The following is a 288,358-nucleotide window of genomic DNA, read 5'->3' as shown; positions in this document are numbered from 1 at the left end:
GTACCTGTTGGCCATTTGTATGTTTTATTTGGGAAAATGTCTATTCAGGTCCTTTGTCCATTTTTAATCGAGTTTTTTGGTTTGTTTGCTGTTGATTTGTATGAGTTCCTTACATACTTTGGATATTAACCCTTTATCAGATATATGGTTTATAAATATTTTCTCCCATTCAATAGGTTGCCATTTCACTGTGTTGATTGTTTCCTTTGCTGTGGGGAAGGCATTTAGTTTGATGTCCCGTGTGTTTATTTTTTGCTTTTATTGCCTGTGCTTTTGGTGTCATATTCAAAAAAATTATTGCCAAGTCCAATGTCAAGTAGCTTTTCCCCAATGTTTTCTTTATAATATCTTAATGAACAAAACAAAAGAGGTTTTGAAGATTAAAAAGTCAAATGTAAAAAAAGATATATATTTTAAAATCCTAATAGCTTTAGAATTATTTTGTTCATGGCTTTCTCATTTGAGAGGGAGAATAGAATATTAGAGATTCCTCCACCACCTTTTAAAACAATATAGAAACAGGTCTTGTAAGCTGTCTTGTATCTCTTTGGAATTAAGCAGTAATGAATAAGAATATGAATATAACAGTTGGCATGGTTATCAGAATAATTGGATAAATATCCATCTCTAAGAGAACAATCAAAAGATTGAATGCCATTTATTCTGAAAAAAATATTTATTATTAAAAACTAAACATAGCCTTAATAAAACATTGTCAGAGGTGGCGACCTTCAAGATGGTGGAGGAGTAAGACATGGAGATCACCTTCTTCACCACAAATACATCAAAAATACATCTACATGCAGAACAACTCCTACAGAACACATACTGAACGCTGGCAAAACACCTCAGACTTCCAAAAAGGCAAGAAAATCCCCATGTACCTGGGTAGGGCAAAAGGAAAAAGAAAAAAAAGAGAGACAAAGAAATTGGGATGGGACCTGTGCCTCTGGGAGGGAGCTGTGAAAGACGAAAATTTCCACACACTAGGAAGCACCCTCTCTGGCGGGGATGGAGATGGAGCTTCAGAGCCTTGGAGGATAGTGCAGCAACAGGGGTGCCGAGGGTAAAGCAGAGAGATTCCCGCACAGGAGATCGGTGCTGACCAGCATTCACCAGCTTGAGAGGCTTGTCTGCTCATCCGCTGGGGCAGTTGGGGTTTGGGAGCTGAGGCTTGGGCTTCAGAGGTCAGATCCCAGGGAGAGGACCAGGGTTGGCTGCATGAAGACAGCCTGAAGGGGGCCAGTGTGCCATTGCTAACAAGGAGGGAGTCCGGGAAAAAGTCTGGCCCTGCCAGAGAGGCAAGAGACCATTGTTTTGGGGTGCACGAGGAGAGAGGCTTCCTGCTCCATGTGCCCACAGATGGCAGAGCACTGCTTAAGTGAACTCCAAAGACTGGTGCAAGCCGCGGCTATCACCTCAGACTCCAGAGGCAGGCACGGACCACTACTGCTGCTGCCGCTGCCACCAACAGTCCTGCGTGCAAGCACAGGTCACTACCCACACCCTCCGGGGAGCCTGTGCAGCATGCCACTGCCAAAGCCCTGTGGTCCAGGGCCAACTTCCCAGGAACACATGGTGCACCTCAGGCTGTTGCAACTTCATGCTGGTCTCTGCCACTGCAGGCACTCCCAGCATCCCAATTGTGACTACCGTACTCCTCCCTGTCCTGAGTGAGTAAGAGAGCCCTAATCAGCTGCTGCTTTAACCCCCTCTTGTCTGGGTAGGGAATAGGTGCCTGAGGGTTTCCTACACACAGAGGTGGGGTCAAAACCAAAGCTGAACCCCAGGAGCTGCATGAACAAAGAAGAGAAAGAGAAATCTCTCCATGCAGACTCAGGAGAAACAGATAAAATCCCTGCAAATGGCTTGGTAAACCCTGCATCTGTGGAATACCTGAATAGACGAGTGTTCCCAAAATTGAGGTGGTGGACTTTGGGAGCAATTGTGGACTTGGGTTTCCTTTCTGTGTTTGATTTGCTTTTGGTTTTATGTTTATCTTAGTTTAGTTTTTAGTGTTTGTTTTCATTTGTGGGTCTGTTTACTGGTTCGGTTGCTCTCTTCCTTGTTTTTTTCCTCTTTTTGTGAATGTGTGTGTATATTTCTTTGTGTGGTTCTGTCTGTTTAGTTTTGCTTATACCATTTGTCTTGGGGCTCTGTCTGTTCTTTCTTTTTTTTTTTTCTCTCTTCTGTGCTGTGTCGCTGGCAGGGTCTTGGTGTTCTGGCCGGGTATCAAGCCTGAGCCTCCAATGTGGGAGAGCTGAGTCTAGGATTTTGGACCACCAGAGCTCTCCCGGCCCCATGTAATATCAATCGATAAGGCCTCTGCCAGAGATCTTTGTGTCAACACTAAGAGAGCTCCACCCAATGACCAGCAAGCTCCATGCCAAACAACTAGCAAGGCAGAAACCGAACCCCACCCATTAGCAGACAAGTGGCATAGAGTCATACTAATTTCACAGACAACCCAAAACATACCACCATATGCAGCTCTACCCACCAGAGAGACAAGATCCAAACCCCCCCACCAGAACACAGGCACCAGTCCCCACCACCAGGAAGCATACACAAGCCACTAAACCAACCTCACCCACTGGAGGCAGACAACAGAAGTAAGAGGAACTAAGAACCTGAAGCCTGTGAAAAGGAGACCCCAAATACAGTAACTTAAACAAAATGAGAAGACAGAGAAATATGCAGCAGATGAAGGAGCAAGGTAAAAACCCACCAGACCAAACAAATGACAAGGAAATGGGTAGTCTACCTGAAAAAGAATTCAGAGTAATGATAGTAAAGATGATCCAAAATCTTGGAAATAGAATGGAGAAAATACAAGAAATGTTTAACAAGGACCTAGAAGAACTAAAAAGCAAGCAAACAATGAAGAACAACACAATAAATGAAATTAAAAATACTCTAAAAGGAATCAATAGCAGAATAACTGAGGTAGAAGAGGATAATGACATGGAAGATAAAGTAGTGGAAATAAATGCTGCAGAGCAGAATAAAGAAAAAAGAATGAAAAGAATTGAGGACAGTCTCAGAGACCTCTGAGACAACATTAAATGCACCAACATTCAAATTATAGGGGTGGCAGAAGATGAAGAGAAAAAGAAAGGGTCTGAGAAAATATTTGAAGAGATCATAGTAGAAAACTTCCCTAACATGAGAAAGGAAATACTCAGTCAAGTCCAGGAAGCGCAGAGTCCCATAAAGGATAAACTCAAGGAGAAACATGCCAAGACATATATTAATCAAACTATCAAAAATTAAATACAAAGAAAAATATTAAAAGTAGCAAGGGAAAAGCAACAAATAACATACAAGGGAATCCCCATAAGGTTAACAGCTGAACTTTCAGCAGAAACTCTGCAAGACAGAAGGGAGTGGCAGGACATATTTAAAGTGATGAAAGGGAAAAACCTACAACCAAGATTACTCTGCCAAGAAAGGATCTCATTCAGATTAGATGGAGAAATTAAAATTAAATTAAATTTAAAATTAAAAAAAAATTATTTTAAAAAATTAAAAATTACCTTTAAGATAAGCTAAAGCTAAGAGAATTCAGCACCACGAAACCAGTTTTACAACAAATGCTAAAAGAACTTCTCTAGGCAGGAAACACAAGAGAATGAAAAGCTCTACGAAAACAAACCCAAAGCAATTAAGAAAATGGTAATAGGAACATACCTATAGATAATTACCTTAAATGTACATGGATTAAATGTTCCAACTAAAAGACATACACTGGCTGAATGGATACAAAAACAAGACCAGTATATCTGCTGTCTACAAGAGACCCACTTCAGACCTAGGGACACATACAGACTGAAAGTGAGGAGATGGAAAAAGATATTCCATGCTAATGGAAATCAAAAGAAAGCTGGAGTAGCAATTCTCATATCAGACAAAATAAACTTTAAAATGAACACTATTACAAGAGACAAAGAAGGACACTACATAATGATCAAGGTATCAATCCAAGAAGAAGATATAACAATTGTAAATATTTATGAACCCAACATGGGAGCACCTCAATACATAAGGCAAATGCTAAAAGCCATAAAAGGGGAAATCGACAGTAAACAATAATATTAGGGGACTTTAACATCCTACTTACACCAATGGACAGTTCATCCAAAATGCAAATAAATAAGGAAGCACAAGCTTTAAATGACACATCAGACCATATGGACTTAATTTATATTTATAGGACATTCCATCCAAAACAACAGAATACACTTTCATCTCAAGTGCACATGGAACATTCTCCAGGACAGATCATATCTTGGGTGGTAAACCAAGCCTTGGTAAAGTTCATAAAATTTAAATTATATTAAGTATCATTTCTGACCACAATGCTATGAGACTAGATATCAATTACAGAAAAAAAACTGTAAAAAATACAAACACATGGAGGCCAAACAATATGTAACTAAATAACCAAGAGATCACTGAAGAAATCAAAACATACCTAGAAACAAATGACAATGAAAAAATGATGACCCAAAACCTATGGGATGCAGAAAAAGCAATTCTAAAAGGTAAATTTATAACAATAAAATTCTTCCTCAAGAAACAGAAAAAATCTCAAATAAAGAACCAAAACTTCCACCTAAAGCAATTAGAGAATGAACAAAAAAAACCCCAAAGTTAGCAGAAAGAAATAAATCATAAAGATCAGATCAGAAATAAATGAAAACGAAATGAAAGGAATGATAGCAAAGATCAATAAAACTAAAAGCTGATTCTTTGAGAAGATAAACAAAATTGATAAGCCATTAGCCAGACTCATCAGGAAGAAAAGGGAGAAAACTCAAATCAATAGCATTAGAAATGAAAAAGGAGAATTAACAACTGACACTGCAGAAATACAAAGGATCATGAGAGATTACTACAAGCAACTATATGCCAATAAAATGGACAAACTGGAAGAAACAGACATATTCTTAGAAAACTAGAATTTTCCAAGACTGAACCAGGAAGAAATAGAAAATATGAACAGACCAATCACAAGCACTGAAATTGAAACTGTGATTAAAAATCTTCTAACAAACAAAAGCCCAGGGCCAGATGGCTTCACAGGCAAATTCTATCAAACATTTAGAGAAGAGCTAACACCTTTCCTTCTCAAACTCTTCCAAAATATAGCAGAGGGAGGAACACTCCCAAACTCATTCTACAAGACCACCATCACCATGATACCAAAACAAGACAAAAATGTCACAAAAAAAAAACTACTAGCCAATATCACTGATGAACATGGATGCAGAAATCCTCAACAAAATACTAGCAAACAGAATCCAATGGCACATGAAAAGGATCATACACCATGATCAAGTGGGCTTTATCCCAGGAACGCAAGGATTCTTCAATATATGCAAACCAATCAATGTGATACACCATATTAACAAACTGAAGGATAAAAACCATATGATAATCTCAATAGATGCAGAAAAAGTTTCTGACAAAATTCAAAACCCATTTATAATAAAAAAAAAAACCTCCAGAAAGTAGGCATCAAGGGAAGTTACCGCAACATAATAAAGGCTATATATGACAAACTCACAGCCGACATCATTCTCAATGGTGAAAAACTGAAAACATTTCCTCTAAGATCAGAAAAATGTCAAGGGTGCCCACTTCATCACTATATTCAACATAATTTTGGAAGTTTTAGCAACAACAATCAGAGAAGAAAAAGAAATAAAAGGAATCCAAATCAGAAAAGCAGTAAAACTGTCAATATTTGCAGATGACATGATACTATACATAGAGAATCCTAATGATGCCACCAGAAAACTGTTAGATCTAATCAATGAATTTGGTAAAGTATCAGGATACAAAATTAATGCACAGAAATCTCTTCCATTTCTATACATAACAACGAAAAATCAGAAAGAGAAATTAAGGAAACACTCCCATTTACCATTGCTTTAACAAAAAGAATAAAATACCTGGGAATAAACCCACCTAAGGACACAGAATACCTGTATGCAGAAAACTATAAGACTGATGAAAGAAATCAAAGATGATACAAACAGGTGGAGAGATATACCATGTTGTTGGGTTGGAAGAATCAACATTGTGAAAATGACTGTACTACCCAAAGCAATCTACAGATTCAGTGCAATCCCTATCAAACTAGCAATGGCATTTTTCACAGAACTAGAACAAAAAATTTCACAATTTCTATAGAAACACAAAAGACCCCAAACAGCCAAAGCAATCTACAGGTTCAGTGCAATCCCTATCAAACTAGCAATGGCATTTTTCACAGAACTAGAACAAAAAATTTCACAATTTCTATAGAAACACAAAAGACCCCAAACAGCCAAAGCAATCTTGAGAAAGAAAAACAGAGCTGGAGGAATCAGGCTCCCTGACTTCAGACTATACTACAAAGCTACAGTAATCAAGACAGTATGGTACTGGGACAAAAATGGAAATACAGATCAATGGAACAGGATAGAAAGCCCAGAGATAAACCCACGCACATGTGGTCACCTTATCTTTGATAAACGAGGCAAGAACATACAATGGAGAAAAGACAGCCTGTTCAATAAGTGGTGCTGGGAAAACTGGACAGCTACATGTAACACCATACACAAAAATAAACTCAAAATAGATTAAAGACCTAAATGTAAGACCAGACACTATAAAACTCTTAGAGGAAAACATAGGAAGAACACTCTTTGACATAAATCACAGCAAGATCGTTTTTGACCCACCTCCTAGAAAAATGGAAATAAATACAGAAGTAGACAAATGAGACCTAATGAAACTTAAAGCTTTGCATAGCAAAGGAAACCAAAAATAAGATGAAAAGACAACCCTTAGAATGGGAGAAAATATTTGCAAATGAAGTGGCTGACAAAGGATTAATCTCCACAATATACAAGCTGCTCATGCACCTCAATATTAAGAAAACAAACAACCCAATCCAAAAGTGGGCAGAAGATGCTAATGCACATATATAGAATCTAAAAAAACAGTACTGATGAACTTAGTGGCAGGGCAGGAATAAAGATGCAGACATAGAGAATGGACTTGAGGACACAGTGGGTGAAGGGGAAGCTGGGACCAAGTGAGAGAGTAGCACTGATATATATACACTACCAAATGTAAAATAGATAGCTAATGGGAAACAGCTGCATAGCACAGGGAGATCAGCTAGGTGCTTTGTGACCACCAGAGGGGTGGGATAGAGAGGGTGGGAGGAAAGCTTAAGAGGGAGGGGATATATGTATACATGTAGCTGACACACTTTGTTATACAGCAGAAACTAACATAACATTGTAAAGCAATTATACTCTAATAAAGATGTGAAAAAAGAAAAAAATAACACTATCAGAAAAAAAAAGCTTGCTACAACTATGCTAAACCTATATTAACTTTGTAAATATTTGCAATTGTCTAAGTCAATAATATAAATAAAATCATCAAAAATATTCTGGTGGGCCCATCAATATTTAGTTCTGTGAAATGTTAATAGCCTATAGGCCCAACATTACAATTCAAATGGTTTAAGGCAGCTTAGTAAGTCCTGAATTTTAATTCTAACATCTGTACTAATTGTCCAAGTGTTTGAGCTAAACTATTCACCTTTGAGAAAAGTTTGATCTTGTTTTGGCGCACATCAATTGCCGGCACCTGTACATATTTAGATGTTCTCTTCACCATGATACAAACCAATAAATATTGTCATCAAGTTCTTAAAATAAATGATCCCTCTAACCAATTTCTTAGAATAAATGATCCTTCTAACCAACTTCTCTTTAGGCCAGTGCCAAAGAATTCAACAGTGCAATGACTGACATTCACCACATGCTCTCTCTGATATTTGAGGAAGTTCATCTAAAAGTTATGTTAAACTTCCATTTCTCCAGGCTGGAGATATAGTCCTATATTATTACATCTGGTCCATATTACTTACTCCCCCCTGCCCCAACACATAGTCATGAATTCACAGTTAAGAGTAAAGCTATGTCTTCAGTCTTTCTTTCATTCTATTTCACCAGAAACATCAATTTAAAGAGTTCATATCTTTTGCAATCCCGCTGTCAAAGATATTTGGAAATTAAATTATGTTATATTTATTATAGAAGCAGCCATATGATTGATTGCCCTTGAAACTTAGAAAAAATTTTATCCCTGCAAATGAAATTGTACCTCTTTATTATACAAGAACTATATATAGCTTTTATGTTTCTGTGTGCATTTTACTTTGTCTACAAGAATTTTGAAAGCAAATTCAATACTCAATGAATATAATGATTCTGGGTTATTGGTACAATGATTTTTCTTCTCTGTCCAGAGTAGTGGTCCCTAATATTTCTGGGCCCACTAATACTTTGAGAACATGATCAAAGTTATGATGCCACTGCCCCGATTAATGAGCAGATACACATAAAATTCAACATAAACACTTAGGGATTTCAAAGATCATAATTATGAACACTAGGTTAAGAACTTGTTTTTTAAAGGGTTTCTGATTTTTTTTTAACTTCACAGTACTAGTTTTTAATCTTGTAAAGCTATTTAGAACTTCTTTAGTAAAAAAAAAGTATCAATTACAAATTAAAATATTTCAACATTGATAAAACCAAGAATATTAATATAAAAAGAATATCTATTATAATTAATAAAATCATGACTATCATATCAAATATATAAATAAATAATATCAATAACTTATTAAGGTCTCATTAAACTCAAATCACATTAATAAATTAAATTTTCATTTATACTATTTTTCCCTTCCTCCTTTTTCAGTTAAGAGTGGTCAATTATAGGGCAAAGAAATAAACAGAGACCCAGCATTTCATATACATCCTAAATATCAACATTATATCGCTTCTCACCCATCATTCAACCCAAATCTTATTTCAAGCTGTGGAACTCTGGTTGTGCCACACAATAGACCCGGGATTTCTTGATTATTCACTGTTCACCTTGATTTGGATGGACCCTCAGAATCATCTCCCAGAGCCCAGACTTGGAAAACCAATGCTTGTGGAAAACAGTCTCTTTGAAATAATCATCATGGCTCATAATATGTTTTGCTGTTCTATTCAATACATTGAAATACTCTAAAGTAATAGTTATTTATTACCACCCTCTGACTCTCAGTTGGAAATGTGTGGCAAACAGTGACTTTTCTTTTAAAGCAGCTCCCTGATTTAAATATTTCATATAGAGTCCAATTCACATTTTTAGGAAACACTTGAAAAAATATTACTTGCCATTTTCAATTTAAGGAAAGAAAAAAAATTCAATGAGCAAAAACCCAAAAACCAAAAAATTCACCCACTCCACCCATAGCATTTGTTACACAGTATGCGAAGGCATAGTAAGGGAGTGGAAAACAACTTCTTGAAACATCATTCACATATTACATTTCTCCCTTATTTATTTCTGCATATCCAACACAAAGAACATAAAGCAAACCTTTTGATGACTCTCTCTTTTAGTCCTAATTTTTTGATCACCATGTTTTGTAGAGTTCATATTCTTGAATATTACCTTAAAGGTTGTGAAGTAAATCCAAGGTAGAAACCGCTCATCCAATGGATGTGCTCCTGGTTCTTACTCACCATATTTGTTTCTAAGGTTGCTGCAAAAAATCTTCATAAATGTAAAGGCTTAGAACAACAGAAATTGATTATCTCACAGTTCTGGAGGCCAGAGGCCAAAATCAAGGTGTCAATGGGGTTGGTTCCCTCTGGAGGCTCTGAGGGTGAGTCTGTTCCCTGCCTATATCCTAGTTTCTGGTGGTTGAGGGCAACCCTTGGTGTTTCTTGGCTTGCGGCTGGTTATCTCCAATGTCTGCCTCCATCTTCATGTGACTTCTGTCTGTGTCTCTATGAGCTTTAAATCTGCCTCTCTTTTATTTTATAAGGATCCCAATAACTGAATTTAGGGCCCACTTGAATCCAGCATGATCTCATCTCAAGATCTTTACCTTAATTACATATACAAAGACCTTTATTCCAAGTGTCACATTCTGAGGTTCTGGGTGGACATAAATTTGGGGGCAACATGCCTTTAAACTCTGATTTAGCATCACCTGTTCTTTCTCTTCTGGTGCTGTTGCTGCCTCCATCAGACACTGCAGTAATATTCACTTTCAAAATAACCTTTGTTTTTCACCTCAAAATCCTCTAAAATGCTATTTTTCAAAAGACATTTACTTTTGTTCTTTTTACTAAAACAATAAATGTTCATCACAGAAAAATTGAAAAATGTGGAAAACCACAAGGAAGAAAATAAAAATCACTTGTAATCTCAAAGCTAAATATTCTTAATATATTTAAGGAAATGCTTTTACTAGTTTGTGCAAACATCCATATGGATTTATAACAAGTTTGAAGTCATACTGGGCATCTTTTTCACATAATAAGTCATGTTATACTAAATAACATTCTATTTTATAACAAAAATATGTAGTTTTCAGTGTCATAATTAGATACTACAAACTTAAACAGGCTATAAGCAATCTGGCAATAGCCCTACTAAAGGAGGCTGACTGCTGAGTCAAGAGGACCCCAGAAGATAGTTTGTTCAGGGCATACAGTCTGAGTGTAGGAGCTGAGGAACATAACAGAAATTTAATCAAGAAGTCTATCACCCATGTAAAGGATGCACTATGGGGGTCCCTAATAAGGGGACTCTCAGAAGAGTCAACAAAAATACTTCACAAGACACACATTGTACAGGCACCAGCCACACAAAGGGTGCCAAGCACAAAATTCCAATACCACCAATATTGCCTTTTTCTGCTAATAGTCCTATTCCTTCCCAGTCCTGGAGGAGTCAGAAGCAGTCTAGCAAAAGTGGACAAAAGTAGGAGAGATAATACCCCTTTCATCACTCTGAATGGGAGAGAGTAGGGTAAGGCTGGGTGAAATTGGTGAAAGGAGTAAAAGTTTTTACATATATAAGACTAGATTTTTTACTACATATAAATGAGATAGTTTTGTCTCTACAATTGATGATGAAGTACAGAGACCTACAAGACGTTTTGCTGCAGGATGGAAATGGAAAACACAAGAGAAGCTATTGAAAACATTGGGAAAGGAGATATTCCTAGTTGTATCCTTCTGACTTTAGCTTGTTCAATGAACAGGTAAAATAACAGTTATGTTTTTATTTCTGCCTCTTCATACTTTTAGATGAGCCATAGGATCAATATGCCAAATTCCAAAGAGTTCTACTGGCACTTTGAAAATATGTTTTCACTTTCAGAGATTTTGTTTCTAAAATTTATAGGTAAAGAATTAAATCATCTGCAATATGATAATAACAATTACCATAAAATAGTTATGCCTCTTACTTCTTCTCCAGCATTATAATCATATTTAGTTTGGATTCTAACTTGTAAAACACTCTCCACTCTTCAGAACAATTTTCATTGCTATAAACATTCCATCACCAAAGTTGTGTTATGTTCTTTCTGTTTGTTTATATAAGGTTACAGTTAAAAATAAAAAGTTAATGCAGAATATGGAAATGTTGTTCAGACTAGATTTAACCCATTTTCAACTAATACTATTTTGTGCTTACTCTCAGCATTGTACAATCAGATTTTCATGGAGGTGAATAAACTTATTCAATAAACTTCTCTCAAAAGTTTATAATCTAATAAGGGAAGAGAATATATAAACAAATATATGTAATAGAAAGAGAAGAAGCTGAGTGCAACAGACATGAAAACAAAGTTCAATGAAAGAGAAAAAAAGAGAAGCAATGAATTTTGATGAGGAAAATCTAGGAACTTCAAGCAGATGAGGTAGCCAGGTTCAGAGACTCCTAGAGTTGATTTTTGAGATTATCTAGATAGATGACCTACAACTTGACAAACAATATTTTTTATATTCTACCACTGTGCTCAAGAGAAATCTGGAAATTATAATTTTTAAGATTTTAAATTTATACATAATCCATAATATATAGCACATTTCCTGCAGGGGTGTCGCTTTTGCATTACCTTTCTTTGGTTAAATTTTATGTCTCATAATGCATCATCAGTTTTGATATTTTAGCATGAGCACAGATGAGTAGATAGAATAAATATTTCCTCCAACATAACTTGGCAAAATAAATAATTTTAACATAGTTTTATTTGGAGAAATGAAGCAGAGTGTACATTATTCCCAAAGCAGTGAAAATAAAACCTCTGTGTACTTCTATGTTCTCAGAAGGTATTAAGGATATCAAGGCTATCTTTAAGGACATGTATAACTAACTGCTGATGAATACAGTTCAGAAGCTCTAAAGATTTTAGTATACTCAGCAATAATATTCTCAGTCACAAAAACTGGAGAATTTTTATTGGTGAGGAATGTTAAAATGTTAAAAATGTGACCTCAATATGGTGCCATTTTTCACCTTTAAAATTACATTCCGAAGAGTGACAGTTTTCAGAAGTTACCTCTACCCCACTGTCAAAGGTCAAATTTTCTTAGGATAAGTAACATATTCCAGTAGATAAATCTGAGTTTACAAAACACATAAATTAGGAGGTGATCTTTTACACTGTAAATGATTCACTGCAGGGTTCCTTTAAAACCTTACTAGTGATTTTAAGTAATTGTTTAAAATTCATTAACTACTTCATAGAAAGACTAAAGGAAATGGAGAGGCTTAATGCTAAAAAATTCTGAAGATCAACCAGAAATAAAAAACCAAAATATTCTTGGAATTGGAAGGGACCTAGCAAATAAGGAAAAAACATTTTACTTTTGGAGATAAGATGCTAAGAGAAGGTAGAATTGCCCTATGTTATCTAGCTAGTTATCTGAATGGGCAAAGCAAAAACTCAGCCTTTCCAGCCCACAGTCTAAAAGTCCACCTATTACACCAAAACCAGACAGATATTGTTCATTTTGCAAATATGTTATCACCAAGACTTTTTTGTAAGATATCTATTTCAGAGTATAAAATTTATTTCACTTACTTTCAATCATAAATTAAAAATTGTCAATTTTGTCACTTGTTTTATCAGATCAAAATCTATAGAAAGGAAGTTGTCAGAAAGTATTTATAAATGTGAATTGACAGTTTAGCATTAAAACATCTCTTCCAAAATAAAAAAAATAAAATAAAATAAAATTAGCTGGGATACTAAGAGTTAGCCCAAAGGATCCAATAAACCATTCTCTAACTGACTCTCTATGTTGCAGGTTGGATTCTCCAGGAAACAAACCTGAGATTGACTTAGTATTTAGGATATTTTAGGGAGTACTCTTGGAATCAACACTAGTGGAAGAAGGAGGAGGAATCAAGATCAGGCTGAGAAGAAATTCAGTTTATAATATGAGCAGGCTAAGAACCTCAACCAAGCACACAAGAAGCTTTGGGATTAAAATAGCCCATCAGAGTTGTCTCGAGTTGGGTCAAAATAGTGGAATTATCTTTGCCCCATCAGTCACTGAATGTGGGCCACCCTGGAAACTTCTATGCCTTGAGCAGAGTTCACCATCACTGAAGGATCCTTTAAGGAGCAATTGGTACAACATACTGTTCATCAGAAGAACTAAGGCAGTGCATCTCCATATCCATCACAGTCTCCAATTCAGAATTTTATGTATAATCTTTGAACATAGTTAAAACTAGATTGAAATATTTTTCTCATTATCAGCAATGTGACGTTTTACAATTCATCTAAGCACTCTGAACCTGTTTCATCTTTTTTTTTAATTAATTAATTTTATTTTTATTTATTTTTGGCTGTGTTGGGTCTTCATTGCTGTGAGCGGCCTTTCTCTAGTTGCAGCGAGCGGGGGCTACTCTTCGTTGCGGTGCGCAGGCTTCTCATTGAGATGGCTTCTCTTGTTGCAGAGCACAGGCTCTAGGCGTGCGGGCTTCAGTAGTTGTGGCTCACAGGATCTAGAGCGCAAGCTCAATAGTTATGACACGGGCTTATTTGCTCCGCAGCATGTGAGATCTTCCTGGACCAGGGCTCAAACCCGTGTCCCCTGCATTAGCAGGAGGATTCTTAACCACTGTGCCACCAGGGAAACCCAGTTTCTTCATCTTTAAGCCAAGGTCAATAGTACTTACTTCATAGAATTACTTAAGTATGAATGTTTAGTTCATAAAAATGGTTAATTAATAATACCTATTAGTGATGTGATCTAATAATTATTCTTTTAGTGGATGAGATTCTGTTTTTCTTGCTTTGTATTTGACAAATAACAATTTCTTCCTAGTACTCATCTCTTGGAAAAAATGGTACAGACTCAAGTGACATAGAGTGGCTTTGATCAGCATTATAAAAATGATCCTAAGATCTTCAAATTACAAGACAGACATGTAAGATCTTAATAATATTAATAGGTATTTTATGTATAGATTAGAACTCATAGTATTTAATATGTAAAACTGACAAATGACATTTTCTCATTTAATATCCCCCAATGACTTTATATGGTAGGTATCCTTATTATACCCATTTTACAAATGAGAAAAATCAATTTTTGTTACATTAAATGATTTGCCAATATCAGTTTGAGTCTCAAATCTGATAAAATCTACTTCCTGGGTAAGGCTGCTGGACTCAGAGAATCTCTGAATGAATGTATGTTTTTTTAAATGATCAAATTAAACATTCAAAAGCCAATGGCTTTATTTAAAGAAAATACTCTACTGTTTGTTTTATATCGATTTTGTTTCCTCTTATCTAAATTTAAGGTCTATTTAAGTTGAAAATCACACATAGTCAAAATATTTATAGTAGATAATTAAAATCTCAGATTTTAAAGTGCACCTGTCCTAGGACTGAATTTTATTTCTGCTGAACATACATGTAAATCCATATATTGCATTTATTAATTACACATTTGTGTTGATATTCACATAATTCATTTCCGAATAACCAGTTAAACTCTTCCTAAGGATATTATTATCTTCCATTCAGTATAATTCTATGGACTTTGTCTATTTTATTTACCATTATATCTTATATACTTGGAAAAGTGGCTGGAACATAGTAGATATTCAATAACTTAAGAATCATTTTTCACTTGTTTAAGTGTGTCTCCATACCTCTGCAACTAGACTTTCCATTCTCTAAAGGCTATTGTCATGTTTTATTGCTCTGGCACCTAGGCCAATGTCTTAAATACTCTAATAAATGTTCAGTAATACTTAGTTTTTGATAGAGAACTCTGAAGAGCTATGTTATAGTACATTCTAATACCAAGAATGTCTATTTAAATACAACCTTTCATAAAAGATCATTATTCACTAGAATAGCTGATGGCCCATAAACACACATCTCTGTAGATGCATGATGAGAGCTAGTCAGGAATATTGATCAGTAGGTTTAGACAAGACTCCTCATTGAATGATAGAAAATAGAGTATGGAAACACCATTTTGAAACCCTAATTCACATAAGATAGAAGTACAAAAGTAACATAAATGTAAGTCAAGTAAACATTCAACTTTATGTATTTTCAAGTTTGTACTGTTTCAGATTTTCAAATATGCATTGGCTTTGATTTGAGTATACACCAATTGACTCTTTACATTTCTTTCTGGTAGCCTTTAGACAGACAGCTCTCTTGTTCTTGCTCTAATTGCTGCTTTATTTATTTGGAGAGACTGGGTTAGACTAATAAAAATATATATTTTTTATTTTATGAACATGTAAATAATATATTACCCTATAGAATCTGAGTGAAGACAAAAAACATGGGAAACTACAGCAAACAATAGACGTTCAATATTATTTTTCAATGAAAATGCAGTTTCTCTTCAAACTACACTTCTTTAAATAAAGAACCAAAAAACAGTTAAATAAATAAAGGGGCTAAGCTCCATCACAACCTTTTTTTTTTCAATGTTACTCATCTTCTGATATAGAGGTAGACATAGAGGGAAATCATAATGGAATTTTTAAACTAGTATGTTTTTCTTAAATAAAATAAAATTACCAAAGGCTGTAACCCTATTTTAAAATAGCACTATGTATAGATACTCATATTTAGTAATTTGTTGTTTAAAATAAACCAAATAGCATTATTTCATTCTTTTTTATGGCTGAGCAGCAACATGAATGGACCTAGAGACTGTCATACTGAGTGAAGTAATTCAGACAGGGAAGGACATATATTGCATGATACGGCTTATATGTGGAATCTAAAAAAATGGTACAAATGAACTTATTTACAAAACAGAAATAGAGTCACAGATGTAAAAAACAAACTTATGGTTATCAGGGGAGAAGGAGGGAGGGATAAATTGGGAGATTGGGATTGACATATACACACTACTGTATATAAAATAGATAACTAATTAGGACCCACTGTATAGCACAGAAAACTCTACTCAGTACTACATAATGACCTATATGGAAAAGAATCTAAAAAAGAGTAGATATATGTATACGTATAACTGATTCACTTTGCTGTACAGCAGTAGATAACACAACATTGTAAATCAACTATGCTTCAATAAAAATTTTAAAATAAATAAATAAAATAAACCAAATAATTAAGTAAAATACTAAAATATGGAGACCAAATGGTAAGCAAATAAAAATCAGTAAAGTCCATGTTATTAAAAGTGATGCATGATGAGATACCTTTATTACTTACTAGGTCTCAACACAGCAGAGGTTGGCAAACTTAAACTTGAGTGGTAAGTGAAGAACTTTGTAAAATATACAATTTTAGGTAGTAGCTGAATAAAAGAAGAGATACATTTTGGTGAGTTGTGAGGAAACAATGTCTGCTAGAGAAGTGAAATTCAAAGAGCCTTTGAAATAAGCATGCGATGAATAAATGAAGGCAATGCAGAGCAAATATTCTTGAGTGTGGTAGAATTTCTATGTAAGAAATAAAAAAGAAATAAGTGAGGAATATCAAGATCATGGTCTTGTTTTGCACTGTAGTCTTGACACTGCAGCAATAACTCAAATCTGTTGTAAGGAATTTGCATCTATATTTTTATATATTATAGAGTGACATTTTGGGAAAATTTATAATTTTTTCCTAAATAAGAGTGGCATAGGAGTAGAAAATAATAGTAGATACCATTTATTGAGCTTTATTTTATGTAACCTTCACCATAATCTTATGATCTCCATTTAACAGATAAGGAACATGAGGGGCATAATAATTAACAAAATCCTCACAGTCTGAGAATGGAAGAGCTAGAATTCTACACCAGGTACAACACCACAATCAGCATCCTGATGACTTTGTATTTCAGGTCAAGTTATGTTCATTGAAAATTCCAGTGGCACCCATGATATTAACTAAGTTCCCCCTTCATGTCCAATATCAATAGTGCAAAGTAATGTCACAATTTTATAAAGTCAACATATCATTATGAAAATGTATAAATAAAATATTTAATAATAAATATATCAGTTATAAGTATCACCTAGCTATTCTCTTCAGCAAACAAAAGGAGGGCAGAATGCCAGATGAATATTTGGGAAGAAATATTTATTAAATCAACTTTGAATCTAGAGATTCTAAGTTAAGTGGGGAATACAGTCTCACAATTACAACTGAAGCCATACTCAACAGTTCTTAAAGCCTCCCATTTCCTGAGTTACACAACACAAACCAATTCTACTTATGTAAAAATGTCATTTTTTGTGAGTCTATTGCAGAGCATAGATAGGAAAAAAGGGCATCGATATATAACCTAGTCTCATCAAAGTTCCTTGATTTGGAGCTGTCTACTTGACTAAAACTAGATTATGACTTCTACTTCAGTCAAGAGAAAATAAAAGAGAACAGGTTCACGCTCCCACTTGAAACATCTAAAATACACAGACAAGATATATGAAAAAATAAAGGACAATTGAGACACTAGGCAACAGGCAGCAAGGACAACAATTCCTTAGAGACAAAACAATGAGGTGAGTCCTATCATTGCATCAGCTTACTGCCTGTTGAGGGATCCCATGAAGGTATAGGAAACTCAGATAGAACCAGGAAGTCTCTCTGAATTGAAGAGAGAGTTGAGAGTCTGGGGAAGCCAAGAAATCATCTGCCTACAGTACCCCCCACACACACTAGGGCTAGGTATTTCACTTTGCTGCCTCATAATCTCCACTATGATTACAAATACCGATCTTTAACCCATTATGTGTTTTTGTGTAAATCCCAGGAGACAATGTTATAACTTCTGGAGGTGGGAAAAACAATTATTTCCACTTTGTTTCCACTCTACTCCAAACTTTCTGGCCTCCACATAAGAAGAATATATGATTTCTGGGCAGCCAAAATAACAAGTGTCCCCTAAAAGCACAAAATAAATATAACAAGCACTATTGAGTGCTTCCTATGTGGAAGCACTAAGTGTTTTACATAGATGACCTCATTAAAAACCTTCAACAATATCATGAGATAGGTATTATTATTATATTCAGTTTTACAGAGGATAAACAAAAGATTTAAACAAGTCAGACAAGTGGGGAATTCAGGATCTGAATAGGTATAGATCCTTAAATCTACCTTTGTATAGATCCCAAGTACATTTGCATCCCTAGGAAAACAATTAATAAATGGAAAAACAGTTTTCCTACCAATAATTTTAATTCTTGCAGCACTTGACCCAAAGGCTTAGACACTATATCAACATAAATTGTTGCACAAATATGTATTAAATTCATAATGTATGACAATCTAAGAAAGAATTCAGAAAGAATAATTTATTATTATTTTAAAAAATCTTCCCCTTCAATTAATGTTTAATGAAACCTGCTGGCCTTCCAAACTCAGAACTGATAAAACCTAAGGAACAGGTTTAAAAGCATGAAATCACCTATATTCTCCTTCTCAGGTCAAATGGAATTTCAGCCTGAGGAAAAGACGTAATTCTGAGTAGCTTTGGAATGTGACTGTGAGCACTTAAACCAACTCCTGAGTATCACTAGCATTACAGAGAAAGAAAAACATGCAGCTGGTAGAGATACAATACAAGGGCTACGTGACAAAGTGGCTGTGTGACAGATGAATAGCAAGAGCCACCTAGTCCTAGTGTGACGATCAGAAGGGATATTGTGGTACAGACCAAACTCTTGCAGGTTAATGAAAGGGACAGAAAAACCTGGAGGGGAAAAGGTAACAAAACTGACAAAAAGGTTGATTGATAAAAAGTAGAGAAATACTGAGGGGGCACCATATCCCTCTAGGAGGCCACACAAAAAATGACTAGTAGACACTTGATCACAGTCTATAACTTCAAGTTAAAAATATAAATGAAGTAAGGGAGTTATCCACAATCTCTGATTATAGTAGGGAAAAGATCAGTGCCCAAGAGCTAAAGAAAAGATACTTTGAACTTACATTTGGGGGAAAAAAGATTTTTTTAATACTTTGAACAATTGGACAATAGGTTTAACTCCTAAAGGAAGTCCATGAATTGATCTTCCTACAGACACCTTATGAAAGGTCAGAGACGACATCAGCCAAATTCAAGAACTAAGTTGCTATCAGAGTGGTAGGAGTGGTTAAGATCATCTTTTTTCAAATAAAGATTCTATGATTTTTAAAAAAGAATTCCAAATATTTACTTTGCTTGATCAAACACAGTAACTCCTTTGGTGCCTTTTTTTTTTTTTTAAAGTATAGTTGTTTTACAATGTTGTGTTCATTTCTGCGGTACAGCAAAGTGAATCAGCTATACGTATACATATATCCCCCTTTTTTTTGGATTTCCTTCCCATTTAGGTCACCACAGAGCATTGAGTAGAGTTCCCTGTGCTAGACAGTAGGTTCTCATTAGCTATCTATTTTATACAGAGTAGTGTATATATGTCAATACCAATCTCCCAATTCATCCCACACCCCTTCCCCCCTTGGTGTCCATATGTTTGTTCTCTACGTCTGTGTCTCTATTTCTGCATGGCAAATAAGTTCATCTGTATCATTTTCCTAGATTCCACATATAAGCTATTTTATACAATATTTGTTTTTTTCTTTCTGACTTACTTCACTCTATATGACAGTCTCTAGGTCCATCAACGTCTCTGCAAATGGCACAATTCCATTCCTTTCTGTGGCTGAGTAATATTCCACTGCTTATATGTACCACATCTTCTCTATCCATTCTTCTGTTGATGGACATTTAGTTTGCCTTTTGAAGAGCACTAGGTCACAATGCATGTTCGGCTTTAAATTAGTGTGAATATGTGATCATGCATTGGGTATTAAATACATATCTAAAGGATTCTACAAAATGGATTGTCTTTAGTGAAGACAGTCTATAGAATCAGTAAGCATGTATTTGGTTGATCATAGCTATTTTGAATACATGCTAATCAGCCACATCAATGTCATGATATGACTGGACTAATATACTCCCACCTACTCACTATCTATTCTTTTTGAAATGTTTAGTTCATTCTGTACTTTCCTGGGCACAAAAAACTCTTCTGAATACTACTTGTCAACACAGTTGCTGGCAATTTTATTTAAATTCTATATGCATGGACGATTACAAATATTTTACCTAGAAATGGGTGAACTGGAAGTGTCTTTTGTTTGTTCTGTCATCCTCAAACTAAATGTATGCATATGAAGCTTGGTTATATGAAAAAGCCTTCAAATTCATTCTTACTTCTTTGACAGGGGACTTGGCTTTCAGGGAACTTATATAATTCCAATGTGTGCTATTTATCAGAAAGCTGCTAATTTTAATTTGTTTTTTTAAAACTAAATAAAACCAAAACCACCTCCTTCCTTTCTCATAAGCTGTAGCTTTTGAACGTTCTTTCTTGTTTTGTCTACCTAGTAAGTGACTACTTAAGTTTGTTTACCTAGTATAGCCTGTACACAATAATAACTAATAATAATACGTGCTTTTTATGTGAAAAGACATACATTCAAATTAATCTTAAAAATAGTCATGAGTTATATGAAAATGTATATTATTTTCCTGATTTTACAATTGAAGAATTTGAGGCTAAGTGTTTCTAATTTGCCCAAGATCCTATAGTTTTTTGAATAACAGGGTCAGAACTTGAATCCAGGTTTGTCTGATGTCAATGTTCATGTTTTTAAATACCCTCTTATATTGTTTCATTTGCTGTCATAGGTACTTATAATCCTTATAACAAGAAATATATTTGACTAAACATCCATCTCCTTCCATTAAGGCAGTTAACTCCTTGTGAAATCAGGGACTATTTCTTATTAATTGCCATATCACAGGATAATATTTGACACATAGTAAACAATAAACAATCAATAAAAAAATGGCCATTAAAGACCTGAAATACAACATTCCTTTTCCTTCCATTAGATTATGAGTAAAACTTTACTTCCTTGTGACTATGATGTGCCCTGTCCTTTTAGAAAGTCTCTTGGTTCTGTTTTTAACTGTTTTACTCTCTCTTTTTATTTATTTATTTATTTTTATTAGTTTCTGCTTTATAACAAAGTGAATCAGTCATGCATATACATCTGTTCCCATATCCCTTCCCTCTTGCATCTCCCTCCCTCCGACCCTCCCTATCCCACCCCTCCAGGCGGTCACAAAGCACCGAGCTGATCTCCCTGTGCTATGCGGCTGCTTCCCACTATCTATCTACCTTAAGTTTGGTAGTGTATATATGTTCATGCCTCTCTCTTGCTTTGTCACAGCTTACCCTTCCCCCTCCCCATATCCTCAAGTCCATTCTCAAGTAGGTCTGTGTCTTTATTCCTGTTTTACCCCTAGGTTCATGACATTTTTTTTCTTAAATTCCATATATATGTGTTACCATACGGTATTTGTCTTTCTCTTTCTGACTTACTTCACTCTGTATGACAGACTCTAGGTTTATCCACCTCATTACAAATAGCTCTATTTCATTTCTTTTTATGGCTGAGTAATATTCCATTGTATATATGTGCCATATCTCCTTTATCCATTCATCCGATGATGGACACTTAGGTTGTTTCCATCTCCGGGCTATTGTGAATAGAGCTGCAATGAACATTTTGGTACATGTCTCTTTTTGAATTATGGTTTTCTCAGGGTATATGCCTAGTAGTGGGATTGCTGGGTCATATGGTAGTTCTATTTGTAGTTTTTTAAGGAACCTCCATACTGTTCTCCATAGAGGCTGTACCAATTCACATTCCCACCAGCAGTGCAAGAGTGTTCCCTTTTCTCCATACCCTCTCCAGCATTTATTGTTTCTAGATTTTTTGATGATGGCCATTCTGACTGGTGTGAGATGATATCTCATTGTAGTTTTGATTTGCATTTCTCTAATGATTAATGATGTTGAGCATTCTTTCATGTGTTTGCTGGCAGTCTGTATATCTTCTTTGGAGAAATGTCTATTTAGATCTTCTGCCCATTTGTGGATTGGGTTGTTTGTTTTTTTGCTATTGAACTGCATGAGCTGCTTATAAATTTTGGAGATTAATCCTTTGTCAGTTGTTTCATTTGCAAATATTTTCTCCCATTCTGAGGGTTGTCTTTTGGTCTTGTTTATGGTTTCCTTTGCTGTGCAAAAGCTTTGAAGTTTCGTTAGGTCCCATTTGTTTATCTTTGTTTTTATTTCCATTTCTCTAGGAGGTGGGTCCAAAAGTTTTACTCCCTCTTGAACCTTGATCTGATGATCCTTTATGTCTGGCCAGAAGACTGGATAATAGCATAATGGTTCTGGAGGGCTAAAGTTATGCTTTCAAGCCCTAATTCCTTAGGACCTGATGAAACTGGGATTATTTCTAAACTGTACTGAGTAAAAACTTCCTAATATTAAAAATTAAGTTGCAGATGCTACCATTTTGCAGGTGTTAGTGTGACAACTAAATAAGATAGTCTACAAACAGTGCAAACAGTAGGCATTTAATAAATACTAATTCTCAACTTGCTATCTATCCTGACATATCCTATTACCATGAAAACCTTAACCAGATTCATGAGAAAGTCTAATATAGCAAACCTCTGGGAATATGTATTAGTACATGGTACTACCATATACCAAGTCTAGTCTGGATCTTCACCAAATTAGATTTTGGTCTATTAACAATAAAGGATGTTAGATCTCTGCTCTCAACTGGTTCCAAGTCTAGTGGGGAAGAGACATATTGTAAATAGATAATTATAAGACTGTGTTCTGTGCTACAATAATGGTGTGAATAGAGTGTTACAGTAACACAGAGAAAGGAACTATTAACTGTCCAAGGACAAAGTGACCTCAGATAGGCTAATTTAGAGGAACAATTAATAAAACACCCATAATTTTCCAAAGTACAGGTAATAACTCTTGTGAGCTCATTAGACAAAGAAAATATTAAAAGCCCAAAATTCCCCATAAGCTAGAATATAACTAACTTTCACTGTAGCACAAAGGCTCAGAAGCACAAGAGCAATTGTCTTCAGTATTAATGTAGTATTAATTTTATAATGTAATTTATAGGCAAACAGTCCTCAGGTACACAAGCCAAAACTCATGAAAAAGATTATTGAACTTGCAGGATGAAAGGCCAACATTGCTGATGTAAAACACCCAATCCCTCATCAGAGAACAATGACTTTGACTAAACACATTGAGAATGCATTCTATGAGTCTTACTTTCATGAAATGTCTCACATTTTGGCTTGGTGACACCATTGATTTTCATAGGAAATCTTGTGTAAAACAAGTAAAAGTAAGTATCTTCAAAGAGGGAAAGGGAAGAGTTTTCTTATGAACAAGAGGCCAAATTTCAAACATCTTAATAGCACAAGTAAGTGGTATGAGAACGTCGCTAGAATTCATAGTGTGTTTACATAGATTTACCTCAACTCTTCCTGGGTTTACCTTTTGTGTATTTAAAGAGCATTGCATGAAATCAAATAAGGGTCTAAAGGATATTGAAAAAAATTATATTTTTCTTCCAAATTTTAAATTATAGAAAGATAATTGGGAAAAAAACAATATAAGTCTTAGTATACTTCATTTCTTATCTCATCTGGAAAATAAGGTCTGTTTTCTCATCTGGAAAATAAGGTCTTTTGTCACCATTTCCATTCTAAAATTTATTTCTATTTATAGAAAATTGAGGCTTTTAATGTCACCAGTCACATTGTATGCTTTTAAAGAACTACAGTGGCAACTTCTACATTATATATTAAGTGAACCATGATGGTAGATTTTCTTTTATAATTCTTGCAGTGGTTTGAGCTTTATCCACAAATTGGGTAATACATTTCTATTGAGTTGATGTAGATAATTTGTTTAAAAATGCAAGGATGAATCTGTATGTTACACTTGCTAGCTAAGTTACTAAGGTGATTCATCAACTGTTATATTATTAATAGCTACTAATTATTGAATGCTTACTATGTGCTAGGTATTGCTCATCCATACACACACACACACACACATATATATATATAAATAATTTCATTTCTTCTCACAACAACCTTATTAGGTAGCTATTATAACTGTCTACATTATAAGATGATGAAACTAAGACTTAGAGAATGAATATGACTTACCCAAGGACACAGAACTAATACGTGTTCAAGGCAGGATTTGTACCCAAGCCTTTTTGATTCTACACCTCAAATCCCTGCTCTTAGTCATGGCCTCCCAGTGTAGCCCTAATAGAAAACTTTCTTTCTTTATAGCTCTGTATTGTTTGGATGTTGCCCTAATAGTTTATTACATCTACGGACAGAAAAAATAATGGATAGTTCCAGCTTTAAGCCCTTTAAATTTGTGATAATACATGTCTAATAACTCCATGCAGGCAGACATTCAGTCTGGTTTTACCACCATAGAATCCACCAGTAGTAACAAGCACCTGGCACATAGCAAACTCCATAATGGGCACATAATATGCACATTTGCCAAACCATGGGATTTTAATGTATTAACAAAAACAAAAAAGAAAAGTATGAGAAAATTTACACATTCTCTAGTCATGGTATTCATGTAAATGGACAAACAAGCATGAGTTTCTAAGCATAAACCAAATTCAATAACCCAGCAATAAAATCCAACCAAACTTGTCTCTTGAGGATGAGTGCTTCACTGACTAGTGACCAATACTGGCCTTCTGATCAAGCATATTAATTGCACACTCCATATCTACTGATGACTTAGATGTCTATGTTTCCCTAAATGAGTAGTTTTATTTTTTAAATAAAAACAATGGAATTTTTAAAAAATAATAATAATTCTCATGTAGAATACATGAATAAAAATGGCAGCAATACACCCAAAGTTCTTGGTTCTTAATGCTAATCTCTACCCTCCCTTAAACTCCATACTCTACCATGGTGATGTAGAACCTACTAGAAGCCTGAATTTGACTTTAAAAACCACTCTTCCTTAAATATTGAAATAGAGATAAGACCTCTTTCCACACAATGCTCATACAACTCTTGATTGGTTTTTATAAAGAATACAAAATTGTTATCAAAGAAACTTGCTTTGTTCTCAGATGTCCACAAGTTAGTTTATTCCCTCCAACAAAGTCCATACACCCAAATTGTCTGTTTTACACATTAGAGCTAGAAAATGTTCCCCATGAACTTTTATCTGATAGGAATTCTGGCCCTCTGGTACTGTGAGACACCCCTTTCTCCCCAGGATGCTAAGGGAGGAGGTGGTGTTTATATGATGTTCCCAGACCTGCCTGCCCAGGATTGAAGTGGCTTATTAAAAATTCCTTACTGACTTTTATTAATATAAATTAGTAGGTAGAGAACATAATCCAGCACAAAGTACAAAATTTTATTCAAATAATTCTATTAGCATAATTATCCTTTTTGAGGAAATTAAATGTACATTATTATACTTAATATGCCACAAATTATGGAAGCAAAAATTTCACTTACAAGGTTTTGCAGTTCTCAAATAATTAGCCATATTGCGCCCTGGAAACTAAAATTAAATACATAAATTAAACCAGTAGTAGAGACAAAAGCATTGTAAAAGGGGTCTGAATATAGTACAGTATGTCATACCTGAGGCCCAGCCTTAAAGAGTCACTCTAGGCTTGGTCAGACAAGAACTAAATCAGGTTTCCTAAAGATCTGAGCATGTGACTGAAGTGATCACTTGGAAAGTCTACCTCTGATGAAATATTATTTATGAAATATGTCTCTTTTGCCTACTTTCTGAACATTATTCAGTCCTTAATCTCTAGAATAATCAGAGTGTGAATTCAGGAGCCAGGTGTTACATAAATTGAAAGTTATAGTTAATAGCCCCTCCAATTTATACAAATGAAATTTTCTGCTCTTAGTTCTCTGAAGACACATACATGGAGACATAACAAGGACATCCCCTATTCCTCTTACTGGAAGTAGTCTTGTGTTGAATTTATAATATTTATATTGACTACATTTAATGATAATTGCTCCCCAGTTCACAATCTGAGGGACTACTTTTTCTACTAGCTAATGTTACTTAGTTGCATGGAAAGATCAGTCTGACACTTAGCTTAAAAGCAAAAAGCATAAAACAAAACTTGAAATCCTTGTAACTTTTTATTCCCCTCCATGTATAGTTATTATTTCCTATAAAATGGGAAAACAAAATACCACTATAAACTAGGTTCTTCCTGTTTGTGTCCCAGGCAGAAAATGAGACTCATCTTAAACATAAATTGTTCTCTCTCCAAAAGATAAAGTTGATGATGGGGTGGTGGTTATCTCACTAGTAATGCTGGTACCACAGCCACATCCAGTATTCCTCATTTATACCTGAAAACCCAACCCATATGTGCTCTTTTCAACCGTATGCTCTTTTAATATAAAATCTACATTCTTGGGCTTCACTGGTGGCACAGTGGTTGAGAGTCCGCCTGCCGATGCAGGGGACACAGGTTCATGCCCCAGTCTGGGAAGATCCCACGTGCCGTGGAGTGGCTGGGCCCGTGAGCCATGGCCACTGAGCCTGTGCGTCCGGAGCCTGTGCTCCACAACGGGAGAGGCCACAACAGTGAGAGGCCCGCGTACCACAAGAAAAAAAAAATCTACATTCTTAGAGCATAAGAGATTTTAGGCTACTTACCATCAAATAGATCATCTTTTACCATAGATTAATGTAAAACCCACAGGAGTAGGCAGAAAGCGTGAAGATCTTTGTATGCCATTTTAATTACCACCAAAGAACATCCTTCACTGAGGAGTCAAACACAACAAAATGGTTTTCCATGGTCAGTTAACATCAATTAGCCTTTGTCATTGGCTAGTGTTAGCACAATGAGCACTAGGTTGCAGGTATGGAAGCTATATATGGGCCCAACATTGTGAACTCACACTCACCAAGTCTGAGCTACATACCATTACTGCTTAATGTTCAATCTGCCAGCAACAGAGACCATTGATGAGTCGTTGGTACACCACTATCCCTCAAAATAACCCAACTAAAGCCAATTCATAGTAAGTTGGCTTTCTCGGACACCTCCAATCCTGGAAGGGTCAGAGATTTCTTTTTACTAGAATCAATATATATTCTGCATATGGATTTGCCTAACCAGCCCACAGAACCACTGTATGAGACCTTTCAGAGTATTTGATCCAACAACATGGGATCCCACACAATATAACATTGCATCAATAATAGAGACACTTTACAGCAAAGGAGGTTTGGAAGTTGGTATATGACCACGGTGTCCACTCCTTCTATCATGTATTGTAACACCCAAAGCTACTGGCTTATTAAGCTAGGGAACAGAATTTAAAGGCACAGCTGGGGTATAAGCTTGAAGATGATACATTGTAAGGATGGGTACTATACTCCAGGATGTAGTATGTACTCTTAAATCCATGATCCTTTTTATGGTGTGGTATCCCCTATAGATAAGGGACAGAGAACAAAGTGTGGAATCAGAAATGGTCCCACCTACCATCACTCTCAGTGACTCTTTGCACTTCCATCCTACAGTTCTAGGTTTTGTGAGTTTAGAGGTCTTGATATCCAGAAGAATGGTTTCACCATGAAAACACAATAATAGTTTCAGCAAATTTCAAGCTATGACTATCAACTGAACACTTTAGGCTCTGTGCTGAGATACCAGCATGCAAGAAAAGAAGTTGGTACATGGCAAGTGTAATTGACCCTGTCCATCAGGAGAAGGAAGGGCTGTGGATACACAATGGGTGATGGGAAGGGTATATTTTATAGCTAAATGATCCATCTAAGTGTCTTTTTTATTTCTTTGCCCCACTTAAATGATATGTGGACAAACACAATAGCCATAATCTGAGAAGAAAACAGTGACCAGGGGCTAAAATCTCTCAAGGACTATGGTCTGAATAATCAAACCATGAATGAGGGAAATCTAGGATGGAGAGTAAATAAATCATGAAATATGAATATCAACTTTAGTCTCATACTACCTGCAGCTGCAGGGGCTTTAATTTATGCCACTAACAATCCTCTTTCCAGGAAAAGAGGCCCACCAGAATTCTGAAGGAGCTGCTCCCAGAAATAATACAAAAGAGATGGTTCCAAATAGTGCAAGGAGTAGACTATAGTATATGTCGTGGTACTGCTCAGATTCCCTAACCTCCTCTGGATTGAAGCATTCATTCCCCTGAAGTGCTGGAAGTGAGTGATTGATGCAGGATTATAAAATCCCAGGCTCCTTTCCTTAATTTGGGACAATTCTAAAGGTCATTCTACTCCAGAAGTACATGTGGGTTCAGGTGACGCTTTTGTTGTGATTGCATCAAAGTCCAACTTCTTCCTCTGATCAATCCTGCCTCCTTTAGTGTCCCTCAAGAGTTGATCCAGAAAAAAAAAATTCCTGTGCACAAATATCCATCTCATAGTCTGCTTTCCAGGGAATGGGAAATGACATTGTGGGAAACTAATACCAAAATCTGTATTAGTTTCCTATGGTTGTTGTAACAATGTGCTGCAAACTGAGTGACTTAAAACAACAGAAATTTAATCTCTTACAGTTCTTCTAGAGGTTATAAGTCCCAAATCAAGATGTCTGTAGGGTCGGTCACTATTGAAAATTCTAAGGGAGAATCTGTCCCATACTTCTCTCCTAACCTCTGGTGGTTGTTGGCAATTCTTGACATCCCTCGGCTTGAACATACATTACTCTAACCTCTGCCTTCATGTTCACATGGAACTCTCTTTTCTGTGTTTTTGTGTTTAAATTTCCCCCTTCTTATAAGGATGCCAGTCTTTGGATTAAGGCATACCTAATCCAGTATAATCTCATTTTAATCCCATTGTATCTATGAAGACCCCATCTCCAAATAAGGTCACATCCTGAAGTTCCAAATAGGCGTGAATTGGAGGTGGGAGAGAGCACACTATTCAACCTAGTATACTGCAACAGAATAAAGGAGAAAAATTGTATGATAATCCCAGTCAATGCAGAAAAATTATTTAATAAATTCAACATTCATTAATGAAAAGAAAAAAGGTTATTAGCTAACTAGAAATAGAAGTGAACTACTTTGACCTGATAAATGACATCTATATAAAACTTATGGCAAACATCATATTTAATAATGACATATTGCATACTTTTTCTCTAAAATAGGGAATGAGGCAAAAATAGTAACTTATTATTAGCATTGTTTAATAAGAAGAAGTTTAAATTCCCTTTACTAACCTCACAGTTCTACAGAAAATTATAAGCAATCTACAAAATACTAGTAGAATTAATGAGTGAATATAGTAAATAAAAATTAAAACAAAGGGAGATTCATCCACTAGAATGGAAAAATAAATAAGACTGACAATAGCAAATTATGAAGATAAACAGTGAAAAATTATACAATCACTTTGAAATATTGTTTGGCATTTTCTTATAAAGTTAAACATAAACCTACCTTATGACACAGGAATTCCACTATTTACCAAACAGAAACTAAAAATATATCCATAAAAAGACTTATACAAGAATATTTATAGCAGCTCTATTTATAATCTACAGCAGCAGTCCCCAACCTTTTTGGTACCAGGGACCGGTTTCGTGGAGGACATTTTTTCCACAGATCAGGTCTGGGGGGGATGGTTTTGGGATGATTCAAGCACATTACATTTACTGTGCACTTTATGTCTATTATTATTACATTGTAATATGTAATGAAATAATTATACAGCTCACTATAATGCAGAATCAGTGGGAGCCCTGAGCTTGTTTTCCTGCAACTAGATGGTCCCATGTGAGGGTGATGGGAGACAGTGACACCCGAGGTGTGTTGCTTATGTCCAGTTTGCTCCATAATCTCGTTTTGGTTGCTGTCACTGAAGAAAACCCTGCTTCACAAAGATAGGATGTTGGAAACAGAAGCAGGCTTTTCAGTGCTTTTGTGACAATCTCAGGAAACTCTGCCTTGACTTTAATCCAGAACGTATGGAGATTTGAAGTTGTCTCAAACATACTTTTAAGGCCACCGTCATTTGTGATCTCAAGCAGTTGATCCTCTTTTAGCATGGATAAAGTCAATTCAACTGGCTTATTCACAAATGGGTTGTGGATCCATTCCTTCCTAGTTCAAGGGTCTTTTGCGGTTGGGAAGTAATGCTCAAACTCTTTTGAAAGCTGAGATAGGTGATCATGCACCAGCCGGGAGAAAGAAGGCCCTGGCTCAGTCTCTTTCAAAATTTCTGTTAATGTTTGAAACATGTCAAAAATCCCAATGTTCACTTGTCGCCCCATAATTCCAGTATGGCTTTGAATGCAGCCGCTTTATCCGCTGACTTGAACACAGTTGTCATTCTCCCCTGAAATGACAGATTGAGTTTGTTGAGCAGGTTGAATATGTCACACAAGTAGGCAAGTTTTACTACCCATTCTGTGACACAGAAATGTGCTGCCAGTGGTGACTGTTTTTCTAAAAGAAATCTCTGGAGCACTCTCATTAACTCAAGAACCCTAGCCAGAAATCTACCTTTAGAAAGTCATCTCACTTCTGTGTATAAGAGAAGATGTGGGTGCTCTGTGTCCATCCCCTCACAGAGCTGTGTGAACGGACGTGAGTTAAGGGCATGTACTTTAATGTGGTTGATAATTTTAATCACATCCTGCAAAACGTTGTTAAAGTTCAGGTGACATTTTTCGGCTAGCCAGCATTTCTCTATGGATGACACAATGCATAAACTCACATTCAGAAGTGACCTTTTTTACCCAAGTAGTGAAACCATAAAGTCATCCAGTCATGGCAGCCACTCCATCCATGCATATACCAACACTAAATGACCAATTCAGTTTTCCTGATAAGTAGTCATTCAAAGACTTGAATAGTTCTGCAGCTATGGTATTGGTTGGCAACAAAAGTACACATAACATATCCTCAAGCACATCCTCCTGAAAAATATATCACACGAAAACAAGCATTGTTGCCTTGTTGTCAACATCAGTAGACTTGTCAACTTGGATTGTGTACCACGGTGACTCATTAATCCTCTCTAACAATTGTGCCTCAATATCCTCTGCTATTTCATCAATTCATTTAGTTATGGTGCTAGCTGAAAGAGGAACATGCGCCACCTTTTGAACTGCAGCCTCTCCTAAAAGTTCACAACAAATGTCCTCAGAAGCAGGCAGGATCAACTCTTCACCAGTAGACAAGGACTTCTTAGATTTAGCAATGTGATTAGCCACTAAGAATTATGCTCTCAGCACAGACATATTTGAAAAAGTGGTGGCCTTCGATAATTGCTTCTGTTTTTCATGTTCACATTTTTTTCTTTTGAAAAACTCCAAAGGCATGTCTTTTAATGCAGGGTGCTTGGTCTCCATGTGGTGAAGAAGTTTTGAAGGTTTCATGGCTTTGTTGGATAGCCGGTTGCCACATATTATACAAAGTGGGCTTGGAGAATGTGAATCACCTGTTGCAATGAACCAGTAATTTAAGTAGCACTCTTGGTATTTTCTTTTAAATGCAGCTTTCTTTTTGTTGGCAGTCTTAGAGTCTTCTGCTGTCTCATCATTGGGTCTTTCCCCCTTTTCAAAGAAGCTCTCCAGTGACATTTGTTTTTTACTCATTTTGGCTAGAGTTAGCTTGTGGGCTTACCAAAACTGTGACTGAGACAAGTGCGCAGTGCAGGAAAGAGGCGCAGGTGGAAGTGACAAATAAAATAATGGGCTGGCCACGCACGGACTAAAATAAGTGTCAGATACTGACTTAAAGCCTGTCACCAGATGCAGCTGTACAACGGAAGTACATCAACTCACTTGCCGCTATAAAGCCTGCCACCAGATGCAGTTTAATTGTCACTTGCCACTCACTGATAGGGTTTTGATATGAGTCTGCAGGCAGTTAATTTATTACGGTCTCTGTGCAGTCAAACCTCTCTGCTGATGATAATCTGTGTTTGCAGCCGCTCCCCAGCACTAGCATCACCGCTTCAGCTCCACCTCAGATCATCAGGCATTAGATTCTCATAAGGAGCGTGCAACCTAGATCCCTCGCATGCGCAGTTCACAGTAGGGTTTGCGCTCCTATGAGAATCTAATGCCGCCACTGATCTGACAGGAGGGGGAGCTCAGGTGGTAAAGTGAGCAACGGGGAGGGCTGTAAATACAGATGAAGTTTTACTGACTCGTCCGCTGTTCACCCCCTGCTGTGTGGCCTGGTTCCAAACAGACCTCTGACTGGTACCAGTTGATCAGGGTTTGGGGACCCAGATCTACAGTAATCAAGACTGTGTGAAATTAGTGTAAGCATAGACAAATAATTCAATAAATAGTCAATTGATTATCTAAAAGATAAATTCATTCAATGGGGAAAGACTTATCAACAAATAGTGTTGAAACAACTTAATAAATATATTCATAATAGCTTGTACCTGAAAACAACTCAAATTCCTACCAAAAGAAGACAGATAAATAGTCATATACATTGGAATCCTACTTATCAATTAAAAAAAAAAAGAATGGGGCTTCCCTGGTGGCGCAGCGGTTGAGAGTCCGCCTGCTGATGCAGGGGACATGGGTTCGTGCCACAGTCCGGGAAGATCCCACATGCCGCAGAGCGGCTGTGCCTGTGAGCCATGGCTGCTGAGCCTGTGCGTCCAAAGCCTATGCTCCGAAATGGGAGAGGCCACAACAGTGAGAGGCCTGTGTACCGCACACACACACACAAAAAGAATGAATTGTTGTTACATCTAAGAGCATGAATGATTCTTTTTTTTTTTTTTTTTTTTGCTATATGTGGGCCTCTCACTGTTGTGGCCTCTCCCGTTGAGGAGCACAGGCTCCGGACGCGCAGGCTCAGCGGCCATGGCTCACAGGCCCAACCACTCCACGGCATGTGGGATCTTCCCAGACTGGGGCACGAACCAGTGTCCCCTGCATTGGCAGGCGGACTCTCAATCACTGCGCCACCAGGGAAGCCCCATGGATGATTCTTCAAAAATTATTTTGAGTAAAAGAATCCATGAACAAAAGAGAAAATATTTTATGACATTATTTATATGAAATACAAAAATAGACAAAACTAACCTATCATGTTAGAAATGAGAATAGTTGCCTACAAGGGTGTAAGGATGAGGATTGACAGAAAAGGCACAAAAGTAAAATCCCTGGACTCATGGAAATGATCTATGTCTCAGTTAAGATGTTGGTTACATGGATATATGTCTGTCAAAACTCTGATTGTCCATTTAAGATCTTTGCATTTTACTGTATGTAGATATTCTTTCTTAGTGAAATGAAAAAAATAAATAAATAAAATTATTTGAACTCTGGGAATTGAATTATAATAATAGAAAATCTTCAGATTATACCAAAGCTGTCATTAAGTGAAAGAGAGGCATCTCAAATAGAAATAATAAGTAGATGTGACGATTTTAACAAATAATCTGAGAATAAATCATTGGAAAATGATTTGAATTTCTTGCTGACTTGACATGAAAACTTATTTCAATGAAGGTAACATAATATGCCCTAACAAGGGCATCAGTAACACTGATAGCAGAGTGGTTTATGAATGTCGTGAATTCAGGAAGTATTTAAGATTAGCCATTGCACAAAAGAAACTTTAAGTTCCCTGTTCACACTTGATAAACTCAGAGAGGCTTTCTCAAACTTGACACCAATCCTGAAATACAGCATGACATTATCAGTAATGAATTATGAAGCAGAAAGAAACTTTTCTAAACTATCAATAATAAAGAACGATTTCATATCAGCCTTGCTAGAGTAAAGATTTTATTATATTTCTATTCTCCACAGAAGATGATATTACAAAATATTTATCATATGAAAAAGCAATCAAAGAGTATGCTGCCAGCAATGTAGTAAAAATGATTATAAATGTCTGTCAGAAATTTCATTAATGAATATATTAAGGTATTATTCTGGGTTTTGTGATCACTGTGGTATATTTTAGCATTTTATAATTTGTAACTTGTTATGATTTCTCATTCTAAATACTCTCTTTACCTTCCCACCCAAATTTATAGTCATAATTTTGTAATCTTTTTTCTCAAGGAGGACAAGCAAAATGGTATGAGATTCAATCTTCATGAAACCTGGATCTGGCCCTCCTTCAATTCCTTTCAAGGGTCATATCTTACAGGTGGTAACAATGTCCCATCTTTACATTCCTAGGATACTGCACCACCGTTGTGTTTTTCCCACCCTCAGCCTCATCCTTATAGGCTACTCTTCTCTACTACTTCCCTATTGCATTAATAGGTTAATTCCATTTGAAACACTTGAACTTAAAGTTCAAATAAGGACTTATGGTTTCATGATCAGCTCTTTTTCTTCCAAACACATAATCCATATTTTATCTTCTTAACAATTTGTCAATCGACTCTAATGTTGTTTATATTATTGTCTCTAAATCTCCGTAAAAAGGACTTTTTTTTGATAGAGAAAGAAATAAGATTATAACACAGAATAGATATCACCAGCTAATCCCTAATTGATTTAATACACTTATGGCTGAATAAATATTGTAATACAAATAACAACAATAAGATTTTATAACATTCAACTCCAAAGAGAGAAAGGGGAAATATCCAAAGATCTATTCCAATTTCTTTTCTCCTTTTTCTTCTGGACCTTACAAAATTCACAATGGCCAGCAAATAGTTAAGATTTACAAGATGATATCTTTGCCAGTGGGTGAATAGAAGATTTAATCACTGTTGCCCTGACTTAGCTGGCAAAACAGTTTAAACATGAAGAATTAGATTATTATGCAGTTATTTTAAATTATGTTTACATTAAAAATTATGACAGAAAAATATTCAAAATAAATTTAAAAGATGGTTACAAAATGGGGTGTACCATATAATACTAGTGTTTATTTTTAAAACATTCTGTATATGTATGTAAAAGTCTAGAAGGAAATAGAAGAAAATGTTAACAGTGAAAGACATCTCTGGGTGGTATGACTGCTGAGTTTCTTTCTTTAAGTTCGACCATAGTTACCATGCTTCTATGATTATATGTTTCATTTTATAGTAAAGAAGTTTTAAAAATAAAGTTTCTATAGAAGGCTTAATGACATGGGAATTATTCACAATACAATAGAGAAGAACTAAGCTAAAAATATTTTATATACACTATGATCCCAGGATACAAGATATGTGTATGTATACATAAGTACATGTATATACAAATGCATTTTATTTAAAATTTTTAAAATATATACAAAATAGATCTATGTCATATTTACTGGGAAAAGATTAGAAGGCAGTATAGCATATAGTTAATAGGGGTTCTTTCAAGGATTTGAGTATATGAGCGATTTTCACTTTCTCTTTTATACTTTTTATGTTCAAATTTTTCTGCAATTAATATATACTGCTTTTTAAATGAAGGAGCAAGAACAAGACAGAGGGCAAGAAAACGTTCAGAAAACAGTTTCTCTTTTGCTTTATAACAATAACTGCTCCTAGTAATACTGCATAAAGCCAAACATTTCTTACCTCAAATTTGGGATGAATATCCTCACCTCATTCAGAGAGTGGAAAAGAACAAACCTCAAGCATAAAGATTTTTCAGCCCAAATATGGGTATGAACACTGGAGAAAAATTAGGGGAGTACGAGGAAGAGAAAAATGCAGCAGAACAAAGCAAATGACCAAACAGATAAGCAAAGATATTTGTAAAGATCTGTAATTAGGTCAGCAAGCTCAGGAGTGATTATAGTTTGACTTTGAGACATTGTTGAGGGTGCCTGCAGGACTCCAATACATACACAATCTGAACAAAGACATTGCAAGAAGCCATTATCAACACAGCCAATAAGATCAAGAAAAATCGAAGCACACACACACACACACACACACACACACACAGGGCCAAGTCATGAATCCAGCCCCTGAAGCATGGATGGGCTGGAACACAGATCTGACAAATGATTACCAACTATTTAAAGGGGCAAAGGGGTGGGAAGGTGAGGGTGGTGTCAGGTATTCCTGGTAAATTAAACTCACACAGAGAACATTTAGTAATAACAATACCCATTCTTAAATAAAGAAGTTAACTCTTTCAGTTATGTTTGACTTCTAATTTCCCCTGCATTGTGCTTTTAGTGAACAAATATCTTCATTTAAATTTGATAAATGTCAATACAATGTGGTACGGTTTGCCAAAGAAATACTTACCCTGACAGATTTTAAGAACCTTCATTAACAAACCAGTGTCCAAGTAAAAGTCAATTCTGCCCGATTAAGTTTGACAGCAGCTCAACCTACCCTGTGTGTAGAGAAATTGGGGTAGAGGTGGTTTTGTGTATATATATATAAACCACTATCAGTTGAAAATTACAGCATCCTAAAAACAAAACCAAAAAACTGAGGTGAGTCTGATTGTCAATGTCCTCTGAATAGTACTTTTCTTTTTTTTTTTTTTTTTTTTTTGCGGTACGCGGGCCTCACTGTTGTGGCCTCTCCCATTGCGGAGCACAGGCTCCGGACGTGCAGGCTCAGCGGCCATGGCTCAGGGGCCTAGCCTCTCCGTGGCATGTGGGATCTTCCCGGACCGGGGCACGAACCTGTGTCCCCTGCATCAGCAGGTGGACTCTCAACCACTGTGCCACCAGGGAAGCCCTGAATAGTACCTCTTAACATTTACTAATCTCTTTGTAGTTTGCATGTTATTGGTATAGAAGTATTCATTTCATCTAACTGGTTTGAATTGAGTAGGTTAGGTATTATGGAATGACCAAAAGTTACAAGAAAAGTTTTCAGCTGCATTTCATCCCTAAGTTAGGATGGCTCTCTAGTACCAGACCCCAGGGACAAATCACACATCCCCTCTCAGGGGAAGCTCCCATCAGCAGTGCTGAAGTACATGTAAGAGTTGAGGCTAGGCACAAGTCCATGGGAAAACTATAAACTGAACCAAAATCACCAGTGAACTTTCAGAGGGTAATAACTTCTGTTCACTTCTACCTTACCTATGTTTAAACCAGTGATTCACCTCTGAAAAGCCATTTTTAAAAATCACGATACCTTTTAACCATCCACAAAACAAGAGCCTAATCTCTTTTAAAATCTACTGTTTATACTAATAGATATGATTATTTCAAGTAAGTATGGAAGACCTAATTCCAGGGGGAAAATGATATGTATATGGTTTGAGTGCAAGGGCTTTTTGTTTTCTTTCAAAACAGATTACCTCATGTAGCATAATCTCTGTCTTCAAATTGAGGAGATGGAAGAAATGAGATGAGATTAGAAATAGATATGTAATCAGTATGGTAGATAATGAGCCATTGTCAGGCTTCCCTGGTGGCGCAGTGGTTGAGAGTCCACCTGCCGATGCAGGGCACACGGGTTCGTGCCCCGGTCTGGGAGGATCCCACATGTCGCGGAGCTGCTGGGCCCGTGAGCCATGGCCGCTGAGCCTGCGCGTCCGGAGCCTGTGCTCCGCAATGGGAGAGGCCACAACAGTGAGAGGCCCGCGTACCACAAAAAAAGAAAAAGATCCATTGTCTAGAACAGTAAGTTACTTAAACACCTTTGTGATTTTTAGAAGGAGAAACACCAACTTTATTCTGTTTTCAAAGGTGAGATATCAACTACTTCGGAAACTAAAAATTCTAACTTCAGGTCCTTGGAACTTAAACTTAGAAGTCTGATATAAAAAAAAGAAATAACTCTCTTACAAAATATGCATTTGTGTATTTGAATATGCAAATGCTTGGTAATTAATAATTTATTTGAAGTGGTCTAAAAATCATTGCTTTATTCTATATATTGATCTAAAAATCATTGTTTTATCTTATGCATGAATTAAGTCCTGGAAAAAGGATGAAAAAAAGTCTCAATATTTAATATTGTTGTAAAATTTTACAAATTGCCATCCAAGGAGTAGAAGCAAATAATGATAATTCTACCATTAATATAGTGGCTAATATTTTTCTAATTTTACTAACACCATACCTAGGTATTTTTCAAGACAGGTATTATTTTCAAGACAGGTATTATTTTCTTAATTTTATAAACCATAACCAATAAACCTAAAGTAAGAAAGAGTCAGAATTGCATCATGAGGTTTCTTTTTTCCTTTTTCTCTCTGTTTTTTTATTATTGTCAAACCCATCAAACAGCCTCATACAGGGTGTAAATAATCCACAAATACCATTCCAGGGTTTTTTTAAATTCCCTTTACCTGATTCAAATAAAAGAGATCAAACATGAAAGAAGATCTCTCATAGGCTCCTGTATACCTTCACACTGTTCTTTCAGGTGATCATGAACTGTTGCCTTAACACTCCATTCATTTATTATTCGATTCCATCTGTCCATTCACTCATTCATTCAATTCAGTAGGGAAATCGCCATAGTCAGAGCATTTATAGTTCTTGTCCTCACAGAGTTTATAACTTAATGGAGGATATCGAGGAATGAAAAGCTGGTGCAGCACAATAAGCCCTGTGATAAGAGAATTTGAGACTTGAGCAGTATGAAAGGCTTCCCAGAGGAAACAGACTTGAAGAAGAGTGCATTTAGTCTTGGCAGAAAAAAAGAAAAAGAGTCCTGTCCCTTGTGCCCCACTCTCGAGCATAACTTAGCTCAGTCAGTAGTATCCCAAAACTCTACTGCCCTCTACCCGTTCATTTGGTGGTCCTAATCAATAGACAATCAATAGACCATTTGATAATCTTATTACTGTAACTGAATGGTCCTCTAGAGAGCATACAGATTTACACAGAGAAAATGTTTTAACATCAGAATCTCCAAAATGTAAAAGATCAGATGAAAATGTGAGTGCTCTGGGGCTTCCAGCCTATTCATATTTGCTTATTCATCCTCATTTTACCAGAAGTAGGATAGAGTTACATAATACTCTGCTTTGTAAAGTTATTCATCCTGATATAGATATTATACTAATACCATTCTCTAGATAAGGATGTGCACAGGGTGAAGAATAATAAAGGCATGAAGTCTGGATGGATTTTAATTCCTGGTCCTTGAGAATTCCATTAAGCTATATGATTTCCCACAACCATGATTCTACCAATCAATTACACTAATAGTGTAAAGGAAACAACCGAACCACAACATTAAAGTGACAAATAAGTGTTTCTGTTTAAGGGAATGAAATGAACTTTAAAAACAGAAACTATTATATATGAAAGTATGTGTTTCATAGAGATTTTTGTGGTATTTTCTAAACATGAAAGTATTAAATTTATCCTCAAATAATAACATAGGGGGTACTTAATAAATCCATATTAGAAAAAGATGGATAAATGGAAAGATAAATAATGTATTTATTTATTTAACATCTATTGGATACTATATTCCTAGTACTATTTCAGATATGAGTCAGTCCTCTAAGGTGTCTGCTCTCGAGAAAATGAGCTCTGTGGACCTGGGAGAGTAATGAGGGGGCCAGTATGTCTGGAATATGCTGGGAAAAATAATACAGGATGAGCTTGGAAACATAGGCAGGTACCAAGTAGTGCGTGATCTTATAAAGCCAAGGTACTCATTTTAAGAGCTAAATACTAAAATAATATAATTTATGATTTTAAAAAATCACTCAGCTTATTGTCAGGTTTACAGTGAGAAAGTGTAGAAATGAGACTAGTAAAGCGTCTTGCTGGTAGGAGGTATCAGTAGCTCAGGTTACAGTGGTATCTGAGCAGACAAAAAGAGTATAGATTCCAACTAGGCTTATATATTTGAAAATGGTACTAGCTGATGGACAACGTGTGAAAGTTAAAGGGAAGATAAATCAAGGGGTTGAGTAACTGATTAGATGATATCATTTACTGAGTTCAAAAAGACAGAGCACAGCATACTTGGGGAAAATCAAGTGTTCCATTTTGGCCATATTAACTTTGAAATGCCTGTTAGACATTTGAGATGAGGCCATTGGATATATAATCTGGAGATGCAAACTGGAGAATATATATATATATATATATATATATATATATATATATATGTGTGTGTGTGTGTGTGTGTGTGTGTGTGTGTGTGTGTGTGTGTATAGTGAGAGAGAGAGAGAGAGAGAGAATAGACAAGATTAGAGAGACATGTAGCATGTAGTTTTGGATGCCTTCCAACATTTAAAGTTTTGGTATAGAAGGAGTCAGCAGAAAGCTGTTAAATAGCCAACAAGGTGGATGAATAGTGAGGTGGGAGAGAAGTCACAGAAACCAAGAATTCCAAGAAGGAAGGAGTCATCAGCTATGCTGAATGCTGCTGAAAAGTCAAGTATGATGGGGACTAGATAAGTGAGCACTGAATTTGACATTAAGGGATCATTTGGTAATTTAATAAGCAAATTCAGTGCTGTACAGACAGTAGCAGGAGTGGTGTGGGAGGATGAGTGAATTTGAAGTGAAGACAGGGAGGTAGTGAGTGTGCACAACTATTGAGAATTTTTGCTGCCAAAGAGAGCAGAGAAATGAAAAGGTAGCTAAAAGCAGGGTGGTGGGATTAAGAGATTTTCCTGTTTTGTATGTGATGTTATATGTACATGTTAAAGTTACCAGTGCATGTTTATATGAATCATACAGGAGAGGTGGAAAACGTGAAGATTTAATGATTCAGATGAGAAGATAAATCCAAGTGGGAAGTCCCTGATAAGAACAAGAGTAAAGGGTGCAGACCCCAGGGGATAAGTTGCAGGACTACCTCCTTGATAGAATAGAAGCAGGGACTCCTTGTCCCTTGTAAAAAGTAGAAAAAAGAGAGTATGGTACGCTTACAGAGTATGGACGCCTCCTCTAACTGTTTTCAAATCCAATGAGTTCTCAGGTGAAGGGTGAGGTGAAGCAGAGATATCTTGAGTGAGCAGGGCTTGATGCATATATTGCAGTGGCCAAGTGCAAAATAAAAATGCAAGGACCTTTGTTGCAAAAGCAGGAAAAAAAGCACTAAAAGTACTCGATATAATCTTTTCCTTTCTTCTGCTGTCTTTCTCTCAGCTTGCCATTATGTATTTTCTTTGTCATATAATGCCACTCTAAGTAAAGAAAAACTAAAATATTAAATAACTAGCACTTAATTTAAGCATTTCTTTTTATATTGTACAATGCCAGTTTTAACTGGAAATATAAAGGCACTAACTCATTTAAAGAATTACTGAAATTATACAATTTGTATTCCAGAGTTAATCCCTGGAGGGTGCCTCAAAATGACTAGAAAAGACAATGAAAACTAGATTCAGGAAGGTTGGAAGGCAGAAAAGATGCCCTGCCAGGCATGGAGTCAGCAGGGGGGAGTGCTCCCTTGGGAACTGGTATACTCATGGGGCCGGTGCAAACACTTATTTGTGCCTAGGGGTCCCTGCTTGTGGCTAAGGCCATACGTGCTGGGCAACTTTTCCTGCCTGCTGCTAGACTGATGTATTGGAACCTGAAGGGGGTGGGGTGGTGGTGAAAGGGGTGGTGGTGATCTGGAAAAGTCGAGCCAGGCACCTCCTCTTCCCATAGGCCTGCCGCCCCAACCATGGTGAACAGGCAGTATCCAGGGTCTTTAAACCCCTGTGCATGCATGGATGCATCCTCAGTACTCAGGATGCACTGGATCAAGGGTGGGCTAGGGGCTTTCTCCCACCCATACCTAGTCTGAGCCTGCCCACCCCCTGGATGCATGTGTAACTGTCAGCCTAGGGTGAGATGGCTGCCACCGCAACCCATCCAAGGCCTTTGTGTGGGGAGAAGGACAACAGCAAACAAAGGCCTCTCCCAACTAACACAACCTAGTCGCTGCCCCAGGGAGAGAGTAACATCCTTCCTGGATGAGGAGGCTGGGCAAGGGTATGGGGTGTCAGGGAGAGTAGATGACATAGAACCCATTCCCAGGAGGCAGGGAGGTGGCAAGAGACAGGACTATGCATAAACCAAGACTCCAAGGGCCTGCCAACTGCTCCATTGTCTCATAGGACTTCATTTACCAAACATAAGATCTAAGATAACATTATTAAGAGTTTCAAGACAATAATGAGAAGCAATCACAGGCCATTAAGCCAGAGTTCTGTGTGTGGTTTCTGAGCATGGGGCTTTGTGTGTTTGCACTGGTTGTGTATCCATGAAGATGATCCTGTGTGGAAGGATTTGAAAGAGATCATTGGCTAGGTGCAGGTATGTTGGCTTTGTAAAGCCAAATCCATTAGCACAGCGTAATTGGGAGACATCTCTCCATGAATTTTGCACGTTTCTGCATATCTTGCAAGCAGAGGCACTGATTGCCTTTAATTCAAGACCATTTTTTTCAACGATGTCTGGATAGTGAACAGCCTTGAAAGACAGAGATATTGTATTTATCCAAAGCAAAGTGGAAGCATGTTTTTGCCCATTATGAAAGATCCAGACTACTGAATCTCGGGATTCCCCTCCTGAAAGCAGCTCGTGATGTGTGCAGCTGTTATCTAGCCTTCCTCGTGTCTGCCTGTGGGACCTGGATCTTAGAGAACTGCCCCTACCCCTACTCCAAAATGCTGACACTCTGGCTACCAGTCAGGCCATCATTCACCTCTGACCCAGGAATTGCATATCTTTTAACAGCATCCATTAATATGTGGTAGACTAACTTGTTAGCTTGCAAGTAAGGTAAAAAATTCTACTTCTTTTCTTTTTTTTAATTTATTTATTTTAGGCTGCATTGGGTCTCCGTTGCTGTGTGCAGTCTCTCTCTAGTTGTGGCGAGTGGGGGCTACTGTTCGTTGTGGTGTGTGAGCTTCTCACTGTGGTGGCTTCTCCTGTTGTGGAGCACAGGCTCTAGGCACATGGGCTTCAGTAGTTGTGGCACACAGGCTCAGTAGTTGTGGCTCTTGGGCTCTAGAGCGCAGGCTCAGTAGTTGTGGCACATGGGCTTAGTTGCTCCATGGCATGTGGGATCTTCCTGGACCAGGGATCGAATCTGTGTCCCCTGCATTGGCAGGTGGATTCTTAAGCACTGTGCCACCAGGGAAGCCCCAAAATTCTATTTCTTGATATTTTTCCTTTAGTTATGTCCTCTCTGATAAAGACTTTCCAAGAATAATTGAATTTGCAAAACACACTCTAAAATCCAGGGCATTGTCATTCCCCTGTTAGCAGATATAGTAAATGGAAGCATCCTGTCTGGAAAAAATAAAGCTTCTGGCTACTAAAACCATGATTCACAAAGTGTGTTTCATTGGATCATAATCAGTGATACATACATACACATAAAGTCGCCTATATGATATAAATTCAAAGTAATGTTTTACTACAGAAGTTCTAAGATTAATGAAGTGTGCAAATTTTTTCTTCATACGTCAGTAACAATTGAGCATTATTCTCAATAGAAGTGTATGTATTTACATGTAAATTGAATAATTCACTGTTGTGATAATGTTATGTACATTATAAAACACACAAAAATAAAATGAAATAGAAATATTATAAAAATAAATATTAAAAAAATGTTCTCAAGTTTCCTTCCTACCTCCTATTGAATTATCTTGTGCACCCTATGATATTGATGTACCCCATTTGGAGACTGGTGTTTTAATGTGTTTGATATACATTACAAATCTGCAAAAGAAGATGTATTATGTGCAGAGTTTCTCCAACATTTGTAACCATGGAAGTTTCCCCCTACACTCCAGGAATCTTTTAAGATGAGTGTTTCTTAAAAGGTGCCTTAAAAATATTGATCTGTTCTCCAAAGGTTGCAAACTGGTGACCTAGAACACTCTCTTTATTTCAATTGAGTTTGTATGACTTTATTAGCAATGTAGCTAGTCTCCAGCTTACCTACTCATAGTACTTCTGTTTGCATTAGAAATTTCCTATACTAATTCATCTATCTAACATGTAAAGTTCTTTTAGTTTTTTACCACCACTTGTACTGGTTTTAAACATCACATGAAGTTCAGTGGGAAGCTTCACGGTCTTTGAGGAGCATAATTTCTTCAGAGTGAACAGATAATTTTTGCCAGGGAGAGTAGGTGATAGCTTGCTTGAGTTGGACCTACACCAAATTGTTGTGCAGGGTAAAAGAACAGTTAATGCCCCTCCCCACTACTGTTTTAGGATTTTTTGTGCCCCAAACAGGATATTTATGATTTTAACATTACAGCTTTAGCCTATGGCCGAGCTTGAGGAAGACAGATGCTGGCTGATACAATATTTAAAGAATAAGAGACAATAGTTTGTCATTTCTCTTTTGTCACCAACCCCATCAGCAAGAGACAAATTTTTCACACAAATTAAAAATGTTAAGTTTACTTCAGAGTTATCTTATTGGATTTCAAATCAGCTTAGAAAAGAAAAGAAAATTTAAATATTTCTCAAATTCTTACAATGAGGGTAAATTAAACATTTCAGAGTATAATCATTGAATCATATTAATCCAGTGAAATTTGCATTGCTTCTGTGATCCAGTGAACGAAAGGCAAGAAGAGAGAAAGAAATTACACAAACATCAGGGTTAGTGCCTTCTTTTACTTGAAACGTTTTCAAATGTTAGCAAGAAAAGGGAAACATTTTGCAAGGTTCTGTGCCAACTGGAATTGTACTGACATTCATTGAATTCCCACAGGGAAAGAGTGGATGAGACAGTAATTGATTGCTTCCAAGAGGATCCATCACCCATGACTCTCACTGTTCTTCTACATCATTAGTCAGACAAAAGAAAGTTTCCTAATGGGGTTTTAGATTCTCTTGAATCAAAAAAAAAAAAAAAAAAAAAAAAAAAAGCATTTCCAGATGTTTTAAGTATTAACTTTCAAAATTGTATGATACATCATGTTTTTGTTATCCTCAACTAACCGATAAAGAGAGTCATTTAGCATGAAATTTAATTAAAAAGTGGAACTAATATTGGACAGAATCAAAAGAGAAGGTCTAATGAATAAGGTATCTAGAATGAAGTTTTTGCCATAGGTACAGCACAGTTATGGAGTGGTCAAAATAGTGTGATTTAATTACCTTACATAGGGGAATGTATTGGAGACAGACAAAAGATAAGACATTTAAATGACTGAGCACCCGGAAGCTGCCCATCCCGCCGGCTTGCCGGCACCTGGAGTCCGCGCTACTGGACTGAGGACACCTGCGTGTCTTCCGCGCTCTCCCCGCCGGCCCATCACCCCTGCCTCGCGCACGATGATGAGCAGTGTGTTGTGCCGCTGCGTGACTTCCCCGCCGACAGACGCCGCAGCCACCGCCTAGCCATCCGCCTCATCGCCAGCGTCCGTGGACCCTTGCGGCGGCGCTGTCTGTGGGGGCCCGGACCACCGGCTGCGCCTTTGGAGCCTTTTCCGGACTCTCAAGTCAACCGCGAAGGCCGCCTGTGTGTCAACGACCTGGCTGTGGGACTTCGGCTCCTGGGACTGCACCGCACAGCGGGCGAGCTCCGGAAAATTGTACAAGCTGGCGACAAAGACCTCGATGGGCAGCTAGACTTTGAAGAGTTTGCCCATTATCTCCAAGATCATGAGAAGAAACTGAGGCTGGTATTCAAGAGTTTGGACAAGAAGAATGATGGACGGATCGACGCGCAGGAGATCATGCAGTCCCTGCGTGACCTGGGAGTCAAGATATCTGAACAGCAGGCAGAAAAAATCCTCAAGAGCGTGGACAAGAATGGTACGACGACCATCGACTGGAACGAGTGGCGAGACTATCTCCTCCTGCATCCCGTGGAAAACATCCCTGAGATCATCCTTTACTGGAAGAATTCCACGATCTTTGATATGGGTGAGAATCTGACGGTCCCCAATGAGTTCACGGTGGAGGAGAGGCAGACAGGGATGTGGTGGAGACACCTGGTGGCTGGCGGTGGGGCGGGGGCCGTATCAAGAACCTGAATGCCCCCCCCGGATAGACTCAAGGTGCTCATGCAGGTCCACGCCTCCTGCAGGAACAACATGTGCATCGTGGGTGGCTTCACCCAGATGATTCGAGCAGGAGGGGCCAAATCACTCTGGCGCGGCAACAGCATCAACGTCCTCAAAATTGCCCCCGAGTCGGCCATCAAGTTCATGGCCTGTGATGCAGATCAAGCGTCTCATTGGGAGTGACCAAGAGACTCTGAAGATTCGCAAGAGGCTTGTGGCAGGGTACTTGGCAGGGACCATCGCCCAGAGCAGCAGCTACCCAATGGAGGTCTTAAAGACCCACATGGCCCTGCACAAGACAGGCCAGTACTCGGGCATGCTGGACTGTGCCAGGAAGATCCTAGCCAGAGAGGGCATGGCCACCTTCTACAAAGGCTACATTCCCAACATGCTGGAGATCATTCCCTATGCTGGGATAGACCTGGCCGTCTACGACATGCTCAAGAATGCCTGGCTGCAGCGCTATGCAGTGAACAGCGCACACCCCAGCGTGTTTGTGCTCCTGGCCTGTGGCACCATGTTCAGCGCCTGTGGACAGCTGGCCAGCTACCCACTGGTTCTGGTCAGGACCAGGATGCAGGCCCAAGCCTCTATTGAGGGCTCTCCGGAGGTGACCATGATCAGCCTCTTCAAACAGATTCTGCGGACCAAGGGGGCCTTTGACCTGTACTGGGGGCTGGCCCCCAACTTCAGGAAGGTGATTCCGGCTGTGAGCATCAGCTATATGGTGTACGAGAACCTGAAGATCACCCTAGGCGTGCAGTCGCGGTGACGGGAGGGAGGCCACCCCGCCCGCCCGCGGACTCGCTGATCCTGGGCCTGCAGCCCCAGGGTGTGTAACCATCTCATTCTGTGAACGTGCCAACACTGAGCTGACTTAAGCCAAGCTGTGAAAACCCTATAGGATGCACCTGCAAGGGTGAGGGCAGAGCCGGCAGGCCCACGGTGTTTGTCCTGCTGACCCTGGCTGACCCTCGTGTCCGTCCCACGGAAGACCTGTGGGTGTTCCTCAGGGTCCAGGGCTCAGCAGAACACAGGCTCGCACGTGTGGGGACAGGACGTTTCCTGCAGTGCCTTCCGAATAGCTGGGCTGGGAAGCTGGCTTAGTTCTTCCATCGCGACCTCGCAGCCAGACCATTGGCACAGGGCACCTTCGGGTCCACCTTGCTTCCTTCCTTGCTGCTGTTTTAAATGGTAGGAGGAGGGCCCGCAGCCCACTCTCCACGCTGCTCCTCTCCGCTCAGTCCATGGGGAAAGGTAATTCTACCCTACCTAAGCCTGACTTCCCAACTGGCAGCGCAGCCACTGGAAGGGAAGAGGGAGGAGTCTGGCTTCTGAGCTGCCCTGCAGACGGGCACCTGGATCCCCGTGTGCATGACGAGGGCAAGGCTGCCTGGCGTCCTGGCGCGTGGCTTCATGGGTCCTGGGACCCAGAGGGCCTCTGCTGCCTGCTGCTGGGGGGCTCTTGGGGCTCTGAGCTGGCCCCGGCCTCTGTCAGGACTGGCACCAGCTCAGAACTAACTCCCTCTCCATCCCCGCTGGCATGAGGGCAGTGGGCACTGTGTTGAAGCAAGAAGGGCCGTTTCTGCCCTGAGTCTGCAAGCCCTGGTGAGAGAAGGAAAAGGTGTTCAAGACCTTAATTATGTATTGTTGGAAAAGACAAGATAGACAAATGTACAAGTTCTGTTCTTCCAGAGGGAAGACAAAGAGAGCCAATGACTTGGCTGACTGCATTAAAGTCTGTTTCTGACACCCTGGGGATTCGTGTTCAATCCCAACTGGGGCAAAGTGGGACCAGCCTCACATTCCACTGATGCAACGTATCACACTGCTTGGAGCCTATTTATTTCGTATTTATTTGAACAGAGTTATGTCCTAACAATTTTTATAGATTTGTTTAATTAATAGCCTGTCATTTTCAAGTTCATTTTTTATTCATATTAATGTTCCTGGTTGACTGCACCTTCCCAACACCTGTGAGGTGGGGTGGGAAGAGGAAGGAGGGGGCCGTGGGAGTGACCCTTCTTGATGCTGCATCGTGTCTGTCCAAAGAAATTCCTCTCGGAACTGGTGACAGAAGAAAGGCAAGAAGGCAGAAGGGCCCTGATCATGGAGAGACAGTCCTTTGGCGGGTCAGGGCAGGACCAGCACCTAGGAAGCCTTAGGATCTGAGGGTTTGATCAGGGGCCAGGAAGAGTGGGGGAAATCTCAACCCTGCTGAAGATGGAAGTGCAAATCATTTCTTGGACTGGGAGGGATTTCTTTATCCACCCTTTTTGAAGGGCAAGGAAGTGAGGTGCCTATCACTGTGAGTTTGGGGTGGGGGCCAGAGGAGAGGGAGACTGGCTCCCCACCCACACCTGTGAAGTGGGCTCCCTCTGTCCTGGGCCCCCCTCCACCCCTGCTCAATAACGCTGGTCAACGTGGAACAGCACAGTCACACTTCCATTCACTGGAACGGCCTGATGAGAACAATTTAAATAGGATGCAAAGATCAATGCAAGATTTATTGTTATATGTAAATAGAGTTATAACAGGAATTGGTGACAAAGCAAATTAAGAAAGAATTGGCAGTTGTCATTTAAAACAGCCTTCTAATAAAGTTGTTTCAGAGATGAAGAAAAATAAAGGATTGAGCAGTAAACAGGGTAAGGTAGACATAGAAATTGTCCAACATAAGTGTTTTTAGTTCATATCCAGATTTCTCTCTTAAACCTTCAAGACTTTAAGAGGGCCTGTTTGGTACTCCCTAAATTACTGTAGCACTTAAACTGGAAAACTATAGTAAACCACTGAAAGGAATTAGAGCCAGAGATGATGATAAGCATGCAGTCTCATATTCAACAAAAAAAAAAATCAATGAACTTGCATTAGGTTTTAAATGGTTCCTGTTTATACCCAGTAGAACATCCGAAAGGAGAGTGCAAAATCTTATCATCTTACCAGCGTGTATTATCTCTCTGCTGTTTTCTCTCCCTCTCTCTCTCTCTCTCTCTCTATATATATATATATATATATTTGTTTCTTTTATATTATGTCTCAGTGGGAGCAAGATACAATCCTCTCTGAAGTTGCCATCACAATGTATTTTTGTGGGCTTCTACTTATGGCAGGCTTACATGGCCTAGGATGAAGAATCATATACGGTAAAGCCACTTGTCTATAACAAAGTACAAAGGCAGAGGGTAGAAGCAAGATATCAGTTGAACAGTAGGACTTTCATTTCAAGATCTATTTCTTGAAATGTAGAACACTGGCTCTCTCTTTTTTTTGCTCATGCTGCTAAGGTGGTAACTAAATTAATAATTTGATTGCAAGGTATGAAGTTTATTAATAAGGAGCATGGGAGAGGCAAATAAGAACGAGATTACAGAACAGTGCTGATAGTAGTTAGTATCAAGCATTAAAGCCACCCCCTCTGCACAATTAAATTCAGTGCTGAACATCTGAAAACAATAGAAGCTAATAAAAAATTGGCTCGGCCTTCCCAAAGTGAGGGAAATGCAAAGCTATGTAGATACTTTCAAAGCTATATAAATACTTGGAAGTGATGATAGCAGAAGTCAGGGCAATGGGTTCATGATTAAACTGACATGAAGAACCTCCAGCTGGAATAATGCAATTCCAAAAAGCAATGTTAGTAGCACTGACTGGGCATCCAAGGACTGATCTATTCTGGTTCAAATACTGAACACTCTGATTTGAGTTTCTAACTTTGTTCCTCAAAGAGGTGTCAAAATTATTGTAACAATGTTGATTTTCTTCTTTTCCCTACCCTGTAGCCACAAGCATAAGTTCCATCCACAGTATAAGAATGTATGTTTACAATTATAATTCCTGAGTTTGGGAACATTGTTCCTATGTTTCCTTACTTAAGAGAGTATCTGAGTAACCCAAACTCTGATCACTATCCATACCGACTGTCCATGTTAACTCAGGCAATCCTAACTTTATTTCATCTCAGCATAGCTATTTCTTGCTGATGAATTAAATAGCAAAATGTTGTTTCAGGTTGTGTTTTAAGGTTGTGCCCTAGAGAGAAATTCAAGAATCAGTTTAGTCAACAGAGCTGCATTTCCTAGCCTACATTTGATTGAATGTGTTCTGTCCACAAAGTGCTTTGGAGCAAAGATGGTAGACGATATATAATAACTAAATAGACAGAACTATATTAGGGCATTTAGGGTGGGAAACAGAAGAAACATGCCCATTTATAGATGTTGCCATCAGGCTGTTTGAAGGGAAACTGGTACAAAACGTGTTGTCAATAAGAGCAGATTCAATAACTCATTGTTATTAATATAAGCCAAAATCAATCACTTGGGGAAATATCATTTTTAAATGTTTATTTGATCATCAGGTTTTGTACCCAAAGTAGCCATATTTATTAATTTCCTTTCTCCACATCAGTTTTTATCCCATTTTATTCTTCTACATTAATAATATGTAGAAACACACATTACTACACACTAATAATATGTAGAAGTACACACTACCTCCTTCCAGCAAATTTAAATTGCTGATAATCTCTAAAAATGCCAGGAATAGAACTATCCTGTTGATACCCATCAGCCCAGAATTAGTGGAAATAATATTATTATTTTAAGTCACTAAGTTTTGGGGGTGATTTTTATGTTGCAACATATATCTAAAAACAACATAGAAATAAATAAAACATTTTGAAATTTGTTCAGATTTTTTCAAATGTTTCACATTGATAAAATATGACCTCCAAAATTAATATTACAGCTCAGTCTCTCACGATATATGGATGGAAAAAATCATGCACACACACACACAATGCCCACACATACACTCATTCTCACGCACACACTATATTATTAAACAGAACTAACTCAAACATTAAAAGAATAATAAATACTACAAATAAGAGTGGTTCATCCCAGCAAAGCAAGTGCAATGCTAGGAGTATGATGGAGATCTGAATAATGAGGCATTCTCACATATAATCACAGGGGGAATAAACTGAAACAGCCTTTGGGAAGGGAATATATCAATATCGAAATTTAACATACATATGTTTTTTATCTAGTAATTCCATTATTAGGTACTTATCTGATGGGAAGGCTGAAATAAAACTATGGCCTAGGACTTCCCTGGTGGCACAGTGGTTAAGAATCCGCCTACCAATCCAAGGGACACGGGTTCAATCCCTGGTCTGGGAAGATCCCACATGCCGTGAAGCAACAAAGCCTGTGTGTCACAACTACGGAGCCTGCGCTCTAGAGCCCATGAGCCACACTACTGAGCCCACGTGCCACAACTACTGAAGCCTGTGTGCCCAGAGCCCATGCTCCACAACAAGAGAAACCACCGCAATGAAAAGCCCATGCACCGCAACGAAGAGTAGCCTCCGCTCACCGCAACTAGAGAAAGCCTGCGCACAGCAACGAAGACCCAACACAGCCAAAAATAAATAAATATGGCCTAATATATACAAGATAGATTATTGATTGTGGCATTGTGTGTAAGAGTTAAAAACTGAAAAATAAAATCTAAATATCCATAAATAAGAAAATGATTGATTTATTTTTAAAATCCTTATTAAGCAGAAGTTTATAATAAATTAAATAAGTGCTTAATATATCTAAGATGGATGAACTGAGGGAAAAAAGTATGTTATAAAATGATATAGAATACAGTGAGTTGTTGATACTATCTGTATAAAAGGTGTATATGCCTTTTATTGAAATTGCATACAAAATTTTAAGAAAGAAACACAAGAAAACATTAAAGATATTACAGTAATTAATTTGGTTAGTGCGATGGGGAAAGAGGAGAGAGAAGAGAGAAGTTTACTATTTATATTAAACATTTCTATTTGTCTTTAATTGTTATATTCATGAATAGATGATAGATAGATAGATAGATAGATAGATAGATAGATGACAGACATTCCATGTTTATGCATTGATCTCAGCACTTTCTGATGCATTTACTTATTTTCTTCAAGTACCTCCTGTCACCATTTTTGTTAGGTAGGCAAGGTTTTTTCACAGTATCTCTCTTTTAATAAAATTTAACAGATTTTATTAAATTTCTTTATCTATTAAAAGAGAGACAGTACAAATGTGTACTTTTTTAATGGTTTTTTGCAGTACGTGGGCCTCTCACTGCTGTGGCCTCTCCCATTGTGGAGCACAGGCTCCGGATGCACAGGCCCAGTGGCCATGGCTCACGGGCCCAGCCACTCCGTGGCATGTGGGATCTTCCCGGACCGGGGCACGAACCCGTGTCCCCTGCATCAGCAGGTGGACTCTCAACCACTGCGCCACCAGGGAAGCCCCAAATGTGTACTTTTGAAACAATTATTTCACTTCTAGAAATATACTTTAAGACAATGTTTTGTAAACTATAATTTTATTAATTGGTGGGGAAAGGAAATTTATCAAGTAAAAATCAACATTTCATGTAGAATAGAATAAAATGAATAGAATAGAATAGAATAGAATAGAATAGAATAGAATAGAATAGAATAGAACCAAACAAGAAAATACAAAGTTCATGAGATGTAGAAAGGTTGAGAACTGTGTTGGGAAACGTTTGATGTATACGAGCATATGTTTGCACATGCATGGATTGTGATGATTACTCACAACTTAAGGTTTTACCTTTAAATAATGAACCAGCAGCCAGCCACAAGCATGCTGCTACTTTGCCATAGATTGTGATTATTGGCTAAGTAGACTGTACTACCCTGTGCCCTGTTTGCTTTATGTATTTCAGTGCTATGTTACTCGGTGCTAAGTGAGAACTTAAAACTCTAACAACAAGAAAAAGCTTAATAACTTACCAAAGCATAATTTTTGGAGCCCTTTACAGAGTTGAAGCCACAAGGAAACTTGATAACCTATATTTCAAAAGTAAAAAAGCTCCTTTGAGAAGTAAAGCACATGGCTTCATTTTGTGTAGTACAAGATAGGAAGAGAGGAAGAAGGTAGTCTCCATAAAAGCAAGTAAGAAGGAAACAACTGAAATTTAACAAATTAATAATGACTCACTCTGAGCTAGTTTAAGTTTAGAATACTTGTCAGCCTCACATGTAAGGGGAATTTTCATCCATTCTCCAGGTCTTTTTCACAGGCCTCCATGGGGTCCTCACAGAAAATTAGTGACAAAGCAGAAGACCTGTGAATGCCATCTGGGTGGTGTGGACATCAAGGGGTGGAGTAGGTTTGAGAGTTGAGTAGCAACACGTAGAGGCACCGTTCGTGCTTCAGGACTCTCATAAGTATGAGATGGTGATCAGCGGCCACTTTAGGACAGACACAGAATCTGCCCTTGTCTTGGAACCTTCTCTCATATGAGATAAGTCTGCTGTTAGGGAAGCTGCAGAAGACCTCCTATTCACCAAGACTTGCCATGACACTTGGCAAGATCAACTACCACTGGGTTAGGCCTGTACTAACAGGCCAAAGCCATCTGCCAGTGGGAGAGAGGCAGGATACCTAAACATGCTCAGGAGCCTGCACTGATACAAGCAGAATTCATTGCAATGGGGGAGGAGAGAAGGGTTCAGGAAACATTTTTAAGGAGGGAGAATTGGTTGTTTGCCTCTAGGGGAGGAGCAGAAATACTGAGAAAGTCTCACCATTACACTTTACTTGAAATGTTATAATAATATTTGAAAGTAGACTCTTATGAATCCAAGATCTATATTATAAAAGTGTAGAGGTTCCTTTAAAAACTAAAAATAGAGTTACCATATGATCCAGCAATCCCACTCCTGGGCATATACCTGGAAAAGATGAAAACTCTAATTCAAAAAGATACATGCACCCCAATGTTCATGGCAGCACTATTTACAATAGCCAAGACATGGAAGCAACCAAAATGTCCATCAACAGATGAATGGATGTAGAAGATGTGGTATATATACACAATGGAATATTATTCATCCATAAAAAAGAATGAAATAATGCCATTTGTAGCAACATGGATGGACCTAGAGATTATCATACTAAATAAGTCAGACAGAGAAAGACAAATCATATGATACCACTTATATACGGAATCTAAAAGAAAATGATACAAATGAACTTCTTTACAAAACAGAAATAGACTCAGGGACATAGAAAACAAACTTATGGTTACCAAAGGGGAAAGCTGGGGGGGGATAAATTAAAAGGTTGGGATTAACATATATACATCACTATGTATAAAATAGATGAACAACATGGACATACTGTATAGCTCAGGGAACTATATTCAATATCTTTTAATAACCTATAAGGGAAAAGAATCTGAAAAAGAATATATATAATTGAATCACTTAGCTCTATATCTAAAACGTTGTAAATCAACTCTACTTCAATTTAAAAATAAATAATTTTTTAAAAACTATTTTTAAAAAAAGGTCTATATTGTAAACACTAGAGCATACTTTCTCAACCTTGGCACTATTGACATTTTGAACCAGATAATTTTTTGAGCCAGATACTACCCTTGCATTACAGTATGTTTAGTAGGACTCCTGACCTCTGCTGTCTAGATGCCAGTAGCATGTACCAGTTGTGACAGCCAAAAAGGTCTCCAGTATTGTCAAATAGTCACAGATGTAGAGACCCACTGGCCTAGATCAATTAGATAGATAGAAGGATAGACACATAGATAGATAGATGACAGATAGATAGATAGATAGAGTTTAACCATAAGCTAATAAAGAAGATAAAATTGAATCATAAAAATAGTCAATTTTTAAAGAGGCAGAAAAGAGAAAAAAGGAACATAGATGGGTCAAAGAGAAAATAAATAACAATATAGTATTATTTAATGATTTAAGCACTCCCAAATAAAAGTTAAGAATTGTATTCCCATTTAATCTCAAAGCAACTCTCCAAAGTTGGCATTCTGGGTATCTCACATGTCAGTGAAGGTATGGTGATACCTCACCCTCATCCCTGAACTCCTTGTTTTCCCCTCTGTATAGGTCCCCACCTAGAGTAATGACCTCACATTTTTAAATAGATCACTTAACTCTTCACCAAAAATTCAGGGCTTAGTACCATCCATCAAAAAAAAAAAATAAAAAAGGTAATTTTTTGTTTTGCTAAAAGGTGTTTTATTTATTCCAGGTTCACTTCTTAAGATGAATTTTGACATTACATCATCTGCTTTTCCCATAGGATCCATACAGAGCTTAGTGAGGACAGGGAACTTAGTCTGTTTTGTTCAATAATCATGTTCAAGTATTTAGAATAGTGCCTGGGACAGTGCCTGGAACATAGAACTCAAGGAAAAATATTTGTTGAATGAATGATTGAAATTATACAGTAATAGGTATTTAATTTCCCCTTGAATTTTATATGCCACTTCCTTATAAAGAAAACACTTCACCTCTCATTTTATGGTTTTTGTTATAATTTTTATCCCCATTACAGATAAAATAAAGATTAACTTATTGACATATATTTTTGAGTAGAAATTATTACCCCAAACATAGTTATCATTGCCTAGAAAGAATGTACTTTTTAAAAAATTCAGAATACAATATTCCAGCCCTCTAAGAAACTAAAACTTATTTATGGGATACAAAAAACTGAATATATCTAGAGAATATCTACAATTTATCAGTCAGTAGAGAACAATCTGCTATAAAAATGAAAGATGTGATGTGAGTGTTATAGAGAGCGAATCCAGGGAGATTTCCTAGAAAGTTATTTTTTGAATAAAATGTTGAGTAAGGTGTTGGAACATGGGTTATCAGCTCAGAAAACAAAGGGTATTCTCTAAAGATTAAAAAGCTGACACTAAACATAAGACAACTTAAGCAAATTTTGTTAGAGTGGAGGAAAATATTAGGAATTAAAAACAAAAAGAAAATATGGAGGCATAAGAAAAATTATAGAAATTCAACGCTAAGGTGAGAATATGAGGGAGTTTGCCAATAAATTCAAATACATGGAATAAGAATTTAGAATTGAATTAACAATATCTTCTAAATTGTTTAGTAAATGTCATTAAGATTCTTCTTAAATATATAGCTTTGGGGCACAGTAAGTCAATTCATTTTTTTTTTTTTTTTTTTTTTTTTTTTTTTTTTTTTTTTTGTGGTACGCGGGCCTCTCACCGTTGTGGCCTCTCCCGTTGCGGAGCACAGGCTCCGGACGCGCAGGCTCAGCAGCCATGGCTCACGGGCCCAGCCGCTCCGCGGCATATGGGATCCTCCCAGACCGGGGCACGAACCCGTATCCCCTGCATCGGCAGGCGGACTCTCAACCACTGCGCCACCAGGGAGGCCCAGTCAATTCATTTATACATCCTTCTACACCAAACAATGATGAATATATATAAAAAGTGAAATCCTAAAAGAAAAACACGCCTTAAAACTATCGTAACTCTCTCTGTAAGCAAGAAATGTAACAAAAGTATGTATTACTGAGTCGAAGTGAACCATGCATAGGCATGCTAGGCTCCAGTTCAGAAAAATGCAGTGGCGGATGGGAATTCAGCTCCTGCAGGGTCACAGGGGTTAAAGTCCTGAATACAGGACAGGAAATCAGATGTCAGTGTTTAACAGCTCAAGATTTGAAGGAAATCTGCTTGGGTTCAACTCCACCACTAACTAACTAGCTATGACCCTGGGTAAAATGAGGAAGTTAATAAATATCCCATAGGAGTTGCATAAGGATAAATTGAGCTGACACATGTAGGGCACTCAGAAGAGTACCTGGACATCCAGGTACTAGAACCCACCTCTTCTCATTCATTTAAAGATACAGCTCCAGCATTACTCCACTCCCTTCACATTGAGTTTGTGCTTTCTGCTTTCTGCTGGATCATTCCTAACAGCATAAAAGCATGTTGACCTCACTATCCCTCCAATCTGCTCTCCCATTTCTTTCTCCCCTTTGCAGCAAAACTCTTTGAAAGTGTTGCCATATTAAGGTCTCCAGTTCATCTCCTCTTATTATCTTTTAAGCCCACTTCGAGACTTTTCCATCTCCATCGCCGCAGTGAAATTGCATGTTAAGGTCACTAATGACTTCCTCATGGCCACAACCTAAAGTAAGTTCTCAGTCCCAATCTTATCTGACCAATGCAACATTTCATACAGCTGATGTTTCCTAATCCTGATAATTTTCCACCCCTTGGCTTCCAAGGCTTTAACCTCTTTTGCTTTTTGCTTCATGGGTTACTCCTTTTCTTTATCTGTTTTAGGTTCTCCCTTGTCTCCCAGATTACTTAATGTTGTAGTAATGATGCAGGACTCACTTCTAGGCTGTCTTCTCTTCTGTATCATGCTCACTCCTTTGATGATATCATCTAGTCTGTGGCTTTAAATTCCATCTGTATGCTGAAAACTCCCTAATTTATATATTTTATCCAGATCTCATTCCCAATTCTAATTCTTAAATCCATTTGCTTACTAGACATCTCCACTTTAAAATCTAAAAGACCTTAAACTCAGCAGAACAAAAATTGAACTCCTAATCTCCCCAGCTCCACGTCAGAGACTTACTCTATTGTAGACTTTACCATTACAGTTGATGTCAATACCAACTTTTCAGCTACTCAAGGAAAAAAAAAAAGCGTGGGGGAGGGAGAGAAAGAGAGAGAAGAAAACTTTGGTTCATTCTTTTCTAACAAAGCAATAAAATCCATCAGCAAATTCTGTTAGCTATTCCTTCAAAATACATCTGAAATCTGACTACTTCCAACCATATTCACTGCTACCAACCTAATATGAATCACTTTTTCGGGCTACTCTAAAGCTTCCCTACTACTCCTGCCTTTACACTCTTATAATCTCTTCTCAACACAGCAGCAAGAATGCTTCTTTTAATGCTTATAGCAAATCATCTTATTTCTCATCACGCTTTTGTCCATCTCACTTAGAGCAAAATTAAGTTCTTACAATGGCCTTCAATGCCCTCAAAATCTACCCCACTTCTTCCCTGTAGAGCCTAAAATCCTACTGTATTTCTCCTGCAAGTAAAATGGTCCATTTTACTAATCCTCACGTGTTCTAGACACACTCCTGCCTAAGAGTGGTTCCCCGAATATGCTTCTCCCGACTCTCCACTGCACTACCTACCTCATCTGCTTCAAGTGTTTGCTCAGATCTCAAATTCTTAATGAGGTCTATCCTACCACTTTATTTAATACTGCCACTTGCAGTGGAATTAAAACTTTATAATTTATTATCTATCCCTCTACCCCTGTCACATAGAAATTCATCATAAATTGAGCAAAAAGTGAGCCACTGGTAAAATTAGAATGATAAATTAGAAAAACTAAACCTTCAGTACATAGCATGCATTAAAGCAGGGTGATGAGACATAAGTGAACTAGGTGAGAGGTTCTTGGAATATCACAGTAAAGTACTGAATTAGTGTGGAGATGGTGAAGCAACTGTCGGAGCAGAAATGCAATAGATATTGGGGAAGTAGATATGGAAACTGATTGGATGTTTTCAAAATACAGATATTAAAATTTTGGATAAATATGGAAAGGAAGTAGTCATTAGCTATTCATTTAACCTTGACATCTAATAATTCATCCTAACTAGTATGATTTTACTAGAAATGTATGCATATATACATGGAATTATTTTGTCAGTGCTCTATAATATTGACTACTTGAAATTCTCAAAATGCTTTCTTCCCTCAATAGAGATATTCTTCTGGTATTCTTCCTAGCTTTGGTTTCCCAGTGTCCTGTGCTAGATTTTCTTTCCCAGGTGACCCAAAAATTAGGGTACCTAAGATTCACTCCTAGACATTCTTATCTGATCATGCTATCCATTTTTCCTTAACAAACTAATTTAATAAGTTAATAACCTATAAATCTGTATCTGAAGCTCATTTCCCTCTACTCTATTCCAGAGCTATATGTACAAACTCTAAACTATTACCCCCACATACATAACTAAAAGGCCCTTCAAACACAACATGATCAGAACTAAACTTATCTTCTCAAAAATAATTTTTAAGAAATCTCACAATTACAAAATCTGATCCCATGTCAGTGTTTTCTACATTAGTAATTAACACCACTATCTGCCACCTTATACAAACAATAAATCTAGGAGTCCTCACAGAATCTCCCTTTTCCCACACTTGCCATCTAATCAATCACCAAGTCCTTTCAATTCCACCTGCCAATTATTTCTCAAAATATTCCACTCCTCTCCTTTCCCATTCCCCCGTATTAGTCTGAGTCACCATCATGTCTCCTAATGTCTTCACTTCTCCTAGCCCAATCTTCTTTTTACATTGTATCCAGAAAGATATTTTGAAATTAAAATTGGATCAGTTACTCACATTTTAAAAATCTTTCAATGTCTCCCTATGAATAAAGACCAAAACCATTCTATCCTCATATACATGATTCTGCATTTATAAATCCTGTGTTTCTCCATTATCTTTATATATATATGTTATATATAAATCCACATTTTTATTAAAATGCAATATATATGTTGTATTTATAGTAACAGTAGCATATATCATATGTTACTCTTTCTATAAATACAAGTCTGTTTTTATTTCAGTTTCTTGAAATTACTCCTCTCCCCACCCCTCTCATCTTAAGGGTTTTATCCATGATGTTTTCTCTGCCTGCAAATACTCTACATTTTTGCCTGAGGAGCTGTAAATGGGCTCTCATACTAGGTTCACCCTATTGTTTTAAGTTTCTATTTTATCCTTTACTTCAACTTTTTAAGCACATACACTTCCAATTTCTAGTTCAATGTTTGTCTTTTCCATTAAACTGTAAGATCAGTCACCATTTGTTCACCTTTATATCCCCAAGGCTCAACCCAGCACTTGGAGAATAGTAGCCTCAATGTTACTTACTTACTTAATTACTTACTGACTAGTTAATTAATAAATTAATACTGTGTTTGGTTTTTAAACATTTAACTTATATACATTTCTGCACATCTGCTAATGTTAATAAGTAATAAAAATACTAGTTTAACATTGCTTTTGATTTTATGTTTGTTTTCATATAGTTTGATTCATTGATGTAAAAGAGAAATAAGCTATGGGTAACTTTATACTCAAGAATTTCCCTGCTGTTTAAGCAAGTCCATGGCATAGAAAGAGCACCTACTTCATTATTTCTTAAGACCATGATAAAGCAGTATTTACACCATTTTGAATCAGGAAAACTGAGTTACAAAGAGGTTGCTTAACCAACAAGATCTCTAGGTTAGACATTGGCAAATAGTAGGCTGTAAGTCAGGATGAATACAAAAGGGTTTGAATAATACATATCAAAACATTGTAGCCTCAAGTATCACTAAACAGGAAGGCTGAGAAGAACATTTTTCAAGGACCACTAATAATCCTATCATATACTTGTGTGGTTTAGAGGATTAGAGCAATTCAGTGATTCACCACACCCACCACTAATCTTTCATTTCCAATGCTATTTATTCTGATGTAGAATATTAATTAAATCAGTTCTATACAGATATAGTCTCTTGAAGTGCTAAAGCAAACATCTGAAGTAGTCTCACTGAGACTGATATTAATATCAGGTTCATCTACAAAATCCCCTGAGTACCTGAAGAATACATACTTTAGGTTATGAAAAATACTGGGTTCTGACACTTCAATTTATTCAAGTATTTTGTTTCATTTCCATAATGTTTTTATGTGCTGTTTTTTCATTTTTAAAAATGGGAGTGAGTTGAAATTAATTGCTTGGTTGCATGAACCTTAATAATTACAAAAATCTCATATGGTTTATTTAATACATTCTATTTAAAGAGATGCTTGTAAGAAAAACTGACTGTAATATGATTTTATGTATGAATCCCCCTTTAGTGGAAAAGGAGTTTCCTGAACTTTTGGCCAACTGTAATAAAGCTTTATATTTTTCTATTAACCATACCCTAGATGTTATTGACTTTCAATTTTCTTTCAATGCTCAGTCATAGAGACCACATCGCATTTCAGGACATCCATTTTCTACTAAGTTCTCCACTCCACTTCTGAGACCCTTAAAATTTCTGAGACTAATAAAGCATGCACATATGCTCCTCAGATCCCTCCTTCTCATCACTTTCATTTTGGACCACAGATGCCCCCAAACCTGCTACTCAAAAGTGGCTTCCTAAGTAAAGCTCCTGTCACTCACACAATGCAAGCATTGTTAACAAGCTGCTTTTTTCATTCCTCAAAGCATATCCTGGATCAAGCCATAATATTTTTTAAATATTCACTAAAGGGATAAGAAAAGTAAGCTGAGAGAATAGCTTATGTCCCAGCCTAGTTCTCAGCAAACTGACACAAGGAAAGCCAACTCAGACTCCACCAAAGTTTAGTGTCACAGTACAGCTCTGCTTCCATCCTGGAACAAAAAGAAGTTCTGCTCCAATCCAAGACTTCAACATTTCTTACTCCAGAATTTAACTCTTCTCAGGAGAGGGAGTTTTTCATTATTTTATAGGGAAATTCCCATTTCCACCTATAAAATAGGATGTGGGAATCAAGATAATCATATGTATCTGGCTTTTAAAATATTACATAACATTCCATGTGGGATACTAATAATGCAGCACAAGTTGGACTGTGACAGCCTCAATCTGGCTCACAGCTTTTCTTCTATTATGGGATGAAGACACTATCAGATTTACATATCTTTCCTGGAGTGATCTGTTCTTCCAATAAATGCAAGTAAATGTTTGGATGTAAAAGAACACTACCTCCCAAGGACAAATAATAGTTTTCAGTCATGGGATAGCATATATCCAAGTTCAAGGAAAAAAAGTTCATTTCTCTATCTCAGCAGGGATACAGATTTGCATAAGATAAACCTAACTTCTATCATTAAACAGAACACATTTGGTTGGAAGCAGCTGCATTTTGATTACTTATCTCCTCAAGGTTACACTATAAGAGGAGTGTAGCTATTTGCTTTATATATGCATGAGTAAAAGAGCAAACCAGAGTAACAATTTCCCTATTCAATGTAAAGAAATATAAAGTCCAGTTTCTAGCCCCAATCACTGGAACTTCCAGCAAAACCAAAAGTGGCAGTTTTAAACTTTCAGCATTCTAAAATTCAGTCTTCATTATAAAATCTCTCACACACACACACACACACACACACACACACACACACAAAATCCAAAAAAACCAATAGTCAGTGACTCTATTTGCTTTTCCCCTGAGGAAAGCTGACATACTGTGTATTTCTTCTAACTTCTATTACTTATCTTCCTGGCCACTGCTAATTAAGCTTTCTCCTTTTAAATCTTGTAAATCATTAAGCAATTCATATTCATCGCGTTGGAAAATCATCTCTATTGTTTCCCGGTATTGCTTTTAATCACACATTACTGTCAACCCCCAACTCAATTGTATACTTGAAGGGTACAACTGTGGAGTGGGGACAGATTTGTGTCTTTCAAACTACTTTGAACTGTTTCTGTGCACTCAATAGGTGGTCAATAAATATTGATCCTAATCTATTAATATATTCAGAATAATACAGTCTCCACTGTCTTTTATTAACCCCATTGTGCCATCTACAAGCTATCTTCATTTTAGTACCACTGAATATTAAATACACTATCGCAGTTAATGCTGTGACACATCTCCTAAGTCATAAATGACCCTAAGTTTTAATAACTCCCTCTTTTATTGTCTCAGTGAATTATCCAACAATTTGTCTAAAATTTTTCATGAGAAAAGCCTGTGTAACTTTATTCCTCTGTATTTCCCTTAGCTTGGGACTCACCTGGAATATTCTAAGGACTGCTAGTAATTCCCTATACCTCCAGTCAATGAACATGACTGTTCATCATTTCTACTAATCCCATCAACAAACTGCTAAACATGAAATTGATTTTGTCACACTTTGGCTTGAAATATTTCAATATTTTCCTATTATAACCTTTGTTTGGCATCAAAGCTCTTCACGATATGGTCCCATTCTTTATCTCCAGTCTTATATTCACCAAATTATATTACACACACTGCATCCTGCCACACTGAAATTTCCACTTCTTCTTGGATACAGCATTTACTTTGCACATGTATATGTTTTGGCATAAACAAAAGCATGTCAGCACAGTTTATCTCTGTAAAATCTTATTAGTCCTTCAAAACAGGTTAAATATATTACCTTCACTGTAAATTCATCCATGTCTCTTCCAAGTAGAATTATTAACAGCAAGTTAAATTGTATCTCCATAGCACTTTATTCATATCACTAATATAGTACTCGTGATGTTTATTGTTTACTATTTGCTTATATGTTTTTTCTCCTTGTTCTTTAATGAAAATGACATATTTATATCCCACAGACTTAGTTCCATTTCTGGAAACTTATTGGTCTATGGCAAGAAAAAAGCATATAATTCCAAGTTATAAAGATATAAGTTGAAATTTCAACTCTGCTGATGGATTCAAATTTAAGATACAACATTGACCAGCAATAAAGAATAATTTAACCTCCTTGTAAATGCAATTTTCTATAATGTAGAGTTGTAACTCTCTGACAAGGATTCTAAAATAACTATGGTTAATTTTTTTTAATCTAGTGGGATAAACAAAAGACAACATGCATTCACAGATGGAGAATTTCAACAGAGAGTAGAAACTATATGAAAGAGTCAAGTGCAAATGCTGATTTTTTTTAAAAAAGATACCCAGAAGAAGAATTCATTTGGCAAGTTCATAAGTAAATTCAAAACAGTTAATGAAGGAAATAGTGAACTGAGAGACAGATCAATAGAAATTATCCAAACTGAAACACAAAGAGGAAAAAGAAGGGGAAATAAGGACAAAGAGTTTATCTAGGGACTGTGGAAATTTTCATATGGTCTACCATATGTGTAATTTGAGTTTCAGAAGGAGAAGAATGGAGCAGAGGAAATATTTGAAGTGATAATTGTAAAGAATTTTCCAAAATAATGAAAGGCATAAATGACATATTGGAGAACCTTACTCAGGGTAATCTCTCTCTCTCTCTCTCTCTCTCTCTCTCTCACACACACACACACACACACACACCATACCACACACAGCATGCAAAAATCTTAAAGGCAAGTAGAGAGGGGAGGAAATGCACATTACATACAGAGGACCAAAGACTTGTAAAACAGCAAACTTCTTGCCAGGACCTATGCAAGTTAGAAGACATTTGAGTGACATCTCCAAAGTACTGCCTACAATAAATTCACTTTAAATATGAAAATATAAATAGATGAAAAATAAGGTGATAAAAAATTAAAATATTGAAAAATATACTGTGCAATCAATAAAAGAAAGCAAAGGGGCTATATTAATGTCAAACAAAATTGACTTAGAACAAGGAAGAGGAAGAACATTATGTAACGATAATTCACTAAGAAGATGTAACAATCTTATATATAAGTGAATGAATCAATCAAATAAAAGAGCTTCAAAATGCATAAAATAAAACAGATAGAACTGAAATAAGAAAAAGAGAAATCAACAGTCATAATTAGACAGCAATAGCTCTTTTCCACTAATTGATAGAATAAATAAACTGAAAATCAGTAAGGACCTAGAAGACTTAACATCATAAGTAGGAAAATTTACAAAAGAGGTACAATAAATAAATCAACAGTGGGGATAAAATGGAATAACCAAAAACACTCACTAGAAAAGAACAGAGAAAAAAAATACAAAGAATAGGTAGATAAATGGGGAATGAATAAAAAATGTTATACTTAAATACAACTAAATCAATAATTTCACTAATTGTATAAATGCTCAAGGTAAAAAACAAAACAAACAAACAAAAACAGAGTTTATCAGATTAGATTACCCTAATACTGAAACCAAACAAAGATATTATAAAGAAAGAAAACTACAGACCAATATCTTTTATAAGCAGAGACACAAAATCCCTAACAAAACAGCAAATTAAATCTAACAACATATAAAATATCAAGGCCAGATTGGATTTATCACAGAAGTGCAAGTTTGAATCAACATTAAAATATTAAACTAAACATTCACCATGTCAATAGACTGAGAGAAAAAATTATAGGATGACCTTAAAAAATACAGAAAAAGTATTTGACAAAAGTTAACATCTATGTATGTTTAAAACTCTCAGCAAACTGAAAATAGAAGACTAAATGTTTTTCCCTTAGTTAACTTGGTACAAAGTGAAGCTATTCATTGTCATTATTCCTATTTTTCATTGTATTGGAAATCCTAGCCAGTCCAACAGACAAGAAAAGGAAACAAGTGGTATAGAGATTGAAAAGGAAGAAAGAAATAAACAGTGTATGTAAAGATACATGTTTTTCTGTATAGAACATTTCAAAGTCTCTAGAGAAAAAAAAAGCTACTAGAATCAAGAAATGAAGTCAACTGTATCCTTAAACTAGCAATGAAAAAACTGAAATTAATATCATTATTACTGTCTGAAATAACACTATATGAAATGCTTAGAAATGTCTATCAAATTATTTGAAATATATGTATGCTGAAAAACATTGATGAGATAAATCAAAGAACTGAAATAAATGAAGAGATATACCATGTTCATGGATATGAAAAGTCAATATTGTTAACAGGACTTTTGTCCCCAGATAGATCTAGAGAGTAAATATAATCCCAGTAGAAATTTCAGAGGTCTGTTTTGTTTGTGTTCTATTTTTTTTTCTTTAATAAACAAGATGATTCTAAAATTTATATAGAAAAATAAATGACCTAACATGGAAAAACACTTTGGAAAACTCAGAACTAAATTGAAGGACTCACATCTCCTAATTTAAAGCATACTATATTTTGGGGGGGAGGGAAACATTACTTTTATTTTTTAATTAAGTTTTATTGCAGTATAGTTGATTTATAATGTTGTATTACTTTCTGCTGTACAGCAAAGTGAATCAGTTATACATATACATATACCCATTCTTTTTTAGATTCTTTTCCCATATAGGTCATTATAGAGTATTGAGTAGGGTTCCCTGTGCATTACAGTAGGCTCTTATCTATTTATATATAGGAGTGTGCATATGTCAATCTCAATCTCCCAATTTTTCCCTCCCCCAATTTCCCCCTTGGTAACCATAAGTTTGTTTTCTACATCTGTGACTCTATTTCTGTTTTGTAAATAAGTTTCATGTGTACCATTTTTTTAGATTCCATGTATAAGTGATATCATGTGATATTTGTCCTTTTCTACCTGACTTACTTCACTCAGTATAGCAGTCTCTAGGTCCATCCATGTCACTGCAAATGGCATTATTTCATTCCTTTTTATGGCTGAGTAATATTCCATTGTCATTGTATATATGTACCACATCTTCTTTATCCATTAATCCATCAATGGACATCTAGGTTGCTTCCATGTTCTGGCTATTGTAAATAGTACTGCAACGAACACTGGGGTGCATGTATCTTTTTGAATTATGGTTTCCTCTGGATGTATGTCCAGGAGTGGGATTGCTAGATCATATGGTAGCTCTATTTTTAGTTGTTTAAGGAACCTCCATATTGTTCTCCATAGTGGCTGTAACATTCACATTCCCACCAACAGGAATGGGTTCCCTTTTCCCCACACCCTCTCCAGCATTTATTTTTTGTAGATTTTTTGGTGATGGCCATTCTGATCAGTGTGCGGTGATACTGCAATGTAGTTTTGATTTGTATTTCTCTAATAGTGATGTTGAGCATCTTTCCATGTGCCTCTTGGCCATCTGTATGTCTTCTTTGGAGAAATGTCAATTTAGATATTTCACCCATTTTTTGAGTGGCTTGTTTATTTTTTTGATATTGAGCTGCACAAGATCTTTGTATATTTTGGAGATTAATCCTCTGTCCATTGCTTTGTTTGCAAATGTTTCCTCCCATTCTGTGTGTTGTCTTTTCATTTTGTTTATGGTTTCCTTTGTTGTGCAAAAGCTTTTAAGTTTAATTAGGTCCCATTTGTTTATCTTTGTTTTTATTTTCATTACTCTAGGATGTGGGTCAAAAAAGATCTTGTTGTGATTTATGTCAGAGCTTTCTGCCTATGTTTCCCTCTAAGGGTTTTATGGTATCTGGTCTTACATTTAGGCCTTTAATCTATTTTGAATTTACTTTTTGTGTATGGTGTTAGTGAATATTCTAATTTCATTCTTTTATATGTGCTGTCTAGTTTTTGCAGCACCACTTGTTGAAGAGACTGTCTTTTCTTCATTGTATATTATTTTCTCCTTTTTCATAGTTTAGATGACCATAGGTGTATGGGTTTATCGCTGGACTTTCTAGTTTGTTCCATTGATCTATATTTCTGGTTTTGTTCCAGTATCATACTGTTTTGATTATTGTAGCTTTGTAGTATAGTCTGAAGTCAGGGAGCCTGATTACTCCAGCTTCGTTTTTCTTTCTCAAGATTGTTTTGTCTATTTCTGGTCTTTTGTGTCTCCATACAAACTGTAAAATATTTTGTTCTAATTCTGTGAAAAATGCTGTTGGTAATTTGATAGGGATTGCATCGAATCTTTAGATTACTTGTGTAGTATAGTCATTTTGACAGTTTGATTCTTTCAATCCAAGAACATGAAAAAATAAATAAATAAAGCACACTATAGAGCTAAAGAAATCAATAAGTGTAGTATTGACAAATGAACATCTATAAAAGTCAATAAAATAGGATAAGGAGTCAAGAAATAGAGGCACATATAAGAGAAAAATTGATTTCCAACAAAGATACAAAGATAATTCAGTGCAGGAAGTTAGTAATTTCAACAATAATGCATGAAATACTGAACATCCATATGCTAACTAAACTAACCTTTACTTTCTAGCTTGTGAAATATACAAAAATTAACTTGAAATGGATCATTGATCTAAATGTAAAATTTAAAATTAACAAGCATCTCCAAAAAAAAAAAAAAAACCACACACAGAAAAAAACATTTATGATCTTATGTTAGGCAAAATTTTCTTATATATGATACCAAAATAAGATCTTTTATGGACTGAATGTTTATGTCCTCCCAAAGTTTATATGTTGAAATCCTATTCCCCAGTGCAATAATATCAGGAAATTGGGCTTTTGGAAGGCAGAGCCCCCAAGAATGGAATAAGTACCATTATAAAAGAGGTAGACTTCACTTGTTCTGCCATGGGAGGACACAGTGAGAAGATGGCCATCTATGAACCAGGAAGTAGGCTCTCACCAGACACGGAATCTGCCAGCACTTTGATTTTAGACTTCTCATCCTCTAGAACTGTGAGAAATGAACACTGTTTAGGTTTTCAAGTCTATGGAGGCTAGAAGTCTAAGATCAAGGTTCCAGCAAATTCAGTTTCTGGTGAGAGTCTATTTCCTGGCTTGCAGATGGCTGCCTGCTATCTATGTCCTTATATGCCCTTTCCTCAGCGCATATTTATTGTTAGGGTTGGGGATTGGAGAGCAGTGGAGAAAAAGAGAAAGAGATTAATCTCTTCTTATAAGAACACTAATCCTATTGGACCAGGGCCCCACCCTTATGACCTCCTTTAACATTAGTCCTTACTTAAAGGCTTTATCTCCAAATACAACCACACTGAGGGCTAAGGCTTCAACACACAAATTTTAGGGGAAAACAAACATTCAGTTCATAACATCCCACCCTAGGTGCCCCACAAATTCATGTTCTTCTTGAAAATATATTAATTCCATCATAACATCCCTAATGTCTTAACTCATTTCACCATCAACTCTAAAGATTAAAGTCCATAGTCTCATCTAAATCAGATATGGATGAAAAGAGAGGTACAATTCATCCTTAGTCAAAATTACACTCTAGTTGTAAACCTGTAAATTCAGACAAGCTATGTGCTTCCAAACTACAGTGTGGTTAGACAGGCATGAGATAGACATTTAAATTCCAGAAGAAAGAAATCAGAAGAAGAAGGGGTAGTGGTTTCCAAGCAAGTTCAAACCTAGCAAGTCAAATTCCATTGGATCTTACGGCTTGAGAATAATCCTTTTTGGTTTGATGCTCTGCCCTCCAGGGGCACTGGAGTAACAGTGTCCATCCCCACCACTCCTTTGGTTCACTAGAACATCCCCACCCCCATGGCTCTCTATGGTAAACCCACTCATGCAGCCCTCTGTGATAGCTTCCCAGTCAGCTGAAACAGAGGTGGGGCTCCACCTTCTGGAACCAAAGAGGAATCAACCTTACTTCCTGTATCTGTGGTGAGAGTGGCAGCCCTAATGATCTATGAATTAACATTGGGGTCATTATTCGTTTGTCTTGAAGGATAAAGTGTATTTGCAGCTAAATAAATACTTCCACTGACCTGTCCTGAAGAATCCAAAAAGTCTGACAGCTGACAGACTTCCTTTATTTTATTTCCTTTTCTCTTTTCCCTTTAGTTCAAACTGACAGTGTCTCTGTTGATATAATCCCATCTCCATTCCTGACTTTGGTTGAGATAACTGATTAAATCTATGAGTCACACTCATGATTTCCTAATCAATGGCTATTCAGTCAGATTCTTAGTCTTCTATTCAGAACATCCTATCTCATTTTTTTTGTAATGTGGATAGGCTGAGAATATCCCAGAATTTCAAGTTCTGGTTTGTTTGTTTTTTTAAACAATTCTTTCAAGTTATTTCTCTCTTCTCACATTTCATCACATTTTACAAAAGTATTAAGGAGAAACAAAGCCACTTCTTCAACACATTGCTTAGAAATCTCAGCTAAATATTCAATTTCACTGTATGCAATTTCTATCTTTCCAAAACACTAGAACACAATTCAGCCAAGTTCCTTGCCACTTTATAACAAAGAATGCCTTTCCTCCAGTTTTCAATAATATGTTTCCATTTCTCACTGAGACCTCACCAGAATAGCCTTTTAATATTTCTACCCATATTTCTACCAAAATTCTGCTGCTGATGATATAAGTATTCTCTAAGACAATAAAGGTTTTCTCTGTAGCTCACCTGTTTCTTTTTTAATCTCTCAAAGAATCAACTTTAACATCCATATTTCTACCAGCATTCCTTTCAAGGCAATCTTGGCTATTTCTACCACCTTCAAACTTTTCCAGTCTCTACCCATCACCCAGTTCCAAAGCAACTTCCATATTTTTAGATATTTGTCAAAGCAATACTCTTTCAGCAACTTTTTTCACAATCACCAATATCTGGAAAATATCCAAATGTTCTTGTTCTTCAACAGGTGGATGAATGAAAAAATTGTATCCAAGGATAGAATCAAGATAGTAGAGTAGGAAGATCCTGAGCTCACTATTCTCATGGACAAACCCAAAATACAACTACATATAGAAAAAGTCTCTCTGAGAAAAACCCGAAGACTAGCAGAACAGCTTTTCCACAATTAAGAATATAAATTAAAAAACAGGGCGTCCCTGGTGGGGCAGTGGTTGAGAGTCCGCCTGCTGATGCAGGGGACATGGGTTTGTGCCCCAGTCCAGGAGGATCCCGCGTGCCATGGAGCAGCTGGGCCCGTGAGCCATGGCCGCTGGACCTGTGCGTCCAGAGCCTGTGCTCCACGGTGGGAGAGGCCACAGCAGTGAGAGGCCCGCGTACTGCAAAAAAAAAAAAAAAAAAAAAAAAAAAGACATAGGGTGACTGCATGGATAAAAATACAAGACCCACCTATAGGTAACCTACAAGAGATTCACTTCAGCTCTAAAGACAGACAGACTGAAAGTGAAAGGATAGAAAAAGATATTCCATGAAAATGAAAGGAAAGCTGAGGTACTAATACTCATATCAGACAAAGTATATTTAAAAGTATATTTATATTTAAAGTATATAAATATATTTATTTATATTTATAATTTATTTATATTTAAAGTATATAAAAAACTCTATAAAAAAAGACAAAGAAGGGCATTATAAAATGGCAAAGGGATCATCCAAGAAAAGGATATAACTCATAATTATTTATACACCCAACATAGGAGCGCCTAGATATATAAAGCAAATATTAGCAGACATAAAGGGAGAAACTGACATTAATACAATAATATCAGGGGACTTTAATATGCCACTTACATCAATGGATAGATCACCCAAACAAAAAATCAATAAGGAAACTTTGCCCTCAAATAACACATTGCAGCAGATTAAATTAATAGATATGTACAGAACATTCCTTCCAAAAACTACAAACACACATTCTTTTCAAGTGCACAAGGAACATTCTCTAAGATAGAGCACATGCTAGGCCACCAAACAAATATAAATAAACTTAAGACTGAAATCATATTAAGCATTTTTGTGGGACCACAGTGATGTGAAACCAGAAATCTTTTACAGGAAGAAAACTGGAAAAAACACAAATACATGGAAATTAAACAACATGGGTCAATGAAGAAATCAAAGAGGAAATCAAAAAATACCTTGAAACAAATGAAATGGAAACATTACTTTCCAAAATCTATGGGACACAGCAAAAGTAGTTCTACACAGGAAGTTCATAGTGATACAGGCCAACTTCAAGAAAAAAACAAACAAGAAAAAAACCCTCAAAGAATCTAACTTTACAACTAAAGGAACTAGAAAAATAGAAACAAAGCACAAAGTTAGGAGAAAGAAGGAAATCATAAAGATCAGAGTGGAAATAAATGAAATAGACACTAAAAAAGAAAAATAGAAGAGATCAATGAAACTAAGAGCTGGTTCTTTGAAAAGATAAACAAAATTCATAAACCTTTATCCAGACTCATCAAGAAAAAAATAAAGAGCTCAAAAAAATAGAATCAGATATGAGAGTGAAGTTACAACCTAAACCACAGAAATACAAATAATCATAAGAGACTATTACAAATAATTTTATACCAACAAATTGGACAACCCAAATGAAGTGGATAAATTCATAAAAATATACAGTCTTCCAAGAGTGAATTAGGAAGAAACAGAAAACCTGAACAGACCAATTACTAGTAATGAATATGAATCAGTAATCAAAAAAATTCCCTCCCAAAAAAGTCCAGGACTATACAGATTCACAGGGGAATTCTGCCAAACATTTAAAGAAGAGGTAATACCTATCCTTCTCAAAATATTCCAAAAAATTAAAGAGGAAGAAATGCTTCCAAACTCATTCTATGAGGCCAGCATTACCCTAATATGAATATCAGACAGACCGTGAAACAAGAAAGTTACAAGCCAATAATTTCTAATGAAGAGAGATGCAAAAATTCTCCATAAATTATTAACAAACTGAATTCAACAATACTTTAAAGGGATCATACACCATGACCAAGTGAGATTTATTCCAGGGATGCAAGAATTGTTCAGTATCTGCAAATCAAGTGATGTGATACACCACATTAACAAAATGAAGGATAAAAATCACCATAAAGTTCCTAGAAGAAAATATAGGCAGTATACTCTTTGACATCAGTCTTTTTTTTTTTTTTTTTTTTTTGCAGTACGCGGGCTTCTCACTGCTGTGGCCTCTCCCGTTGCGGAGCACAGGCTCCGGATGCGCAGGCTCAGCGGCCATGGCTCACGGGCCCAGCCGCTCCACGGCATGTGGGATCTTCCCAGACCGGGGCACGAACCCGCATCCCCTGCATCGGCAGGCGGACTCGCAACCACTGCGCCACCAGGGAAGCCCCTGACATCAGTCTTAATAATATTTTTTTGGATTTGTCTCCTCAAGCCAGGGCAACAAAGGCAAAAATAAACAAATGGGACTACATCAAACTAAAAAACCTGTGCACATCAAAGGAAATGATCGACAAAATAAACAGGTAACCTATTAAATGGGAGAATATATTTGCAAATGACACATCCAATAAGAAGTTAATATCTAAAATATATAAAGAACTCATATAATTCAATGTCAAAAAAAATCCAGTTAAAAAATATGAAGACCTGATAGACATTTTTCCAAAGAAGACATACCAATGCCCAACAGGCACATGAACAGATGCTTAACATCATTCATCATTAGAGAAATGTAAATCAAAATCACAGTGAGATATCTCCTTGCACCTGTCAGAATGGTTATTATGAAAAAGACAAAAGATAATGTATGTTGGTGAATCCTTGTGCACTGTTGAAAGATTTACTGGGAATGTAAATTGATAGAGCCACTATGGAAAACAATATGGAGGTTCCTCAAAAAATTAAAAATAGAACTATCATACAATCCAGCAATTCCACTCCTGGGTTATTTACCTAATGAAAAAGAAAAGACAAATTTGGAAAGATATATGCACTCCAATGTTCACTGCAGCATTATTTACAATAGCCAAGATATGGAAGCAACCTGTCTAATAGATGAATGGATAAAGAACATGTGCTGTATATATGTATTTGTGATATACATGCATACATATATATATGTATATATAGTTGTGATATACACACAGGAATATTACTCAGCCATAAAAAATCAAATCTTGCCATTTGGGACAAGATGAATAGACCTAGAATATATTGTTCTAAGTAAAATAAGTCAGACTGAAAAATATAAATATGGTATGATTTTAATTATACATGGAACTAAAACAAACAAAACAAATGAACAAACATAACAAAACAGAAGCAAACTCATAGATACAGAGAAAAAATTACTGGTTGTCAGAGGGATTGGGGGTGGGGGGATTGGTGAAATAGGTGAAGAGGATTAAGAGGTATAAACTTCCAGTTTTAAAATCAGTAAGTCACAGAGATGTAAAGTACAGCATAGAAATATAGTCAATAATATTGTAATACTTCCTATGGTGACAGAGGGCAACTAGACTTATAGTGATGATCATTTTGTAATATATATAAATGTGGAATCACTACATTGTACCCCTGAAACTGATATAATATTGTAAGTCAACTATACTTCAATAAAAAATTATATCCATATGATTGAATACTACTCAACAATAGATAAGAACAAACTACTGAAACCTGCAACAACAGAGATGAATCTCAAATTATGCTAAATGACATAAGCTAGTCTCAAATAGCTAGATACAGTATGATTCCTTTTCTATGACATTCTGGGGACAGAAAACAGATTCCTCAATTGTCAGGTGCTTGAAGTAGGGAGATGAGTTTGACTACAAAGAGACAGATAGCAATGTTTTGGGTGAGGAAACTATTCAATATCTTGATTGCAGTGGTGATTATATCACTATAAACATTTTTCAAAATTCTACTGTGTATAAATAATACTAAAGGGGAAAGAAAAGAGGATGAAGATAGGAGGAGAAAAGGGAAGAGGAGGAAGGGGAGGAGAAAAGGGAAGAGGAGGAAGGAGAGGAAGGCTACAGAAATGTGTGAGCCTGGTTCCAAGATTATTTCCAAGTGATCTATGCCCCTGGTATTTTACTCTGTGCAGACCACTCCAATGAATTGGGGCTTACCATGTATGAAGCAATAAAATATAGTAGAGGATATTAGTTGCAAGATTTTTGAGGCCAAGTCGTCAAAGACCTTGTTTTCTAGGAACAGTCATTCAGAGAGCCCTGAACTGCAATGTAAGAAGTTTAACTACCTTGAAACTACCATTGTGGACAAAATACACAGGGAAATATACTTTAGAACTTCAAACTAGAAAAGGAGAGAGGGCTGCCTGCTCAGCCACATCGTAGGTATTGTAGTCATCCTGGAAATTGTAGACCAGAGACCATTTGTCCTGCTGAAGCCTGAACAAATTGAAGATTTATGAGAAAAAGAAATGGTTGTTGTTTTAAGACACTAAGTTTTGGCATGATTTTTTATGAAATAATAGATAAATGGAAGAGAAAATTTTAAACTAAAATAATAATCATTAAAGGGGTGTAAGCAATCAGGATAAATGCTAATACCTCAGAAGCAAAGAAAATTTTATAGAACAGAATTATCAAGAAGGTAATTCCTCCCATTTGGGGAAATTTTCCCCCACCTTTCTTTTTCTAAAACTCCTTGAAACATCTGTTAATGGGGATCATGAGATTTTTTTTTTTTAAATTGCTTAAATTTAACCTTAATGGAATCAAGCCTACTTACATTCAAAGGGAGATCAACCAACAGTTTAGATATGGTATTCCTGAATTCTGATATATACATTATGATTCACAATACAAACACTCAAACATCATGCCAAGTCCAGTCTTGAAGTCTATGAAATATAGTTAAGCATTTGTATTATAAACTGCGGGATAATCTGCAAATTGCCGATATATTTGTAATCATCCTATTTTGCCCAATGAAGTTAAACCCATTTCTTTGCTGGGCCCAACTGTCAGGATTTGGTTATGAAAATACGATAGTCATTGACCAATTTTTAAAAATGGCTTTTAAGGAAAGTGTAAAAACCTCTTAGAGAGGGTCTGTATAACTTTAGTCTTACTTTTTTTTACATGGTGCACATACAAAATTAATTCTATCTGCCAAATAATAGGAATTTTTCTGGATGATAAATAGCAACATACAGAGGAGCACAGATAAAATTTGAGGGACAATAGATGCCAGCATTGAGATTTCTGATAAAAGAGGCCAAGCTGACTTACTGTGGGCACTGCTAGGCCTAACTATTGGGGCCACACCAGAGTGTGAACGTATACAGCCAAATGACATTCCATAGTAGAATGTCAAGTCAAGATGGCCCCAGGTAGAACACTGAATCAGATATTAATATATTGAAAGTAACATCTTGACAATTTAGAAAACAAAATGACTTTAGTTCAAATGAAGACTGATTCTCCTCCACCTTAAATAAAACATCACATTCTTCCCTAATTTTCCAATCCATTTTGTCTTACCATCTTTCCCCTTTAGCCATCATTTTGTGTTAGAATGCACTTTCTCAAATTTCTACATCTTCTTCAGCATAAAACCTTTAACAGTGAGTTAGAATAGAGATTCATAATAAATTGACTGCACTGACATTTACTAACCTCCTGGTAATTGCTGTCCCCTTAAGAAGACAGAAGTCTAACTCAGAATGTAAAAGAATAATTACAATAAGTTGCGGTAAATGCAACAGAAGGCTGTACAAGGCACAGATGTAGCGTCAGTGCATAACTAATTCTTCCAGGCTCCGCAGGCTTGCTGGACATATCAGATGGACATTTATTAGACATTTATATGAGTTTGCCAAGAGGACAAGTGGTGAGCAGAGTGTTCCAAGCAGAGGGGAATAACAGGTGCGAAGCCAGGAGGCTAAAAACTGCATGATGCTTGGTATTTGATAAATCATAAGTATGATTAGGGGAGTAGCAGGAGATAAAAAAGGGACCAGATCAAAAAGGGCCTTCTATTTTGTAGCAAGGCAAGAGGGAGAGACTGAAGTTCTTTAACTGGAAGAAAAATGTGATTAAATAAATATTTTTTAAAGATCACATTAGCAATAAAGTGAAGGATGGCTACAATGGAGGATATTTAAAAATGAAGAGACTATTTAGGTCACAATTTGTCTCATCATAAGATGAAAAAAAGCCTGAAAAGTGGCAATAAAAGTGGCAAAGGCATAGAGGGGAGAGGTTAGTTTTGAGAATATTTAGAAAGAGTACAGTTTGATAACTAATTAGATGTAGACATTGAGCTCAGCTAGGATTCTGGAATAACTCTTAGATTTTACGTAAGGTAGTGAATAACTAGTGAGTCATCATCCAATACGGGTATAGAGAAGGAACACATTTGGGTGGAAATGTGAGTTGAACTTCTGAAGTTCTGAGGTTAAAATGACCATAGAAAATACAGGTAGAAATGAAGATAGGCAAAGATTAGTTGGGATTCCCTTTAGCATTTGGGACTCCTACCTAATCAATGACATTTTCAGATTTCATTATCTATTAAGGCATATTTTCTATGAGCAGCTGCATGAAAATATCATAGGTTAAGAGCACAGACTCTGAAGCCAAAGTGCCAGGATTCCTATACTTGCTCTGTTACTGTGGGGCTGCATGAACTCCAGCAATTGCTTAAGCTTTCTAGGCCTCAGTTTCTTAATCTGTAAAATGGAGATAATAATGATATTGTTTTCATAGGGATATTATGAGAATTCAATGAGATATTAGCACTGCACTAGTGCACTATGTGCCTGGCACACAGTGAGGACACTGTGGTTGCTAAATAAGATAAATAAGGCAAAGAGAAACCATTCATTTCAATATGATATTATTTTGATCTGGTATAGAGACATACCATGACTAAATTTTATATTGATTGTATACTGTAAAGGCAAAAAAGGGTATTTTGTTTCTGCTTTTTAAAGTATTTTCTTAAGAGTTGATAAAGCATTGAATTATGTGCTTCTGAAAAACAAGGAACAGGGCTTAACATTTATTCATTTGTTTTTCTGTTGATTGCAGTGTGGTTTACAGGAGACACAAATCTCATTAAGGCTGTTCTGATTTGAAATTTAGCATTTAAACAGCTTACTATTTTTCACAGAGGTCTTCAAATATGAAAAATAGTTTTTTCATAATTTAAACTTAGTCTAATTTAACACTGAGGCAGAGGAAAAGAATACCCTTGTTTTAGGCCAATAATATTCTGATGGGAAGAATATAATTTTTAATTCAGTGGAAAGGTACCAGGGTTTTTTCCAGAAAAAAAAAATGAATGTTTCACAGTCTTACTCTATTGTATAACCCGGAAGAATGGTTCATGAACTTTTTTTTTCTGTCAAGATGCCTTTTCATCATCTTATTAAAGTTCAGTGATTCCTTTCAGCATCCCTCTGAACTCCCACACTGCTCAGTCTTGCCACCTCATTAACTAACTTCTGCACCTTGCCCACTAGTCTGTGGTTTTTGCCTTTTGCTGTTCTGTCTCCCAACGCCTTCAGGAGTTAAACATCTTACTCCTCTACAGACACTGCATAAGCAGGAAAATTATGAGAAAAATTCCCTTTTGGAACAACATCACTGTAAATACTACAGTTATAAAGATGACTCTGAACATAGGTCAGAATTACAAAATTGGAACTGATTTTGTCTGAATTAATGGCACTTTGTGGGAAAAGAATTATGGAACTGGTGAACTTTTCACTGCAACTCATTTCTAGAATATTATCTGAGTTTAACTAGGAGTGATTAGGTTAGAGGAATCATTCTCTTGGTACTGGAGGTAAGGAGAAGCAGAGATCAGCAAATAAGGAGGAAAATTAGTCTTTTGGATACAGTCTCAACTGTTTAGTAATTTCACCTTTACATAAAATTCATTTTCTTAAATAACTTCATGTTTTCTTATGGAATAAGAAACTTGTCACTACAATCTTGACTAATTCTCAATGCAAGATAAAACAATGGATACAATGAACAAAATGTCAGTTCCAAAACCTTCCTATTTTAAAATAATACAGCAGTGACATCCTTGCTAGATACTGGCTACAAAGAAAGCCCCAATGTTAAAGCATAGACAGGGTGATTAAAACCTCCATTCTCATCTCATAACTTTAAAATAGAATTGTTGCTTATATTAAGAAAGACATTTGTTTCTATTATAAAAATTTAGCAGGCTTTTGGAGAATAATTTTCTTGGCCCAGGTCTCTTTTAAAAAGCTATCCAAAGGAATATGAAATTATGCCATCGTTTTATACATTTCCCCGTAGCAAGCACAGCATTCAAAATAATTTCATTTGTTCAGACTGTGAGTACTCTAAAGGGACTTAGACCTTTACTGCAGTCACAGCACCTGCAGAATTTATTCTGGGGCTCAGCACACACCTGTGAGCCTTCATCCATCCACATCAGAAAGACTGCTTAAAACCAGGGCAGAGGGATTATCAACCTCATCATGGGATTTGCTGTCATATTTCCACTGCACACGATTGAGATCCGCCCACACATTTAGGTTCTTATCTTCTAGTCCCAATACATTCATCACCTTTTCCTTCATAATTGCTTAAGTCCCGAACTCTGTCCTTACACACTGTTGCAGCTTCAGCTCTCCCTCTGTCCTAGACTGCCTGACAAGGACCTCAGCCTTTACACATAACATCATGGATTCTACCTGTGGATGTTTAGTTTGAAAATTTGGCAAGTACATTTATTTTTTTAAATTATTTGCCCTCAGAAATACGCTTGATGATAGTAATTTGAAAAGTTCTTTTATATACACTGTTTAATTTGAAAATCATAACCATCCAGTGTGATAGAATGTCAGCCTTTGTCACAGCCCTTGCATTTATCTTTCTCTTCCTGGCTTCCAGGGCTGAATACATTTCTGGTCCCCACTTACAGATCAAGACTTAGTTTACTTCCTGAGCCAACCAGCAGTGGTGGGAAGTAAAAGCCCATTTTAATGGAGGTTGTAATTAAGTTATGTATATTAGACTCAGTGATTCAGTCAAGATATCTGGCTTTCCTGGTGTTGCAAGACTCGTTCGTACATTGACGGAGCTTTTAGTCAGAGAAGAACCCAACATACCCTTGTCCTTACAAAGCTGCAGCCAAGAGTTGGCCCTGTTCACAAGTGTGTGCACATCACGGGGTTCCCCTCCATAATTTCTTTCTGTTTACTTGGTGCTCTACTTTATGACCCCGGAATCAGGGTCCTGCCTTACACCCCAGATGTTGATAGATCACTCACCTCCTGTCAGATCACCTCCCAAGAAGCCAGCTTCTTTTCACTGTGTGTCCCCTCATGTGGTCCCCGACTAGATCCCTGAAGAACATAGATTGACTTTTTGAAGCTAACGGATCCCTCCTGAATTCCCAGCTGTAGCTATGACTGAAATTCCTTGCCAACGTTACACCAGCCACCCCCAACAAGTGCACCTAGACTATTGCAATAACGATGATGTAATAATAATAAATAATTCTTGGAGTTTTTATGTTTGCCAGGCACTATTTTAAGCTATTTATATGTAGTAATTATTCAATCTTCAAAATAACTCTATGAGATAGAAAATGTTATTCTCTTCATTTTATAGATGAGGAAATTGAGGAACAGATGAGCTTAATCAAATAGTCAGGAAATTGTGAGCTAGATTTTAACCCCAAAGTTGTTTTGCTTCTAGAATCCATGCTCCTAACCATGATTCAGTAAATTTTGCATGGGCATGGACTTTGGATGTTGCAACTTGAATCGCTGGGTTTCCTTTGCAGGGGAGGTTACTATCACCTCAGCACCATCCTATGTCCAAGTCCCAGCTTTAGCACTCTCCTGCTTTGGTAGACTATTTTCAAATATGATCATAATAATATCTTCCATATTATATACCTTCTGCAACAAGACTTCACCACTCCTCTTATCCAGTGGTGGTGCTGACTTTTTCTCCCCTTGAATGTGGGCTGGCCTTGTGACTTGCTTTGCCTATAAAACATGGTGGAAGGGACCCTGTAGGACTTCCAACATTATCCTTTAGAAGCTTCATAGCATCTATTCTTGTATTCTTAATATCCTCCCTATTGGAACACTGCTTGAGATCAGGAGGCAGTGAGAATGCCCAATGTAGCTCCATGGAAAGGCCCTATGGAGGAAAACAGTCTCCCTGGCTAACAGCCCAGCTGAGCCCTGCCCCTAGTCAATCCCAGAGCTAGAGGCAACATGAATGATCTATGTCAGATCAGCAATAAACTCACTCAGTCAACCCACGCAATCATGAAAAATAAATTGTATTGTTAGAGGACAGTAAGTTTTGGGCTGATCTGTTATGCAGAAATAAATAACTGAAACATATTCCCAGTCCTGGGGTGCCTGAATTCCAACATATCTCATACCTGAATTGCCTGAAATAGCACAGGCATGAATTTTAGAAAAGATGAAACTGAAGCTCAGAGGGTTCTAGGTTATATTTGTGAGATACAAAGCCTAGACTTCAACCCTAGCCTTCTAGATTTTAAGTGCCATAGATTCTTAAACCCACTGACTTCCCTATAACAATATACCATCTTTACCACTCCATCCTTAAAAACAACAGGAAACCACATTCTAGTAGCCATGAAACATCTTTAACCAGCTTATGTTTAGGCCTTTGAATTTTACCTGATATGTTTCCCAGACATAGTCCCTCCTGGAATGCCCAGTGAGATGACTGATACCCCTAATCTTATAATTCTTCTCTAAGAGCTAAAGTGAATGCTTTTTGATGAAAAACAGGAAAAGGCTTCTCCCATGGACAACCACTGGTAAAGTAAGAGATTAATACACATTTTTCACTTTTACATTCTCCTAAGTCCTCACTTTATTCAGAAGAACAAGTGAAACTATTTAGCACCAATTCATGAAAAGTTAAGACTTACTAATTGATTATTATTGCCTTTGTAGAAATCCTATTTTATCACTTGTTCACAGATATCAGAGTCCTTCAAATGTCTTTGAGAGGTCACAGAAAAATAAAAGTGTAGTCTTTCGCATAGAATTTTAAGTCAACTTCTGAGAAGAATTTTGTGTTCTGGCCATTCAAGAGTTGTTGGTTTGGAATAGTCAAAATCCTATGAGGAATGGGTTCTAATTAATTAAGCATCATAAGATAAATAACACTGGTGAAACTAGAAGACTCACTATGTAACCATGCAAACCTGAAAGGAATAATTATATTTTATTGACCGCTTTTGGTGGGAGTTTGGATTCTGTGCTACAAGATTACATTCTAAAATATTTTGATTTTCTAAGAAAACAATTTGGAAGCAAGTAATATTAGATTGTCCTCATTATTTTTCTAAATTAACTTTCTTCTTTCTGTCGCAATTAAAAAACTTTATTACAATTGACAGCAGTCACTTGTCCTATATATTCTTTTTTCATGTGATTCTTTTGTAAATGAGATTCATTAATATAAAGCTAAATGTGATATAGGTTTTCTAACTTTGCAGTAAGTTTCATATTTTTTTAAATAATAAAAATTTAGTGTAGGCCAGGTCACACAAGGACATTTTTTATTGAGAAAATGTTGGAGTCATGCATATATCATTCTCTCCTCATGTTCCAACAAAAACAAATTTAGGAAAAATAGATGTACCCTATACTCCTAAGTCTTAAGTAAGATTAAGATTATTCTTCTGTCCAGGATATATTCTTGGAAGCAACAGTATAAGGGAAGCATGAAGAATTCTCTGCTATAAAGAAACACCATATGTGTTATTTCCCTATTTGAACAATAATATATTGCCATGGTTCCTTCTCCCTTATTGACTTATAATAGAAAAGCCATCTCAGCAAATGACTTTAAATATTATCAGAAAATTTTTAAATTGCATGCTCAACTACAAACATAGTGATGGAATTGCCATAAATGACTCATACATTTTAAGCCATGTAAATTAAAGCTAATAAAGATAAAAATGTACCTTTCACACAGACATCTCTGATGTAACTATGGATAAATTACTTTATCTATTTGTAGCTCAGTTCTCAAACTTAAGTTTTCTTCTCCAGGGTGCTTGCTTATAAAGTACTGTACACTCATGCATACTTGCTATGTGCAATAATAATGATTCCTCTGTAGATGATAATGAAAGTAACAGGTGTTCTCCATGTATACAGGCTGAAAATAAAAATAAAAATTGTAATTGTGAAAGGGCTGTGTACACTGTAGAGAGCTCTGAGAACACTTTAATTATTTAATTTACTTAGGACAAAGTAATAGCAGCATCAGTCAGACAGTCAAGCATTTATCAGTAATTTAAATGCAAAGACAGCTGTTGGTCAGTTCTGTACATCTCATCACCCTTTCTGACTGAAGTACCACAGTTAAAAGTAGAGTCTAATTTTAACAAATCGGGAAGCAGATGATTTTTCTTTCTGCACCTTCAGCTTTTCAGGACTACTTTGCCCTCCAACCTCCGCTTTCTGATACCCATGCCATGTCCTGTTCCTACAGGATTGAATGTCTACTGGCTTTCCACCATGGGATTAACTGATATTGCCTAAGGTTTTCTAAGATAACTTGCAATTTAATAGCTGCATTTTTGAAAACTAAAAACTTTTCATACCAAAGGAGTGAATCTGGAACTGCAAGGACAAGGTGTTGGGACTTATATTAGTACAATGATTTCTACCTGCAACTCCGTCAACTCCTAAAACATAGTTCAGACCCCGCTCTGCTTTCTCTTGAGGTCAGCTCTGACAAGTCTTCCGTAATGCCTCTTCCCACTGATCACATTTCTCACAGGAGAAGCAGTTCTCCTTTTTTATTACTAAGAGGAGAAGCAATTAAAAATTTTAGCAAGCTCACATACAACTTTTAAAAATAAGTATGCATAAATTATACCAACATGCTAAGTAATGAAAAGCTGAGCAACTCTGTCAAAGTTCTATCACCCTGAAAAGTATGCACTTAACTTGAAGTTTCTTTCCATCAGTATGGCGTTTCTTACCTGTCATGTGGCAATTAATTTCCTATTAAACAAAACCTGTGTGGGCAGAAGGCAAAATGTGATGACTCTGGGTGAAAGTTAATGATTAAGGAGTCAAATAAGGCTTAACTTCAAAAAGGTCTTTGAGGTTCATATCAGATCACATCCAATATGAACAAGAGCAGATGGCACGTCAGCAGCAGACAGGGCACCAGCACTGTGGGATTAGCTTGGCAAGTCTGTAAGTGTTCAGAAATGGGAATTAAAAACTTCCAGGTTGGCAGATAACACTTTAAATGTCATACAACTTCATCCTGGCTAAACATTACAGATGATGTTTCAATTCCCCTTGGATTTTGCCTTGCATTATCATTGCAAGAAATGTGGAAACAATCAAGGTATCCTACCTTTCAATATCAGCTTGATCTAGAGCTGGAAGAAATATAAAAATGACTTGGAGCCAAAATATCCATAAAGAGAAATTTGACAGCCCTCTTTGGGCTTACCCTTTGGAAGTTACTCTTTGCATACTCTCTACATGCATCTCTCAGCCGTGAACATAAACCCTGGAATGTGTGCGTAGGAATGAGAAGGAACCTGTGCGGGTCAAATGAAAACCAGACAAAGATCAAAATGAAAACCAGACTATGAGCCTAAGTGACAGAGGAACTCTGTCTTTCTAGTCTCTTTTCATTTTACTTTCATGGTCTCTTTGGAAAGTATCAGTGCATCTGCTGCTGCCAGAAATTTGTTGTGTGATAAAAGATGGAAGTAGCCAAGGAGGAGGAAAGTATCTGGGAATAACTGCCAGACAGTCAAATGCAAACGTTGAGAATCAGGTGGAAACTAGTGACTCAGATTACTTTTTTAAATGTTTTGCAAACTAGGCCCAAAGCTTAATGTGAGAGGAGGAAAAGGAAAGGAAGCAATAAATAAATAAAGATAAATAGAATTAATTAACCAAAAAAGGAAAAATAAAACAGGGATCAATGTGACAACCCCGCGGTCATATTAAAAAGCCCACATAGCTCTGTTACTTTTCAAAACCTGAGCTGCTATTCTACTCCATTGCCCAAGTATAAAACCGCTAGTGTTGTGAGCAGCAACACATTAGATGTAGCCACTTAAAAGAGAGAACTTCACAGCACAGAGGGTCTCTCAGAAGACAGAGATATTCAAAAGGAAAGTTATTGTAGCGATTTTCCTTGAAATAAAACGTGGCATTATTATTTGATGTTCTCATTCATTTCTAGGCTGTGCTCAGCATTTCTGTGGCAAAGAAAAAAAAGAAAAAAGACCCATGTTCAGGAAAGAGGGTTGCTTTCGGCAATGGAAGCTCGATATTTAGAGGGCAATCCCACCACTGTTTTGTGCATAGGAAACTAAGTATAAGGCTTGATACACTCCTTTAAAACTGCATTCAAAGGTTTCAACTTTGAGCTTCAGGTGGTGAAAGAATCCCCTGAAACAGAATGCTGAATGCACATGTAACTTTTGGGGAGAAAGAGGGTCCACTGCCTTATATCAGAATACAAAGGGATCTATGATCCCCAAAAATTTAAGAGCTACTAAACCAGAAAATCTATGAAGTTCTCCCTAATTCTATGATTGTGAATTTTAAACTCTTTATGTCAAAATAAAATAAGTTGACATTTTCTGCAAAGTATGATTAGAAATTATAATAGTACAAAAATGAATGTTACTTTTTTAGTATTTACAATAAGCTGGGCAGTTGGCTTTCTAAACACTATCTCATTTAATATGCAAAACAGGCAAATGAAGTAGACATTTTTATTGTCATTTACAATAGGAAATAGAGACTCAGGAAAGATAGATGATTTGCCAAAGATCAAACAACTGGGAAGTATAAGAACCTGTCATAAAACCTACCCAAGTCTGACTCCAAAGATGGTGCTTTCATGATTACACTTTACAACATTTCATAAAGACGTGATCATGTAGCCTCTTTCAAGAAACAAACAAAAATGAAAATTTTCCTTGAAGGTCCAGAGCCATACATGGGATGTAGAATAGGGAAAGGGAAAAAACTCATTTTTGCCTGCCAGTGTTTTAATTCATGTATAGTAGGATGAAAATAAGTATTAAATGGTAAAAGAAAGAAAGAAGAAAACACAGAACAGTGTATGTGGATTTGGTGTATGGGCTAGACAGCCAGAGCCAAAACAAGATCATCATGTGTTTGGGGAACCAGCTCACAGACAACATCAACAGTGCATTCTCCAAGCTTCCCAGGATCCCATCTTTCCTCTAAAATGCAATGGAGGTACATGCTTATTCTACCTTAGGGACAACACTGCTACTGATCTTTGGGAGACTGCAGAGTCAAAGGGGGTGACCTTTGCAGGACCAGCTTTATTAGTGTGAGACCTGAGACCATGCTCAGAAGTATTCTGCAATTTTAACACTCTGTTGTGCCATCTTGAAAAATTTAATAATTTTTGGAAAAGGGGCTCTACATTTTTACTTTACAATGTGCACTGAAAATTCTGTAGCCAGTCTTGGGTCTTGGTTTGAAGTTCATGTATTAACTTTTTTTTTTTGCTTCATTTAAATTGAATTATTGTTTTATTTACATTACATATTCCAGCTTAGTGATGGGGGTAGCGATAGAGAGTAAGAAGAGGGACCCGTAGCTGTCCATACAGTACCATTCACTGTCCAGCCATCCATACTGCTCACTACAACCCATTTCATCCCTTTAATCCAATGCATGCTAAAGGTGAGAAAATGCCTTAATCTTCTTCAAACTGATACTTCCATTTTTACAGAAAATTGATTCACTTCAGTGAGGCTGATTGAAGCCATGAAAAAAAAGATTCAACTAAGCTGTTTCCCTTCTGGTCCTGAAGACTGCCTGTCACACACAGAAACACAATCTGATGAGAGAGGTTTCATGCTTGATAGGTTATCTTCTGCAGGTGGCCAAGGCCTACTAATTGTATCTGAACATGTCAAAGCTGCTTAATCCACCTACTTGTGTTTCACAGTCCCTGAAGTGCTGAAATAAAACACTATATGCCCAATTAAACATCTATTTCCTGGATATTTTTAATTTAGGGGGCATTGGAAACTTTATTCTAATTCAGTTTTTCTTAAACTTTCCAATACAACAACCACTTCAGTAAACGAAACAAAGTCTACATTTTCTTGCATACACCACCTAAATAGTCATGGAGCATTTATTCTCACAACACTTGTAATTTAATTTAACTACAGATTAAAATATATTTAACCCATTTTTGCTGGAAAATACACATTAAGGAAATCTATTTTTATTTGTATTTTTGTACATGCCATCTGACAATCTTAAGAATCTTAAGAGAAATTCACAGAACCCTCATAGACAACGACTAATTAAACATCTTTCATATATGATATCTGGATGGAAAGAATACATTTTGAATGCCTTGAAAGTTGTGGAGAGTAATAAAACATTAATTACTCTTCTAAGAGTAATGATTTTTATTTCCTTTCCCAGAAAAATGCATTTGTAAGAAAGGTCACCTTAGACACTGAACAGCTTATTTAAAGTCATGTAATTATTTTGTATGTTGTAACATAAGCTCTGCGTTGAACAATAAAAAGGATGAAGTTGGAGACCTTCAAGATGGCAGAGGAGTAAGACGTGGAGATCAACTTCCTCCCCACAAATACATCAGAAATACATCTACATGTGGAACAACAACAGAACACCTACTGAACGCTGGCAGAAGACCTCAGACTTCCCAAAAGAGCTCTGTGGCTGACAGGGTCTTGGTGTTCTGGCCAGGTGTCAAGCCTGTGCCTCTGAGGTGGGAGAGCCGAGTTCAGTACATTGGTCCACCAGAAACCTCCCAGCTCCACATAATATCAAATGGCGAAAGCTCTCCCAGAGATCTGTATCTCAATACTAAGACCCAACTCCACTCAACAACCAGCAAGCTACAGTGCTGGACACCCTATGCCAAACAATTAGTGAGACAGGAGCACAACACCACCCATTAGCAGAGAGGCTGGCTAAAATAATAATAAGGCCACAGAAATCCCAAAACACACCACCAGATGCGGTCCTTCACACAAGAAAGATAAGACCCAGCCCCACCCACCAGAACACAGGCACCAGTCCCTTATACAAGGAAGCCTACACAAGCCACTGAATCTTAGCCACTGGGGGCAGACACCAAAAACAACAGTAACTAGAAACATGCATACTGTGAAAAGGACACCCCAAACACAGTAAGTTAAGCAAAATGAGAAGACACAGAAACACACAGAAGATGAAGGAGCAAGGTAAAAACTCACTAGACCAAAAAAATGAAGAGGAAACAGGCAGTCTACCTGAAAAAGAATTCAGTAAAGATATCCAAAATCTTGGGAATAGAATGGAGAAAATACAAGAAAGATTTACCAAGGACCTAGAAGAACTAAAGAGCAAAAAAACAATGATGAACAATAAAATAAATGAAATTAAAAATCCTCTAGAAGGAATCAATAGCAGAATAACTGAGGCAGAAGAATGCATAAGTGACCTGGAAGATAAAATTGTGGAAATAACTACTGTAGAGCAGAATAAAGAAAAAATAATTAAAAGAATTGAGGACAGTCTCAGTGACCTCTGGGAAACATTAAATGCACCAACATTCAAATTATAGGGGTCCAAGAAGAAGAAGAGAAAAAGAAAGGGACTGAGAAAATATTTGAAGAAATTATAATTGAAAACTTCCTTAATATGGTAAACGAAATAGTCAATCAACTACAGGAAGGGCAGAGAGTCCCATACAGGATAAATCTAGGGAGAAACAAGCCAAGACACATATTAATCAAACAATCAAAAATTAAATACAGGGCTTCCCTGGTGATGCAGTGGTTAAGAGGTTGCCTGCCGATGCAGGGGACACAGGTTCATGCCCCGGTCCAAGAAGATCCCACATGCCGTGGAGCGGCTAGGCCCGTGAGCCATGGCCGCTGAGCCTGTGCATCCAGAGCCTGTGCTCCACAACGGAAGAGGTCACAACAGTGAGAGGCCTGCATACCGCAAGAAAAAAAAATATTAAATACAAAAAAAATATTAAAAGCAGCAAGGGAAAAACAACAAATAACATACAAGGGAATCACCATAAGTTTAACAGCTGATCATTCAACAGAAACTCTGCAAGCCAAAAGGGAGTAGTAAGACATATTTAAAGTGATGAAAGGGAAAAACCTACAACCAAGATTACTCTAACCAGCAAGGATCTCATTCAGATTCGATGGAGAAATTAAAACCTTCACAGACAAGGAGAAGCTAAGAGAATTCAGCGACACCATACCAGCTTGAAAACAAATGCTAAAGGAACTTCTCTAGGCATGAAACACAAGAGAAGTTAAAGACCTACAAAAACAAACCCAAAATATTTAAGAAAATGGTAATATGAACATATATATAAATAATTACCTTAAATGTAAATGGATTAAATGCTCCAACCAAAAGACATAGACTGGCTGAATGGATACAAAAACAAGACCCATATATATGCTGTCTACAAGAGACCCACTTCAGACCTAGGGACACATACAGACTGAAAGTGAGGGGATGGAAAAAGATATTTCATGCAAATGCAAATTAAAAGAAAGATGGAGTAGCAATTATCTTATCAGACAGAATAAACTTTAAAATAAAGACTATTACAACAGATAAAGAAGGACATCACATAATGATCAAGGGTTCAATCCAAGAAGAAGACATAACAATTGTAAATATTTATGCACCCAACATAGGAGCACCTCAGTATATAAGGCAAATGCTAACAGCCATAAAAGGGGAAATTGACAGTAACACAACAATAGTAGGGGACTTTAACACCCCACTTTCACGAATGGACAGATCATCAAAATGAAAATAAATAAGGAAACATAAGCTTTAAATAATACATTAAACAACATGGACTTAATTGATATTTATAGGACATTCCATCAAAAAACAACAGAATACTCTTTCTTCTCAAGTATTCATGGAACATTCTCCAGGATAGATCATATCTTGGGTCACAAATCAAGCCCTGGAAAATTTAAGAAAGCTGAAATCGTACGAAGTATCTTTTCTGACAACAATGCTATGAGACTTGATATAAATTAAAGGAAAAATATCTGTAAAACACAAACACATGGAGGTTAAACAATATACTATTTAATAACCAAGAGATCAGTGAAGAAATCAAAGAGGAATTCAAAAAATACCTAGAAACAAATGACAATGAAAACACGATGACCCAAAACCTATGGGATGCAGCAAAAGCAGTTCTAAAAGGGAAATTTATAGCAATACAGTCCTATCTCAAGAAACAAGAAACATCTCAAATAAACAACCTAAACTTACACTGAAAGCCATTAGAGAAAGAAGAACAAAAAACCTTCAAAATTAGTAGAATGAAAGAAATCATAAATATCAGATCAGAAATAAATGAAAAAGAAATGAAGGAAACGATAGCAAAGATCAGTAAAACTAAAAGCTTGTTCTTTGTGAAGATAAACAAAATTGATAAACCATTAGCCAGACTCATCAAGAAAAAAAGGGAGAAAACTCAAGTCAACAGAATTAGAAATGACAAAGAAGAAGTGACAACTGACACTGCAGAAATACAAAGGATCATAAGAGATTACTACAAGCAAATACATGCCAATAAAATTGACAAACTGGAAGAAATGGACAAATTCTTAGAAAGGCACAACCTTCAAAGACTGAACCAGGAAGAAATAGAAAATATAAACAGACCAATCACAAGCACTGAAATTGAGACTGTAATTAAAAATCTTCCAACAAACAAAAGCCCAGGACCAGATGGCTTCACAGGTGAATTCTATCAAACAATTAGAGAAGAGCTAACACCTATCCTTCTCAAACTCTTCCAAAATATAGCAGAGGGAGGAACACTCCCAAACTCATTCTATGAGGCCACCATCACCCTAATACCAAAACCAAAGATGTCACAAAGAAAGAAAACTACAGGTCAATATCACTGATGAACATAGATGCAAAAATCCTCAACAAAATACTAGCAAAGAGAATCCAACAGCACATTAAAAGGATCATACACCATGATCAACTGGGGTTTATTCCAGGAATGCAAGGATTCTTCAATATACATATGTATAATATGTATATTGATATAATATATCAATCAATGTGATAAACCATATTAACAAATTGAAGGAGAAAAACCATATGATCATTTCAATAGATGCAGAAAAAGCTTTCAACAAAATTCAACACCAATTTATGATAAAAACCCTCCACATAGTAGGCATAGAGGGAAGTTTCCTCAACATAATAAAGGCCATATATGACAAACCCACAACCAACATCGTTCTCAATGGTGAAAAACTGAAACCATTTCATCTGAGATCAGGAACAAGACAAGGTTGTCCATTCTCACCACTACTATTCAACATAGTTTTGGAAGTTTTAGCCACAGCAATCAGAGAAGAAAAAGAAATAAAAAGATTCCAATTCAGAAAAGAAAAAGTAAAGCTGTCACTCTTTGCAGATGACATGATACTATCCATAGAGAATCCTAAAGAGGTTACCAGAAAACTACTAGAGCTAATCAATGAATCTGGTAAAGTAGCAGGATACAAAATTAATGCACAGAAATCTCTTGCATTCCTATACACTAATGACGAAAATCTGAAAGAGAAATTAAGGAAACACTCCCATTTACCATTGCAACAAAAAGCATAAAATACCTATGAATAAACCTACCTAAGGAGACAAAAGACCTGTATGCAGAAAACTATAAGACACTGTGAAAGAAAGTAAAGATGATACAAACAGATGGAGAGATATACCATGTTCTTGGATTGGAAGAATCAACATTGTGAAAATGACTATACTACCCAAAGCAGTCTACATATTAAATGCAATCCCTATCAAACTACCACTGGAATTTTTCACAGAACTAGAACAAAAATTTCACAATTTGTATGGAAACACAAAAGACCCCGAATAACCAAAGCAATCTTGAGAAAGAAAAACAGAGCTGGAAGAATCAGGCTCCAGGACTTCAGACTGCACTACAAAGTTATAGTAATCAAGACAGTATGGTACTGGCACAGAAACAGAAATATACATCAGTGGGATAGGATAGATCCTATAGATAGATAGATAGATCAATGGAACTGGATAGAAAGCCCAGAGATAAACCCATGCACATATGGTCACCTTATTTTTGATAAAGGAGGCAAGGAAATACATTGGAGAAAAGACAGTGTCTTCAATAAGTGGTGCTGGGAAAACTGGACAACTACATGTAAAAGAATGAAATTAGATCACTCCCTAACACCATACACAAAAATAAACTCAAAATGGTTTAAAGACCTAAATGTAAGGCCATACACTATAAAACTATTAGAGGAAAACATAGGCAGAACACTCTATGACATAAATCACAGCAAGATCCTTTTGGACCCACCTCCTAGAGAAATGGAAATAAAAACAAAAACTAACAAATGGGACCTAATGAAATTTGAAAGCTTTTGCACAGAAAAGAAACCATCAACAAGACAAAAAGACAACCCTCAGAATAGGAGAAAATATTTGCAAATGAAGCAACTGACAAAGGATTAATATCCAAAATTCACAAGCAGCTCATGGAGCTCAATATCAAAAAAACAAACAACCCAAACCAAAAATGAGCAGAAGACCTAAATAGACATTTCTCCAAAGAAGATATACAGATAGCCAACAAACACATGAAACAATGTTCAACATCACTAATCATTAGAGAAATGCAAATCAAAATTACAGTGAGGTATCACCTCACACTGATCAGAATGGGCATCATCAGAAAACCTACAAATGCTGGAGAAGGTGTGGAGAAAAGGGAACCCTCTTGCACTGTTGGTAGGAATGTAAATTGATACAGCGACTATGGATAACAGTATGGAGGTTCCTTAAAAAACTAAAAATAGAACTACCATATGACCCACCAATCCCACTACTGGGCATATACCCTGAGAAAACCATAATTCAAAAAAGTCATGTATTACAATGTTCACTGCAGCTCTATTTACAATAGCCCGGACATGCAATCTAAATGTCCATCGACAGATGAATGGATAAAGAAGATGTGGCACATATATAAATGGAATATTACTCAGCCATAAAAAGAAACAAAATTGAGTTATTTGTAGTCAGGTGGATGGACATAGAGACTGTCATACAGAGTGAAGTAAGTCAGAAAGAGAAAATTAAATACCGTAAGCTAACACATATATATGGAATCTACAAAAAAAAAATGCTCCTGATGAACCTAGGGGCAGGTTGCGAATAAAGACATGGACGTAGAGAATGGACTTGAGGACATGGGGAGGGGGCAGGGTAAGCTGGGACGAAGTGAGTGAGTGGCATGGGCTTATATATACTATCCAAAGTAAAATAGATAGCTAGTGGGAAGCAGCCACATAGAACAGGGAGATCATCTCGGTGCTTTGTGTCCACTCAGAGGGGTGTGATAGGGAGGTTGGTAGGGAGACAAAAAAGGGAGGAGATATGGGGGTATATGTATATGTGTAGCTGATTCACTTTGTTATAAAGCAGAAACTAACACACCATTGTAAAGCAATTATACTCCAATAAAGATGTTTTTTAAAAAAGCAAAAAAGGATGAAGTTTCCTATTGTTTGAGAGTTGTGGTAAGGTCTCCTTGTGATGAAGATTCTGTCCCACAGGTTATGTACCATACCCATAACACTGTCACAAGGAACACAACTTCTATAGCTCAGAAGTCCAGGAATGACTTACCTGAATCCTCAACACAGATTCTCACAAGGCTGCAATCCAGTGAGACTGAGCTGCATTCTCATCTGAGGGCTCAACTAGGAAAAGATATGTTTCAAAGCTTGCTCAGTCTCTCCTTGCTTGCTTTTATCTGTGTACAAACACTGAATCTATTAGTGTCTACTAGGAGAGGTAACACATTAAGGAATATGTTGAATTAGTTTAAGCTTTTCAATAGATAGGTAAGTGCAAAGCCCAGGAGTAGGGAGTGGCATAGGGATGAAACAAAGTTTATTGTTAGTTTGATATACTAGACTATTTTTCTAAGGGGAATGGACACAAGGAAAATGTTTAAGAGGGTCCCAGAGTATAAAGAGAATGGCATAATGCCCCTAAATACTGACGAGAGATATATAGATATATTATCAAGGTATGTGCTAAGGGAGGAGGTCAGGAGCAGAAAGGGGAAGTACTTTGCCATTATTCCCTCTTCATAGTTTTTTAAAAATTTTTTAGTGAGTCACTCCAGACTGAGATATTAACATAAATTCATCATAAGGAACACATGTGACATCTGTCAAGATAGGTGCGGTATATTTGCTGGTTGCTCTGGGTTGAGTCTAGGAGACGAGACAGGGTCAGAAGATCTGTTATTGCCTCAGAAGAACCTTTCTTTACTAGACATGTCATGGTAATGGTTCCTATATAAGCAGAACATGTATGGACCAAGATCTTCATGTCTATAATCTCTTTTAGTTCTCAAAGAGCTGTGTGGATATTACCATCTGTGGCAGACACACTCAAAAGTGACCCCCAATGAGTCATGCACTTGCATAATCCCCTTCCACTAAGTACAGCTGAAATCTATGACTGGCTTCTCACCAATAAAATGCAGCAAAAGTGATGGCTGTCACTCTCTTGATTAGGTTACATTAGATGTCACTTCTATAATTACGTTATATACGATTCTGTTTCAGTAGAATAGACCTAGAGTATTCCTTGCTTACTTGATGAAGGAAACAGCCATGTTGAGGAGGTCCCTGTGGTAAGAACTCATGGGCAGCCCCTAGGAACTACAGGACCTGAGGACAGTTAACAGCCAACAGTCAACAGAAATCCATAGTCTTCATTCAAACAACCTAAAGAAAATCAATTATGCTACCAACCCCAGTGAGCTTAGAATCATATCTGTCCCCAGTCAGCCTCCAGATGAGAATGCAGCCCAGCCAGCACCTTAATTTCAGACTTGTATGACCCTGAGCAAGGGACCCTGCTAAGTTGGGCCCAGACTCCTGATTTACAGAAATTGTGAGATGATAAACAGGTGCTTTTGTAAGTCACTAAGTTGTGATATTTTTTATGCATTAATAAAAAGATAATACAACATACTATTTTGTAATGGGACTTAAAGATCAGATAAGTTATGAATCCTCATCCATCTAGAAACAGGGATCAAATCTACATCTGTCCAGTATCCAAGTCTGTGTTTCAATTCTTATCTACACAAACATCGGCAGTAAACACTTGCACTTTTCCCTGAAACCCCAATTTCAGTTTCCTACATCTATCTTACTTTTTCTCCAGCTTCTCAAATTTCAGTTGTACTTTACAAGACATTACCCTCCATCTCTACTCTCCATAACTGTCTGTTGAGCCCAGGCCTGGGATTAAGCTTTGGGTGCTTTTGGTTTGGCTAAAATCTGAAACTGTTACAGATGGTTTTTTATGGCTTACCCTTTGTTCTTAGAACAATCACAGAATATAAATTTGAAAGATTATTAACACAAATTTTGTTCTAAGATGCAAAATGTACCATAACTATTTATAAAGTTTTTGTCCTGTTCAAAGCTAGAGTTTCTTTCAAGTTTTAGACAGAATTAATGCCTTTTACTGTTATATTTATCCACGTTTAAGGAAAGAACTGACTTTTTTTTACTTTTTATTTTATATTAGAGTATAGTTAATTAACAATGTTGTGTTAGTTTCAGGTGTACAGTAAAGTGATTTAGTTATACATATACATGTGTCTATTCTTTTTCAAATTCTTTTCCCATTTAGGTTGTTACATAATATTGAGCAGAGTTCCTTGTGCTATACAGTAGGTCCTTGTTGGATATCCATTTTAAATATAGCAGTGTGTACATGTCAATCACTAACTCCCAATCTATCCCTTCCCCCCACCCTTCTCCCCCTGGTAACCATAAGTTCAAGGAACTGAATATTTGACAAAATATATTGTACATTGTTATTGACTTAATGTTTGGTTCTCCCCATAAGTCATATGTTGAAGCCCCAACATCCAGTGTAGGTGTATTTGTAGATGGTGCTTCTAAGTAATTAAGGTCGAATGAGATCATGAATAGGGCTCTGATTTAATAGGATTAGTGTCCATATAAGAAGAGACACAAGGGAACTCACTCAATCTCTCCTTGCATGTGCAAGAAGGAAAGGCCGTGTGAGGACATAATGAGAAGGTGGCTGTCTGCAAGCCATAAAGAGAGTCTTCACAAGAAACCAAACCCTACTGCTATCTTGCTCTTGGACTTTCTAGCCTCTAGAACTGTGAGAAAATAAATTTTCATGTTTAAGACACCCAGTTTGTGGTATTTTGTTATGGCAGCCTGAGAAGACTAATACATATACCTTTCATGAAAAAAAAAAAAAAAAAACTTCAGAATTAGGGTACAAGAAATTATTTCTGCTTCAACATTAAGGCAGATACAGTTAAAGTTTATCATGTCAAACTAACTGAAAGTCTTCTGTAAAATAAAGTTCCCATAGCACTACCCCATTTATTCTAATTTAATAAATCTTGGGTGAGATTCAGGTATCTATATGTTAAGAAATATGAAGACCAAAGTATACTGGGTGATTCATTGCTGAGATGCTTGAATCATACATTAAGAAGTATTACTCTAAGTATTCTGAGAACACTAAGAATATCTAAGTATATATCTCTAATGGACTGTGATAATGAAATAGGGAAATGCTCCATGTAATTCAAATGCATACTTATTTTTCAGGATGAAAAAAGATATTTATTTAGAGCTAATAACTTTCTGAATACATGTATATATAGGCATCTATGTTCAAATTTAATAACTGAAATTCATTCTCATACAATAAAACAAAATTGTTGTTTAAATTATTTTTTCTATTCCATTTGCCATATTTATTTTTATTCCCACATAAAATACACATGAGAATATTATTTTTCATGATTATTTTACAAAGTTAATATACACTTAGCATTACAGAAAAGAATCCCAGATCTAGGAAACTGAATAAGAAACAGATGTTGGGAAATTAGTGAGATATAAAATGCAGCTTACCTTCATTTCTATTATAAAGAGACCCACATCAGTACCCCTGTTGTGGCTATATGCTCTTAACAGAAGTTTCATTTGGATTTTTTTCCAGTAATGAAACCCAAGTCAAGAAGTTTGCAAGCTGCTGATACTCTTACAAAGACTATAGATTCTTTTATGCAAGTGTTATTTTGAAAATACCTGCCCCATTCGAAAGATTGCTTCAGGGCACCAAATCAATAGAAAATTTTCAAGCCCTGCTGCCCCTATCACACCCCTTCTGGTGCCCAGCATGATACTCTGTAAGCAAATACATGAGCTATTTGCTAAAGAAGTGCTCCTTTTAAAAATTTATTATTTACTAAATCTGGGGGTTTCTCAGAACATTACCTACACATGCCTTTCAAATCTTCAGCCTGTAGATTCTTATCTGAGATGACAACTATGGGTATATTAAGAAAGGCTTACTTTACTAAGACTCCACTGAGTTGATCCTTGTTCTGAAAGAGGTAGCTACCTGATCAAAATGAAACCACAGGTCATAATTTTTATGCATTAATTTCCAACTGGGGTTAAGAAGCATACTATCCTGGGGTCTTGATTTTCTAAAAGAAATTTCTAGTTTAAGGCATTTAATGATATAATCAGTCAGGAACCCAAGCAAGGTGAAAGAATACAGCAGACATACCAAACATTAAAGACTTATTTCCCCACATTCCGAAAAAAATTTGTTTTTAAAAATGCAGGCCTAGACAAAATAAAGTTGAGGATTAAAACAGTTAACATTCTCTTACTATTCTGTATATTTCTTTACAACGTCAGGAACTAGTTTTTTCCTTTACCTTTTGTTTTTGATGTATTTTTCCTCCTATCTTTTAATTGTGATTGGTACATTTCTTAGATTGCAGACTTTTATGATTTAAATGTAGTTCTGGCTTTATTTCTTTCTTTTCTTTTTTTAATCAGTTTGAACTCCCCTTTTTTCCACTGGTCAAATCTCCTATACACAACCACCCCTACACACTTTACTACTGTTCTACTATGCTACATCAATACTCCAATGCCAATTCCATAGATCAGTTAACAAAAGTCACCTACTCACCTTCTGTAAAAATAATGTCCTCTCAAATTTGCATGCTGCTTATTTTAAATATAATTTTTATTAACTTACTTGTGAATTTAGGAAATTTCTCCCCACAATAAGAATGACAATAAAACGATAAAGAAGAACAAACAAACTGGGCCCTAACTGTGAGAAACTGATTTAGATGTTCTCTCTATAGTCCATAATGTGTGGTTAATGCTTCTAAATAACTATATATCATCTCTCCAGAGCTATAGCTCCACATCATTTTTCTCAAAAACTTGTTTGATGAAACAATATTTTCACAATATGCTAATTGGTATTAAGGAAAGAAATAAATGTGAGAAATACTGTTACAGTGAAACAAAATTTATCAGATTTATATATTTTAAAATTTATCTTGGAATAGGTAAGACATATAGAAATATGCAGTGCTTCAATGTCAGTGCTTCAAAATTATGTGTCATGCCTATACAAGGACTATGCTATTATTCTGTTCCTTTGCACATTTTAGGTATATGTGCTAACTGAGTAAGCACAACTGATATACTTTTTGTAAGGCATTGTAGATCACTGAATACACTAATATATTTTCTAATTTCCAGTGGGAGGAAGAGAATGCAGCCAAATATATTTGAACACAAATTCCTCCCCATTCTCCCATGTGTTGCCCTTACCCCCTTCCCCCTAGAAAGCTTTCTTAGAAAAAAACTCTTTTGTACACAGCTAAGAAAATCTACTCTAGACTGAACATTCAGAGTGTGATATGCCAAAGAAAACACCATAAGCACAAGGCAGCACAGTGGAACTTCGGAGTCAAACAGAATTGGTTTTGAATTCATTTCTCAATTATACAACTTACTTGCTGAATTACCTGAGGATGATTTTAAATCTCTCAAAGAGATTTAACTTCCGAATCTGTGAAATGGAGGAGACAATGATATGCATCTCGTTGAGTTGACACAACTTTCATAAGGTAACTTGTGTAAAAAAAGTCCTTGCACATAATCATGGCATTCATAGAACACCTACTAAATGCTGTAGTCAGCTTAGAGCATATTAGTAAGTATAACAGTAAGTCAGAAAATTAGATTACAGGTTATTGGTTGTGAAATTTTGCTGGATTTCAGCAAATGCTCACTTCTTTATAGTAAATTTGTGATCATTTTTAATCAAGGTTTTTTTTTTCTGAGTTTCATGCTCCTTTAAAACAGAGGTCACATTTCATTTATCTTTTCATGTACTTGAAAACTAGTAGCTAATCAATTCTGGTAAAATTAATTGAAAAATGTTATGTCACCATGTCAAAATGTCATCAAATTTTCAGAAAAGAACAATTGTCACAAACGATCACTAACTCTAAGTCCCTGAAAGTGTCACCATTTACAAATCAACAAGCATGGTTTTCACATGATCGATGATGTTTGTGCATTCAGTGTCTACAAACCATATCTAAGTGAACTACCGACAGGAGGGTAAAATGATGCCCAGGAAGACAGTGAAAAATAGAATTTAAGTGCTTATGGAGAGAAATTTGAATATTACAGTCTATTTTTCAACTCTGAGGTCTAGGCATTCTCAGAGGCTTCAGATTAAGGTTCAAAGATTTCAGTACACTGGGACCTAAGATTACAGGGTGATAACATGAATTCCATACAAAGAGATAGAGCTGGCAACAGAACTTGTAATTTGTGCAGTTGTTCAAGGGTCCGGCATTTGGTTCAATGTTCTGTTCTTACTGTCTTGAAATTCATAATTTTAACCTTAAGCTTGTGCTGTAAGTCAAGTCCAATGGGACCATGGAGCATGCACGTGAGCAGAGGAGATACACTAACTGTAAACTCAGGCTCAGGTCAGAGAGTCTGGTGGGCAGCATGCACACCAAGCAGGTGACCTGGCCACATGGTGTTCCTGTCTGGGCCTGTCCATGGCACCACAGAGCTCCAAGGGAGCCGCTTGGACTGGGTCCTGGATCCAGACTGCTGGCAACAATAGCAGCAATGGCGGCTGAAGCAGCAACAGTGGCAGCAGTGATGGAACACCAGCTTTTCCATGCATTCCCACAGCCCGTCCCTGCCACATCTGCACAAATCACAAATATTAACTCTCTAGCCTAGGTCCTGAGATAAGAACTGCCAGTGCTCATGCTGTAAACTTTGTCAGTAAATTGTAACAATTTACAACTGTACACATGAACATTGCAATAAAGCATATCAGAAAACTATTAGAATTCTTCAAACGGTTTAGACTCAGGCTGTGAAAACTGCTATAACATTGCAAAGCAAATATCCATAGGCATAGAAATTGTATTTAAAGATTGTCACATTTGATGAAAAAGAACACTATTTTCATGTGAAGCTTCAAATGAGCCAATTATTTACAAGGAAGACAATTTTAAATTAATTTTTCTTATCATTGAAGACAGTAATAGAAAACATAAACAGGCATTTTGAATTATAAACAAAGCATGAAGTTGCTTTTGTTTTTTTGGGTAACTTCCACAGGTTACAGGAAATGTCAAAGATACATTAAACAGCCATTTTACAAATTGCAACTAAAATTAAAATTAGACTTACATGAAATTGATTGTCATGAAGAGTTAAATATTTTTAGGAAAATTATTTTTCAGGAATCATCAGCTCTAGATATAGTAAAGTTTTTATTTTAAAATAATTATTGGAAAGTTATTCCAGTTCTAGTAACAGTTATATCAGCAAAAAATTCTTCTCAAAAATAAAAATTATCAAAAATTACTTGATGATTACTTACAACTGATATTACTTTCATTTATATAGATTAAAAATGATGTTGCTAAAAGTACAAATTTAATGACCTAATAAAGTTTAGAAAAGCAAGTCAGAAAAATTAAGCTATAACATTATTAAAATATTATCAATATTTATCACATATAATAAAGTCTCATTATATATATCTCATTATCATAAGCTGTAAGACAACTTATTTTTTCTGTAATTTTTAAGTTTGTTATTACTTATGTATCTCTACTACATTTTACCTATTACATTTTATAAGCAATAAAAAAATTTTTAAAACAAAAAAGGTTTATATTTTAGCATTTTATTGAACTTTTCCTTTCCTGCTTTTTGAATAAGGGCCTCTGAATTTCCTTTTGTATGGGGCCTACAAATTGTGTATTCAACCCTGTATACAGATAGTTTAATTCATTTCCACCTATTCTTGCTATCTCATTTATTTCACTAACTTCTAAATTCTCCTCACCAAAAATTGTGGAGTTTTTAACCTGGCATGGTTACCCCTAAGATAAAATAATGATAGATATTATAAACTAACTTCAAGCAAGGCACATGATATTTTCAAAACCTTAATTTCTTCACCTATAAAGTTGGTTGGTGAATTATACATTGTAACCTTTGTGTTCCACAAAATACAGGTACCTTGAATGGTAAAATATATTTTGTATCTTTTTAAATACCCTCAGTATTTTGTTTTGGAAAGTTGTTATGCACATCAGCACATGTAAACCTCTGTGGAGTCCTGCAGAAACTTTAACCCAGGATCTGCACAAGTATCTGTCCATGAGCTCTTTTTCATATAACACTGTCAACTCTCTATGGACTGGTGTTTCCCGAACATTCTCTGAGAAACATGTATAAACACTAGGGTTCCTTCAGTTTTAAATTTAGCTTTAAAAAAAAGTCAAAGTGCTTCAGAATGTAGGCTAATTTTTATATTGTTCAGGTAGGATGGGGGTTTGTTTTTGGTAATTTCTAATAAATCAAACTTGAAAGACATTTATGCATATATGAATTTCCAACCACTAAACTATACCGAAAATAATTTTTTTTCCTGTCATGAACACTTAAACTTTTAGGGAAGAAACACAAGAAAGAAAACCTTACCAGTCACTCAGTTGTTTTTCTTTATAGGATATATACTAAAAACATAACCTTTTAACCAAAGGTTACAATACATAAATTGTCCATCTACTATAAATAATGAGCATGTAAATATGTATAAGAATAACTGTATCTTTTTAAACATTTATAAACATCTTGAGAACTTACATAATTTTTAAAATATGATCAATGAATCATATTTACAGTTCTCTCTGAGTATGCACAAGGGTTATTATTCTTTCATAAATAGTTTTTCTAAAATAATCAATCCTCCAGTACTGATGTGGAAAAGGTAGGGTTAATGTAGCTTAGGAGTGCTAAGGGTGAAGTCATGTTTTAGCTTGGCTAGATCACTTTGCTGCCAAGTTATGTGGGGAAATTTATTTTAAGGTATTTTATTTATATATAATGTGAAGCTTAAAATAGTCCCTATCTCTTAAAATTGCTTTGAAAATTAAGCTGAAACATAAAAACACAAATGAGATCAAAATAAAAAGAATAAAAGCAGGAAGAAATTGAGATAAAACAAGAAATAGATAAAAACCTAATGTAGTATAAAAACCTATCAGATTAAAAATCTTTTAACTATGGACAAAGAGGTAAAAGAAAATGTAATATCCATGAAACATTTATGGAATGCTATGTTTTTTAAATATATGTAATGTACATATTTTATTCTTCTATTGTATATACAAATACAATACATACATGTACAATGAAAATAAAATATCTTGTAAGAATTTCAATAATGAAAGCAGAAATAAAAAGAAAATGAATAAAAAAGTTTTAAGATAAACCTGACACCACCACTGAAAAAGTAAAGAAGAAAAAGAAAAGAGGAAAAAAGAAAATAGAAAGGATAATTAAAATCAAGAACAATCTGGGAGGTGCAACATATAAATAATTTGATTTTCAGAAGAAGCAAGTAACGACAATGGAGTAAAGAAGTAAAGAAAGACATAATTCAAGAAAATTCCCCAGAATTCTCAAGAAGGAGATAATCTTTTAGATTTAAAGTGCATGTTAGAACAATAAATGAAAAGAGACTCACACCAAGTCACATTATCAAAATGTTTCAGAAATGGTGGTTGAGTGAAGAACCAAAAACTTTGAAGTAGAAAAGCATATAATCTATACAGGATATGGAATAAATTGCAGCAATATAGCATGAGGGAAGAAAGAAGCATTTTTGTCTATCCAAGTTTTCAAAAAATGTACTTCTACTGCCTGCAGCTACTAGATTCACCCATCTGGAAGTTATAAGATGATTCAAGGAACAAAAAAGTGAAACAAACAAACAAAGTCATCTTGAAAACAGAGGACCCAAAGAAAGAAGGAGGGGAATAGAATTCCCAGGATGGTGGTGAAATGAAGTCCTCAGAAAATATCTGTGCATCTATCCAAGAGAATAGAAAGTCCAGATCTAGGCAGACAGAAGCTTCAGGAGGAATCTCTTTAATAGAATATATATGGAACTGATAGAATCCTCATGATGTTGGACTATTAAGTTGTGTTTCAGGTTTTTTTCTGGGGAATTTGGGATAAATTAGTAATAGGCATAAAAGAACAACAAGAAACGATGAAAAAAGAGGGGATTACTATCCCCCTAAAAATGATGCACAATAACATAATGTAATTATTGAAAATTCCATGGATAAGAAAGGAACAATATTCTTATAGTTATAAATGTAAACCCTGAATGTTAATTTAACAAAAATTGTGATATGTTTTGGGAGTATGGGGTAAGGGGACAGCAGGAAGTGGTCAGGAGGGTGATACAAGCAAAGTAAAATCTCAGTGTCAATTTAAAGTCAAAAGATAATATCAAAGTTTGAAAAAGCAAGATATATATGTGTGTGTGTGTGTGTGTGTGTATATATATATATATATATATATATATATATATATATATATACACATACATACATACTACAGAACAAAAATGATTTAAAATGGCACCCTCTGAAAAGTAGAATTTGAGAGTAGGGAGAGATAGGGTAAAGGAGTCCTGTTTATCTTTATAGGACTAGTAGGACTATCTGACTTTGTTTAAACTGTGGACATATATTATCTGGATAAAATTAAATTAGAAAAAAAGCCCAGCAATGTCATGCAAAACCTTTAGTACAGCTGTGCCCAACTGAGGTTACTTTTTTTTAAATCTATTTTGAAGATCCCTCTGTAAGAAAATCTTAAACCTAGGGGATTTTTTTCATGCCATTCATAATATGAGACACATTTCTTTTAATCCATCAGTATTTAATCAAGGAATACAGATCATTTAACTAACACAAAAGAGCATTTTATACACTGCAGAGTCAATAAAATGAATATTATAATATCTTCTCTTTTACATTACCTATATGAATGTTTTTTAAATTCATTGTGTATATAAATTACCAGGGGATCTTGTTAAAATGCAGATTCTGATTCTGAAGTTCTGAGGTAGAGCCTAAGTTCCTGTACTATAAACAAATGCTCAGATGATATTGATTCTAATGGTCCCAGGACTATACTTAAACTCCCAATACCACTCTACACCATTTTGCCTCTCCACACTGAAAATAAAAGTTGAATGTGTTTATTCCATTTCCAAAGGACTTAATAATCAAATTTTAGAAATTTTAGGTTAAATATTAACTTCAGGATTTCTCAGGATTTTCAAAGATGCTAATGGAGATTATGAGTCTCCAAGTTAGGGATAGAGGAGAAGACAGCTTCTATACTTTTTTGGCCACTGTTAAAGAAAAAAATTATTCATGACACTTGTTAAGGAATACTAAGGCAGACTTATTCACTGGTACTACTACAGCAGGATTTTACAGTTGGGGAGAGAGATTGAGCTCAATTCCAAATAATAAGAAGTAGGGATTTAGAGCCAAGGAGCAGGGTAAAGGGTCAGTGGATGGAAAACTTACTAAGAGGTAGGGTAATTTTCTGCTAAGCAACTTAATAGGATTCTTGCTGAAGTCAGGCCAGGGCTACTATACACCGGAGGTGGAGGATTTTCCCTAAACTGGCTCATCATGATTCTCCAAAAATCTAGAAAAACTGGGTCAGCGACAGAGCCCAAGGTTGAGGCCTAGTCAGAAAGAGGACTCAGAGGAATCTGACTAGAAGTAGGTCAAGGAAAGAGTCTTTGTCATAACATATTCCAGTTTTTGTAAAAAATTTCTTAGTTTTTTGGCCGCACCATGCAGCTTGCGGGATCTTAGTTCCTCGACCAGGGATTGAACATGGGCACTCAGCAGTAAAAGCATGGAGTACTAACCACTGGACCACCAGGGAATTCCCATAACCCATTTTTTTTAAACAATGATGTATTAGCTTTTGATATTACTTATATTCCCAAGCAACTTAAAGAGTGTTAAATATCTTTACTTTATTTTACTTGAAGAATATACAGAATAAAAGTAAAAATTTTTTAGATACAATATATTAGATAAAGAAACAAAAGCATAAAAAATTAACTCTTTCTATAATTTAAGCCTTCAATTAACAAATCCTAATGAATACTTCCTGTTTTTCAAGTGAGTTATACCTAAATATTACAGAAAAGAAATTAAACCCAGTCTTAGTAACAAGAATCATAAACTGTTTTGGAAAAACCTTGGAAACTTGGCAGACCATGATTTTCAGTTTCAGTTTTCACTGTAGCAGGAAATATGAAAAGATTTCCTCCCTTCCACAAGCTCTGCCTTTCAGGAAACTATTGTCTCAGGTGGACTGCTTACAAGCTCTTTGACCCTAAATTGAGCCACTTGTTCCTGTACATACTTATGCATCTGAATCACTTGGAAGAGATTTAATAAAGTATAAATTGCTGGGCTCCAATTTACTTCAGAATCACAAGCTACTACTCATTTTTAGCATACATACTGGTTACCACTGAAGCAGCCAGAATGGGAGTACTCCTTGGGCCAGCATTTGATTAGCAGTAATTAAACTTACTGAATAGCTAGAGGTATAGTGTCACAGTGCCTGAAACTCACCCTGAAATGGTTTAAAAGTGTGGGTATGTGGAGAGAGAGTGTGTGAGAGAGACATAGAACACTAGATAGAGAGAAAAATTTAACAATTGGTGACTCTATGTGAAGGATATATATACTTTCCATACAACTATTTTTGAAGTTTTAAAATCCTTTAAAACAAAATGTTGAGAAAAATTCATAACTTCCCTCTCCACCACCACCAGCATCACCAGCAGTCCCCGCTACTCTCCATCCCCTTTATCCTACTCTATTTCTTTCTTCCACAGCATTTATCATCTTCTAATAAACTATTTTACTAAGTAATTTACTTATTCATGATTTTTGGGCCTGTTGTCTGTCTTATCCCACTAAGAGATAGACTCCATGAGGGCAAAGATTTTCTTCTCTTTTGTTTACTGATATTTTCCCAAAGTCTTGATCAGAGCCTGGCACATGGTAGCCACTGAGCACAAATTTTCTCATCTCCAATATTAAAAAATATATCTTATTGCAAAGATATAATATGCCTATCAGTATTTACTTTCAAGATTTTTATGTATTGTCATAACTCCTTTACAAGTTATTTAATATTTTAATCAATTTTAGATTAACTCATTTTTGTTTGCTTGGCCTCATTATAAGCAAAAATATACGTGAAATGATTTTTATGTTCTAGCTATACTTCTAATAAATATTAAAATTTAAAATATTAAAATAGTAACTACCAGAATAGTTTCTAAAATTACCTCACATTTTACCAGTGGTGTTGGAAATGCAGAGCTTTGTGAGAGCACTGAACACAGTGACTAGTTCATGATAAACTCTCAATAAACATTTAAATCTAATTGAAATCCTTCTTAATAAATACATTTTCATCACAAATAAATATATAACAGGACAGTCACCAGAAAAATTAAAAATGTGCAAAACTCAATGTGAAAAATGGAGCAAAGAAAACTTGCTCAATCAAAGAGAGAGAAGGAAAAAAGGAGAAATAATAGAAAATAGAAAATCATTAAAATACAGTAAGCATAAAACAAACGTATTCATCATAATAAAAATGAGTGAAATATATTTTATATTAAAAGACTCTCAAATTAAGTGTTTTGTTTTACTTCCTTTTAAAAAAATCATCAGTATACTGTTTATAGGGGAAAAACATGACACAGAATGGTTTAAAATAAAGAGGTGGTACAAAATATTTAACAGACCAATGCCAGCCAGTAGAAATTAAGTGCAACACAGCTAATATCAGATGAAGTGGAACAAAAACAGAAAATCTTAAATAGAATAAGAGGTCAAGCAAAATTAAAAATAAAAACTGTCATGGCCCAATATTCATCAAACAATATAACTTACAGTAATATATGCAAGACTGGTAAAACAAATTAAAAATTGACACACACCGTGAGATTTTAATACACATCTCTGAAAATCCAGAGCTCAATGAAACAAACAGGATAAAAATAACTAATACTATAGACAATTTGGGTAACACCATTAAATGTATTTGCACACAGGTAACTATTACAGTCCTATGGAACAACCAAAATCTCAATAAATTCCACATGGCAGAAAATAATTATGTCACTTTTATTTAACACAATGCAATAACATTAGAATTCTATTTACAACTAACATTTAGTCAAAAAATCAACTTTCAAATCAGAAATTTATAACATTTCTAGATAACTCTGGAAAAAAGTAATTAGTGGAAATGACAGATTATATATAAGTGAAGATTAGTGAGTTTTACATAAAAATCCTACAGGATATAGACAAAGAGCTATTTGGAAAAATAATAAAGCTATATATAAACTATACACACATCCATATACCAAGAGGGGGCAATTTGAATGTAAATTAATAATGCCTTTAAAATTCATTAATCCAGAAAGAAAAAGGTATTTTTAAAAAATGGTTTTGCACCCTTGGCTCTTCTGAAAGGTTTAGCCGTAGATATCTTCTCCAAACCTCCTTCTAACCCACCTTTCAGTCTTCCTCCTTTCAAATCCCAAGCCTTCTAGAATATTATTATCCACCACTCATGAATAAGGTGGTTCCTGTGTCCCAGATGAGTGATCACTGAGAGGCCACCAGTAATGAGTGAAGCTTTTAATAACCAAATCAACAAGGTGAATAAGCCAACTCTTTCCCCTTGCCACATCAGTACGTGCTCAGTTAACTAATGGTGAAAGTAGCCCTGTGGCAGAAAAGAAGCCTATGCAAAAACTTAAAACAGAGAATCTCCCTCCATAAAGATGACTTGGCTATCACCTCTCCAGAGAACCAAATAGTTCAGCATTCACAACCAACCTCAAGGTTCTATCTCAGTACCAATTATTAGGCTTTTGGGAGCAGATAGAGTTGATCCAACAGGGTGGCATATTGAATACCTTGAATCTAGGAGAAAGAACAAACTAAACTCATTGAAGTACACAATATTCCAAAATGTCATGGCTGAGGATTTATTCCAGGAATTCAAGAGTGTTTTATTATTAATCGATTAAAAATTCATTACATACATAGGTCAAAGGACCCACATACTTCATTTTCCCAATATATGCCCCAAATTTATCAAACAAATTCATCAGATATTTCCACTAAATGTAATAGGTGAAAATGTAATCAGAGAAGACTATCTAAAATAAAATATAATTTCCCAAAAATTTCTGTTAAGATTTAAAAAATGGCACAAGAGTCCACAATATCTCCAGTCATTTAAAGTATTTCTGTAAATGCTAACCTATGTAATTAAAAATAGTAAAATAAAATAGGATGAGTAAATACTATGTGGGTTATTTAAACAAAAAGAAAATATGTATGGAAAACAGGAAAATTAACTGAAAAAATTAGAACAATTCAAGAGGTTAAAATGGAAGCAAGTGAAAAAATTAACATAGAAAAATGTCACAGTTGAACAGATAAATTCAAGAGTAAAGAATAATCTTCAAGTTATAAGAATAAATATTTCTATAATGGCATCAATCTGTTTGAAATGTACAAAGACATGACAAGGGAATCCTTCATAAACATATACAAACACATAAACATAGAGATTCCTGGACAGGAATCAAAGGAGCTTCAGCATAAGCTCCAAGAAAGAGCACTGATTATACTTAACTGTAGAACTTCAACAAAAAGATGAATAAGGGTGATCGAATAGGACATACACTGACTATATTTTTTTAAACATATAAAAATGTCATTACTAACAAGAACTGGAAGAAGAAAGGGAAGAAAAAGTGACAAATAAACTAAACTTTCTGACTTCCTGCTAAGTCATAGCCGAGAAAGTAAGGAAAGTTTTTGAAGTTGATAAATTAACTGGCGAGAGTTTAAAAGGAATCACTTTTACTAGAACTGTTTCAAAATTCACTGCAAAATGCACCTCCCATATCCATAAATGAGTTTTGTAAACAGGGTAGTACATTCCTGATATTGACCATTCTGGGTACTAGAGTTGTCAATGTGATTCACAGACTCTTATTGCTGTTACTGGCAACACCAGAGAGAAAATGTATCTGCAGACTTTATGGAGACAACTGAAAATTCATTATGGATGCACTATTAATAATTATAATCAAACTCTAAGTCATAAATTTTTGTTATTATTATCATTAATTTCTAATTCCTCCTCCTTAGAATTAGTGAAAATCCACTAGAAGATTTGGAGAACTCCCCATGTCTAAGACAGCCTGACTTTCTTAGTCATCTGTGATCTGCTGTTTCTCTTGAAAATGCCCCATGAAATTCTTCCTGGAATTATTTAAAGCTTGTATCAAGACTCTCATTACCAATCACAGAAAATTCTTGATCCTTATTCTTGTCAGTAGCATAAAGTTTGTTGCCTTGGAAGGCTCCTTAATAAATGCCGGCCACCTCTTACCAATGACCTTGAGGATGACCTCTCTGTGGGTCAAGCTGAAGCCCTGCTAAATCCTTGCAACTGAGTGCATGCTGTTTTCTGGCCCCTGCCTCTTTTCAAAGATCTGTCCTCACCAGCCTGAAGCAATGTGAGGGTGTGTGTGTCTACACTGATCAGTTTTTTGATGGGAAGAATAACAAGTTCTCCCACTGGGCAGGAATATAGGCATTGGGAGACAGAGTGATGAACATTTATCCCTCTCCTTAACTTACCCTGCAGTGTAAGAGATTAAGAACTTGCTTTTTAACTATTTTATGTCCTCTTCTGTGTGAGCTTGAGGATAACTTGTGATATTCACCCAATGTTATATAATTTTAATATAGCTAGGTAACATTAATTCCTTGAGAAAAGAAAGGGTGTTCTCTTTAATGCTTCCTATTATAGCATCACAAACCATTTATTGCTTTTAATAGAAGAAGTATATATCAGAGGAAGGAAAGGAAATTAATTCACACCATCACAGACATTATTAAATCAGTGATTTTCCAATTATAAAGTGTGTAAGAATCACCTAGGGATCTTGTTAAAATTCAAATTATAATTCAGTGTGTCTGGAGTAGGGTCTAAGATTCTGCATTTCTAACAATTTCCCCAGTGATGCTAAAGCTTTCTATCTTTGGCCCATACATTGATTTACAAGGATTAAGTAGACTTTCAAAAAACTTTCTGCTGACCCACCACCAGTCCCTCCCATCAGGAAACTTGCACAAGCCTCTTAGATATCCTCATCCACCAGAGGGAAAGCAGCAGAAGCAAGAAGAACTACAATCCTGAAGGCTGCAGAACAAAAATCACATTGACAGAAAGATAGACAAGATGAAAAGGCAGAGGGCTATGTACCAGATGTAAGAACAAGATAAAACCCCAGAAAAACAACTAAATGAAGTGGAGATAGGTAACCTTTCAGAAAAAGAATTCAGAATAATCATAGTGAAGATGATCCAGGACCTCGGAAAAAGAATGGAGGCAAAGATCGAGACGATGCAAGAAATGTTTAACAAAGAACTAGAAGAATTAAAGAACAAACAAACAGAGATGAACAAAACAATAACTGAAATGAAAAATACGCTAGAAGGAATCAATAGCAGAATAACTGAGGCAGCAAAACGGATAAGTGACCTGGAAGACAGAATGCTGGAATTCATTGCTATGGAAGAGAATAAAGAAAAAAATGAAAAGAAATGAAGACAGCCTAAGAGACCTCTGGGACAAGAGCAAATGCAATAAAATTCATGTTATAGGGGTCCCAGAAGGAGAAAAGAGAGAGAAAGGACCCAAGAAAATATTTGAAGAGATTATAGTCGAAAACGTCCCTAACATGGGAAAGGAAATAGCCACCCAAGTCCAGGAAGTGCAGAGAGTCCCATACAGGATAAACCCAAGGAGAAACATGGTGAAACACATACTAATCAAATTAGCAAAAATTAAAGACAAAGAAAAATTATTGAAAGCAACAAGGGTAAAATGACAAATAACATACAAGGGAACTCCCATAAGGGTAACAGCTGATTTCTCAGCAGAAACTCTACAAGCCAGAAGGGAGTGGCATGATATACTTATGTGATGTAAGGGAAGAAGCTACAACCAAGATTACTCTACAAGGGAAGGATCTCATTCAGATTCGATGGAGAATTCAAAAGCTTTACAGACAAGCAAAAGCTAAGAGAATTCAGCAGCACCAAACCAGCTTTAAAACAAATGCTAAAGGAACTTCTCTAAGTAGGAAACACAAGAGAAGTAAAGGACCTACAAAAACAAACCCAAAACAATTAAGAAAATGGTCATAGGAACATACATATCGATAATTACCTTAAACGTGAATGGATTAAATGAATGCTCCAGTGAAAAGACACAGGCTTGCTGAATGGATACAAAAACAAGACTCATATATATGCTATCTACAAGAGACCCACTTCAGACCTAGGGACACATACAGACTGAGAGGGAGGGAATGGAAGAAGATATTCCATGCAAATGGAAATCAAAAGAAAGCTGGAGTAGCAATACTCATAGAAGATAAAATAGACTTTAAAATAAAGAATGTTACAAGAGACAAGGAAGGACACTACATAATGATCAAGGGATCAATCCAAGAACAAGATATAACAATTATAAATACACATGCACCCAACATAGGAGCACCTCAATACATAAGGCAATGGCTAACAGCTATAAACGAGGAAATCAACAGTAACAAAATAACACTGGGGGACTTTAACACCTCATTTAAACCAATGGACAGATCATCCATACAGCAAATTAATAAGGAAACAGAAGCTTTAAATGACACAATAGACCAGATAGATTTAACTGATATTTATGGGACATTCCATCCAAAAACAGCAGATTACACTTCCTTCTCAACTGCACACAGAACATTCTCCAGGAGAGATCACATCTTGGGTCACAAATCAAGCCTCAGTAAATTTAAGAAAACTGAAATCATATCAAGCACCTTTTCTGACCACAATGCTATGAGATTAGAAATGAATTACAGGGAAAAAAATGTAAAAAACACAAACACATGGAGGCTAAACAATACGTTATTAAATAACCAAGAGATCACTGAAGAAATCAAAGAGGAAATCAAAAATTACCTAGAAACAAATGACAATGAAAACATGATGATCCAAAACCTGTGGGATGCAGCAAAAGCAGTTCTAGGAGGGAGTTTATAGCTATACAAGCCTACCTCAAGAAGCAAGAAAAATCTCAAATAAATAATCTAACTTTATACCTAAAGGAACTAGAGAAATAAGAACAAACAAAACCCAAAGTTAGCAGAAGGAAAGAAATCATAAAGATCAAGAGCAGAAATAAATGAAATAGAAACAAAGAAAACAATAGCAAAGATCAATAAAACTAAAAGCTGGTTCTTTGAGAAGATAAACAAAATTGATAAACCATTAGCCAAATTCATCAAGAAAAAGAGGGAGAGGATGCAAATCAATAAAATTAGAAATGAAACAAGAGAAGTTGCAACAGATACCACAGAAATACAAATCATCCTAAAAGACTATTACAAGCAACTCTATGCCAATAAACTGGACAACCTGGAAGAAATCGAAAAACTCTTAGAAAGGCACAACCTTCTAAGACTGAATCAGGAAGAAATAGAAAATATGAACAGACCAATCAAAAGTAATGAAATTAAAACTGTAATTAAAAATCTTCCAACAAACAAAAATCCAGAACCAGATGGGTTCACAGGTGAATTCTATCAAACATTTAGAGAGCTAACACCCATCTTTCTCAAACTCTTCCAGAAAATGGCAGAGGAAGGAACACTCCCAAACTCATTCTATGAGGCCACCATCACCCTGATACCAAAACCAGACAAAGATACTACAAAAAAAGAAAATTACAGACCAATATCACTCATGACTATAGATGCAAAAATCCTCAACAAAACACTAGCAAACAGAATCCAACAACACATTAAAAGGATCATACACCATGATCAAGTGGGATTTATCCCAGGGATGCAAGGATTCTTCAGTATATGCAAATAAATCAATGTGATACACCATATTAACAAATTGAAGAAGAAAAACCATATGATCACCTCAAAAGATGCAGAAAAATCTTTTGACAAAATTCAACACCCATTTATGATAAAAACTCTCCAGAAAGTAGGCATAGAGGGAACGTACCTCAACATAATAAAGGCCATGTATGACAAACCCACAGCAAACATCATTCTCAATGGTGAAAAACTGAAAGCATTTCCTCTAAGATCAGGAACAAGACAAGGATGTCCACTCTTACCACTATTATTCAACACAGTTTTGGAAGTCCTAGCCAGGGCACTCAGAGAAGAAAAAGAAATAAAAGGAATACAAATTGGAAAGGAAGAAGTAAAACAGTCACTCTTTGCAGATGACATGATATTATACATAGAAAATCCTAAAGATGACAACAGAAAACTACTGGAGCCAATCAATGAATTTGGTAAAGTTTCAGGATATAAAATTAATGCACAGAAATCTCTTGCATTCTTATATACTAATGTGAAAAATCTGAAAGAGAAATTAAGGAAACAGTCTCATTTACTATTGTAACAAAAATAATAAAATACCTAGGAATAAACCTACCTAGGGAGACAAAAGACCTGTATGCAGAAAACTATAAGACACTGATGAAAGAAATTAAAGATGATACCAACAGATGGAGAGATATACCATGTTCTTGGATTGGAAAAATCAACATTGTGAAAATGACTATGCTACCCAAAGCAATCTACAGGTTCAATGCAATCCCTATCAAATTACCAATGGCATTTTTTACAGAACTAGAACAAAACATCTTAAAATTTGTATGGAAACACAAAAGACTCCGAATAGCCAAAGCAGTCTTGAGGTAAAAAAGCGGAGCTGGAGGAATCAGACTCCCTGATTTCAGACTATACTACAAAGCTACAGTAATCAAGACAATATGGTACTGGCATAAAAACAGAAATATAAACCAATGGAACAAGATAGTAAGTCCAGAGATAAACCCACGCACCTATGGTCAGCTTATTTATGACAAAGGAGGCAAGGATATACAATGAAAAAAAGACAGTGTCTTCACTAAGTGGTGCTGGGAAAACTGGACAGCTACATGTAAAAGAGTAAAATTAGAACACTCCCTAAAACCATACAGAAAAATAAAGTCAAAATGGATTAGAGGCCTAAATGTAAGACCAGACACTATAAAACTCTTAGAGGAAAACATAGGAAGAACACTCTTTTACATAAATCACAGCAAGATCTTTTTTGATCCACCTCCTAGAGTAATGGAAATAAAAACAAAAATAAACAAATGAGACCTAATGAAACTTCAATGCTTTTGCACAACAAAGGAATCCATAAACAAGACGAAAAGACAACCCTCAGAATGGGAGAAAATATTTGCAAACGAATCAATGGACAAAGGGTTAATCTCCAAAATATATAAACAGCTCATGCAGCTCAATATAAAAAAAAAACCAACAACCCCATCCAAAAATGGGCAGAAGATCTAAATAGACATTTCTCCAAAGAAGACATACAGATGGCCAAGAAGCACATGAAAAGCTGTTCAACATCACTACTTATTAGAGAAATGCAAATCAAAACTACAATGAAGTATCACCTCACACCAGTTAGAATGGGCCTCATCAGAAAATCTACAAACAACAAATGCTGGAGAGGGTGTGGAGAAAAGGGAACACTCCTGCACTGTTGGTAGGAATGTAAATTGATACAGCCACTATGGAGAACAGTATGGTGGTTCCTTAAAAAACTAAAAATTGAATTACCATATGATCCAGCAATCCCACTACTGGGCATATACCCAGAGAAAACCATAATTCAAGAAGTCACATGCACCCCAATGTTCATTGCAGCACTATTTACAATAGCCAGGTCATGGAAGCAACCTAAATGCCCATTGACAGATGAATGGATAAAGAAGATGTGGCACATGTATACAATAGAATATTACTCAGCCATAAAGAGAAACAAAATTGAGTTATTTGTAGTGAGGTGGATGGACTCAGAATCTGTCATACAAAGTGAAGTAAGTTAGAAAGAAAAAAACAAATACCATATGCTAACACATATATATATGGAATCTAAAAAACAAACAAACAAAATATGGTCATGAAAGACCTAAGACGGGAATAAAGACACAGACCTACTAGAGAATGCACTTGAGGATACGGGGAGGGGGAAGGGTAAGCTGGGACAAAGTGAGAGAGTGGCATGGACATATATACACTACCAAATGTAAAATCGATTGCTAGTGGGAAGCAGCCGCATTGCACAGGGAGATCATCTTGGTGCTTTGTGACCACCTAGAGGGGTGGGAGGGAGGGAGGCACAAGAGGGAAGAGATATGGGGATATATGTATATGTATAACTGATTCACTTTGTTATAAAGCAGTAAATAACACACCGTTGTAAAAGAATTATACTCCAATAAAGATGTTTAAAAAATTAAAATAAAACGATATTACCATAAAAAAATGATGTGGTACATATATACAATGGAATATTACTCAGCCATAAAAAGTAACGAAATTGGGTCATTTGTTGAGACGTGGATGAATCTAGAGACTGTCATACAGAGTGAAGTAAGTCAGAAAGAGAAAAACTAATATTGTATATTAACGCATACATGTGGAACCTAGAAAAATGGTACAGATGATCCAGTTTGCATGGCAGAAATTGAGACACAGATGTAGAGGACAAACCAAGGGGGGAAAGCAGCGGGGTGTGTGTGTGTGTGTGATGAATTGGGCGACTGGGATTTACATGTATACACTGATGTGTATATAAAAAAAAAAGCTTTGTGCTTTATTACTAACTGTGACTGGAGAATTATGCATGTGTACACATGCACACATTCATACATACAAATACTGAAAAAGGCATTTTGAAAATGAGCCTCTCTATAAACAGGAACATGGTATTTCTTATGGATTACCTTTTTCTGATACCTAAAAAGAGAGTATATCCTTTCATTTAGTAAAGGAAAAAAAATCCTCATAAAACATTATCAAATTGGAAGTTGACCGTTTTCTCATAACTCCTTACAGATTTTCTCAGGGTTTATGGCAATATCTAAAAAATCAAAACAATCTGCTACAATAGATATCATGAGGTAATGTCCAGTTTCAAGTGAAAAAAACTGCAACAAGAAGGATATGCACATGATACCATTCACAGGAATATATGCAGGCCTCAAAAATAAAAAGAAGACTGATATACAGAAAAGAGACATTTTAATGAAGCCTGGAAAAATTTGTCCAAGTAAATGACATGCTTCAGGGATCACATGCTGATTTAATGAAAATACTTTTAACTAGTTCCATGATATTTAAAATAGATTTGTATCTTTTTTATAACATAGATATAAGATATTACCATCCTAACTATATTTTTAAAAAACTGGAAGAGGATTTAAAATTTAAAGAGTTCTTTTGTAAATCTTTATTGTGAAAAAAAGATAGTTTAGACTATAGTAATATAATGATAATTTACCATTTGTTGAGTACCTACTAAGTGCCATACACTATGCAAAGCACTTTATTTATTTTTTATTGAAGTAGAGTTAATTTACAATGTTGCATTAGTTTCTGGTGTACAGCAAAGTGACTCAGTTTTATATATGTATATATTTTTTCTTTTTCATATTTCTTTCCATTATAGTTATTTCAAGTTATTGAATATAGTTCCTAGTGTTATATAGTAGGACTTTTTATCTATTTTATTATTTCCTTTTTCCTTTTTATTTTTTGGCCACACCATGTGGCTTGTGGGATCTTAGTTCCCCAGCCAGGAATTGAACCTGGGCCCTCTTCAGTGAAAGTACAGGGTCCTAACCACTGGACCACCAGGGAATTCCTTATCTATTTTATGTAGAGTAATTTGTATCTGCTAATCCCAAACTCCTAATTTATCTGTCCCCCTACCATCTTTCCTCTTTGATAACCATAAATTTGTTTTCTATGTCTGTGAGTTCATTTGTATCATATTTTAGATTCCACACACAAGTGATATCAGATGATGTTTGTCTGACTTACTTCACTTAGTATGGTAATCTCTAGGTTCATCCATATTGCTGCAAATGGTATTATTTCATTCTTTTTTATGGCTGAGCAATATTCCATTGTGTATCTATATCACATCTTCTTTATCCATTCATCTGTTGATGGATATTTAGATTGCTTCCATGTCTTGGCTATTGTTAAATAATGCTGCTATGAATATTAGGATGCATGTATCTTTTTGAATTATAGTTTTCTCCAGATATATGCCCAGGAGTGGGATTGCAGGATCATATAGCTCTATTTTTAGTTTTTTAAGAACCTCCATATTGTTCTCCATAGTGGCTGTACCAATTTACATTACCACAAGAGCATAGGAGAGTTCCCTTTTCTCCACACCCTCTCCAGCATTATTTGTAGACTTTTTGATGATGGCCATTCTGACCAGTGTAAGGTAATATCTCATTGTAGTTTGGATTTGCATTTCTCTAATAATTAGTGATGTTGAGCATCTTTTCATGTGCTTCTTGGCCATCTGTATGTGTTCTTTGGAGAAATGTCTATTTAGGTCTTGTGCCCATTTTTTGATTGGGTTGTTTGTTTTTTTGTTATTGAGTAGTATGAGCAGGTTGTGTATTTTGGAAATTAATTCCTCGGTCTCATCATTTGCAAATATTTTCTCCCAGTCTGTAGGTTCTCTTTTCATTCTGTTTATAGTTTCCTTTGCTGTGCAAAAGCTTATAAGTATGATTAGGTCCCATTTGTTTATTTTTTATTTTATTTCTATTGTCTTGGGAGACTGACCTAAGAAAACATTGGTAAGATTTATGTCAGAGAATGTTTTTTCTATGTTCTCTTCTAGGAGTTACGGTGTCATGTCTTATATTTAAGTCTTTAAGCCATTTTGAGTTTATTTTTGTGTATGGTGTGAGGAAGTCTTCTAACTTCATTGATTTATATGTGGCTGTCCAACTTTCCCAACACCACTTGCTGAAGAGACTATCTTTTCTCCATTGTATATTCCTGCTTCCTCTGTTGAAGATTAGTTGGTATAGGTGTGTCGGTTTATTTCTGGGCTCTCTATTCTGTTCCACTGATCCATATGTCTGTTGTTTTGCCAATACCATGCTATTTTTATTTATTTATTTATTTTTTGCGGTATGCGGGCCTCTCACTGTTGTGGCCTCTCCCGTTGTGGAGCACAAGCTCCGGATGTGCATGCCTAGTGGCCATGGCTCATGGGCCCAGCCGCTCCGTGGCATGTGGAATCTTCCCAGACTGGGGCACGAACCTGTGTCCCCTGCATCGGCAGGTGGACTCTCAACCACTGCGCCACCAGGGAAGTCCTACCATGCTATTTTGATGGCTGTAGCTTTTTAGTCTGAAATCTGGGAGGGCTATGCCTCTAGTATGCAAAGCACTTTAAATAAATTATTTAATACTTAAAACCTCCCTTTGAGACAAGTATTAGTAGTAGTAGTCCCATCAGTAGTCCTCATCCCTCAGATGAGAATACTGAGTCTCAGAGAAATTATACGTTTTCCAAGGTTATACAGCTAGTAAGTGGTGAAGCCAGGATTCTAACCTGGGTCAGTATGATTCTAAATGATGAACTCTTTAAATATGTTGTACCATTTCCAAAAGTCATTCTATATTAATGATTCTCAAAGTTTGTTCCCCATAATAAAAAACATCAGCATTACCTGGGAACTTGTTAAAATGCAAACTCTTGGGCCTGTCTCTGACTTTTTGGAACAGAAAATCTAGGAAGTCTCCAACAATCTGTGTTTTAACATCCTCCAGGTCATTTTAATGCATATTATAAAATGACAACCAGTGGTATTAAGGGGTTTTGCACCCAATTTCACTATGAGGGCAGTGGGAGAGAGAGAGTTTCCCCATGCCACCAAACAATTCTCCTACAATCCAACTTAATTCTGACACTATTTAACTGGAGATAGCATCAGATTCCACAGGCTAAGGGCTCAGTCCCACAAGACTGCCCCCTCCCCTTCAGATGTCAATCTCAAGTCCAGCTTTGTTACCTGTGCTTCTGACTGACTGGCTATAAATCTGAAGTTCTCAGGACTCTTTTCTTGGGTTCAATTAGTTTGTTAAACCAGTTCATAGAACTCAGGAAACCCGTTTACCAACTAGATTACTAATTTATTACAAAGGATACTAAAGGATATAAATCAACAGATAGATGAAGAGATACAGAGAGCAAGGTATGGGGAAAGGATGTGGAGATTCCACGCCCTCTAGGAGCCACTCTCCCCCAATCTCCATGTGTTCACTTACTTACTTGGAAGCTCTCCGCACCCATCTTTTGGGTTTTTATGGAGGCTTCATTATATAGGCATGGTTGGTTAAATCATTGGCAATTGGATATTGAACTCAGTCTCCAGCCCCTTTTCCCTTTGGCGGGGGAGAAGGGGTTGGGGGAGGTGGTGGTGAAAGTTCCAACCCTCCAATCACAGGATTGGTTCCCCTGGCAACTAGCTCCCTTTCATATTTTTTAGGTGAGCATTCCAAAAGTCACCTCATTAATGTAACAAAAGACACATTTGTTGCTCTCCTCACTTAGGAAATGCCAAGTGTTTTAGGAGCTCTCTGCCAGAAATTGGGATGAAAACCAAATATATATTTATTATAAATCACAATACAATAGCACATATTAACATTAAGATCAGATTTAGTAATTTGATTTTCCTTAAGTGTGGCACGATTAGAGATATATATTTGGACAAAGCAGAAAAATGCCTAAATGGAATGATATTAAAGATTCTGGGGAGCTGTGCCTACACAAAAGAATTTCTTCTGGATCAAGGTTAAACTTCTTTTAAAAAGCAAAATTTATTTCATACAATTAAAATTAACGCACAAATTTTACATTCTTACATTGCCTAGAACCCGCATTCCATGCTGCTACTTATAATTGATATTTTTTGTACTTTTTGTTTCTTACTTTTTAAGAATTGAAGTCTCCTAAAGTTTCATTTAGTTAGATACACTTATTGTAACATTAACTGTCAATGAAAGTGTGTCTTCTGTCAAGAACCATGAAGGGTCTGAGAATATACCCTACTTTTAGACTAACAAATTAGTCTGCAACTCTGTGAGAGGAGTCACAAGACAAAGGACCTTACTACTTACAGCAATAACAATAGCCAGAGAATTAGCTTTTTCTTTTGCAGGTTCCTCAAACCCCAGTTCCCACAGGGTGATGCAGAGAGCCAGGTGATACCTGCACACACAGTGAATTGCATTACCTGAGGGGAGCACTGAGCTTAGAGAAAATGTGAACCTTTCATTATGGGCAGTAAACATGCTTGCTCTTCACTCCAGAAGGAGCCACTATTTCTACCTTTCAAAGGTGTAAGCCAATCTGCTTTATTTTTTTCTCTCTGGAGGGAGACATTTCTCTACCTTCCAAAATTATTTGTTATACAAGCATCCTTGAAAAGAGAGCCTGGGTAAAATGCTTTCAGTGCTTCTGCTTACAAGACATGCAGAAACACCAGAGACCCATAGAGAATTATCTCCACACACCTTCATTTCATAAATGTTTGGCAGGAGTGTCCCTCTCCATGAAAATGCCAACAGGACATAGCTAATAGTTGCACAACAATAAAATATTAGATTTGTTTGTAATGCAATTGCTTATTAAACTTTTAGAAGATGACAGATGCTACGTACTTTAAAGTCTTTTGTAACTTGAAAGAAAACATATCTTGATTAGGAAATTTTCTAGATTGTATGAAATAAGTTCTGCTTCGTATAATTTAAAGATATCATGTATACATACATGTCATTTAATATTAAATTAAGGTTGAGATTTTTTAAATCCACCACTAAAATCCCAGAATCCAGCTCTTCTCACAGTGTGATGTTGCTTAGCAGCAAGGCCTACAAGCACATTGCTTCTAGAGAGGACCCAAAGTATCAAATTGGAGTGTCCCAACAAGAGGCATTAAGAAAAATAGCAATTATTTGCAGTGCAAGATATTAATGTCTGATACAGTTAAGAGCAACACTTATTTCCCACCTTGGAATCAATTCTCTGACTTAAATGTTCACAACTTCTGCCTGAATCAGGGAAAAAGAAAGGGTAAAAGCTGGCTTCAGAAGTAAACCGGGTGGATTAGTATGGCACCATTTATATTTCTTCCTTTGTAAACACTGTCTCTTTAATTCAGGCCTATAACCTATGAATAACTACCCTGGATGTGTTTTAGATTTTGATATCAGGTGATAACTACTGCTTCTGCCTCTCATCTCCTGTTCTAATTTAATTAACATGCTATCTCAGTTGCTTTCTAAAGAGACATTTATTTACTCATAAGATTAATTGTAATATCCTATCACTCTTCAAATACCTCTCAGAATAAAGAGCAAATAAATTGAAATTGTAGAAGGACAGTGAGAAAGGGAGGTGGGAGAGAAGGAATCAGAAAATCAAGAGAAAAGAATTTAAAACAATTTAAAATACATAACTATTTCTTCAATGATTATGATGAACATTGAGAGACATATTAAAAGAAAAGAATTTTTTTTTTCAAGTTAAAAACATTTGTTTCAGATTTTGACAACACTTTATTGTAGAAACAATAGTTTAAACAACAAAATTTATCTACTGCACAATAGTGCTTAAAGCTTACTAACAGAAACTTCAAATAACCTTGTGACTTCTTAGTCTTCCTGAGCACAAGTTCTTATTTTCCTTAATATTACATTAGTACACCAAGCTTTCCTTTCTCCAGGTCCATGTCAAAACTCATCCTTCAGAATTACCTCTCTGATAAATTCTTTTGCTTTTCTTCATCACTTTCTAATGTTGTCTTTGGTATATAGGTCCATGTATGTGTGCAGAGTAAAACATAAATTATTCTATAGATTCTTAAGTACCCTTAATCTATAGAACAGGATTACTGTATCAGTGTATAAGGACAAAAGCTCTTCTGGTTATTTCCTATTGTAAAGCCCAAGAAAGTGAGAGGTGTGTATTCACACACCACATGCAGATAGTACTCAATACATATTGCTACTTATTTCACCAGCGTGACAGTAATTTTAAGTAAAAATCAAGGTAAGATTGTTGCTCAAGGAACCACATGAAGGAGATTCAGTAAATACTAGGAATGTATTTGAATCATGTATTGTGTAACAGACCACCACAGAATGTGGCTTAAAACAATAACCATTTTATTGGGTCATAATTCTGTTGGGCTAGGTGCTCACCTGGGCAGTTCTTCTGCTGGTCTATTCTACAGTCACTCAAATGGATGAAGTCATCTGGTGGCACAACAAGGGCTGGAAGACATAAGATAGCCTCAGTCACATTTCTGATGGTTGCTGCTAGCTGGTTGGTCTTGAACACGTCTACTGTGATGGCTTATCTCTACTCCACGTGGCCTTTCATCTTATAGTAGGCTAGACATCACATGATGGTAGAAACGTTCCAAGAGAGAAAGGGTGGAAACTGCAAGGTCTATTTGGAACCAGACTCAGACATTGCACAATGTCACTTTTGCCATATTCAAAGCAAGTCATAGATGAGCCCAGATTCCAGAGGTGGGGAAAGAGATTCACCTTTCAATAGGAAAAGTGCTTAAGTCACATTGCAAGGGGGCATGCACAGAAAGGTAAGGAGAATTGTTGCAGAAATCATTACAGGTAATCTACCACAGGACTGACTAAAAGTTTATCCTAATATTTATAACATGCTTAAAAATAAGAAACAGACTAATCACACACACACGCAGAGACACACAATGTGCTTCCAAATTTAGGGAACTATTAGAGTCTCCATTTCTTTTTTTATTTCATGCTCTGAGAGAAAGCACAGGCCAATATTATGCAGACATTTTGAGTCCATCTTTAACCTCTGACATACATACTTGGTGACATGACACAGATATGCATAGGATGGATCACCAAATATTTTCAAAGATCAAGTTTTAAATGGAGAATCCAGAATTTTGACTAAATATACATAAGTACACATCTTTGGATTGATGCATGGTCCTCTCTGATGTGAAAAGATTTTTACTTTTTGAAAATCTATATCTAAGGCAGTTCAATAAATTTGTTCTCTCACCACCAACACAACCCTGCCCTCGGAGTTTCCTGTCCCTATTTCTTTTTTTTTTTTTTTTTGCGGTACACAGGCCTCACACTGTCGTGGCCTCTCCCGTTGCGGAGCACAGGCTCCTGACGCACAGGCTCAGCGGCCATGGCTCACGGGCCTAGCCACTCCGTGGCATGTGGGATCCTCCCAGGCCAGGGCACGAACCTGTGTCCCCTGCATTGGCAGGCGGACTTTCAACCACTGTGCCACCAAGGAAGCCCCCTGCCCCTATTTCTTAAAGTAAATCCCTAATGACAATGCTTTGATCATAAAATATGATTATACACATTTGTGGAATGAAGTCTTGATCACTGTCCTAACCTACCTATACCACTCAGAGGAACTTACCCCATTTACCTAGTCAACCGTTGATGAGTAAAGCCATCAGACAAGACAATTCACCTATTTTTAGTGGATGTACAACACAGACTTCTTCATAAAAACAACAGAAATTAGAAACTCAAGATTTCAGTTCAGGAAGCATCCTGTCAAGGTATCTATTACTATACTTTTACTATTTTTTTGTTTGTTTGTGATGACCTCTTAAGAGTCTGAAGTTAAAATGCATATTCTTAAGAACGTTCACTCTGGACAATGCTAGAAATAGTTAAAGCAGAAAATCTAAAACATTTTATTATGAGAGCTCTTCCTTTATTTCTCTATTACTGTAGTAATTTTAAATTGAACGCTGCTTTTTTACTTTCACAATCTGGCATTTCTTTTTTCCTAAATCCAGGAATAATCATCTTTTTATAAAATGTCTACTAAAATGAGAAGAATCCAAGTTCCAAATTCTGTATTCATTTCCTAAATATTCCTTCTCAAGATAGGAAATTCAGAACTTAGAGCTCACCTGGTCTCAGAACAAGATTAAATTTGAAAGTCAAATTTTTACTGATGACCTTAAAAGGAGGCACATATGAAGGCAAATAGGCCTTGATACCTCCAACCAAATGTAATAACTCCAGTCAAGTGGTAATATTATTTATTAAATATTAGCCTGTTCTTTAATGCCATGCAGGACACAAGAGAAATCAGTCCTTGACTCAGGGCATATGCTTCAAATTATGCAAGTGAATCCATTTGAGTACAAATTTGAGTACAAATTTCTCCCCTATTATGTTGTATTGTGATATTTTCCTCTGTTCATATGTTTGGTAAAAAATAAACATTTTTTTTCCAGGATCTACAGGTTGAAAACATAATATGAAGAAACTAAGAGGTTTTTGTTATTTAAATTTTTTTTTTTTTTTTTTTTTTGCATTATGCGGGCCTCTCCCATTGAGAAGCACAGGCTTCGGATGCGCAGGCTCAGCGGCCATGGCTCACGGGCCCAGCCGCTCCGCGGCATGTGGGATCCTCCCAGACCGGGGCACGAACCCGCGTCCCCTGCATCAGCAGGTGGACTCTCAACCACTGCGCCACCAGGGAAGCCCGTTATTAAAAAAATTTTACAGGGGTTTTCCACAACTAAAAATATTGACTTGGAAAAATAAAGTCAGAGGTTTTACATCCATTAATAAAATAAAAGATTGACAAAATTTGAAGGCTTTACTGAAATTCTAGAGTCAATGTAAAAGAATAAGAAAATAAGATGTGGAATTATCATGGATTCTAAATGGAAGAATTCACTTTGTTTCGTGGAATTCTCCTACTTTCTCTTTTTTGTCAAGACTTCAACGCAACTTCCTTTTAGAAGAGGAATCTAGGCAGGTTTCCACATTTTTTGTTCTGCCAGTGAAGTGTTACCCCTGCTACATACTCAAGAATGAGATGGGGCTTCCCTGGTGGTGCAGTGGTTGAGAGTTCGCCTGCTGATGCAGGGGACACGGGTTCGTGCCCCAGTCTGGGAAGACCCCACAGGCCGCAGAGAGGCTAGGCCCGTGAGCCATGGCCGCTGAGCCTACGTGTCCGGAGCCTGTGCTCAGCAAAAGGAGAGGCCACAACAGTGAGAGGCCCGCGTACCGCAAAAAAAAAAAAAAAAAAAAAAAAAAAGTATGAGATGGAGCCAGCAGGTGCCTTAGAGAACAAGAACTTTTTAAAGTCCTTTGTGGTAAATGTTCTGGTAACAGAGGAAGAGCAGTCATATGACAAGAAGTATGAAGACTAGAAAGTAAACTCTTCTGTCCTTTCATGATCTAAACTAATTCACTAAATTAGCCCTAGATATTTTCTAATACCAAGAGGGAAATACCATCCAAAGGTTGAGGTAGAGGTTGAAGTGACAGAGTTATCTGAAGTAGTATGTGCTACTTGTTAATGTCTCATTATATAGAAAAGTCTCTCACATTTTGCACATAATTTGATTTTAAACCACTGGAATACTAATGTTTTTTTATTTCAATTTTGAATGGTTTCTCCCCTAGACCCCTGTGAAGAGTAATCTATATGCTAACACTAATGTTTGTTTTGGATCTATATTATCTGGTAAGGTAACCAAGGAGAAGATCCATTCAGGCAATAATTTATAAAAAATGCTGGGCCACACAAGGGGGACTAGAAAAGTCTAGAGAGTCCATCAGTTTCTGTGTCTCTCCCTAACAATGATAAACCCTTTTTCTCTTGCAGTAAAATAAATATGGCAAAATAATCAGTTTCTTATAATTGACTCATTATGGTATTATTGACAGGCAATTTACCAAGCAGCAGTTATATCAATAGGTATGTTAAAGCTATATACTATTTTGAGGGTCTTTTAATCATCAAATGCCTACTACTCATTTTTATCTTTGATTTTTTTTTCAGTTTGAATATGATATGCTTAGGTGTAGTTTTTTTGTTTTTGTTTTCTTATTTTTTGAGGTGGGGGTTGCATTTCTGCTTCTTGGTGTTCTCTGTGCTTCTTGGATCTGTGGTTTGGTATCTGATGTTTATCTGGGAAAATCCTCAGTCATTATTGTATCAAATATTTTTTCTTTTCCTTCATTTCTTACTTCTTCTGATATTCCCATTACACATATATTACACTTTTTGTAGTTGTCCCACAGTTCTTGGATATTCTCTTCTATTTTCCTCAGTCTGTTTTCTGTTTCCTTTTTAGTTTTGGAGGTTTCTAATGCGATATCTTCAAGCACAGAGATTCTTCCCTCAGCTGTGTCCAGTTTACTAATAATAAGCCCATCAAAGGCATTCTTCATTTCTGTTACAGTGTTCTTGACCTCTACCATTTCATTTTGGTTCTTTTTTCAGAATTTTCATCTCTCTGCTTACATTGCTCACCTACATGCTGTGTACTTCATCTATTAGATCCCTTAGCATATTAATCATAGTTGTTTTAAATTGCTGGTCTGATAATGTTCACATCTGTCATATAAGCATCTGGTTCCAATACTTGCTTTGTCTCTTAAAACTGTCTTTTTTGCCTTTTGGTATGCCTTGTAATATGTTCTTTATAGCTGAATGTGATGCACTAGATAAAAGGAACTGTGGTGGTGCGGCGTGGGGGAGGGGAAGCACTCTACCCACCTATGATTAGGTCTCAGTTCTGTAGTGAGTATATGCCTCTGGTCTGTGGACTTCACAGTGCTTTTTAGTTTTTTTTTTTTTTAATTCCCCCCCCTTGGTGGGACAGGATTACTCAACTGGACTGGAGTTGAGTTGTTCCTTTTCCCAGGTCAGTTGGGGCCTGATAAAATCCCAGTGAGTTAGGCTTTGGTTAAATAGTTTCTCCTTAGGGCAGACCTTGTTAAGAGGAACAAAACGCTCAGGCATGGTTCCTTTTCTCCTCCCCTTGCCAGAAGCATGAGGGTATATATATATATATATATATATATATATATACTCGCTTTGAGAACCCAGGTCCTGATAGAACTCCTGGAGATAAGAGTCATGAAAGTGGCAGGGGCCATGGGATTTGACTGGGTCTCCTGAACTTTTTTTTTTTTTTTTTTGTATTTTGGTGGCATGCCGGATGGTTCCCCAACCAGGGGTTGAACCCAGGCCTTTGCAGTGAAATTGCTAAATCTTAACCACTAGGCCACCAGAAACTCCCCCACTGAACTTTTTTTTTTTTCGCGGTACGCGGGCCTCTCACTGTCGTGGCCTCTCCCGTTGCGGAGCACAGGCTCCGGACGCACAGGCTCAGCGGCCATGGCTCACGGGCCCAGCCGCTCCGCGGCATGTGGGATCTTCCCGGACCGGAGCACGAACCCGTGTCCCCTGCATCGGCAGGCGGACTCTCAGACACTGCGCCACCAGGGAAGCCCCCCACTGAACTTTTTAATTCTCAGAGTTGTCCACACCGAGCCTCCAGCAATTCATCAATTACAGTTCAGGTTTTCCTCTCCCTGTACTGGTTCCCACTGTTTCTACTTGTGGGTTTCTGCTCCAGTAAGTACTGACTTACTATATTTTCCTGCCAGTCTCTCCAATTTTGAAGGCAGTGATTTGTCCTGTGACCTCATTTCCCTTACAGAGCTAAGAAGAGTTGTTGATTTTCCAATTTGTTCAGCTTTTAACTTGTTAGGACAGAGTGGCAACTTCCAGGCTTCTTACATAGCAGACTAGCCTACTACTCTCTATTAAGCAATTCATATACTTTATCTCATAAAACCCTCACAACAATCTGTTAAGAAGTATCATTAGTCCCATATCAAAGATAAGGAGTCAAAGCTTTCAACAGTTAATTATCTTGACCAAATATCCCAGGTAGTTCCTGACAGAGCTATCATCAAACCCAGGAATGTCTAATACCCAAGCTGCTACACTATATCTCTGCACCCTGTTCTATCCTGCATTATCTTCTGATTTCTTTCTGAAAGTAGTCCATGACTCAAGCCTTATAGTCAGAAAACCTTAATATAATGTAGAGTAATAAACAACTTTAGGACTCATTTAAGTTACTTAAGCCCTAGTTTTCTTATATATAAAATGAGAAAAATAATCATCATGGAGAGGCATTATAAAGATTAGAGGGAACATGCAGAGATAGAGGTAGCAGTATATCCATTAGATGGATTCATATATTTATTTATCTATATATCTATATTCATACGTATGTGTATTAGGCACTTAACACATATGTTAGCCAGTATACCTTAAACACTGCCTACTTACCCTAAATCCATATTGTTTCAAACCAGATCAGTCACCTCTGTCCTTCAAGCTTTTCATCAACGCAAAGTAGTTCTGCTATCATCCACCTCAGTAAGTCCCTATCTTGCTGAGTTCCATAGCTTTAAGTGAAAAAAGTATCTTCTAGACTGAATGCTAACTAGAAGACCATTCTTTATTTAATAAAAATAAAGTTGCTGATTGTCTTTAAAAACCCAAAAAAAGTATCTCACTGCCCAACCCATAGCTGCAGAGAATCATTTTATTATTAATAATAATACTATGCTTAGGTAACTGCTGCCACTTACTGTTGACAAATAGAATACTTCACACTGAGCAAATATTATCTTGCATAATTTATCCAGGTTGCTTCTTGACTGATGGAGATGTTGCTCTATAATCATTTCATGCTCACTTATGCTTGAGTTGTAGTAGAAAATTAAAGATGAGGAATAAAAGTAAAGAGTGAACATTTTAACTCTCATTAAAGAATCTTGGATCTGGAGTTTTAAGCAAGGGACTTCTGCATCTACCCACTGGTAAATGAGATTCTCCATAGGGCCCTCCTTTTCCAAAATACCAGATCCCAACTACATTAGAATAAGTACATGTGGATTTTGGTTCCTGATAAGACACGTAATTGGGAAACATGAAGCTGTTCTCGGACAACCACACATGAGAGCTGTTTACAACTGGCCTTCACGATTGCATCCTGCAATTGGCATTGGGCTTATTTGTTTTCTTTTTGGCTCACTGATATTCGAAAAAGGGACTTGGGTTTTATTTTCCTTACCACCTTGCCACCAGGTCTGGGATTACACTTCACAAGTCTGAAGTGACAAACTTGATTATGTGTCATCATGATGTGTCTCTTGCCCTTTTGGAGGCTGCCTAGTTCAAAAATTGTCAGAGCTTTTATTAAAGGCATTTGCCAAATTGTAATCTTCTTTTCCACAGCACTGTGTGATTGTTGGACTTAGCATCCCTAATATAGCTTTGTTAATTCAAGCTGAACTGTGCTGTTCATACTTGATTACCAAAAAATAACCTGTAAATCCTTAAACAGGAAGAGAATTAAAGTCACATTTTTGAGTGAAAGGATAGCCCCTGGCTTAAACAGAAATAAATCTCCTGAAAGGGTGATACATTAAATAATTAGCTCTTCCTAACTAGTTTGAATTTGTGAATCAGATTCAACAGAGCCATTGATGGGGGAAAGGAGGGAAAAGGAAGAAAAAGTTACAGAACATGCCAAGGAAAGATAAAAATAAGGAGTTAAAATGTTGGACCTCTGAATACAGTGGACTGGCAATGTCAAAACAAAGGGACGCGCTAATACAACATCCACAAGAATAATTCTAAATATTTCAAAATTTTGCCTAAGGTTAACCCTGAAAAACCAGAACGTATCTCAAAAAGGCTGTCAACAGTATAGGAGAATTTCTACCTAATGGAAGAAAGTAAAAGGAGGCGTGCTGAGCTGCATTTGAGGTATATTTTCTTCCTCTAGTGTTTGTGAAAGTATCAAACACATGCTAAATTTTTTCTAACTTCTTTCTAAATATGTCTCTACCTCCTGTTTAGGAGTCTTAAAGATTTCAGTCTTTAATTCATTCACGAGCTATCTTGCTCTTATTAAGTTAGTACCTTCAGAAAACTAGAAAAAAAATGGAAAAAGAAAGTGTTCATCCACACCTTAAAGGTGAAGAGGCTGAAATAATTGAAACAATTAAGTTCAACTTTTGACAATGTTATAGTATTTGTGGCTGTACATCTTGTTGCTTTCAAATCCAAATACTGGAAGAGTATAGAAGGGAGGTATATTTTAAGATCAGTGGATTGTTAGGGGATCCTTTGGCTCCTCTGTGTTTATACTAACCTCAAATTAAGTATCTGTACATTCTGCCACATTAATTTAAATCTAAACTCAACTTACTTTGTTAAAAGGAATAGACAACTTGTTCTCAAGGTAAACCAGTGATGAAGAAAACAGAAAAAATCATAGACCTACTGATTCTCTAGACTATTCCTTACTGATTTGGAGACAAACTTCAAATTATAAAAAGTTATTTTGAGCCATGTTAGAAATCATAATCACTCTCACATTTGGTAATCTGAAGCAGTTTTAATTTTTTAAACCAATGGCATTGCTGGAAATTACCTGACCCATAAATTTTTAAATGTGTTCATTTATTCAAAAATTATCTATTTGTGACTACAATGTACCTGGAACTCTTTTAAGTTCTGGGTGTACCGCAATAAAGAAGAAAGTCTACATGTAAGGAATTTTCTAGTGGGGTGAGGCGTGTGTGTGTGCATGTGTATAGGAGTTATAGAACATGTACTATAAATAAACAAGTAGGAAAAACACTAATTTGTGAAAAGTACTGAGGGAATGATTGAATCAGCAGTTAAGATTTGACAGACAGGAAACTTGGGTGATATTTAAACCAAGATCTAAATGACAAATGGAGCCAATGAAGCAAAGAATAAGAGGAAGAGTTGGCACATGGGTTTTTGGGTGGGAATGAGGAAGGAATATCCAGTTTAGCTTGATGGTAGTGGATGAGAGAAAGAGTTGTACAAGGAATATCATGAGTTGGCCAGAGGGTAAGTCATATAGGATTTTCTAGCCAAGATAAGAAATTTGGATTCATCCTCATTGTGATGGAAGTCATGAAGGGTTTTAAGGGTTAATATGACTTTAAATTATATATATTTTTTAATATTTATTTATTTATTTCGTTGCACTGGGTCTTAGTTGCAGCAGGTGGGCTCCTTAGTTGTGGCATGCAAACTGTTAGTTGCAGCATGCATGTGGGATCTAGTTCCCTGACCAAGGATCGAACCCGGGCCCCCTGCATTGGGAGCATGGAATCCTAACCACTGTGCCACCCATTTAAAACATCCCATTGGTTTCTGTATGAATTGTTAGTTTAAGGATAAGGAAAATTGCATTGTTGCTTCTTCAAAGTGGTCATTCTCTTTTGTTCATTTTCAAAATATGAGTGCCAATTTGGGGACAAACAATGTACTCCTTGCTAGAGATACAATGTGAGCTAATATGGGTCCTTTGTCTCATGGGTCTTACTGACTGAGAAGGGACATAGTTATTAATTAAATAATCACACTAAGTATATATAAATACCATCTGCAAAAGTGCTCTGAAGAAAGGGAATAGGGTTATATCTGAGCATGTAACAAAGGATACAAATCTGACTGGGAAGTCATAGAAACCTTTCCATGAGCTGTGATCAAAAGAGTGAGTAGAAGTAAATTGATTTTTACCTTAAGTAAGATGAAGATTTTAAGCAGGATGATGTGGTTCAGTGTGAGTTTTAAAGTGATCATTCACTCTGACTTCTGTTGAAGGATAGATTGGAGGGAGAACAAAATGAATGTAGAGGGACGTGTTAAGGAGGATCTCCTAAGAGATAATCATAGCTAAGAACAGAGTGAAGGTAACAATGAAGAGAAAAACAGATTCCACAGACACTGAGATGACAAAGACAACTGGTTTTGGTGACAGATTAGATAGGAGGAGTGAGGGATACAGAAGGGAATGGCCTGAGCTAGTGAATAAATGATGATGCCATTTACTGTGAGAAGGAATAGTGAAAGAGGACAAGGTTTGAAGAGAAAGACCATGAATCTGGTCATGTACATCGTAAATTTGTGATATCTTCAAACTACACAAGTGATATGTCAAGTCAGTAGTTGGATATACTGATATACCAGAGAAGAGTTCTGGGCTACAGAAATATATCTGGGCATCCCCACGATAACTAGAACTGTGTATTTGTTGAAATTTCCTGGTGAGAGACTATTAAAAAGGACTATTTCTGACCTTTAAGAAACTCCAGAATTTGATGACCCAGTAGAAAAGGAACTGCTTGCAAAGGAAATCTGAAAGGCATGGCCACAGATGTAACACTTGAAGAAACTCCAATAATGTCAAATGATTATGAAGAGCTATGAAGAGTCTGGGAGTTTTCTCTATGTGCAAGCTAATAAGCTAGTCTGTTTCTGCTTTATGAATGCTGGCAGAATACATTTATTATTCACAGCAAAAATAGTAGCATGATGCCTCTGCTGGTTCCCCATGTGTCCTAAGTCCCATGGAGTGATGTGAAGTACCCACAATGGATACCTGCACATGTAGTGGGTTGCATTATAGAAGAGGAACACTGAGCAGGGAAGATTAACCATTTTTATATAAGGTGGAAGCAAGCATGCTCTTTATCTGGAAAAAAGTGTTACCTTATTCCTCAGGGTTGCTTGCTGGAAACACAATCCTGAGAAATGGCCCAAGTAAAGAATAGTCAGAAACTTAGTTGCTTAGCACAACCAGGAAGAACATACAGGCATGTCTAGGGTCTGTTGGAGATTGCATCTTCCAACAATGGTCCTGAAAAGACAAACAACTAGAGGGCAGAAAAAAAATTCTCAAATGGATTTAGCAAAATGGAGATCATCTTCAACCTTATTAGGAGCTATTTCATCAGTATGGTATATTGTAAAAACATATTGTGGGGTGAATGTGGGGTATGGAAATGAAGATCACAAACAGAATAGTTTTTTTTTTTAAAGAGGTTCAAATATAAGAAGAGAATAAGAAAAATTGTAGCTAGAGGTGGTATATTAAAATGTGGAAAGACGTTTTTTGGGTTTTTTTAATAGGTCTGGTCTTGCGTATGTTTAAATACTGACAGAAATAAACAAATGAAATGTTCTACAAATATGAGAATATAAGATACCATTAAGTTTACATTAATCCTGTTTAGGACATTGTTATGGGTTTAATTGTGTCCTCCCCTAAAATATATTGAAATCCTAGCCATCAGTATTTCTGAATGTGACCTTATTTGGACATAAGGTTTTTGTAGATGATCAAGTTAAGATGAGATCATTAGGGTGGGCCTGATCTAATATGACTGCATCTTTTTGAAAAGGGGAACTTTGGGCAACATTCATAAAGGGAAGCTGGTGTGAACACATAGGGAGAATATCATCTTCAAGCCAAACAACCTCTGAGGCTACCAGAAGTTAGGAGAGAGGCATGGAACAAATTCTCCTCACAGCCCACAGAAGGAACTAATTCCACCTATAGCTTGATTTCAGAATTCTAGCCTCCAGAACTATGAAAATAAATATCTGTTGGTTAAGCTACCCAGTTTTTGGTACTTTGTTACAGCAGCCCTAGGAAACTAATACAAGCATCATTTTCAGAAAGACTGAATTATGATGATAAGAAATGAAAAGCAAAAATTAAAACCTTATGAACATTTTATTTCACTGAATTTAAGCATAAAAATGGTCAGAGCATATGTCTTTATTCAGGAGCATATCATGTTAAGAGCACTACTAAAATGTTCATTCTTGGAGAAATCTCAAAAACAGGAAGTAAAAGAAGAGGGAACAAAAACTCTTGTGAAAATTTTCCCTTAGCAAAATTGAGAATTAAATGAAAATTCAATGTAAGTTAGCTTATTTAATGGATATTCAATTATCAAATTCTTTGTATTTAATATAATTTTTAAAAGACAATAGGGAATACAATTTCTTTTAAGTATACATTAAAAATAACTGTGATCATTGAGGAAGTGGTTTTCTGAAATGGTCTAAGCCCATCTATAGGAACAGGAAGCTTAAGCAATGACTCCTCCAGACTTAAAAATAAAGTCACTTAACCACTATGGTTTTATGTTTCTTTGTCTGTACATAAAGAATTATATTAGATCACCCCCCAGAATGTTTATGGGAATTACTTCAAAAACATATGTTTTTAGTATAAGTGCCTTTTCTTGCACAGATTAAACACAGAACTAAGGCTGAAACCATTCCTGATTATCTACTAGTAATCTTTGTTCTTGTACGCAATTCACTTGTTTGTTATCTATGTTTTTTTCTTATTCTAGTTTCCCTTAGAATGCCTTTCTGGGGTTTGCTTTGGACTCCATCTGGGGCTTTCTTTAATTCTTTCAGAGAGAATGCTCATCCATTCTTATGGGTCCAGCTACTCCTAGTTAAAGGAAGCACACATCTGCACCTACAGCTGGACAAGGGCTCTCCAGTGGGCCAACTATGGTCGATCTTCTACAAGTTTAATATAGATCAGTTTCTACAGTCCCCAGCTCTAAAAAGTTTTTTTTCCTATTTTATAATTATTATTATTTCTTTGAAGAAGGTAAAATATCTCATACTTCCTCTAGCTCAACAGTCTTTGAGATATTTCCATTGCCTCCAGATGTCACATGGGTTTCTCTTTACAGCAGAACTGAAATGTAAGTTAATGACTCTGACCACATGATCAAGAAATACTCCAACAAAATCAAATGTAAAGATAATGTTCATGGACAACCCAGAGGGACACATATCCATTTGAGCAAGTGGAGAAGAAAAATTGGTCCAAGTTGTTGAAGTCATTTCAGATTATTGCCAGCTCCTCAGCATGTACACTTCTGTGATGAAAACAAAACCAAATACACATAGGAAATTTACAATTAGCTATCTTGTTTCCCTAGCTCTTTAAAAAAACATTCCAGGGTGGGCAAGGAAAGCTACACCCTCATTATGCAGGTCAGTGTTTATCAAATCAAAAATGGTTCAATCATCTGAAAAAAATCGTCACACAAAAAGCAAATAGCAGGCATACCAGCCTATCCTTGCACACAGGCTATGTGCACAGCATAACTTCAAAACAGCCTCTGGTCATAATAGTGCTGGAAATATGTTGTGGTGTTTTCAAAACAAATAAAACATGAAAAGTCCGTTTATTTATAAAAATAAACCCATCTTAACTTTTCATTTATACAAGTATGCTTTTGTACAATGGCTTGCTCTTCAAATAAATACAGCTTACTTTTAAGAACTCTGTAATATCAAGGTCTAAGTTCCTAAGAGTTAGTTTTATCTTTGTTATTATTATCATTATTATTATTATTATTTAAAAGCTATTTGGTTTATTAGGCACTAGAGATGTAATTACACACATACACACACTTCAGTATAATTTTATTTTTTTTTATTTTTTGCGGTATGTGGGCCTCTCACCGCCGCGGCCCCTCCCGTCGCGAAGCACAGGCTCCGGACGCGCAGGCCCAGCAGCCATGGCTCACGGGCCCAGCCGCTCCGCGGCACGCGGGATCCTCCCAGACCGGGGCACGAACCCGCGTCCCCCGCATCGGCATGCGGACCCCCAACCACTGCGCCACCAGGGAAGCCCTTCAGTATAATTTTAAAGGCCATATTAAATTGTTTTAATTACATGCATTTGGGTGTAACTAAGATCCTAGAAATTAATCTAATATTTTTCTCCATATAGAAGTAGGTAGGCTTTGCGGGCAGAGAGAGAGGAGAGTGATATACTATATAAAAATAATTTAAATATTTTGGGAACAAGTCCTCTCAATTCAGTACCCTAGAGTTCACATTCAATGTTCTTTCTTAAATTTAATTCTCTGTATATTAAATTCAGACAATAAAGTACTATGTCCATTATCAGTTATTTTCCAGTAGCTCAGCACATTCTCAAGAGAAAAACATACTATTAAAATTATACAGGATATTTGTTATATTTATTAAAAGAAATAGTTAATTTTTTAAATGCATGGGTTTTATTATTTAATTGTAGTTACTTGTACTTGAACATACAATTCTAAGTATATTGAAAGAATATAATACAATTCTGTCTTAAATATTTTGAAATATAACTGAGGAATATCCCAGGGCTTCTTTGGTATAATTAAGAATAATATATCATCCTGGCTATTACTTTTTTTTCTGAATTGTGATCTCACATTGCTCTTATTGACAAATAGATTGAAAATAAGGAATGGGGGCCATTAAAATCAATATGTATTTTCTTAAGCTTCCCATATGAAAAGGAATCAGAGATGACTGCCCTCATATAGCATCATGAATACATTTCCTTTGGAGTGATTCAACAATTAGTTGAAAATGTAAAACCATTTAAGAGGATAAAGGGGCTGTGACAGATTTGAATGTTATCCAAATAACAGGGAAATTAAAACTGTGGAAAAGGAAGAAAAACTCTAAGGAAGACATCATAGAAGAAAATCATTGGGTCAATGTGCAAAGCTTGGGAAATGTCACCTGAGTCATGCATATGTCAGAATATGTATGAAATTTTTGATATTTCACATAAATTTCCAGGGACCAGGCTTCCATGAGAAGTCACAGTATAATGAGCCTATGAGGAAGATTAAGGAAAATTGTCACTTTTACCTTTTTAAAAAAGTGCAGATGTATCATTGATTCTATTATAGATTTTTACATATAAATGCTACTTTGGGTTTTTTGGACAATGTCTAGTAACCATACAAGAACTGAAATTACTAAGATTATAGTATTGCTCTTTTTAACATGCCAGAAGTGTGGATTCCAGCTCTACAGTTCTCCTTCAATATAATTATATTCATAGACATCACATACATTTCAGCCACACTGCTAGGACTCAAAATACCCTTAAAATATCTTCCAAGCCTATAACATAATCGTCCGAATACTTTGAGTAGTGATAAACTTCCTTTTGAAGGTATGCTTTATCTTTTGAGACAATGATGTAAACACAGTTTGTAGTTTAAAACTATATATACAAAATAATTTTAAAATATTAATTAGTAGTTCCTCACCATTTCTTCTTCACTTCCTCTCTCATCTTTGCCTTTCCCCATTCAAATATCTAACCAGATGTTCAAAGCTGACTACACTAGAGTGTTTTTAAACAATAGTTTTGCCTGCAATACACCTCTGGGGGTGGGGTTCACACACTGGTATTTTTCAAAAGTTCCCAGAGATGATGCTTTTGTGCAGTCTATGTTGAAAAAAACTGATTTGGGTGATTTTATACTTATTATCTCAAGAAGGTGATATGGCAGAACTGAAAAAAAAATCTTGAGTCTCTTTCTAATCTTTGCATTTCCGTAGTCTACATCCTTAAGGAAAAGTTTGAAGGTTTAAAAAAGGCAACTCCTGCCCTTGCACTAGGAAATGATAAGAGAGATGAAAGGGTTCCTGGAAGAGAAGGTTAAGAAAAAAGAGGACAAGGCACAGCCAAAGGACAATGTAAGGAGTATTGACCCAGCATTAGGGGACTGTACAGTCACTTAAGGCAGACTAGATAAAGGGTTGCAGCTCCACATAAGTGAACCCCTTAATCACTCACACCAGGGCTTACATTAGCTGTTTTGTCCTATCACATCCATTGGCAACTTCCCTTCTGTAGCACCTCACACTTTTCCTGGATAAAGCATGTCTAGACCTTGAGAGTTTGGGTCTGCCCTTTCTCTTTCAAACTAAACCTGCAACTTCTACTTGTAAACCCTAGAGAATGAATGTGATAGTCTTTTCCTACAGAATGACTTATGTCAAATTTTCAGAAGGAGGAGACTGGAAAAAAAAGAAAATTTCAATTTGAGAACATATTGGCTTTTTCTGTTGATTTCCTCTGTCGTTAAAATGTATGGGCAATGAAATGTTTTCCAATTATTTAGTGCTTATATTACAATAAGTTTACCTCATTTTATAGATGAGAAATATAGAGAGAATAATCAGGAATCATCCTTAGTCACAAAATAAAACAAGCCCTGAACCTATTCTTTAGCCTATGAAATCTCTCTCATTTGGGAACTGAATTTTATGCCATCTGGCTCCAAAACCAGAGTTTGCAATGTTAGGCAGTACTTGGAGGAAACAGCTGCATACAGATCACTCTGAAACCCTCATAAAAATATATGGTACTATCATTTTTTTCTTTTAAAACATGTTTTATGGAATCCCCCATAGTATCTTTTGCTAGTCTTGCTGTAAAAATAATGTTTATGGTGATTGAATATACTTTCAGTAAATAGCTTCCGTGGCTATCAAATGACTGTTTTTCTTCTGCATTTAATCACCTAGGAGGAATAAAATGACGGCAAACAGATTTCACTGCCTTAAACAATATTTGTTAAAGAAAGACTTTTGCCCTGGAGCATCTTACTCAGAAAGTAATTTCCTGGTCACTGCTTTGAAGCCATTGCCTTATTATTTAGGATTTTCTTTCTTCAGCATGAATCAGCTCTTTTCTTTCTTTTTTTTTTTTTTTTTTTTTTTTTTTTTGTCCTTTTCTGGCCACTATCTACATAGCCCTAAAATGACATCACGGGCTTTAAACATCACAGTGAGTGAATAACATTCCCAATTTGTCTGAGGCTCATCAGACTCAGATATTCCTGTGCTAATGATGCTGTATCTTATTTTGTATTCTTAAGAGTCCAGTGACCTTTGAGTAAACTGTAGATTCACATGGATCTATGTGGATCAACTTAATTATGCGGCTTTCAAAATAAGATCCATCCTGAGCAGTCTTAGAAATGTGTCACCCAGAATTAAAATGTGACCTTCCTCTGAAATTAATTTATTAAGTGAATTAACACTAAAAGTTAAATAATCCATTTTTCAGTAGTTTTAATATATAAGATTTCATGTAGATTTCAGATCTTCTCACAAGGTCTGGTAATAATATTAATGATGACAGTAATAAAACTACAACAAGTATTTTGTGATTTTATACAAAGTAGATTAAATATCATCATTGAATGGCAAAAACTGAGTTATACCAAAAAATTTCCAAGGGGAAACCAAACATTAGCTAAATAAAATGTAAAATAAATTATAGTTTTCTGAGAACTAACCCAGCCTCGTAAAGAATGCTGCTAATGTGCAATGGTATTTAAATGAAAAAAAGAATATCACTAGTAAATCCAATACTTACAATGCTAATATTTTGATTATTTTGGATATTACCATTATTCTTCTGTACCAACTGCTCTGCAAATACATTCTCAGGATGAGTTAAAATTCTGCCTTTAAAAAAAGCAAGAAAATTATTTTTATAGTAATTTTTGTGTAACACCTGGTTGACGAGAAACTTCATCATGATTTTAGAGACTGGATGATTCTGATCTTGGCTTCTCCTATCTGCTACCCAGCTACAAAATTACGTCCTTATCTTTGACTGATTTCTTTCTCACCAAAAAATATGGGTTCACTTTTACTCTTTATAAGTTTGCTCAAATTAATAGTAAAATTCTACCAATTGCTTCAACTTGAGAACATTTATTACTTTTTTAAACATTTTTATTGGAGTATAATTGTTTACAATGGTGTGTTAGTTTCTGCTGTATAACGAAGTGAATCAGCTATATGTATACATATATCTCCATATCCCCTCCCTCTTTCGTCTCCCCCCCACCCTCCCTATCCCACCCCTCTAGGTGGTTACAAAGCACCAAGTTGATCTCCCTGTGTTATGCAGCTGCTTCCCACTAGCTTTGAGAACATTTATTACTTTTAAGAACACTTGTAACAATGCAGTAATATGTAAGGCAGAGTTGGATCCATGGCTATTATGACCTCTGAAGAATGCAAAGATTTTACCCAACATCTCACATTTTTGCCATTGCTGCACCATTTCAGTCTGAACATTTTGCCTTCAGGATATAGCAAAGAGCTGGTTCTCTGTAGTGGTGACCCTAGCAGCTCTTGCCAGTCATATGGCTTCTGCACAACAAATAGGCTGTACTAAATAGAGTCTCCTGTCACATATTCACTGGTGTGGTATATTTGCTCCTCTAATCTGCAGCAAGCAAAGAAAGGTATCAAGGTCACCTCTGCAAGGGAGTAAGGAAAGTCAAGGATTTGCTAATTAAAATATTGATTGGGTCACAAACAGACCTGGAAAGTGAGGAGTTAGAATTAACAGGAAACAGAGTTTAAGGGAAAATAGATCCTTGTTCTTTATATTTTCTGATAAAAATAAAGAAGGTGGTCTGAGAACCAGGTCGATTTCCAAGTTCCAAAAGCATAATCTTTAATGACACAAAGGACACAGTATTTGTGTCTTTATCGTTTTCTTTCTTTTTTTTAAACATTTATATCATAGCATTTTACAATAAGTGGCCAGCATATATGGGCACGTGTGTATGTGTATGTATGTCTGCATTTAAAATAGATAGGCTTGATAAACCCACACACCTATGGCCACCTAATTTATGACAAAGGTGGCAAAAATATACAATGGAGAAAAGAAAGTCTCTTCAATAAGCAGTGCTGGGAAAACTAGACAGCTAAATACAATGGAATATTACTCAGCCATAAAAAGGAATGAAATTAGGTGATTTGTAAAGATGTGGAGGGACATAGAGAGTGTCATACAGAGTGAAGTAAGTCAGAAAGAGAAAAGCAAATATCGTATAATAACACATATAAGTGGAATCTAGAAAAATGGTATCGATGATCTTATTTGCAAGGCAGAAATAGAGACATAGATGTAGAGAACAAATGTATGGATACCAAGGGGGAAAGGGGTGGGGTGGGAGGAATTGGAAGACTGGGATTGACACATATATATTATTCATACTATGTATAAAATAGACAACTGATGGGAACATATTGTATAGCACAGGAAACTCTACTAAAGCATGGTGGTAACCTATATGGGAGGGAACTCCAAAAGGGAGGGGATATCTGTATGTGTATGGCTGATTCATTTTGTTGTGCAGTGGAGGCTAACACAACATTGTAAAGCACCCATACTCCAATAAAAATTAATTAAAATAAATAAATAAATAAAATAGATATGCTCGACAGATTATTATACTGACCAAGTATTACCACTTTAAAAAATTTATTTATTAGTCAAGTTACTGACAAATATTTTGATACAAAATAAAACTAAGACTTTAGGATCCTGCTGTGTTTATACAATACAGTCAACATTATCTTATTTAGTTCCAAAATAATCATTTGTGAGGGCAAAACAATGCCAATTATCAATCTGTTCCCAAGTCAATGTTTCAGTGTCCAAAGTATACTTTGGGGGAGAGTGAGTACTTTCATAAGAATGTGTTTTCAAGCTGTACTTAATGATGACTGTGTTATGGTTTTTTACACTTCAAGATTAAACAATATCTACTAAAAATAGAGGTGTGAATAAAGCTAGCCGTTGAAAGAACACACAGCTCATGTCGAAAGCAGTCAGCGTTGATACACTGACACTTAACATCACCAATATGGATAATGACAAGTATGCTATGAAACACACAAATGAGCTATGTTTTCCATTTCCACCCCAACATCTAACTTTGCATATAGAATTCTCTCCTCTAAAGTTATCAAATAATGATATATAACCAGTAAAGAATTCATACTAAGATTAATGCTTGTAAATCTCAGAATATTTTTCTGTAGTTTAAAAACAGAAAATGTAAACTACTAAAAATAAACTCCAGTTTTGTAATACTTCTGCATATGTTAAAAGTTAAGGACAACTGGCCCCTAATAAGCATGCATTTTTCTTTAATATTTTATGTTTGCCAAGATCACAGACAATGGTGTATCCAAATTATCATCAGCCAGTGTTGCTAGAGGGCCCACTGGCTCTGTGTTTAGATGGTTTTGAGGTGAATACAGAATGGAGTTTAATAAATTTTCTACAGGAAAGGGCATTTTAAATTAAGGATTAGGTAATGAAGTATCTTAGAGCTCACTTTAATTGTCTCAGAGATGTTATTAAAAGTTATGTATATTTGTAAAGCACTTTCTAGCTTTCTATTGTTGTATTTTATCCTCATAAAATTCTGTAAGGTAGGCAAGGCAGAAAGTGTTATCCCTAATGCACAGGTGAGCAGATTGAGGTTAGAGAGGTCTGATGATTTGCTTCAGGTCTCCAGATTTTTCAGTGTTGTACTCAGCATTTGAATCCAGGTCATAATAACATAACAGCATCAACTTGCAAAAAATCATAACAGGATAACAGTTATTATCCTTGCCCTGCCTATCATCCCAAGACTACTGGGGATTGCAAATATACATTCTATTAGGTACAATCATTAATAGACTGACCCAGATTTCCTGCCCCAAGAAAATATCTCAGTGTATAAAAAAGAGCCTAACATAAGTCAGAAATTCTACCAGGTGCCCTCAAAACACTGATGGTTTAATAAACAATTATAATACAAAAAAGTACATGGGAACCATAAAAAGACAAGGAGAATTATTGAAATAATTTTGCTGTGAGCTTGCATGACTTATTCGCCCCCTTCCCAAACTTATATTTCTACTTTCAAAAACCCACTGGACACTTGAACACCTCACAAAGAGAAACTGCTATGCAGAAAAAAATGTGTCTGGAACATCCAGAACAAGCTTCATCAGCCAAAGGAAAAAGGTCATGATGGAAACAGCCTCTTCTTCTGGCAAAGCTAGAAGTGTCCAATTGCTGGTGTTCTCCAAGATGTAAAAGAAAGAATGAGAACAAAGAATAAGAAAGGGTGTGAAGGAGAAGAAAATTATAAAAACTTATAACTAAGTGTACTCTAGCATCCCCCAGTACTGGCCTCATAATCAAGGCAAAATAATTACTATTTTATCTGGGTCAAATCACCTATTTCTGCCTCCATGCCTTTCTCTATCACCATTATCTCTGATTAAATGCCTTCATGGTCATCTTTAGGGATGAAAATGTGCAGCAGATATGCCACCGATCCTTCACCCCACACCTACAGCAGACACAATAGAGCTCATTCCTCTTTCTGCATTCTTACCTAGGCTGATAAAATAGCACAAGAAGTGCTGGAAATTTTCCGTCTTTATATACACCATCTTGAGAATAATAGGAAAAATTTGGTCGTTTTTTCCAATCCCCTTGTTTACTCCTTCCCATAACAGAGGAATAACTTAGTGAGATTGAGGTACAGGGCACTACTCATGCATGGTCAAGCATACTGACTCTTGCTCTCCCTCCGGAATTCACCTGCCTATAAAGAGAGTATGCTCCTTTCCTATTCTTGCCCTCTCTGCCCACATGAAAGTAGAACATGTTCTTTGTCCACATTTGCTCTCTTTTTATTTCTTTTTTTAATTAATTTATTTTTTTAATTGAAGTATATTTGATTTACAATGTCATGTTAGTTTCAGGTGTATAGCACAGTGATTCAGTTATATGTATATAAAGATATATAGATATAGATATATAGATATCTTTTTCAGATTCTTTTTACTTATAGGTTATTATTAAATATTGAATATATTTCCCCATGCTATACAGTAGTTCCCTGTTGGTTATCTATTTTATATATAGTAGTGTGTATATGTTGTTTATTTATCCCACATCAACTGGCTGTGAAGTATCCTGAGGTTTTCCAAGCAACTGGTTAGAAAAGGATCTGTTCTGTTCACTCACATATCTCCATAGGCAAATCCCAAGGCTTAATTTTTAAGAGGTAAGTCATAGGAAGTCAAATTTTGGCCTTGAATAAGAGATATACTCTGCAAACCAATTTTCTGATCAATAAAGGTGATATTTTGATACATTGAATTGGTCTCATAGTCTTTAACATTGATCTGGGAAGCCATTACCTATTAATTGGAATTCTCACTTAAATAGAAATCTATTTGTCAATTTTGCTCTGGATCATACTTTTCCTTTGAAAACCAGCTTATTTCTAAATTTTTAATGAAACTTCCCCCCGATTACTTCAACTTATTTTAACCTCCCACTACTAAATTCCAGTGTCCTTCACTGACTTTACCACTTATTTAGTACTTAGCACATCCTACCTCATTATGTGAGCTATATTTTCAAATATATCTTCTCATTCGCTAAATGAATCATAAGCCCAACCAAGGGAAGCCCTGCTTCTCATGTTCTTTATAACTCTGGAGTCTGACATTCAATGTTCAATTAATACTCCCTGACATTAATGATGAGATTCTAAGGAAATTACCATGACAGACAATGGTAATAAATGATTTGTATATTAAATTGCCCTTGATTCATTTTATACATATCAGCCTGAACTTCCAACCTTCTAGACAGATTAAGTAAAGCAACATAAGGAAAACTTTAGAGAAGTCTCCATTGTAAGGATGGTTAGAAGTTGATTCTGTCTAAAATAGAAGAGGCAAATATAACTTGCTTAAATATTCAGAGGCCACATATTGGTTCCTTTGAAATTAATGAATTAGAATTTGACTTTCATTCTGGAATCTCTGGAAAATGCTAAGGAATATGTTTTCCTGGGTGTATGGAGATTAAAATGGATAAAATATTGTTAAACATAGCTATATAGTTCTAAAATCTCTAGATAATATTTTTCCATGTTTGGGAAAATTATAAAGGAATAAAAGTAAAATTTGGTACGAGCTACACTAAGTATAGCTGAATGAACCCTTTTCTCTCAGTGATCTTCTCAAACAAAATGTCTTTTCAACTCTGGTGGTCACTGACTTTGCCAACCCAATTCACCAATTCTCCCACCAATTCACTATATATGTATAACCTTGAGCAAGTCACTCTACTTCAAGTTCATTCCTGTTCTCTAGCTGTAACATGAAAATATTAATGCTTCCCATTTTCTGGATTTCATGGAAATGATATGATGCTCAGGTGACTTTCAGAAATACTTTGTGTTCTTCAAAAGAAAAATGTTTAAATAGTCACAAATCTTTGCTTTCAACTAAAAGATTTAGAGAATAACACTACCAACGAGATACTAATATGTGAGCTAATTGATCAGTGGATTTATCATGTTTTAGAAATTTTAAAATTTAATAAATGTAAGTTTATCATTGTTATAACTTATTCCTCAGTGGTTGTCTTTGTAAATAGACCTGTTGAATTCATTTGAACACCTTTATAAGTTTTCTGTGGAAGAGAGAATTTATTCTGTAATTTGCATTAGAACAGGATAGAAATTTGTGTAATAAAAGCAAAGTGGAGAGCATTTTTACATGTTGACAGAACATGCTTCTGCATCTAGAATCTAGATAATATTTAATATGTCAAGTTAGTAGCAAACATAAGTAAAGATAGTTATCTACCATGTGTCACCCTTGGTATATTTAACTTGTGTATTTACCATCCTCCTAGTAACATAAATTCTTCTTGTGCAAACATTCAATAAATACTGCCCAAGGTTAACTCTAAAGCTCACAAGCCAGCAGAATAAACTCACAGTATCTTAATCCTAAAATAAGCTAAATTTTAATGTGATATCAGAAGGAAACAATAACAACAGCAACACCAATAAAAAACACTCTAAAGCACTGCTGAAAATTTTCAGAAACTTTTCCCTAGGTCCATATAACCTAATTGCTTTGGGGACATGAGCATATGTACCCATAGAAACATATAAGCAGAATGGAGAAAAACTCTACCACTTAAAATTACATTAGAAAGGTCAGAGTAGAGAACCTAGAATCAAATCAAGGAAATTTTATAGAGAGATATAAATAATTTTTTCACTTATTGATTTATGAACTGCTTACAATTGAGACTAGCATTCACTTTCCTCTGAGGTGTTACCTTGTGCCCCTTTGTCTTCTTTTCACTAGCTATTAAATTAATCCCTCACCATTAATCTTCCTAACTAGACTTCATCCTTCTGAACACGAACAAAAGGATGCTAATTTCATTCAAAATGTCGATAGTTAAAATGTTTTCAACCTGTCCCCGTCCTTCTTTCTTTTCTTCCCCCACTTTCAATGCAATTATCATTTATAGCTTTAATTTACTTCCATGGAGGACCAGCTATGTGTCAAATACTCAGAGAACTTCACACATACTTGCATACTCCAATCACACATGCAATTATATATGAACACAATCACATACATGTGCAACCACATATATACACATACATGTACACATAACTATATGCACACCATCACATACACAATTACATACAGTCCACAATCACATATGCAAGCACTTATACATGATCACACACACAATTATGCACATCACAATTACACCATCATACAATAACATTCATATACAACTACACACATGTATACAATTTAATCCTCTTAAAATATGAGTTTGGGTTCTATTATTATTATCCTCATTTTTCAGATGAGGAAGTGAGATACAGAGAGTTGTGCAACATTACACAGCTTGCAAGTGATGCCTGTGTTTGAAACATAAGTAATTTGACTCAGAGTCCACATTATTAATCAAAATTCTTTATGGTTTTGTACCAACAAAATGTCTGTAGCTGTTAATTCTAATAACTGATTTCCCTGTCACTACTTTGTGTTTAGTCTGTAATTATTCATTTTCTAACCACATTGCTAGTCCCAAATCATGACCTCTCAGATGGCTGTACCAGTTTTTATAAAACACATTTCCCTGCATTGGTAAATATTTAATAAAGTATATTTTGACCATTATTATAAATTTAGGTAAGTGAATCATCATCTCTGAATGTTAAATATTTTCAAAATAATATTTTACTAAATTTGAAATATTTAATGATACCTATGTGTACCCATGTATTGTTTCTTCCATAATATTCCAACTTTATCTATTTTCTTTACTCATGTGTAGTATTCTCTGCCCTTTTTTGGTTCTCTCTTTTCTATATTCTCTCCCATTCATTTTATTTAAGCACAGGAACATGGGAAACAAATAACACTGTCTCACCAGGACCATGTCCACCCTGAACCTTTGGACTCTGTGTCTGGACAGTATTAGAAAAGCACTATTAGAAAAACCAACCAAAGCAGTCACTGGAATATATGATCCATTTATTAGATTAAAGTTTTAATTTACTAAATTGATTCTAGTAATTTTGGCTTCTTTATTTATTTTTAAAACACTTGAAGATTTTTAATTGCTTCATCTATTGACACAGATTTTCTTTTGAACAATAAATACCCCCTCCAAAAAACCTAGGGATATAATACATTTATCAAGTCGTTTTGCAAAAAGAAAACAAAGACAAAAAGAAAATACAAAACTTTTTTAGAACATTTTACCTCTTTAACAATATGGTAAAAGTGGTTGTTAAAACGATCATGTTTATCAATTAATTTCCTTGTCTAAATTTTACTTATTTATAAATTTACCAATTATTAGAACATTACATAGGCAAAGCTTTAAAATTTTGTTTTCTAGCAATAACAATCTTAATTATATCAATAAAAAAGCTCTCTGCCTTTCCATTTGGGAAGTAAAATGTGTATTTCATGAGAGCAAGAAGCTGTCAGACAACCAATTTGTAAACCTAGAGAACTATGAAAAAAGGATAAATTCATGCTCAGTTTAAACTATCCCTCAGAAATTTATAATCCTGTAAAAATAGACAATAAGCTCAAGTAATATTATTCAGTTCCCTCTCCAGCCCTCCTCCTTGTCAAGCCTCATTTTTTAGACAAAGAAATCAATGTGCAGAATACTGTATACCATTTATTAATTTAAAAAAATAGTGCATCTATCCCAAATTTCCATGTCTTTATAGACTAAATTTCTTCCATGTTTCTTACAAAGCAAATTTTGCCTTAAAATGATTCTCAAGACTCCCTTTCTCAAAAAAAGGGTCCCTATATATCTTATTGCAAAAAAAAATACATATATACACATATGTATAATCAATATTATATTCAAACGACAAAATCTGTATGGAAGTCCATATACTCATAGAAATATCAGCAATGACCTCAATACAAATTTTAATATAAATTACTAATTCATGACATTAAATTACCAACAATAGGGGCTTCCCTGGTGGCGCAGTGGTTGAGAGTCCGCCTGCCGATGCAGGGGACACGGATTCGTGCCCCGGTCTGGGAAGATCCCACATGCCGCGGAGAGGCTGGGCCCGTGAGCCATGGCCGCTGAGCCTGTGCGTCCGGAGCCTGTGCTCCGCAACGGGAGAGGCCACAGCAGTGGGAGGCCCGCGTACCGCAAAAAAAAAAAAAAAAAAAAAAAAATTACCAACAATAAATGCACCTTACCAAGGACACACTACAATTTTAACTGCTGCATTTATTGATAGACATTTCCTGTTAAAGAATAAATGCACAAAACTCCAGGATTTTAATATATTTTTCAAATTATTTTACAAAAAAGTAAATAGAAAAAAAATCAAAAATCTTCAGAGAAATTTACCTCTTTAGCTAAGTAGCAGTGTGTTTCATGTAAAAATGTCAGCAATGGGTTGTTTAATGAAAATAAAGAAGATCTTGTTTAGGATCTTCTTGTGTCATGGAAAACACTCAGGTTTCTAAGCTTGATGGAAATTCTGATCTATTCATGTGCAAATGATATTCTCTACCATCTACTCTTATCTGGTATTCTGGGTGTTTTCTCCCAGTCATTCCATCTGACAACTGGTTAGGAAATATTTTCTTCACAAGCATATGTCTAGTTTAGGAAATGTCATTTCCTCTGTAGTTGAGGTCATGAACTTTCATGAAGGAAAAACCATTCTCAGGTCACTTAAGTGTGAGTGCATAAATATTAACACTACTGAGCATCAAAACAGTGGTTAATTCAGTGATATAATAACTAAACTGGTATTTTGATACTGTTTTTAAAATATTGAATATTGCCTGAAGTTTATGTTTATTGCCCAGATGGGTTTAGCAGAGAATTAAAGAGGTATACATTAATTATTTCTTTCCAAGACTTATTTTAAAAATTTAAACATATAATTTTTGTTAATCAAATTAATACTATTCTAATTGGTTAAAAACATTGAAATTACTGAAAAGGAAATGTAATAGAATAAAGTCATCCATGTTCCCCCACTAAGAAGGTTTGTACTACCCTGTAAGCAGATTTCCTTTGTAATATGCACATGACATGATAAACCTTCTAAAGTAGAAACAACAATGCAAAAGCTAGGAGACTGAGTAAAAGAGCAAAACAACAACAACAAAAATCTATGCAACGACAGCAAGTTTCCATATATATATTATATATATATATAAAATTTGGGTACTTGGAACACAACATCAACAAAATACCTCATTTAATCATTAATTTCAACTGTCAACTGTCTTCTTCATCAAATTTTTGAAGAACTTTCTGAGGAAAAAGTGGTAAGAAATAGAGAAACTTTTGTAAGTCAAGCAAAGGGAAATTAAAGAAAATGACTTTGATGAAGCCAGAATAGTCCACAAACTAAGTAATCAACCTCTAAATGTTAAAAAAGAGACACTATTTATCTTCTAGTAATGAATATGACTTAAGTTTAAAGAACTCCTTGATATTTAAATCTTACATCCAGTTTTCTCTTAATGGCAATAATTTCTAAAATGTTCATTGCACAGTAGCTAATGGTAAAATCTAGAATAAAATTTCATTATACTGAAATTTCTAAGTGCTACAATATTCAAGTTACATGAATATATTTCAAATATAGTTCATTGTTGACCTTTCAACAAGAGGCTCTTACTTTACATTCATTTCTCAATCCCTTCAACTCTTTTAAACTAGAAAGACATTCAATTATTGGTTGCACTACAGCTGCATGGCCCTGCGGTAAGCAATGGGACAGGAGAGCCATGAGTAGGTAAAATATACATCACGGGCCTGGTCCAAAGTGACTGGCACTTTGTACGCGCTCAGTAAATTTAGTTCTCTTCCTTTCATTCATAAAATAGATTTGCTCTCTGTTGACAAGGTCTGTCTTTCTTGTCTGCTGCTTTTTTCTCTCCACCTAGCCCAATGCTTGGCACAAAGTAAGAAATCAAACTACATAAGTAAACAAATCAATGAAATAAGAGGGTCATCTATGGATTTAGCTTTACAAAGCTTCATTATGTAGTCTTTTTCATGGATCTTCAAGATCATGATAATTAGCATTTTGTCACTTAACAAATTGGTAGTTATTTTGAAAAGAAAAGTATTTTTAATTTATTGCCATGATACAAATTGACTGTCTAGGTATTCCCAGAATACCACCACACATATCTCAGGGTGCAGATGTTACCCTGAGTTGGAAGATATCTGGCAGGCTATTAATAGAGTTAATGAAAGATTATTACTTGCTAACCTTTAAATAATGCCAAAATAATCCCAATTTTAAAAATCTATCTTTGTTACTTAATAAGAAATGACTATCTAAGGGACATATATTTACCAACCCAAAATGAATATAGGACCTTCAATGATAAAATACAACTTTTATGATATTTTGAAGGCCACGCTTCACTCTGACTGTTGTCTACATGGAGACATTGACAGGGTATCTCCAAAATTCATGATGGGAACCTAAAGTCTACTGTTCTAAATCTGAAGAATTACAGCAATTTATTCACAGTCATCTTTAACAGCACTGCATTCACCTAATAATTTCACAACAGATAAAAAACAGCCTGTTAACACCATATTTCAATGAGTTTTTACTGAAAAACTCCCCTTCCTGCCACAAGCATCAGTAGATTCTATACGATGATTTGACTCTAAGCCAAACCAGTGTTATCAAGGAATGGAGGTAATGCATACTTTGGGAAAATCCAACTGCCATAACAGAGTGATTGTCTAAATCTCAGTAACAGTCATGTCCTATCCTTCAAAAATTTCAGTGAGTTCCTTCATCTAACAAATAAGGTGAAGCTTATAGTATATGTTAGGATAGAGTTCAGGAGCATATATTCAGAGACCAAACTACCATGGATTAACCAAACAGACATTTTATTTTTCTAATATACCATGAAGTCTAGAAGTAAGTAAAGGAAATGTAGAATGTCTCCAAAATGACAGAACAGATTAAAGGTTCTTTCTATTTACTCACGTGAAACTTTTGTCCTCACAATTCTTGTGCCATAATTGCAAGATTGCTACTGTGCCTTCATCACTGCATCCTTAATCCATGTAGGAAAGAGTGGAAGGGAGCCTTCCTGCTTCCCAGCAATCTTTCCTAGTTCATTCATTTCCCCACTGTCCAACAAGACCTAGTTCATACTTTCTCCTCTACTTAAGCCTCTATATCTCCATAGCACATCTTCACGTTCAGCTCATGACCTTCCTGCATATTTCCCTGAGAAACTTGAAACAAGCAATAGAAAATTTCCATAAGCTTCCATCACCACATCTTCTTATCTACCAGCTTCAAGACTAGATATTTTTCCAAAACTTTCTCTTGTGTACAGGATTTCCGTTTATTTCATCCACCAGAGAATATTGCTCTCTGTCACTTATTATTTCCAGTAAGCAAATAAACATGCTTATTTCTCATTTCTCCATCTTAGTTTCAAAAAAATTTCAGGTTTACAGCCCCCTTGACTTTTATAGCACAGTTCCTTGAAGAAATGACTTATGCATCACAACTGTTTCCAATACTTCTCTTCCAATTTTCTCTTGCCCTCAATTAAACCAGATCTTAACTTCCACCACTCTACTCAAATGTCTTGCTAAGCTCACCAACAATCTCCACATTGCCAAATTCAATGGCCATTTTCCATTCTCTTCTAGCTTATACTGTAGCATGCATTTGAAATAGTTAATCTCTCTATCCACTCTGAGACTTTCTTGACATACAGAACACCCCACTCTCTTGGTTTTCTTCCTACTTCACTGGCTGCTCCTTCTACATCTCCTTTGCTAATGCCCCTCCCCACTCAAACTCTTTGCAAGGGAAAGCCCCAGGACTCAGCTCTTCCCTTCACCTCTCTCTATACATTCAGTCCTTTGATGACCTTTTGTAGACTCAATGCTTTAACACTGCCTTTATGCTGACAGGATCCAAATAAGAATCTCGCAACAAGATTTCTCCCCTGCCTAAATCCAAGTGTCACTTTGACAGCTCTATGCTAATGTTAATAGGCCTTTCAAATTTTTATAAGTCTCAAACCAAATCCCTGATGTCTACACCTTAGAAAAATAAATAACAAAAACAAACAACAATAACAACAGCAACAAAAAATCTGTTTCTCCCATATCTTTCCCATCTGGGTTTCTCAATTAATAGTCATAACATCCTACCATTAGTTTAGGATAAACTCTCGTAATTTTCTTCAACTCCTAGGTTATTCTCACACTCATATGCTCTCAGCAAACTCCCTATCTTCAAAATACAAAGTACGCAGACTCTGACCACTTCTCTTCATCTTCCCTACTACCATCCTGGTCTGAGCCAATAATATGTCTCATTGATGATTCTAATAACCTCGTAACTTTCCTCTCTGCCTTTAACCTTGATCTCTTACAGTCTACTATCAACACAAGAGCCAGACAGATCCTGTTAAAAGCCAAGTCAGAGACTGGCATTTCTCTGCTCAAAATTTCCAATGGCTTCCAATCTCATATAGAGTGAAATGCCTACAGAATTCTAGAGTATCTACCCTCTGAATTCCTCTCTGACCATCTTTCCTACTGTTCTTTATTTTCCTTGAACCCACTAGGCACATTGCTGACTCAGGGAATCAGTACTTCCTGTTCCTTCTGCCTTGAATTTTCTCTCCCCAGAAATCAACAAGGAGTGCTTCCTTACCTCTAATTTTTTTCTTCAATAATGGGGCTCTCTATGACCATCTTATTTGAAAATAAAACATTTTATTTGTTTTTTTCCCCATAGTATTTGTGTAGCATACTATATTTTACATTTTGGAGGAGGTTGTGTTGAATGTCCTCCCTTTCCCCCATTAGAATTAAGCTCATCCAGATTACAGATTGTCTGTTTTATTTGTTTGTTTTTTTAATTACTGTATTTCCAGTGCCTAGAACAGTGCCTGGCTTAGAGCAGACACCAATAAATAACTGTTCAAATAAATAAAACACAGGAAAAATTGTGTAATCTAACCTTGCCCAGAAGCCTTGGAAATGTACATTTTCTTGGGTATATCATTGCTGTGAAAAAATTAGGGTTCCATTTGTAAGGAAAACAGGTTGCAATGAATATTGTGTACATAGCCAACAGTTTTTCACACAAAGTCTTCTAAGATAAGGCCCAAGCCAATATTTTTTAGTCTCCTCTACTCGCACTTACACAACAGGACTATTTAGATGCATCAGGCAACTAGCCCTTCTTCAAGCACAAGTGATTTTATTTTTCTGAACTTTTGCTCAAGTTCTTTTCTTTCCTGAAATTCACTCTCTATATGTCGATTTAGAGAAATCTTTGAACTTGCATGACATTCTCTACTTCCGCTTCTGAAGTACTCATATTCAAATCTGAAGACACAGTTCAAGTTCACTTGTCCTCATCTGGAAAGCCTGTCCATTCTCTATTTGGGCGTTGATGAAACTCCCTTTTGCACACTTCTATTACCACATCCACAGTGCTATATCTGTTATTTCTGACCTCTTAACTGACAAATTAGTAAGTTCCATAAATACAGGAGCTTCTCTCTTATTAATTTCTTAATTTTTATTATACTAAAAGTTGTTCTATATGTGCCCTCATTTTTTCCCCAAATAAGTGAATGAATGTGAATTTTGAAAGAGTAAATTTTTTAAAAAAATATTTCACTTAGGGTAATTCTATCTCTAACACAGAGTTTGAATATAGATTTTTCTTTTCAGGGTGATTTAAGGCTTTAAAGTCAGAGACAATTTTTTTTTGCACCTTTGCACCATGTCAAAATTTTCACTTTTCCCTTCTTAGGTCTTCTGCATGTTTCCCTTGTTCTTTCCCCTTGGTTTTCATTATCACACTCACCTCCACTTCTGCACTGCTTAAATCTTCAACTCATAGGCAAGAACTTGAAAAGAATCTGGTTCACTAGACTGGACTATGTAGAGTTTTAAAAAGAACCCTGAGTTAATAGGGGATGAAACTCATTGTCCCAATACCATTCAACTAGTACAGTGCCTGGTACATAGTAATAGCTAGTAAGTATTTGTTGCATGAATGAAACAATGAATGATTAAATGAAATTAATATAAAACAAGAAACACAGCTAAGTACGTTGGGAAATACAGGATATGGTAACAGTGGCATTTCAAGACAACAGTCATTGAATGGTGTTAGGGCAACTGAGGAAGAATGTTAAAAAGAAATATTGAAGCCAATCTCATACTTTATTTCAAATTTCATTTAACCCATACATGGAGTTAAAAATTAAGGTAAACAACAAAATCTTGAAATTAGGAGGAAAAAAATAGGTGGGTTTATATTGTTTTGATACATTCTAAAAGAGGAGAAAGAATAAACAAAAAAATTAAGTATTTTTATTAGACGGTGGTAAGTACTGCAAAGAAAAATGAAAGAAGGAAAGGAAATTGGAATTCCTGGATTATCCTTGGAAGAATAATAAAAAAAAATGTTTAACAATGGCTATCTATCTATATGGTATGGGTGGTTTCTCTTTTATACCTTTATTCAGTACCAATTTTTATAATGCATTATTCATACAAGAAATTGTTTCATTTCCTTTTTCATAAGGAAAAATACAGATATAGAATATAAAATCAAATAAAATTTAAAAATTTCAGTGTCACAATTTTCTATGATTGATGTTATCCTAAAACAAGATAATTTTCTGAGAATGGGAGGAGTTTCACCGACCTGAAGAAAGTTGAGGAAAGAAATCAAGGCAACAGATTAGTGTGAAAGAGTGGCAGAAAAAGCAGATCTTCCCAAACCATCAATTTTGTCATGTTATTTTCTAACTGAAATTACTAGCTTCAGTATTTTTAGTTTCTATTCATTACAATAGTTCCACACTATGATGGTGCTAAGTAGCAGCTTTTAATCTTACAAATATTTCAGCTTCATTTTGCTATCTCTTACCTGAACCTAGAAACAAGCATCACCTTTGAAGCTGAACATCCAACGTAGTGATTTGCTTATAAATGTTTAGTAACTGGTTCTGTGTCGGTGTTTACTGGAAGAGGGAGAGCCCTAATTTGTACCACTTTCCTATTTCTACAGTGTAAATACTCTCATCATAGTTGATTTCCCAAAGATGGGAAGAGATAAGCCTAATAGGCTCCCAGCAACCATTTCAAACCAGTTCTAACGAACATTAAGCCAAGTCTTCCATCATCCATCCACTTCACACGTTTAACTTCCTCTTCTGCTATTCCACGTAGGAACTCTCTGTTCAAGCTAAATCAGAACATCTATAACATGCTGACCTTGTTCCCTGTGTCCATGCTGCTTCCCTCACTGGGATCACAGGACAACCAGCTCTCTATCTAGATACTCCCCACAGTTCCATATGTTACCGATAGTTATACGCTGTATTCAGATTCACGTGATAAAGTTTTCTTTGCTCCCCTATTTCTCAGTGATGTTTCCTTCTTCAGAACTCCTCCAATTCATATTTCTTAAGCACTTTTGAGTTAGGCACTAAGATCAGAGTCCACATATAGCACACCAAACATCTACAGACCATGCCCTTATAAAGCATACTTTTGAGACATTAACCAAGTACTCACTCACAGCAATGGATATGAGAAACTGACACATTGAGTGCTAAGAGAACACTCCATAACAGATGACTTGATTTCTTCAGAGGGATCTTATGTTCTGTCACTGTGTGATATGTATCTTATTTCTGAAAGTGTATTGTGTTCCTCACGTTCAAGGTATATGTCTATTACATCTGGCCAGAGCAGTAATTTGGGCTGAAGCAGAGAAGACAGGGTAGAACTGCCCATGGATCTGACAGCCAGGAAGCAGTTAATCAAGATTGAAGAACACTGACAGCAGCTCACCTAAGATCAGATTAAGAAGGCTCTCCACCTCTGGTATAACCAGCTTTCCAAATTCAAAAGTCTAAGGTAGGGCTTCCCTAGTGGTGCAGTGGTTAAGAATTTGCCTGCCAATGCAGGAGACATGGGTTCGCCCTGGTCCAGGAAGATTCCAGAGCAACTAAACCCGTGCACCACAACTACTGAGCCCACATGCCATAACTACTGAAGCCCGCATACCTAGAGCTGGTGTTCTGCAACAAGCGAAGCCACCACAGTGAGAAGCCCGAGCACCACAATGAAGAGTAGCCCGTGCTCGCCGTGACTAGAGAAAAGCCCATGCGCAGCAACGAAGACCCAATGCAGCCAAAAATAAATAAATTAATTTTTTTAAAGTCTAAAGTGGTGACTTTCATTTCTTTTCACAAAATCAGCATCCTCGAAAAACTGGATATTAACAAACTTACATCATTCCATTAATGATAATAAATCAAAAGGATTAGGGGTAATAGTAGGGTTTTAAACAATCAATAGGTGACTTCATATTTGTAGGCATCCTCCTCACAAAGATCTATTCATTGGCCAAGGTAAGCCTTCCAACCTCCCCAGCACTCACAGTCTCACTTTTAATATCTTGTATGGTTTTGTTTAGAAGAACATAAAGGTTGCAGTATTTGGAAAAAAAAAAAAAATGGATCTAATTATCCATTGTAGGTAGAAAAATCCTGATAGCTTACAAAAGAGAGAAAAAGAAATCAGTTTGAAACTATTAAGCTTCCCTTCTTCCTCCATTTGCACAGAAACACATGATATTAAAGTTTAGTTGATAGGTAATATTTTCCACCTATGTTGGATAGAAATATGAATATTATGGATGAAATAACAACACAAATAACTAAGACTTATTCTTAAAGACCAATCATATTAGATTAAACATAATCTAAGAATTATGTTCTTTATGGATATCCTGTTAAATGGATGTTGGGAGAATGTGAGATGTCAAGGAACATAAACAGCTCAATATAAGACATTCAGGTAATTCTGACAAACTCACCACTTTACCCTTGATTACTTCAAAACAACTACTTTGAGAACCACTGGTATACAGCCATAAATGTTCAAACCAAGCCTTGGACACATTTGCCAGTATCATTCTTCTTCCATGTTAGTATCAGAAAAACTGTTCAAACTACCACAACTATAAAAATAATTGTATCCAGCACTAAATTAGCTTTATTTTATAATTACTCTTCCCTGAAAGAAAAGTTATTTCCACTACAAAAAAATGTACTTCCAGTATAAAGTATATAAAATTTTAATATCTTTGTAATGAAACAAATTCTTCTAGCTTCTTTAATTTCCTTAATCTCAAAGAACTAAATAAACCTGAAGACCATCATTATTTTAATACCAAATCAAACTGTTATTTATAAAAACAAATGCTGAACATAAGTAGCACTCTCAGATGACCATACTCTTTTAACACATGATAAATCTTTTAGAGTGCCCCCTTTCTTCGCTTTTATTTCTACACAGAACAAATTATTAGATTCCTCATACCAAGATTTCAGCAGCAACCATATTTTCCTTAATGACCTAATGCTTGGCTATGAAAACTTTAAACTTCTGACTTCTTTCAACATTTTCAGTGATAAACTAAAGTTAGAATAAGAAGTCCAAGTGGGCTTAACACAAAGTCTCTTGTCCCCTTGAGGAAATATCAAAAACTGTACATCCAACACAACATAAATTCTGTTGTCAAGTCTGAGGTGGTTTGACTTTCATGAGTTTATCTTATTTATTTATTTTTCTTTTAGTTTAGACCGGTGGTTCTCAAATTTTAGCATACATCAAAATTATGTGTAGAGCTTATTAAGACACAGACGGCTGGGCCTCAACCCGAGTTTCTGATTGGGTACACCTGGATGTAGGACTCAGGCATTGGCTTTCTAATAAATTTCCAGGTGACGGTGCTTCAGGTCAAGGACCACAGTTTGAAAGCCACTGACTTAGATAATCACAGAATTCTACTTTAGGGTAACCTTTGCCTTCAGCTAGCTGCAGTTGATCAAATGATTCTTAGGAAGAGTTCACAGCAATAATCAAAATTCCAATTTGAGAAGAAACTTTCATCTATTTTTCAGTCTTCTTTCAACAGTACTGCTGGGAGGATATTAAAAAGATTCAGCCCAGTCATAAACACAAACACATCAAGGAACTTAATACTTCAATAAATGAGGAATCAGTATGTGCACAACATATTGGTTAAAGGTTAACAGCCAGAGGACAGCTATTACCACCTTTCTGCAATAAAGAAATACAAGTACTAATAGCTTAAGGGACCTACCCAAGTCATTTAAAAAATTTCAGGTGGTGTTTAGAAGAGGACCTGATCAGCATTCCTAACTATTTATTTGCTATAATCACAGGGTAATGCTGCCTGCTCTTGGATGACAACAAAATCTTCCTATTTCTTCATGTTGATACTTAAAAGACACTGTTTTAGAAAAATTCTATTTTTAAATTACAATGCAAAAGAGAAATTTACTTAACAGAAAATAAAAATATTTATAAATGTTGGTAATGCATATTATTATAAAAAGATAATAAATGAAATTGTTGAGATAAAGCACTTGCTTGTGTGGGACCTACAAATACACGAGGACTTAAAATAAGCAAAAGAATGAGAACAAATTCATCTTTACAGGGTGTTAACCAAGGAACTGCCCAAGACTACAAAGGCCTCACACCTCACTCCCAACCATGTCTCCAAGAAGCTTTTATGAAAGTCAGACCACCTCTCTGGACATAAGAATCCTCGTCTGTAAAAAGAAGAATATTGGACTAGATGAGCGCTAAATTCATTCAGGCTCTAAAGCTTATAGTTCACATAACAGTTTAGCAAAAACTTATTTCTTTTGCTTTTTATTTTTCTCTTTTAATTGAAGATTGCAATTAGTCTCAGATGAAAAGCAAATTTTTTTAAATGTTTTACTCTGACCACATACCTTAAAAACAGAGATTTACTGCTGCAGTGAAATGATTGGTGCCAAATTGAATCTTGCATAAAACCAACAAACACGTACATCTGTTAAAGTTATTGCAAACTATACGAATGATAAGAATAAATGTATAATAATTTTTAAAACCTTGCATGAGTTGTTTATTGCTGTTTGTTAACATTAATGGGCAAGTTTATTTTTTTGCCTAGTAAACCATCAAACGCTATTTTAAAATATAGCCTTGCTTTTCCTCTCTCTCTGTCTCTCTCCCACACGCGTGTGCTCTTTGTTTTCCTCCATTACATCAACTTCAAAATAATTATGCAAAAAGATTTAAACCGAAATTACAGTCAAGGTCTGATTGCAACTCCAGAAAAAAAACTCCAATTGCTAAATTTAGACATCTGAGTAAACTTCAATAAAAGATGCTCACCAGGAGTCAAATAGCTCCAGTATTTATTAAGGATGTAATATCATCATTATATAAATATAGAGCATTGTCTCAAAACAATAATTTCAAATATGTTTCATGAAAACCATTAAATTGTTCCATCATCTAAACAGGCACGTGAACATTTCATTTAACTTTTACTTTCAAAGTAGCTTATCTATTGTTCACTCTAAGGCCAGAAATAATCACTAATCTTCTCACATAAAAAGACTTTTCAAATCTAAAAATTAGTCTCAGACCTTTTTATTATGAGATATTAAAATATGCACAATAGATGACTTCAAAATAGTCACCAGCCTCCATTGATTTGTACCATGTCGATGCCTGTTGGCCAACACGATTACACTACTGGAAATAATAAACCCAGCTAGAGAATTCAGCCTACCATTATTACTAGGGAAAAAATAAAACCATTTTACCCATAGTACTTTTTTTTTAATTAAATTTATTTATTTTTGGCTGCGTTGGGTCTCCGTTGCTGCACATGGGCTTTCTCTAGTTGCGGCAAGTGGTGGTCAGGCTTCTCATTGCAGTGACTTCTCTTGTTGTGGAGCACCAGCTCTAGGCATGTGGGCTTCAGTAGTTGTGGCATGTGGGCTCAGTAGCTGTGGCTCACAGGCTCTAGAGCGCAGGCTCAGTTGTTGTTGCGCATGGGTTTAGTGGCTCCGTGGCATGTAGGATCTTCCCGGACCAGGGCTCGAACCCATGTCCCCTGCATTGACAGGCGGATTCTTAACCGCTGTGCCATCAGGGAAGTCCCTACCCATAGTACTTTTAAATCATGTTTTTTTTTTAAAGAAGTAGTGAGAAAAAAAAAATACAATCATAAAAGAAATGGCCTCTGGAGGGACCAGTAGAAGCAAAGGGCCAAATCCTTAGTCTCATATTCATGTAGAATTTGTATGCCATGACTTTTAGAGGTCAACAGAAGGTCTGAACAAGCAAGGAATAAGTATGTGTGAGGGGAATTGAGTTTAAGAACTGAAAATCATCAAGATGGACACAGAAATATGAGGCAGAAGAGAAAGGGAAAGCAGAAAAGGTGATATCTTCCAAAATATTCGTGATGTCCTAGATATTAAATTTATATCACCAATTTAAGTATTAATGTAAATAAAAATATGATACTGGACACAAAGTGGATGATTATAATTATGATTTCATAGGAAGCTATTACTTGAAATAAGAGATATTAAAACTGCTATTTGATAAAGATATTGCTTGTTCACTTTTCTTAGCTCTTCAGTTTATTTTAAAATAATGAAATGGAATTACAAGAGCCACTTACTGATCTCCTTCAGTTTGCCTATTCACTAATGAATTTTACATAAGAATAAAACCCTTTTACCAGACAAATCTTCTATCTAAAATATATCAATTATTAGAAATTCTATTTTTTTAAAAGGTACAAGTTATACCAAGTTTTCTGAAATGTTCTGATACTCAATCCCCACCCCCACATCCAGTGATTAGAGGCAAGATATCTACATGAAATACAGGATAGCACAACCACTTATGAAGATGATGAAATTATAATGCCCCTATCTCTATGCCCAGGAGTTTCAAAATATATGTTTGATTAAAATGCAACAGAAATTTGTTTGAAATATACTTAATGGATTTAAATATGTCCTAATCTCTCTTGCAAATGGGGGAGAGTGGTGAATTAACATTAAAAAAATAAATGGTCTAGATTATCACAAACTGTTATCAAAGAAATATACCCATGAAGATATGCCAAAGATAGGCATCTATTAAACTTCTAATGGTTATCAGAATTCATAAACCAATTCAGCCAAGATTTATTAAAATCCCATATGCTAAATAATCAAGGTATTTCACAATCTTACCCCACTAGACTATGGCCTTACTTTCTGTCACCCATCATTCTAGGAAGTGGAATAGAACGTTTCTGACAAATTAAAATCTAAAACAAGTTTGGGATTCTTGTATAAAAATAATATTCCCATAAGTGAAAAAATAAAACCATAAATGTGTGTTTTGGAAATTGACCTTTTACAGGTAACTATACAAAGCTTATTCTAGAAGATAGCAGGTTTAGTAACTATGTCAGAGTTAAATTAACTTTAAAGTTTAAACATGTTCACATGATCCTGTTTCCTATGAAAATTTAGACACAAGTACAAAGAGTGTACAGAGAAAACCAGCTTCTGATTTCAACCCATTCCGCTTGGTGATAATAACCACAATGATAAGGGCTTAGGTTTAGCCAAAGTTATAATTCTGATTTCAAATTTTCTACTTGCCTGAACATCCCTGGAGAGGAAGAACTATGTCTGTCTAAATCATCACTCCATCTGTAGATACAAGCACAGTGCTCAATAAATATTTTCGAAGTTAATTCACTTATTTCCATTCAATTCACACTTACGGAACATTGACTCTGTGATAGAAAATGGTGATACAAAAACAGACAAAACATGGATCTCCACATTCTTAAAGTTGTTTTGACCTCAGTTTCCATAACTCAATAAAAGAATAATGTACTGAATCATTTTTTTAATTTAATTTAATTTATTTTTTATACAGCAGGTTCTTATTAGTTATCTATTTTATACATATTAGTGTATATATGTCAATCCCAATCTCCCAATTCATCCCACCACCCCACCTCACCCCCAGTTTCCCCCCTTGGTGTCCATACGTTTGTTCTCTGCATCTGTGTCTGTTTCTGCCTTACAAACCAGTTCATCTGTACCATTTTTCTAGATTCCACATATATGCGTTAATATACGATATTTGTTTTTCTCTTTCTGACTTACTTCACTCTGTATGACAGTCTAGGTCCAGCCATGTCTCTACAAATGACCCAATTTCATTCCTTTCTTTGGCTGAGTAATATTCCATTGTATATATGTAGCACATCTTCTTTATTCACTCGTCTGTCAATGGGCATTTAGGTTGCTTCCATGATATTGCATCATTTCTAATGTTCTTTCCCACCCTCAAATTCTATGATTCTACTACCTGAAGTATTCATTATTTATCTTTAGAATTATGCCAAGCCACATTATTATCAATTTTAATTTATCCCTGTTAATGGTAAGGAGCAGTGGTAGTACAGGGTAGTGGTCTAAAAGCATGGAAATTGAGATCAGACAGTCTTGAGTTTAATCAGGAGAAACCACACAATAATTTGAAAAGGGAAAATTTAATATAGTGAATTATTAGCTATAATGAGGGATTGGAATAAGGAGGTATTGGCTAGTAAACAGTAAAGAGAACTCTAAAAATTATAGGAATAGCAGATATAAGAAGCAGTCACTACCCTTAGAACTGAGAGAGAACACCCTAAAGAATGCCTGCCCCTGCCAAGACTAAGAAATAGACATTGAAGGAGAGGGCACAGCCATGACTGTCTGAATGGCAGAGACTCTGCTGTGGTGCCTAGCTGGCAGAACTTGCTGGAAGTATGTGCTCTAACGTGCTTGTGAAAGCTGTTCACAGGGAGTTTCCTGTCACTGCAAAACCACCCACGTGGAAGCTGCTGATCACTAGATGCTGCTGGGATGCACTGCAGAAGCTGGGACTAATGAAGCAGTTGCCCACTTCAGGGCCTGCAGAAGCCAAGCAATGAAGAAGGCATCCATGTTATTGGAGCCTGCTGATCAAGCACTCCAAAACCAGAAAACAAAGCCCTTCCTCTGCATTATTTCTCCATCCCTCTGTACTGACAAAGCTTAACATTGTGCCAGTTGTCAAAGGGCCAAGATCCCTTTTCACAGAGCAGGCAGAAGGTGTTAATTTGGAGCCCATAGACAATAAATAGATAAGGAGTACAGTCCACTCCTTTGTCTCTCAACTTCCACATGGTCCCTGCTGCTCACATTTTAACTCCCACACAGCAAAACAACTGTATATCACTACATAACAATGTATAGTATGTTTCTTAAAAGAGATTTTATTCCTTCCCCGAAATGAGAAACAGTCCAAAAAGTCACTGTATCCATCCATTACTGGCTATATTAATTGCTCCTCAAATTCAGTAAGAGGCCCACTGAATATTCTGTCACCTGAAGACTAAATTATAAATTTAACTACCAATAGCATGTATGTGACACAAAGAGAAGGCAAGATATGAAGAAAATTGTTGCATACAAATAAGTGCACACATACACACACACACACACACACACACACACATATATGTATATATGGTATATCTCTGGAAGGTAGAGTATGTCCAAAATGGGATAGAGTGAATTTTTTTTTCATCATACACTTCTGTAGTAGTGCAATTTGTTACTACAAGTGTGCATGATTTTGTCCAAGTCCTATGTCTGCAAATTTCTAGATTTATTACCCAGAGCACTTAACCTACCTAGAGTTCTTTTCTTTTCTACAAAATAAGGGAATTAGAATAGATGCTCTAAATTTTCTTCCAACTCTAGCATATATGATTCTATTTTTACAACTTAAGAGCCCTGTCCAAGTATACTCCACATATGCTGAATAGATGTATCTTTAAGTTATATAAAAAACACAATCTTTGGACTAGAAAAATATCAGCTCAGATGCCACCATTTACTAGATACGTAACTTTGAGTGAGTTACTTAACTTTTAGGTCTAAATTTCCTCATTTGTAAAATAGAAAATAAAATAAGACCTCATGTGCGTCAACATACAATAGTTCAACTACTTGTTGTTATGCTCTTTAATCAAATAAAAGTTTACCTTGATTATAAGATATATCATCACTATGTTATGATCCATGAAGAAGGAAGGAATGGAGGTAGGAAGGAAGGAAGAAGAGTCTATAATTAAATCATGGTATGCCATTATTGTAGATGCTTTCCAATAATAGAGATGTAAAAATGTGGGTGGGGGAGATGGTGAAGTACTTTTTAAATCTGTGAAATAAGACATTACTGTTATTGTTATTCACTGAACATATACCACTCTGGTTGAAAAGGCAACTCAGCAATCATTTTTCATCTCCAATTCCAGTAATTAAAAATATTAAATCAATATTACACGATGTGGAAAGTAAAAAGCAAGTACTATGTGCCCTTTATGAAAGGGCAGAATGCATGCATTTTATAATGGATTGATTATCGACTGTCCGCTATGTGACAGACAGGATGTTAGATGCTTGAGATAAAACAGTGAGGTAAAAGAGAATCCCTGTTCATAGTGGAGCAGACAGCCTAGAAGGGAAGAAAAGCACTGATAGAATTTAGTGAAGATAAAGAGTAAAGGAAGTATTTGATAAAACAAAATGGAGAAAAATACTATGCTATTTTTTTCTTAAAATAGAATATTAAACCCTAAAAAATGTGAACACTTTTCAGTACCTATTCTCGAAATTTTTATATGTATAGAATGAAAACATAGTATCTTAGGTTGAAGCAATATGAAGCAAATGATTCAGTGACCAGGGCAAGGTGCCACGAGGATTAGAATAAGAGGCTATAAAGAAAAGAAGTAGGAAGTTAAAATATCCATTTCCCAAGCCTTATTGTCTTCAAGAATCTAGGGTTTTGATTCCTGACATACACAAACAAAAATGTAGGAAAGAAAATAGACGTGTTTGTCCAAAAACAAAAGGGGGTGGAAGGTGAAGCCATAGAACAAGTTTCCAATCTGGAAACAAAAATGACATGCTTTAATGTTTTACTGTCATCTCAGTCAAGAACAAGCAGGTATTCTCTAACTAGCTGACAGTGCTTATGGTAATACTGGACTAGCAACAGAGCGAGAAGGCATTTAGTAATCTTTTATTTACTTAAATGCATATCCTGAATATGTTTGTTTTTTCTTCTACCTGTGTGACTCATTTTTATTTTAAAGCTATCATAGGATAGATTGGCATTTTACTTAGTGTTTTTCATAACAAAGCAAGTCATTGAAAAATTTAAATGACAAATATATATATATATATATTTTTTGAGGTTTCTGGGGATTTGTTTTCTGTAGTTTTCTAGTATTTCTTTCAGTTCACACTTTAGGGAAACAGTTTATGTGCCAGAGAAGTAGATATCTATCCCTTTAGAAAGTTCTACAGTTTAACCCATCACTATGGCTGCAAGATGTATTTCTATCAAACCAGACTAACTTCATTCTATTTACCACAGTGTATTCTGTTTGTAATCTGTTTGTATTCTGTTTGCACCACAGAGAAAGGAAAGTTGAAATGACAAATACATTAAAGAGACTTCTATAGGTAATTTTGTGAACTCTTTTTCCCCCCAGAGAACTTCATAAGAAGAGGGATGTCAGCATAAAATTGTATAAACATCTACAGGAAGGAATTCTTCATTACAAGTAATCCATTTGGTATTTCTACATTTGGCAAATGCCTTTACTTGTGTTCCATGGACATTAGAAACAGAATATGCAATATACTCTGTCTGCTGGTCTCATTTAGATTAACTTCTTAAGGAAGCACTCTGTTAGGTATGAAGTTCTGGATTTCACTGGTGACTTTGTACCAACATATATCATTTAACAATAATTTTCCTGTAGCTTATTTTGAAAGAAAAAAAGAGTCAGGTTTTATATGCTATATGATAGAATTAAATAAATACAAACCTCCAGTAATTTTATATCAGAGGATAATTTCACTACCCTGCTATTTTTCTTCTGTTTTTCTTTCTGTGTATCTCTATGCCTGATAAATCCTTACTCCTTAATCTTTCCACATTCTTGTTTTCCTTCTATCTTCAATGTTTAATACATGCTAAACACTTACAATTTGTTTTTAGGTAGAAAGGAAAAGATGGGGATAGAATGCCTTATGTGCTTATGTGTATAACTAATAAAACACTAGTTACATAAATATTATTTAACACATATTTGTAATTTTAAAATAAATTATATTAGAAAGGAAATAAAATTTCTAAGGTAGAAAAAAGAGACATTTTTGAACATAGATATTGTGGTAGAGTAGCTTCAGGAGCACAGATTCAATAAATGTACTCAGCCAAGTTACAGAATACAGAACTAGACTTTGGAATGTAAGCAACAAAATGTATAACCTTTTGATTATATTGATCTTGCCCATGGAAAGTGAGTTAAAGGTGAGGTATATAAGATAAAACAATATCAGCACATTTTTAATACTGAGTACAGTAAGAGAGGGAAAGCAGAAAAATATACAATCCTAGAATAAACCAGTTCTAGTAAGTGCCAATATATGAAGAGCAGATATATGAAAAAGCTCAGGGAGAGTTAATAAAATGCAGAATTTCCATTCCACTATAGGCTTTATTATCCAAACTATCCATGGAAGGATTATTTAGCACCTGATTTTTGCTTCTGAAAGAAATGTACCTAGAATCTTCTGGTTAAGCATTGTGAATGTAATACATGCATTTATTTCTATTCCATCTGAAACACCCAAAATATGGGGAGACAGCGGCACCTGCCTCCTTAGCGCAGTAGGCAGCACATCAGTCTCACAAAAGAGGATAGACTCACAGCGCCAAAGAAAAATAGAACAACATAGAGATGTTAACTAAATTTTAGAAACCAGAAGCCAAAAAGGCAGTTATTACTGATTTAGGAGACCTGAATGGAAGATGCTTCCGTGTGAGGAGAAGGAGGGATTAACAACAAGACTCTAGCAGCTTCACACTGCAGGAGCCTGAGGAACTGGAGGGCTCAGTTACTTCAGTCAAGACGCAAGGCAGAGCAGAAAGCTGGATAAGTAGCTGAGTCTTTAAAAGGAGCTGCTATATCCTCTTCTCTCATCCCTAACAGTTCAGTAATTATCTCTCTCCTACCTGTGCTAAAGATGAAGGGTTTATCCTCTGGAAAGTTGAATAATAGAGCATCTCATCTAAGAATATAAGGCACAGGTGAGGGGAACAGGTAAGTAAGGTACTAAAAATGAAATTTAAGTGATAACTAGATTACTAAACATTGAGTTCACCAGCCTCTTCCCCCTCCTGCTGCCTAGACTACTAACACCCAGGTTTAAATCTCCAGGCAGGAAATGAAAGGAAAATAACAGATCAAAAGAAAAAAATCCCACCAATCTGACAATAGGGGATCCCCTGAAGCACAATGAAAAAACTGAGTTCTCCCATGGGTAAAACTCACCAATAAAGCAGCCTCACCTGAGAAAACAGAGCTCCTTACTCTTAATATAAATGGGAGGTCAAGGACCAGCAACCAATTATGGAAAGTCCCTAATACAAATAAAGATGAAAACATACAGGGAAAAAAAGCAACCAAGGCAATTTAAGAGGCAAAATTTAAAATTTTTAAATATTTTATTGGCCTTAAAGACATAAGTGAATTATTATACCTATGAATCCAAATCAGAATGCTACCAAAAAAAAGACTATTTCAGACCAATGACAATTTTTGCAGATTTAGAACAAAAAAATCTTAAAATCTGTATGGAAACACAAAAAAAAACCCGAATAGCCAAACAATCTTGAGAAAGAAGAATGGAGCTGGAGTAATTAGACTTCCTGACTTCAGACTACACTATAAAGCTACAGTAATCAAAACAGTATGGTACTGGCACAAAGACAGACCTATAGATCAATGGAACAGTATAGAAAGCCCAGAAATAAACCTACACTCCTATGGTCAGTTAATCTACAACAAAGGAGGCAAGAATATACAATGGAGAAAAGACAGTCTCTTCAATAAGTGGTGCTGGGGAAACTGGACAGCTACATGTAAAAGAATGAAATTAGAACATTTTCTAACACCATACACAAAAATAAACTCAAAATGGATTAAAGACCTAAATGTAAGACCAGATACTATAAAACTCCAAGAGGAAAACATAGACAGAACACTCTTTGACATAAATTGAAGCAATTTTTTTGGATATGTCTCCTAAAGCAAAGGAAATACAAGCAAAAATAAACAAATGGGACCTTATTAAACTTAAATGCTTTTGCACAGCAAAGTAAGCCATCAACAAAATGAAAAAAGCTACTGAATGGGAGAATATATTTGCAAATGATACAACCAATAAGGGATTACTATCTAACATATATAAATAGCTCATACAACTCAACATCAAAAAAAAAATCAGATTAAAAATGGGCAGAAGAACTAAAAAGACATTTTTCCAAAGAGGACATGTAGATGGCCAACAGGCACGTGAAAAGATGCTCAACATCGTTAACCATCAGGGAAATGCAAATCAAAACCACAATGAGATATCACCTCCCACCTATCAGAATGGCTGTCATCAAAAGGAACACAAATAACAAATGTTGACAAGGATGTGGAGAAAAGGGAACCCTCATACACTGTTGGTGGGAATATAAATTGGTGCAGCCACTGTGGAAAACAGTATGGAGGTTTCACAAAAAACTAAAAATAGAACTACCATATGACCCAGGAATTTCACTCCTGGGTATTTATCCAAAACAAACAAACAAAAACAAAAACACTAATTTGAAAAGATACATGCACCCCAATGTTGATAGCAGCATTAGTTACAATTGTCAAGGTATGAAAACAAGCTAAGTGTCCATCAACAGATGAATGGATAAAGAAGGTGTTTTATATATATATATATATATATATATAATATGTATATATATACACACACACACACAATAGAATACTATTGCTCCATAAAAAAGAATGAAAATTTGCCATTTGCAACAACACAGATGGACTTGGAGGGTGTTATGCTAAGTGAAATAAGTCAGACAGAGAAAGACAAATACTATATAATATCACTTATATGTGGAACCTAAAAAATACAATAAACTAGCGAATTTAACAAAAAAGAAGCAGACTCATAGATTTAGAGAACAAACTAGTGGTTACCAGTGGGGAGAGGGAAGTGGGGAGGAGCAAGATAGCGGTAGTGGAGTAAGAGATACAAACTATTAGGTGTAAAATAAGTTACAAGGATATATTGTATGACATGGGGAATATAGCCAATATTTTATAATAACTATAATGGAGCACAATCTTTAAAGACTGTGAATCACTATATTGTACACCTGTAACATATACTATTGTATAGCAACTATACTTCAATAAAAAATATTAAAATTAAAATATATGTATATAATAGCAAAAATGTAAAAATAAGAGAAAGATTGGAAAATAAAGTTGAGAATATCTCCCAGAAAATTAAAAAAGCAAATACAAATAGGGCAGAAAATATAAGAAACACAGAAACAAGATTGATTCAGGAAGCCCAACATTTATATAATAGAAATTCCAAATAAGGCAGAGAAAATGGGAGGGGAAAAATTATCAAAGAAATAAAACAAGAAAAATTCCCCAAATTCAACTGATAGACATGGATCTCCACAGTGAAAAAAGTGTACAGTATACAACAGAAATATATAAACAAAATAAGCAAAATAAACTCACATCAAAATCCATCAATCCATCACTGCAAATGTCACCCAAAGAATGAAGGAGGATCCTGAAAATTTACAGAGAGAAAGAGATTAAATTAACATGCTAAGGACTGTGTGAAAAAGTACCATCAGCCTTCTCAACAGCAATGCTGAAACCATAAAACAAGGTAAACATGCTTTTAAAATTATGAAGCATGATTTGCTACATAAAAATTTAAGTCCAAACTATATATCGACTGTGAGAATAGAAAAACATTTTCTAATATACATGCTCTCAAACAATTACTCCCTCCACATAGTCACCTGAAACTGCTAGAGAATGTTCTCCAGCAAAACAAGGGAGTAAATAAGAAAGGAAGGCGTGATATGTCTTTGAGCTCTCTATCAATCAGAGTTCCTAGTTTCAAACAACTAAAGAGAATTCTAGGTGATTACATAGATGCAGAGCATATCTGGAAGATATGGGTCATTTGTAGAATCATTGGAAGGTCTAGAAAAACAAGCCATGCCACTGCACTGTCCCCAAAGAAATGTGACTTTTTACATCTCTCAAGGAGTGGTGGGGATTGGTGTGGGGCAGGGGCTGGTAGGAACCATCACGGGTCCCCACAAGCACTGAAAGGTTCAGTACAAGAAACCCAAGATCCAGGACATCTACTGAAGGCTGTTGGTCAAACTGTACAGATTTCCGGCCAGAGCATCAACACCACCTTCAACCAAGTTGTGCTGAAGAGATCGTCCAAGGGTCACACCAACTGGCCCGCCCTCTGTCCCTTTCCCTGATGATCCGTAAAATGAAGCATCCTGGCCTGGAAGACAAAACAGCTGTGGTTGTAGGGACTAGAGCCGATGACAACGTGCATGTCCAGGAAGTGCCCAGTGTGTGCTGCACATGAGCATCCGCATGTAGAACCACGTCCTCAAGGCCGGGGGGCAAGATGGTCACCTTCAACCAGCAGACCCTGGACTCCCCCAAGGGCTGTAACACCGTCCTGCTCTCCAGTCTTCGCAAGGGCAGAGAGGTGTGTGGGCGTTTCTGCCTCGGGAACAGCACAGCCACACTAAACCCTTCGTGGGACCAGAGGTTCGAGCATGCCAAAAGCCAACGGGCCAGACACAGCTACAAAAACTAACCCCAGATCCTGCCTTGTTATTAAAGATTTTGGATGTAATAATTAAGGAAGTAAAATGAAATGAAGTGAAATGAAATGATTTTAAAAAGGGATTATTGAGGGCTTTCTATTTTGTACACAAAACCACTGGGCATCATGCCTGTGGACACCTCGGAGATCGCAACATAGATACACATGGCTCCAGCCACTTGGTGGGCAGTGAGGTGAGAAAAACAATGGTTTGGGTGAATCACGTGATTACAGAGCTAGGGTTCCAGATGGTCATGATTGGCCTCCGTAACAGCTCTAAGGAAGTAGTGAGAACAGGGATGGGAGAGGGCAGTTAACTACCAGAGGCCCCTCCAAGTATTGGCTGAGGGCCTTAAGCTGCTTCTGCCTATATGAAGAACTCTACCTTACAAACAGTGTTACTTCTGTGACCACCAGAGGAGAGCACTCCCTGTCCCTTCCTTTATCCATCATGAGCCAAGTTAAAGTCAGCCATGGACATATTTGACTGAGACATCCTAGCTCACGTTTGTGTCCTGGATGAAAGGGTATCAGGGAAAATGAGAATCTAGCATTTTCAGCTACTATACCGTAAGTCACTCTTTACTTCCCTACAGTGTCCATAAACGTGAGGATTTTCCCAATCACAAAAAGGTTTCAGATGCTGGGCATACAAAACAAACAACAAATGTTTGTTTTTGTTTTTGTATTTTTTTTCTTTTTTTACAATATCCATGAAATAGTGGCTCCAGAACTAGAAAGAGGTGAAGGGCATTTCCTAGAGGACAACATGGAGTGTGAGGATGGTGGTTATTCATTGAGCCTAGAGAACAACTAGACAGACGGAAGCTGAACACTTAAGAATTAAAGTTCTGGGAGGGATTTCCTACAATTAAGTTAAAAGTATTCCAGGGCTTCCCTGGTGGCGCAGTGGTTGAGAGTCTGCCTGCCGATGAAGGGGACACGGGTTCATGCCCTGGTCCAGGAAGATCCCACATGCCGCGGAGTGGCTGGGCCTGTGAGCCATGGCCGCTGAGCCTGTGCATCCGGAGCCTGTGCTCCGCAACGGGAGAGGCCACGATGGTGAGAGGCCCGCGTACCGCAAAAAAATATATATATATATATTCCAAGAAATAGAATAGATTATTTGACAACTTTGACTTAGTGGAAAAATGGGACTGAGAAGTGTTAAAGAGCATGGAAAATTTAGCCGGAGACTATAAGAAAACTAACAGCAATAATAATAAAGGGCAATTAACTCCACAAATGAAAACAAGTTGTGCAAGAAAAGAATTTTAATAATAGAGCTCAATTTGGCTCTGAATTAAACAATATACCCAAAGCCATAATAACTAAAATCTCTGAACCAAGATTCCATTTAAATGCTAAAAACTGGGTTTGTTAGATGGGAAGAGGAGATATACATACCCATGAGAGGAACATCAGGGTGTGAGAGGAGTTTAACAGAGCTAAATCTTCAGTTTCCATAGTAGAACTCAATACACAATATCTGAAATTTAGGAAGATATTCAAAATGAGTTATTTTGAACCTAGCTAAATACCAAAGAAAATGACTAAAAAAACTTAAAAGTGGTATCCACTGGGGAATGAAGAACTGTTGTTGGAAGGGATGGACAGGAGACTGCAGTTTATATCTTATTACATTTTGATTTTTAAACCATTTCCAAGAATTACTTTGAGATAAAGGGACACTTAATCTGTAAATTTAAAATCTGTAACTAGGAAGAATTAAGTACTTACTGATGGTGGCATTAAAGTTGCATTATTTGAAAAAGTGTATGTCAAAATATAGCAAAAACTATAAAGATTTTTCTATGTTATGGCTCATAATTCCAATGATGACAATTTATCATGAAGAAACAATTCAATAAAGCAAAATGCTATTTATTGTAGCACTATAGATTTGTGTATCAAAAAAATTAAAACTGTAATGGATTGATGACAAGCAAGTATGTTAAAATCCACAAGTTCAAAACTATATTTAAAAATATATTAATCACTTTAGATGATGACAGATAATTCATTATTTAGAAAGTAGTAAATAAAGGGAAACAACCAAGCAGTTAACATGTCTCTCCCACATAAAACAAATGCACAAGTTAACAAAATACTTGACTGATAACCTCAAAAGAGAGACAACCAGATATTATGTGCCTGCTGATGAAAGATACACCACCACATATAAAGTGTTTTTGCCAAAAGTAACAAGCCTGAATCAGATCAAGCCATACAAATAATCTGTTTTTTAACAGATAAACTGCAGGAACAAAAATTAGTAGGAAGGGTAATCTATAGGTTAAAAGATACTAAGGAGATACATCAAAATAAATACAAAGTTTTGACCTTATTTGTATACTGATCTAAACAAACCCATTGTAAACAAGCTATTATATAACTGGGAAACTTTGCACATGGACTTGATATCTGATAATATTAATGGGTTACTTCTAATTTTTTTAGATATGATAATATTGTAGCTATGTTTAAAAGGGAATCCTTACCTTTTAGCAATATATACTGATATATTTACAGCATATTCTTGGAATATATTTATAATATTCTTGGAATATTTTCTATGTAAAAATAATTGAAATGAAATGTAGGATTTGTCTTTCATTTATAATATTAAAAATTAATTGTACGATCCAAGGAGAATTTCAGATATTTTATCAAATATCATCCAATTAACAGTTCAGACTAAGTGAAATTTTATCTCTCTCATTCCTTCCTCTCTTATTCACTTTTCTCTCTCTTTTTTATACTTATTCTCTATGTTCATATTTTATCTTCTATTCTTTTTTCATATTATTTACCTTATTGCTTCCCATTTCTTTCTCAAATAAATTTACTTATAAAGGAACTTTATTGTGGAAGTGCATTATGGATGTCCAAGTTGAGTATCAAACTTCAGAAAATTGGACCTGTTAGCAAATTTCAACTGTAACAGTAAGTCTGCAGTATAGTTTTTTCCATAGTTATCTACTGGTATATGTATAAAGACTTAGTCACAACAGTAACACCAGAGTTCTCACATGGTCCAACTGTTAAAAACTCAGCATAATAAATTTAGCTGTTTTCACATGAACCACTGATGCACGAAAATAATTTCCTGCTAATCAGTAATAATGGCTATATACCCAGTGAGTCACCGTTACACTTTAAGAAGAAGACTGTGTTAATGCGTGAATAATTATTGACCTGATTAAGTGTCCAATCTTGCTCTTCGAAAAAAAAAAGTGCACATCATTTAACAATTCAGCTGTATATTGTCTGTGAGATAAAAGCAAGAGGTAATTTGGATAACTAATGCACCAGCTAAATTCTGTTAGGCAGTTCCCAAAGTAGATGATTTTCATCCCCCTTAAACATTCAGGAACCTACATTTTTCTCTGCTTTGTGTCCTTAATGTGCTGCCAACTATTTTCTAAATTTTTTTCCCTAGAGGCAAGGGGAAAAAAGAATTAGAGAAAATGAAGTAAATGATAGGGTTTTATCTGTCTCTCAGCTAAGAGGGCTTGGAGTTCAGAGAAAAAGCTATTACTAGTTAGTGCCACAGAACATTCCTCTGCAAGGCCACTTTTCAATGCTCTTAGAAAGGTAAGCCTTTTTGAGAAAAGAGAAATGCACAGGATTCTAGATATTTAGCAAAGACCAAGTTGGCGTGTGATAAAGGGCTAGGACCTATTAGCTGCCGTGTTATCGTTGTCTCTGATCAAATTGTTACTTCTGTTTGTTTCCCTAAGATTATCTCCCATTAAGTACAAAGAGAGAGCAGTTTTGCTCTCCAGAAATGTCTTGACATTGTAAATCAGATCAGAGGTGTAAAGAGGGAAAGAGGATTGCAATCTGGAAAGGATACAATGCTTCGTCATTTGTGAATGAGTGTGTGAGATCTGAATGCTATGTTATTAACCACTGAATAAATATATTGTGTTAGAAAAACTGTGGAAAATTAAAATTAGAAATAGTTTGGATTCTGCAGCAAATCTGTTGGGAAAGCATCATAACAAGTTTCACTAGTGTATACTACTATTTAAATTTTTCAGTTCTACAGGGAGGAGAGAAATTCATCTAGCAAAGCAGTGTCCTTTCCTTCAAAGGACCCATTTGTTTATTACCCATTATGAAACTGTCTGTTTATCACCCAAACTACACTGGAGCTAAATAACATAGGAAGTATTCCCACAACTAACATTTAACCAAAACAACTTTAGTGATCCTGATGAGTAATACAGGGACCTTCCAAGAATAACTGAAACATAACTGCAAGTCTGAGAAGGGCAGAATATTTTCACTGAATGCCACACTTGGACATAATCAAAGATGGAAAATAATAGAAAAGCTAAAGCTATCTTTTGGGGAGGGAATGTTGGTTGTGTAGCAGTTATGCCCATTTCAAACCATTCACTTTCATTTTAAGGGGAAGTGTGAAGCTACCTCAGAAGCACTTTGAATCAACAGAGTAATACCGAGTTTTGGTTTCATAAGGCAACTATTTCTAAAAGTTGTTTGCACATCAATATTAACTCCAGGCTTTAATGATGTAACCTTTCAACTTCTTCCTTACGGAATGGTATTCTCTCACTTCATGCCATGAGAATACTGAGTTCCCTTTTGTATGATATTAATGAGACACTGAGAAGATTCTGCTCACTTCAGACTGTAAATAATACTTTATATTATAACACCAAATAATAATTATTCTTCATTCTGATGACTCTTGGTCATTAATAAAAGGAGTACACAATGATCATTATGCTCTGTTTAGAGAGGCAAACATTATATAATACACTTTAGAATAACTTCCACCCCAAATGTTTAAAATATAAAGCTGCAATGAATAAGAATAATTTGGGTTATCAAGAAAAGTTACTGGCCTGAAATCATTTGTATTCCATTATATTGTATAAATTACTGTTGTATCAGCATAGTAACGCTTATCATAATGTTCATTCCAATATAGGTTTTTCCATCTCTAAAGAGGCTCAATATGGTATTTCTTCTTCTGAAATAGACTCATCCATATTTGACTGGTTTGGATCAGGCAAAAGGGATTCTGAATGGTGCACACATAATGTTAGATGAAGATACTATAATGTTTCTGCTCCCAGAGGTGAAGTTCATGTTTCTCCAGGATTGATTCAATACTGCAGAATGGGAGTTACTCATGAGCTGTGAGGATTTCACCAGTCTTCCCCTGTCGCCCCTTCTCTGAACCCCTCTCTTCAAGGTTGCATGTCAAGAGAATTGAAGTACGTATCCTGCTCTCCTGCCCAGTTGAGTCTCTGGATTCAGACAGTTCATAAAATGCATATTTTTTTTATCTCATCTCTGAAATAAAACTATATCTCCCTTAATGGTATTGCATTAATGTTTTCATTGCTCCCCTTCAGCTGGAATCACTAACTTGATGAAGTTTGTCCTCATGGGGCTACACAGAAAGAGGAGGTTACTTCCTACCTCTCCTTCTGAAGAGCAGAGTAACTATGAGACTCCAGTACAGTTACACATTCTCAGGGGATAGCAACATTTAGTGCATGGCCTAGAGCAGGAACGTATGTTAATTTTAAAAAAAGAAAAAACCTTCCATTATACTTTTATTTAGAATGGGGTATTTGTTTGTAATGACAGGTCAAGATCTTTAAAAAATTAATACCATTTGTTCCACCTACTTTGAAAAAAGTTTTATGGAATTTAAAATTAGAGAAATAGTGAAATTAAAAATATGTTTTAAAAAAACTGACCAGAAAAACTGACTTGGGTAAATGAGAAATGGAGAAATAAAAATATTATGCCATAAAACCTAAGCTCAGTACAAGTCCTGTGGCAGTTTGAAACTTCCTATTTACCAAGAGAAAGGATGGAAAATATAATTCTCATCATCAAAATTTGGTATACTTATCTGACAGGAGACTACATTTCCCTATACAGGAGAACTGAAAGGAACCAGTAGTTGAATAATTCATTCTCTGGATAAACACAGGGTTTTTCTGAGAATCCAGAACAGAGGCAGAGAGAAGCACAGGAGTGTGGGTTTCTCAAATATACACATTAACTAAGAGACATTTTTTTTTTTTTTTTTTTTTTTTTTTTTGTGGTACGTGGGCCTCTCACTGTTGTGGCCTCTCCCGTTGCGGAGCACAGGCTCCGGACGCGCAGGCTCAGCGGCCATGGCTCATGGGCCCAGCCGCTCCGTGGCATGTGGGATCTTCCCGGACCTTGGCACGAACCCGTGTCTCCTGCATCGGCAGGCGGACTGTCAACCACTGCGCCACCAGGGAAGCCCCAGACAGAGACATCTTACGGTCTTTGCTGTAATCCAAATGACCACGTTTCTTTAATATGAGCTATTGCCAAATATCTCTTTAGCTTCTGCTGTTGTCTCCTGGGCTGTGTGTAATATATTTCTCCATGGAAAGCAAATTTAGCACAATGAGAGATTCAAATTAATGAGAATAATTTCACTGATCTAATATCTAAAATTTTCCCTTCTTCTATTACACACTGTTGTCCTTTGGTCATTCTTATTGACACATTGATTTTATAAGAAGTAAAAAAATGTTAGTTTTTATAACTTCATTGAAACTCTCCTCAAAGATTTAGTGGGCAAGAAGAAACACAGGCCTAATTGAGCTTTACTATACACTGTATAGATTTCTGTTTTCCATTGTCTCCATGGTCTCTTACAAGCCAATTCAATTCAGCAAATATTTATTGAGCACCAACACATGATGGTTTCAGACAGTGCTAGGAAGGAGTTACAGGGGTTGAAAAAGATATATATGGAATAGTTTCTTCCCTAGAGAACTTTTAAATCCTTATTAGAGGAGGAACACATAAAGACTTTCCTTTTTTAAGTGCGAAACTTTTAACAGTAAATGATTAAGAGCACAAGCAAAAAATACAAAAGATAAGATTAGAAGAGAATAATTCAGAGAAGACGAAGGACTTGGACCGGACCTTGAAATAAAATTGGTGAATTCAGGCCAGGGAAGTAACGTCAGCCAAGACATGGAGAAAAGAATAAATATCAGACTTTTATTGGAGATTGAGAACTGTATGCTGGGAGAACTGGAGAGCTGACAGCAGAAGATAAACATGGATAGTTAGGAGGGCAAAGAAGGAAGTATATACGTTTCCCTAGATTAGTAAGAGTACATAACTTATAAATTAAATGTCATCACGTAAAGTCTTACACTGTAAACTAAGTCATTGTTTTGTTTCCACGTCTATGAGAGTCTGCAGAAATTGCAGAGGTAAATTTTATTTCCTCTCTACACTAACTGGCAGAGTGAGTCAGAAACACTGGCAAGCTCTGAGGGCAAGACATGTTTTACTTTTGCTTGAAAACATTAGCAGCTATTAAGATAATTCTCTTCATTTCATCTGTTATACAATAGACAGGAAACGCATGGGAGAAAAACACATATACCAGGATCCATTAGTCCTTTCACAGCTGAGGAGAAATGAAACCTTGCTTTGTCAAAGTAACTGAGTTATTATATGAGACTAACTTCACTCCAGACCCCTTTTCTCTCTGTGGAGAATATGTAAGCAGTCAGCGTTTTGTATCCCCACCTCACTACAGCCCTTTTAAGGATATTTATTTTATACCTCAATAGATAAAACATATATTTTTCAGCTTAAACTTATTATTGTAAGTTCATTATTCATTCAATTATTATATGAGTGCCCACTGTATGTCAGGTATTCTTATAAAGTGCAAGAAACACAATGATAAACATGGAGACTAAGGTCCCAGCCATTGTGGTACATATACACTTCAGTAAAGGAAGACAGCAACAAGAAGGAAAAAGTGGACATGATGAGTTCACTCTGTGGTCAGTGCTATAATGGAAATAAACAGGGTCATATGACAGAGGATGATGGGGAAAGAATAAGACCTTCCCTTGAATAGGCCAGTCATGGAGATGATTCCTGAAAAGGTACCCTTGAGTTTACCTGGAAGAATGTAAGGAAGAACTAGATAGAAAAGTCAGAGGAAGAGCATTCTAGGCAAACAGAACTGTAAATGCAAAAGTCCTAAAGTCTCTGCAAAGAACCTGGTGTGTTTAGGGAATAGAAAGGATATGACGTATACTAACTTGGCTGCAGGAAAAGGGAGAATGGGTGGAATGAGCTTGGAAGTTGGGAAGGAACCCCATTGAAGGGTTTGGTTAGATGGGGAATTGGGGAGAAAAGAGTGGATCAGGCAAGTGGTTGAGAACTATAAGGGGAAAAAGGAAAATGGTCCTTTCACAAGGTTAAAAAAACTTCTAAAATCTTTTCAGACACCATTCTCTTTAGTTTACCAGTTTCTTAAGTAGGGAATTTTATTTTTAATTAGCTATTTTAAGCTGTAAAAAGTCAAAGACAAAGTGAATTGAAGTTTTATTTTCCCTTTGTCTTGGACTTTTTCCAAGAATGTGTATACAAAGGAATCTAGATAGAGAACTTCCAAACTGTCAACTAAATTAAGACAAGTGTTTATTAATCACTCACTGTCTGCTTTACTACTACAGGCACCGTAAAATTACAAAAGAAGGCAGAAGGCATGGTTCCTACCCTCAGGGAACTTATAACCTATTTGAGAAGACCTGTATAAATGCAAAAACTAGTGAGCAATGCTATCACAAATCTCTAAATCAGCAGAAGGAATGGGAGCACAAGTTGTATGTTTAATTTTTTTTTTTTTTAAGTTGTGGAATGATATAGGAACTACTGTGGGGTGGATTCCTCCAAGAATCTTGTGTGAAGTAGCTGAGGCAAAGCCCAGTTATAAAAGAAGGGAGCTAGATTTCTAAACAAGGGGTAACATTCACAAGGTTGGGGTTGGGTATTGGGTTTTTTAGGCAAGAACAGGCACTGCAGCTGAGTGTTTACCTGGAGCTGAGGAAAAAGATTAAGAATAATTAGACAAGGAAAGATGATATAATAGCAGGTCTATACAACCAGACTAAAAAATTTGTATCCAATAGTTGGCAGAAAACTACTAGACTTTTAATCAGTCAGTATAAAAGTAGGATTTTTTTTGGATAACACACAACAAAACAGCAAACACATGTAATTCTCATATGAGAAATACTTTAAAGAAGTTTCCTTAAAATCCTTATAGAAACTCTCTGAGATAGATCATTAACTTCAGGTGACAGGTTAAGAAACTGGGGCACATAGGGTTACTTAATTTGATCATTGTCACCATATAATCTCTCACAAAAACAGATTAATAAAACCCACAGGATGTCTCTTGCTGCCCAAACTTTTAACATCATCAAATATTAGATGTGCCTATTCTATGAGCAAATGTGATACAACGAAAAGGGACTAGAGATGAACACCAGACAGAAGGGTTTGGTATGTGTGAGTCAGAAGCCTACATCTCAGTGCCAACAGTGAGACTGGGGAGGAATAAGTCTAAAAGTTCTTATGAAGGATGATTATCCGGGCTTTGGAAAATATGCATGTAATGAGTGAAAGAAGGAATAACGTCAAAATAGTTGACTTAGGAAATGGGGAGGATAATAGTGTAGTTGGCACAAGTGTAGAACTTGGAGAGAAGGGTTAATTAGTGGTGAAAAATGATAGTTGTCTGGACACAGAGTTTAAGAAGATGTAAGAACTTTGCCAGGAAGGTATTCATAGGCAGCTGTAAAGCAGATAGAGAATCAATTTAGAGCTTCATGCCAAGTAGACTTTAAGTCAGAGTAATTTTTCTATCCCTGTCTTTGCTTTAAATTTGACTGAAAAAAATGAGATCCAGAAGAGATTCTGGTTTAACTTCAGATGAATAACTCTAGCAGCTGTGTCTAAGACAAGTCATTCTCGGAGGTGATGGGGTCAAGCTCCACAGCTATCTTGACATTTTGTTCAAACTGAGCTGTCCATCTGCTCTTCTGGACTGACAGTGTTGCTGCTCACACACAAAAAAAAGATATCTTGGTCACCTATGACTAGATTTGGGAAGCAGACCTGCAAGAAATGATGGATGGCTTTACTTTAGCCGAGTGTGGAGTAGGAGTAGGGGAGGGCAAAGGTGGGAGAGCAAAGAAAGTTTACCGGAGACTGAGAAAAAGGCCAGATTTCCCTTAATTAATCTTTCGGTCCTTTACTACTTCACCTTCTTGTCTTGTGGCTTAACCCCACTGAGACCCTCCATCTCATGCTGATTTTAATTCTGATATACCACCGTAATGATGCATAAGGTAACCACATACTAAATTCTGCTATTCTTCTCTCTCAGAAGACCCATAGCAGTAGTTGCCAATTGGTACTAATATGGCCTACCCCCAAATCACAGCAATGGTTATTCATTTTTCAAGGTAACTAATTTGCTTATAATCCTCTTCTCACTATCTTTATTCTGCTTCTCACAGGGAGAAAAAAATGGGGTATTACAGAAACTTAGTTGGACACTAGCCCTGAAAATAAATCATTTTAAACCTCCTTGATCTGGCAAGATTTCCATAGAAAAGATATTACAATATGAAGTCGGAGGAAAGTATCCTTCCCTCTCAAGCCACAGAGGCCATATTTTCCACGGTTCATGAAGAAAACCAAGTAAAATAAATCTTGAACACCCATTCTACTTTCATTTAGCAATCATCAATTTACAAACAATCATCTGAATAAAGATTCACGGTACAAACCTAGAAAGATTTCATTTTATTGATGTAGCCTGCAGTAATGCAGATACTTTGGGGCCTACATTGAATTCGTTAACTGATTTTTTTCAAGGTATGCATTATATGAGAGAAAAAGTGAATCTTTTCCTACCTGGGATGTATGTAACAATTTACTTGTTTGCCTAATAATAATATATCACTTTGTATAATGCAAATGAAATCCATAAAACTGTGGACTTGTAGGTTGTTTTTTAAACCCTATTGCAAGAAGGAAAATAACTTGCATTAACTACTATCTGCAATTCTCAAATCACTTCATTTTTAAATTTATTTGTGTGTTTATTTGTTTGCTTATTTGTTTGTTTTCAGTCATCCAATAGAAGAATGTTTGAAAACCTGTGGTTTCACAAAGCCTTATTTGATTTTGTATTGGCTCCATAGATAACCAGCCATCAAGATAAAATGTACAAAAACATCAAGCTATTATTTTATACCTGAAAAGACTACTAACTATTCAGTTCTGTGAAACATATTCAAAAGACAAGTGTTTCCTTTTGTACTGACTTGCAATACATTTGGCATTTCCTTTCTGAAAGAGCTTTCAGGTTTTTCAAAATGGTTGTAATTTGAAGTCACAAACGGTTTATTTATGTCTTTAGAAAATGTTTACAAAGACCCAGTCATGTGACTGTGCTATTCATAAAGGCAGAACATAGTATTTCTAAAATATAATATTCTCAGGTATCAGTCTTTGACAAATTCATGCACTTAGCACCTGGTTTAAGCTAAATAATACTATAAAAACAATACCAGAGTCCTTTCCACTTTAAGTAGGCTGAAAGAAACTTGGTCTTCAGGATGCCTGATAGCTGTACAGTCACCCAGTCAGTATTAAGGATGCTGAGCCACTTTATTATTGTGTCCTTCTATATTATTTTCTAAGTCCATGTGAAAATAACACATTCAGGTCAGCTGAGTCTCTAAGTCTCGTACAGAAAATTTACTTTCCTGCAATAGTGTGCATGTGTGTATGTGGAGAGTGTATTAATAATACCCTTTGAGCAATTTCCAGTCACTTTTTGTTGTTGTTTTGCTGTCAAATGATGCTAACAGATCCACTCAGATATATTAACTTTCTTAACTAGATTGCTTCACTTGTTGGGAACAGCATAAAAAAAGCTTACTGTAATAAACCTCCCATCAAATATATAAATGATTATTATTTTATCATTTTGTTCTCATATTAATGAGCATTAAACAATGGTCAGGTTTATTTTTTTCTTTCTTTTCACAAAAATATTCATTATCCTGCCTTCTAGTATACACTGGTGCATAAAAGGGTAAAAAGTCTTGTGGTTTCATCCCAGGTCATATATGGATATAAAAATTGGCTGGTGATTTGTGGTGTTGTTTTTTTTTTGTTGTTGTTGTTGTTTTTTTTTTTTGCTGTACGTGGGCCTCTCACTGCTGTGGCCTCTCCCATTGCGGAGCACAGGCTCCGGACGCGCAGGCTCAACGGCCATGGCTCACGGGCCCAACCGCTCCGCGGCACGTGGGATCCTCCCAGACCGGGGCACGAACCCGTGTCCCCTGCATCGGCAGGCGGACTCTCAACCACTGCGCCACCAGGGAAGCCCTGTGGTGTTGTTTTAAAGATAATATTGAGAAGACTTGAATAAAGTTAGATGTGTTGATAAAATGTTTTTTTTTTCTTTTTTAATCTTTTAAAATTCAGGGGAAACTGGCCCTGTCCCCAACTCCAGGGATAAATCTTGATTGGACTAAGCCAATCATGAAATCCCCATTCCCCTTTCAATAGCTGGTTTAAGTAAGGGCATTTGACACAATTCTGGCCAATAAAATATGAAGGAAAGTCTGCTGGGGACTTCTGAGGTAAGTTTCTTTACTGATATAAATGAGGACATATATGTTGACATTGTAATATCTGTATCTAAGGCCTGGAATCACAGCAGTCATCATGTAATCATAAAAGAGACCAGGTGAGGAAAAGCCAAATACAGTCCCCAGCCCTTGCCAAAGGGTCCTCCTACTTTTTATTCAGTAAACATAACTGGATAAAGAAGAATACCCAATTTCCTATGGAAGATTGTTGGATTTTCAAAGATCCAAAGCTCCATCATGACCCATCTGTTACAGTGAGGGTATATAGGGTTATATAATAAAAGGAGCCCTGACCCAAGACTATTTTACACAGACTTATAATTGCTTTCCAATTTCTGACTGGGAAGTGAGAATGGGCATGCCATTAGTTGATGAAACTTACACTGGAATCCAGGATAACTGAGTGCTCCCAAATTGTACAAAGTCAGAAATTGGCATAAGCCAAAAAGAAATACATCCTAAAACAGAAATAGTACATCTAGGACTGTGCTTAAGCCGGTCTAAAGAGCTTAAGTTAGTTGCACAAATAAGTGGTCCAGATCTCCATGTCTCCTACTAATTTTACCTCTATGTCTCTTCCTTAGCTCATACCTATCGCTTCATAGAGAGTTCTCTATGATCACCTATCAGAGGAAGAAAAAACACAAGCTTCGTTCATGGACTGAGTCTTCTTGACATACAAGTCCAAGCTGAATGATGACTGCTACTGTACTGTAGCCCCAGTGAGGAGTAACCCTAAAAGACAAATCAAGGCACAGAGCTTCCATCTGTGTACCTGATCAGCTACTTTTTGTAAAAATAAAACTGTCCCATGGTAAGGATTTGCACAGATTCATGGGCAGTGCCTCATTACTTGACTGGTTGGCCTGGGATCTGAAGGAGAAAGATGGGAATACTGGATATAAATGGATTAGGGGAAATGGCATCTGGAGGGATTACACACCAAATACCATTCCTAAGTGGCTGGTCAGAAAGAGTGATGAAGTGGACTCTTAGAGTTGTAGGTGATATATTAGCTTAGAAATAACACCCTGCAAGGATAGAGAAATATCCTTCAGGATGCATAACCCAATGGTCACTGTATGGTACAGTACCCATTAGATAGAATGCATGGATTCATGAACCAAGATGGGGAATTAGGAGTGACATCACTCATCTTACACATATTTAGCCTCAGCAACCAATTTGGAATTGATGCTTTCCATCCTCTCAAATGTGGGTTCTTTAAAGCTAGAAGCCCTGGTTTCTAGAGGAATGATCTTCCACCAGAGCATACAGTAGGAATCCAGCTTAAAAAAAGCCATGTCTGGGCTTCACTGGTGGCACAGTTGTTGAGAATCTGCCTTCCATTGCAGGGGACACGCGTTCGTGCCCCGGTCTGGGAAGATCCCACATGCTGCGGAGCGGCTGGGCCCGTGAGCCATGGCCGCTGAGCCTGCGCATCGGAGCCTGTGCTCCATGACGGAAGAGGCCACAACAGCGAGAGGCCCGCTTACCGCAAAAAAAAAAAAAGCCATGTCTGCTACCAGGCTTAGGACACTTATTCTAATAGATGAGTAGTCAAAGAAAGGAGTTATCATTCCAGAAGCAAGTGACTCTGGTCATAACTGGGAGATAATATTGCTGCTATATAATGAGGTCTGGGAGGAATATGTTGGCATTAGGGTGTCTACACTAAGTCGAACAGCTTTGTGAGCTGGGAATAGAAAGTAACTACCTGAGCTTGGGCAAGTGGGAGCAGAATTGCTTCCCCAGAATGGACCACACTGGTATGGGCAATGAAGATCACAGTGGCAATCAAAATATATAGAAAACTAGAAGTCTTTTCCCAAGTTTTTTGAACTAGGTAAATCTCTCAGAGCTCATGAATAATCCTGCAAAAGGAATAGTAGCCACCAACAGACATGACTGAGATTTTATTTCCTATAAAAACTGAAAAAATGGGGAATCTAGTCAGATTATTTTTAATTTAGAAAAACATCAAGATATAAGATATTTATTCTTTCTACATATTATCATGTTACAGAACATATTCCTACCAGGTATCTGTCTAAATACGATATATAGTGTTATTTTCCCTGGTACTAATGGTATTAGACTACTAGATCTACAAAACAAGAGGCTCACTTGCTAAAATGCATGTAAAATATTAAAATACTTCTACTTCTTTAGATTTTTTAAGTGATTTGTATTCATACACATTATACACATTTAATATAAAGTGATATGTTAAATCATTTTTCAATCAGGTATTCAAAATTCAATGATTTAGAATTTTGTTAGTATTTTCCTTTAATAATTTCTAACATGTTGAAAGTAATTTTGGTTTTTGTGTTTTCACATTTTTAACTATAGTAGATGCTTAGAAAGAGGTGGACCTGTGTTTGAAAGCTAGCTTGCTTATGATTTTTCTAGCTATGTGACCTTGGGCAAGTTACTTAAATTCTTTAACCCTCAGTTTTCTTTCTTTTTCTTTTCTTTTCTTTTTTTTTTTTTCTTTTTTGGCTGCTCCATGCATCATGCAGGATCTTAGCTCCATGTCCCCTGCAGTGGAAGCATGGAGTCCCAACCACTGGACCGCCAGTGAAGTTCTAACCCTCAGTTTTCTTTACTAATACTAATTCCTATCTTATAGGGATTATAAATATTAGATGAAATAGTTTATGCAAAACACCTAGCAGGTGGTAGCACTAGGTTGATGTTATTCTGTTAAAAGAGAAAAGAATTACCAAACACTATCAGTTGAATACAAAAGTCTTTGACTAACTGTTCCCAGAATTACATCATATAGAACGCATACATATTTTATAGTGTTTCTCTGTTCTTTGTCAAGCACAAGCATCTATTGTGAGGCTGCCCAGGTTCCACCCTCATAGGTATAGCATGCAGTCATTCATTGCTGCCTTAGAAAGAATGCAGGTTCCATCTACTCCCCCTTGAGTTCCTAGCTGTAGAAAATATCTCTGGGGTCTGTGTGAGAAGTGCCTGCTCTTCCTGCTTGATTCCCATTACCCTCCTCCACCCACATACCCCTGTATCAGTTAGGAATAGGCTAAGCTGTGGATAACAGAAACCCAAAATGACAGTGGTTAAGTAAAAGTACAATCTCTCTCATGCAAAATTCAGAAGTGGGCTGTCCAGGAGTGATAAAGGTGCATCTGCTACACCGAATCTTTCTATCATGTTGTCCCATCGTCCATAGCCACCATCACCATTGCCATAGTCTGAGATGGCTGCACGGGCTTCAGCCTTCAGGGCCACATTCCAAGTGTCGGGAAGACAGAAGAGACAAGATAAATGAGGCAATACACAGACCTACTCTGAAGGAAAGAGGACCAAATCTGGGGTATGACACTCTAGCTTAGACAAAATTTCTTTGCATGTCCACACTTGGTTTGCAAATAAGGCTAGGAAATAGTTATTTTGGAGGGCAGAAATATCTAGAACTAAAAGTGGAACTCTTGCTGTGGAAGAAGGAAAAAAAGAGATATTGGGGAGAATTAATAGTATCTGATACGATGCAAGACCTAGTCTGAAAAGTATCTAAGTATTCCTCAAGGCTTTGACTTAATGGAACATAAAGATCAGAAAGGGATGTAGACGATTTCTACCTCCTGCCCTTCTTCCTATCTCCTCTGAGGCACTAAACAGGAACAAAGCCTCCTCCACTAATAGATAGAAGAAAATTCAGGAAGAAATGAAGCTTAAGTTAGCATCTGAAGTATTATGGAATTATATGTCAAGTAGCTGACTTAATAAGTACTCAATAATAAGTATTCATTATAAATTATTATACTGATTAGTCTAGGGTATTATACAAAGGGACAGAATATTTTTTGGAATCCATATAATGATATCACATTACCCTCCTCAGATTCTCCTTGGTATACTGTTACTATTATTCTATATATAACTTTAAAGGGGAGAAAATAAATGGATGAATATATAACTGAACTTAAAATTCATAAAATTCCCTTTTACAGGCATATCTACACATCACCTATGGAACATTAGAACATAACATTATTTTTTGTTCATTGTATTTAGATACCAATACAATCCACACATGTATTAATGACAACATGATGCAGTAAAAAGAATCCTAGATTAGGAATAATAAATTAGTGACTAAAAGAAAATAGTCATATTGCTTTGAATTATCAGTTTTCTGACCTTGGGCAAGTAATTTTTTTAAATTCCCTCTATTTTATAGTAAAAGTAATATGTGATAAGAAAATTTACAGAAATGTATATGGGTTTTTTTTTGTTTTTTGTTTTTGTTTTTTTGCGGTACGCAGGCCTCTCACTGTTGTGGCCTCTCCCATTGCGGAGCACAGGCTCCGGACGCACAGGCTCCGGACGCACAGGCTCCGGACGCGCAGGCTCAGCGGCCATGGCTAATGGGCCCAGTCTTTCTGCGGCATGTGGGATCTTCCCAGACTGGGGCACGAACCCGTGTCCCCTGCATCGGCAGGCGGACTCTCAAACACTGCACCACCAGGGAAGCCTGAAATGTATATGTTTTTTAAACTTAATAATCTTTCCTCACCTATGCCATTCTCACTGTTCAGAGGCAAATGATATTAATATCTTCATGCATATCTGTCCATGCTTTTCTTCATAGTTACACAAATATGTACTAATATATAAACAGCATTGGCATAAATTGTTATTTCTACTTAAAATAAAAGAAAGAATTGATTGTATTTGCTTTTCTCACAAATACACTTTAGTCAACCTTCCAGAAATATATACAGTAGATTCTCATTATTCACGGTAGTTACATTCTATAAAGTCGCTCTGAATGTTGCTTTAGCTAATACTGAATCATTGTCCTAGGTGAAATACAAGTTAGGTTACTGAAAGCCTCTAATCTCAAAATTTTCATCAACAATCAATATATAACCTTGCTTTATGTGTGTTTCTGTTTAAAGACCACTTATTTAATATGAACATATTAGTGACTCATTAGCACTGAACTCACAGACTACAGCACTGTAACTCATGCCTGAAAGAAGCCTATCTAACACAGGTACTTTCTCCATAAGGTACATTTCAAACTTCTTGCACCTGGGAACACTACCCAGCACTTCTGCACTACACTTGGGGGGCATTTAAAGATCAAAACCAATATACAGCACAAATACACAACTGTCAAAAACACAGCTCTAAATAGACCACAAAAAAGACACTTGTTTACAGTATGAGCTTAAACAATAAGGCAGAACTATCCTCTTATTCAGTCTCCACTAGAAACATGGGCTTTGGGCAATTCAAATTTTTTACTGCTCTTCACATGCATGTGTACACAAATGACTATGAAAGTGCCATGAGTTTGATTTGAGTGTTATAAATACATTTTAACAAGGAGGAGAATTCACAAATACTGAGTTGATTATATATAGTCGATCCTCATTATTCACGGATTTTACATTTTATATACACACAGGTGGAGCTAACTAACTCACATTTTAACAAGAGTTTAATATTCCATAGTATGAATACACCACATTCAAGTGTAGTTGAATACATATTTGCACTATGTTGATACTCCCTTTTGAACATTCAGGTTATTCCAATTATTTTACCACTATAATCAATACTGCAATAAATATTCATGTACATTTATCCTCAAAATATTCATATTTATAGATTCATGGAAAGTGGCATTGCTTGATAAAAGATTTGATGTATTATTTTATTTGAATAGATAGTTCTTTAAAAAGAACTTTCCAAAAAGGCTGTAGCAATTGAGTCTCCAACTGAAAATATATAAAAGCATCAATTCAGAGAAAAGTTACTAACTCTAATTTTTCATGTTTCATCTGTAAAAATATAAGGACATCAATTTTGTGGAATTGTAATAAATATAGAAAATAATATATGTAAAAATATCATATATGTTTAAGACCTACCTGTTTACTCACTTGAAATTGCACCATGAGTATTCCATTAAAATGATTAACCAGTACTTGACCATTTTTTAATAGGCCATCAGATTATTTACATTTATTAGTATATCCTTCTGGATTTTTCTATAAGAGGAGATTAGTAACTTTTCCTTTATATGTTTTAAATTGTATTTTATAAAAGAATAAAGTTTCCCTAGAAACATCTCTAATAGTAAAATAATGATCAAACACATATTTGAACATACCACAATATATTTATATTCCTCTATTATTAGACATTTTTTCCCAAAGATTATTTTCAATTAAACTATTGCTGTACAATTTTTATACAATAAACTGAATTCATTTAAAGAGTACCATTCAGTGAATCTTGAAAGTTATATACACTTATAAAACCATTACCACAATCAAAATACAGAACATTTCCTGGGGGCTATTTTGAATAAGGCTGCTGCAGACATTGATATACAAGTCTTTGTGTGGTCATATCATATGCTTTCACTGTGGAACTGCAGGATGGTATGATATGCATGTTTAACTTTATAAGGAAACTATAAAATAGTTTTCCAAAGTGCTTGTGCCATTTCCCATTCTCACAAGAAGTATATGAGAGTTCCAGTTTGTCTATATCTTCACCAACCTTACTATTGTTAGGGTTTTTAATTACAGCTCTGTTAATGTGTACATAATAGTATTTCATTATGGTTTTAATTTATATTTTCCAAATGACTAAAGATGATAAGCATATTTTCATGTGCTTTTTGGCCATTTCTATATCTTCTTTTGTGAAATGTTCATTTAAATATCTTGGCTACTTCTTATTAGGTTGCTTTCTTAGGTTTGAGCTTTGAGAATTCTTTACATATTCTTTACACAAGTTCTTTGTCAGATAAATATAAGAGGAATATTTTCTCTCCTTCTGTGGCTAGTCTTTTCACTTTCATAATTATGTCTTTTGAAAGCCAATTTTCTTTTATTTTTTATTAAAAAAAATTTCAATTCAAAATTTCAATTTTCTTTAATTTACCAAGGCTTGATTTGTGACCCAAGATATGATCTATCCTGGAAAATGTTCCATGAGCACTTGAGAAGAAAGTGTATTCTGTTGTTTTTGGATGCAATGTCCTATAAATATCAAGTCCATCCTGTTTAATGTGTCATTTAAACCTTGTGTTTCCTCGTTTATTTTCACTTTGGATGATCTGTCCCTTGATGAAAGTGGGGTGTCCAGGCCCCTACTATGATTGTGTTACTGTCGATTTCCCCCCTTTTATGACTGTTAGCATTTGTCTTATGTATTGAGATACTCTTATATTGGGAGCATGAATATTTACAAGTGTTATATCTTCTTCTTGGATTGATCCCTTGATCATTATGTAGTGTCCTTCTTGTCTCTTATAATGGTCTTAACTTTAACGTCTATTTGTCTGATATCAGTATTGCTACTCCAGCTTTCTTTTGATTTCCATTTGCATGGAGTATCTTTTTCCATCCCCTCACTTTCAGTCTCTATGTGTCCCTAGGTCTGAAGTGGGTCTCTTGTAGACAGCATATATACAGGTCTTGTTTTTGTATCCATTCAGCCAGTCTGTGTCCTTTGGTTGGAGCATTTAGTCCATTTACATTTAAGGTAATTATCAATATGTATGTTCCTATTACCATTTTCTTAATTGTTTTGAGTTTGTTTTTGTAGGTCTTTTCCTTCTCTTGTGTTTGCCACCTAGAGAAGTTCCTTTAGCATTTGTTGTAAAGCTGGTTTGGTGGTGCTGAATTCTTTTAGCTTTTACTTGTCTGTAAAGGTTTTAATTTCTCCATTGAATCTGAATGAGATCCATGCTGGGTAAAGTAATCTTGGTTGAAGATTTTTCCCTTTCATCTCTTTAAATATGTCCTGCCAGTCCCTTCTGGCTTGCAGAGGTTCTGCTCAAAAATCAGCTGTTAAACTTATGGGGATTCCCTGGTATGTTATTTGTTGCTTTTCCCTTGCTGCTTTTAATATTTTTTCTTCGTATTTAATTTTTGATAGTTTGATTAATATGTGTCTTGGAGTGTTTCTCCTTGGATTTATCCTATATGGGACTCTCTGTGCTTTCTGGACTTGAATGGCTATTTCCTTTCCCATGTTAGGGAAGTTTTCAACTATAATCTCTTCAAATATTTTCTCAGACCCTTACTTTTTCTCTTCTTCTTCTGGGTCCCTTTACTTAGAATATTTGTGTGTTTACTGTTGTCCCACAGGTCTCTGATACTGTCCTCTTTTTTTTTTTTTTTTTTTTTTTTTTTGCGGTATGCGGGCCTCTCACTGTTGTGGCCTCTCCCATTGTGGAGCACAGCTCCGGACACACAGGCCCAGCGGCCATGGCTCACAGGACCAGCCACTCTGCAGCATGTGGGATCCTCCTGGACCGGGGCATGAACCCGTGTCCCCTGAATTGGCAGGCAGACTCTCAACCACTGCGCCACCAGGGAAGCCCCTGTCCTCAATTCTTTTCATTCTTTTTTCTTTATTCTGCTCTGTGGCAGTTATTTCCACTATTTTATCTTCCAGGTCACTTATCCGTTCTTCTGCCTCAGTTATTCTGTTACTGATTCCTTCTAGACTATTTTTAATTCCATTTATTGTGTTGTTCATCATTGTTTGTTTTCTCTTTAGTTCCTCTAGGTCCTTGTTAAAACATTTCTTGTATTTTCTCCATTCTGTTTCCTAGATTTTGGATCATCTTTGCTATCATTACTCTGAATTCTTTTTCAGGTAGACTGTCTATTTCCTCTTCATTTGTTTGGTCTGATGGATTTTTACCTTGCTTTTTCACCTGCTGCATATTTCTCTGTCTTCTCATTTTGTTTAGTTTACTGTGTTTGGGGTCTCCTTTTCGCAGGCTGCAGGTTCATAGTTCCCACTGTTTTTGGTGTTTGCCCCCAGTGGGTGAGGTTGGTTCAGTGGCTTATGTAGGCTTCTTGGTGGAGGGGACTGGTGCCTGTGTCCTAGTGGGTGGGACTGGATCTTGTCCTTCTGTTGGGGAGGGCCATGTCCAGTGGTGTGTTTTGGGGTGTCTGTGAACTTAGTATGATTTTAGGCAGCCTCTCTTGTAATGGTGTGGTTTTGTTCCTGTCTTGCTAGTTGTTTGGCGTGGGGCATCCAGCACCGGAGCTTGCTGGCTGTTGGGTGGAGCTGGGTCTTGGTGCTGAGTTGGAAATCTGGGAGAGCTCTTCTGATTGATATTACTTGGGGCCAGGATGTCTCTGGTGGTCCAATGTCCTTGACTTGGCTCACCCATCTCAGAGGCTCAGGCTTGACACTCAGACAGAGCACCAAGACCTTGAAAGCACATGCTCAGAGAAGAAAAAAGAGAAAAACGAAAAACAGAAAAAAACCCGAACAGATAGAATCCCAAACCAAATGGTAAAAGCAAAACTAAACAGAAAAAAATCACAGAAAGAAACATACACATACACTTATAAAAAGAAAATAAACAACAACAAAATGGTCAGAACCCTAGGACAAATGGTAAAAGCAAACCTAAACAGACAAAACCACACAAAGAAGCATACACATACACACTCACAAAAAGAGAAAAAGGAAAAAAAAATTTTTTAATTAAAAAATAAATGGGATTTCCTGGTGGCGCAGTGGTTGACAGTCCGCCTGCCGATGCAGGGGACATGGGTTCGTGCCCCGGTCCAGGGAGATCCCACATGCCGTGGAGCGGCTGGGCCCATGAGCCATGGCCGCTGAGCCTGCGCATCCGGAGCCTGTGCTCCGCAATGGGAGAGGCCACAACAGTGAGAGGCCCGTGTACCGCAAAAAAAAAAAAAAAAATTAAAAAATAAATAAATAATTTAAAAATTTTTTTTAAATTTTAAAAAAGGAAGAGAACAACCAAACCAATACAAATCCACCAATAATAACAAGCACTAAAAACTAAACTAAGAAAAACATAAAAACCAGAAACAAATCAGATGTAGAAAGCAAACCCCAAGTGTACAGTTGCTCCCAAAGTCCACCACCTCAATTTTGGGAACATTTGCTGTCTATTCAGGTATTCCACAGATGTTTGATTCATCAAGTTGATTGTGGGCATTTAATCCACTTTCCTGAGGCTGCTGGGAGAAATTTCCCTTTCTCTTCTTTGTTCACACAGCTCCCGGTGTTCACCATTGGTTTTGGCCCTGCCTCTGCATGTAGGCCACCCTCAGGCATCTGTTCCCTGCCCAGACAGGAGGGAGTTAAAGCAGCAGCTGATTACTGCTCTCTTGCTCACTCAGCCCGGGGAGAGGGAGGAGTACAGTAGTCATAACTGGAATGCAGGGCAAGCCTGCGGAGGCAAAGGCCAGCGTGACACTGCAACAGTGTGAGGTGTACCACGTGTTCTCCCAGGGAAGTTGTTCCTGGATCATGGGACCTGGCAGTGGGGGGCTGCAGAGGCTCCAGGGGGTGGGGGGTGGGTAGTGACCTGTGCTTGCACACAGGATTCTTGGTGGGGGCAGCGGCAGTGTTAGTAGTTCATGCCCATCTCTGGGGTCTGAGCTGATAGCCATGGTTCACACCTGTCTCAAGAGCTTGTTTAGGCAGTGCTCTGCCTTCTGTGGGTACACAGAGCAGGAATCCCCTCTCCTCATGCACCCCAAAACAATGGTCTCTTGCCTCTTCGGCAGGTCCACACTTTTTCCCTGACTCCCTCCCAGCTAGCTGTGGTACACTAGCCCCTTTCAGGATGTGTTCACACAGGCAACCCCAGTCCTCTCCCTGGGATCTGACCTCCAAAGCCAGAGCCTTAGCTCCCAGCCCCCGCCCACCCCAGTGGGTTAGCAGACAAGCCTTTCGGGCTGGTGAGTGCTGGTCGGCGCCAATCCTCTGTGCAGGAATCTCTCCCCTTTGCCCTCCGCACCCTGTTGCTGCGCTCTCCTCTGTGTCTCTGAAGCATTCCCCCTCCTCCACCCGCAGTCTCTGCCCACTAAGGGGCTTCCTAGTGTGTGGAAACCTTTCCTCCTTCACAGCTCCCTCCCACTGGTGCAGGTCCCGTCCCTATTCTTTTGTCTCTGTTTTTTCTTTTTTCTTTTGCCCTACCCAGGTAGGTGGGGAGTTTCTTGCCTTTTGGGAGGTCTGAGGTCTTCTGCCAGCATTCAGTAGGTGTTCTGTAGGTGTTGTTACACGTGTAGATGTATTTTTGATGTATTTGTGGGGAGGAAGGTGATCTCCACGTCTTATTCCTCTGCTATCTTGAAGGTCTCCTCTGAATGAGCTCTTTATTTGGGGCATTATCCTCTTATCAGATTTATGTTTTGCAAATATTTTCTTTCATTCCAAAAATGCCAGGATATTTGGTGTAAGTTCCACCTCTTTCCTTCCTCTTTAAGGAGAAGATGCTGGGTTATATGCTTTTCCATACCCTGCAGAGCTGTGCTGGCTGCTCAGAGCCACCCAGGCCTTTTCCCTATGGCAATACACTAAAATGCCATTATATTGGGAGCTAGCTTCACTTCTCTCCCTGCCTCCTGAAAGAGACATCTCAGGATTGTGCATCTTCTCTTAACTCCACAGAATCATGCTGGTTGCTGAAAGTTAATCACTCTCTTTCCCTAGGGGAGTGCATTAAAATTGTGGGGAGCTGGGTGTGAGCTCCATCTCTCTTCCTTCTTCCTGAAGGAGAAGTCTCAGGATGGCACTCCTATTCTAAGTCCTGCAAAGCTGTGCTGTCTGCTGAGATCCACCCACTCCTCTTCTCTAGGGGAGTGGACTGGAATGCTGGAGGCTGGGAGCAAGTTCCACTCTCTGTCTCCTTCCTAATGGAGAAGTCTCAAGATTGCACACCTTCTCTCAATCCTGCAGCACCATGCTGGCTGCTGAGAACCACTCACCATTTTTCACTAAGGCACTGGGCTGGAATGCCAGCAGGCTGGGTGTCAATTCCACTTTTCTCCTAGTCTCATGAAAGAGAAATCTCATAATTGTGCACCTTCTCTCAATCCCGCAGGGCCTTGCAGGCTACCAGGGAGCCGCCCACCACTTTTCTTTGTTCTCAGCTGCCTTCAGGCATTCTAACTGCTGGTTGCCTCAGCAGCAGTCTGTATGAGAGGTCATACAGAAGTAGATTTCTTGGGCAGCATCCCAAAAGGCAGGGGATATCAAATGCATGCCTAACTCACTCTTCTCCCCAAGGGAGAAATCTCAGGCCAAGTGGATCTCTCTTGGCACTGAACTCTGCATACTCGGGGGAGGGACTGACATGGGTAAAGTGAAACTGCTCTCCTTACCTGTTTCAAAGTGGTTTTTCTGGTTTTTTGTGCAGTCTAGGGTGTTGCAAATTCTTAACTGGTCTCTGGAGTTCTCAGAAAAGTATTTTGGCTCAAATAGCATTGTTCTATGTGTGTTTATGAGGGGGGACAATGCCTGGGACATCTTATTCTGCCATCTTACTGATGTCACTCTTCAATATCTTTTAATATACAGGCACACCATGGAGATATTGCAGGTTTGGTTCCAGACCACCACAATAAAGCAAATACCACAATAAAAGTGAGTCATATGAATATTTTGGTTTCCCAGTACAGGTAAAAGTTATTGTTGTACTATACTGCAGTCTATTAAGTGTGCAATAGCATTATGTCTAAAAAAAAAACAATGTACATACTTTAATTAAAAAATACCTTATTGGGGCTTCCCTGGTGGCGCAGTGGTTGAGGGTCCGCCTGCCGATGCAGGGGACACAGGTTCGTGCCCCGGTCAGGGAAGATCCCACATGCCGTGGAGCAGCTGGGCCCATGAGCCATGGCCACTGAGCCTGCGCATCCGGAGCCTGTGCTCCGCAATGGGAGAGGCCACAACAGTGAGAGGCCCGTATACCGCAAAAACAAAAACAAAACAAGAAAAAACCTTATTGCTAAAAAATGCTAGCCATCATCTGAGCCTTAAGTGAGTCCTAATCTTTTTGCTAGTGGAAGGTCTTGCCTCAGTGCTGATGGCTGCTGACTGATCAGTGTGGTGTTTGCTGAAGGTTAGGGTAGCTGTGGTAATTTCTTAAAATAAGACAACAATGAAGTTCACCAAATCAATTCACTTCCATTCACAAAAAATCTCTCTGTACCATGAAATGCTTTTTTTTTTTTTTTTTTTTTTTGATTTTTTTTTTTATTAGTTTCTGCTTTATAACAAAGTGAATCAGTCATACATATACATCTGTTCCCACATCCCCTCCCTCATGCATCTCCCTCCCTCCCACCCTCCCCATCCCACCCCTCCAGGCGGTCACAAAGCACCGAGCTAATCTCCCTGTGCTCTGCGGCTGCTTCCCACTATCTATCTACCTTACATTTGGTAGTGTATATATGTCCATGCCTCTCTTTCCCTTTGTCACAGCTTACCCTTCCCCTTCCCCATATCCTCAAGTCCATTCTCAAGTAGGTCTGTGTCTTTATTCCCGTTTTACCCCTAGGTTCTTCATGACATTTTTTTTTTTTTTTAATTCCATATATATGTGTTAGCATACGGTATTTGTCTTTCTCTTTCTGACTTCACTCTGTATGACAGACTCTAGGTCTATCCACCTCATTACAAATAGCTCAGTTTCGTTTCTTTTTATGGCTGAGTAATATTCCATTGTATATATGTGCCACATCTTCTTTATCCATTCATCCGATGATGGACACTTAGGTTGTTTCCAGCTCCGGGCTATTGTGAATAGAGCTGCAATGAACATTTTGGTACATGTCTCTTTTTGAATTATGGTTTTCTCAGGGTATATGCCTAGTAGTGGGATTGCTGGGTCATATGGTAGTTCTATTTTTAGTTTTTTAAGGAACCTCCATACTGTTCTCCATAGTGGCTGTACCAATTCACATTCCCACCAGCAGTGCAAGAGTGTTCCCTTTTCTCCACACCCTCTCCAGCATTTATTGTTTCTAGATTTCTTGATGATGGCCATTCTGACTGGTGTGAGATGATATCTCATTGTAGTTTTGATTTGCATTTCTCTAATGATTAATGATGTTGAACATTCTTTCATGTGTTTGTTGGCAGTCTGTATATCTTCTTTGGAGAAATGCCTATTTAAGTCTTCTGCCCATTTTTGGATTGGGTTGTTTGTTTTTTTGCTATTGAGCTGCATGAGCTGTTTATAAATTTTGGAGATTAATCCTTTGTCAGTTGCTTCATTTGCAAATATTTTCTCCCATTCTGAGGGTTGTCTTTTGGTCTTGTTTATGGTTTCCTTTGCTGTGCAAAAGCTTTGAAGTTTCATTAGGTCCCATTTGTTTATCTTTGTTTTTATTTCCATTTCTCTAGGAGGTGGGTCCAAAAGGATCTTGCTGTGATTTATGTCATAGAGTGTTCTACCTATGTTTTCCTCTAAGAGTTTGATAGTTTCTGGCCTTACATTTAGGTCTTTAATCCATTTTGAGCTTATTTTTGTGTATGGTGTTAGGGAATGATCTAATCTCATACTTTTACATGTCCCTGTCCAGTTTTCCCAGCACCACTTATTGAAGAGGCTGTCCTTTCTCCACTGTACATTCCTGCCTCCTTTATCAAAGATAAGTTGGCCATATGTGCGTGGGTTTATCTCTGGGCTTTCTATCCTGATCCACTGATCTATCTTTCTGTTTTTATGCCAGTACCACACTGTCTTAATTACTGTAGCTTTGTAGTATAGTCTGAAGTCAGGCAGCCTGATTCCTCCAGCTCCGTTTTTCGTTCTCAAGATTGCTTTGGCTATTCGGGGTCTTTTGTTTTTCCAAACAAATTTTGAAATTTTTTGTTCTACTTCTGTGAAAAATGCCAGTGGTAGTTTGATAGGGATTGCATTGAATCTGTAGATTGCTTTGGGTAGTAGAGTCATTTTCACAATATTGATTCTTCCAATCCAGGAGCATGGTATATCTCTCCATCTATTTATATCATCTTTAATTTCTTTCATCAGTGTCTTATAATTTTCTGCATACAGGTCTTTTGTCTCCTTAGGTAGGTTTATTCCTAGATATTTTATTCTTTTTGTTGCAATGGTAAATGGGAGTGTTTTCTTGATTTCATTTTCTGATTTTTCATCATTAGTGTACAGGAATGCCAGAGATTTCTGTGCATTAATTTTGTATCCTGCTACTTTACCAAATTCATTGATTAGCTCTAGTAGTTTTTCGGTAGCATCTTTAGGATTCTCTATGTATAGTATCATGTCATCTGCAAACAGTGACAGCTTTACTTCTTCTTTTCCAATTTGGATTCCTTTTATTTCCTTTTCTTCTCTGATTGCTGTGGCTAAAACTTCCAAAACTATGTTGAATAAGAGTGGTGAGAGTGGGCAGCCTTGTCTTGTTCCTGATCTTAGTGGAAATGGTTTCAGTTTTTCACCATTGAGGACAATGTTGGCTGTGGGTTTGTCATATATGGCCTTTATTATGTTGAGGAAAGTTCCCTCTATGCCTACTTTCTGCAGGGTTTTTATCATAAATGGGTGTTGAATTTTGTCGAAAGCTTTCTCTGCATCTATTGAGATGATCATATGGTTTTTCTCCTTCAACTTGTTAATATGGTGTATCACATTGATTGATTTGCGTATATTGAAGAATCCTTGCATTCCTGGAATAAACCCCACTTGATCATGGTGTATGATCCTTTTAATGTGCTGTTGGATTCTGTTTGCTAGTATTTTGTTGAGGATTTTTGCATCTATGTTCATCAGTGATATTGGCCTGTAGTTTTCTTTCTTTTGACATCCTTGCCTGGTTTTGGTATCAAGGTGATGGTGGCCTCGTAGAATGAGTTTGGGAGTGTTCCTTCCTCTGATATTGTTTGGAAGAGTTTGAGAAGGATGGGTGTTAGCTCTTCTCTAAATGTTTGATAGAATTCGCCTGTGAAGCCATCTGGTCCTGGGCTTTTGTTTGATGGAAGATTTTTAATCACAGTTTCAATTTCAGTGCTTGTGATTGGTCTATTCATATTTTCTATTTCTTCCTGAGTCAGTCTTGGTAGGTGGTGTATTTCTAAGAATTTGTCCATTTCTTCCAGGTTGTCCATTTTATTGGCATAGAGTTGCTTATAGTAATCTCTCATGATCTTTTGTATTTCTGCAGTGTCAGTTGTTACTTCTCCTTTTTCATTTCTAATTCTACTGATTTGAGTCTTCTCCCTTCTTTTCTTGATGAGTCTGGCTAATGGTTTGTCAATTTTGTTTATCTTCTCAAAGAACCAGCTTTTAGTTTGGCTGATCTTTGCTATCGTTTCCTTCATTTCTTTTTCATTTATTTCTGATCTGATCTTTATGATTTCTTTCCTTCTGCTAACTTTGGGGGTTTTTTGTTCTTCTTTCTCTAATTGCTTTAGGTGCAGGGTCAGGTTGTTTACTCGAAATGTTTCCTGTTTCTTAAGGTGGGATTGTATTGCTATAAACTTCCCCCTTAGAACTGCTTTTGCTGCGTCCCATAGGTTTTGGGTCGTCGTGTCTCCATTGTCATTTGTTTCTAAGTATTTCTTAATTTCCTCTTTGATTTCTTCAGTGATCACTTCATTATTTAGTAGTGTATTGTTTAGCCTCCATGTGTTTGTATTTTTTACAGATCTTTTCCTGTAATTGATGTCTAGTCTCATAGCATTGTGGTCGGAAAAGATACTTGATACAATTTCAATTTTCTTAAATTTACCAAGGCTTGATTTGTGACCCAAGATATGATCTATCCTGGAGAATGTTCCATGAGCACTTGAGAAAAATGTGTATTCTGTTGTTTTTGGGTGGAATGTCCTATAAATATCAATTAAGTCCATCTTGTTTAATGTATCATTTAAAGCTTGTGTTTCCTTATTTATTTTCATTTTGGATGATCTGTCCATTGGTGAAAGTGGGGTGTTAAAGTCCCCTACTATGATTGTGTTACTGTCGATTTCCCCTTTTATGGCTGTTAGTATTTGCCTTATGTATTGAGGTGCTCCTATGTTGGGTGCATAAATATTTACAATTGTTATATCTTCTTCTTGGATCGATCCCTTTATCGTTATGTAGTGTCCTTCTTTGTCTCTTCTAATAGTCTTTATTTTAAAGTCTATTTTGTCTGATATAAGAATTGCTACTCCAGCTTTCTTTTGATTTCCATTTGCATGGAATATCTTTTTCCATCCCCTTACTTTCAATCTGTATGTGTCTCTAGGTCTGAAGTGGGTCTCTTGTAGACAGCATATATATGGGTCTTGTTTTTGTATCCATTCAGCCACTCTGTGTCTTTTGGTGGGAGCATTTAGTCCATTTACATTTAAGGTAATTATTGATATGTATGTTCCTATTCCCATTTCCTTAATGGCTTTGGGTTCGTTATTGTAGGTATAGTCCTTCTGTTGTGTTTCTTGCCTAGAGAAGTTCCTTTAGCATTTGTTGTAAAGCTGGTTTGGTGGTGCTGAACTCTCTCAGCTTTTGCTTGTCTGTAAACGTTTTAATTTCTCCATCAAATCTGAATGAGATCCTTGCTGGGTAGAGTAATCTTGGTTGCAGGTTTCTCTCCTTCATCACTTTAATTATGTCCTGCCACTCCCTTCTGGCTTGTAGAGTTTCTGCTGAGAGATCAGCTGTTAACCTGATGGGGATTCCCTTGTGTGTTATTTGTTGTTTTTCCCTTGCTGCTTTTAATATGATTTCTTTGTGTTTAATTTTTGACAGTTTGATTAATATGTGTCTTGGCGTATTTCTCCTTGGATTTATTCTGTATGGGACTCTCTGTGCCTCCTGGACTTGTTTAACTATTTCCTTTCCCATATTAGGGAAGTTTTCAACTATAATCTCTTCAAATATTTTCTCAGTCCCTTTCTTTTTCTCTTCTTCTTCTGGAACCCCTATAATTCGAATGTTGGTGCGTTTAATGTTGTCCCAGAGGTCTCTGAGACTGTCCTCTGTTCTTTTCATTCTTTTTTCTTTATTTTGCTCTGCATCAGTTATTTCCACTATTTTATCTTCCACCTCACTTATCCGTTCTTCTGCCTCAGTTATTCTGCTATTGATCCCATCTAGAGTATTTTTCATTTCATTTATTGTGTTTTTAATCGATGCTTGATTCATCTTTAGTTCTTCTAGGTCCTTGTTAACTGTTTCTTGCATATTGTCTATTCTATTTCCAAGATTATGGATCTGGGAAATAGAATCTTGGATCAGCTTTACTATCATTATTCTGAATTCTTTTTCAGGTAGACTGCCTATTACCTCTTCATTTGTTAGGTCTGGTAGGTTTTTATCTTGCTCCTTCACCTGCTGTGTGTTTTTCTGCTTTCTCATTTTGCTTATGTTACTGTGTTTGGGGTCTCCTTTTTGCAGGCTGCAGATTCGTAGTTCCCGTTGTTTTTGGTGTCTGTCCCCCGTGGCTAAGGTTGTTTCAGTAGGTTGTGTAGGCTTCCTGGTGGGGGGGACTAATGCCTGTGTTCTGGTGGTTGAAGCTCGATCTTGTCTTTCTGGTGGACAGGTCCACGTCTGGTGGTGTGTTTTGGGGTGCCTGTGGCCTTATTATGTTTTTAGGTATCCTCTCTGCTAATGGGTGGGGTTGTGTTCCTGCCTTGCTAGTTGCTTGGCATAGGGTGACCAGCACTGTAGCTTGCTGGTCGTTGACTGAAGCTGGGTGCTGGTGTTGAGATGGAGATCCCTGGGAGATTTTCGCTGCTTGATATTATGTGGAGCTGGGAGGTCTCTTGTGGACCCGTGTCCTGAAGTTGGCTCTCCCACTTCAGAGGCACAGCACTAACTCCTGGCTGCAGCACCAAGAGCCTTTCATCCACCCGGCTCAGAATAACAGTGAGAAAAAGTAGAAAGAAATAATTAGTAGAAGAAAGAAAGAGAGATTGAAAGAAAGGAAGAAGGGAAGTAAGGAGGGAAGGAAGGAAGAAAGAAAGAAAGGAGGGAGGGAGGAAGGATGGAAAGAAAGGAAAGAAAGGAGGGAGGGAGGGAGGAATGAAAGCAAAAGGAAGAGTGAATGGAAGAAGAGAGGGAGGGAGGGAGGAAGGAAAGAAAGAAAGAAAGACAGGAGGGAGGGAGGGAGGGAGGAAGGAAAGAAAAAGAAAGTGGAAAGAAGAAGGGTGGGAGGGAGGGAGGGATGGAGGAAAGAAAAAGAAAGAAGGAAAGGAGGAGCGGAGGGAGGGAGGGAGGAAGGGAAGGGAGGAAAAAAAGAAAGAGCAGGTAAAGTAAAATAGAATAAAGTATGAAATATAGTAGCGTTATTAAAATTAAAAAGTAATTATTGAAAAAAAACACGGACCGAAAGAACCCTGGGACATATGGTGGAAGCAAAGCTATACAGAGAGAATCTTACACAGAAGATTACACATACACATTCACAAAAAGAGAGCAGGGGGAAAAATCAAAAATCTTGCTCTCCAAGTCCACCTCCTCGATTTGGGATAATTCGTTGTAAAAAGAGGAAAAGGGCGAAAAGTCTGAAATCTTGCTAAGTCCACCTCCTTAATTTGAGATAATTCGTTGTAAAAAGAGGGAAAAAAAGGGGGGGAAGTCTTAAATCTTGTCCTCAAGGTCCACTTCCTCAATTTGGGATGATTCGCTGTCCATTCATGCACTCCACAGACGCAGGGCACATCAAATGGACCGTGGAGCTTTAATCCGCTGCCTCGGAGGCTGCACAGAGAGATTTCCCTGTCTCTGCTCTCACAGCTCCCGGGTCTCAGCCTTGGACCTGGCCCCGCCTCTGCGCGTAGGTCGCCGGAGGGCGTCCGTTCTTCGCTCAGACAGGACGGGTTTAAAGGAGCCGCTGATTCGGGGGCTCTGGCTCACTCAGGCAGAGGGGAGGGAGGGGAATGCCCTCTCCTCGCGCACCAGGCAACAAAAGGGAAAAAAGTCTCTTGCCTCTCCGGTAGCTCCAGACCCTTTCCCCGGACTCCCTCCGGGCTAGCACTAACCCCTTCAGGGTCTCTTCCTGCCGCCAGCCCCAGACCTCTCCCTGCGCTCCGACTGAAAGCTGATACCCGAGCCTCAGCTCCCAGCCCCGCCCGTCCTGGCGGCCGAGCAGACAAGTCTCTCGGGCTGGTGTGTGCCTGAGGGCACCGATCCTCTGTGCCAAAATCTCTCTGCTTTGCCCTCCACACCCCTGTTGCTGTGCTCTCCTCCGCTACTCCGAAGCTTTCCCCCTCCGCCACCTGCAGTCTCCGCCCTCGAAGGGGCTTGTAGTGTGTAGAAACCTTCCCTCCTTCACGGCTCCCTCCCACTGGTGCAGGTCCCGTCCATATCCTATTGTCTCTGTTTATTCTTTTTTTCTTTTGACCTACCCAGGTATGTGGGGAGTTTCTTGCCTTTTGGGGGGTCTGAGGTCTTCTGTCAGCGTTCAGTAGGTGTTCTGTTGGAGTTGTTCCACGTGTAGATGAATTTCTGATGTATCTGTGGGGAGGAAGGTGATCTCCGCGTCTTACTCTTCCGCCATCTTCCTCTGGGAACCTGAAATCCTTTTTGATAGCATTTTACCTGAGAGCATTTAGAACATTAGAGCATCTAGCATTTTAGAACTTCTTTCAAAATTGGAGTCAATCCTCTCAAACTCTGCTGCTGCTTTATTTACTAAGTTTATGTAATATTCTAAATCCTTTAGTGTCATTTCAACAATCTTCACAGCATCTTCACCAGTAGATTCCATCTCAAGAAACCACTTTCTATACTCATGCACAAAAAGCAACTCCTCATTCATTAAAGTTTATCATGAGATTGCAGCATTTCCACCACAACTGTAGTTATTTCCTCTACTGAAGTTTTGAAACCCTCAAAGTCATCCATGAGGGTAGGAATCAACTTCTTCCAAACTCCTGATATTTTGATCTTTTCCATGAATTACAAATGTTCTTAATGACATCTAGAATGGTGAATCCTTTCCAGAAAATATTCAATTTACTTTACCTAGATCCATCAGAGGAATCACTACCTGTGGCAGCTATAGGCTTAAAAAATGTATTTCTTATATAATAAGACTTGAAAGTTGACATCCATGGGCAGCAGAATGGACGTTTTAATCGGAATGAAAGCAACATGAATCTCCCTGCACATCTCCGTCAGAGCTCTTGGGCGACCAGATGCATTGTCAATGAGCAGTAACATTTTGAAATGAATCTTCTTTCCTGAGTAGTAGTTCTCAACAGTGGGCTCAAAATATTCAGTAAACCACGTTGTAAGCAGATATGCCATCATCCAGGCTTTGTTTTTCCCTTTATAAAGCACAGAAAGACTTGATTTTGGATAATTCTTTATTTTGTAATTAATTTTTTTAAATTTAATTTTACTTCTTTTTTTATACAGCAGGTTCTTATTATGTCATCAATTTTATACACATCAGTGTATACATGTCAATCCCAATCTCCAAATCAGCACACCACCACCCACACCCACACCGCTTTCCCCGGTTGGTGTCCATACGTTTGTTCTCTACATCTGTGTCTCTATTTCTGCCCTGCAAACCAGTTCATCTGTACCATTTTCTAGGTTCCACATATATGTGTTAATATATGACACTTGTTGCTCTCTTTCTGACTTATTTCACTCTGTATGACAGTCTCTAGATGCATCCACATCTCTACAAATAACCCAATTTCATTCCTTTTTATGCTGAGTAATATTCCATTGTATACATGTACCACATCTTATTTATCCATTCGTCTGTTGATGGGCATTTAGGTTGATTCCATGACTTGGCTATTGTAAAGAGTGCTGCAGTGAACATTGGGGTGCATGTGTCTTTTTGAATTATGGTTTTCTCAGGGTATATGCCCAGTAGTGGGATTGCTGGGTTATATGGTAATTCAATTTTTAGTATTTTAAGGAACATCCATACTGTTCTCCATAGTGGCTGTATCAATTTACATTCCTACCAACAGTGCAAGAGGGTTCCCTTTTCTCCACACCCTCTCCAGCATTTGTTGTTTGTAGATTTTCTGATGATGCCCATTCTAACTGGTGTGAGGTGATACCTCATTGTAGTTTTGATTTGCATTTCTCTAATAATTAGTGACGTTGAGCAGCTTTTCATATGCTTCTTCACCCTTGGTATGTCTTCTTTGGAGAAATGTCTATTTAGGTCTTCTGCCCATTTTTGGATTGGGTTGTTTGCTTTTTTAATATTGAGCTGCATGAGCTGTTTATATATTTTGGAGATGAATCCTTTGTCTAACGATTCATTTGCAAATATTTTCTCCCATTCTCAGGGTGGTCTTTTTGTCTTGTCTATGGTTTCCTTTGCTGTGCAAAAGCTTTGAAGTTTCATTAGGTCCCATTTGTTCATTTTTGTTTTTATTTCCATTACTCTAGGAGGCAGATCAAATAAGATCTTGCTGTGATTTATGTAAAAGAGTGTTCTTCCTATGTTTTCCTCTAAGAGTTTTATGGTGTCTGGTCTTACATTTAGGTCTCTAATCCATTTTGAGTTTATTTTTGTGTATGGTGTTAGGGGATGTTCTAATTTAAGTTTTTACATGTAGCTGTCCCGTTTTCCCAGCACCACTTATTGAAGAGACTGTCTTTTCTCCATTGTATATCCTTGCCTCCTTTGTCATAGATTAGTTGACATAGATGCGTGGGTTTATCTCTGGGCTTTCTATCCTGTTCCATTGACCTATATTCTGCTTTTGTGCCAGTACCATATTGACTTCATTACTGTAGCTTTGTAGTATAGTCTGAAGTCAGGGAGTCTGATTCCACCAGCTCCATTTTCTTCCCTCAAGACTGCTTTGGATATTTGGGGTCTTTTTTATCTCCATACAAATTTTAAGATCTTTTGTTCTAGCTCTGTAAAAAAAAAAAAAATGCCACTTGTAATTTGATAGGGATTGCATTGAATAGTAGATTGCCTTGGGTAGTATAGTCATTCACAATATTGATTCTTCTAATCCAAGAACATGGTATATCTCTCCATCTGTTGGTATCATCTTTAATTTCTTTAATCAGTGTCATAGTTTTCTGCATACAGGTTTTTTGTCTCCCTAGGTAGGTTTATTCCTAGGTATTTTATTATTGTTGCTACAATAGTAAATGGGACTGTTTCCTTAGTTTCTCTTTCAGATTGTTCATCATTAGTGTATAGGAATGCAAGAGAAATCTGTGCATTATATATCCTGAAACTTCACCAAACTCATTGATTAGCTCTAGTAGTCTTCTGGTGCCATCTTAGGATTATCTATGTATAGTACCATGTCATCTGCAAACAGTGACAGTTTAACTTCTTCTTTTCCAATTTGTATTCCTTTTATTTCTTTTTCTTCTCTGATTGCTATGGTTAGGACTTCCAAAACTATGTTGAATAATAGTGGTGAAAGTGGACATCCTTGTCTCATTCCTGATCTTAGAGGAAATGTTTTCAGTTTTTCACAATTGAGAATGATGTTTCATGTGAGTTTGTTGTATATGGGCTTTATTAATTTGAGGTAGATTACCTCTATGCCCACATTCTGGAAAGTTTTTATCATAAGTGGGTGTTGAATTTTGTCAGAAGCTTTTTCTGCATCTATTGAGATGATCATATGGTTTTTATTCTTCAGTTTGTTAATATAGTGTATCACATTGATTGATTTGCATATATTGAAGAATCCTGCATCTCTGGGATAAATCCCACTTGATCATGGTGTATGATCCTTTTAATGTGTTGTTGGAGTCTGTTTCCTAGTATATAGTTGAGGATTTTTGCATCTATATTCATCAGTGATATTGGTCTGTAATTTTCTTTTTTGTCGTAACTTTGTCTGGTTTTGGTATCAGGGTGATGGTAGCCTCAAAGGATGAGTTTGGGAGTGTTCCTTCCTCTGCAAGTTTTTGGAAGAGCTTCAGAAGGAGGCGTGTTAACCCTTCTCTAAATGTTTGACAGAATTCACCCATGAAGCCATCTGATCCTGGACTTTTGTTTGTTGGAAGATTTTTAATCACAGTTTCAATTTCATTACTTATGATTGGTCTGTTCATATTTTCTATTTCTTCCTTGGTCAGTCTTGGAAAGCTATACCTTTCTAATAATTTGTCCATTTCTTCCAGGTTTTCCATTTTACTGGCATAGAGTTGCTTGTAGTAGTCTGGTAGGATGCTTTGTATTTCTGTGGTTTCTATTGTAACTTCTCCTTTTTCATTTGTAATTTTATTGATTTGAGTCCTCTCCCTCTTTTTCTGGATGAGTATGGCTAATGGCTTATCAATTTTGTTTATCTTCTCAAAGCACCAGCTTTTGGTTTTATTGATCTTTGTTATTGTTTTCTTTGTTTCTATTTCATTTATTTCTGCTCTTGATCTTTATGATTTCTTTCCTTCTGCTAACTTTGGGTTTTGTTTGTTCTCCTTTCTCTAGTTCCTTTAGGTGTAAGGTTAGATTGTTCATTGGAAATTTTTCTTGCTTCTTGAGGTAGGCTTGTATAGCTATAAATTTTCCTCTTAGAACTACTTTTGCTTCATCCCATAGGTTTGGGATCATCATGTTTTCATTGTCATTTGTCTCTAGGTATTTTTTGATTTCCTCTTTGATTTCTTCAGTGATCTCTTGGTTATTTAGTAACGTATTGTTTAGCCTCCAAGTGTTTGTGTTTATTACGTTTTTTCCCTGTAACTGATTTCTAATCTCATAGCGTTGTAGTCAGAAAAGATGCTTGATATGATTTCAATTTTCTTAAATTTACTGAGGCTTGATTTGTGACCCAAGATGTGGTCTATCCTGGAGAATGTTCCATGCACAGTTGAGGAGAAAGTGTAATCTGCTGTTCTTGGATGGAATGTCCTATAAATATCAGTTAAATCTATCTGGTCTATTGTGTCATTAAAAGCATGTGTTTCCTTATTAATTTTCTGTTTGGATGATCTGCCCATTGGTGTAAGTGAGGTGTTAAAGTCCCCACTATTATTTTGTTACTGTCGATTTCCTCTTTTATAGCTGTTAGTAGTTGCCTTATGTATTGAGGTGCTCCTACGTTGGGTGCATATATATTTATAATTGTTATATCTTCTTCTTGGATTGATCCCTTGATCATTATGTAGTGTCCTTCCTTGTCTCTTGTAACATTCTTTATTTTAAAGTCTATTTTATTTGATATGAGTATTGCTACTCCAGCTTTCTTTTGATTTCCATTTGCATGGAATATCTTTTTCCATCCCCTCACTTTCAGTCTGTATGTGTCGCTAGGTCTGAAGTGGGTCTCTTGTGGGCAGCGTATATACGGGTCTTGTTTTTGAATCCATTCAGCAAGCCTGTGTCTTTTGGTTGGAGCATTTATTCCATTCACGTTTAAGGTAATTATTGATATGTATGTTCCTATTACCATTTTCTTAATTGTTTTGGGTTTGTTTTTGTAGGTCCTTTTCTTCTCTTGTGTTTCCCACTTAGAGAAGTTCCTTTAGCATTTTTTGTACAGCTGGTTTGGTGGTGCTGAATTCTCTTAGCTTTTGCATATCTGTAAAGCTTTTGATTTCTCCATCGAATCTGAACGAGATCCTTGCTGGGTAATCTTGGTTGTAGGTTCTTCCCTTTCATCACTTTTAAGTATATCATGCCACTCCCTTCTGGCTTGTTAGTTTCTGCTGAGAAATCAGCTGTTAACCTTATGGGCGTTCCCTTGTATATTATTTGTCTTTTTTCCCTTGCTGCTTTCAATTATTTTTCTTTGTCTTTAATTTTAGCCTATTTGATTACTGGGTGTCTCAGTGTGTTTCTCTTTTGGTTATCCTGTATGGGACTCTCTGCACTTCCTGGACTTGGGTGGCTATTTCCTTTCCCATGTTATGGAAGTTTTCAACTATAATATCTTCAAATATTTTCTCTGGTCCTTTCTCTCTCTCTTCTCCTTCTGGGACCCCTATACTGCAAATGTTGTTGTGTTTAATGGTGTCCCAGAGGTCTCTTAGGCTGTCTTCATTTCTTTTCATTTGTTTTTCTTTTCTGTGTTCTGCAGCAGTGAATTCCACCATTCTGTCTTCCAGGTCACTTATCCGTTCTGCTGCCTCAGTTATTCTGCTTTTGATTCCTTCCAGTGTATTTTTCATTTCAGTTACTGTATTGTTCATCTCTGTTTGTTCTTTATTTCTTCTAGATCTTTTTAAACATTTCTTGCATCATCTCAATCTTTGCCTCCGTTCTTTTTCTGAGGTCCTGGATCATCTTCACTATAATTATTCTGAATTCTTTTTCTGGAAGATTGCCTATCTCCACTTCATTTAATTGTTTTTCTGGGGTTTTATCTTGTTCCTTCATCTGGTACATAGCCCTCTGCCTTTTCATCTTGTCTATTTTTCTGTGAATGTTGTTTTTGTTCCACAGGCTGTAGGATTGTAGTTCTTCTTGCTTCTGCTGTCTGCCCTCTGTTGGATGAGGCTATCTAAGAGGCTTGTGCAAGTTTCCTGATGGGCAGGACTGGTGGTGGGTAGAGCTGGCTGTTGCTCTGGTGGTCAGAGCTCAGTAGAACTTTAATCAGCTTGTCCGCTGATAGGTGTTGCTGGGTTCCCTCCCTTTTGGTTGTTTGGCCTGAGGCGACCCAACACTGGAGCCTACCTGGGCTCTTTGATGGGGCTAATGGCGCACCCTGAGAGGGCTCACGTCAAGGAGTACTTCCCTGAACTTCTGCTGCCAGTGTCCTTGTCCTCATGGTGAGGCACAGTCACACCCCGCCTCTGCAGGAGAACCTCCAACACTAGCAGGTAGGTCTGGTTCAGTCTCCTATGGGGTCACTGCTCCTTCCCTTGGGTCCCAATGCACACACTACTTTGTGTGTGCTCTCCAAGAGTGGAGTCTCTTTTTCCCCCAGTCCTGTCGAAGTCCTGCAATCAAATCCCAGTAGCCTTCAAAGTCTGATTCTCAATGAATTCCTCCTCCCATTGCCAGACCCCCAGGTTGGGAAGCCTGATGTGGGGCTCAGAACCTTCACTCGCGTAGGTTGACTTCTGTGGTATAACTGTTCTTCAGTTTTTGAGTCCCACACCCAGCAGTTATGGGATTTGATTTTATTGTAATTGTGTCCCTCCTACCATCTCATTGTGGTTTCTCCTTTGTCTTTGGATGTGGGATATCTTTTTTGATGATTTCCAGTGTCTTCCTGTCGATGATTGTTCAGCAGTTAGTTGTGATTCTGGTGTTCTCGAAAGGAGTTAGAGCACGTCCTTCTACTCTGCCGTCTTGAACCAATCTCCCCTGATTGTGCATAATTCTTAAAGGCCCTAAGATTTCCAGAATGGTGCACAGCCCATATCAAGAGAGTCAGGCTGTCCTTTTAAGTTTTGAAGTCAGGCTTTGATTTCTCCTCTCTAGCTATGAAAGTCCTAGATGGAATCTTCTTCCTATATAAGGCTATTTCATCCACACTGAAAAGCTGTTGTTTAATGTAACCACCTTCATTAAGTAGGTTAACTAGATCTTCTGAATAACTTGCTGCAGTTTCTACATCAGCACATGCTGTTTCACAGTGTACTTTGTTATATGGAGATGGCTTGTTTCCTTAAACCTCATGAACCAACCTCTGCTAGCTTCAAATTTTTCTTCTGAAGCTTCCTCAGCTCTTTTAGCCTTCATAGACTTGAAGAGAGTTAGAGTCTTGTTCTGGATTAGGCTTTGTCTTAAGGGAATGTTGTGGCTGCTTTGATCTATTCAGAACAATATAACTTTCTCCATATCTTCAATAAGGTTGTTTTGCTTTCTTATCATTCATGTCTTCACAGGCATAGCACTATTTATTTTCTTCAAGAACTTTTCCTTTGAATTCACAACTTGGCTAACTGTTTGGCACAAAAGCCTTGGTTTTCAGCCTATCACAGCTTTCGACATGCCTTTCTCACTAAGCTTGATCATTTCTGTTTTGATTTAAAGTGAGAAGCTTGCAACTCTTCCTTTCACTTGAACTCTTAGAGGCCATTGTAGCAGGATTATTAATTGGCTTAATTTCAATATTTCTGTGTCTCAGGGAACAGGGAAGCCCAATTTTAAAATTGCTGTGTCTTCCCAATAGGGAAGCCAAGAGAGGGAGAGAGACGGGAACGGCTGGTCAGTACAGCAGTCTGAACACACAAAATATTTTATTGTTTGCTGTCTTCTTTACACATGGTTCATGGTGCTTCAAAATAATTACAATAGGAACAACAAAGGTCACTGATCACAGATCACCATAACAAATACAATGATGAGAAAGTTTGAAATATTTTGAGAATTATCAAAATGTGCCACAGAGACACGAAGTTAGCAAATGCTCTTGGAAAAATGGCTCTGATGGGCTTGCTTAACATAGGGTTGCTGCAAACCTTCCATTTGTAAACAAAAACAAAAAAAACCCCAATATCTGCAAAGCACAAGAAAATGAGGTATGCCTTATTAAAAATTGATGCACACAAAAAGCATATGTTTGGAAGAACACTTACAAACACAAATATACAAATTAAACAAACTAGAACAAATGCCTAGGGGAAGAGATATAAAAGAAAATGTAAAATAATACATGGTAATGACCCTACAAACACCAATTTCTTATCCAACCTTAAGGTAGTTGGGTATTGAAGAAAATGAGCAGCCTATAAGAGGCTAGTAGTGATTTCCTCAGAGGACATAAAGATTTAATGAGGAAAAATGTTTGTAGATATAGGTAAACCTGTTTGTATACAGGGAAAATTTCACAGGGCACTGTGACAAAGTTTGGGAGGATACAGAGAGATAGAAAGTTAAGAGAAAGGCTTCTCTAGGCATTTGAGAAATACATGTAGGAATCAGCTAGATGACTGCAAGAATTCATATTTTGGGTGATGAGCAAGGATAAAAAGAAGTTAAGCATGATGAATTTGGCCTTAACAGTACCCTGCATATAGGAAGCAATCCACATTTATAGAATTCAACTCTAGGCTGGAATAAAAGGACAGTTGGCTCTAATGTAGGGTCAGATTTTTTTCCCTTTGTCTATGGGGAGGAGTGCAGCAAGGATCAGCTAGGGAGCAAAGTTTAACAGTATATTATGGGAGATGGTTGTAGCATTCTACCCTTCAGAAGGTAGAATACTGCAACAGTAGGATGTAATCCTCATGTTGGCATGCCTTATCAAGTTGGAGCCCAAAGAGAACAGCATGATCAACACATCAATCCAAAATACAAGCCCCATGGGAAAAGGCACCACATCTACTATGCTCATCAACCTGTCCACAGAACCTAAGACATCAATTAATACAATAATTGTCTACTGAATGAATGAATTAGATAATAGTGAAAAACTAGAAACAGAAAGCCAAAACAAGGAGATTAGTCAAATACAGTATGGTATATCTTTACAATGGAATTTAAAATAAATGAAAATTATAATTTGAAAGTATACTATTAATATGGAAAATATGTATAGCATATAATTAAATACTAAGAGATTACAAATATTGTATAATCTTATTTTGGTAAATAAATAAGTATGAATAGAAAAAATGTTGAGAAGAATGTACCTTAAAATATCAACTATAGTTATTTCTGGATGTTATAAGTGATGTTTGCACCAATATTAGTTTCTGAATATTTCAAGAGTTAATATGAATTATGATAAAATTTTTAAAGTACAAAATGTACATGGATTTTGAGAATTGATACCTGCAATTTGAATGAACTACTTTTAAAAAAATCGTCTATACTAAGGATTTATATTTAGCTTTAATTATACCAGCTAAGTAGGTATAAAATGGTTTAATGGTCTTCTAATTTGCATTTCTTTACCATATGTTTATATGGTTAGCAGCTGCAAGCTCCTTGAGGGCAGTGATAATATTTTTATAAGTATCCTGAGAACCTAGGAGCTCAAAAAATATCTGTTGAACTAAGTAACTATTTTTAAATATCCTCTAATTATTTGCTCTGTTGTTGAAAATTTTCTTAAAATGCTAAATGAAGATTTTATATAGGACTTATTTAAAATGTTTTCACGTTCTCTGAAACTGCTTCTGTATTTGTTCTTTTAATTTAGTTGCAATCTTTCCTTTGTACAGAAGCTAAAAATTATAGTGTAATCTGTGGCTCTTTTCCATTTTGATATTTCCTATCACCTCTGTTTACAAAGTGACCACTCCAAAGTTCTAGTCACTAGTCATTTTTTTCTTATTTTTTGTAACATGAATTTTTACATTTAAATTTCTAATATATTCAAAGTTTGTTCATTTTATTTCCGCAAAAAGTAAACCTTGTTTCTATTTTTATCATTTTACTCTGGACTTTAATACATGTGAGTTAATAACTCTCAATTCTCTTTTTCAGAAAAATCTTTGCTATTCTGACCTATTAATTCTCTCAGATGCATTCTTAGAAATTTTTTTTGTTCAACTTATAAAAATATCATGTTGATGCTTTAACTGAGACTATATCAAAGCTCTAAGGGAAGTTGGGAACATGTGACATTTTGGAATATTATTGTCTTCATATTCAGAAATACAGTTTGCTTCTTCCTTTATCTCAGTATTCTCCCAATAAACATTGGTAGTTTATGCACGCTTTTTGGCTCTTGAAGTTATTCCTATTTAATGTTTACTTTATTGTGAATTGTATTCCTTTTCTTTTATTGTTCCCACATATTTCTACTTATCATTTCCTTTTTTCCTATTTTCTTTTGGCATGATGTTTATTCATTTCCTAAGAACTTTAGGTAGAGAGTTAGTTCATTGTATTTCCCTTTTCCTCCATACAAAAAGAGGTATTTTAAGTGATAAATTTTCTCCTAAGTGCTATTTTGGCAACATTCCATACTTTTTTATATACTGTATGTATATTTTCATTGCATTTTCTTGCTATTACATCCTGGATTCCTTCCCTGACCTAGGCACTTTTAAAAACCACTTTTTTTGAAGTTTATATGCATTTGGCACATTTTAATTCCCTTCTCATTATTTGTTTCTATTTTTCATGTATTGTAGCCTAAAATGTAATCTGTAGGAGATCGGCTTTTTAAAATTTCTTGCATACATTTTTTTTTGTTGTTGTTCGAGCAAGTGATCCTTTTGAAAACAATCCTAGTACACTTGAAAAGGAAGAGCATTTCCATATTCTGCCTCTATGTTCTCTCCAAATAATGGTTAATTCTATTCTACTTATCATGTTATTCAGGCAGAATTTTTAAAATTATTTGCTTTTCTTGTTATCAGTCTAATTAGGAGAATCTTATTATGGCAGTTTCGCTTATTTTTCTATCTCTGAGAACTATTACTGACTAACTTGACAGTCCTCTACTGGCTTGCCAGTGGCCTCGAACAAGATAATCATATGATTTATCATCCAAACTGGGAAAATTTTAATAGTGAGAAAAGATGCTGCTGATAATTATGCTGGATCAATAAGCTTGAACAAAGACTATTTGAACAAATCTGAGATAAATTCACCCTACCTGAAGGTAACCTGACAGGAGAGCTCTATCCACTACGGGTGTTCTACACACATTCATGAAACATCATTAACTGAATTAGCCTGAATGTATATCTGTGACTTGAAATTTGAAAGAATCTAACAACATTCTCTATCTGTAAGACTTACCATATAAGAGAGGCCCAGTGGATGTCAGCTACATGCATTCATAATATTCATAAAATAAAGTTATCAACAGGCAGCCCACTAGAGTAAGACTGCCACATCGTTTACTAGACTTGCAAGAGTTAGACTTACATTCACTTTCTTTCTCCTTTCATAAAATGAAGATAACGGTGATGCCTGCCCCATAAGGTTGTTCTGAGTATTACATGAGATAATGCTAAGTAAAGCACTTAGACCAGTGTCAGGTATGGCATAAGTGCACTGAGCACTAGCTATTAGCTGAGTGCAAGCAAGAGAGCAGCAAATGAAACAGTAGCACTAAGAAAAAAATTAAGATGTGACATAAACACAGAAAAGCAATCCTCGAACTGTGCCTGCCTTCCTTCACTCTATTAAACCTTAGTCTTCAGCAGGATTCTGATTATTCTGCCAACCCAAAGGACATGTTTAAGTTCAGAGAGAAGCCTTCCTTTCTTAAGTGTCCCACCTCCCTGTCCCCCATTTCCCAGGCTACAGAGATCCTGTGGCCTGCTCTATGCCAAACTACCAGCCAGATGTATTGTCCCTTGAGATTTATCATTTACCACAGAAAGGAAAGCAATATCCTGCTAATTGTAGAGTTGTAACATTTTATCCAAATGATATAGAAAGGGTTGCTGCATGTAGCATGCATTAGTTTCCTTCTTTTTTAGCAACAAGCCAAATGGAAAAATGTATGAGAAAATATGCTGGAAAATAATTCAAAAGGAAAAAATATCTGATGTATGTGAATGTACAGAGTTTGGGAGCAAGGAATGCAAAAATGAAGAGGACATTTACATCAATATTAACATCAATTTGCAGTATTCTACTTATATTTTCTTTGCAAGTATTATGTTGTTAATGCTACACTTTAGATATTACACATTAAAGCATGTTATAAAGATAAACTTTGTTTTCCTTAAATTCTCTAGACTGAACTTCACAAAGATATAGCCCCTGCAAGGTTTGGTTCCCAAGCTGGAGCTCAGGCCTGAGCTCCTGTGGTGGAGGCAATGAGTCCAAACCACTGAACTAACAGAGAACCTCAGACACCAGGGAATATTAATCAGAGTGAGGCCTCCCAGAGGTCCTCATCTCAGCACCAAGATCCAGCTCTACCCAACTGCCTGAAAACTCCAGTGCCTGATGCATCAGGCCAAACACCCTCTAAGACAAGAATATGACCCCACCCATCAAAAAAAAAAAAAAAGAAATGACAAAAAAATATGTTAGAGATGAAGGAGCAAGGTAAAAACCTACAAGACCAAATAAATGAATATGAAATAGGCAACCTACCTGAAAAAGAATTCAGAGTAATGAGAGTAAAGATGATCCAAAATCTCGGAAACAGAATGGAGAAAATACAAGAAACGTTTAACAAGGACCTAGAAGAACTAAAGAGCGAACAAACAGTGATGAACAACACAATAACTGAAATTAAAAATACTCTAGAAGGAATCAATAGCAGAAAAACTGAGGCAGAAGAATGGATAAGTGACCTGGAAGATAAAATAGTGGAAATAAACTCCACAGAGCAGTATAAAGAAAAAAGAATGAAAAGAATTGAGGACAGTCTCAGAGACCTCTGGGACAACAGTAGATGCAAAAATATACAAATTATAGGGGTCCCAGAAGAAGCAGAGAAAAAGAAAGGGTCTGAGAAAATATTTGAAGAGATTATACTTGAAAAATTCCCTAACATGGGAAAGGAAATAGCCACTCAACTCCAGGAAGTGAAGAGGGTCCCATACAGGATAAACCCTAGGAGAAACACTCCAAGACACATTAATCAAACTAACAAAAATTAAATTCAAAGAAAAAATATTAAAAGCAGCAAGGGAAAAACAACAAATAACATACCAGGGAATCCCCATAAGGTAATCAGCTGATTCTCAGCAGAAGTTCTACAGGCTAGAAGGGAGTGGAAGGATATATTTAAAGTGATGAAAAGGAAAAATCTACAACCAATATTACTCTACCCAGCAAGGATCTCATTCAGATTCACAAAGAAATCAAAACCTTCTAGAGCAAAAGCTATGAGAATTCAGCACCACCAAACCAGCTTTACAACAAATACTAAAGGAACTTCTCTAAGCAGGAAACACAAGAAAAAGACTCACAAAAACAAACCCAAATAAACTAAGAATATGGTAATAGGAACATACATATCGATAATCACCTTGAATGTAAATGGATGAAATGCTCCAACCAAAGGACACAGACTGGCTGAATGGATACAAAAACAAGACCTTTATATATGCTGTCTACAAAAAAACCACTTAAGACCTAGGAGACATACAGACTGAAAGTGAGGGGATGGAAAAAGGTATGGCATGCAAATGCAAATCAAAAGAAAGCTGGAGTAGCAATATTCATATCAGATATGAGTCTTAAAATAAAGTCTTAAAACAGCCTTAAAATAAAGGCTTATTTATTGTTACAAGAGATAAGGAAGGACACTGCATAATGATCAAGGGATCAATCCAAGAAGAAAACATAACAATTCTAAATACTAATGCACCCAACATAAGAGCACCTCAATACATAAGGCAAATGCTAACAGCCATAAAAGAATAAATCAACAGTAACACAATAATTGGGGGGGGACTTTAACACCCCATTTACACCAATAGACAGATCATCCAGACAGAAAATAAATAAGGAAACACAAGCTTTAAATGACACAATAGACTAGAGAGATTTAATTGGTTTTTTTAGGACATTCCACCCGAAAACAGAAGAATACACTTTCTTCTCAAGTGCACATGGCACACACGTTCTCCAGAATAGATCACATCTTGGGTCACAAGTGAAGCCTTGAAAAATTTTTTTTAATTGAAATTGTATCAAGTATCTTTTCTGAAAACAATGATATGAGATTAGAAATCAATTACAGGAAAAAAAAACAGAAAACACAAATACATGGAGGCTAAACACTGCACTGCTAAATAACCAAGAGATCACTGAAGAAATCAAAGAAGAAATTTAGAAACACCTAGATAGAAATGACAATGAAAACATGACAATCCAAAACCTATGGAATGCAGCAAAAGCAGTTCTAAGAGGGAGGTTTATGGCAATTCAAGCTCACTTCAAGAAACAAGAAAAATCTCAAATAAACAATCTAACCTTACACCTAAAGCAGCTAGATAGAGAAGAACAAAGGAAACCCCAAGTTAGTAGAAGGAAAGAAATCATAAAAATGAAAGCAGAAATAAATGATATAGAAATGAAGAAAACAAAAACAAAGATCAATAAAACTAAAAGTTGGTTCTTTGAGCAGATAAATAAAATTGATAAAACTTTAGCCAGACTCACAAAGAAAAAAAGGGAGAAGACTCAAATCAACAGAATTAGATATGAAAAATGAGAAGCTACAACTGACACCACAGAAATATGAAAGATCATAAGAGACTACTACAAGCAACCATATGCCAATAAAATGGACAATGTGAAAGAAATGGACAAATTCTTGAAAAGGTACAATTTTCCAAGACTGAACCAGGAAGAATTAGAAAATATAGACAGACCAATCACAGGTAATGAAATTGAGACTGTGATTAAAAATCTTCCAACAGGGCTTCCCTGGTGGCACAGTGATTGAGAGTACGCCTGCTGATGCAGGGGACACGGGTTCATGCCCCGGTCCAGGAGGATCCCACATGCTGTGGAGCGGCTGGGCCCATGAGCCATGGCCACTGGGCCTGCGCATCTGGAGCCCGTGCTCCACAGTGGGAAAGGCCACAACAGTGAAAGGCCCGCGTACCGAAAAAAAAAAAAAATCTTCCAACAAACAAAAGCCCAGGACCAGATGGCTTCACAGGCAAATTCTATCAAACATTTAGAGAAGAGCTAACACCTATCCTTCTCAAACTCTTCCAAAATATAGTAGAGGGAGGAACACTCCCCAACTCATTCTATGAAGCCACCATCACCCTGATACCAAAACCAGATAAAGATGTCACAAAAAAAGAAAACTACAGGACAATATCCCTAATGAACATAGACGCAAACATCATCAACAAAATACTAGCAAACAGAATCCAACAACACCTTAGAAAGATCATACACCATGATTGAGTGGGATTTATCCCAGGGATGCAAGGATTTTTCAATATAGGCAAAATAATCAATGTGATACACATATTAACAAATTAAAGAATAAAAACCATATGATCATATCAATAGATGCAGAAAAAGCTTTTGACAAAATTCAACACCCATTTATGATAAAAACTCCAAAAAGTGGGCATAAAGGGAACCTACCTCAACACAATAAAGCCATATATGACAAACTGACGGCAAACATCATTATCAATGGTAAAAAACTGAAAGCATTTCCTCTAAGATCAGGAACAAGACAAGGATGTCCGTTCTTGCCACTCTTATTCAACATAGTATTGGAAGTCCTAGCCACAGCAATCAGAGAAGAAAAAGGAATACAAATTGGAAAAGAAGAAGTAAAACTGTCACTGTTTGCTGATGACATACTATACATAGAAAATCCTAAAGATGCCACCAGAAGACTACTAGAGCTAATCAATGAGTTTGGTGAAGTTGCAGGATACAAAATTAATGCCCAGAAATCTCTTGAATTCCTATACACTAACAACAAAAGATCAGAAACAGAAATTAAGGGAAAAATCCCATTTATCATCGCAACAAAAAGAATAAAATACCTAGGAATAAACCTACCTAAGGAGACAAGAGACCTGTACTAAGAAAACTATAAAACACTGATGAAAGAAATCAAAGATGATGTGAACAGATGGAGAGATATATCTTGCTCCTGAATTGGAAGAATCAATATTGTGAAAATGACTATAGTACCCAAAGCAATCTACAGATTCAGTGCAATCCTGATCAAACTACTGATGGCATTTTTTACAGAACTAGAAAATTTTACAATTTGTATAGAAACACAGAAGACCCCATAGAGCCAAAGCAATCGTAAGAAAGAAAAATGGAGCTGGAGGAATCAGGCTCCCTGACTTCAGACTATACTACAAAGCTATAGTAATCAAAACAGTATGGTACTGGCACAAAAACAGAAATATAGATCAATGGATCAGGATAGAAAGCCCAGAGATAAACCCACACACATATAGTCAACTTATATATGACAAAGGAGGCAAGAATATACAGTGGAGAAAAGACAGCCTCTTCAATAAGTGGTGCTAGGAATAATGGACAGATATGTGTAAAAGAATGAAATTAGAACACTCCCTAACACCATATACAAAAATAAACTCAAAATGTATTAAAAACCTAAATGTAAGGCCAGATACTATAAAACTCTTAGAGGAAAATATAGGAAGAACACTCTTTGACATAAATCACAGCAAGATCCTTTTTGACCCACCTCCTAGAGTAAGGGAAATAAAAACAAAAATAAACAAATGGGACCTAATGAAACCTAAAAGCTTTTGCACAGCAAAAGGAAACCATAAACAGGATGAAAAGACCACCCTGAGAATGGGAGAAAGTATTTGCAAACGAATCAACAGACAAAGAATTAATCTCCAAAATATACAAGAAGCTCATGCAGCTCAATATCAAAAAAACAAACAACCCAATCTAAAAATGGGCAGAAGACTTAAATAGACATTTCTCCAAAGAAGACATATAGATGGGCAACAAATACATTCAAAGATGTTCAACATCACTAATCATTAGAGAAATGCAAATCAAAACCACAATGAGGTATCACCTCATACCAGTCAGAAGGGCCATCATCAAAAAATCTAGAAACAATAAATTCTGGAGAGGGTGTGGAGAAAAGGGAACACTCTTGCACTGTTGGTAGGAATGTAAATTGATATAGCCACTATGGAGAACAGTATGGAGGTTCCTTAAAATACTAAAAATAGAACTACCATATGACCCAGCTATCCCACTACTGGGCATATACCCTGGGAAAACCATAATTCTAAAAGAGACATGTATGACAATCTTCACTGCAGCACTCTTTACAATAGCCAGGACATGGAAGCAACCTAAATGTACATCAACAGATGAAAGGATAAAGAAGATGTGGCACATATATACAATGGAATATTACTTAGCCATAAAAAGGAATGAAATTGAGTTATTGTAGTGAGGTGGATGGACCTAGAATCTGTCATACAGAGTGAAGTAACATAGAAAGAGAAAAACAAATGCATATATATGGAATCTAAAAAAAAACGGTACTGATGAACCTAGTGGCAGGGCAGGAATGAAGATGCAGATGCAGAGAACGGACTTGAGGACACAGGGGGGAAGTGGAAGCTGGGATGAAGTGAGAGAGTAGTATTGTCATATATACACTACAAAATGTAAAATGGATGGTCTGTGGGAAGCTGCTGCATAGCACAAGGAGATAAATTCGATGCTTTGTGACGACCTAGAGAGATGGGATAGGGAGGGTTGGGGAGAGGCTCAAGCGGGAGTGGATAGAGGATACATGTATACATATGGCTGGTTCAGTTTGTTGTACAGCAGAAGCTGGCACAGCATGGTGAAGCAATTATACTCCAATAAAGATGTGGGAAAAAAATTTAGCTTGGAATTAATAAACAATGCCCTCTTGATCTGGGATTTAAAAAAAAAAAAAAACCTACGTACATCAGCTCCCTTATTTTCTGACTAACTTGGGTCAGCATCTACCATTTAACCAAAAATACAAAGAACCCACCTTGTAACAAGAACTGTGCTAAGCATCTTGTTTAAAGAATAATTAAGTTATGGTCTTGCATTTCTGATTTGCCTTTGCATTGTTAGAGCTTAATTGTTTGGTTCAGGACAACTACTTCAGATATCTGGCTCTTGTAGTAGTTACAGTAGTGCTAGCTTCTAGAGTCAATGATCGCCACATCCTTGGAGGCTTAATTCAGTAGAAGTTTATTTCTCACATAATGTTCAAAATGAATATTCTTTATCAGTGGGTGGCTCCCTCCAGTTATGTGTTCAGATACCATATTTCCTTTCATCTTGAGATCTGTCATATTCAACATGGGCCTTACAAAGTCACCGTTGAGTTTGTTCCCATCCTATACAGCCTGAAGTGGAGAAGGAGGTGGAGGATTATGCATGGGAGTCTTTTGTGTCCCACCTGGATGTGATTCACATCACTTCTATTTGCATTACTTTGTCTAGAACTCGGTCGCACGTCCACACCTACTTGCAAAGAATGCTTGCAAATATGGTCTAGCTGTGTGCCCAGAGAAAATGAGTTTGATAAATATACAGTTGGAAATATCTGTCAACTCCTTATATTGCAACTGCAGAAAAGAGGCAGTACTTCCCGCATTCCCCTAGACATCTGAGATACAACACACCAGCTGGGCCCATAGAGCTAGGCCTGCCCCTTAACCTCATCTATCCCTGGGGTAAAATAAGGCAACTTTCTTTCAGTGTTTCTCAGTATTTTCTCATAAAAATTATGCTGTATAATAGACCATAAAATGACTCCAAAAGTTCCCCACCTCCAGCTATGTATGCCCTGTGTTATTCCTTCCCTTTGAGTGTGTATTGGACCTAGTGACTAACTTCTATAAAAAGAAAATGGCAGAGTGATGGAATGTCACTTCCAGAAATGTTATAAAAAGACTGATTTCCCCAGGCCCTCACTTGCTCTCATGCTCTGAGGGAAGTCAACTGCCATGTTGTGCACTGCCCTATGAAAAGACCCACAGATCAAGGAACGAAGGGAGGTCTCTGGACAACTGCTGGGAAGATCTAAGGTTTTCATCCAACAACCAGTGAGGAATTGATTTTTGCCAACAACTCTGTGAGTCATCTTGGAAGCAAATCCTCCATGAGTTGAGCTTTCAGGAGAGACCACAGTCTCAGCCAGCACCTTTACTGAAATCTCCTGAAAAGTCTTGAGCCAGAAGTCCCCAGATTCCTTATCCCCAGAAACTGTGATATATGTATTGTTTTAAGTCATTAAGTTTGGGGACAGTTTGTTATACAATAATAAATAATAAACTTTTGACTTACTGCCAGCTTGGGCTTCCATCATCCCTTTATCCCTCCTTGCAAAATATCCATACTCACATGCCTGCAGGATTATGTTTCTACATACATGTATATTTTTATTGAATTTGTACATGTATGCTAACATATATAATTCCATAAAATCCAAATTTATGCAACTTAATTTTATTTTTAATAATACTAATTTGTTCACTTTTTAAATTGGATGTGTCTTTTGTAAAACACAAGAAAAATTCGTGGTTATCTTTTGTCTAATTAGCTGTAAAATGTGATCATGCTATGACATATTACTTTTAAGCATGAAATGCCTGTATGAGGAATATATTGCCTAATTTAGGTTTAAATGAAAAGAAGGTATAGACAATATATAGCCAAATCCTTGAGGGCAATAATCCTAATGTATGCATCACTGTATTGCCCACAACATCTAGCACAGACCATCACATTGGAGCAAAAAATAAAAGTTAGGTTGATTTAATGTGGATCTTCTCCCAGAATCTAACAAATACCTGATGTGAAAAGAAGAAAATTCCTAGGGCCTTGCCTTTTCCTCTGCAAAATATAGAATTCAGTGTTTATTCTTCTAGCTCCTTAAGGATACTGTGAGAAATAATGTAATAAAATGCTGAGAATAAAACTTTAGAGCAATATCTTCAGGACCTTTTTTTTAAATCTAAAATTTCTGGAGGGTTTGCAAATAGAAAGTGCCTAAGAGGCAGCTTTATACTGTTGAAATAACACAGGCTTTGAAATTAGAATATGTTATATCCCAGTTCTGGCATTTACCTATAAACTCCAAGTTCAATTTTTTTGAACTGGTTTCCCCATCTGTAAAATGGGGATCATAATATATCAAAATAGCTCATAGTGATGTTGTGAGGCTCCAATGAATTTATGTACATGTGATAGCCTTATAAACTGTAAAACACTATACAAATGTTAGTTATAACAGTTATCATTAAACACAAGTATACCTGCATAGGCTAATATGTGAGATCAGGTTTCTACAACATTTCGTTTTTCCGATTAATAGTAATTATTTATCTGTGGGTCAGATACTGTCCTAAGGGCTTTACATGTATTGATTTTAGAGTTAAGGAAAATGAGGATCAGAGATGTTAAATAACTACTGAAAGCTACACAGCTTCTAATTATTGGCGGAGCCTGGATTTGAACACTGGAAATAAGCTCTAGAATCTGCTCTTAATGACTGTTCAATATTACATTCCTCCAAAATTTTATTACAGTTGCAAGGATGTGTTCACATACATGTACAAACAATCCATAATATACATATATTTTTAAACTAAAGTCCATACTTTATTCAGATTATCTGAGTTTTTCATAGTGTCCTTCCTCTCTTCCAGGACACAATATACATTTAGTAGTCATGTCTCCTTACACTTCTCTTGGTTGTGACAGTTTCTCAGACTTTCTATATTTTTTATGATCCTGACAGTTTTGAAGATTACTAGCCCAGTGTTTTGGAAAATGTCCCTCAATTGGGATTTTTCTGATGTTTTCTCATAGTTAGGGAAAATGTGTTTTGGGGAGGAAGATCATGAAGGTAAATTGCCATTCTCACCACATGATATCAAGGGTCCAAACTATCAATATGATTTATCACTGTTGATATTAACCTTGATTATCTGACTTGAAAGAGTATTTGTCAGGTTTCTCTACTGTAAAGTCACTATTTTTTCCCAACCTTGCCAAAGTTACTGCACTCTGGAAGGAAGTCACTATGCATAGTCCACACTTAAGGAGTAGCAAGATATTGTCTATCTCAAGAGCAGAGCATGTACATAAATTATTTGGACTTCTTTTGTATGGAATATTTGTCTATTCTTCCCAATTTATTTATTTATTCAATCATTTATTTAGTCTATATGCGACTTGTGGATATTTATTTTATACTTTGGGCTATAATCCAATACTCGTTTATTTTGTTGCTAAAATGGTTTCATTTTGGCCATTGGAAGCTATTTCACTTGGCTTCTGTGTCCCTTTGACACATAGCCATCATTATGGGATTTGTTTTATTTTTGTTTTCTTTTGAACACTTTCTTACTTCTGGCACAATGTTTTAAAATTTCTATTAAAGTAATGATATCTCCCGTTAAGTCATTATTTTAAATGTATTTATTTATTTATCTATTTTTGGGTGCATTGGGTCTTCGTTGCTGCACACGGGCTTTCTCTACTTGCGGCAAGTGGGGGCCACTCTTCGTTGTGGTGCATGGGCTTCTCATTGTGATGGCTTCTCTTGCTGCAAAGCAGGGGCTCTAGGTGTGCAGACTTCAGTAGTTGTGGCACGTGGGCTTCAGTAGTTGTGGCACATAGGCTTCAGTAGTTGTGGCATGCGGTCTCAGTAGTTGTAGCTAACAGGCTGTAGAACGTAGGCTCAGTAGTTGTGGCACACAGGCTTAGTTGCTCCGCAGCATGTGGGATCTTCCCGGAGCAGAGCTCGAACCAGTGTCTCCTGCGTTAGCAGGCAGATTCTTAACCACTGTGCCACCAGGGAAGTCCCAAATCATTATTTTAAATACTTGCATATCCCGGAAAGGAGGTAGGAAGTGTAAGCTGCCTACAGCTCCCTCCAACCTTTTCTGCAAGTTTCTCTCAGGACTTGCACAAGTATAGTTTCTCTTACGCTTTCCTTCCTTAGGGCAATTGTTTGGGGTCATAAACTCCTTTGAGAATCTGATTAAAAAAAAAGAAACACCAAAGCCCTGTGATCTCTAGAAAATATATACAAGAACTCATCCATTAAATTTGCACAAAATCTCCTGGGTTCACAAATGACCTGAAGCTTAGCATGTACTCTGTGTTAGGGCTGGCCCCTCAGAGGAAACATGTAAACAAGCATCTATCCTGGAAAAACATTTACCAACTCCAGAAGTAGAAGAAATATAATCAGTCCTTACTTAAAATCTTAGAATTTTAAGCCTAAGAACACTGAGAGATTGTGCTAGTACATTCCTATAGATAAGAAAGGGAGCTTGCATAAATAAGTTGACCTGCCCCACTCTGTTCCCATATAGCCAGCCTTGGCCTCACTTCCAATTCCAAGTTCATTGCTAATTCCATTGCATTATAGGACAAGTTGATCTTACTTATGTTATGTAGGGTAACACAGCTTTTAATCTCTTTGCTTTTCCCAAGCTGCTAAATGAAAAACCCCTTTCGAAGAATGTTATTATTTACCAACACCTTTCTCCCAAATCACTTTAAGCAGGAAACTATGGGAGGAAATAAACCACCATCCTTAAAAAGGCAGAGAGGGCTTCCCTGGTGGTGCAGTGGTTGAGAGTCCGCCTGCCAATGCAGGGGACACAGGTTCATGCCCCGGTCCGGGAAGATCCCACATGCCGCGGAGCAGCTGGGCCCGTGAGCCATGGCCGCTGAGCCTGCGTGTCCGGAGCCTGTGCTCCGCAACGGGAGAGGCCACAACAGTGAGAGGCCCGCGTACCGCAAAAAAAAAAAAAAAAGGCAGAGAGCCCTATTCTGAGAGTCTTCTAATCTCTCTGATGTTTACATTTTCTTTCTCTCTTAGTCTCCCTCTCCTCCAACAATATATATAGTTTCCTTTCTCGAGGAAGCTCAAAGAGTTGGAACAGCTCAAAAGGAAATGAAGGTTTGAGCATACCTTCTCTTGGGAAGCATTTAAACGAATAAGCTTCATATTCCTTTTCAAATTCATGCATCGCCCCCTTTCCACTGTGAAGAAAAACTCCAGCCTGGGATTTGAAGATTCATGTTGCTACGCCTGGGGCTAGAATTAGAAAAATCATGTTGGCTGTCCTAGGATTGGGAGAACAGGGGTACATAATGGATTTATCATCAAACTCTCCCTTGAAGTGTCCTGCCATCACAGATCTAAAAATCTCCCTAGAAGAACATAATTAACCAGAAATACTATTATGAAGAAAATGTTCTTCCAAAGGTAGTCTCATCCTAAAAAGTACTGTAGGGAAGCTCCCATGTGCACTCTTCAGCTAACAGATAAGGACTATAAATGGCCATGTACTTGAATGCACAGAACAATTTGGACCTACGCTAATAGACTTTTCTATAAGGTTGACCTGTATACAGCAGTAAAGAAACAGAATGATAACATGAATGCATTGCACTATCAGAGTCAGGACTTTTATCAGGAATAAGAATCCGGAATTTTCCACCTACTACTAAATGCAACTCTGTAGTACCTGGACACAAATCGGGGCCATCTTTCAACCACCACTCTCATTTCTACCCTCCAGTTAATCAACTTGGGCTTCCAATGATCCAGTGTTACCCATGGACACTGAAGGAGGTAGCATTTGCTACCTCCCCAACTGACAATGAAATACCAAGTACGAGAACCCAGGAGATTTAACACAACTGATCTCCAGTTTTGTCACTTCAGTTTAAATTGAAACACATAAGGAAAAGAGGCTGCCTTTGTGGAATAGAAACAAAGTTACAGCTAACATTAAATAAGTCTTAGAAGTGTTATTTGTTCCTTTGATGAGATTAAATGATGAAAAATTCAGTAGTTTTACTACGAGGTATAATATTTTTTTATCTAATGAGGATCACTGCAAGAAATCACCTCAACCCAGAAAACAGATTATTTAGCCCCCCAAAACAGATTCTCTTAAGTTAAAATTAGCTGTCAAGACATTTTTCAAATAAATATATGCAGGTTAGGCTGCCTTTCCAGATTTTTATTAACAAATACTAAATGGAACTATGATGAAAAGGAGAGAGAACGTTCTGGAGGTTTTGGCCATTCAGTCCAAAAATAACTAAAATGTCTGAGGTTCTGACACCTTCTAGCCAACAGGTAAAGTTCAAGGTCTTCATAAGAAGCTGAAGTATTAACCTGTTAAAACCATGTTCCTTGGGAGGGAGACGCAAGAGGGAAGAGATATGGAAACATATGTATATGTATAGCTGATTCACTTTGTTATAAAGCAGAAACTAACACACCATTGTGAAGCAATTATACTCCAATAAAGATGTTTAAAAAAAAGGTGGGGGGGAAGGAAAAAAACTAGAATAATTCTAATCCATGCACTTTATCCACCTTTCCTGGTTATTATAAACATTTAATCCTAATATTACAAATGGCAAACAAATAACAATGGTAGATGTAGTAGTCATAATGATAAAAAAAATGTTCTTCACAGTGTGCTCTAAGGATCTTTTTAAAAAGTAGTGGCTTTTGAATGACATGGGGGAGGGGGGAATGACTAATGCAGATTCCTGAATCTACTGCAGATCAACTGAATCTGAATCTGCGGGGCTGTAGTCTCCCCAAGTGATTCTCCTACACCCTCAATGTGGGAAGCCCCTGCCTTAAAAACAAGGGAAAATGCCATTTAACTCATAGTGTGCATTCTTAGACAAAATTGGTTTTGAATTTATGATATGGCATAGTTCAATTTGATCAGCCACAACACATCATAAATTTTTAAAACAAAATGATTTTTGTTAAGACAAGAAACCTTTGGGACAGTTGAAGAGTTTTATATCTGGAGACTCTAGAATATTCATGTAAAACTGGCAGTTATACTATTGGCAAAATGTTCACTTAAGGTTTTTTAATTTTCTAAGGACTTATCTACCTAAAATATAGGGAAGATTCAGAAAAGGTTGAACAACATCTTCCTTAATTACATTTCTATGCCTCTTTCAGAAAATATCCTTAAATGCACATTGGCTTGGGATTGGGTTTTGTGGATTCAGCAAACTCAAATGTGGTTAAAAATTATTTCACACGTTGGAGTTCTTAGTCTTTCAACTTGCAAGGCGGGTGATATCCCATGCACCCAAACACACTCTAAAAATTGTTCTGTGGCATTTTGAACCATGTAAGAAGTTACATCTTTTTCAAGCAGTGAATGGAAATAAAGAAGCTCTGAAAGTATAAACAAATCTTGTTAAGGTTACTACTAGGTTCTGAATCTTTAAAACATATTTGTAGGAGCAAAATATTTTGTGCTCCAGAAACCACTGCCTGTAGGATGGAACAGCAAGGCTTTGAGAGAGTGCCAAGAGCCACTGACCCAATCTAAGCCTGAGTTCTGCTCTTAAGATGCAGGTAACCAAGATGAGAAAGTATACCTGCTCTTTGCATCTTAAGAAGGCAAAAGAAATACATTTTATGGGCTTTCGCACCTTATTTAAAGATTACCATAAAGTGAGAATTTCATATTGCAAAACCTCTAAACACTAAACCTTTAATACAGCCTGTCATGCTTTGCAAAGGCTTCTAGGAAACAGTGTTGTCTGAATTTCTCCCACAGCATTGAAAATATCAAAGTTAAAATTCCACATTTTGAAATTAAGAATTATTTTGCAATGAGCAAAGCCCTCCTAGACAAAGCATATTTACATTGATCCCGTAAACATATTTTCCTGGTTTTTTGTTAAACATATTGATTTTAATAACTATTAAATTTTATTACACCATTGGTTAGTGAATCTCAAGGCAGATTTGATTTACTGCAGCTTTGGGGATGACACTTTGCTTATCAAGTATAAAAAGGAGGAATCAGTGTAGCCCGAGAGATTCAGTGTTACATATATTTGTTGTGTTAGCACCTTAATTGATCTGTAGAAACAATAAATGGGTTTGGTAATCAAGTAGTGTTACAGCTCATTAGAAAGACCTCACAGAGAAGTGCCCCACATAAAAGACAGTGTCACGTGCTGGCCATTTATTAATACAGTCATTTTTTAGCTGCTGCTTAAGAGACTATACTTCCAATTTGCTTAATTGTCACTGAACGAGACAGATGAAAAGGTACAAAGGTTTGTTTGTTTTTTTAATCCCTGATAACACACAAAGTAAAGGAGTCCCCTCTTGAACAATAAACCAAAATTTTAAAGATTCCGAATCTAGTCGACAAACCCAGTCCAAGGACAAATTTACCTGTGAGAAATGGGGTGAAGTCAGAGAGAAAAAGAGAACCACGTTTCCTCAATGGAAAAAACTCCATCCTGGGCAGATAAAAGGGGCAGATAGCAGGGCTTTGAGCAGGTCAGATCTCATGAAATCATCTAATGGAATAAAGACCTTAACAAAGAATTAAAACAAAGATGGAAGACTTTAACTGAAAACTTGATCAATTAGCAGAGAGGCCATAAGACAGTGGCAGTAGAGCATGAAATTTGATTAAATGGAACCATACGTCCCACTTCATTTCCAGTGATGGAGTGAAACAGATAACCTTGGAAAGAGAAGATGTTTGGCAAATATGAAATAGCCTGGGATGATGGTTAAAACATAGTTCTGATGGGAAGTTTCGTGCATAAGAAAGCTTTAAATTAAAATTCACATTCATATTCAAAGGAGAAAGTACAGAGAAGTAAATTTGGATAATTGACATATAATCCAAATTTATGACACTATATCAGGGCAGACAGGATGCAGAAAATGGTTTCATTTCATAAATGTGAAGATGTGAGCTTATCATGGTTTGCTGACTAGTCAAATTCTCTCTCAGTTTGGCCCTATTTTTGCGCATCCTTAATGGCAGCATGAAACAAGTCCAAATTACAGGCCTGAGCCCAGTTAGAACAAAAGTGTTTGATAAACCCCTCCCAAAAACCGCCTTTGTAGTGATGCTCAGCTTATTCTTTAGAAAGAAGGTTGTTAGGAAGGAGAACTAGCCCTAGAATATTCTTTTATCTCTGCTACAATGTAAGAGCACTCTATGTTCTGTCCATTGTCAAGAATGGAAGCAGAAGTAGGCATGCAAATCTTTACACATTCAGATATGAAAGAGTTAATGTTGGGAACACATACCAATTTTTGTAGCCTTTTTTTCCCTCAGCTAAGATGGCAAATATCCTTGCCCCTTTTCATTGCCTGTCTCTTCACCTCATTTCATTTCTAATTTCATTTTGTCTTCCTTCCTTCCATACAATGCTCTCCTACCACCTCCCGCAGTGCTTGTACCTGAAGATAAGAGTGAGATTTTGTTACTGCCTTCTGCATATATATGTAAATGGTCTCATTATTGGGAAGGAAGTGACCCAAGAGACTTTGGAAATGTGAACAAAACATTAAATCTGTAGAAACAGAATATCTTCAAGGAGGTAGCAGGGAATTTTCCTTCTCTTTTTCTTCAAAAACTACTAAGCACTGTAAGAAATCTGTTTCTTGCAAATCTAAAGGTGTTCAACTTGGATAGAGAACAGATATACTCAACCATCCTGGTCTGCAGGGGAGACAGAGATTAAACAAACAAACAAAATCACTCAGGTTGTTTTCTCTGTAAGAGCACCTCCTCCCTCCCACCTACCATTTCACACTCACTAGGTGCTATAGAAGTAGCAGTGACTCATGCTGTCACTAAGGGGAATAATGGCTTTGCCAGCTGGTATTAAAATATATCTGCAGTCTCAGGTGTACATACTCTGCTCTTAAACCCATTACTGTCTCCAAAACAAAATAATGTATCTTCTCCATTCCCTCTCACTTCAGCTGCCTTCCCTTCAATCTCTCCTTCTGGGATTCTATCCACAGTTCATTGTTTTCCCATAAGTTTGCCTGTACAAAAATATTAAAGCACAGGGATCGAGCAGCCTATACTACCCAGCCTATACCCTACCTCTGAATATTACACTAAGTACTGGATCAGAATACTGAGCAAGCATCCTCAAATTTTAACAGCTCATGCTTTTCTGAGTAATGAGGATACAGACCAAAATCTCCAAGTCTCACAAGTGAATTCAATTTTACTTTGGAATCTCTTAGAGACTTACCTGTTTAGTCTTCATTCTAGGGATAAATGTGGGCTCTTAATTTGGGTAGTAAATCTTAAGATGAATTTTATAGTCTCTCCCACAGTGATTCTTAAGTTTTAATGTGCAGATGCATTACCTGAGGATCCTGGTAAAAGGCTGAATCTGAAGCAGTAAATCTGAGGTGGGGCCTGAGATTCTGCATTTCTAGCAAGCTTCCAGATGAGACTGATACTACTGATCTAAGTACCCAAGTCCTAATATCTCCTATATTTTGGCATGTGGTAGATATTTGGAAAAACAAAAAACTAGTCTGGAGTGTTTTCCAACACCAACAACACATTATCTGATCCTCTGGATGTCAACTGTCCTACAATTCAATTCTAACAGTGAGCACAAGGAGTTAGTGCAGACCCCATAGGTTAAGGGCTCAGTCCCACAAGACTGCCCCCCTTCAGATGCCAGTTGCAAGTCCCAGGTTGTCACCTGTATCTCTGATCAACCAGCTGTAAGTTGAGGGCCACCATGACTTCTTCCCAAGGTTTGATAATTGACTAGAATGGCTCACTGAACTGAGGAAGTCACTCTACTTACTTTTATCAGTTTATTGTAAAGGACAGAACTCAGGAGCAGCCAAATGGAAGAGATGCATAGGGAAAGGCATGGGGATGGGGGAAGTGGTGTGCGGAGCTCCCATGCCCTTTCCAGCTGTATCACCATCCAGCACCTCAATGTGTTCACCAACCTAGAAGCTCATCAAGTTGTGTTGTTCAAAGGTTTTTATAGAGTTTAATCTCCAGTTGTCTCTTCCCATTCCCAGAGGTCAGTGAGTGAGGCAACTAGCCCTGTTTTGAGGCTATCAAGGGAACCTACTCTAAGCTAACTCATTAGCATAAACTCAGGAATAATCAAAAAGGGAATCCTTGTGTATAACAAAGGGCACTCCTATCACTCAAGGAATTCCAAGGGTTTTAAAAGGCTTGTTCCAAGAACAGGGGAAAGACCAACTATATTTCTTATTATGCCATACTACAACTGGTTACTAACATGTTGCTATAGATATTTTTATAACTTCTACTATGAAGTTTTCTCTAAGCTCAAGTGAGCTCCTAGGATCAATTCCTACTACCTGTGCCTTGACCCCTAGCCTCAAGCATGTCATTTCCCCCTGGAGACTGGCCCAATGAATGCTAAAGACTGCCAACACGATGAACAGAGTTCACTAGAATAAAAGTTGCAAGCCTGATGGGAAACAGGCAGCTTTTTTTTGCATAATGAAAGCTGTCTCCCTTCAGATGCTGCCAAGATACCACACATTCTCATTCCCAAGTGGTACCACTGACAATTTCCATTAAACAACATCTAGATCAAATTGCAAACCTTTTCTCACTTCCTAGAAGTCTTGTGCTATTCCACATCCTTTCCTTGTGTATAGAGAGCAATGTAAGTAAGGTACAGCCAGATGAATTACTTTCCATTTTTTTTCTTCAGAATTTTGCTTGCCTTTTGATCCTATGTGGTAAATATTCAGCCTACCTAAGAGCTTCTTTGCTGTCTCTCTCAGGCATCTGTTGTCGCCCACCCCTCACCTTGTATATTTAAAAGTTCTCTACCATGGTGATTTTGTAACATACAGAAATATAGAATCACTATGTTGTGTAACAGAAACTAACATAGTGTTGTAGGTCAACTAGACTTCAAAAAACAAACAAACAAACATGGGAAAAGAGATCAGATCTGTGGTTACTGGAGGTATTGGGGGGGGAAGGGTGTTGGATGAATGTGGTCAGAATGTACACACTTCCAGTTACAAGATAAATAAGTACTAGGGGTGTCATGTACAACATGATAAAGATAATTAACACTGCTGTATGTTATACAAGAAAGTTGATGAGAGAGTAAATCCTAGGGATTCTCATCACAAGGAAAATATATTTTTTTCTTTTACTTTTACTTTGTATTTAATATATGAGGTGACAGATGTTCACTAAACTTATTGCTGTAACATTTCATGATGTATGTAAATTAAATCATTATGCTACACACCTTAAACAGTGCTATATGTCAATTATATCTCAATAAAACTGGAAGAAAAAAATGTTCCCTATCTGCTATGCACTAATAGCGCTTGAAATACATCACACCAAGAGAAGTGTGCACCTTCCAAAACTAACAGCATCCACACTGTCACAAAAACCCATTAATAAAATTAATAAATGTGGTATACTCAATGGTAGAGCAGTTTGTGAGTGCCATCAGCGTAAACAAAGGAAAATCAGTGTCTTGGAAAAAAGTAAAACAAAATAAGCAAAAGATAGGGGTAATTTTCATGCGTATTAAATTGCTGGGCTCACAGGATGAGGAAGTTTTTAATGCGTGTGGGGTTTTTTATACAACTTATAAGCTAACTGAATTAAAAGATTCAGAGTGCAAGCAAGCGAGAAAGCGACTTTGTGAAGGTACCAATCTAATTACAGTTCAGCATGTCCCTCCCGGCTCACTGGGAGCTGCATCATCCCTTATGTATGTCACCTTAAAATTTAATTGTGATTTTGCCACTGTCTTTAAGGGAAAATAAGGTTGCTTTAAAATGTTTGCTCCTTTGGTGATAGTTACTTTTTAAAGTTTATGGGATCCCTTTTCTTCACTTTTCACATTGATCGTAACAAAACATAATTAAAATTAAAGGTCTCTATAATGTCCAATATAGTTTTCTTTTTCTCTACCCTCTTGTCCTTATTTCTCTCTAGTCTTCCTTCTTATTTTCAACTGAGATTTGGTTCTAGAGGTTATCTCTCTCCTTACAATTTTTTCCACTCTTCACCTTCTCTCCACTATCGCTTTCACATTGACGCGTTTCTCTATCTTGGAAAATTCAAAAACATTTCCAGTAAAAATTGTCTTTCATTTCAAGCTGATTGCATGCAGTATCTTTTATATCTGCTTACTGATACATACACTATGCTTCCTGCCTTCACTTTCCTCTCAGAATTTGACTTCCATGCCTGTTGCTTTGACATTAAGACCCTCTCTTGGCATTGCAGCATTCTGCTTCTTCCTTAGAAAGTACCAAAACAAACATACCCTAGTCCAACAGCCATTCTATGTAACCACAGGCATTAATATCTTCAAAGGTATAGAGTTTCATTTAAAATCCTGTAACATTCTAGAAGTTGGTTTCTAAATTCGCTTTTTTTAAATATACATTTTATTTTGTGGGGAGTTGGATTTCAACGAATGATAGAAAATGCAAGAATACTCCTCTAGGTCATGGTTCTAAAGGGAGATGAACCAATACAGATTTGAAATCCATTTTTTCTCAATTTATTATAATAAAACAACAAAAACTCTGTGTTAAACAACACTTTGCCAGGCCACTATGAAACTGCCTGAGCTAAGTTCAACACAGTTCCAAAAATTTCCTTTTGATAATTGTATCATTTTGGCAGGAAATAATCAGATAAAATAAAACAATGACGGGAGGATAGGAAAGGAAAACTGGAAAAGGAAAAAAACTGATGCAATCAGAGGATGGGAAAGTTGGAGCAAAATGAACACACATGTTTGCACAAGGGGAGGGGGAGAGAGAGAGAGAGAAGAGCAAAAATGAAGAGGAATGAAATACAACATGGTATCCTGTGCTGGATCTTGGAAGAGAGAAAGGATATTACTGGGAAAATGGTAAAATCCAAATAAAGTCTGTGGTTTAGTTAATAATAATATAACAATGATTATTTCTTGCTTTTGCCTAAAGTACCATGGTTTTCTTTTCTGCTTTTAGGAAAATCAGAAGAACACAGGGTAAGAGCTCAGGTTACCACCACTTCCTAGTGACCTGACACAAGAGCTTTCCAAACCTCCGTTCCTCTGTCTATAAAATAATAATAATAATACCTCAAAGATTCTGATGAGTTTTAAATGAAATACAGTGTGTAAAGTGCTTAAAGCAGTAACTGCTAAGTGTTAGTCTTGTATTCATTTGTAATGTTGCAGTTTATCTTTAAAATAAGATTATCTTGCCAGTTAGTCCAATCCAGTGAAGTCTGTCATTTTATTTTCTCTACCACTTTAAAGCTTTGCCTCAATAGTCATTCTTTTCTCCTTCCTTCCTATCTCAGTGTATAAGATGACAAAATTTACTTCTAAGACTATCCTCTCAGGCTTCCCTGGTGGCGCAATGGTTGAGAGTCCGCCTGCCGATGCAGGGGACACGGGTTCGTGCCCCGGTCCGGGAAGATCCCACATGCCGCGGAGCGGCTGGGCCCATGAGCCATGGCCGCTGAGCCCGCGTGTCCGGAGCCTGTGCCCCGCAACGGGAGAGGCCACAAGAGTGAGAGGCCCACATATGGGAAAAAAAAAAAAAAAGACTATCCTCTCATAAAGAGAGGTAATACTTAAAGTATTTAACTCACAGTTTCAACCAGTTATGACAGATGCCACAACCAATTAGTACGAACATCAGCCCCTATCAATCAGTCCAGCCAAACAGGTACATACTAGTGACTAGCAGCCTTGATTGTAGAGTCACAGATCACAGTGGCTGCCAGTTCATAACAATTCCCTCAACGGACCAGACTGTGTTATCCACATGGCTCTAAGAAGAATTTTGAATTGCAGTTCTGCCATTGTCCTGGACACAATGATACACCTAAGGAGGACTCCTGATCCAAGATGAGCCAATCATTTGCCTCACTATCTTAGCAACAGTGATTAGTTTGAGGGCTGGAGGTGGGGGGGAGGTGAACACGTGATTGAAGATGGGACAAAGAAGGTATCATATCCTTACTAGTTAGGGGATAGGTCTAGGTGTTTATTCTAAGATACTCACATGTGAATCAAGTTTAGCCAAACAGAATTTGCCTGTAATCTTCCCAAATAGAGTCTTTCCTCTTAGGATGAGACTTTGCAAATATCTGGACCCCGAAGTAGCTGGCAGTTCCTGGTTTGCTACATTTTTAAAATAGAATTAGTCTCCAAGATTAAAACTGACACATAGACGGTAGAGTAAGGGAGAGTTTGGTTACAGGAGTCATGGCTAGTTCAAATTGGGTTTCAGTCACCTGTAACCAAGAGAGTTCTAATACACCCCTCCATCTGTGTTCCTAAATACTATCTACTACCAATTCCTTTGGGACCTCCCACACACATGTACACACACTCAATTATCCTTTCCTCTCACCAAAATATTTCATCGTTTTTACTTCAGTGACTTCTTCTGTCTGCCTTGAAATATTCATTTGTCTGGATCCCTTAACTTGAAATAAACCTTTATGAGACTCTCCTCAAATTACCCTCATATTTCTTTCTATCCATTTACAACCAAATTTCCTGAACATGTTTTTCTCAACTCTCATTCCTTAACCTCCTATAATCTAAGCTGTTTTCATCATTCTGAAATATACTTTAAAGAATATTTCAACAGTCCTTAGATGTCTTTCTTTTCTCTTTTTTATCATTACAAAATCAGAATATATATATATATTATTTGACAAAACATCAACTACAGCACTTCTACTGGAAGTGACTTAACCTGGAACATTTTTATTAATTCTACAGCCTCATCAACTACCAATTATATGTTACCTGGATGTCCCACAATTACTTCAAAGCTATTATGTCAAGAAATGAACCCATCTTTAACCTAAACTTACACTTCCTGACTAATCAGATTTTTATTTTAATATTTTAATCCCCTAGGAAAGGGATCAGTCATTTTTTTCTGAAAAGGGCTGGATGGTAAATATTATAGGCTTTGCAGACCAAAGGGTATTTGATACAAGGATTCAACTCTGCTGTTGTATCATGAAAGCAGCCAGAGACAAACATAAATGAATGAGTGTGGTTTTGATGCAATAAAACTATTTACAAAAATAGAGAGTGAGCCAATTTTGGCCCATAGACTAGAGTTTGTCAAGCCCTGCCCTTGGAAAACCAGCAAATGACACTTTGTTGGGCCAATTCCCAACTATACCTCCATGATGTCTTCTGTTATCATTTGAACCCACTGCTCTCATGAATTCCTATGGAGTATTTTGACAGGATTACTCATTTAGACTATACAATTTTTTGGTTTGCTGCCTATATATTGCTACCTAAATAAAGTTGCTCATACAAGTAGGATTACTCTGCAAAATGAATGGATTGTAAGTTTCTTTAAAAAAGAACTATCACCTATTCTTTTTGCATATTACAGTTCATTATACCCTGACTAGCACAGAGTGGATGGACACTCAACAAGGATTTCCCAGAGTAACCTGTCACCAGATTCTTTCCTAGCCTTTTCTTCAGATGGTTCACAGGGTTATACAGAGTGGGTACTATGAAAAGAATTGTTTTAGACCTAGAACTTTTATGAAAATAATAATCCCTTATCTGCTCATTTTTGCTTAGAGAGTGGAGAAAACAATAATCTCTTAACTGCAAATTTTGGCTTGAAGGGAGGAATGATGGGAAGAGTGCTTGGTGAAGAAAAACTTAATTTGTAAGGAGGCTAAGAGGAACATCAGGAACATGAGCTTCTCTATGGGTTTCATGCTCCTCAACAATCTTAAATACACTGATTCTGCCTGATGATGTCATCTGATTTTTTTGTATTTAGTTAGTATACTCATTGGCAATATAACCACATGGTATACATTTTAAGAACTATTCTTTCTATAATAGAAGGTCATCATGCTGTTGTTTTAACCTATTCAGGGCTATATAATGAATCCTCTAATCTTTGAAGCCTCGACTTCTACAATTGCTTATAAATTCATTTTTATTGTGGGTGAAATCATAGCCACATAATACAACAAGGAAGCTGAATTGTAATCCATCTGAACCGGAAGTTAATGTAGTGGAAATGAAAAGAAATCTTCATCTTTTAAATACTTTCTAGATCAAACCAATCTGAATGAACACGCTACAAACTACAAAAGACAGGTTTCTTTCCCAGTGAGTATTAATTTTGGATTTCTTTTAGTTTATACACACACACACACACACACACACACACACACACATATATATATATATTTATATCCAGCACTCTTTAGGCACCTTATCTACAGCACTTTCAAGTACATTAACAAATAAGTACCTTTGCAAAATAGATCATGCAAATAATGATCTAGAAGCAGGAAAGTAAGAGGTTAAACCATTATATTAGTAGCAATTTGCTGCTTTTAGACTAACTACTTAGTTATCATTGAATAAGCTTTAAGATGTAATTTACTAATTGCTACCAAATAGTTTACAATTTAACTTTTCTCCACAAATTGACCAAAAGGTTACAATTCTTTAAAATATTAAATTATTTATTTGGCATCTGCTGACCTTGTCATATTTAAAATAAAATTCTTTAGATCTTCAAGTTGCCCCAAAGCATTTATGTTTTGATAGACTGCAGATGAACTATCTGGTATTTTCCAGTCATTTAATTAGCCTCTTACTCAAAACGTGTCTCTAAATCTTTCACCTAATACAATGTACATGCAAAGCTTTTACATATATATAGCAATTTTAAAATTCTGAATTTCTAAACATACTTAATTAAATAGTAATTGGCTCAAATGAGATTGTATATGGGAACGAGAATTTTATAATGTAGTATTATGCCTAACAGCATAGCCTTTATCTAATAATCTCTTTCTCTTTTTATCAATAGATTTGTGTGGTCTGCTAAAAGTCAGTGCAAGTACCAAAGCTGTAGACTCATGTCCTTAGGTGTATATGTAATAAGCACACTTTGATGCTCTTATTGCTTAAGAAGAATATTTTCCAGTTGTGTTTTTGCATTAAAGAAAATGATTCCAGTCATATAAAACTCTCTGCTATCAACCCCCTTGAGGATTTGGTGGCATATGGCACATCTTCAGCAGAAGATAGAATGGCAGGTGTGACATCATGGTTAGGTGAGGAGCTGCTTCACTTCCACTCCAGGAGTCACAGTAAAAAGTGTAAATTTGCTTCATACGTTAAGAACATAAATGCCTTTGCCAACATTTTGGCAATATCTTTTCCTCAAGCTGGCAAACAAAATTCAGCAGATGCTTCCCCAGATGACTCCACACTGATGAGCATTACATACGCAATCGATCTCATATGATTGTACAACACAGATCATCATAAACATTGCATGTTTCACAGTCTGTCTGCCAACTGATCTATGATTCTGGAGGCTTCCTGGGCATGAAAGCACTGTGTATTTGATGGTCTGCCCACTAATCCAGGTGGGACAAATAAAATGTGTGACCACAACAAGCCTTGGCTTCCCTGATTTATCAATATGGATGAAGATGAAAGGGATGCATTTTGATTTTTGTTTTTTTTCCGGTATGCGGGCCTCTCACTGTTGTGGCCTCTCTCGTTGCGGAGCACAGGCTCCGCACGCACAGGCCTAGTGGCCACGGCTCACGGGCCCAGCCGCTCTGCGGCATGTGGGATCTTCCCAGACCGGGGCACGAACCCGTGTCCCCTGCATCGGCAGACGGACTCTCAACCACTGCACCACCAGGGAAGCCCGAAAGGGATGCATTTTGAACAAGCTTTCTTACAGTGGATAGCACAGAAGCAGAAGACAAAGTGTAAATCAAAAACTCAGATGTCTCGACCAGAAAAAGCTCAGAAGTTCAGTGACAGAATCCTCCTATGGCTTGTGACAAAGGGAAAAGCCCTGTGTACCCAATCCAGAAGTACACTGACCCATTGCTGGATAGGCACTTGTCTGTCCTCTAGTCTGCTGCACCCTCCAGTCTACCTCTGGAACAGTGTGGCATGATAAAAAAAAAAAAGCTTAATGTTGGAACTCAGGTGGCCTGGTTTCAAATTCCATATCTGCCACTTCTGAGCTATGCAACTTTTTGGTGTATTAATCCACATGAAATATATAATAACAACAACTATCCTTTATGAAGCACTTTACGAAGTCTTGGTCTCTACAAAAAGGGCACTATGAAAAGCCCAGAGTTATCATCTAATTTAAACTTCACCATAATATGATATGTGGATTAACAGTACCTCTTATTTTTAAATGAGGAAAATAAAGCTTAGTGTATTTAAATTAACTGACTCGGCTTCCCTGGTGGTGCAGTGGTTGAGAATCTGCCTCCTAATGCAGGGGACACGGGTTCGAGCCCTGGTCTGGGAGGATCCCACATGCCGCGGAGCAACTAGGCCCGTGAGCCATGACTACTGAGCCTGCGCGTCTGGAGCCTGTGCTCTACAACAAGTGGGGCCGCCATAGTGAGAAGCCCGCACACCATGATGAAGAGTGGCCCCCACTTGCCACAACTAGAGAAAGCCCTCGCACAGAAACGAAGACGCAATACAGCAAAAATAAAAATAAAAAAATTAATTAAATTAACTGACCAAGGTCATGCAACAAATAAGTCACAAATCCTTCCCAAACTTATATTTCTTGTACATTCAGACTATTGTTACCTAAGATCTGACCCCAACATCTCTTGCCCAAATGACAGCAAAAGTGTCTTGGAGATGCAGAAGAGGGAACATTCATGAATGACTCCTAGGCTTCTGCATTGGGGAAGTAGATAAATGGCAGTGCTCTTAATAAAGATATGCTGTATAGAAAGAAAATAGGTATTGGCCATTGCGGCGTGGAGGAAGATGATGCAGGTATATGTGGTCTCTGGATTCTAGAAAGCACAATATACTATAAAAGTACATCATATTTAAAAAAAGAGAGAAAAAAATGTACCAAGCAATAGACATAGAACCTAAACTAGAACAAAGTAAATCTTACAGGAAAGATGGGAATTCCTCATAATTGCTCCATGTTATATAAAAAGTTAATAAACCCATTGATTCAGTAAAACAAAAAATCAAAGATGGATAATAAAACAAAAGAATAAGATAGAAAGGGTGACTTAAGCCCCAAGAAAAATAATTGAAGACTAAAACCATCTCTACACAAATGCAAAATAAATTAGATTAGAACAAAGAAAGCAGCAGGATAAAGAGCCTTAGAATTTGAAGAACTGAGACAGAGGAAATACTGTTATCATCAAACTGAAAGAAAATGAGTGTCCAGAGAATAGAGAAAAGAAGATGATTTAAAAACAGATGCTCCATTATAATAATAATTGCTGTTTCTGTAGTAAGAAACCCACTCATAAAATGAACAAATAAGTAACAGACTTTATTAAATGAGTTAGTTCAAGAAAATTTCCTTGGGAAAAAAAATAGGAAAGACTACAGACTACAGGAGCAAACAGGAAAATTAGAAATAGAATGATCACACCAAGACATATACTATATTGAGCATCTGAACTTCAAGAACAGAAAAAATATATATTTTTTACATATCAAGATGGGCTTCCAGTTTCTGCTGGGACAGGTAGGGAAGGATGATGTATAGCTGCAAAGAGACAGGAGCCTGCAGAAACAGACAGCCTGTGAACATTTGCTTGTCTGAAGCAGACATTTCAACACTAGTTAGAATTCAGTTAGAATAGTTTTAAAAAACTGGGGGAGTGAATGTGGGCTGCTAAGAGAGTTTGGGAGCCCATCAGGCTGCAGACACAGGAGTATGTATTCTCTTGCTGACTTTTGCTCCATTGACCTCATTTGCTGAGAGTCCTAAGAAGATGTCCTTCATGAAGTGGGAGTGGGGTTGGTACAGATCTCTACTGGGATCCTTCCACCCATCATCCCTATGGAAAAAAAGCTTTAATTTGTAGGGAAAGGGGAACAAAATCTGTCACTTTTAGTGGACTGGCAGAGACCCACTGCAGCTAAGGGAAGGAAGGTGGGAAAAAATCTTGACGTCTGGAGGAGGAGCAGAAATGCATCTTATACCAAGAACTACAGCTGGGGTAGAGACAAGAGCACTAAGGAGGCCATAACACTGATACCCAGGACACAGCGCCTGCCTAAGATTGAGGTTTATTCAGGATAATAAAGAATGCATCTTTTCACCACCACCACCACCAGATCCCACCACCACTAGACTAATAATGATGGAATACTGCACCAAGAGCATGGAGATGACCCTCCCGGAGGTGCTGTGCAAAGGAATGACCTAAAGCTGAGGGAGGAACAAGCCCTGAGAGAAACTCTCTGGCATATCAGCCCTCATCCTAGACACAAGGTATCACTAGAGTTATTTGATAGTTATGGTACATTAAGGATAACCAAGGAAACAATAAACTGCCAGGCCAGCCCGTCTCCAGACCAGATTAAGTCAAACACCCACTCTAAAGCCCTCATAGAAAGAGAGGTATATCCATTTCCGGAGATAAAACTATGTAGCTCAATCTCTACTGTCCTACATAGATGGTTGCCATCAACAAATAATAACTAAGCCTATGAAAAGGCATGACAAAACAACATAACTTAAGATTCAAAAGAATCAACACAACTAGATTTAGGTATAACACCAGTGTTGGAATTATCAAATAAAGAATTTAAAATAACTATGATTAATATTTTAAAAGCCCTAATAGATGAAAAATACAGCAAGTAAGATGAAGAATTCTTTTAAATAAATACCAAGGCAGGAAAAAAAGAACATCACAAAGAAGGAGGAAGAGAAGAAGAAGAGGAAAAGAAAAAGAAGGTGGGGGGGGAGAAGGAAAAGAAAGAGAAGAAGAAAGGAACAAAGGAAAAAGAAGTCAGGCTGCTGACCTTAAACTTCACATCACCGTTCAAAACCATTCACCAAAATGGCCTGATATCTGTGAGGTCCTAAGGGCAGAAACTATAACCCACTATACCCACATAAGGTACCACTCAGTTATAAATGCCAAGAAGTCATTATTAAACATGAAAAACATTCCAGGAATATGCCACTCACAGTCCTTGTTGGGAGAAAAAGAAAAACTTAGACAATTTGGATTTGAATTAATATGCACACCTGGTAAAAAGAGATACTATATGAAAAGATTTAGAAGTGAACACTGAATTCATTCTCAAAAAAATAGAGCCATGTATTCACTCAACTCAATAAATACTATTGAGAAAAATAAAATCCAATTGAATAAATACTGACTGCCTACTATGTTCCTGGCACTACTCTAGGTGAAGGAGATATAATGCTGAAAATAATCAAATAATATCTTTGCGTGCATGAAGCTCACCCATTTAGACATAAAATGACCAAACAACCAAGAGGAATATGGTTACAAAACTAAATGTGAATTTTATAAGTCTAGAAAATCCAAAACCAATTTCATAAGCAACAAGAACCAGGATAACTGAGATGTGCTGAAAGTTCTAAATTCTTCTCTTTCACAGCAGAACTTCAATTGTCTAAAATTGTAAACATATTGTTTTAAAAAACATAATGACATCAAAAGTCTTTACTATTTTTATGTTTTTACTTAGAAGAAAGTTTTTAAGAAAATCTTTTGTTAAAGATAAATTTATTTGAGATTCAACAGATCCTTTAATTTCATTTCAGTCACTTTTTCTCCATGATTTCAAGTAAAAGTAAAATTAACGTTCTTTTACTTTTGAAGATATCTATAGCACAATCCAATATCTGTAAAATTATTTTTCTGCTATTTCTTTGGACTATGTCTGTAATAATGTTTGCCTACAGTACTGAGGATTACTCCTAAAGAGTAGGCTTTTTTTTTTTCTTAATGTTATTTTGTACTTTTCTGTATTGCTTAAATTCTCTACAGTGAGCATAAATTATTTTTACAAAAAAAACAATATATCAATTTCTCTTTCAAAATGGCAAATTTTTACTGGGTGGTGGGAATATCAGTAATGGTCTTTTTGTTGTTGTTGTAATTTTAATTTCAAAAAAATTTAAATAAAACATTAACAGTGTAAAATGCTGAGTAATGTTAAATGTGACAATTATTTTTTTAAAAAAGGGAGTAAATGGCAGTCTGGTAGAGAAATAAGTACCTGGGAGGATAGCAAGATACCTACCATGAGCATCCCCTGAAGGATCACGTAAGAGCATTCTCTCCATCCCTTTGCAACACTGAGTGAGGCTGCAGTCTGAGACATTTGAATGATACTTTTGCTCATTTTGGAGTGGTGATGGACAGAAAATCTCCATGAGGAACAAGGGCTGCTGGGTCTGTCTGTCTGGCCTGCTCCAAGAGGTAGGTGTGCAGTATTAGTGCCTGCCCTACAAATGGTCTATATTGTCTCTATTTGGGTGATAGGATCCAATAATCTGGCAAACCAGACTGATATTCAAGCTGCTTTTTTAAAAAATCCCTATAAAGGGAAACAAATCACTTGCTTTGGAATATATTTATTTAATATATCTAAAATATACCGAGCAGGCATTTCTGTTCATATCTCTCTGAGATATGTTAATGCCTACATGGCACCCCTCCCAGGAAATGGTTAAAAGGAAATAGGGAATGAGTCCAGGTTCCCTTTCATTGTTTATGTCAACTGATAGCACAAATCTTCTTGAAAGCTGCGGCTCATCCTGCTCATTATCTAAAGTGGAACAAAAACTGCCATTAGCGTTCCAAAGTGGGGCTACGGTGGGAGGGTAGACAGAAGAGAAGCTTTATAATGTGGAACATTTAGTGTAGGCTGGGAAGTGCCTGAAGTAAAGTTTTAAAAGAGAATTGTGTCAAAAATAGATTGCATATTTTCATAACGTAAACATGAGATATAGATTTAAAAGAAAGCAGTTCTTGTTACCTTCACGGTATACCTCATGTTCTGAATATATCAGCTGTCAGATTCTGTCTATACATGAATAGCAGCCCTTCAGATTCTCTCTGGCCATAAGAAAATTTCTTTTAAAACAATAGTAAAAGTCATCAATTAGCAATGAAAAAAAATAAACGAAAGCCATTCCTCATCCAGCAGGGATGCCATTTAATGCTTTTTTGTCAGACCCCTATGGCTCATGTGCTCTGTCAGTTACTTTAGGTCTCAGACATCGAACATTTCTTTCAAAAGGTCTTCTCTACGTGGCATTTCTCCCCATTTATTTTTAGATGTTCTAACCCTAGTAAGTTTAACCACCTAAAAGCCTGAGATCGACAACATATTTTAGTGCTGCTGAAAGTAGAGCTGGATTAAGCACACACCTTCATGGATATTTTTCACATGCCATCTCTGCAGCTTCAACAGCCATCTCAAAAAATCACCTGCTTTCTAGACACTGAGGTCTGCATGACATTATGAAAATCAAAGAGTACCATGTGGTTTGATTTTTAAACTGATGGCCAAGGCATAAGCTACTATAAATATAATGCATTTCAACCAATAAGGTGTCAACAATAGCTCTTGAGGCATGAATACATGTGTAGCCCCAGAGCACTGCATAGTCCATTCCAGACAATTTGCCCACTTCGGAGTAATCACAGTCTGAGAGACACAAACCTGCCAGAAAGTCACCTTTCAAGTCATTGTTTACCCCTCCCCCTATGGAGGGGTGAAATATACCTCAAACCTTTAAATACATTCTAAGGATGTGGGAACTTTTAACCACTCAGAATCTGTCTGATGACAATGAGGGTTGGGAGGCTTAAGCCTGTAAATTCACCCAAGATTTGAGATCAGAGCTGAGGCAAAGCTAAGAAATCTGCAACCAATGTAAGAGTACGTAAGAGAAATGGTCAGCTATCCTCTCTGTTACAACTTGAGGCAGTAAAAGGATTCCCTCACTGCAGTGATTTCATCAAGTCTGAATAGGGTCAAACAGCCCATTATTAATTCACCTCTTTAGCATCTCAGGGTGTGTGCACATGGGGTGTGTGTTTAAATTAAGAGGTAAAAGTTGGGCGGGGGCTGGAAATCAGTGCATGAAGAACCACATGGTAATACATCCTTTGTCCACACGTGCATCCCAAACGAGGCACCATGTGTCATGCTGGAGGGAGTGAGGCACAGTGATACCTACAATAGACTTTACAGATCATATAAAATGTAAAGAAACGCAAATTAATTATGTTTTTCTTTTAGAAGAATACAAGATCTTAAATTTGTATTCAATAAGCACAACTCCTTGGTTTATACCTTAGCTCTTTCTGTATGTGAAGGCAAAAGTGAAAAAGAAAAGGAGGGACAGAAGGAGAAAGAACAAGAAAGGGAAGGAGAAAGCTGAGGAAAATACACATGAAGAGAGATTAACACAGAAGACACAAGAAGACATCTAAGAAGGGAGAAGTAACATATGAGAAAGTCACAGGGAGGGAAGTCAGAAATGGAAAAGACAAAAGAGGCAGATAAAGGAGAAGTCAAATGATGGGAAAGACAAAGAAGTAGAAGAAAGAGAGTCCACAATAAAGAAAAAAAGTATGTTTCAAATACCTTCAAAAAAAGAAGAAGAAAAGATAGATTGAAATCTAGAGACTGACTGGGATAGAAGAATCTGTAGAAAATCACAGGAAGTTATGAAGCATTAGGTAAAGATAGACTGCTCTCATCCTCCCCTGCTGCTCTTGCATGGTGGATGTAGAACATATGGTCATTTCCCTTGCAAGCCCTGACTGAGCATTGCTCAGAGTACACAAGATCCCCTCAGAGTTGATAGCCATACCAGCCCAGTAAAAAGAAGCCTTCTCTGAATTACCAAAGGTATGGCCAGTGAGATTACACTTTAGAGAATACCCTCCGCTAAAAAAAAAAAAAAAAAAAGTGGGATTTAAATTCAGCTGATATTTCCTACCTCTAATTCAGGTAAGATCTTCAGAAGATTCTTTGAATATGCCCCTCTAATTCTAGGTTTCTCAGCTGTGGCACTATTAACATTTCAAACAGGATAATTCTTTGTTGTGGTGAGGCTCTCTGTGCATTGTAGGATTTTAGCAGAATCCAGGCCTCTATGTACTAGATGCCAGTAAAGTCCCTCAGTAGTTACAATCCGAACTGTCTCCAGACACTGGCAGTCGTCCCGGTGGAGCACCAATTGCCCTAATGCATTAACATCAATGAGGTTACAAGATAGCAAAGAGTAAGAAATAGGTGTTTCTGGAATAAGGTACAAAGCTGCACAGAAATTTGGTCCCAATTTCTCCTCGTTTATCTCCATAAATCCATGATGTTAGCTTAGCCATATATACTCCTTCTAGGATACCCTAGGAATTTCTGATCTAGCTAGAGTTTAGGCAGAGTCCCCAGAGCACCCAATTCCAACAGGACAGTTGATTGGCTCGACTCTGGATTGAGGATGTTGACCACAGAGTCAGACAGGCCAACTGGAATACTAAGTGACAAATGCTTTAGAGTCAGATTAACTCCGGGACAGCAGGGGAGCAGGGTTTTCTGGCACAGAACCCTCCATTAGAGTGCCATTGTCCTCTCACGTCCTGTATTCGAAAACCCTCAGGGAACATTAAAAACCTTGTTTTAGCAGGCACCTGGCTTTGCCCGACTGCAATTAGGACACACGATTTCTAAATCACCCCTGGATATCAGCCACAAGCTATTGAAACACAAGCCAGGCAGGAGGCAGGCTAGGTTCTGAGGATTCAAGCTGACTCCAATAAGGAGCTGCAACTCCCAGCAACCCCTGAACTTTACCAGTGTCATTGCCAAGTTGTTTAATTCTGCTATTTTAATTAGATAGTGCTATGATGAAGCATATCTAGCAGGGCATTGCTACATTAGCTTTTCATAAGTAACTGCTGTGCTTATGCCAGTTTTATGTCAGCTTTTATCCCATCCTTTTTTGGTACATAAATCTTTATTTTTAATATAACACTTTTTAGTATGGAGAAAACAAATCTAACAGTCCATATAACCTTGTTGATATTTGTTGGGGGAAACAAATAAAACTTATAACATGTATACAGATTAGAAAGTTCAAACTGTATCCAAAAATTTCAAAAGGAAAAAGGAAAACCTCTTTCTTCTCATACTTCCTCCTCCTTCTCCTCAAGGGCAATTTTTCTTTACAGTTTCTAATGATTCTGGACATTGAGAATTTCTATACCTAAATACATGTATATATTCAATTACAGTTTTACATATAAAGATTTCATATTAAGAACCCACTTTTCTACATTTATTAAAATCTGTTCTAGAGGTTCTTCCATCTATTTATATAATGACCTAACTCATACTTTTTGAGTACTGTTTGCGTGAGGTTGTGTGGATATATAACTTGTGTGGATATATAACTTCCTCAAATTCTTTCCTATTGAAAGAAACTACGTTTGTTTTTTATTGCTGCTGTTGGTGTTGATATCACACACAAAGCAAAAATGAATATCTGTGGACATAAATCTCAGTGAACTTTTGCAAGTATATTCATAGTAAACTTATTTTCTAATGACTTCAAAAGTATATCATCTCTAGACTTTCTCCTGGAATCACTCATTCTGAGAAAAGTTCCCCAAAGGTCTCCCACTTCCTAGTCAACATATACCTATTGAATAGGATTATATGCATCAATTTAGATGAGCAGAGATTTATACTCTGGAAATTTCATATCATTGTTTTTGAATTTATATGCTTATGTCATTGCTATAATCTGAACATGCGGGGTAAAAGTTTGTTTTTCAGTAGACTGTAACAATTTTAAAATGCTTTTCTAAGAAACATACTACACTAATAATTGAAAGTATCATTCATATCAAAAATCAAAATATGTTTATTATTTATATGGGTGTTTTCCCTTTAATATTTTAACAGAATCTTAGAATATAATATTAAATATACATAAGTATCTTATTAAATATACTTAACTCCTCAGACATTGCTAGTGAGAATGTAAAGCACTGCAGCAGCTTTGGAAAACAATTTGGCAGTTCTTCAAAAGCTTAAACATAGAATTAGCAATTCCACTCCTCGGTGTATACCCAAGAGAACTGAAAACATGTCCATGCAAAAGCACATACACAAATGCTCATAGCAGCATTATTTATAATAGACAAAAAGTGAAAACTACCCAAATGTCCATCAACTTGAACTGATAAACAAAACTCAGTATATTTATATACTGGGATATTATTCAGCCATATAAAGGAATAAAATGCTGATATATGCTACAACATGGATGAATTTTAAAAACATTATGGTAAGCAAAAGAAGTCAGAGACAAAAGGCCACATATTTTGTGTTTCTATTTATATGAAATGTCCAGAATAGGCACACCCATAGAGAGAAAAAAATAGATTAGTAGTTGCCAGGGTCTAAATAAAAGTAAAAATGGAGAACGACTGCTAATGTGTACAGGGCTTTTTTGGGGGAGGGGGTGAAAACAATGTTCTGGAATTGGACAGTGATGATTGCACAACTTTGCAAATATATTAAAAACCACTTCATATACACTTTAAAAGAATAAAATGTATGGTATATAAAATATACTTTAATTAGCTATCATTAAAAATATATATAAACTTACATATAATTTCCACATAAATAAGCATATATTTTTGCATATAAATGTGAATAAGAACAAGCTTTGAGCTCTCTACATACTTGGACCTAGACTGATCCAGAAAGAAAAGTGATATAGGCCTTGGTTACAGTAGAGGTTCCAGCCTACATTCCAGGCTCCAGACATTTTTTTCAGTATGTGAAGGGTATCCTAAGCTACGTATCTATGGTAATCATATTTTCTGAAAATGTAAGTATTTTCATTTACTTGTACACATTTACTTATAATCAGACTTAAAATCATAACACTTGAGATCAGGTCTTTTCTGGGAAGCTAAGAAGCAAAGTTTTGACATAGTCATGGAGATATTTCTGAAAACATCTTATACTGTAAGTCAGTAATAAGAAGTAACACTTCAAACCAATACCAAATTATTTCTTATTAAATGTCTATTTGGAAATTCTAATTCTCTTTCACTTAGAAGGGTCAATTGAGATAGAAACTATGTTAAAAGCTGCCCAAGTCACAGTAATCAACCAAAAAGAAGAGGTTAAAATTCAGAGTTAAAGTATATATATATTCTTGGTATGTTATTTGAGAAGGAACACGAAAGAAGATTCCTTAACTTTTATCGTGAGAGTCTTTGTTTAGCAATCATGTGATTTACATAGAATCAAATTTGGAAACTAAAAAGAAAGGGATAATTATATGCAATTACTTTGCCTTAGAATGTGGTTCCAATTACTAAATAGACTTATGTTTCTTTTTTCTTGCCCAATTATCACCACCTGATAAGAGAAAGAAAAGTCCTTATAATAACATTCTTGAATAACCACATTTATCACTTGGGGATAAAGGAAGACTCCTCTTTCATGATTTACTCTCGGCTGATAATGAGGCTTTGGTATATTGCACGTTGATAGAAAATAAAAATCAATTCATTTACTATTCCAGGTATATGTGCTGATTTGGACCAGAGTGTGTCTTTGTCAGATAGAGTACCTGTTTTTAAAGGTTTTTTTTTCTTTCTGGCTAGTGGGTTCCTGCCTTATACTTCAATGGTCTTGCATTTTTCCAGACCAGGAATAATTCTCTGAATGATAGAAAAAAAAAAGAAATCTATCATATTCTGTATGGAAATCTGAAGAACAAAAGAAAAAAAGAAAACAATGACAATAGCCTGAAAAGGCAAGTTGGGTAATATTACAATTATAAAAGGAACTTTAAAAATACACTGGAATGTAAGGTATTATCAACTAAAGACTACATATACATAAATATAATTTTAGATTTTTTTTTCCTTGCTCATTGGAACAAGTTCAAAAGGCTTTTACTTATTTTAATTGGATTAACTGTAAACTATAACTACTACCTATTCTCTAGAATACCAGATTTATAAATACGGTACACATATGTATGTATACATACACACATACACACACACACACACATAATACATATATAGCTGTGAGTTGACTCATATAGCTGTGAGTTTATTCACCAGGGGAAATAAAATGCAGAGCATGCCCAATATTCTAGATTATGTTATCAAAAGTTTATCTCACTACCTATAAACCAATATAACTTACCTATCATGCCCTATAATTTATATGAAAATTAAAATTATACCTTTCATCTACATTTCACAATGGGTTGAGTCAATAACCTATTCTTTACATTTTTAGAAAATGAGAAACTATACTTGCACAGGGTTTGCCAAATTCAAAAATCCACTATCACATTTTAAGCTTCCAAAATTGTAATGTTTGAAATTTGAAGGGTTAACATAAAGTCCATAATAAAGCCAGGAGAGAAACATTCATTTAAATCTCTTAATCTGCTCATAGAAAAATTCACTACTTATAATTAAGAGAGTCAGATTGAATTTAACAGTTTGATTTTCCCAATAATGAGGAAGTAATTAAAGAGGATGGAAAGAGTAATTATAAAAAACAATATTAGATTTGTGAGACAAAAGAATAGTTTTCCTAATCCTGGACCTTGTGCATTTGTAAGGATGAAATAGTTCCCTGGAATCCTGGTCATGGAGCCAGATCATGGAGAAAGAAGAAGAAAAGTGAATTCTACAGACTCTACTTTCCAGCCACCTTGACTATGAGATGGACTTTCTTTTCTAAGAAAAGTCTGAAGCGTTTCATCCTGCAAGCTATTCTACAGTTGAAGATGGACTTCCTATTTGGCTGAATTACAGCCACTACCAAAATACTTACAAGGAAGTATTTTTTTTCCTATTTGCACTAGTCTCAAATTTATAAGTCTATAAATATTCACATCTATATATAAACCTATGTGTGTGTATAAAATAAGTAAAGCCAAAATGATTATACTGAAGAAACACATGCCTAAGAAATCAGAAGGGATCTTTCTATTTGCTATTATTATTACCATTATAAAATTTTGCTACCAAATTATTTTGTTACATAAGATCACAGTCAGAAGAAAGCAATACTGATGCTGATATATAAAGACAAATTAACATCACTTTGAAAGTTAGCACAAGCCTATTGTTGCAAGAACACTAGAAAACAAGTGACAGTAGAATTTTCATAAATTGAAAAATGAAGAAATACTATGTCCTCTAAGCTTCTTTACTAATACTAGTTTCATCATTCTTAAGACTTCAGGCAGTATGGGAAATATCTGCTGAGGACAATCAGTTAAGGTCTATCAGTACCTATAAAAAAAGTGTATTTTGTGAGAAAAGTAATAATGACTAATAAAACCTGTAAAGCATTTCATTTTGCAAAGCAATTCCATCCTGCATTCTTTCTTTTCATTTTCACACAGGGCAGGTTATTATTCCTAACCATGGATAAAGAAGTGGTGAGAGGTAAAGTGATTTACTTGAGGTCACACAGCTATACTGATGGTTCTAGTCATGATTTCTACCCAGGACTTCTCACTCTAAATGACTTGTTGCTAAGAGCATAGGGAAATTACACTGTGTTTTAAACTTTATTTTTTTATCTTACATAATTATAAGCATAGTACCACATTGATTATCTTATACAACAGACACCACTAATTCGTTAGATATGGTTAATAAGCAATTATTTGAATTGACTTTTAAATTCAGCTCCAAATTGAAAATTCCTTTATGTCTATGGATGTAGTCTGAATAACCATTCCTGAATTACCAGTAAGTGTAATACAATCATAATCTCACAAACTTAAGCTAACAAAGATGGTTTTCTTTTTTGTTGGGTGGAGAGTAGTTATTTGTTGCTTTTTAAAGAAGTCAAATTTCAGATAATCTTCAAAACAAGAGAATACTATCTACAAGAATAGAGAAGGTAGAGAATTTGGAGTCATCTGAGATCTAAGGAAAAGTCTACACTGTAATTCCAATTTGGCTATTGAGTTCATTTATTCTGGACCCCTGGTTTCATTTTTCTATGGGACCATTTCCCAAGGTGAAATCATACCCCTAAGCATATCATACCCCTTAACAACTGGGAACATTATGAATAATGAATGAGTGTAGCGAAGCACTTAACTGTGTGTTATGTTAAGTAATGTTTTTTTAAGAGAACAAAATGGTCTTATGGGAATCGAATATGATTTCTTTTTAGCATCACGTGGTGATTCCCATGTTAGTGAAAAGAATAACCTAACTTTTTAAAAAATGAAATAAGATTTTGTTTTAGTTCAAGACAGGTTCACACTACAGGGAAAGCTCTAGAATATCACAACACAGTCAAAAATAACTAAAAATCACAAAATCATCTGCATTTAAATCTGTGAGGTCAAAAAATAAGAACTTAACAACATGAAGATACAAATGTGATAAGATACATCTCCAACATAATGAAATTATTTTTTAAGACACAAAAAGAGAAACTGTCATTCATATGATATATACTGAGAAATTCTTAGCTAGAAAGAAGGAAAATCATAATTATTCTTAGTACATAAAGCATTAAACTAAAGAATGAGTTCAGGAAATTGATTTCTTAGTGCGCTTAGTTCACAGCACTTTCTAGTTAACCAATATACGACTTATTCAAAGTATTAAACTTTAGGAATAAAGACATTTTTAAGGAGTATCTACTATTTTACATGTCAAATGCCCATTTGAGATTCTGTGAATTGATTCTTAATGTACATAATTATTAACTTTTGTACAATATTTTAAGAGACTCATGATAGCTGGTGAAGTCTATTAGAGAAACCACTAGAAACCCAGATATTTATTCTAATGTTTGTGTTCAACCTCCACATAATTAGGGAAGAATGTCTTGAAAGGGCCAAAGGGAGAAGGGCAATGTCAGGGCAGAAAGATTAATAAGGCATAAAGTATTACCAGCACATGAGGATTTGGAATATTAAAGAATTAAATAGTAGTGTTCCAAGTCACTGTTGCGTGGGGGATATTTAATGGTGTTACACAGAAGTATCAAGGTGCTATGCAAATGGAGAAACTGCTTTCATGCCATACTCACTGCTACCAAAGGGACTTTTAATCATCCCTCTTCATAGCACATATACATATCCACAAACTTTCTGCTAGCAGAAATTTTTCAATTCTAGAAAGTGAAAGAAACCATCTGAAAGTACTTAGATACGGAGTACTCAGCTCTGAGTAATAGAGCTTTAATGTCACACAGTTATTACTGAAGTTAATTAAAGAATAAAAGCACTGGTTTCAGGGGACCTTCAAGATGGTGGAGGAGTAAGACATGTAGATCACCTTCTTCCCCACAACTACATCAAAAATACACCTATATGTGGAACAACTCCTACAGAACACCTACTGAAAGCTGGCAGAAGACCTCAGACGTCCTGAAAGCCTCAATAGCAGCGGATTAAATCCCAACAATCAACTTGAGGTACGCTGCATCTGTGGAATACCTGAACACACAACAAATCAACCCAAAATTGTGGTGGTGGATTTGGGGAGCAACTGTAGACTTGGGGTTTGCTATCTGTGACTGACTTCTTTTTGATTTTTATGTTTATCTAAGTACAGTTTTTAATGCTCATTATCACTGGTGGATTTCTTCATTGGTTTTGTTGCTCACTTCTTTTTTATTATTACTTTTTAATTTTTTTATTTTAATATATTTTTTATTTTAACTATTTTATTTTATTATTTAAAAAACAATTTTTTCTTTTGTTTTCTCTCCTTTTTCTTCTGAGCCCTGTGGCTGACAGGATCTTGGTGCTCCAGACTGGTGTCAGGCCTGAGCCTCTGAGGTGGGAGAGCCGAATTCAGTACATTGGACCACCAGAGGCCACCCAGCTCCACATAATATCAATCACTGACAGCTCTCCCAGAGACCTAGGTCTCAATGCTAAAACCCAGCTCAACCCAAAGGCCAACAAGCTCCAGTGCTGGATGCCAAACAACTAGCAAGACAGGAACACACCCACCCATTAGAAGAGAGGTGGCCTAAAATCATACTGAGTTCACAGACACCCCAAAACACACCACCGGAAATGGTTCTGCCCACCAGAAAGACAAGATCCAGCCTCATCCACCAGAACACAGGCACCAGTCCCCTCCACCAAGAAGCCTACACAACTCACTGAACCAACCTTAGCCACTGGGGGCAAATACCAAAAACAAATGGTAACTATGAACCTGCAGACTGCAAAAAGGAGACCCCAAACACAGTAAAGTAAGTAAAATGAGAAGACAGAAAAACACGCAGCAGATGAAGGAGCAAGATAAAAACCCACCAGACCTAACAAATGAAGAGGAAGGAGGCAGTCTACCTGAAAAAGATTTCAGAATAATGATGATAGTAAAGATGATCCAAAATCATGGAAATAGAATAGATAAAATGCAAGAAACATTTAACAAGGACGTAGAAGAACTAAAGATGAAAAAAGCAATGATAAACAACACAATAAATAAATTAAAAATACTCTAGAAGGGATCAATAGCAGAATAACTGAGGCAGAAGAACGGATAAGTGACCTGGAAGATAAAAGAGTGGAAATAACTACTGCAGAGCAGAATAAAGAAAAAAGAATGAAAAGAACTGTGGACAGTCTCAGAGACCTCTGGACAACATTAAATGGACCAACAATCAAATTATAGGGGTTCCAAAAGAAGGAGAGAAAAAGAAAGGGACTGAGTAAATATTTGAAGAGATTATAGTTGAAAACTTCCCTAATATGGGAAAGGAAATAGTTAATCAAGTCCAGGAAGCACAGAGAGTCCCATACAGGATAAATCCAAGGAGAAACACGCCAAGACACATATTAATCAAACTGTCAAAAATTAAACACAAAGAAAACATATTAAAAGCAGCAAGGGAAAAACAACAAATAACACACAAGGGAATCCCCATAAGGTTAACAGCTGATCTTTCAGCAGAAACTGTGCAAGCCAGAAGGGACTGGCAGGACATATTTAAAGTGATGAAGGACAAAAACCTACAACCAAGATTACTCTACCCAGCAAGGATCTCATTCATATTTGATGAAGAAATTTAAACGTTTACAGAAAAGCAAAAGATGAGAGAGTTCAGCACCACCAAACCAGCTTTACAACAAATGCTAAAGGAACTTCCCTAAGCAAGAAACACAAGAGAAGGAAAAGACCTAAAAAAACAAACCCAAAACAATTAAGAAAACGGGAATACGAACATAAATATCGATAATTACCTTAAATGTGAATGGATTAAATGCTCCCACCAAAAGACATAGACTGGCTGAATGGATACAAAAACAAGACCCATATATATGTTGTCTACAAGAGACCCACTTCAGACCTAGAGACACATACAGACTGAAAGTGAGGGGATGGAAAAAGATATTCCATGCAAATGGAAACCAAAAGAAAGCTGGAGTGGCAATTCTCATATGGACAAAATAGACTTTAAATTAAGACTATTAGAAGAGACAAAGAAGGACACTACCTAACGATCAAGGGATCGATCCAGGAAGAAGATATAACAATTGTAAATATTTATGCACCCAACATAGGAGCACCTCAATACATAAGGCAAATACTAACAGTCATAAAAGGGGAAATTGACAGTAACACATTCATAGTAGGGGACTTTAACACCCCACTTTCACCAACGGACAGATCATCCAGAATAAAAATAAATAAGGAAACACAAGCTTTAAATGATCCATTACACAAGATGGACTTAATTGATATTTATAGGACATTCCATTCAAAAACAACAGAATACACATTTTTCTCAAGTGCTCATGGAACATTCTCCAGGATAGATCATATCTTGGGTCATAAATCGAGTCCTGGTAAATTTAAGAAAATTGAAATTGTATCAAGTATCTTTTCTGACCACAATGCTATGAGACTAGATATCAATTACAGGAAAAGATCTGTAAAAAATACAAACACATGGAGGCTAAACAATACACTACTTAATAACGAAGTGATCACTGAAGAAATCAAAGAGGAAATCTAAAAATACCTAGAAACAAATGACAATGGAGAAACGACGACCCAAAACCTATGGGATGCAGCAAAAGCAGTTCTAAGAGGGAAGTTTATAGCAATACAATCCTACCTTAAGAAACAGGAAACAATTCGAATAAACAACATAACCTTGCACCTAAAGCAATTAGAGAAAGAAGAACAAAAAAACCCCAAAGTGAACAGAAGGAAAGAAATCATAAAGATCAGATCAGAAATAAATGAGAAAGAAATGAAGGAAACGATAGCAAAGATCAATAAAACTAAAAGCTGGTTCTTTGAGAAGATAGACAAAACTGATAAAGCATTAGCCAGACTCATCAAAAAAGAAAGGGAGAAGACTCAAATCAATAGAATTAGAAATGAAAAAGGAGCAGTTAAAACTGACACTGCAGAAATACAAAAGATCATGAGAGATAACTACAAGGCACTCTCTGCCAATAAAATGGACAACCTGGAAGAAAAGGACAAATACTTAGAAATGCACAACCTGCCAAGACTGAATCAGGAAGAAATAGAAAATATGAACAGGCCAAGCACAAGCACTGAAGTTAAAACTGTGATTAAAAATCTTCCAACAAACAAAAGCGCAGGAACAGATGGCCTCACAGGTGAATTCTATCAAACATTTAGAAAAGAGTTAACACCTATCCTTCTCAAACTCTTCCAAAATATAGCTGAGGGAAGAATACTCCCAAACTCATTCTATGAGGCCACCATCACCATGATACCAAAACCAGACAAGGATGTCACAAAGAAAGAAAACTACAGGCCAATATCACTGATGAACATAGATGCAAAAATTCTCAACAAAATACTAGCAAACAGAATCCAACAGCATATTAAAAGGATCATACACCATGATCAAGTGGGATTTATTCCAGGAATGCAAGGATTCTTCAATATATGCAAATCAATCAATGTGATGAACCATATTAACAAACTGAAGGAGAAAATCTATATGGTCATCTCAAGAGATGCAGAGAAAGCTTTCAACAAAATTCAACACCCATTTATGATAAAAACCCTGCAGAAAGTAGGCATAGAGGGAACTTTCCTCAACATAATAAAGGCCATATATGACAAACGCACAGCCAACATCATCCTCAATGGTGAAAAACCGAAAACATTTCCACTGAGGTCAGGAACAAGACAAGGTTGCCCACTCTCACCACTCTTATTCAACATAGTATTGGAAGTTTTAGCCACAGCAATCAGAGAAGAAAAGGAAATAAAAGGAATCCAAATCGGAAAAGGAGAAAAAACCTGTCACTGTTTGCAGATGACATGATAATCTACACAGAGAATCCTAAAGATGCTACCAGAAAACTACTAGAGCTAATCAATGAATTTGCTAAGGTAGCAGGATACAAAATTAATGCACAGAAATCTCTTGCATTCCTATACACTAATGATGAAAAAATCTGAAAGTGAAATCAAGAAAACACTCCCATTTACCATTGCAACAAAAAGAATAAAATATCTAGGAATAAACCTACCTAAGGAGACAAAAGACCTCTATGCAGAAAATTATAAGACACTGATGAAAGAAATTAAAGATGATACAAATAGATGGAGAGATACACCATGTTCTTGGATTGGAAGAATCAACATTGTGAAAATGACTCTACTACCCAAAGCAATCTACAGATTCAATGCAATCCCTATCAAACTACCACTGGCATTTTTCACAGAACTAGAACAAAAAATTTCACAATTTGTATGGAAACACAAAAGACCCCGAATAGCCAAAGCAATCTTGAGAATGAAAAATGGAGCTGGAGGAATCAGGCTCCCTGGCTTCAGACTATACTACAAAGCTACGGTAATCAAGACAGTATGGTACTGGCACAAAAACAGAAATATAGATCAATGGAACAGGATAGAAAGCCCAGAGATAAACCCATGCACAAATGTTAACCTTATCTTTGATAAAGGATGCAGGAATGTACAGTGGAGAAAGGACAGTCTCTTCAATAAGTGGTGCTGGGAAAACTGGACAGGGACATGTAAAAGTATGAGATTAGAACACTCCCTAACACCATACAGAAAAATAAGCTTAAAATGGATTGAAGACCTAAATATAAGGCCAGAGACTATCAAACTCTTAGAGGAAAACAAAGGCAGAACACTCTATGACATAAATCACAGCAAGATCCTTTTTGACCCACCTCCTAGAGAAATGGAAATAAAAACAAAAATAAACAAATGGGACCTAGTGAAACTTAAAAGCTTTTGCACAGCAAAGGAAACCATAAACAAGACCAAAAGACAACCCTCAGAATGGGAGAAAATATTTACAAATGAAGCAACTGACAAAGGATTAATCTCCAAAATTTACAAGCAGCTCATGCAGCTCAATAACAAAAAAACAAACAACCCAATCCAAAAATGGGCAGAAGACCTAAACAGACATTTCTCCAAAGAAGATATACAGATTGCCAACAAACACATGAAAGAATGCTTAACATCATTAATCATTAGAGAAACGCAAATCAAAACTACAATGAGATATCATCTCACACCGGTCAGAATAGCCATCATCAAAATATCTAGAAACAATAAATGTTGGAGAGGGTGTGGAGAAAAGGGAACACTCTTGCACTGCTGGTGGGAATGTGAATTGGTACAGCCACTATGGAGAACAGTATGGAGGTTCCTTAAAAATCTAAAAATAGAACAACCGTATGACCCAGCAATACCACTACTGGGCATATACCCTGAGCAAACCATAATTCAAAAATTGTCATGTACCAAAATGTTCATTGCAGCTCTATTTACAATAGCCCGGAGATGGAAACAACCTAAGTGTCCATCATCGGATGAATGGATAAAGAAGATGTCGCACATATATACAACGGAATATTTCTCAGCCATAAAATGAAACAAAATTGAGCTATTTGTAATGAGGTGGATGGACCTAGAGTCTGTCATACAGAGTGAAGTAAGTCAGAAAGAGAAAAACAAATACCGTATGCTGACACATATATATGGAATTTAAGAAAAAAAAATATCATGAAGAACCTAGGGGTAAGATAGGAATAAAGACACAGACCTACTAGAGAATGAACTTGAGGATATGGGGAGGTGAAGGGTAAGCTGTGAAAAGCGAGAGAGTGGCATGGACATATATACACTACCAAAGGTAAAATAGATAGCTAGTGGGAAGCAGCCGCATAGCACAAGGAGATCAGCTCGGTGTTTTGTGACCACCTAAAGGGGTGGGATAGGGAGGGTGGGAGGGAGGGAGACGCAAGAGGGAAGAGATATGGGAATATATGTATATGTATAACTGGTTCACTTTGTTATAAAGCAGAAACTAACACACCATCATAAACAAATATACTCCAATAAAGATTTTTTAAAAAAATAAAAATTAAAAATGTAAATAAATAAAACACAAGCAGAATAAGATAAAAAATAAAATATTGTGTTATGAAACAGCATATACAGCAATGGATCCAATATTTTAACACAAAAAGATTTTTACCCCCAAACAGTATTTGAGGTATGAAGCCACATGATAAAATAACCCAAAATGCTCTTTTTCTTTTAAGGGTCTATTTTTGTGTCACATGTAATAACAAAATATAAAATGAAAATATTTTACCTGATTTCAGTATACTTGGGTCACTATTATTCAATATAGTTTTGGAAGTCCAAGCAGGGCAATCAGAGAAGAAAAAGAAAGAAATGCCAGAAATCAATGGCACGACATATTTAAAGTGATGAAAGGGGAAAATCTACAACAAAGATACAAAGATTACTCTCCCTAACAAGGATCTCATTCAGATTTGATAGAGATATCAAAAGCTTTACAGCAAAGCAAAAGCTAAGAGAATTCAGCACCACCAAACCAGCTATACAGCAAATGCTAAAGGAACTTCTCTGAGTGGGAAACAAAAAAGAAGAAAAGGACCTACAAAAACAAACACAAAACAATTAAGAAAATGGCAATAGGAACATACATATCAATAATTACCTTAAATGTAAATGGATTAAATGCTCCAACAAAAAGACACAGGTTCACTAAATGGATACAAAAACAAGACCCGTATATATGCTGCCTACAAGAGACCCACTTCTGACCTACGGACACATACAGACTGAAAGTAAGGGGATGGAAAAAGATATTCCATGCAAATGGAAATCAAAAGAAAACTGGAATAGCAATACTCATATCAGATAAAATAGACTTTAAAATAAAGAATGTTACAAGAGACAAGGAAGGACACTACATAGTGATCAAGGTATCCACCAAGAAGAAGATATAACAATTATAAATACATACACACCCCACATAGGAGCACATCAATACATATGACAAATGCTAACAGCTATAAAAGAGAAAATCGTCACTAATACAATAATACTGGGGGACTTTAACACCTCACTTACACCAATGGACAGATCATCCAGAGAGAAAATTAAAAGAAAACACAAGCTTTAAATGACATAATAGACCAAATAGATTTAACTGATATTTATAGGACATTCCATCTGAAAACAGCAGATTCCACTTTCTTCCCAAGTACGCACGGAACATTCTCCAGGTTAGATCACATCCTGGGTCACAAATCAAGCTTCAGTAAATTTAAGAAAATTGAAATCATATCACGCATCTTTTCCAACCACAACACTATGAGATTAGAAATAAATTACAGGGAAAAAAAACATAAAAAACACAAAAACATGGAGATAAAACAATACATTACTAAATAACCAAGAGATCACTGAAGAAATCAAAGAGGAAATCAAACAATACCTAGAGACATATTATAAGAAAAACATGATGATCCAAAACCTATGGGATGCAGCAACAGCAGTTCTAAGAGGGAAGTTTATAGTACTACAATCCTACCTCAAGAAACAAGAAAAATCTCAAACAAACAATCCAATCTTACACTTAAAGGAGCTAGAGAAAGAAGAACAAACAAAACCCAAAGTTAGTATAAGGGAAGAAATCATAAAGATCAGAGCAGAAATAAATGAAATAGAAACAATAGCAAAGTTCAATAAAACTAAAACCTGGTTCTTTGAGAAAGTAAACAGAACTGATAAACCTTTAGCCAGACTCATCAAGAAAAAAAGGGAGAAGATTCAAATCAATAAAATTAGAAGTGAAAAAGGAGAAGTTACAACAGACACTGCAGAAATACAAAGCATCATAAGAGACTACTACAAGCAACTCTATGCCAATAAAATGGACAACCTGGAAGAAATGGGCAAATACTTAGAAACCTTCCAATACTGAACCAAGAAGAAATACAAAATATGAGCAGACAAATCACAAGTTATGAAATTGAAACTGTGATTAAAAACCTTCCAACCAAGAAGTCTAGGACCAGATGGCTTCACAGGTGAATTCTATCAAACATTTAGAGAAGAGCTAACACCCATCTTTCTCAAACTGTTCCAAAAAAATTGCAGAAAAAGAAACACTCCCAAACTCATTCTATGAGACTACCATCACCCTGATACCAAAATCAGACAAAGATACTACCAAAAATGAAAATTACAGACTAATATCACTGATGAATATAATTGCAAAAATCATCAACAAATACTAGCAAACAGAATCCACCAACACATTAAAAGGATCATACACCATGATCAAGTGGGATTTATCCCAGGAATACAAGGATTCTTCAACATACACAAATCAATCAATGTGATACACCGTATTAACAAACTGAAAATAAAAACCATAATGACCATCTCAATAGATGCAGAAAATTCATTTGAAAAAATTCAACACCCATTTATGATAAAAAACTCTCCAGAAAGTGAGCATAGAGGGAACCTACCTCAACATAATAAAGGCCATATACAACAAATCCACAGCAAACATCATTCTCAATGGTGAAAAGTTGAAAGCATTTCCTCTAAGATCAGGAACAAGACAAGGATGTCCACTCTTACCACTATAATTCATTATAGTTTTGGAATTCTTAGCCACAGCAATCAGAGAAGAAAAAGAAATAAAACAATACAAATTCGAAAAGAAGAAGTAAAAAAACAAAAAAAGAAAAGAAGAAGTAAAACTGTCACTGTTTGCAGATGACACGATACTATACATAGAGAATTCTAAACATGACACCAGAAAACTACTAGTGCTAATCAATGAATTTCGTAAAGTTGCAGGATCCAAAATTAATGCACAGAAATCTCTTGCATTCCTATACACTAACAATGAAAGATCAGAGAGAGAAATTAAGGAAATAATCTCATTCACCATTGCAACAAAAAGAATAAAATACCTAGGAACAAACCTGCCTAAGGAGGTAAAAGAACTGTACTCAGACAACTATAAAACACTGATGAAAGAAATCAAAGATGACACAAACAGATGGAGAGATATAACATGCTTATGGATTAGAAGAATCAATATTGTGAAAATGATTATATTACCCAAAGCAGTCTAGAGATTCAATGCGATCCCTATCAAATTACCAATGGCATTTTTCACAGAACTAGTACATAAAATCTTAAAAGTTGTATGGAGACACCAAAGACCCCGAATAGCCAAGGCAATCTTGAGGGAAAAAAACGGAGCTGGAAGAATCAGACTCCCTGACTTCAGACTATACTACAAAGCTACAGTAAGCAAGACAATATGGTACTGGCACAAAAAAAGAAATATAGATCAATGGAACAGGATAGACAGCCCAGAGATAAACCCATGCACCTATGGTCAACTAATCTGTGACAAAGGAGGCAAGGATATACAATGGAGAAAAGACAGTCTCTTCAATAAGTGGTGCTGGGAAAATTGGAAAGCTACATGTAAAATAATGAAATTAGAACACTCCCTAACACCATACACAAAAATAAACTCAAAATGGATTAAAGACCTAAATGTAAGACCAGACACTATAAAACTCTTAGAGGAAAACATAGGAAGAACACTCTATGACTAAATCACAGCAAGATCTTTTTTTGACCCACCTCCTAGAGTAATGGATATAAAAACAAAATAAACAAATGGGACCTAACAAAACTTAAAAGCTTCTGCACAGCAAAGGAATCTATAAACAAGATGAAAAGACAACCCTCAGAATGGGAGAATATATTTGCAATTGGATCAACAGACAAAGGATTAATCTCCAAAATATATAAAAAGCTCATGCAGCTCAATATTAAAAAAACAAGCAACCCAATCAAAAAAATGGGCAGAAGTTCTAAATAGAGATTTTTCCAAAGAATACATACAGATTGCCAACCATCACATGAAAATATGCTCACTAATCATTAGAGAAACACAAATCAAAACTACAGTGAGGTATCACCTCACACCAGTTAGAATGGGCATCATCAGAAAATCTACAAACAACAAATGCTGGAGAGGGTGTGGAGAAAAGGGAACCCTCTTGCACTGTCGGTCGGAATGTAAATTGATATAGCCAGTATGGAGAACAGTATGGAGGTTCCTTAAAAAACTAAAAATAGAACTACCATATGACCCAGCAATCCCACTACTGGGCATATACCCTGAGAAAACCATAATTCAAAAGGACACATGCACCCCAATATTCATTGCAGCACTATTTACAATAGCCAGGTCATGGAAACAACCTAAATGCCCATCGACAGACGAATGGATAAATAAGATGTGGTACATATATACAATGGAATATTACTCAGCCATAAAAAGGAAAGAAATTGGGTCATTTGTAGAGATGTGAATGGACCTAGAGACTGTCATACAGAGTGAAGCCAGAAAGAGAAAAACAAATATCATATATTAATGTATATATGTGGAGTCTAGAAAAATGGTACAGATGAACCAGTTTGCAAGGCAGAACTAGAGACACAGATGTAGAGAACCAACGTATGGACACAAAGGGGGGAATGGCGGGGCAGGGGTGGTGAGATGAATTGGGAGATTGAGACTGACATATATACACTAATAAGTATAAAATAGATAACTAATAAGAACGTGCTGTATAAAATAAATAAAATTTTTTAAAAAGAAAATGAATTCTGCCAACACCCTGAATGAGTAAGGTCCTCTACAGCTTCCAGAAAAGAACACAGCAAACACTATGATTTTAGCCCAGTGAGACTCATGTCAGACTTCTGATGTACAGAATATAAGATAAAAAATTTGTATTGTTTAAATTGCTAAAGTTGTTATTTTTATGGCAGCGATAATCAAGTACATACGAATACAAATGAATCAGATCTATGTACATTTTAATCCCAACATACAATCTTATATTTTTGCTTTCAGGAATCATACAGGAATACCTCATTTTATTGTGATTCACTTTATTGTACTTTGCAGGTATTGCATTTTTACAAATTGAAGGTTTCTGGCAACCCTGCATTGTCAGACAACAGTTGGCATTTTTTAGTAATAAAGTATTTTTTAACTGAGGTATGTACCTTTTTTTAGACTTAGTGCTATTGCACACTTAATAGTCTGCAGTATAATGAAAGATAAATTTTATATGCACTGGGAAACCGAAAAATTCATGTGACTTGCTTTATTGCAATGGTCTGGAATTGAACCTGCAGTATCTCTGAGGTATGCCTGTATATAGTTTAAGAAACTTAAGAGGATAAAAGTAGGCTATTATATTTACCCATATATTTATTAGTTGTATTGCTCTTCCTCCATTCTTAAATTTCTATTATTTCCTCTGTAATCACTTTTCTTTAGCTAAAGGCTATTCTTTAACATTTGTTTTAGAGGAAGCCTATTGGCAATGAATTCCCTGTTTTCCCTCATCTGAGACTGTCTTCATTTCACTTTCATTCTTGAAGGGTATATTTGCATGTTGTAGAATTCTGGGTTGACAGTTATTCTCATTCATCCCATTAAAAAATATTGTTCTACTCTCTTCTGTGCTCCATGGCTTCTAATATTTTTCTTTATCATTGGCTTTCATTAGTTTGATTACAATATACATAGGTGACATTTTCTTTGAGTTCATCTTGTTTGATTTTCACTGAGCTCCTTGACTCTGTAAATTCATGTTCTTCAATAATTTGGGATGTTTTAAATCATTTTTTAAAATTGTTTGCATCAGTCTCTTTCTCCTTTCCTTAGTCGTCAATGATATGAATGTTTGATAATTTCCCACAAGTTTCCAACACTCACTTCACTTCTATATTGGTTTTTCCTCTGTTGTACACTTTGAATAATTTCTATTAATTTATATTCAAATTCACAATCCCACTCTCATCCACACTGAGTACATCCAGTGAACTTTTTTCTGTTATTGCATTATTTCATTCCAAAATTTCAATTTAATTTTTTTGTAGCCTTTATCTCTTTTCTATGAACCTCTAGCTTTCCATTAATTTCAAGAGTGATTGCCCTTACTTCAGGAGCAAAGTTATGGTACTTGCTTTATTATATTGTCTAATTCCAGCATTGGGATCATCTCAGGGTTGCTATTTGTTGATTATCTCTTCCTCTGAGCAAATTAAAGTTTTCCTGGTTCTTCATAGGTCAAGTAATTTTGGATGTATCCTGGATATTTTAAATATTATGAGACTGTGAGTAGTATTAAAAACCTCTACAGAATTTTAATTTTTTTTCTTTATTTGTTTGTTTTAGCATGCAGCCAACCCAGTTAGGTTCAGATCACAAGTTCCAAACTGTATTCTGTGGGTTGTGGTTCCAATATCAGTTTAGTTTTCAAAGCTTTTGTGAGTTACTTTGGTGCACTTTGCATGTGTACTATCCAAAGACAAGTCTGGAACCTGGACAGTGGTCTTCACCATAATTGAGTTCTCAAAGTTTTACTGTGGTGCTTTGTTTCAGTTCCACAGTACAGCCCAAGGATTAGTCTAGGGCTTCAGACTCAGATTTAAACATTTAATCCTCTCTCTTCCATTGTTTCCCTCATAATTCCTGGTTTTCAAGGGCTCCTTTCCTGGAGTCCTAGCTAGATAGCAAGAGTTTTAGCTTCCTTATGTTTACACACTTCCCATAAGTGGATCTTCCTCTGGACAAAGTAATGAGTGAAAAGAGAGTAAAAATAATTTACTCTGGGATCCCCTCTACATACTTCAGATTGCATACATCTCTTTGTTAATTCCTCTGGTCAGAGAGAAGGGTTTTCTCTCCGTGTTTTAAACGATGAAGCTGCTGACACCACTACTACTGCCAACACAGGAGTGTGGTTTAATGAATAGGTCTTGCCTCACATCAGAGCCAACAGTGCAAAAAAAAAAAAAAGAGTAAAAAAAAAATACAGAGATTTGCATGCATGCACATGCACATAAACCCATGCACACACACACACACACACACACACACACACACAAATACTTTCCATCCGACAGAGGCCCACTTCCTGGTTCTCCAGCTGAAAATAGATTTTTCCTGGAACTTTTCCTGTCCATGCCCACTGTGAAATTCCATGATTCAGACTGCCTAGAATCTAAGCCAGCAGATAAGAAAAAGAAAAAACCTCAAACAGGAAACTTACTACTCTTATTAGTATTTTGGGGTTTGATTTTTCTCCTGAATCTGCCTGCTATTATTTACTTTTCAGAGTCATCAGATAGTTTCTTAATAAACTCTGCCCTGGGATTTTAGTCATTATCACTGGGAAAAATAAGCTGAAATGGGTTTACTCCTTCTTAGCTGAAATTGAAAATTGTCATTTTAAAAAGGCATTAGTATGGCTTATATTCTTCTTCATTTTTCACTACTTTAAGGCTTCAAACAACTAATTTCTTGTTTTGTAGCTCATTTTTATTAGCAATAAACCATACTTCATCATTTGACTCCCTAGTACACATGGCACTATTATTTCCTTTTTTTTTTTTTTTTTTTTTTTTTTGCGGTACGCGGGCCTCTCACTGTTGTGGCCTCTCCCGTTGCGGAGCACAGGCTCCGGACACGCAGGCTCAGCGGCCATGGATCATGGGCCTTAGCCGCTCCGCAGCATGTGGGATCTTCCCAGACCGGGGCACGAACCCGTGTCCCCTGCATCGGCAGGCGGACTCTCAACCACTGCGCCACCAGGGAAGCCCTATTATTCCCACTTTTAATGATGAATATCTCTTAAAAATAAGCGGCCCATCTTTGTTTTCTAAACCTGTTTAGGAAAAGCTGGGTTAGCAAAATTAAACAGTCCCTTTACTATAAAGCTTTTTAGGTCTCTTAATAATTTAAACTGCATCCTGAGTTTCCAAAAGGTCAAGATAGTGCATTACATTTTCCAAACATATTTAACATCTAAAAACTTTTTTTTCCCCAAAATGACATTCTCCAGAAAACAATTTGGGAAATATTCTAACCACTAACACTAACTTGTTATATCTTACATCATGTATGAACTCCAATTTCTCTTCCTTCTATACTTATTAATTGCTATTCTAGGACCTCTGAGGGGTGTACTTCTGTAGATTTAAAGTGCTATTCCAGACTTTTGCTAAAATGACTCTGCTCTTAACATTAAACATATGCTGTCTCCTAACATTGCCAAGTATTCTGGAGACAATTTCAAGAAAGAATGTGTAGAATGGCTTAATTTTAAACACAGCCTGTGAATGCTGTAGCTAACTCATATAGGGATATACACATTTACTAAGCTTTATAGAAATAGTTAACCTTGAAATTAAAGGGGAAACTATTGGAGCATAATGGCATTGTTTGTATCTCCTTGAGTGAGACAGTAATGAAAAGATTGGGTGACTGATGAATTCTAACGTAATACATGAGAAAGTATTTGACCCTAAGGATAAACTAAGTAATAATCATAACTATCATGTATAAAGAACTTGTATATCAAACATTGTGTCATGTGTTTATAGTGGAAGTCTGTGGTTGCTTCCAGAGTATCTACTGTTTTCCTGAGAACCCCTGATATAGGTTTGAGAATTTCTGTGATTCCAAGGATGGGAAAAATATAGCAAGATAAGCCAATAATTAAATTCCATATGCCTAGACCTCTGATTATTTTAGAGGTGGCCAGGCGACTTAAGATAGCTCAGTCACACTGAATTTCACGATTTCTTCTGGGAATGCTTGAACAAAAGTTATCTCTTTGCTCTGGACCATATATTCTATAGATCTGAGGCAATGGAACCAATATAGCTATTTTCCTTCCATTAAGTAGATAAAGCCAACACACAAAGGAAATAAGAACTTAGAAAAAAATCACAGAGAAACATAGACAATCTATGATCAAATCATGCCTAAAAATTATACCACCTTTAGATTTTTCTTCAATAAAGCAAGTTGTATTCATTATATATTACCACATGACAAATTACCTTAAAATTTATTGGCTTAAAATAACAATAATACTTATTTTCTCTTATGTTTCTATAGGTCAGGAATTCAGACAGAACACTGTAGGATATCTTATCTCTGCTCCACAATTAGAGGTCATCAAGTAAAATACTTGAAGGGTTGAAGGCTGCGGGCTGGAGTCATTTGCAGCTTGTTCACTCACACATTTGGAACTGATGTTGGCTGTCAGCTGGAGAACTAGTTGGGGCTGTTGGCTGAAACACCCAGATATGGCCTCCTCATGTGGGATGAGCTTCCTCTCACCATGGTAGCTAGGTTACAAAGGAAAGGAAAGCACACAGACAAAGGAGAAAGAGACACGAATGCACGTATGCACAAACACACACACACAAGCAATGTTGTCTTTGATGATTTAACTACAAAATTCAGGCAGGATTGCCTCTGTGTCATCCTATTGATTGAGAAACATGAACCTGAACCTCACTACGGAAGTCAATAAATATCACATTTTAAAAAAGGGCACTTGGTATAGTGCATGTATTGGTTGTACCAAGTGTGGAAAAACTAACCTAGCACATAAGCCATGAATATACATTTATTGTGCAAGCCAATCTGAGTTAAATTATTTGTTTCTTGCAACTAAAGCACCCAACTCACATCACACTTACATATGTTATTTCATTTAATGTGAACAACATCTATAGAAAGGAAGTAGTTTTAGCACCTGTATCAGTCAGGATTCTGCAGAGAAACAGAACAAATAAGATAGGTGATAGAAGGATGGATGGATGGATAGACAGACAGACAGATAGATTTTAAGAAGTTGGCTTATGGTTATGGGGGTGGCAAGTCCAAAACTGATAGATTATTGTAACAGGCTTGAAACTCAGGCAAGAGTGAAGTTGTAGTCTTTAGTTTGAAATATATAAGGCAGGCCAGCAAGCTGGAAACTCAGACAGGAGTTGGTGTTGCCGTCATTTGTCTGAAACCTTTGGGGCAAGCCAGGAGGCTGGAGACTCAGGCAGGATTTCCGTTTTGCAGGCTTAACGCAGAATTCCTTCCTTTCAGGTAACTTTGGTTTTTGCTCTATGGTCTTCAACTGATTGACTGGATGAGGCCCCCGCACATTATCAAGGGTAATCTTCTTTCCTTAAAGTCAACTGATTATATACATTAATCACATCTACAAAATATTTTCACAGAAATATCCAGACTAGTGCTTGGCCAAACAACTCGGTACCACACCCCTGCCAAATTGACACATAAAACTTAACCATTGCAGGCAACTTGTCACCAAGACACATCTCCTTATATCATGCTTAATCTCCAAATAAAGACAAGAGCAAAGTCACACTTCTCACATGATACAGCTATCCTATATACAACTGAAAAAGCACTAACGCTTTCCCCAAAGGGGATGCAAAGTCCTTGGGTGATATTCAACCTTCTCCTTGATATTCTATAACTTAATTACTACAATGTAAAGTTAACAATACTTAAATACTATAATGTAAAGTTATGTTATAAGACAATAAAAAGGGGAAGAAAAAATATATTTGCTTAATAGCATACACACAAACATATTCATAACAAAATAAGGAAGAAATTCTCATAACAATTATAGTCCTCATTTCTACAACTGGCCATGTAGTCATAAGTGTTATTTATAACTACTTTCTTCTACTATCCATTTCATAATCCCCTCGCCTTTAGCAAGTACCTCAGCTGGTTGTGATTCTTTGCCTGGTGGGGTAACACAAACCTTCATTCTTGAAGAGTCAGGCCATTAGTATCCCTACCTGAATTGGGTTGTTTTAGTTTTCTGTTAACTTTAATCTTAAGGCATGGTAGTACTAAAAAAAGCCCTAAGGGATTTTCTATATTTGAGATATACTCATCCTTCCCTACATTGGGTAGCAACAGTCTGATTTGCCTTTGGTAATCAGGATCAATTTTCCCAGCCAGTACACCAAGTCTTTTCTTTATCTGTTGATGCAGAAGCATGAGGAGCCCAAAGTGACTAGGTGACAGCCTCAATCTCCAGTTCACTGGGATCGTTGTTTTGTCTCCCAGTAGAAGCACTCCTCTCTTTGGAACTAACACCTCTAGGCCAGCAGAGCATAAGGGTATGGGACTGGAAGCAAAAATTTTGCTGATGGATCACTAGGGCTGAGTGGTGCCTCTCCAATTTCCACCCCTTGATTCCTGGACCTGTGAATCCTGGCTATGGGAAAAACAATACCACATATTGAAGGCTGATTTAGAGCATGTATGGCACCCATTTTTAAAAATATCTTGATATGGGAATCAGATTGCCTAAGAAACTTGTCCAGGGCTACTGAACTAATAAACAGGATTTGAAGTCAAGCTGTCTGACCATCAAGATATGTTTGACAATAATTCAGTGTGGTTTATTGAGTTTGAGAGTCTTTAAAGGGCTTTCAGCATTATGGCTACATCAGATTTGATTCTGCTTACTCAATGGACTGTGTGACAGTTTGGGAAGGTCTCCATTTACCTTTTTGAGATCCACTCTCCACCCTTCTCTACCCAACCCCATACTCTGTATTCTGGAAACTGACTTTATGGACTTCATCAAACAGTCTTGCCCTCTGGCTTTTGGTTGTATAAGACCAGAAGGAGATGTAAAGGTGGAAGAAAAGATAAGCCAGTGTACTTTTTCTTCAGCTCTTTTTTTGATGATCGGCAATGTGTGAGTAGTTATTTTTCATCTACATTTCCTGTGCTTACCTGTCCTATGCTTGAGCTCTCATTGAGTCCTGGTAATTCTTTCCTTTTCCCTTTACCACCACTGCTGAGGCAAACTCTGAGCTCTTAATATGGCATCGTTTACTGGGGATCCAGCCAGCCAATGGACATCTTCTGTCATTGGCTTTCATTCCCTTTGACGATTTTGCCAGCTCCACCATCGGTGGACTTATGCAATGCCTTCTCCTGCACCATGACATCTCACACCACATCACCTCTGACAGACCAACTTACATTATGGTGCAAGAATTGTAAAATGGGGCCCATACCCACATTACCATGTGCCTTATCAATACAAAACAACTTGCTTAGACACTATAAAACTCTTAGAGAAAAACATAGGCAGAACACTCTTTGACATAAATCACAACAAGATCCTTTTTGACCCACCTCCTAGAGAAATGGAAATAAAAACAAAAATAAACAAATGGGACCTAATGAAACGTAAAAGCTTTTGTACAGCAAGGGAAACCATAAACAAGATGAAAAGACAACCCTCAAAATGGGAGAAAATATTTGCAAACAAAGCAACTGACAAAGGATCAATCTCCAAATATGCAAGCAGCTCATGCAGCTCAATATCAAAAAACAAAAAACCCAATCCAAAAATGGGCAGGAGACTTAAATAGATATTTCTCCAAAGAAGACATACAGATTGCCAACAAACACATGAAAAGATGCCCAACATCACTAATCATTAGAGAAATGCAAATCAAAACCACAATGAGGTATCACCTCACACCAGTCAGAATGGCCATCATCAAAAAATCTAGAAACAATAAATGCTGGAGAGGGTGTGGAGAAAAGAGAACCCTCCTTCACTGTTGGTGGGAATGTAAATTGATATAGCCACTATGGAGAACAGTATGGAGGTTCGTTAAAAAAACTAAAAATAGAACTACCATAGGACCCAGCAATCCCACTACTGGGCATATACCTTGAGAAAACCATAATTCAAAAAGAGTCATGTACCACAATGTTCTTTGCAGCACTATTTACAATAGCCAGGACATGGAAACAACCTAAGTGTCCATCGACAGATGAATGGATAAAGAAGATGTGGCACATATATACAATGGAATATTACTCAGCCATAAAAAGGAACAAAACTGAGTTATTTGTAGTGAGGTGGTGGACCTAGAGTCTGTCATACAGAGTGAAGTAAGTCAGAAAGAGAAAAACAAATACCGTATGCTAATGCATATATATAGAATCTAAAAAAAATGGTACTGATGAACCTAGTGGCAGGGCAGAAATAAAGATGCAGATAGAGAACGGACTTGAGGACATGGTGGGGGAGGGGAAGCTGGGACAATGTGAGAGAGTAACACTGACACATATATACTATCAAATGTCAAATAGATAGCTAGTAGGAAGCAGCCCCAAAGCACAGGGAGATCAACTCGATGCTTTGTGATGACCTAAAGGGGTGGGGTAGGGAGGGTGGGAGGGAGGATCAATAGGGAGGGGATGTGGGGTTATATGTATACATATAGCTGATTCACTTTGTTGTACAGCAGAAACTAACACCACATTGTAAAAAAATTATACTCCAATAAAGATGTGGAAAAACTTTTTTAATTAAGTCTATAGATAGTTCATTAGGAAATTTCAAAATGTCAAGGACAAAAAGAATGTTTTTTGACCATCTAAAGCAGAAATTGGCAAACTACAGCTCATGTACCAAATCTGACCCACCATTTGCTTTTGTAAATAAAGTTTTGTTGGAACATTAAAAAAAAAAGAAAAACTAGCTTGAAAAAATAATGGAATGGCCATAAGAAGGCTCATTTGATATACATCTGAGATACCATCCTGTGAGGTTTCTGAGATTTATACTCCTTTAGAATTGAGTATAATGTTTAATCAGTAGCCAGCATAGCACACTGCCATAACTACAGTCAAAATTTAATAACCTATAACTAAAAGATGGAGAAAGGATGGTCCCTTCTTATCATTACGTCAAATAATTGACTTAAGAAATTTATGCTCTGGTACCTGAAACATGAAGCTTGGTGAATTTGGTGGTTTTTATGCTTAGGAGAGGCATTGTTCCACTAAAGAACACAGTTATCTTAAAAGGAGCTGAGCCTGGGAGAGAAGAACAGGGAGAGAAGTATATCATCCTGCTGACTGAGTGACTGATGTGAATTAGCAACTAGAAATTGGTTTGCTGCCTCACAATGAAGGCAAGGAAGACTCTGGCTGGAACTTGGAGATTCACTGGGCACTTTTTGGTAGTCCCTTACCCAATAGCACTAGTCAATAGAAAACAACCTAATAAAGATAGAACCAGTAAGAATTCATATTCTGGGATTTGTGTCACCCAGAATGGTAAAAAGCTCAGTCAAGGTGCAGATAGATAGTAAGCAGGGTTGTGCAACTTTGTAGGAATCACAGTAGTGATGTTTAATGATTTCTATTTATGGGGGAAAGTGTGACTGAATGAACATCACCCATCCCTTAATAGGGACATAAGATTTCCACTGAGACAAAGCATCAAGAATGGATGCTGAGGGACAAAAGAGGTAGTCTATGATGGAAATTCTTCCCTGCCAGATTCAGCCTCTATCCTTCCTCACCTTTCTCTCTGCTCTGGGAATCTCCCTTGAATGTAGTTTCTGGTTGGGTTTAGTTGATAAGAAGGCACTAGAAGATAAGAGAGCAGGAAGAGAGACATAAGCAGAGACTACTTCCTCTTCCATAGGCCACGGCTCTTTTCAAGCTGCCCCCTCTCCCAGCTCTGATAATCACTTGTCTTTCAGGCCCAGGGATGGTAATACCTTTCTGCTATTGCTAGCCCCAATGTGCTTCACTATCCTCATTAGTTTCTCTTAAGTCTGTCTACAAATATAAATGGTACCTTCCTTAATCCCTCTTCAACCACCCTTTTGAGGATGCCATCTGTTTCCAACAGGAACATCATTCTAGGAAGTGACCTGTTATATTCAAAGGAGGCGTACCCTCATATTTAAACTACCAACTTGTTATCCCCTATACCCACATCTGAAGGTGCTATAGTTATATGAACATGGTTAGACAATTTCTACCCCAATATTCTGAAGTCTGGCTAGCTCTGCAAGTGGTGAAAATTAGATACAGGGAGTATTGTAACTACTTCACAGATTAAAGAGCTAATAATCCCTCTCAAATTAGCCATGATCTCAAAGACCAGCAAGCAAAGCCCAAAGAACTGCAGTAAAACATGAAAGGAGTTCAATCTAAAGTGGACCTTAGGTCATCATGAGTATAAATTAGAAGGATAATAAGTTTGAATCTCTAATTCAGAAACAAGCACAGGCTCAAAATTTGTAAATTTTAATCTACAATAAAACAACACATTTCTAAAATAAGTAGCAACTTAAATCAACCATATGGCTAGAGGAAGTTGAAAAATTGCCAGTAGTTTAAAGCTAACAAAAAAAATAACTTTTAGAGAAAACTGATACCAGAATTGTAGCTCAATATTCTAAGAAACAGCCATGTAGAACATACATGCTGTGATGCAATGCAGCACGTGGGGCCTCCCATGCTCTTGCCTACTCTCCAACTGCCAACAGAGAGCTCTAAGCACAGAGGACACAGATGGAACTAAATCAAAGGGTCTCTCTGAAAATATGCTAAATGTTTAAATAATGCATATTCTTTCTGAACATAGGACTGCCTTGATCTTAGTGAATGTGAAGCTTTGCCCTATCTCCCATCAAAGCTATAACAGTAGGGAAAATATGAAGATTCTCACTAACTGCCTCAAATCATATATTTCTTTGTATCCAATTCTACAGAAGATATAATTTGAGCACTTATGTTCTCTTGAAGAATTTCTGAGACAAATTGAATGAACACATAGGATACAAATTCCTCTTTCAGCTCACCAAATGGAAAATAGAATGTATATTTTAGTCTTTTTTTTTTAAATCAAACACTGTCTAGCAGAACCTAAACCTTATTGACAGCTTATATCTATTAAGATATGGTGAAATGAGAATTCCTCTACATGAGTTCTTTAAAAAAAAAAAAAGAGTCAAGGGAAGACCACACATGGAATCAAGTATATTCACATATGATGGAGTAAATCTGAACTTCCTCAAGTTTATGCCATGTTGAATTCTTAAGCATCATAAGTAATATGTTTCCAACGTGAAGGTGTAAGATTTACACCTGCTAATTTTCACTTCTCTTCTTTACAGCAGACTCATATATGTATAATATGGAGGATAATCCAGAGCAGAAGGTCCATTCCCAGGCCCTCTTCCTCTCTACCTTCTATAACTTTATTTTCTTAGCAAATATACCTAAGGGGACCATTGATGGCAGCATTTAATGAGGAAACTTTGACACAAAGGGACAAGGGTGGAGACTACAGAATGAGAGTTTGGTAGTCTTCCCCCTTTTATTCGATGATGGAATGAGTGTTGGTCTTATGAACACTATGCTGTAATTGTAGAAACAATATATGAGTTCCAGGGAAATCATATTTAGTCATATATTGCTACTATATGTCATATATTGCTACTATATGTGGATTTTCTCATAAATTTTTCTTTTTTTTTAATTTATTATTATTTTTTTTGCGGTACACGGGCCTCTCACTGTTGTGGCCTCTCCTGTTGTGGAGCACAGGCTCCGGACGCGCAGGCTCAGCGGCCATGGCTCACGAGCCTAGCCACTCCGCAGCATGTGGGATCTTCCCGGACCGGGGCACGAACCCACGTCCCCTGCATCAGCAGGTGGACTCTCAACCACTGCGCCACCAGGGAAGCCCTCTTTTAAGAGATTCTTTTTTGGGGGGTGGGAGGGCTGTGTTCTCTAGTTGCAGCGAGCGGGGGCTATTCTTCATTGCAGTGCAGGAGCTTCTCATTGCAGTGGCTCCTCTTGTTGCAGAGCATGGCCTCTAGGCACACGGGTTCAGTAATTGCAGTGCATGAGCTCAGTAGTTGTGTCTCACGGGCTCTAAAGTGCAGGCTCAGTAGTTGTGGCTCATGGGCTTAGTTGCTCCACAGCATGTGGGATCTTCCCAGACCAGGGATCGAACCCATGTCCCCTGCACTGGCAGGTGGATTCTTAACCACTGTGCCGCCAGGAAAAGCCTCTCATAACTTTTTTCTTCTCTGATTTTTTTACTAAAGAGGGAAAACCTCATAAGTTGCTTAAGGGAATTTTCTGGAATATATTCCTGCTAGTGACCAAAAAAAAAAAGAAGATTCCAACTTCTGGCACATACCTGTTTTATGAAAATAAAATTTCTAGAATTAAGATGTCCTGATTGATTCATTTTGGTAATTTTCATGGAATGGAGTTTTTTCTCTGCTATATTTGTATGTATTTTCTCATATTTAGCCACGTACTCTTGTGAAAATTTGAAGAATTTTTCTACTAAAATTTTTCTGCTTTTAGAGCCTGGAAACTAACATGACTGAAGTCACTGAAATTAGAGATACATTTTAGAGGGAGTCAATGAAATATATTGCTTGTGGGGAGAAAATTTATTAGTGTTTCTCCTTAACTCTTTCCAAAGAACCCATAAAAATTTGCAAGAAACAAATAAAAAGAGCAGTAAAAGGATGAAACTAAGAAATAAGTTAAGTTAACTTATTAAGTAAGTTAGTAAGTTATCTTGACTTCATAGCATACTTTATTTAGTCCCACGGCCATTTCAAAATGGGATATAAGATGCATATGATAGCATTGAGACTAAATCACAATGATGTGATTGTGAATAAACATCAAGAATGGCTGAGCACTTCCTAAAAACATTGTTAATGACATTATACACACTTAGCCTTTCAGTCTGTAAGCATATAACAGAAAATGGAAAGTAAATGAGGAAATGTCTACACAGTGCCAAATATAATAACTAAAAAATTAATATCTGGATACTTTGAAATAACCAAATAGTAGCCAACATAGAGACAGAGACAAAATTCTGCATGCTTGACTTAATAAACGTTTATCAAATTATAAAATTGAGGAACATCTTGTTTATTTGTTTTATTGGAAATGACCTTATATTTACACAGAAATTCTGCATTTAAAGATGAGAAACGTGAGAGTCAGAGATGTTAGGTTAGTAATATATCTAGCTTTTATCTATCTACCTAGCCAGCTCCCTAAACTGGTTACAGTACTCACCATGTGCATGGGATCAAAACAAACCAATTACTCAGAAAAAGAAGGGTTTTTTTTTGGTATTTGGACCAGTCAGGAAAATCTCCTAGGCATCTTCATCAAGTAAGAGGTAATACCAAGAAGCTTAGAGAGGGTAAGTGATTTGCCTAAGGTCACATAGCTGGTAAAAATGCTATGCCCAATGTTGTTCACTGTTGATAAAAAGTATGTGTAGAGCCTTCAAGAGTTTAACAAGATTAGAATATGAAATCTTTGGACTGTGTCAGTTAATAGGTGAAAATTACAAGAGGTGAATCAAAGATTACTCTTTTTGTGAACTCTGAAGATAATTACAGATAACTACAAATAAAGCCTATATATTTAACGTGGTCCAGTGGCTTAAAAATTATTTTAAATAGTTTGAAGGGAAGTCTTATTTTATTCAGCTAAAAAGTGTCCATAGACAAATATTAAAGTATAAGAAAAAAACCTGAGAATTGAAACGTTTCCTCACTTTATCCCATGGTGCTTCATACCTGCACCACAAAGGGATAACATTTTTCAACTAAACAATCAAACTCTTAACACATAACTTGGCTTTTGTGTTAAACTTCAATTGTGTATATCATAGAATTCTATGAATTCTATATAATTCCTCAAGGGTATTATGAATAACTTCTATGTGCCAAGTTTTGTTCTAGGGACTATCATATTGGGAAAAAATGTAAGCTATGATGGTACTGCTGTATATTTACCTGCTCTGTACCATTTTGAATGAATTTATCAGAATTCTGTGGCAAGAAATGAAAAAAACAAATCATAGCTGACAGGAGTAAAACATCCCTGAACTTTGATTGATTAGACTCACAGTCGTACACAAGAGAGGCTTTCCTTCAATGTTCACTATGAGAACATTAAAAAAAAACATAACACAAGAATGGGCAGCTCTACACTGCTGCCAAAATATAAAGAGAACATAGGAAATTCGTCTATAAGTATTGCCAACCATCATTACTCATCTTTTTCTTCTAGAGCAAGCATTACATTTACATCCACTTCTTGGTATTTGGCAATATTCTTTGTAGTTCATATGTATTCTTTGAAAGACCTGGATTCATATTTGCTGGGCCAAACCTTGCATGTACTATCTAAGTCAGGTGATTTAGACTTCTTGTGATTCTCTTCCTCTTCCGCTGCACACCTTCATTTTCTACCCAGTGCCTTCTAGGACAGTGCTTATCAAACTTTAGTGTACATCAGAATCCCCAGGAAAGTTTGTCGAGACAAAGACTTCAGAACAGTACTCAGAAATTCTGATTCATTAGGTCTGGGCGAAGGGTTAAGAATTTGCATTTTCTACAGGTGAAATTGATGCTGTCCATCCACCAACGATCCCTTGAGTGGTACAGACCAACAGCACCACCATCACCTCAAAGTTTGTTAGAAATGCAGAATCTTGGGCCCCACCACAGATCTATGGAATGCTTTCCTCAAGCAACACCACGAGGTGAAGTTACACACCCATGTGGTGAAATCTGTCATTATTAGAGAGAGTCTTGGGTCCTTGTGGTAGTTCTCAAAATTAGTCATAATACTTTTAGTTCCTCCTCTAAGAAGTAGAGTTTATTTCCTCACTTCTTGATCTGAGCTGGACACATGATTGGCTTGAATCCACAGAATGTGCTAGAACTGGCACTGTGAAAATTACAAACCAAGGCCTCAAGAAGCCTTGCAACTTCCCTTGCTGTTCTAGGGACTTCTTCCATTGGTACCATGCAAAGAAGCTGAAGTCAAAGTCTGCAGGAATTTGTGGAACTTGTGGCCCACTCTTGTCTCAATCAACTAAGAGTCAACTTGCAGAAGCAGAGCTAGTTGACTGGCAGCTGACTTCAGATACATGAGTGAATCCAGCCAAAAGCAACAGAAGAACCACCCAGCTGAATCTAACCTATAAAGCTAAGCCACAAAATATGAGCTAAATAAAGGGCTGTTGATTTTTCTAGTAAAATTTTAAGTGGTTTGTAGTGGGAAAAAAGATACTGATATATGCTTCTTTTTAGCAATGCCCACTGAGACCTATAAAAACTAATTAAAAGAGAATTATGATAGAGGAAGATCTGAGATTTCTTCGATTTTTTAACTGCTTGGCTCTATCTTTTTCCACTAGACCAGAAATAATCATTGATAGTAGATCAAAGACCAAATAGTAATTCTTCTAACAAATAAAACAAATAAATAACAAACAACCAAAAGAAACCTACTTCCTACTTCTACAGATCACATAAAGGAAAAATACTGATCTTTGAATATGTTCCTGAAGGATATAGAAGAATTAGTTTGGTTATTTCCAGAAATCCAAGTCAGTGACCCAGAGAGAACCTCAGGAATAGCTTACATACAAGCATTTACAGCCTCTATTTCCCTGGTTCTCTTCAGTACCAAAAGCTTGTGAGGTCTCATTCATATATTCAGATTGGTTTGGGAAATTTAGCTTCAGGGCTGGACATGTTTCTCCTATAAGATATTACTAAGTTTAAAAGATATCAATTTTTCTCAAATTCCTTATATTATCAAAATTATTACCACCATTCTAATGAATTTTTTAAATTAGAAAAGCTAATGTTTGAGTTAATTTAATAATATAAACAGGTGGAAATAAATTAAAAATTTTTAAACAATATTAATGATCAAAAGTTAACCAAAGAAAATTTTACAAATGATCTAAAGCTACTAAAATTAAATCAATGTAAAACTTGCATAAGAATACACAGATTGATGGTTAAAAAATAAGACTGAAACTAGACCTTATTTTATGAGAACTGAACATATGAGAAAGGATACATCATAAATCAGTAAATTCTATAACATGTTAAAAATATTGTAAAGCTATACTTATAAGATGATGTAGTACTGATGCTTGAGTAGACAGAACAATGGAAAAATATAGTTCAGAACAAGACCCAATTTAGTATATGTTAAATGAAGCTGATATTTTACATAGGCGAATAAAAGATGACTTGGTCATTAAGCAGTGTTTGGACAACTGGGTGGACATCTGAAAAAATTTAAGTTATTGTCTGTCATGTCTTACACATAAAATATATTCAGATGACCAAAGTTTAAATCTTAAAAGAAAAAGGTTAAGTATATAAGGAAAAACTGGAATAATCCTTTTTTTATTGTTTAATTGGAAAAGACATTATAAAGTATGACAATAAAATCAGAAACCATTTAATAAAAAATATATAACAAGCTGCACAAAAAAACACAAGATATCTGCTTGGCAAAACACAGCATAAATAAAATTCAAAGGGAAAAAGAATAACCCTTGAAATATATTAAAAAGAAATTTTCTTACAGAAAAAGAAATAAAATGGCTCTTAAATATATGTAAAGATGTTAAAATCTCATTCATAATAAAATAAATGAAAAATGAAACAAGATATTCATTTTGTCTTTTCAGGTAAGCAAAGATCTAAAAGTATTATTACTTAGTGGATATAAGGAAACATGAGAAGGTAAACTGGTATAACCTCACAGATGGCAATTTGAAAATATCAAAGCTACAATCCATACACTCTTTTACTCAAAGTTTCAATTTGTGTCCTGATTTTTTTTCCTGAGGACACAAATTGATTAATAGAAAATGAATACAAGTGGGCAATTCATTGAAAAAGGAAATCCAGTGAGTAAATAATGTGTGAAAAATTCACCTGCATTTAAAACAAAAAAAATGAACATTAAGGCAGTAATATAATAGTTTATCCTATCAAATTAGCAAAGATTTTTAAAATGTGAGTTATCAATGCCAGTGAATTTGAAATCAAATTAACCCTAAAACACTGTTGTTACATGTATTTTTAAAGAAAATGGTTAGGCAATGTATAATAACTTTTGAAAAATAAATTTCCCTTCTCGACATCTCTACTCAGCAAATAAACTAATAGTTCAAAAAGGATTTTTACAAACAGATATTCACAGTAATTTTATCTATATTATCAAACAACTAGAAACAACCAAAAAACTGTTAGATAAAACACATGCCTTTTCAGGTAGAGTTAGGATTTGAGGTTCATTAGGGAAGAATTAACTTAATTGTTCTCTATCAAATTGCTTTATTCCAAAAGCAGAGGATATGAAACTCAGAAACCCAAGTCCATTAGCATGTAACCTTGGGTCAGAAAAATTTTAAAGAAGACTTGATGTAGCCCAACCGATTACCTCAATATTAAACAACTCCTAATTTTCAACAGTTTTTGTTGATAACTTTTTATCACTTCCTGACCTGGCCAAGAGTTCCTGACCTGTTTAAGAAGTTAGGAGTTAATATCTCAATTATGAGATGTATGTTCACTGGAATATTGTGCAGACACTACGCATTATGTTTTCAAAGAGTTAACAATATGGGGAAATGTGCCATCAATAAAAGCAATTTCTAAAAAAAGAAAAACACAAAAAAAGAGATTAGCAATGGCTACCTGTGGATGGCAAGGATTATAATTTACCATATAGACAACTTTTCAAAATGTATACATTATTTTTACAGTGAAACCTGTTTTATTTTCAAAGTTTACTGTGAAAGTTTTGAATAACAACAAAGGATTAGCCAATTAAGACAATGTGGCAAGACTGTAAAAGAAGTAAGGAAAGTTGTTGATAATGGTTCTGCATTACAATCCTAGCTTTTCCTCTTGACTTTACACCATTTTCCTTGTGCTTTAAAAGGACGCATTCTTCCACTCCTTTACTCCTTCCTCTCTTTGCCTTGCACATCATTCCCTCCACAACCCTCTACCATTGCCAATTAGTTTCCATTGTTGATAAGCTAATTCTGTGGTTTTAGTTTCCCTTACTTTTTCCAAGTCATAACCAGTTATTAGTTTCTTGATTCTAATGTCAGTCAATCTTGTGTTCATTTTCAAGAATATATTCTCAAGAAATATTTTCATGGATAGTAAACATTATGACTAATGGGACGTATTTTATTTATAAAAGTTTTATCCTTCCATACATTGTGTCTGATTGTGGAATTCTTATAAGGAGGATATTGGCCCTATAGTGTCACCCTCAATAGCATTTCACTTTTTTCTCATAGGCTCCATCTCTTAGGCATTTTCACCAGTGGTATCAGAGATTTCTGGAGTTTAACTTTCAGATCATCAGTTTGGCCATTAGCCCTAACCAGTCTATTGTTTCATCTGTTCATTAATTTATTTTTTATTTTAATGTTCAGATTTTTTAAATTTTAAAGACCTTCCTCTAAACTTATACAACTCATTAGTATTACTGCTATAAAAATTTTTTCTTTATTCTTTAAATGTATATGTCTTATAGCTACTCCCAGAAAACACGCTTCTTATAAACAAAATCTGAGTCTGAGTCATTATTTGACCTATCATATCAACTAACACAAGAACTTGTATGGTTAAAAAATAATTTTTCATAAAAAATAACTATAAAATATCAATTTCCCACATTAATAAAAGGAATAGCTCAGCTACAAATTATTAAAATTCAGGTAATCCAAACTTTATTAATCACTGGCCTCCAAATCATTCACTATTCACCTTTAATAAACTATGCGTATTAGGAGTAAAACCCTAGAAGGGAAATTAGAGAGGGTAATTTATGAAGTGATCTTCTTTTGAATAACAAAATAAAAAGCACTTCTATTTATACATAGTAGACTCCTAGATGACACAGTCTCTCATTATTCACACCAGATATATCTCTGGTTATTTGTATGTGGGGTTTTTTCTCCTCACAAATACAAGCGATCAAAATATACAATATAAAATGAAATTTCAGTCATTGAAATTATCAAAGAAATATACTATGAAAGCTTCAGCAAAATCCCTAACACATACAACTCAATAATTGTTGACTATGAATAGAAATTCTTGGGTGATTTTCTTCACTTTGAAAGAAAACAACATATTTTTAAAAATCCACATGTTTGCACCAATGATAAAGATTGATTTTATTAGATTCCACTAGCAATGGGTTCTTGTTGCCATCTGTCCAGGTCAGTATGGGGACACAGGAGCCTTCTGAACTCACCTCCTCCTATGGATAAACTGAATCTACAGCTAGCCATGGGACAATTCCCTCAGAAAACAAATCTAGACACTAGCTGAGTGACTCCTCATTGTGTGAACAAGAAAATATCCACATCACTCACATCAAAATGGGTAGTAAAGGCTGAGATACACTATTACCATAAATCCACCCCTGGCACAGCACCAACTCCCGGCTTCTCCCTGAGGAGAAAAGAGTTTGAATCCTATATCCAGTGCCCTAACTTGTAAGACTCCTTCCTGAGGGACAGGCCCCCAAAACAACTTGCTCTAAAAGCCAGTGGTGCTTGCATCCACGAGAACCACAAGATTACATAGCAAACAAATAAACAGTTCTTAAAAGGCTCACAGGGACTTGCAGGGGCTAGTCCCCCACCCTCTTCCCCAGGGCTCAGTGCAGAGGAAGCAGACAGAAATACCCATCTCCCAGGCTTTCCCTAAAAAATGTTTATTTTCATACTTAAAGTATGAAAGCTGCTGCCTGAGCATCAAGCTTCTAATATAGCACACATCTAGGGATAGACTGTGATCCAATCCAGAAAACAGGGAAGCCTCTTGACACCTCCTCTGCCCTCTCACTCTATCCTGCTCCAAGTCACCAGTACACCCTCCATGAAACAAGTTTTACGTATGTCTAGCACCCCAGATTTTGTGATTGCTACCCAAGGGACAGACCCCTGGATCACCTGGCCTGATAGTCAAAAAGGCTTGCATGCACAATTTCCACAGGTCTGTAACAAAAAAGAAGCTATTATTAACGGGTACAGAAGAATCCCTCCCTGCCCATGGCTATATAGTAGGCCCAGTACAGAGAGCCAGGAAAAAAATCTCACCTCCCAGTTTCTCCACTTACTTTAAATGTAAATGGACTGAATTCTCTAATCAAAAGACATACAGTGGCTGCATGGTTAATAAAACAAAAAGGTAAGTATGTGATGTGATGAATGTGTTAATCTTATTGTGATAATTATTTCACAATTATCAAACCATAACTTGTACATCTTAAAATTACACGATGTTATATGTCAATTACATCTTAATAAAGCTGAAGAAAAAAGAATTTTAAGATAAAACACAGACTGAGAGAAAATGTAAGCAAAACCCATATCTAAAAAAAATTCTTTATATATCCTTCATACAAATCCTTTATCAGAAGAAAAATAACAGTTAACAATGGGCAAAATACTTGAAAAGACATCGTATCAAAGAACATATAGGTAGATGGCAAGTGGGTACATATAAAGAAGCCCAAAACCTTCAGTCGCTAGGAAAAGAAATATTAAAACTCCAGTGAGATAACCCACCTACCAGGATGGATAAAATTTAAAGACTGAAAATGCTAAGTGCTGGTGAAGATGTAAAGCAACAGGAACTCTCACATATTGTTGCCAGAATGCAACATGGTGCAGTCATTTTGGAAAAGTTTAACAGTTTCTTATGAAACTGTAAATACACTTAGCACATGACCCAGCAATCAAACTGCTGGGTGTTCACCAAGATAAATAAAAACAGAGGTCCACACAAAGACCGTATGAGAATGTTTGTAGCACTATTTATAATAGCCAAAAGAAGAAACAACCCAACTGCTGAATGGATAAGCAAATTGCATTACATCTGAACAATAGAATACTACTTAGCAATAAAAAGTTAACTAGTGATACACGAAATAACATGAATGAATATCTAAAGCTTTATCTAAGTTAAATAAGCCAAACTCTGAAGGCTGCATACCATATGATTGCTTTTAAATGGCATTCTAGCCTGGAAAAGGCAAAACTGTGGAGAGAGTTATCAGACTAGAGATTACTAGCAGCTGAGAGTGGAGGGAAGGAGTGGGTACGAAGGGACAGGAGAAGCTTTTGAGAGATTAATGAAAAGTTTCTATATCCTGACTGGCTAGGGCTGCCATAACAAATACCACAGACTGGGTAGCTTAAACAGCAGAAATTTCTTTTCTCACAGATCTGGAGGCGGGAAGTCCAAAATCCAAATGCTGGCAGCGGTGTCCCCTGAGGCCACTTTCCTTAGTTTACAAATGGCCACTCTCTTGCTGCCTCTTCACATGGTCTTTTCTCTGTGCAAGTACATCTTTGGTCTTCCTTTGTGTATCTAAATTTTGTCTTCTTATAAAAATACTAGTCATACTGGATTAGGGCCCACCCATATGACCTCATTTAACCTTAATTACCTCTTTAAAGGCCCAATCTCCAAATACAGTCACCATTCTGAGGTCCTGGGGAATAGGGCTTCAACATATGAATTGTGGAGACACATTTCACCCATAACAACTGTGGTGGAAGTTATACAACTATACATTTGTTACAACTCATCAAATGTATATAATTGTGTAACTACCATAACTATACAATACAGTTGTGCAAAATGATGTAATTTTTTGTCTTTTATAGTTTATGCTATTTGACACGTTTTTATTTTCATTTAGTTCAAAATATCTCCTAATCAACTGCATATCATTGTGTACACTTAAAGGGTGAATTTTATTGTATATAAATACGATACTAATAACTCAATACTTAGCTTTTTAAAAAGAAGAGAAAATGGGTACTATATTTCTTGTAGTTTTTGTATTTATACACATTTAAAAATAGCACATTGATGCAAATTTCTAAGGAAGTTATAAAATGTAGTATTAACAATTTAAGATTTTTCTTTAGAAAATCTTGAGGAGGACTTTAGTAACTTTACATAATTAATGGCATTTTCCTAAGGTCATTTTATTTTATGAAAAGAAAATAGATAATGAATTGTAACCTATTGCCATGTGTTTACATTTATCTTTTAGCAGTACAGCTATTGAAAATGCAACTGTTGAAAAACCACTGGAAGCCTGTACAACTACATTATATATTCCAAGGTCAGCTCATTCACCCAGAAGGTTGTTAAATATGAAGAATGCCAGTGATCATTAACTGATACCAGCTGTAATTTCTCAAACGCCTGATTATATCATCTTAGAAATGACCATGTTGAAAATATAAAAGTAACCTTCTACTAAAGTTTCTAGGAAAGAAATTCAATGCCTCTATTATTCTCCCATTTGTATTTGGGAAAGTTTTGGCAAATGTCTGCTAGGAACATCTGGGAGGACACAAAAGATGATATGGGTTTCTAAGAACAAGCTAGACCACCTGGCTTGTCAAATGTCAGCATATGAGGGTGGGGAGGACTGTTATTTTGATTTTTTGGAGGTCATGCTATGTGGGATTAGCAGTAGACACCTCTATCATACAACATCACTGTATGTCTAAGTTTAAACGCATCCTCACAGTTGTACAAACAACTTAAAAGTGAAAATAAATGATGTAACTCCCCCATGTGGAAACTGTTGCTAAAAACTAGTATTGTCATTAAAGTACTAAACAACATAGAGCAGGACTAAACATCAGTTACAACATTTGCCAATAGCCATTATTTTAGGACCTACAAATAAAATGATACCACTGGCAACTTCTTCAGAATGGATTTTCAATCATAGCATTTTATGATGATGAAAAAAACTTTTTTTTCTATTTGACAGGTTGATGGTGATGTTACCATCAGAAAACTGCTTTCACTGAGTAAATATATGTCCGGATTGAACACTACTACTGACAGGAGAGATTTGCAACAGATGCTCATAGTTTCACAGTATATTTCCTGGGAAAATACATTCAAATTCTGGTCTACAAAAGGTACAGGAGAAATATCTAAGACATCCAGCTGTTTACCACTTTATAGTGAACCACTGGACTCCAGCCTACATTCAACAAACTAACTTGTGAAGTAGTTCATGATAGCCACACAATTTAGTAATGAGCTAAGAAGGAAATATGTACTCTGAACACATTGTATATATACAGGATTTGGGGATGTCCTCGCTGAATACTTAAAAAAAGACAGCCATTAGAAAAGAGAAAAACTTAATTGTTGAAAATACACATAAGATATTCTCTCTTTTTTGTTTTGGCAACTGTAGTAATAAATGCTTTTTCCCCATGAAGTATTGACACTGAAAGAGAAATGTCACTGCTTCCTGCAGGACCACCTCATGTCCTGGAATTTTTTAGAAGAGAGCAGTCATATGTCAAGCAAAATATACTGTCACCCTAGTGATTGAAATATTGTAAAAATGATTTCAAAACCAAGTGTACTGTATGTGGCCTAGAAAACTCCCACACACTGTACATTCTTTCAGGAAATTCCAAGCCTTGTCCTTCTATAGGATATTTGAATCCAATAAAAGAAAATAATATTTTTCTAGACATATTCCTTTAGTGCAGTGTATCTCAAACTTTACTGTGCATAGGAATCATATGGGAGTATTTCTAAAATGTGGGTGCTAACTCAGTAGGTTTAGGGTGGGGCCCAAGACTCTGCATTTCTAACAAACTCTCAGATGATATTGATGCTGCTGGTCTGCAGATGCACTCTGAAGAGCAAAGACTTTATAATATACTACACCCATAACTGAACACTATAAAATCTATAATCTGTTTGGGCAGTAGATTCTATTGGTGAGGTATCTGTTTTTAAGAAAAATAATATTTGAAAATACAGCCTATTTAGTTGAAGAGTATGTGCTTGGAAACTGAAAGTTGGGATAAGG

At 36.4% G+C, this 288,358-nt stretch overlaps 1 pseudogene across 1 annotated transcript; it reads left to right on the top strand.

Annotated features, from left to right (window-relative positions):
• Positions 1–45,437: 45,437 nt before the first annotated feature.
• LOC307053582 (calcium-binding mitochondrial carrier protein SCaMC-2-like) lies at positions 45,438–46,943 on the top strand (annotated as a pseudogene). Its single transcript has one exon. The product of its transcript is annotated as a calcium-binding mitochondrial carrier protein SCaMC-2-like (transcript).
• The last annotated feature ends 241,415 nt before the right edge of the window (positions 46,944–288,358 follow it).

This window comes from Hyperoodon ampullatus (genome assembly GCF_949752795.1).
Source record: "Hyperoodon ampullatus genome assembly, chromosome: 5".
Lineage (NCBI taxonomy): Eukaryota > Metazoa > Chordata > Mammalia > Artiodactyla > Ziphiidae > Hyperoodon > Hyperoodon ampullatus.
Note: the sequence above shows the minus strand (reverse complement) of the source record. Positions and strands in the feature narration are given on the sequence as shown.